This window comes from Macaca fascicularis, chromosome 8 (genome assembly GCF_037993035.2).
Source record: "Macaca fascicularis isolate 582-1 chromosome 8, T2T-MFA8v1.1".
Classification (NCBI taxonomy): Eukaryota; Metazoa; Chordata; class Mammalia; order Primates; family Cercopithecidae; genus Macaca; species Macaca fascicularis.
The window spans coordinates 107,493,467-107,741,969 of NC_088382.1; the positions used below are offsets into that span (position 1 = coordinate 107,493,467).

At 44.4% G+C, this 248,503-nt stretch overlaps 4 protein-coding genes, 1 long non-coding RNA gene and 1 other non-coding gene across 14 annotated transcripts; 3 read left to right on the plus strand and 3 right to left on the minus strand.

Moving 5' to 3' along the window:
- The first annotated feature begins 11,945 nt into the window (after positions 1 to 11,945).
- On the plus strand, positions 11,946 to 12,436 carry LOC102124527 (small ribosomal subunit protein uS12-like). Its single transcript, XM_045398537.2, is given in 2 exon segments — positions 11,946 to 12,016; positions 12,018 to 12,436. Coding segments are annotated over 2 exon segments (429 nt in total). The 3' UTR covers positions 12,376 to 12,436.
- Positions 12,437 to 15,619: 3,183 nt separating this feature from the next.
- MATN2 (matrilin 2) lies at positions 15,620 to 184,354 on the plus strand. 8 transcript variants are annotated; one of them, XM_005563764.5, is made up of 19 exons: positions 15,620 to 15,819; positions 33,694 to 33,861; positions 77,486 to 78,055; positions 88,877 to 88,999; positions 108,513 to 108,635; positions 126,685 to 126,807; positions 142,052 to 142,174; positions 150,864 to 150,986; positions 154,282 to 154,404; positions 154,656 to 154,778; positions 163,957 to 164,079; positions 165,411 to 165,533; positions 168,634 to 168,756; positions 175,502 to 175,915; positions 178,585 to 178,737; positions 180,389 to 180,460; positions 181,169 to 181,303; positions 181,685 to 181,783; positions 183,801 to 184,354. In XM_005563764.5, the coding sequence occupies exons 2-19, from the start codon at positions 33,720 to 33,722 to the stop codon at positions 183,854 to 183,856; spliced, it is 2,871 nt and encodes a 956-aa protein (XP_005563821.3). In that variant the 5' UTR covers positions 15,620 to 15,819; positions 33,694 to 33,719; the 3' UTR covers positions 183,857 to 184,354. The 8 variants fall into 8 exon arrangements, with proteins under 8 accessions (XP_005563821.3, XP_005563822.3, XP_065375539.1 ...); XM_005563765.5 differs by having other exon boundaries at positions 181,226 to 181,303; XM_065519467.2 differs by lacking the exon at positions 175,502 to 175,915.
- LOC123575246 (uncharacterized) lies at positions 158,133 to 164,254 on the minus strand. Its single transcript, XR_006700473.3, has 3 exons — positions 164,146 to 164,254; positions 160,996 to 161,067; positions 158,133 to 159,519 (listed from the first exon to the last, which is right to left on the minus strand). It is a non-coding gene; the product is annotated as an uncharacterized lncRNA (long non-coding RNA).
- A 6,209-nt stretch (positions 184,355 to 190,563) lies between the features above and the next one.
- Positions 190,564 to 194,536, minus strand: RPL30 (ribosomal protein L30). Its single transcript, XM_045398538.1, has 5 exons — positions 194,499 to 194,536; positions 194,338 to 194,390; positions 193,935 to 194,080; positions 191,757 to 191,887; positions 190,564 to 190,657 (listed from the first exon to the last, which is right to left on the minus strand). The coding sequence occupies exons 2-5, from the start codon at positions 194,356 to 194,358 to the stop codon at positions 190,608 to 190,610; spliced, it is 348 nt and encodes a 115-aa protein (XP_045254473.1). The 5' UTR covers positions 194,359 to 194,390; positions 194,499 to 194,536; the 3' UTR covers positions 190,564 to 190,607.
- LOC123575379 (small nucleolar RNA SNORA72) lies at positions 191,188 to 191,319 on the minus strand. Its single transcript, XR_006700671.1, has one exon. It is a non-coding gene; the product is annotated as a small nucleolar RNA SNORA72 (small nucleolar RNA).
- A 16,703-nt stretch (positions 194,537 to 211,239) lies between the features above and the next one.
- On the plus strand, positions 211,240 to 237,675 carry ERICH5 (glutamate rich 5). 2 transcript variants are annotated; one of them, XM_005563769.5, is made up of 3 exons: positions 211,240 to 211,399; positions 233,307 to 234,260; positions 237,290 to 237,675. In XM_005563769.5, exons 1-3 carry the CDS (start codon positions 211,342 to 211,344, stop codon positions 237,400 to 237,402), a joined length of 1,125 nt encoding a protein of 374 aa, XP_005563826.3. In that variant the 5' UTR covers positions 211,240 to 211,341; the 3' UTR covers positions 237,403 to 237,675. The 2 variants fall into 2 exon arrangements, with proteins under 2 accessions (XP_005563826.3, XP_005563827.1); XM_005563770.5 differs by lacking the exon at positions 233,307 to 234,260.
- The last annotated feature ends 10,828 nt before the right edge of the window (positions 237,676 to 248,503 follow it).

A 248,503-nucleotide genomic window follows, 5' to 3' on the forward strand; every position in this document is an offset into this window, starting at 1 on the left:
TAGTGAGACTTCATCTCTGCAAAATTTAAAAATTAGCTGGGTACCATAGCATGTGCCTGTAGTCCCAGCTACTCAGGAGGCTGAGATGGGAGGATAACTTGAGCCCAGGAGGTTGAGGCTGCAGTGAACTGTGGCCATGATCATGCTACTTGCACTCCAGCCTGAAAGACAGACTGAGACCTTGTCTCAAAACTAAAATAATGGAAAAGCCCTATCAGATAGTTTCATGATCCCTGGGGAAGGGACATAGGAAATCACAGTTAATTGCATGTTGTTCCCCATGATTTTTTTTTTTTTTTTTTTTTTTTGAGATAGAGTCTCGCTCAGTCACCCAGGCTGGAGTGCAGTGGCGTGATCTCAGCTCATGGCAAGCTCCACTTCCCGGGTTCACGCCATTCTCCTGCCTCAGCCTCCCGAGTAGCGGGGACCACAGGCGCGCGCCACCATGCCCTGCTCATTTTTTGTATTTTTAGTAGAGATGGGGGTTTCACTGTGTTAGCCAGGTTGTTCTTGATCTCCTGACCTCTTGATCTGCCCTCCTCGGCCTCCCAAAGTGCTGGGATTACAGGCGTGAGCCACGGCGCCCCATGATTTTATAGCTCTTTGCCTAATTATTTTTGCAGTATAAAAAATGATACATGGTCAGGCAAGGCACAGTGATTCATGCCTATAATCCCAACATTTTGGGAGACCTCATCTGAGGTCAGGTGTTCGAGACCAGCCCAACCAGCCAACATGGGAAAACCTCATTTCTACTAAAAATACAAAAATTAACTGGGCATGGTGGTGCACACCTGTAATCTCAGCTCTTTGGGAGGCTGAGGCAGGAGAATAATTTGAGCCCAGAAGGTGGAGGTTGCAGTGAACTGAGATTGCACCACTGCACTCCAGCCTGGGCAACAGAGCAGACTCCATCTCCGGAATAAAAGAAAAATGATGCATGGTCAAATGGAAGGAAGTGTTGATTTTGAGAGTCACATAGCGTTCTTGGAGAGAAAACAAGACTGCTGATTTCATTCATGCAGCACTCAAATAGCACCATAGACTCTGAGATATCCCTTTGTTCTCAAAGATCCCATATGCTGGCTTTTCCTGACTTGTTGCATAACCTAGGCTAAGGTCAAGAGCTGCCTCCATATTTACCTCTGCAGAGTAAGGAATTGTTCCCTTCTTGTCTCCACTATGGGAAGGTTGTGATGCTGGATTAAAATGACCTAGCAGAGCACATTACATGCCTTAGCAGTTACTGTATCTATTTGTCTCATTGCTAATCCAGATAAATACTTTTCAATGTATTTCAAATCCATTTTGATATCTAGCCCCTTTCTCCTATTTTGTTGTCCACAGAGAAACAAGCAGTTACTCCTGCAGTTTTTCAAGTCTCTTTGCTGGGGCAGAAGAAAGAGGAAAGCATACACACCCTTTGACTTAAATTGTGGTCTGTCCACCCTAGAAACAGCTTCCGCTGAACAAGCTAGTGAGATTTCCAGGATGCCAAGTTATATAAAAGAGGCTTAAGGCCAATAGTCCCTCTCCTTCCTGCACCCTCTTCCTGCATGAATACTATGTGCGCCAGCTCCTCCAGAGGCTGGTATCCTTGTTCCTGCCCGCTTCCTTTCATCCTCAAGAATGCAAGAAATGGCCAGGCGCGGCGGCTCACACCTGTAATCTCAGCACTTGAGGAGGCTGAGGTGGGCGAATCACTTGAGGTCAGGAGTTTGAGACCAGCCTGGCCAACATGGTGAAACCCGTCTCTACTAAAAATAGAAAAATTAGCTGGGCATGGTGGCATGCACCTGTGATCCCAGCTACTAGGGAGGCTGAGGCATGAGAATCACTTGAGCCGGGGAGGCTGAGGTTGCAGTGAGCCGAGATCATGCCACTGCACTCCAGCCTGGGATCGAAAAAATAGGGAGGGAGGGAGGGAGGGAAAGAAACTTCCCCTACTCCGAGCCTTTCTGCCCCCTCCCCGTTTTTCACTCTAGCCCTTGAGAGAGAAGAAAGAAGAAAGAAGAAAGAGGGAAAGAAAAGGAAGAAAGGAGGGAGGAAGGAAGAAACGGAGGGAAGAAGGGAGGGAAAAGGAAGAAAAAGAAATTTCCCCTTCTCCGAGCCTTTCTGCCCCCTCCCCATTTTTTACTCTAGTGCTAAACATATTTGTGTAGTTTGACTGCTTAACCAAACATTCCATTTGTCTTTCCTCTCTACCCTCAGTTCATTAACCAACAATACTGATTATTAATGATCTCAATAGAGATCATTAGAACTGTAACCATTACAGTTATAACCATAACTGTATAAACTGTAACCATTAAAGTTTTCTCCATAGAGAGATGTATTATTGTATTTGAACTATTCATTTGAGGAAAATCTTGCTGTGTGAAGTGAGCTTTTTTTGTGTGTGTGTGACAGAGGAAAACTAATGAGACTATAAACACATATACTTTCTCTCTTTGATTTTTAGAGATGTGTTTAGGTTTTGCAGCCAGTCTGGAAACTGACTTAAATACCATTAAACTGCATTGGTGCTGGTCACGTGGGCAGTCTCGGGTTCTGGAGGGGAGAGGGCAGGTGTCTTGGCCAAGGTGTTAAAGAGCAACTCATGCAAAAGAACTGCCAGCGGAAAGTGCAGGCTAAGGCTTTTCAAGGCTCCCTCTTCAGACCTAACAAACACCAAAAACAGTGCCCATGGCCCTTATAAAAGGGGCTTTTGGCAGCTCAGATACATGTGTTAAAAGGGAAGGAAAAAGGAGGATTGCAAGGATGTCTCCACACCCATGGAATACTGATTATTAATGATCTCAATAGAGATCATTGTAACTGTAACCATTACAGTTATAGCCGTAACTGTATAAACTGTAACCATTAAAGTTTTCTCCATAGAGAGATGTATTATTGTATTTGAACTATTCATTTGAGGAAAATCTTGCTGTGTGAAGTGAGCTTTTTTTTCACTTAGTGTTTCTGTACCCTGGCCAAGTTTTCTGCCAAATGGCTCATGGTGTATGGAAACCAGCCAGATCTGCAACCTTCTGCCCAGAAGCCCACGCAGGCCTTCTGCTGACTAAAGTACCAAGACAGCAAGCAAGAAGCTGTGGCTTGGCCAACCCAGAAAAAGTTAAAGTCTTAGCACCATATACTCATCTATGTGACCCTTACCAGCGAGAGCAGCTGATGCTTTAGAATGAAGAATTTGGCTTAAAAGAGCACAACAACAGACTCAAGTTTTGTTTTATTCCACCTAAAACTTAGATAAACTTTTAAAACGTTTATTTAAACAACAAGATGCTTGGCTTGAAGGGAAAACTATCTAGATAGGATTCCTTTTTTAGAGTAATTTATTCCTACTTAAAGACAGATTGCCTTACTTGTAACAGCTACGTACAAGAAAGTTATAAAATTGTCATTGGTTTTACAATTAAAATTCTCCAGTTGAAAAGGTATGCAAGGATTTTTGTTTTTGTTGTTGTTTAAACAAGAACAAAATAACTTGCTGGAATATAGAGTTGAATGAGCATGCCACTAATGGAGAAAGGGTGTATTTTCACTGACACAATATTTTTCCCCATCCCATTTCCACTTGATGTCAATCAAAACATACCAGCTATTTAGTTTTTAAAAAACGCGACAGTTTGGGGCTGGGCACGGTGTCTCGCGCCTGTAATCCCAGCACTTTGGGAGCCAAGGGGGGCAGATCATGAGGTCAGGAGATCGATGCCATCCTGGCTAACACGGTGAAACCTCATCTGTACTAAAAATACGTAAAAAATTAGCAGGGCGTGGTGGTAGGCAGCTGTAGTCCCAGCTACTCGGGAGGTGGAGCTTGCAGTGAGCTGAGATCGCGCCACTGCACTCCAGCCTGGGTGACAGAGCAAGACTCCGTCTCAAAAACAAAAACAAAAAACAAAAAACACAACAGGTGGGGCGCTCTGTCTCATGCCCATAATCGCTGCACTTTGGGAGGTATGTGGATCACTTGAGCTCATGAGTTCGAGACTAGCTTAGGCAACATGACAAAACCTCATCTCTACAAAAAATACAAAAAATTAGCCATTATGATGGGTGGCCTCTAGTCCCAGCTACTCAAGAGCCTGAGCTGGGAGAATTGCTTGAGCCCGGGAGATGGAGGTTGCAGTGAGCTAAGATTGTGCCATTGCACTCCACCCTGTCTCAAAAAGAAAAAAGTGAACATGCTTATGCACACGTAGCAATTACTTGATGTACAGTAAAGCAATGGGGAAGGAGGAAATGAAGGAATAGAGAAACCTATACTGTAGTAGTCAGGATATGGTGGAACCACATTGCAGTTTTCTAATTGGGAATATAATCTTGGTCTGTAAGAACAGAGTTCTGGAGTAAAGAAGCAGGTTCCCTTTTCAGTAGACACCTCCTGTCTGCTGCTGCAACACCTCAGTTGTATCTTCATCCTCCTTTTCCAACTGTGCAACTGTGTCTGTTTCATTGGTTGCCTATCAAATTGGAATCTGATCTGCCTCATTGACAAACCCTGTCCTTCACAATAGGCTTCCAGTAGTTTACTAAGATGTATGCCTCTTTCCTTTTTGTTTTTTTTGTTGTTGTTGTTTGTTTGTTTGTTTTGAGACAGAGTCTCGCTCTATCACCTAGGATGGAGTGCAGTGGCACGATCTCGGCTCATTGCAACCTTCACCTCCGAAGTTTAGGCAATTCTCGTGCCTCAGCCTTCCGAATAGCTGGGATTACAGGGGCGTGCCACCACGCCCGACTAATTTTTGTATTTTTAGTAGAGACAGAGTTTCACCATGTTGGCCAGGCTGGTCTCGAACTCCTGGCCTCAGGTGATCTCTCCACTTTGGCCTCCCAAAGTGCTGGGATTACAGGGGTGAGCAACCACACCTGGCCTAGTTTACTGAGTGGCGTATGCCCCTTAAACTGCACCACAGGCTAAGAGCAGTGGTTCATGCCTGTAATCCCAGCACTTTGGGAGGCCAAGGTGGGTGAATCACTTGAGGTCAGGAGTTCGAGACCAGCCTGGACAACGTGGTGAAACCCCGTCTCTACTAAAAATACAAAAATGAGCCCGGGGTGGTGGTGCGTGCCTATAGTCCCAGCTACTTGGGAAGCTGAGGTAGGAGAATCACTTGAACCCAGGAGACAGCAGTTGCAGTGAGCTGAGATTGCACCACTGCACTCCAGCCTGGGTGACAGAGCGAGACTCCATCTCAAAAAATATACATATATGCAAAAATTAAACTTGCATCACAGAACCATCCTTCCCTGCTACCTTCTAATTAATATGATCATTGTTCTGTCTTGACTCTTTTTTTTTGAGATGGAGTGAGTCTTACCCTGTTGCCCAGGCTGGAGTGCAATGGCACGATTTCGGCTCACTGCAACCTCTGTCTCTTGGATTCAAGCGATTCTCCTGCCTCAGCTTCCTGAGTAGCTGGGATTACAGGCACCTGCTATCATGCCCGGCTAATTTTTGTATTTTTAGTAGAGACAGAGTTTCACCATGCTGGCCAGGCTGGTCTTGAACTCCCGACGTCAGGCAGCGCGATCTGTCCGCCTCAGCCTCCCAAAGTGCTGGGATTACAGGCGTGAGCCACCACCCTGGCCCTGTCTTAACTCTTTCCTTGGGCTTTTTGTTGGCCATGGCCAGCATCTCAGCTGCTGCTTCACAAAAGAGGTATCAAGTCTGCACCAAACCAGGAGCGGCAGAAGTAGATACAGTTTGTTTTGTTTGTTTGTTTGTTTGAGACGGAGTCTTGCCCTGTCTTCAGGCTGGAGTGCAGTGGCATGATCTCAGCTCACTGCAACCTCCGCCTCCCCAGTTCAAGCAATTCTCCTGCTTCAGCCTCCCAAGTAGCTGGTACTACAGACACGCACCAACACGCCCAGCTAATTTTCGTATTTTTAGTAGAGACGGGGTTTCACTATGTTGGCCAGGATGGTCTTGATCTCTTGACCTTATGATCCACCCGCCTCGGCCTCCCAAAGTGCTGGGATTACAGTGAGCCGTGGTGCCCAGCCTTTTTTTTTTTTTTCTTCCAAAGTCATTAACAGTGTAAACACAACTTTTATTAAGATGGAAACCTCTTCACCCAGGAATTAAAAATTATGTATCCCTTGATGTATGTCAACATGTAGCAAGTATATTGTTTCAATAGAGCAAAGATAGTTTTGTAAGAACTGTGTGATTGAGGGTAGGATGCACATCGTTCACCAGCAATGAGGGTTGGAGCTGCGTTTCTCAGGAAAGGCTAGGATTGAGTGTGACATCATCCTGGCTGCTACTTACTAGTCACAGGTCTGGGCTGCAGTGTCTCAGCCCCTGCTATCCAAGTGACACGTTCCAATTTCTGGGCTCGTAGATGGGGATGTCCAAGCTAGGCCTGCTCAGGAGCAGATGAGTCTTTACCTGTGCCTAAGGAAAGCCCTGGCTCTGGGAAGACAAGGAGCAATGGGTCTGCTGTCTGTGACCAGCAACAGCATAAAGGACCATGTTGTCTCATGTGGCAGGGACACCCCTTGCACCCAGTGTGGTGGCCTTTGTGTGATACCCATTTTATTCATTTTAACTAAAGGAATGTATTTCTTTTTTTTTCTTTTTTTAATTCAGAGACAGGATCTCGCTATATTGCCCAGGCTGGTCTTGAACCCCTTGGCTCAAGTGATCCTCTGCCTCAGCCTGTTGGGATTATAGGCATGAGCCACCATGCCTGGCCAAGGAATGTATTTCTAATTACACTCCTTCTCTATTTTACTTCGCAGGGTGTTCCTTGACTTGTTTTTAACTGTAGGTCTTTTATTAAATTTACCTTTCCTACATTTAGTTGCCTTCAGTAAAAAATAATAGCAGCTCTAAATCCCAGTCTTCTCTATCTTGACAATCAGTTGACATTTCATATTCATTGTGCCTAAAACGGAAAATTGTCCTCTCTTTCCCCGAGATCTGCTCCTGTTGATTTAATGTGTGTCCTTTGGTGCCCTCCCTGTCATTCCTGCCTTCCTGACTTAAGATCACAGGTCCTCTTCTCCTCGCCCCTCTTTCTTTCCCTGCAGCTTCTACCCTTTTATAAGGTAGAAAAACATTTACCATTTATCGAGCCCTTCCTGTATGCAGGCATGCTTAGATATATTGTTAACTCTCTCCCCATTTTACAGGTGAGGAAACCGAGGGTTTTAGAGGTAAATAACTGGGCCAAAGTCATATAGTAAGTGGCAGAGGACTTAAATGCAGATTAATACATCAAAGTAGGTAATGCATTTCTTTGAGACATCGAGAATTTCAGAATTCTGTACATATAACTTCTTGCTGCTTCTTAACAACCATCAATTTCTACTAATTTGATTGAATACATCCCAAGAAGGAAAGCAGGTTATACAAAGCTGTGTAAACTGTAAACTTGGGGTGAATCTTCAACTTGAGTTTCGTGTTAAATAAGTAAAACTGTCAGTTTCCCATTTAATTAGACTGGAAAATGCTCTGCAAATATCAGCTTTTCATTGTTACAAAGAATGTATTCAGGCAGGAAGAGGGATCAACAGAGGTGGACCTTTTAGAGTGGTTGTTTTTAAGGGAGCAATTTCCTTTTGAGGAAATTGGGCACCATTTTAAACTATCTTTGTTGAGAAGAATATACATATTAAATTTCAAGCATAATTCAGGCTAGTAAGTAAGTAGAACAATGACATAATTTGTACTGTCTTGGAGGAATAGTCTAGGGCCACCTTACAACCCAACTTCCTTCCCTGCCCCTGCCCCAGAAAGCCAGTATCGCTGTCTATTTTCTCACCTATCCAATAGAGACAGAAGAGAGTAGTCACTTCCCATGGGAGTGTAGGCTTTTTTTTTTTTTTTCTTCCCTGTTGAAGTTAATGCACTGTATCATCTGTGTCCCTGAGAGTTAAACTTCCTTAAACATCTTAATAGAAAATCCAGGTATGAGCTGGGCATCAAGACACATTGCAAACTTGTAGGTTTTAATAAAATTATGTAAGTAATGGATTGCAAGTAAGAACAGAAAATAAAGCCAATAACTCATCCTTTTGGTCTCCATGTGAAAATGACTTCCTTCTAGAAGCCTATGGCCTACTACTGGCATTCTTTTTTTTTTTTTTTTTTTTTTTTTGAGATGGAGTCTCTCGCTCTGTCACCCAGGTTGGAGTACAGTGGTGCAATCTCGGCTCACTGAAACCTCTGCCTCCCCGGTTCAAGTGATCCTCCCGCCTCAGCCTCCCGAGTAGCTGGGACCACAGGTGTGCACCACCATGCCCAGCTAATTTTTATATTTTTAGTAGAGATGGGGTTTTGCCATGTTGGCCAGGCTGGTCTTGAATTCCTGGCCTCAAGTGATCCAATCCCTTTGGCCTCCCAAAGTGCTGGGATTACAGCATGAGCCACCGTGCCTGGCCCTGGGTGGCATTCATTTTATGTTCTTCCATGGCATCCTCAGCATCCCCAATCAAGGTATATCTTCTGCTCTATGGTTACTGCTTTTCTTGTTGATAGTCCGCCAGTAGATTATCAACTCAGAGAGTCTATGTGTTACGTATTGCTCTGTTTGTGTATGGCATATTTCTGGTAGATAGAAGGAACTCAAAACATATTTACTAGAATAAAATAAAATAAGCACATAAGGAAAATTAAAGCCAGCTGTAATCCCATCCCAGTGACTGCAACAAATTTTTAAAAGCAACTCAGTGGAGCTCAAGTTCCCCAGAGACAACTCAGAAGCGCCTACTAGAAAAAAATTCCATTCCACCGGGCGTGGTGGCTCACGCCTGTGATCCCAGCACTTTGGGAGGCCAAGGTGGGCAGATCACTTGAGGTCAGGAGTTCAAGACCAGCCTGGCCAACATGGCAAAACCCTGTCTCTATTAAAAATACAAAAATTAGCCAGGCGTGGTGGCACATGCCTGTGGTCCCAGCCACCCAGGAGGCTGAGGTGGGAGAATCACCTGAGCCTGAAAGGTTGACGCTGCAGTAAGTCATGACTGCACCACTGCACTCTAGCTTGGACAACAGATTGAGACCCTGTCTCCAAAAAAAAAAAAAAAAAAAAAAAAGGGAAAAGAAAGAAAAAAGAAAACAAAAAAAAAAAGAAAAAAGAAAAAAATTCATTCATTCCTATAGAGATGATGCAAGGAGACCGTGGGAAAGTCACTGCTCCAGCAACCCTGCCAAAGCCACAGCTGGAGTAGTGTGTGCTGGGCTGGGGGTCTTTTAGGGGAGTGTCTTGACTCTTACAAGAAAGTTGTAAAGGTGATAATAGCAACACAGTCATAAAAGGATTGCTTTCCGAAGAAAGATTAAAGTCCTGCTAAGATGAGAGGCTACCTAATAGTCTGCCTAAATTTGAAATCAAAAGGAAACCAGCATTCTTAGTTCTCACTATTCTTGTGATCAAGTCCCATTCATGTGAGCTTAATTCAGTAGGAATCTGAATCCACAATTAAATTGCTAGATGTGTCTCCTCTTAGGAGCTTTCTCTTTTCCCTTTCCTAGTAAATCATTGTTAAAGCAATAAATGACCAAATCTAAGACACTGGTGGAACCCTGAGACCTTGGATAAATGGGGGGAAAATTCTCAACAGCTAATATGCAACTTAAAGATAGTGACCTGTTCACCTACTTCCTGGTCACTTCAGATTTAAATGAAATCCCTGTAAGACCATGCATTATAAACCTTGTTTGTCTTTCATCCTTTATAAGAAGATCACAAAATTCCAATAGTAAAAGCAATATAAATTCCTCTGTGGCAGGTAGCGTAGACTCAAGCACAGAAATTCCCACTGCAGGTAATTTCTGCAGTGGAAATGATTTTTTTTTTCTTCAGATACTGTCTCATACTGTCATCCAGGGGAGAGTGGCATGACCACGGCTCACTGCAGCCTCAAACTCCTTGGCTCAAGTGATCCTCCCACCTCAGCCTTTCTGAGTAACTGGGATTACAGACGTGCGCCACGATGCAGACATAGACTTACTAATATCCTTTTTTTTTTTTTTTTTTTTTTTTTTGAGACGGAGTCTTGCTCTGTAGCCCGGGCTAGAGTGCAGTGGCCGGATCTCAGCTCACTGCAAGCTCCGCCTCCCGGGTTTGCACCATTCTCCTGCCTCAGCCTCCTGAGTAGCTGGGACTACAGGTGCCCGCCACCTCGCCCGGCTAGTTTTTTGTATTTTTAGTAGAGACGGGGTTTCACTGTGTTGGCCAGGATGGTCTCGATCTCCTGACCTCGTGATCCGCCCGTCTCGGCCTCCCAAAGTGCTGGGATTACAGGCTTGAGCCACCGCGCCCGGCCACTAATATCCTTGACAGAAGGTAGTTAGTTGAGTATCACAAGGATGAGGCTATCGGCTTCTAATAGCAGAGCACTTTGTGCCAATTTCTAGGTTTAGGAATGAAAGCAGCAGCAATCTGTGTTGCTGAGCGATGCTTCCATAAATAGCAGGTCCATCCTCCACTTCCAAAGTGAAACCTAGTCTGCAGGTAGTTTCACTAACCTAGAAATTGGCACAAAGTGGTCTGCTATTAGAAGCCGATAGCCTCATCCTTGTGACACTCAACTAACTACCTTCTGTCAAGGATATTAATGAGTCTATGGTGGCATGGTGGCGCATGTCTGTAATCCCAGTTACTCAGAGAGGCTGAGGTGGGAGGATCACTTGAGCCAAGGAGTTTGAGGCTGCAGTGAGCCGTGGTCATGCCACTCTCCCCTGGATGACAGTCTGCAGGTAGACAGGCAGTGTTTCAGCCTTGTCAGTATCCAAGAAAACAAATCATATTTGTACTTACTATTGCGTATGCATTAAGGCTCCCCACTTCACTCTATTCTCTCATTCTTTAACATTATTATTATTTTTTTTTTGGTAGAGATGGGGTCTTGCTGTGTTGCCCAAGCCAGGCTCACACTCCTGGGCTCAAGGGATCCTCTTGTCTCAGCTTCTCAAGTAGCTAGGACTATAGCTATGCACCACCGTGACTGCCTATTATCTCTCTTTTTTAAAATCTGAGACAGGGTCTTGCTCTGTTGCTTAGGCTGGAATCTGGAGTACAGTGGTGCAATCACAGCTCACAGCAGCCTTGACCTCCCCAGCTCAAGTGATCCTCCCATCTCAGCCTCCCAAATAGCTGGGACTACAGGCACATGTCACCACATCCAGCTAATTTTTTTTTTTTTGAGACGGAGTCTCGCTCTGTCACCCAGGCTGGAGTGCAGTGGCGCGATCTCCGCTCACTGCAAGCTCCGCCGCCTCCCGGGTTCATGCCATTCTCCTGCCTCAGCCTCCCTAGAAGCTGGGACTACAGGCACCTGCCACCACGCCCGGCTAATTTTTTTGTATTTTTAGTAGAGACAGGGTTTCACCGTGTTTGTCAGGATGGTCTCGATCTCCTGACCTCGTGATCCGCCCGCCTCGGCCTCCCAAAGTGCTGGGATTACAGGCGTGAGCCACCGCGCCCAGCTCCAGCTAATTTTTAAATTTTTTGCGGAGATGGGGTTTCACTGTGTTGCTCAGGCTGGTCTCGAACTCCTGGGCTCAAGTGATCCTCCTGCCTAGGTCTCCCAAAGGGCTGACATGACAGACATGAGCCACTGTGCCAGGCCTTACCTCATCCTTGATAGGAAGCTGCATCAGTCTGATTCCACAAAACTACAAGGTTCTAAAATCCAGGTTAAAGCCAGTAACCCAGTCCCTTCTACAGCATGGCATAGGGCAAGATCTATTAACAAGCAAAAGGCCCAGTCCTTGTCCTCAGGAGCTCGTGATCCAAGTCAAGATCACATAAAAACATTTGAGTACCCTTTGAAATGAGCATTGTTTTCCTGAACAAATTTTCAACTTGCTGTAGTTTTTTCCTGATCACTTTCATCCTGTCTTTCCAAGATGGGATATGTTTATTTAGAAATGATTTCACCTGCGACAGCTGCTTCTCTCTTTTGCTCAGGCCTGTAGCACTGGCAGGATGGGCAAGTGTCGTGGACTTCGTACTGCTAGGAGGCTCTGTAGTCACCGATGAGATCAGAAGTGGCATGATACAGTACAAGAAAGCCCATCTGGGCACAGCCCTGAAGGCCAACCCTTTTGGAGGTACTTTTCATGCAAAAGGAATTGTGCTGGAAAAAGTAGGAGTTGAAGCCAAAAAGCCAAATTCTGCCATTAGGAAGTGTGTCAGGGTCCAGTGGATCAAGGATGGCAAGAAAATCACAGCCTTTGTACTCAATGATGATTGCTTGAACTTTACTGAGGAAAACGATAAAGTTGTGGTTGCTGGATTTGGTCAAAAAGGTCATGCTGTTGGTTATATTTCTGGAGTCCGCTTTTGGGTTGTCAAAATAGCCTGTGTCTTTCTTTTGGCCCTATACAAAGGCAAGAAGGAAAGACCAAGATCATAAATTTTAATGATGAAAACACTGTAGTAATAAATTTTCATATGCCAAAAAAATAAAAAAGAAATTATGCCACCTAGGACAATGGTGCCATCAGTCAGCCTGTCCTCAAAGGAACCCTCTGGACATGGACCCAGCTGTCCATGTAGATGGGGTATCCCAAAGGGAGTACTGCCCTGCCTACAGGGTTCCCCTCCCTGGGCTGGAGTCCAAGCTCATCCACTACCTTGCAACATTCCCTTAACCCTGCAACTCCAGCTCCAACAAATTGGCAGCTGGCCGGATATGAAGATGTTTCCTTTCCTGCCCTTCTGCTTGAGGGAGACGGGGAGGAGCTCCAATAGTTTACATGGGACTCAAACACTGTCTGTCACCTAGGGAAACAGTGCACGTAAGATGACATTGCAATTTTACATGTCTCCTCATGCATTCAGTAGAGCTTTATTTTAGGTTATAGGTCTGTGAGGCAACATGTCTGTTCTTCAGTTTCCTTATACTGTACTCTGGTCCCCTTTGGATTTGACAGTCTCATTTCAATCTGCCCTCTAGGCCAGATAGCTAGGTCTCAAGTAAGAAGGATTCTAAGGCAAAACAAAAAAGTTCTAATGTTTACAAGGGGCAAAGGGATGCTTATGTTTAAAGTCTATATTCGAGGCTGTTCACGAGTGTGAGGCCTGGGTCAAATGACTCCCCCGACCCAAATCCCTACTCCACAATAGACTCTCCGTGGAGACAGAGAACTGAGAGTTGGTCCCAAATATAGCTTAAACAGATACCAATTCCAGTTAACTCGTGAACTCTTAGGAGTTCTCAGATAATACATATCTCATTTTTGTCTGCTTACATGAGTGCCCATGTAAGAACTGAAAATCTGTTTTTTTTTTTTTGGGACAGGGTCTCACTCTGTCACCCAGTCTGGAGTGCAGTGGTGCGATCTCGGCTCATTGCAACTTCTGCCTCCCGTGTTTAAGTGATTCTCCAGCCTCAGGCTCCCGAGTAGCTGAGATTACAGGCGTGTGCCACTACACCCAGCTAATTTTTGTATTATTATTATTATTAATTTTAATTTTTATTTTTTGAGATGGACTCTAGCTTTGTTGCCCAGGCTGGAGTACAGTGGCACAATCTCGGCTCACTGCAACCTCTGCCTCCCAAGTTCAAGCAATTCTCCTGAATAGCTGGGATTACAGGTACCCACTACCACACCCAGCTATCTTTTGTATTTTTAGTAGAGATGGGTTTTCACCATGTTGACCAGGCTGGTCTAGAACTCCTGACCTCAAGTGATCCATTCGCCTCAGCCTCCCAAAGTGCTGGGATTACAGGCGTGAGCCATCGCCCAGTCCCAGAACTAAAAATCTTAACCCCACACTTCTGAATAAGGTTCTCTGTACATCTAGGACATGGCAGGACCTCTAGCAGAAAAGGCAATTTTGGCCTTTTCCTAATCTATAGCCTTAATTATCAACTTGCAATTCATCCTGAAGGTAACCCAGAAATCATTTCATTGTTTGTTCTGACTTTATATTTCAGGACATTGAACTTGCTTTTGCTTCATTTTTTTCTGGCAGACCTGAAGATCATCCCACAAGGTAGAACAACTCATTTGACCTATTTGACTTGGCCCCAAGTGTGCTTTGTACATAGATGAACTATTCTGAAGAATTCCAGTAGAACTCCCTGGGGGGAAAACACCCATTTTAATTGGCATACACCAGAGTCACTGGAATCAGCTACTAAATTACAATTTCCTTACAATTTGGAAGGGTGTGGGGATTGTTATTGTTTTCCTGGTAAATTACTGGATCACACTGGTGTCTTGGAATAAGGCAACACATTTTAAATTTAAGTTTCCATAAACTGTAGCTCAATTTCCCCAGTTCCTAGGGGATTTTCACTGGCCCAGACTCAGGAAGAATTTTCTTCTATGGGATCCAAGACTTCAGAGACCAAACATTTCCTGAAGACTTTCCTCTGCTTTCTGACCTCCACCTACCTCCTCCCAAAGACATAACAAAAAAATGATTTCTGATCAGTGCAGGCAGCCAAGAGTGCCCAGTGGGCCTAAGGTATTGGGTAAAGGGACAGGAATACACAATTCTTTCTTGGTATTAAGGTACCATTGAGTTGCCTGATGGCCCGAGTATGTTAACCCCTTGCTTCATGGCTGGAATTTTAATTACCCCTCCTGGAGCTTTTCCGAGGAATTGATTTTGTACGTGGCATTTATTCACATTTCCGAAACCAACTCTATCATCAAATAGGAGTGACGGTTAATTACAAAACAAAGTTCACCCAAAGCACCAAATTATCAGATTGTGGCACATCCAAAAGTTTTGAAACTAGTTAATGCTGCTGTCTCTGCTGGTAGTTTGTTAAAACCTGAACTGGGTTAGTGGTTTGGGAACAGAATTTTGGTGCTTTATAGGAGATGTCCTGGTCTGTTGTAGAGCCACTCACCCCAGCCTCCAGGAACTGGGGAGCTAGTAGAGTGGGGTGCCTGCCACTTTGACTGTCACTGGCCAATCCTGTCTTCTGCATCCCTCCAAGGCTCCATGGGGACATCTAAGGTGAGGTTCCTCCATTTTGCAAAGTTGAAAATATCTCTGCTCATAATTTCAAAAGTCTTGTCTGAACTAGACTTTCCCTGCTCCCTCGGGGTAGGAATTTTGTCTCCTCTCCATCCTGGCATCTTTACCTCCTCCCCACCCCGGGGCCTGGTCCCCAGCCAGTGGACGCTCTGTTAATATGAACTGGCACTGGTGGGGTGCTCTGGGCACTGGCAAGACAGCTCTTGGCGCTTGTCATCAATTAGCCCAATTCTCACCACTTTTTCTCCATCCCCGTCATCAGTGGGTGCATCCCGCAGATCATGACCCCAAGTTCTAGATATAAGATTCCTGCCATGTCTCCTTTCCCCCGGAAGACCCCTCCCCGAACTCCCACCCGACAGGCCCCTAAAGCTGCCTGTATTCTGAGCCTGGGGCTCCCGACCCCTGGAGTCCGATGCCCGCCTGGGCTCAGGCACGGACAGAGAGGAGCCAGGTGGCAGCAAGCAGGGTGCGCCGCCAGAGTGCCCAGCTCCCGGGGCTGCCCGCAGGGTAGGGCCGCCCTCGCCGCCGCTCCCTCTCCGCGCCTTCCCCATCCCCAAAGAGGACACCCCTCCTTCCGCCCGGCCCGCTCCCCACCCTCGCCGCGGCACCGCCTCCCCAGCCGCCCGCCCTTGCCCAGCGCCTCCCAGGCAGCCAGCGAGCGAGGGGAGCGCTCTGGGATGGGACTTGGAGCAGGCGGCGGCGGCGGCGGAGATAGAGGCAGAGGCTGGGGCTCCGTCCTCGCCTCCCACGAGCGATTCCCGAGGAGAGCAGCGGCCCTCGGCGAGGCTAAGAGGCCGACGAGAAAGACCCGGGTGACTGCGCTCCTGCCTCGCTTCCCAGGCGCCGGCGGCTGCAGGTGAGCGCGGCGCGCTTTCCCCCGGCTCTGCGCGGCCGGGCGGCCCCGAGGTGCAGGCGGACCGACCCACCGACAGACAAACCGAGCTCTGGCTGCCCGACGCGCAGGCGCCCTCCCCAGGCCCGCACTGCGGCCCCCAGCGCCCCGGGGCCCCGGCGCTTTCGACCCCTCCGAGGACAGCGGGAGAGGGAGGGAGGCGCTGCCCGACCCCTCAGCGGGAGAAGTCCCGCCACCCCGGCCGGGAGAGCTGGGCGCGCTCCCTGCGCAGGACAAGCCGCGCCGCAGCCGCCCCGGAGTGCCCCGTGGGGGCGCTGTGGCCCGCAGCGGGGACGCCCAGACCCCGGCCACTGCGACCCGGGGAAAGGGAGACCTGTTGAGTGGGTATGCGGGGTGATTCCTATTCCACGGACAGCCGATGGCTCCCTCTTCTCTCCTTAGAACCTGGTATTTTCATGCCCGTGTCATCTGGATTTTGTTCTTGGGTTCTCTATGGCAGCTAAACCTCCAGCTTCCCCATATTATGGAAGAGGCAGAGAAAGGGGAAGGCATTTTGTGGTAGTTGCTAGAAACCCCAGAACAGTTTGGAGCCGTTTGGGGAGAGGACAGAGAAATGGGGACTGTCCCTGGTAGGGTGTCCAGGACTGGGGACACAGGAAGGTGCTCTCCTCAGGGACACTCGCGCCCACCCTGAACAAACCCAATTGACCAAGTTTCAATTAGTCATAAATCAGGAAGCCATAATGCATCTGCACCAAGCACACTTACAATCGGCCTAAAGGAACGGTCGAGAGCAGAGACTGGGGTCAGCCTGCTTGGGTTTCAACCTCAGCTGTGAAGTTGGGTACCCAACTTGAAGGTAACCAACCACTGTAAGCCTCAGTTTCCTCATCTGTCTAATGAGGATGGTAATACCCACAGAGCTGTGAGGATTAAGTGAGATATGGCGACCGGGCGCGGTGGCTCACGCCTGTCATCCCAGCACTTTGGGAAGCCGGGGCGGGCGGATCACCTGAGGTCGGGAGTTGGAGACCAGCCTGACCAACATAGAGAAACCCCGTCTCTACTAAAAATGCACAATTAGCCAGACGTGGTGGCCCAGCGCCTGCAGTCCCAGCTACTCGGGAGGTTGAGGTGGGAGAATCGCTTGAACCCAGGAGGCGGAGGTTGCGGTGCCATTGCACTCCAGCCTGGGCAACAAGAACTAAACTCCATCTCAAAAAAAAAAAAAAGATGGCCGGGCGCGGTGGCTCACGCCTGTAATCCCTGCACTTTGGGAGGCCGAGGCGGGCGGATCACGAGGTCAGGAGATCGAGACCATCCTGGTTAACACGGTGAAACCCCGTCTCTACTAAAACACAAAAAATTAGCCGGGCGCGGTGGCGGGCGCCTGTAGTCCCAGCTACTCCGGAGGCTGAGGCAGGAGGATGGCGCGAACCCGGGAGGCGGAGCTTGCAGTGAGCCGAGATGGTGCCACTGCACTCCAGCCTGGGCGACAGAGTGAAGACTCCGCCTCAAAAAAAAAAAAAAAAAAAAAAAAAAAAAAAAAAAAAAAAAAAAAAAAAAGATATGGCAAGTAAAGTCTTTAGAACATTTCCAGGAGCATCCTAAGATTAGGTGAGCTCAATTGCTTGTCTTTCCAGAAATAGCAAGGAGCTGCTATGAGCAGTTAATGCACCTCTTCCCCAGTTCAGAAAGAGAGGCTCTCCATGGATACGTGAGGGTAGCAGATAAGCCATGCCTATTCAGCTGGCCATGCAGGAGTCCACACCGGGGCAGTTCTCCCTGCTTGCTTCCAAAGGGACCACCTCATAAAACCATTTCAAAATACCAAGATGGGTTTATGGCCTGGAATGTTTCCTCTCAGTCCCTGAAACTGGGCGCTTAGAATCCTCTGTGGAGAACGAGATGCTTGTGGCTCTTCACCTTGCATTTTCCTATCTGTCCACACTTTTTACTTTTATTTCTGCCAATAGAATTCAATCTCAGGCCCCCAAGTTACCAGGACACTGTCTTCTATAAATCGGGGCTCTGGGGTTCCCTGTTGCCAGAGTGCAGACCCAGGCAACCCAGGGCCACCAAGGCCTGAACTTGCTTGTGGGAGGTGTCAGAGCAGAGTCGGAATCTGAAACACCCTCAAGCAGCTGTCGTGCCCTAAGCTCTTATCAGCGAGTGCCATATGTCTTTGTTTAGCAAAAGGTAAAAGTGTGGCCTGAGATTTAAAGAAAAGGAGAGATGTTTGCTCTTTGAAATAAGAGAGCCATTGGAGGTTCTGGAAAAAAAATTCTACAGTTTATCTAGAAACAGTTCTGACTGGCACCTACGAGAAGGCAAGGCATGAGGTGGGGAGAGGAAAAGGGGGAGTGACAGGCTTAGGCCTCAGGAAAAGCAGGTTGAAGAGGGTGTGATGGGTGTAACACTGGCCTGAGCAAGGTGTTGGGTGTGAGGCTGGACAAGCAGTGGGAGAGGTGAGTGGGGGAGGTTTAAGATCAGTCAAGCTGGCAGAGTGCCTCTAATGCTGTCCCTGGCACTCACTGCCCTCTGGTCTGTAGCACATGCAGGAGCATCCCTTCTAGGGATTCCCTGTCTTCTAGGGAAGCTATGGAGGACTCCCCTGTTTAAAGCATATGGGAAGATAACTCAGGAGGGCCAGGGAAAGAGGGAGGCTGAGAATATACCAAGGGGAGAATGGGGAATGCCATTGCTATTGCTAGTGAATTGTGCCAGGGAGGTCCTTCCAAGGGACCACTTGCCACTTGGAGCTTCAGCCCATGAGGTCATCCTTGAACCTTGCCATGTGGCTCAGCAGACAGCCACCACTGCCTGAAGGGAGCTCAGATGGAATGGCAGGCCTGGGCCGAATTCCAGAGGCCTGGGCTATTGTCAGTAATTGGTGGTAGTGACTATGACAGTGGCTTTGACATGGATGAGATGGGGTTGGGGTACAACCCAAAGGACATTGCTCTTAGCACCCGAAGGACGTGGGTTCCAGTTCCAGTCCCTCATACCTGCAAAGATTTTGGAAAGTTACTTAGACTCTCTGTGCCTGACATCTGTTTCTTCATCTGTAAATGAAGAATAGATTTTTTTGGGAGAATTAAATTAGTTAACATGTGTTCAATGCCTAGCTCAGAATAAATGATCGATATTTGTTAGCTATACTTGCTATTATTGTCTGAGCCTCGGTTATGTCATCTGTCAGATGGACATTATACTACGTCATAGGGTTGTTGTAAGGGTTAAATGAACTAATTAGTGTGAATGTATCCAACAGTGTGCGAAGGGTGTAAAGTACTCAAAGTGAGTCAATTGAAATGGAAAATTTCACAAAATACCTGCATGTAAAACTCAGTGGCTAAGCAGGTGGATCAGCTAACATTTTTGGAAAGTTATTCTAAAAGTACTGTCAGAGAAACCTTTATCTACTTATGGAAAGTGGGGCTCACTGCCCATGGGGATACCCTGTAGTTATTTTATGTTGTTGTATTAGTTGCCTATTGCTGCTATAACAAATTTCACAAACATAGTGGCTTAAAACAACCCAACGTTGTTATCTTGTGGTTTTGAAGTTCAGAACTCTGAAATGGGTTTCATAGAGCTAAAATCAAGGTGTCAGAAGGGCTCTGTGCTTCCTTTTGTAGGCTCTTGGAAACATGTCTTTCATTTTCTGACTTCTAAAAGCTGACTGCATTTCTTGGCTCCTGGTTCCTTCTTCTATCCTCAAAGCCAGCAACAGCATCTTCCAACCCTTCTCTCCATCCTGACTCTCATGTCTCCCTCTTACAAAACCACACCTAGAAAATCTGAGCTAATCAAGACAGAGTCTCGCCCTGTTGCCCAGGCTAGAGTGCAGTGGTGTGATCTTGGGTCACTGCAGCCTCCGCCTCCCAGGTTCAAGTATTCTCCTGCTTCAGCCTCCCAAATAGATGGGATTACAGCCATGAGCTACCATGCCCGGCTAATTTTTTTGTATTTTTAGTAGAGACAGGATTTCACCATGTTGGCAAGTCTGGTTTCGAACTCCTAACCTTAGGTGATCTGCCCACTTTGGCCTCCCAAAGTCCTGAGATTACAAGCGTGAGCCACCACACCCGGCCCAAAGTCCCTTTTGCCATGTAAGGCAACAGTCACAGATTCTGGGGATTAGGCCATAGACATCTTTGACATATTATTCTGTCTGCCAGAAATATTAGAATATTAGATTGGGCATGATGGTAAGAAAAACTATTTAGAAAAAAGAAAGAAATATTAGAGTATTAGAGAAAATGATCTAAATCAAAGAGTTTTAGCTTACTGCTGTTTAGGGCTTCTCCCTGTACCCTCCCAGTTAAGTGAGTTTGTTTTCACATCTCTTTTTTTTTTCTTTCTTTCTTTTTTCCCCAAGACAGAGTTTCTCTGTGTTGCTCAGGCTGGAGAGCAGTGGCACAATCTCTGCTCACTGCAATCTCTGCCTCCCAGGCTCAAGTGATCCTCCTGCCTCAGCCTCCCAAGTTGCAACACCACGTCTGGCTAATTTTTGTATGTTTAGTAGAGACAGGGTTTCACCACGTTGGCCAGACTGGTCTCAAACTCCTGACCTCATGATCCACCTGATGCAGCCTCCCAAAGTGCTGAGATTGCAGGTATGAGCCATCACGCCTGGCTGTTTTCACATGTCTTAAAGACCAAAAGCTCAAGACCAGAGGGGTCAAAGCTGTGGATCAAATCTCCATTTGTCAGCCCAGAGCTTCTTGAAACTCAGTTCAGAAGTGGCTCCTTCCTGTCCTTTTTGGGCTTTCTCCCTCCCCTTAAGTAACCCTCAAATTTGTTTCTTTTTTTGATTTTTTTTTTTTAACTTTTAAAAATAGACACAGGGTCTCGCCATGTTGTCCAGGCTGGTCTTGAACTCCTGAGCTCAAGTGATCTTCTTGCCTCAGTCTCTCAAAGTGCTGAGATTACAGGCGTGAGCCACCACACCTGGCCAGTAACCCTCAACTTTGGCCCTTAGAACAGTCTCTGTTTCTCCATCAACAGCATTTGCCGACTTTTCTAGCTGCTTCTCCTCCTCCATTTCTAACGAAATAGAAAAAATGCCCCCACGTCCAGAGCAAGATCTCTGTGAAGCAAATCACTCTAGTGACGTTTGACCTCCCTGAAATTCCCAGACGGTGTCTGTACTAGTTTCCTATTGCTGCTGTAACAAGTTAGCACAAACTTAGTGACCTAAAACACAGATTTATTATCTTACAGTTCTGGAGGCCACAATTCTATAATGGTTCTCATGGGGCTAGAAATCCAGGTGTCAGCAGGGAGAATTTGTTCCCCTGCCTTTTCCAACTTCCAGAGGCTGCACACATTGCTTAGTTTGCTTCCATCTTCAGAGCCAGCAATGTCAGGCTGCATCCTTCTCTCACTGCCACCCCTCAGATCTCTCTTCTGCCTTCTTTTTCTTATACTTTTTTTTTTTTTTGAGACAAGGTTTTGCTCTGTTGCCCAGGCTGTCGTGCAGTGGTGCAGTCGCGGCTCAATGAAGCCTCAGTCTCCTGGGTTTCAGTGACCCTCTCACTTAGGCTCCCAAGTAGCTGGGACTACAGGGATGTGCCACCATGTCTGGCTAGATTTTTTTTTTTAATTTTCATTTTTTGTAGAGATAGGGTCTCTCTATCTTGCCCAGGCTGATCTTCAACTCCTGGGCTCAAGCAATCCTCCTGCCTTGATTTCCCAAAGTGCTGGGATTATAGACATGAGCCATCATGCTCTGACCTCTTCTACTTTTTTTTTGAAACGGAGTCTTGCTCTGTTGCCCAGGCTGGAGTGCAGTGGTACGATCTCGGCTCACTGCAACCTCTGCCTCCTGGGTTCAAGTGATTCTCCTGCCTCAGCCTCCTGAGTAGCTGGGATTACAGGCGCGAGCCACCCTGCCTGGCTAATTTTTGTATTTTTAGAAGAGATGGGGTTTCACCATGTTAATCAGGCTGGTCTCAAACTTTTGACCTTGTGATCTGCCCACCTTGGCCTCCCAAAGTGCTAGCATTACAGGCTTAAGCCACTGCGCCTGGCCTACAAACTTCTTATAGAAGTATACATACAAAAAAGTACACTAATCAAGGATGCAGCTGGATTAATTTTCATGCCATAAACCCATGTGTAACCAGCATTGTGATCAATAGAACATTGCCAGCACCCAGAATCCCCCCTCAGGCTCTTTCTGTGCACTAACAAACCAAGTATAACCAAAATCCCGATTCCTATGATTGTAGATACATTTTATCCATTTTTGAATGTTATTTTGTTCAATATTATATTTGTAAATTTCTCATGTTATCATACGCCATAATTAATTATTTTTTATTGCTGTGTAATATCCCATTGTATCGCCACACCACAGTTGTTCTGTGCTATTGTACAGGGCTATTGAGATTGTTTCCATTCACACTTCTCCTTTTTTTTTTTTTTTTTTGAGATAAGGTCTCTCTCTGTCACCCAGACTGAAGCACAGTGGTGTGATCATAGTTTGCTGCAGCCTTAACCTCCTGGGGCCCAAGCAATCCTCCCACCTCAGCCTCCTGAGTAGCTGGGACTATAAGTGTGTACCACCATGCTCAGCTAATTAAAAAAATTTTTTTTTTCTGGGTCGGGTGCGGTGGCTGATGCCTGTAATCCCAGCACTTTGGGAGGCCGAGGCAGGCAGATCATCTGAGGTTGGGAGTTCGAGACCAGCCTGACCAACATGGAGAAACCCCATCTCTACTAAATATACAATATTAGCCGGGTGTGGTGGCGCATGCCTGTAATCCCAGCTACTCTGGAGGCTGAGGCAGGAGAATCGCTTGAACCTGGAAGGTGGAGGTTGCGGTGAGCTGAGATCACGCCATTGCACTCCAGCCTGAGCAATAAGAGCGAAACTGAGTCTCAAAAAAAAATTTTTTTTTTTATAGAGACGAAGTGTCACTTTATTGCCTAGACTGCTCTCAAATTCCTGGGTTCAAGTGATCCTCCCACCTCAGCCTCCCAAAGTGCTGGGATTGTAGGCATGAGCTTCTGCTCCTGGCCTACACTTCATTTTGAAAGGGAGTGATTACCTACCCATATCTCAATTGTCATAAATGCAATTCAACCTGCAGAAATTCAGGAAGGGAAGATTGTATTTAGCACTGGTGCAAATGTGTTCATTAGGAGAGACTTAAAAACGGTCTACTGGTTAGGATTATGTTCAGCTGCAAGTTACAGAAAAAATGAAATGACAGTGGGTTAAAGAAAGCAGTTTATTTCTGTGTTGTGTTCAAGAAGTCTGGAGACAGTGAGTGTCCAAACTGTGTGTGTGGGGTGAGGCCCCATGACCTGTGCCTGGTTGCTTTTAGCATGCATAGCTTCCATTTCCATGCAGTCTCACCCAGGATTTCGGGATGACTGCTGAGTACTAAACCAAAAAATAAAAAAATAAAAAAACTAAAAAAACTTGATGTTAGAGAGGCAGATAAGGCATTTGAAAACATTGTTTTATGGGAAAAAAAAGTTTTATGGAACATTTATAAAATGAAAAGAGCAATTTTTCTAAATTAACATGTTATTTTATAACTTAAAATGTTTTAAATGTGTTTTTTGACTAAATTGATACATTATTATAAGTAGATACTTGATATTTCATCTGTATCCTTTAAAATATTCAAGTTGACCAAGAAATTGTATGTGGGGTCTTCCAATCAGGAAAAATAGGAGCCAGGCACAGTGCCTCACACCTGTAATCCCACCACTTGGGAGGCCAAAGCTGGAGGATCATTGAGCCCAGGAGCTCGCCACCAGCTGGACAACATGGCAAAACCTCATCTCTACAAAATATACAAAATTGTGGTGGTACTGGTGTAGTCTCAGTTACTGGGGAGGCTGAGGCAGGAGGATCGCTTAAGCCTGGTAGGTCAAGGCTACAATGAGCCATTATTGTGCAACTGCACTCCAACCTGGGCATGCAAGATTGTCTCAAAAAGAAAAAAAAAAAAAAAGAAGTCCGGGCATGGTGGCTCATGCCTGTAATCCCAAAACTTTGGGAGAGCAAGGCGGGTGGATCACCTGAGGTCAGGAGTTCAAGACCAACCTGGCCAACATGGTGAAACCCCATCTTTACTAAAAATACAAAAAATTAGCTGGGTGTGGTGGCGGTTGCCTGTAATTCCAGCTACTCAGGAGGTTGAGGCAGGAGAATCACTTGAATCCAGGAGATGGAGGTTGCAGTGGGCCGAGATCACGCCACTGCACTCTAGCCTGGGCAACAAGAGCGAAACTCCATTTCAAAAAAAAAAAAAGAAGAAGAAGAAGGAAGACATTATCCTCCTGTTACAGTCCCCTACATTCAGGCAAACATAGTATGGAGAGGAAGACATGGGCTTGACTTCGGTACTTTTTGGATGCAGAACCAGGGCCATTTTGCTCAACTAATATTTTGTTAATTAATGAAAGATCAATACATATGTTTGTTCAAATTAATAATTTTTTAAAAAAATTATTCATACAATTTGGTACCTAGCACAAGGAGCAAACAGAGGTGACAAGGTGTGTGCTGCAGCAGACAACAAACCCATTGTCAGGGGTCTATGAAGCAATCAGTTCTCATTAGAAAAATGAGAGAATATTTTACAGCATGAGTGACATGTGAGCTGAGGCTTGAGGACTGAATGCAATTTCAAAGAATGTAGAATGTAGACATTTCAGGGCAAGGGACGGCATGGATGGAGGTGCCCTGCCATGACAAGAGTCTGAGTTCTTCAAGCCCTAATGGGGAGGCTGGGGTGGATGTGGGGGGCCGTTATGGTCTGAGAGGTGGGCAGTGGTCAGTCAAGGAGGGCCTTGAATGTTAACATTGCACAGTGAGGCCACAGGCCGATTCAAAACAACAAGAGAAGGGCCAGTAGGTGAGGGACCCAAGGCACAGAGGGCAGTTCTGAGGCTCCTGGGAGTCTGATTGAGAAAGGGTGAGGGTAGAACGTTCGCTGCAGCAGTGGGAACCATCAGGAGGCCTGGACAGGGGAGCCGTACAGAGGCGGGAACACCAGAATTTATCCATTCACAAATGTGTTGAGGATGCAGAGGACACGTGGAGGCTGGCTCCAAGTTTCTGGTCTGGATGGCTGGGCGGATGTGGTTAGCAAGACCATGAAAGGATTTGAGGAAAAGATGACTTTGTGTCTGGACAGGCTGAATTGGCAAGCAGGCCTGCACCACTGGGTGGAAGTTACAGACAGCATCAGGTCAACATCGTGGAGAACCGAGGTCTGACATTTAGAGCTGCCTGAAGATCGTGGATGGCCTTGAGTCCTAACCAGATGTCTCCCCGTTTGCCAGGGATTCCAGGATTAGGCAGAAGACAGGAAGGTACACCTGAGATTCACGCAGCTCCAGTATTGTATGGTTCTCTGTGAATGCACAGAACAGTTGGTGTGCATACCTGGTATGCTGACAGAGAGATCTGGGGCAAAACTATTGAGCCTGATGTCTAAGAATTTATCATTAGAAAAATCTTTCTTTCTTTTTTTTTTTTTTGAGACCGAGTCTCACATTGTCACCCAGGCTGGAGCGCAGTGGTGCCATCTCAGCTCACTGCAACCTCCACCTCCTGCATTCAAATGATTCTCCTGCCTCAGACTCCCAAGTAGCTGGAATTACAGGTGTGCACCATCATGCCCGGGTAATTTTTATATTTTTAGTAGAGATGGTGGAACAGGAATTAAAAGAAATTAAAGAATGTGTAAGCAGAAACTCAGTTGTATATAAGAAAACGCAATTCCCCCTGAGAAAGAGAAAGAGCCGGAGTCCTTTAAAAATTAACTGCCTGTTTTTCTGTGGCGAGTGAGCCTTATCTCTCCTCCTTTCCCAGGCGTTGTGAAGACCCTGTTTCTCTAGCTGTGCAACTGCAAGGTCACTAGACAGATAAACTCAAATCGTAAAACGTGTTTTTCCTTGGAAAGTAAGAAATGATGTAATGCATGTGTCTCAATTAATTGAACAATTATCTTTGTTTCTTGCTTCTGTAATATGCTTCCCCCTGAACAGATCTCCCCCCACCCCACGAAATGCTTAAAAAGTAACTTAACTCTTTGTTCACGGCTCAGTCCTTTGGATGTTAATCTGACTGGGCCAGTGCACTTAAATAATAAATATCCTCCTCAACCCCATCGGTCTCTCTGATTCCTTAAAAAATCCCGCTACAATGGGATTTCACCACGTTGTCCAGGCTGGTCTCGAACTCCTGGCCTCAAGTGATCCATCCTCCTTGGCCTCCCAAAGTGCTGGGATTATAGGCGTGAACCACCACACCTGGCCTGAAAATCTTATTCTTAACAAGTAGACTGACTGCCTGAGAGGGGCCAGGGTACAGTCTTGTCTCTGCCAGGTAACGAGCTCTGAGGCCTTGGAGCGGTCTTTCCACCTGTAATCTTAGTGTTCCATCCGTCAAGTTTGGAACTCATCCACCTCACAGAATGACTGTGGAGATCAAATGAGAGGATACTGTGCAAAATGCCCAGTTCACTGGCCAGCCCATCCAGACACTTAATAAATATTAGTGTCCTGTCCCCTTTCTCTTTTTGTCTGGAGGTGGGGTTGCCACTGGAGAGGGGATCTTGCCACCTTCTTCAGGATAGCAGGATCTTGCCAATGGTCTGGTTTAGATGAAGAAACTTGGCTCCCAGGCCATGCCTCTTATTTTATGGATGACTAGTTAAAGCCCAGAGAGCTGTTACCTAGGTGAGGTCACGCAGGTGTGTAGAACCAGGCCTCTCGTCTCAAGGACCGCAGCATACAGTTCCGGCTCTGGAGGGAATTCTACTCGCCTGTCGATTTACTTGCAACAGTGATGCTTAGAAGAACCCGTAGCTAAGACAGAATAATCTCCTTCTCTCTCTCTTCCCCCACCCCCTTGGTAAAATTAAATGAAAAGACTCATTGTCCCATGGAGAAGAGAAAAATTGCTAAAACAAAAGTCAAAGCCGTTGTATTATTTTAAAATATTCTTTCCATGTTCCCAAATGCTTCATGGAATCTGTTCAGATTGAATTAACCTCTATTTCTCAGCACAGCAATTCTTCTCAGATGCCCATATATGAAAGGAACTGTTCTCAAACACCATTCCATTTTCCAGTTAGAAATGGGTCCTGATATTCAAATGCTGACAGCTGTAAATGCCAAACTGAGAAACAATCATTGAGATGGATACATGCACTGACTTATTTTTTATTTTTTTTGTTTCACTGCCATTGCAGTTTTTAGGAAAAAATCTATCTTGTCTGGTATTGATATTGCCACACTGATTTTATTTTGGCATCTATATAGTATCCTTTTCCCATTCCTTTATTATTTATCTTTTTTTTTTTTTTTTTTTGAGACAGAGTCTCACTCTGTTGTCCAGGCTGGAGTGCAATGGTGTGATCTTGGGCTCACTGCAAGCTCCGTTTCCCAGGTTCAAGCAATTCTCCTGCCTCAGCCTCCTGAGTAGCTGGGATTACAGGCATGTGCCACCATGCCTGGCTAATGTTTTTGTATTTTTAGTAGAGACCGGGTTTCACAATGTTGGCCAGGCTGGTCTCAAACTTCTGACTTCAGGTGATCTGCCCGCCTCGGCTTCCCGAAGTGCTGGGATTACAGGTGTGAGCCGCCATGCCTGACCCTTATTATTTATCTTTTTTACAAGCCCACAGCTAACATCATAATTCCTTTTTTAAATTTCTTATGTTTAATTTACTTTATTTAAAAATATTTTATATTAAAAATATTTCTACTTAAAGTAACTTTAGAAAATTTCATGTTAGTTTTCAAGTCACTGTAAGATTTTCTTTCTATTTTTCTTTTTTTTTGAGGCAGGGTCTTGCTCTGTCACCCAGGCTGGAGTGCAGTGGTGGTGATCATGGCTCACTGCAGCTTCGACCTCCTGGGCTCAAGTGATTCTCCCACCTCAGCCCCGCCCCCCGGTAGCTGTTCTAAGTTTTCTTCCTTTGTGCCACCATGCCTGGCTAATTTTTGTATGTTTTGTAGCAATGGGATTTTGCCATGTTGCCCAGGCTGGTCTCTAACTCCTGGGCTCAAGCGATCTGCTCACCTTGACTTACCAAAGTTCTGGGATTCCAAGTATGCACCACGGTGCCGAACCGAGGTTCCAGTTTCTTCACATCCTCACCAACACTTGGTTATGTCAGTCTTTTAAAAATTGTTTTTTAATTTTTTCATATTCTCAGGTCATATTATACTCTTTTCAATTCCAGCTTATATTATGCTCTTTTCAATTTTATCTATTCTAGTAGATTTGTTGTGGCATCTTATTGTGCTTTTAATTTGTATTTTTCTAATGACTAACGCTGTTGAACATGTTTTCATATGTTTATTTTTCATCCATGTATCTTCTTTGGTGATGTGACTATTCAAATCTTTTGCACATTCTGAAGTGGGTTGTTTATCCTCTTCTAATTGAGTGATAAGAGTTTATATAGTCCCAGCCAGGCACTGTGGCTCACGCCTGTAATCCTAGCACTCTGGGAGGCCATGGCGGGCAGATCACCCGACATCAGGAGTTCGAGACTGGCCTGGCCAATATAGTGAAACCCCATCTCTACTAAAAATACAAAAATTAGCCAGGTGTGGTGGGACATACCTGTAGTCCCAGCTACTTGGGAGGCTGAGGCAGGAGAATCACCTGAACCCAGGTGGCAGAGGTTGCAGTGAGCCAAGATCGTGCCATTGCACTCCAGCCTGGGTGACAGAGTGACACTCTGTCTCAGAAAAAAAAAAAGAATTTATATAGTCTGGATAGAAATAATCGATCAGAAACATATTTTACAAACATTTTCTACTAGTCTGTGACTTGTCATGCCATTGCATTTTGTTTGTTTGTTTTGAGACAGAGTCTCATTCTGTTGCCCAGGCTGGAATACAGTGGTGTAATTATGGCTCACTGTACCCTCGACCTTTCGGGCTCAAGCAATCCTCCAGTCTCAGCCTCCCAAGTAGCTGGGACTGCAGGTGCGTGCCACCCTCCCCAGCTAATTTTTTTTTTTTTTTTTTTTTGAGACGGGGTCTCACTCTGTCCCCAGGCTGGAGTGCAGTGACACAATCGCGGCTCACTGCAAGCTCCGCCTCCCGGGTTCACGCCATTCTCCTGCCTCAGGCTCCCGAGTAGCTGGGACTACAGGCGCCCGCCACCACTCCTGGCTAATTTTTTTGTATTTTTAGTAGAGACGAGGTTTCACCGTGTTAGCCAGGATGGTCTCCATCTCCTGACCTCGCACCTTGGCCTCCCAAAGTGCTGGGATTGAGCCAGCATGAGACACCACGCCCAGCCTAATTTTTGTATTTTTTGTAGAGACAAGGTTTTGCCATGTTGCCTTGCCTTAGCCTCCCAAAGTGCTGGGATTACAGGAGTGAGCCACTGCACCCGGCCTTTTGCCATTGCATTTTGATAAAAAGAAAGTTTTAAATATTTTTAGATACTAATGTGTATTTAACAGTTATGGATTTGTATGTTATTATTAGGATAATATACATAAGTAAGCATAAAATCTGTCTAATATTAAGCTTAAGTGGCTTAATATGACAAAATTAGAAGTGTATGCTTTCTTTTTCTTTTCTTTCTTTTTTTTTTTTTTTTTTTTTTGAGATGGAGTTTTGCTTTTGCTCTTATTGCCCAGGCTGGAGTGCAATGGCATGATCTTGGCTCATTGCAGCCTTCACCTTCCAGGTTTAATCGATTCTCCTGCCTCAGCCTCCCATGTAGCTGGGATTACAGGCATGCACCACCATGCCCAGCTAATTTTGTATTTTTAGTAGAGACGGGGTTTTTCCATGTTGATCAGGCTGGTCTCGAACTTCTGACCTCAGGTGATCCACCCACCTTAGCCTCCAAAGTGCTGGGATTACAGGTGTGAGCCGCCGCACCCGGTCAACAGTGTATACTATTGATTGGTTTGATTACAGAATAATACCAATAATAATAATAACAGCAACAACAGGCCAAGTGTGGTGGCTCATGCCTGTAATCCTAGCACTTTGGGAGGCTGAGGTGAGTGAGGAGTTCAAGACCAGCCTGGGCAACATGATGAAACCCCACATCTACTAAAATACAAAGAATTAGCTGGGCATGGTGTGGCGCACCTGTAGTCCCAGCTACTGGGGAGGCTGAGGCATGAGAATTTCTTGAACCCGGGAGGCGGAGGTTGCCATGAGCCAAGATCACACCACTGCACTTCAGCCTGGGCGACAGCGAGACTCTGTCTCCAAATAGTAACAACAACAACAACAACAAATAGCTAACACTTATTCAGCACTTCCTATGTGCCAGACAGTGTTTGAAGTGCTTTAAATGTATCTACATATGAACTGATTTATTCTATACAACAATTAGGTCTACTGTTACCTCCATTTTAAAGATGAGGAAACTGAGGTCAAGAGAGGGTAAGTAACCTGCTCAGGGTTAGACAGCTAGCATTATTTTGCTTTGTTTATTTTTAACTGCTCACTCTTCACCTATCTTCAGTGCCTTTTTGTTAGCAGTGGTGACTTGGAAATACAAACATTTCTTGAAATCCACATTAAACCCAAACCACATGCAATGATGTTTGTTTTTTGGAAATGATCACACACCACATCATATTCCAAGTGTTTGATTTGAGTGCAAATGCCTCAGAGTGGAAGTGGGCCTTGAGAGCATGTTGTATACATTTTGAAACAAATAAGCCTGGACTTTTTATCTGTTCAGTTTGGAGAAAGGGGAATAGTAATAAAATAATAAATCACATATAAATGATGAAACACACTGAATAGTGTTTTATAAAATAAGGTGAGGGCATGATGGCACACCTGTAGTCCCAGCTACCGGGAGGCTTGGGTGGGAGGATCACTGGAGTTCAGGAGTTCAAAGAGGCAGTGAGTTACTGTGCCACTGCACTCCAGCCTAGATGACAAAGTGAGACCCTGTCCTCCCACCACTAACAAAAGCCCTGAGATGATAAATAGCAAGGCAGCTTGAAAGTAAATAGTAAGTTTAGGGTTTGAGAAAGAGGCAAGATGTTCTGTTTTCTTCCTTTGTTTAGAAGGAATCTCAGAGTTAAAGCTATGAGAAGGGACCAATCTAATTAGTAAAGAGTTTAAATAGGCTGGGTGTGTTGGCTCACACCTGTAGTCCCAGCTACTTGGGAGGCTGAAGTGGGGGGATCGCTCAAGCCTGGGAAGTTGAGGCTGCCATGAGCCATGATCACACCACTGCATTCTAGCCTGGGTGAGAGAGTGAGACCCTGTCTCAAAAAAATAGTTTAAATGGTTTAAAAAGGGCTGGGTGTGGTGGCTCACGCCTACAATCCCAGCGCTTTGGGAGGCCGAGGTGGGCGGATCACAAGGTCAGGAGATCGAGACCATCCTGGCTAACACGGTGATACCCCGTCTCTACTAAAAATAAAAAAATGAGCCGGGCGTGGTGGCGGGCGCCTGTAGTCCCAGCTACTCGGGAGGCTGAGGCAGGAGAATGGCGTGAACCCGGGAGGCGAAGCTTGCAGTGAGCCACGATCGCGCCACTACACTCCAGCCTGGGAAACAGTGTGAGACCCCGTCTCAAAAAAAAGAAAAAAAAAAAAGATTTAAAAAGGGGAGTGTGGAGAGTAGTTATTTGTAGTGAGCTAGTGCTGGGGTCCCCAACCCCCGCCAGAATCGGTCCGTGGTCTCTTAGGAACCAGGCCGCACAGCAGGAGGTGCGCAGTGGGCGAGCTCAGCTTCACCTGTATTTACAGCCGTTCCCCATCGCCTGCGTTACCGCCTGAGCTCTGCCTCCTGTCAGATCACCAGCACCATTAAATCCATTAGATTCTTTTTTTAAAAAATTGCTGCTGCACAAATTAAGGCATTAGATTCTCATAGGAACATCAACCCTATTGTGAACTGCACACTCCTTATGAGAATCTAATGCCCGATAATCTGTCACTGTCTCCTGTCACCCCCAGATGAGATCATCTAGTTGCAGGAAAACAAGCTCAGGGCTCCCACTGATTCCTACATTATGTTGAGCTGTATAATTATTTCATTACATATTGCAATGTAATAATAATAGAAATAAAGTGCACAATAAATGTAATGCACTTGAATCATCCCAAAATCATCCCCCCGACTGGGTCTGTGGAAAAATTGTCTTCCATGAAATCAGTCCCTGGTGCCAAAAAGGTTGGGGACCACTGAGCTAGTGGGTTCTGGAACTTCACCTCTTATGAGCAATGTTACTTTGGGCAAGTTACTTAACTTCTCTGAGTTACTCTATGAATTAAATCACTTAATACGTTGAAGGCACTTGGCCCAGTGGCTGGCACATAGGAGATGCTAAATAAACATTCACTATTTTAAATATAATCTTAAGGCATAGTAAAATTATATTAAAAATAGTGAGCTAGTTCAACACAGCAAGTGTGAAAAACTGGACTCTGAAGGTTGACAGGCCCAGGTCCATTCCCAGGTCAATTCCTGGAAGCAATTTGCTGAACAAACAGTTCGCTGAAATAGCGAGGTTTTTTTTTTTTTTTAAGTTTTGAAACATGGTCCCTGCCTCACCCCTGCCCTGTCCCTGCCTCTGACAAGGAAACAACTATGGCTTTTTGTGACTTGATTTCTGGGGGTTTTCCTTTCAGTTTTCTACTAATGAATGCATTGGAAAATTGACCTGTTAGTCCTGGGTTTGAATTTGTTTTACTCTTTTTTTTCTTTTTTTTTTTTTTTGAGACAGAGTCTTGCTCTGTCACCCAGGCTGGAGTATAGTGGTGCAATCTCTGCTCACTGCAGTCTCTGCCTCCTGGGTTCAAGCGATTCTTGTGCCTCAGCCTCCTAAGTAGCTGGGACTGCAGGCGCGAGCCACCATACCTGGCTAATTTTTGTATTTTTGTAGAGACTGGGTTTTGCCATGTTGGCCAGGCTGGTCTCAAACTCTTGGCCTCAAGTGATCTGCCCACCTCAGCCTCCCAAAGTGCTGGGATTACAGGTGTGAGTCACTACATCTGGACTTTTTTTACTTTTTAAATGAGTTTAAAAAAATATTGTTTTGTAGAAATGGGGCCTTGCTATGTGGACCAGGCTGGTTTCAAACTTCTGGCATCAAGCAATCCTTCTTTCTAGGCCTCCCAAAGCACTAGGATTACAGACATGAGCCATGGCACCCAGCCTTGACCCTGGGTTTGAATTCTGGCTCTGACACTTGCTAACTGTGTGTGACCTTGGGCAGGCCACTGACCCTTCCTGAGCCTTATGGGAATGTGGGAATAATATTAGGTAATTGAGCAAGTTAATATAGGTAAAGAATTTATAATAGGGATTGGCACATGGCCTCAGTCTAATACCAGAGTCAAAGCCCATAACCATTGTGCCAACACTCTCGTAATAAATGTATGTGGGAGACAGGGAGGCAGGGAGGCTGGCTATGTGATGCTACTTTCTGTCAACTACACATTAATTTTATATGTATAATTTATATAAACCAATTGGTGTCATCTACTATTATTAGACTGAACGAATATTGTTACTTGGAACTCTCAGATATATAATAGTGTTTTTTTGTTCAAATCCAAAATGTAAAATGTGACTATGAGTAATTGATAATGAACTTAGCTGATAAGAAACTTCAGGATAGATTTTTCTCAAGTTTTCCATTCAGTCTTACAGTGATTACAGTGATGAAAAATTCCAACTATGCATGCCCTGCTCAGAGTGTCCAAGAAGAGCCTACCAATGGGGGCTACTTAAGCTCTCAAAGACCGAACACACAAACAGCATTTTGAGTACAAGTGGCCTGTTTGAACTCTGAAAAGGCGGGGCGGCAGGCCTGCCGCTCCTGGAGTTCAGGGAGACCCAGAAATCTCACCCTGCCGCCTTCCCGTGTTGTGTTTGTCACAGCCTTGCCCCTCTTGCTCGTCTTGAAAATGAAAAAGATGCTCGCAGGCTGCTTCCTGCTGTTCCTCGGACAGATCCTCCTCCTCCCCGCCGAGGCTAGGGAGCGGTCACGTGGGAGGTCCATCTCTAGAGGCAGACACGCTCGGACCCACCCGCAGACGGCCCTTCTGGGTGAGTGACAGTGCCCACCCCCAAAAGTGGGCAGGTGGGGGTGGTTCGGGGAGGGCTCAGGGACAGGGATTGGTGACTGTTTGGGAAGCTCTCCTTTCCCTGGGTCCTCGTTGGATGTGCTGGGCCTGGGGTCCTCACCGGTGGTGAATGCATCTGGAGTTGAGGACATGGTTGCACACGAGTTTTCAGAATAAATTTTCCTTTGAAGCTTTAATTGAATCTGAAGCTCATGGCTTTTCTCCAATATTCGGGGCAAGATTTCTCATCTGAAATGTCCTTGTTGTTGGACCTATCTGGGCAAAGGTGTTATGAAAATTGTGTATTGGGTTTGCCCAGCTAGATCTGTTAATAATGCTTCCCTGCGTGGCAGCAGGGAAGAAAGAGCTGGCCCAGAAGAGAGGCGGGGACATTGTGAGCTGAATCGAGGTATTAGGAATGGAAAATGCCAGGGGTCTATTCATCTGATCCAGTGAACATGTTTCCTAGAGAAAGAAAATGTCATGAAAACATACAGAAAACGTATAAATCAGCTGATTCTAAACAAGGGCCTTGGTAAGCCTGGCTTGTGGAGGTTATAGGAAGGTTGGGTAGTGCCAAGAGAATGAGTTTTGGCATTGACCTGGGTTCAAGTCTTGCCTCTGCTACTTTCCAGGTGTGATATAACCTCCCTGAGGCTATAGATGTGATATAACGTAGGTGATATAACCTCCCTGAGGCTCAGTTTTATCATCTGTAAAATGGAAATGTGAATGCCAACCTTGGAACATTTCTGTGAGGAATAAATGAGGTAACACAGTAAGGAAAAGCTTTACCACAATTATCATTCTAATAAGTTCTTTGAAACTGTATTTGACATTTGTATCTTGTTGGCCAGCCACTTGAATCTGACCCCCTACAAAGACTGCTAAGAGAACTGCCCAATGACCTGGTAGCCTCAGCAGCATCTGAAATTATAATCAGGGACCACAGGGACCTAAAGAGCCCTGTTTTCAGAGGTCAGAATCTTTATTGATGTTAACTAAATGAGGACCCCAGTGATAGATCTTCCAGGTTCTTGAAAGTCCTTGTTTCCATAGTGATGTAAACAAGACTTTTGCAAATGTGAAAATGAGTGGGAAGTGTTTAATATGTTAATTGAAACGTTTTGAAAAACAAATTCCAAGATGATTAACAACATCTCTCTCTCTCTCTCTCTCCATATATATATATATAAAACTGACGATGCACACAATCTCAGCTCATTGCAACCTCCGCCTCCTGGGTTCAAGCACATCTCCCACCACAGCCTCCTGAGTAGCTGGGTTTACAGGGGCACACCACCATGCCCATCTAATTTTTGTATTTTTAGTACAGACGGGGTTTCACCATGTTGGCCAGGCTACTCTCAAACTCTTGGCCTCAAGTGATCTGCTACCTCGACCCTCCAAAGTGCTGGGATTACAGACATGTGCCAGTATGCCTGGCCAAGATACCTGATTTCTGGATCACCAGCAGTGGCTGCACAGTTGGGTTTCTGATGGGGCTGGTCTCAGGAAAAGCCACCACACACTTGCCTGGAAAAGCACACTGCTTCTCTGGGCTCCAAGTCTCTCTCTCCCTCCTTTCCTCCCTCTGATACACACACACGGACCACATCACCCCCACCTGCCCTAGTTGTCAGCATTCGCTGTCGTCCTCCTTCGCCTAGAAGCCCATTTTGCTAAAGGCACCAACCTTGCATCCAGCATTGATTCCTTCTTCTCATTTTTCAAGAGAATGTGTCAGAGACAAAGAGGGGGATGAGACACAACGTATCTTTTCCACCCCAAGACTGCAAGTGGGCATGGGTGTTTTCACTCCATGAGCTGTGCAAGTGGCTGCTCCCAGATATGCTGGAGGGCTGCTTGACTTATGAAAATGGTGGAGTGGGCCAGGCATGATGGCTCATGCCTGTAATCCCAGCACTTTGGGAGGCCGAGTGGGCGGATCATGAGGTCAGGAGTTCGAGACCAGCCTGACCAAAATGGTTAAACCCTGTCTCTACTAAAAATACAAAACTTAGCTGGGCATGGTGGGCAAGTGCCTGTGATCCCAGCTACTCAAGAGGCTGAGGTAGGAGAATTGCTTGAACCTGGGAGGTGGAGGTTGCAGTGAGCCAAGATCGTGCCACTGCACTCCAGCCTGGTGACAGAGTGAGATTCCGTCTTAAAAAAAAAAGAAAAAGAAAACAGTGGCGTGATAATCATGAAACCAGAAGGCAAACACTATGGCTGTGGCCTGGATTCTCAAGTGCAATCTGCTTTTGTTCTGATTTTGATGGGGAACAAAAATGGAAATGCATGCTCATTGGTAGTCCTTGCCCTGAGGGTATGACCTTCTCTTCATTCTTAGAATACTATAGTGTTTTGTATTTTATGCATGTTTGCTTCTCTTGGCTCTTGGACTATTTGTTCAGAATATGGCCCAGGCCACATTTCACTTTTTAGTGGCAAATCATTTTGGCTAAAGCTATGGCATCCACTGGCATGATTTATTTTACTGGTTATTTGCTTGCAAATATGTTCCTGAAAGTTTAACAGAGTAGAAACAGCAGAATGGTTTCTTAGGTTAATTTTTTGTTTGAACTTTCTGGGTTTTAAAAATGTTTATCTTTTATGTTTAAATTCCGATCAGAGTCTCAGTAACAACTTGAGTCCGTTTGAAAAAATAACGCATCTATTTATCCACCCATCGTGTGAACATCTGCAGGCTGTTCACTCCGCAGCCTGTGATGTCTGTCCACATGGGCTTATCTCTTACCTCATTCATTTATCTGGAATTTCTGCTCTGTGCCAGACACTGGTTGTGGGGCGGGGGTAGTGTTTAAGATGAATAGACACCATCAGGAGGTGCACAGAGTAGTGGAAGAGACAGGCATGTGAAAAGATCATTAATTTGGTAGAATCGGTGTGCAAAAGTAGAGGCATAGCTACATTATAGCTCAACTCTTCCTGCTGAGCAGGCTTAGTGTAAGGTAGTGGTTCTCAAGCTTTGGTCTCAGGATCCCTCCTTTTACACTAAAAATTATTTTTATTTTATTTTATTTTATTTTATTTTATTTTATTTTATTTTATTTTATTTTGAGACAGGGTCTCACTGTCTCCCAGGCTGGAGTGCAGTGGCATGATCATGGCTCACTGCAGCCTTGACCTCTTGAGCTCAGTTTTCCAACCTCAGCATCTCAAGTAGCTCGGACTGACTACAGGCACATGCCACTACACCCGGCTAATTTTTGTATTTTTTATAGAGACAGGGTTTCGCCATGTTGTCCAAGCTGATTTTGAACTCCTGAGCTCAAGCAAGCCCCCCGCCTCAGTCTCCCAAAGTTCTGGGATTCTAGGCGTGAGCCACTGTGCCCAGCCAAAATTTTTTTTTTTTTTTTGAGACAGAGTCTTCCTCTGTCGCCCAGGCTGGAGTGCAGTGGCCGGATCTCAGCTCATTGCAAGCTCCGCCTCCTGGGTTCGCGCCATTCTCCCACCTCAGCCTCCCGAGTAGCTGGGACTACAGGCGCCCGCCACCTCGCCTGGCTAGTTTTTTGTATTTTTTAGTAGAGACAGGGTTTCACTGTGTTAGCCAGGATAGTCTCGATCTCCTGACCTTGTGATCTGCCCGTCTCCACCTCCCAAAGTGCTGGGATTACAGGCTTGAGCCACCTTGCCCGGCCGCCCAGCCAAAAATTATTAAGAATCCCCAAGAACTTTTGTTTGTTTGTTTTTTAAGAATCCTGAGGACAATCAAGGGAGTTTTTGTTTATGTAGGTTAGATCTATTGGTATCTACTTGATCAGAAATTTAAAAATAACAATAATAAAATCAGAATGTGTTAACAAACTATATGTGTATAAAAAACTATATTTCCTGGCCAGGTGCGTGGCCAGATGCAGTGGCTAATGCCTGTAATTCCAGTATTTTGGGAGGTCGAGGTGGGAGGATCACTTGAGCCCAGGAGTTTGAGACTAGTCTGGGCAACATAGGGATAACTTGTCTCTACAAAAAAATTAAAAAGTTAGGCTGTGCACGGTGGCTCATGCCTGTAATCCCAGCACTTTGGGAGGCCGCGGTGGGCAGATCACTTGAGGTCAGGAGTTTGAGACCAGCCTGGCCAACATAGTGAAAACCCGTCTCTACTAAAAATACAAAAATTAACCTGGTGTGGTGGTGTGCGCCTGTAATCCCAGCTACTCGGGAGGCTGAGACAGGAGAATTGCTTGAACCCAGGAGGCGGAGGTTGCAGTGAGCCGAGATCATCCCACTGCACTTCAGCCTGGGTGACAAGAGCGAAACTGTCTCAAAAGAAAAAAAGAAAGAAAGAAAAAATTACCCGGGTGTGGTGGTGCACACCTATAGTCCCAGCTATTTGAAATGCTTAGGCTGCAGGATCACTTGAGCCCCAGAGGTTGAGGCGGCATGAGTGAGCCATAATGGTGCCACTGCACTCCAGCCTGGGTGACAACAGTGAGACCCTGTCTCCAAAAAAATAAAAGAAGAGTGGCACTGTTTTACAGTTTTGCAAATCTTGTAATGGTCTGGCTTCATAGAAGACAGCTGGATTGTCATTTCTTGACCATTCAAGCTGTCATGAAATGTTTTCGTTAGATTATATGAAAATGCATGGATATGTAGTTGGAAAAAGGAAGAGCATTTAAATAGCCTTTTCATATAATTGTGAATGTTCTTTGATACTACACCAAAACTTGACAAAGAGTAGTTTCTTAAAGGTTAGTTGCAATGTGAAATCTAAAACCAGATCAACAAACTTTTTGTTCTCTATATACCCACAAGAGAATGGGAGTATGAAAGGCAAACATTCATGTTATTATGGAAATAGTTCTGACCTCATGGATCCTCTGAAAAGGGCTCAGGGACCCCCAGAATTCCCCAAACCACACTTAAGAATGGCTGGTTTAAGGGTATCGTTCCCAGTGAAGGTCCTGACCATGGAGAGCCCTGTGGGACAGCAGGTGGCAGAGGCATGAGGATGGAGTGTGGCAGTGGGGCTCTGATGTGGTGCTGGGTCTGCCAGGCAGGTGGTCTGAGCTGGAGATAAGCCAGCAATCACTTAGGACCTTGAGGGCTCCAAGGAAGATTTTGAGCTTCATTTTGCAGGGGTGGGAGCCGTGGAGGGCTTTAAGCAGTCAACAGTGGGTGTCACTTTGTCTTTGCACCCACTGTACTCTCTGGACAGACTTGACCTTCCTGGGTTGTGGCAAAGAGCAGGGATCTAAATAGCAGGCTGCAACAGGAGAAGGAACGAGCACCTGCTCTAGGCCAAAGGTCGCTCCAGGCAACAACGCTGGCAGGTAGAGTCAGAGAAGCTGGCTGTGCTGTACCCAGAACCCTTTGCACTTCGGATTCTTCCCCTTGACCAGCCTTATCAGTGGCACCCATCCCCTTCCACACTCCTCCCTAGGCCATCCTCAAGGGGGCGCTAACTGGAAGGCATGCTGCCCCACTGCTAATGGCTGCCTGCTTTGTTTGTGCACACTTTTCCTCTTTGTTACACCACTTTCCTTTGAGAGGGTGGACCTATCTCCTGAGCAACCAGTGGGGTATATCAGCTTTTTTGGAAACCTTAATCCTCCTTGCCCAAACTCCCAGAGTATTCTTTATTTTTTTTATTTTTTTATTTTTTTTAAGATAGAGTCTTGCTCTGTCACCAGGCTGGAGTGCAGTGGTGCAATCTCGGCTCACTGCAACCTCTGCCTCCTGGGTTCAAGCGATTCTCCTGCCTCAGCCTCCAGAGTAGCTGGGATTACAGGTGCCTGCCACTACGCCTGGCTAATTTTTGTATTTTTAGTAGAGACAGGGTTTCACCATGTTGGCCAGGATGGTCTTGATCTCTTGACCTCATGATCCACCCGCCTTGGCCTCCAAAGTGCTGGGATTACAGGCGTGAGGCTCCGCGCCCGGGCCCCAGTATATTCTTGATTCCCACCACTTCACAAATTACTCTACAGCCAGCCAGCTTGTGGTCTGTGGTGGTGGTCTGTCTTATGAGGTCTTGTTGACATTCTTTTCTGAATTTACCAAACTGGCTCATTTTATTTCTGCTAATTAACCTTGAAACCCTTTTCTTTTCTTATTATAGATTCCCCTTTGGATCAATACTACACACTCAGAAGTTATGTTTGTGTTTTAAGAGAGCATTTTGTGGCAATATGGCGTCAATTCTAGAAGTGGGAGACAAAGATTTAAAAGGAAGTTGGCCCTGCAGTCTGGTCAGGGGATGGTGGGGCCTGAGCTCCCTCCCACCCCCAACCCCACCTCACACACTGCTGGATGAATTCCAGAGGTGTTCCAAGGGTAGATACCACAGCATTTAGTAAAGTTTACATATAAGTTAATTTACTACTTAAAAGCTAACGAAGAAAATCTAAGAATTCACCTGTTTTTTTTTTTTTTTTAGACAGGATGTTATTCTGTTGCCCAGGCTGGAGTGCAGTGGCACTCTCATAGCTTACTGCAGCCTGAGCTCAGGCGATCCTCCCAACTCAGCTTCCCAACTAACTAGGACTACAGTCATGCACTACCACACCCAACTAATTGTTTAATTTTTTTGTAGAGACAGGATCTTACTATGTTGCACAGACTGGTTTCAAATTCCTGGCCTCATGCAATCCTCCTGCCTTGGCCTCCCAAAGTGTTGGGATTATAAGTGTGAACCATTGCTCCTGGCAGAATTCACCTTATACAGCCCCCAAATTCTGCTTTTGGGGAATCACAATGTATTAAGAGGCACTTATTTTCATTTTTGCATATATCTCTAAACCTGACATCAAAATATTCATAAAATTGCAATACATTTCATATAATGAGCTGAAACCTCTTAAGTGAGCCATGTGAAGTTGTTGGCTGCCTGGAGAATTAAATGTAAACATGGCCTGCTCTGTGTTGCTAATGGAAATTTTTACCTAGGTTGATATTTATTAACTTTTTTTTTTTGAGACAGAGTCTTGCTGTGTCACCCAGGCTGGAGTGCAATGGCACGATCTTGGTTCACTGCAACCTTCGCCTCCCGGGTTCAAGCAATTCTCTGCCTTGGCCTCCCGAGTAGCTGAGATTGCAGGCACCGGCCACCATGCCCGGCTAATTTTTGTAGTTTTAATAGAGACGGGGTTTCACCATGTTGGCCAGGTTGGTCTCAAACTCCTGACCTCACGTGATCTGCCCACCTAGGCCTCCCAAAATGCTGGAATTATAGTCATGAGCCTCCGTGTCCAGCTCCAACCTACATTTTTAAGGCTTAGAAATCCACTCAATGGATTTCTACATCCCAAAACAATACCTTTACTTGACTTTTATTGGCCTCTTCTGTGAAGGAGGGAAAGCAGATGCCAGAAGCCATGAGAGTCTCTGGCTCTCCAACCAACCCATGGAAGCCGCTAGGCTTACATTTCCTGAAGCCGTTTTGCCATAATTAAAAGTTTGTCTCTTTCCCTGAGCTTTCCAGAGCTTTGTCCATCCTCTTCCTTCTACCTGGAATATCCTTCCCCAAACAAGACCCATTCTCATCCAGGGCCAGGTCAAATGCCGCCTCCTCCCTCTCGAGGCAAGACCTCCATTGAGGGACTACATACATTGCAGGTCCTCTGCCAAAGTGCCAACCCTCCCTGCCTTACATTCCAAGGGGTAATAGTGATACCTACCTCAGAGGGATTCACATTTTAGCTATTTTTGCACTTGTCTCATTTTACTACTAGACTGTCTCTTCAAGATAGGGACTGAATAGTTTTCATTTCTCATAGCACCTATGAAAGGCAACTCTAATTTACTGAGCCCCTGCTGTGTGTTGGGATGTGTTATCTCACCTAATCCATAGCAGGAGCAAACACTGCAAGGTAATTATTGTTATATTCTATTTTCAGGCAAGGAAGCTGAGGCTCAGATAGGTTAAGCAGTTTTAGCAAACTTGTCAAGACTTCTGCAAACCTAGACAGAAAATGTCCTCAACCCCCAGCCCCTTTATGGAAAGGATGCATGGCTTAGGGGCAGATATGCCTTGGAGCAAAGAGAAAAGCACCTGTACTCCTGCTTGCTCCTCGACCCAGAGTTTTTATGTAGACCATAGAATGCCCTGCCCATCTGTATTTGGCGGTGCTGCTACGCCTGTCACACCTGGATTCTACTGACCTCCAGCCCTGGCTGTGGTTCTGCCCAGGGCTCAGTGTGTATTGAACAAGTAAGTGAATGAGACGTGCAGAAGGCTGATTTCGTCCTTATTTGAATGATTTCGATCTTGATTAAACTTCTTCTTAGCAAGAGGTTATTTTATTCTCCTGGACTTCAGTTCATTCATCTCTAAAAGAAGGAGGTTGAAGTCAATGATCTCTCAGGTCTCATCTAGGATGTGGTGATGTCACCAATTCCCCTGACACCCTTTCTGTGTGGGAACCCTGATGAAATCCGCAGCTTTCCCTCACTCTGTCCAGGTAGGAAAGCCAAGGAGGAATCATATTCTGGAAGCCAAGGAAGGAGAAGTTTTGAGACACAGGATGGTCAGTAGGATCAGGCAGGACAGCAGGGACGGGGCAGTGGGATCAGGTAACACAGCAGGGCTGAGCAGTGGGTTCAGGCAGAACAGTGGGCTGGGCAGGGGGATCAGGTAACAGCAAAGTTAGGCAGTGGGATCAGTTAGTGCAGGGCTAGGCAGTGGGATCAGGCAACACAACAGGGCTGGGCAGTGGGATCAGGCAACACAGCAGGGCTGGGCAGTGGGATCAGGCAGCACAGCAGGGCTGGGCAGTGGGATCAGGCAGCACAGCAGGGCTGGGCAGTGGGATCAGGCAGCACAGCAGGGCTGGGCAGTGGGATCAGGCAGCACAGCAGGGCTGGGCAGTGGGATCAGGCAGCACAGCAGGGCTGGGCAGTGGGATCAGGCAGCACAGCAGGGCTGGGCAGTGGCGTCAGGCAATACAGCAGGGTTGGGGAGTGGGATCAGCCAACGCAACAGGGCTGGGCAGTGGCAGCAGGTAACGCAGCAGGGCTGGGCAGTGGCATCAGGCAATGCAGTAGGGCTGGGCAGTGGGATCAGGCAACACAGCAGGGCTAGGTAATGGGATCAGGTAACACAGCAGGGCTGGGCAGTGGCATCAGGTAACACAGCAAGGCTGGGCAGTGGCATCAGGTAACACAGCAAGGCTGGGCAGTGGGATCAGGCAACACAGTAGGGCTGGGCAGTGGGATCAGGCAACTCAACAGGGCTAGGCAGTGGGATCAGGCAATATGGCAGGGCTGGGCAGTGGGATTAAGCAGTGAGGTGGGGTTCTTAAACTTCATTGTGCATCAAAAGCTCCTGGAAGGCTTGTTAGAACACAGATTACTGGGCCCTGTGCACAAAGTGTCTGATTCAGTAGGTCTGCGTTGGGGCCTGATAAGTGGTATTCCTGGAGATCTCAGTTTGAGAACTATTACTGTAGAGAAACCTATAAGGTTGGGTGGGAATGGGCAGGAGGAAAAGATACTAGCAGGAGATGCTGTGGGACACGAGCCAGAAAGACAATACAAGATGAGTAACATCTGCAGAAAATTGCAGCTGCAGAGTATAAACTAACTGTAATCTGGGTCCAGCCCTTCTGAAACTTTAAAAATAAGCTGCTAGCATTGTCCAACCTTATAAGGAATTGGCAAAAGGTGGGCTTCAAGCCTACATGGGAGCCAGCCTCTTACAGCACAGCAGTTAGCAATACACATCTAAAGAACTAAGTGGCTGGCATGTGTCTTTATCATCAGAATTGATTATACAAATGAAGGTTGATGCATTGAGCCTATCAAATTGTTTTAAATATAGCAAAGGTTTTCTTTTTTAAACCCTGTGAAGTAAAACCGCCTCTGTTTCAGTGCTCAGCTGCAGTGCATCGTGGGCAGCACAATGACAGTTGGAAACGTGGACCCCATGGAGGGACTGTCATGGCCGCCCTCAGCACAGACCTGCTGTTCCCTATCAAATTCATCATCCGTGCCTATGCTCTGTTTAATATAGAAACGAACCTCTCTCTTATCAATCATTTTTTATAAACTATATGAAGTAAAATTCTTCATTCCTATCTTGTGATTAACACTGGGAGAATCCAAAAAGCACAGCATCTGACCTCCAATAAGCTATAAAGTTAAAAGCTTTTCTAGGCAATGAATATATAACCTGATTTTTTTCTCCTTCAGATCCTCTCTCTCCCCTTCTTTCTCCCTTTCCTTTGTGTGAAACTCTTTCTTTATCCCTTTCCTTTTCTATAAACGTCCTTGATCTTTCCCTCTCCAGTCCTCCCACTTCTTCATTCCCTTCATTCCCAGGATGTTCTCTCTTCAGCTTGCCCATGTGTTTTGCACCTGTAACTCATGTGTGTGTTGGGGAGTAGAGGTGAAGATTATCCCTTCCATGAGTGACAGTCACCTTTCTTTTCTTTGCTAGCTGGTGCTTTTAGGAGACAAGGTGTACAACCTTACCCCTAAGGAGCCAGTCCTGTCTCTCGTCTCTCTAACTAATGATAATAATGATAACAATAGTAGTGATGATGGCTGGGTGCGGTGGCTCATGCCTGTAATCCTGCCAGCTGGGGAGGCCGGGTTGGGTGGATCACCTGAGGTCAGGAGTTCGAGACCAGCCTAGCCAACATGGTGAAACCTGTATCTACTAAAAATAGAAAAAATTAGCCAGGCGTGGTGATGGGCACCTGTAATCCCAGTTATTCAGAAGGCCGAGGCAGGAAAATTACTTGAATCTGGGAGGTGGAGGTTGCAGTGAGCTGATATCACACCACTGTGCTCTAGCCTGGGCAACAAGAGTGAAACTCTGTCTCAAAAAAAAAAAAAAAAAATTGTAGTGATGACAAGCCACCATATGCCAGGCACTGTGGTAAGCAGCTCACACTTCACTCTGCATGTACTAGCATCCCTTAAATGTCTCATACAAGGTCATTCAACTACTGAGCAGCCAGAGGTAGAATTCAAGAAGCAAACTTGCAGTTTTCTCTACTTAAACTCTTGTCACCCAGGCTGCAGGGCGGTGGTGCGATCATGGCTCACTGCAGCCTCGACCTCCGGGCCCAGGTGATCCTCCTACCTCAACTTCCCAAGTAGCTCGAATTACAAGCATGCACCACCATACCCAGCATTTTTTTTTTTTGTATTTTTGAGAAAGACAGGGTTTCACCATGTTGCCCAGGCTTGTCTCAAACTCCTGAGCTCAAGTGATCCTCCTGCTGTGGCCTTCCAAAGTGTTAGGATTATAGGCATGAACCACCACACCCCGCCTACTTGAACTCTTCTCTAACCCCACCCTCCCTGTTTTATCCAACTGAATTGGTCTCATCTTTCAGGTCTCAGCAGAAGCGCTTCTAATCTTCTAGGTTAGGATTAAATACTCCAACTATTGCATTCTCATGGAGTGCTGTATGTCCCCAAAACTGCACTTAGCCTGTACAGCAATTGCCTGCTTAATTGTCCATGTGGTTTGTCATTGTACCAGCATGGCCGAGCAAGGTGCCTGGAACACAGTAGGTATTCCATAAATGCCTGTAGGAAAAGTCAATTAACTGACTCTTCCTCAATAAATATATATATTCTAGAAATTTGAGTTGTGTATTAGTTTCCTAGGGCTGCTATAACAATATACTGCAAACTGGGTGGTTAAACAACAGAAATATATTGTTCACAGTTCTGGAGCTAGAAGTCTGAGCTCAAGGTGTCGGCTGTGTTGGTTTCTTCTGAGCCCTCTCTCCGTGGCTTGTAGGTGGCCGTCTTCTCCCTGTGTCTCCATGTGGCCTTTTCCTCTGTACCTGTTAGTGTCCAGACTTCCTCTTCTTTTTTTTTTTTTTTTTGAGACGGAGTCTGGCTCTGTCACCCAGGCTGGAGTGCAGTGGCTGCGATCTCGGCTCACTGCAAGCTCCGCCTCTCGGGTTTACGCCATTCTCCTGTCTCAGCCTCCCGAGTAGCTGGGACTACAGGCGCCCGCCACCTCGCCCGGCTAGTTTTTTGTATTTTTTAGTAGAGACGGGGTTTCACCGTGTTAGCCAGGATGGTCTCGATCTCCTGACCTCGTGATCCGCCTGTCTCGGCCTCCCAAAGTGCTGGGATTACAGGCTTGAGCCACCGCGCCCGGCCCAGACTTCCTCTTCTTATAAGGACACCAGTCACATTGAATGAGGCCTGCCGTAATCACCTCATTTTCACTTAATCACGTCTTTAAAGACCCTAACTCCAAATCCGGTTACATCTTGAAGGCCTGGGGGTGAGGACTTCACCATCTGAATCAGGGGCAGGGAGAAGGACAGAAGTCAGCCCATGACAAGCTGCTTTGCTTTTCACTTTCCCGGTTTGTGGAGGACAGTGTGTCATCTTTCAACAAGTTTCTAAATAGCCTCTTTTTCCTTTCTGATTCACTTGATGTTCCCACTTCAGGGTGACATGACAGATGCTGGGGAAGCATGTTCAAAGACTTGAGCGGTGTGTCACTTATTACTTTACCGTCGCATATTTCAGAGTCGTTAAAGCAGCTCCAGCAAGCGCAGTGGGCTGTGTAGCCGGAATCCTAGGGCTGCAGATAGGACACGAGTGCACTCTAACCAGGGTGTGAAACCAAGTCCAAGTAAGATTTTTCAAAAGCCAAGAATTAGCATGACTAGCTCAGTCCTGTTTCAGTATATCCAGGGGAGGCTGATTTATAGGGAAAGATGAAAGGAGGACAATGTGTATATTATTTTGGCTGCTCAGAAGGCCGTGGGGCTGGACAGGGGGGAGGAGGAAGTTATTATAAGCCTACAGCCAGCCAATTAGTAAGAACATCAAAGAGGAAGCTGGATGGCCAGATGGACCAAGAGCTGGGGCACAGGCAGGCTCTTCGGGAGAAACAAGATCAATGGATGCTTCTGACAACCTGAGTTCAGAGCCGGGAGAGGCCTTTGGAAAGGCATGATGGATTATGTGCACTGTGGGTCATTGCGCCATGAGAAGTCCCGGGCGGATGAGCCCCAGAGGCCCTTAAAGTCAGAGTGGACCGTTAAGTAAACTGCGGAGGAATTTCTTCTAGGAGGGCTCAGACTTGGCAAAGGCTGGGAAGGGCTGCTTTCCATCTCCAGCTCTTAATTCCCAAGCCCTGACACTGGGGCTCGCTTGTTCCAGCCTACTCGATCCATTTATTGAATAAAGATATACTGAGAACTGGCCGGGCATGGTCCGCCTGCAATCCCAGCACTTTGGGAGGCCGAGGAGGGCGGATCATGAGGTTAGGAGATCGAGACTGTCCTGGCTAACACAGTGAAACCCCGTCTCTACTAAAAATACAAAAAATTGGCCAGACGTGGTGATGGGTGCCTGTAGTCCCAGCTACTGGGGAGGCTGAGGCAGGAGAATGGTGTGAACCCAGGAGGTGGAGCTTGCAGTGAGTGGAGATCGCACCACTGCACTCCAGCCTGGACTACAGAGCAAGACTTGGTCTAAAATATACATATACACACACACACACACACACACACACACACACACATATACACACACACACTGAGAACCCCCTTATTCCAAGGTCTGTGCTAGGCCCAGTAAAAGATGAGGAATCCTTACATCTTTGGGACTTGGTGGGGTCCCAGGGGAAGCGTCCTCCTCTCCTAGGTACCTTTCATCCGTTTGCACCCAGATGTGGCCTGTCCCGTGTGATTGTGCCACTACTGGTTGAAGCAGGCCTTTCTACTCTCCTCTTCCAGTTAAAGCTGAATTTGTCTCCAAAGTGAAGAAGAACAGGAAAACCATCAATTTTATGGAGCTTTTTAACTATACCAAAATGGTTTCATTCTGATACACTTTTTTTTTTTTTTTTGAGCTAGAGTCTTTCTCTGTTGCCCAGGCTGGAGTGGAGTGCAGCAGCCTGTTCTGGGTTCACTGTAACCTCTACTCTTGGGTTCCAGCAATTCTCCTGTCTCAGCCTGCTGAATAGCTGGGATTACAGGCACGCCCCACCACACTAGGCTAATTTTTGTATGTTTAGTAGAGATGGGGTTTTGCCATGTTGGCCAGGCTGGTCTTGAACTCCTGAGCTGAGGTGATCCACCCACCTTGACCTCCCAAAGTGCTGAGATTATAGGCGTGAGCCACCGTGCCCAGCCCTGATATACTATTTTGTTTCATTATTTGCCTGGGTTTTATTGATTCATCCGCTCAACAAATATGTATTGAGAAGCTACAGTGTGCAAGGCATTGCTTTGGGTGCCAAGGATACTGCAGGGTCAGGCCAGGGTCACATCTGGCTCACCACCAGTCAGGCTTTAGGGTTTGGTACAAATTCCACGGCCTCAGGCACCATGGGTGCATAGGATCAGCAAGAGAAGTCCTTAAAGAGATGGGAAACTCACTCATCCCCTTCTGTAGAGGGGATATATTTGACAACAAATTAAATATCTTTAAAATCCATTTGTGCATTCAAGTTTTTCATTTCTTCTTAAGTCTATTTTGGTCATTGATAGCTTTCTGAAAAATTGTCTCATTTGTTTACATTTTCAAATCTGTTGTTATAAATTACAGCTCATAATACTGAGCTATGTTTTAATAGGGAACATGTGTTTTATAAATACATGTTTATAAAAATAGAGTCCCACTATGTTGCCCAGGCTGGTCTGGAACTCCTGGGCTCAAGCAATCCTCCTGCCTCAGCCTCCCAAAGTGCTGGGATTACAGATGTGAGCCACTGTGCCTGTCCAGGGGACACATTTTTTTTTAACAAAAAGTGCCCAATGCTAGGCCGAGTGTGGTGGCTCACACCTGTAATCCCAGCACTTTGGGAGGCTGAGGCAGGCAGATCACTTGAGATCAGGAGTCTGAGACCAGTCTGGCCAACATGGTAAAACCCTGTCTTTACTAAAAATACAAAAAATTAGCTGGGTGTGGTGGCGGGCACCTGTAATCCCAGCTACTTGGGAGGCTGAGGCAGGAGAATCACTTGAACCCAGGAGGTGGAGGTTGCAGTGAGTGGAGATTGCACCATTGCATTCCAGCCCAGGCAACAAGAATGAAACTCCGTCTCAAAAGAAAAAGAAAGAAAGAAAGAGAGATAGAGAGAGAGAGAGGGAGGGAGAGAGGGAGGAAGGAAGGAAGGAAGGAAGGAAGGAAGGAAGGAAGGAAGGAAGGAAGGAAGGAAGGAAGGAAGGAAGGAAGGAAGGAAGGAAGGAAGGAAAAGAAAAAGAAAAAAAGAAAAAAGTGCCCACTGTTTTATTCTCATAGATCACAAAGGTCTTAGCAAAAATTCTAAAGAAACACTGAGACCTGGGGGATGGGTGTGTGTTGCCAGGAGAGAAGTCTCTATTGCCTCTTGGGTTTCTCTGATAATACCTGGCTTTTGTAGAAGAGCTTCACAGTTTTTCAAAGCACCCATCCCTTGCCTTACTTCTCCCATCTCCCTTGTCTGTCTGATGCCTCCAACTTCTCAGAATTGCCAGGGCCAGGGCACTGCTGGGACCATGGTGTGGGTCTACATTGCAGTAAAAGGCTCGTTACCCACTCCCCTCAACACAGGAGTCTCCTGTTTTTAGGCAGCTTAAGAAAGCAGTCTTGTCCGTGAAGGAATGCCCAGCCTTCTTGGTGCAGATGCTGGGTTTGGGGACCCAGCTGTTTGCAGGAGTTGTCTAAGGATGTCAGCTGCCCAGTACCTAGGGACTGTGAGACTCCTGGGATGTTAGGGTCCCCACACCAGCAGGGGGAAGACACTGGCCCCAAGAGAAGTTGAGTTTAGGGCAGCCAGTCCTGCTGGGAGAAAGGAGAGCCTCAGATGCCAGCAAGCTTGTTGCCAGCCATTTTCTGACAACCCTGTTTATTGCACCATGTACGGTAATCAACATAGACTTCCATCTGCTCTGAGGGGTGCGGGTGGTGCTCCATGGAACACACACATGCACACCTTCACCCACCCTTTCCTGTACCTTTATAATTCGTGGCATAGGAACACTATATCTATTGCCCTTGGGTGTGGTTATAGTGCCACAAGGTTCTCTGTGCAGTACCTGAATGACAAGATCATATTTTGTGTCAGTTCCACGTGAAAGGGCTCTTCCTTACAGACATTGGAAGGGTACCAGTAGAATCTTAAGTTCTAGGAAGGCAAGCGTTTTTTGTTTGTTTGTTTGCTTGCTTTTTTGTCTGGCACATGATAGATGCTCAGCAAATATTTTCTGGATGGGTGAACAAATGGAAACTGGAATGAAATGGAGATGCCTAGGTGGGTGGCAGGAAGGACTCTGCCTCTCCTGGTCTTTGCCCTGTAGATGCCAAATATTCTAGGTGGGAACTGGGAAGTTGGCAGATGCAGTTCTATAGAGAGTCAGTGGAGCAAAGATTGGAAAAACATCCAGCCTGTGTCAGCTAGCAAAAGAGGGGTTTTGGGTCTATTTTGGGGTCAGAATATTAGAGGAGGTACCCTGTAACCTCAGGGGTCAGAGCGTGGTTGACTAGGAGGCTCCAAATAGTAAATGAAACCCAAGGGGACAGAGATAGGACCGCTTGATCCATCCTTATAGGTTCAGAGCTCTGTCTTATCAAATGTTTTCCCTTCATGTATTAGCATGATCATCAACTCTCTCTACTTTGGTTTGATAATGCAATGCATTATATGGATAGATTTTCTAATGTTGAACCAATCCTTGCATTATTGGGGTAAACTTTACTTGATCATAATGTACCTTTTAATACTTTACTAGAATTATTTTGCTAATTTATTTTTTATATTTAGATTCATAAATTAAACTGGCTAGTATTCCCTCTAATTTTCATTTCTTGCACTGTCTGGTTTTGGTATCAAAGTTAAGTTAATTTCATGAAAATAAATTGTGTTTGTAAAGTAGGTATTAGCTATTCCTTAAAGAGCTGGTAAATTTGCTCATAAAACCATCTGGGTTGAATCCCTTCTGTAGGGGAGATATGTTTGAAACTAATTTAATTTCTTTAAAAGCCATTAGTCTATTTGACTTTTCCATTTCTTTTGAGTCTATTTTGGTAATTGATATTTTCCTTGAATATTATGCCATTTGTCTACATTTTCAAATCTGTTGGCATAAATGACAGTTCATAATACCGAGCTGTGTTTTAATAGGGAACATGTGATTCTTTAATCAAAGGTGCCCAGTGCTTTATTTCTGTAGATCACAAAGTTCTTAGGAAGAATTCTAAGGAAACAGTGGGGGATGGGTATGTGTGCTGCAGGGAGCCGAGTCTCGATTGACTCTTGAGTTTCTCTGATAATATCTGGCATATGTAAAGAAGCCTTACAGTTTTTCAACACACCTATTGCTTGCCTTATCTCTTTTGTCTTCTCAAAGTCCTTGAGGTGTAGATTTTATAATGATTCTCAATTTATAGATAAGGAAAAGCCAGTCAGAGATACCAGTTTATCTATAATATAGATGAAATCAGAAGCCACTCCTAGATCACACCATTTTAATTAGAAGAGAGTTTAGAGATCATCTCGTTGAGAGATTCTTAACCTGGGATCCATGGACCCTCAAAGTGCTCTTGGGTAGACTTCAGTGGCTCCATGCTTTGGATGAGAACAAAATTACGTTATTTTTCACTAAACTCTAAGTGCAATTTAACGTTTCCTTCTATTATGATTGCAAGCAACAAATACCAGAGTAGTAGCAGTACTATGTCTCCAATAGAGATCACAGATATTTTCATGGCACATTGTAGCCATCAGAGATCACTCAAAATATTGTTTACATTCATCTCTACTTCAAAATTACACATTAGTAGACCCGCCTCTTGATCTTGACATGTTGTTTTTAAAAGTACATGTTACTGTATACCAAATTTGTTTTTTAAAATATTTTGATAACTGCAGTTCAAATAATTGGCCTCCTTTCTAATCCTTTGCATTCATTTACTTGTTTATTGTGATAAAATATACATAAGATAAAATGGACTATTTTAACCATTTATAGTACATGTTTGATGGTATTGAGTAAATTTACAGTGTTGTGTAACCATCACCACTATTTCCAGAGCTTTTCATCATCCCAAATAGAAACTCTGTACCTAATTAAGAAATAACTCCTCATTCTTCCCTTCCCCATCCCCCAGTAACTTCTATTCTACTATTTGCCTAAACACCTCATATAAATGAAATTCTGTCATATTTACCCTTTGGTGGTTAGCTTTTTTCATTTAGCCTAATGTTTTCAAGGTTCATCCATGTTGTAGCGCGTATCAGAACTTCATTCTTTTTGTAGTTCAAAAATACAGTACATTTTAATCCATTCATCTGTCAATGGCCACAGGTTGTTTTCACCTTTGGACTATTGTGGGTTTTTGTTGTTGTTGTTGTTTTTTGAGACAGGGTCTCATTCCTGTCACCCAGGCTGCAGAGCAGTGGTGTGATCAGGGCTCACTGTAACCTTGGCTTCTCTGGCTCAGGTAATTTTTCCACCTCAGCCTCCTTAAGTAGTTGGGACTACAGGCACACACCATGCCCGGCTAATTTTTTGTATTTTTAGTAGAGACAGGGTTTTACCATGTTGCCCAGGCTGGTCTTGAACTCCTGGGCTCAAGCAATCCACCTGCCTTGGCCTCTCAAAATGCTGGGATTATAGGCGTGAGCCACTGTGCCTGGCCACCTTTGAGCTATTGTGAATAAGGCTGCTGTGAACATTGGAATACAAATATCTTCTTGAGTTCTTGCTTTCAATTCTTTTGGATATACACTAAGAAGCAGAATTGCCTGGAAATATGGTAATTCTATGTTTAACTTTCTAGGAACTGCCAAACTGTTCTACAGTGGCTGCAGCATGTTACATTCCCACCAGCAGTACACGAGGGTTCCAATTTCTCCACATCCTCACCAATACTTGTGTTTTTCATTACAAAAAGAAAAAAAAATTACCATCCTAGTGGGTGTTGCATTTTATTTTAGGCATGTAAAAACTTTATTCTGAGAAGGAGTCATGGGCTTCTCCAGACTGCCATGGGGGTCCCTGATACAAATAAAGATTAGAAAACTAGGATGAGGGAACTCAGAGCTCAGAGATACTGTCACATGTCCAAGGTGAGGTGATGGACTAGCAGCAGCCCAGGTCTTAGAACTAAGTTTCCTGGGTCTCAAAGGAGCCCTTTTCCCTCCTACCAGATGGTCTGTTCTCATGTACATGATCCACCCCAGCCAGTCGTCAGAACTGAGTCAGAGCTGGAGCTAAGCCATTGACCAACCAGCCACCAAAGCTGAGGCCAGCACCAGACACAGACTAGATAGACATAATTAATCCTTGTTTGCAAATCGCTGCAACGTAGAACTACCATGCACCACCACGGCCGCTAAATCCTTATCCAGCCTACAAACATCCACGAATGCCTGTGTGCAGATCAAACTCCATATTCAGTTGGAGTGTTTGGGGGACACTTACCGGGACATCAACGGACAATTTGGTTTATAGGTATGAAATTCAGGAGGGAGAAATAACCCTGTGTATGTTTCATTTAATTACAGAATAGGTGTCTTGATCTCTCGTTTCTTTTGGGGACCCTCTATTTCCGCAGAGGCAGGTTCAGATGGCCTCTTGAGTTTTCTTACCGAGCTCCGTCAGCCTTGGCTCCTGAGCTTTTCCACACTTGTCAGCTCGGTTTTTGAAATAACCGTAGCTGACTTTTTTTTTTTTTTTTTTTTTTTTTTTTTTTTTTTTTGAGGCAGAGTCTTGCTCTGTTGCCCATGCTGGAGTGCCGTGGTATAATCTCAGCTCACTGCAACCTCTGTCTCCCAGGTTCAAGCGATTCTCTTGCCTCAGCCTCCCGAGTAGCTGGGATAATAGGGGCCTGCCACGATGCCCAGCTAATTTTTGTATTTTTGGTAGAGACTGGGTTTCACCATGTTGGCCAGGCTGGTCTCGATCTCCTGACCTTAGGTGATCTGCCCGCCTTGGCCCCTTAAACTGCTGGGATTACAGATGTGAGCCACCATGTCCGGTCATCATAGCTGACTTTTTTTTTTTTTTTTTTGAGACGGATCTCACTCTGTCGCCCAGGCTGGAGTGCAGTGGCTCGACCTCGGCTCTCCGCAAGCTCCGCCTCCTGGGTTCACGCCATTCTCCTACCTCAGCCTCCCAAGTAGCTGGGACTACAGGCACCCACCACCACGTGTGGCTAGTTTTTTTTTTTTTTTTTTTAGTAGAGATGGGGTTTCACTGTGTGAGCCAGGATGATCTTGATCTCCTGACCTCGTGATCCACCCGCCTCAGCCTCCCAAAGTGCTGGAATTACGGGCATGAGCCATGGCACCCGGCCCATAGCTCACTTTTAATGAGTTTTAATTCTAGCTCTCCACTGTGCAACCATGAATAAGTAACTTAACCACTGAAGTTCAGTTGTCTTGTTTGTAAAATGAGGATAATAATGATGCCTCTCTCACAGAGTGATTATGAGGATGGAATAAGACAATACACATAGAGGACTTGGCACAGAGCCTGGCACAGAGTAAGCATTTCATTAGTGCTGTCATTGTTGATTTTAACGTTTATTATTAAAAGTCACTCTGACACCTATAATCCCAGCACTTTAGGAGGCCGAGGCGGGTGGATCACCTGAGGTGAGGAGTTCGAGACCAGCCTGACCAATCTGGTGAAACCCCGTCTCTACTAAAAATACAAAAATTAGTGGCGGGCACCTGTAACCCCAGCTATTCGGGAGGCTGAGGCAGGAGAATTGCTTGAACCCGGGAGGTGGAGGTTGCAGTGAGCCAAGACTGTGCCATTGCATTCCAGCCTGGATAACAAGAGCAAAACTCCATCTCAAAAAAAAAAAGTCACTTTGTAAGTTGCAAAGTGCAACTGTACTATGAGATCTTTACAACTAGGAATTAAGCCAGTTACGATGACCCATGCCTGTAATCTCAGCACTTTAGGAGGCTGAAGGGAGAGGACTGCTTGAGCCCGGGAGTTCCAGACCAGCCTGGGCAACATAGTGAGAGCCCATTGCAAAGAAAACCAAAAAAAAAAAAAAAAAACCTTAGGAATTAGAGCTTCTCATCTCTGGGCCTAAAACATCTGATGGAGTAGCTTCTCAAGAACTGTATACTGAATGAATGAATGAGATGACATTTACTAATAGTAAATGTTTTATTAACTTTTATCTTTTATTTACCTATTTGACCATCTCTTGTACTGATTTAAATATAAAATAGCAGTTTTTCTCTTTCAACCTTTTTTTTTTTTTTTTTTTTTGAGGCAGAGTCTCACTCTGCCAACCAGACTGGAGTGTGGTGGTGCAATCTTGGCTCACTGCAACCTCCGCCTCCTGGTTTCAAGTGATTCTCCTGTCTCAGTCTCCCGAGTAGCTGGGACTACAGGTGTGCCACCATGCCCAGCTAATTTTGTGTTTTTAGTAGAGACAGGGTTTTGCCATGTTGGCCAGGCTAGTCTTGAACTCCTGACCTCAGATGATCCACTGGCCTTGGCCGTTCAAAGCGCTGGGATTACAGGTGTAAGCCACCATGCCCACACCCCCTAACCTTTTTTTTTTTTTTTTGAGACAGGGTCTCACTCTGTTGCCCAAACTGGAGGGCAGCACCCTGATCTTGGCTTACTGCAGCCTCTGCCTGCCATGCTCAAGTGATCCTCCCATCTCAGCCTCCCAAGTAGTTGGGGCCACAGGTGTGCACCACCATGCCCAGCTAATTTTTTGTATTTCTTGTGGTAGAGATGGGGTTTCACTAGGTTGCCCAGGCTGGTCTCAAACTCCTAAACTCAAGTGATCCACCTACCTTGGCCTCCCAAAGTGCTGGGATTATAGGTGTGAGCCACCATGACCAGCCTCTTTCAACTTTAAATCAAGTATCAGTCTTAGAATCAATTCTCTATAGAATTTGTCATATGAGCCAGTCTGCTCTCTATTTCTATGAGTTTGGCTTTTTCAGATTCCACATATAAGTGAGGTCATGCAGTATTTGTCATTCTGTGCCTGGTTTCTTTCACTTAGCATACCATGGGGCCAGGGAAGTTTTTTCTTTTGTTTTCTTTTTCTTTTCTTTTTCCCTGCTCCAGCTCAAAGGATGGGGCTGGGTAATCTTTAGATGAGTCGGGGGAAGGCCTCAATGAGAAGGTGACTCTTCTTCACATACCTAAAGGCAGTGACAGGATAAGGCACCAGAGTAACGTTGCAGGCAGAGAGAACAGCAGGCAGGAATATGCATGAATTGTTCAGTACAGCAGGGAGGCCAGTGTGGTTCTTTCTGAGTGAGTGAGGGGACCACAGTAGGAGAGGAGATCAGAGAAGTAACAAGCGGGCCTTTAGTGGGGCCATTGAAACAGCTTAGGATTTTCTCTGAGAGAGATGGGAGCCATTGGTAAGGGAATTACATGATTTCACTTTTTTTTTTTTGAGATGGGGTCTCGGTCTGTTGCCCAGGCTGGAGTGCAGTGGTACAATCTTGGCTCACTGCAACCTCCGCCTCCCAGGTTCAAAGGATTTTCCCACCTCAGCCTCCCCAGTAGCTGGGACCACAGGGGCGTGCCACTACGCCCGGCTAATTTTTGTATTTTTGGATAGAGACGGGGTTTCGTCATGTTGGCTGGTCTCGAACTCCTGACCTCAGGTGATCCGCCTGCCTTGGCCTCCCAAAGTGCTTGGATTACAGGTATGAGCCACCGTGCCTGGCTGATTTGGTTTTTAAAGAATCACTTCTGCTGCTGAATTGGGAACAGTCTGCAGAGAGGCAAAGGCAAGCAGTGCTTAGGAGGCTAATGCCGTTGTCCAGGGGCAGGATGATGGTAGGGTTGAGGAATCTCTGGAGTGTAACAAACACTAAGAATTATTTTATTTTGTGGCAAATGTCCTAAAGCTTTCTTGAACAGTACCAGGTTGCTGGCAATGTATAGAGACAGCCTACAGAGTACCCTGCGGTTTTAGCAAGGGAACATTCATGTAATATAAAGGCATGCAGGTTGTACGCTTGTATAGTTGTGTGTATATTGGTTGTTTCCTGTAGCAAAATCATGAAGACTGTGAGTTCTAGAGTTAGAGTCCCTAGACTCAAATCATGGCTCCACCAGTTACTAACTGTGTGACCTTGGGCAAATAAATTACCCTAACTTCTCTGAGCCTCATTTTTCCCTCTAGTAAAATGGGGACAGTGTGTTGCTGTGAGGAGTAATGCGTTAGCGCGTGTACAACATTTAGCATTGTACTGATATATAACCATGGCTCAATAAAATGGTAGCTCTCATTATGGATATGGATATAACCATTTGTAAAGGTCAAGGAACGTCTCTATTTAACTTATTTTATTTATTTATTAATTTTTTGAGACAGAGTCTAGCTCTGTTGCCCATGTTGAAGTGCAAGGGTGCGACCTTGGCTCACTGCAACCTCCACCTCCTGCGTTCAAGCAATTCTCCTGCCTCAGCCTCCGGAGTAGCTGGCATTACAGGCATGCGCCACCAGACCCAGCTAATTTTTTGTGTGTGTGTTTTCGGTAGAGACAGGGTTTCATCATATTGGCCAGGCTGCTCTCGAACTCCTGACCTCCAGTGATCCGCCCGCCTCAACCTCCCAAAGTGCTGGGATTACATGTGTGAACTAATTAACTTAGTTTATTTAGAGCCATAGCATACTGGAGCTGAAAAAGAACTAAGACACTTCGTTTAGTCCAACGCTCTCATTTTACAGGGGAGAATGAAAACTAGAGATAGAAAGTTATATAGCCAAAATAAAATCAAATAAAGTTATGGGCCAGATGCGGTGGCCCACGCCTGTAATCCCAGCACTTTGGGAGTCCGAGGCAGGTGGATCATGAGGTCAAGATATCGAGACCATCCTGGCCAACATGGTAAAGCCCCATCTGTACTAAAAATTCAAAAATTAGCTGGGCGTGGTGGCGTGTGCCTGTAATCCCAGCTACTCGGGAGGCTGAGGCAGGAGAATCGCTTGAACCTGGGAGGCGGAGGTTGGAGTGAGCCAAGATCACACCACTGTACTCCAACCTGGTAACAGAGTGAGACTCCATCTCAAAAAATAAAATAAAATAAAATAAAAATAAGGTTATGCGACCAGTGTCACCTAGCTGGTAGCAGAGTGGGGACCGGAACACAGGTCTCTGGACTCCCAGTCTGGTACTTTCTCTGCTATGCCACATTGCTTCCATATAACCCTTAGTGCAACACCAGGTGAGAATAATAATAATAACAATAAAGGCTTATTTGACTCTTACTTTGTGCCAGGCACTATTCTAAGTACACATATTTGCTCATTTTATCCTCATGACGACCCTATGAGGCAGGTACAATTATTGTCCCCATCTTGTGGAAGAGGAAACTGAGGGTGAGAGGGATAAAGCCACTTGCCCAGGGTGTAGAATGAGTGTGGTTTGGGAGACATGGGCAGGAGGCTGCTGCCCCATTACACTGCACAACCTGCTACTCCCTTTATGTAACAGGGAAATTGAATCCAGTCTTTCAAGTCCTTTTTCAGCCTTCAAATTTGCAGACCCTAAATGCTTTTCTATTATCGGGTCTTGAAGAAATACCTTTCCACTTCATTAAAACTGCTATCTTTTCAGCTAGTCTTCATCTTTAATGATCATCTACAAGAAAGACTATTTGCAGAAGAGCCTAGAAACCAAGTCACCAAGCCTGTGAGAGATTCCTGAAATGTTATTTCTAGCTTCCATAGCAACCCTACATAGGGCGTTAAGCTTAATGGAGTCAGCGAGAGCAGCTGGAGCTGGGCATTGAAGCGCTGAGAGCGCTGAGGAAACAAATCGTTGGCTCAATAGTTTTCCTTTTGTGTAATATACTGTCCCAGTGTGTTTAGGGAGTTACGACTTCTGCCAAGTTAAGTAAGAATGGAGGAAATGAAGCATTCTATCAAAGTGTACAGTGTTTCCAAGCAGATCAGAGGATGAGTACATGTCTACCTCTAGGGGAGTCTCTGCAGAGACGTAGGGGTGGGGAGGAGAGGCAGCTCCACTTTCCCCAACTTTGGGTGACTAGGCCTTCAGGTGAGCTTTGTGAGGACTGAGCATGCCCGGTTGCATTTTCTGTTCCAACCCGTTTGCCGACTTCAGCAGAGAGTGGGGGTGCTGCGTGAGCGAGGCATCAAAGAGGCCGAGATGCTGAGGATGACAGAGGCAGCGATGCTGAGACTGACGGAGCCACTAGGGCCAGTGCAGGAAACGGAGCTCACTAGGTATTTCAGGAAGAAAAAGGTTTAACCTAGGGAATTCGGTTATATAGTTGTTGGAAGGGCTGGAGGAGTGGGAGCCCAGGGACCACCACGCAAGAGCACCTCACTGGGATCAGGATGCTGCTGCCACCAGAACTGACATCTGTGCAGCTCCTGAGCAGACACCAGAATACAGCCTGGCTTCTGCAACTAACTGGCTTTCTAAAATCTCGCTTGCCGGCACAGCCAGCATCCACCCCGCTTCATCCTTTATGAATGTATAGAATTGGGGTTCCCCAGTTCTTACCCAGAACCCTAGCTGCCTGCAACATAGTCTGGGAAATACTGGTTTTGTCATTTTCGCTTCTGCAACACTGGAAGACTCATAGGGAGAGGTGGGAGTTCATGCCAAGTGCCAATTGACAGCAATCAATGATTTTTTTTTTTTTTTTTTGAGATGGAGTCTCGCTCTGTTGCCCGGGTTGGAGTACAGCGGCGCGATCTTGGCTCACTGCAGCCTCTGCCTCCCGGGTTCAAGTGATTCTCTTGCCTCAGCCTCCCAAGTAGCTGGGATTATAGGTGCACACCACCACACCTAGCTAATTTTTGTATTTTTAGTAGAGACAGGGTTTTACCATGTTGGTCAGGCTGGTCTCGAACTCCTGACCTCAGGTGATCCGCCTTCCTCAGCTTCTCAAAGTGCTGGGATTACAGGTATAAGCCACTGCACCCTGCCAATTTGTTTTCTTTTTTTTGAGACGGAGTCTCACTGTGTCACCCAGGCTGGATTGCAGTGGTACAATCTTGGCTCACTGCAACCTCTGCCTCTCGGGTTCAAGCAATTCTCCTGCCTTAGTCTCCCAGGTAGCTGGGACTACAGGCACGTGCCACCATGCCTGGCTAATTTTTGTATTTTTAGTAGAGATGGGGTTTTGCCATGTTGGCCAGGCTGGCCTCGAACTCCTGACCTCAGCTGATCCACCTGCCTTGGCCTTCCAAAGTGCTGGGATTACAGGCATGGGCCACCTCGCCCAGCCTGATGTTTATTTCATTTGAAATTTGGATTAAGTAGGTAGAGGAGTTGAACACCAAATAGGGATGAGTTGAAAGGACCCATCGTTGACCTAAACTATTTGATCCACCACCTGAAAGTCCTTTGGGATTAAGTCTAGGGCTAGATAACAGAGGGGCAGAAACTCAGCTCCCAGAGACAAAGGAGCAGCCTTAACGTTCGTTCCTCTGGTGCCTTCTCTATTAATATATACATAAGGAAACATTAATTTACACCTGAGAGTAGGCTGGGAACTTGGATGGGAGGGGAAACAGGGTTGGGGGGCAGGCCTGGAGAGATTGGCTTTGGGCTGAGCCATAGATAGAGAAGACTGAAGTCTGGGCTGAGTCAGGAACCCTTAGAATAAGCCTAAAGTAGGCCAGGCGCGGTGGCTCAAGCCTGTAATCCCAGCACTTTGGGTGGATCATGAGGTCAGGAGATCGAGACCATCCTGGCTAACACGGTGAAACCCCGTCTCTACTAAAAAATACAAAAAACTAGCCGGGCGAGGTGGCGGGCGCCTGTAGTCCCAGCTACTCGGGAGGCTGAGGCAGGAGAATGGCGTGAACCTGGGAGACGGAGCTTGCAGTGAGCCGAGATCTGTCCACTGCACTCCAGCCTGGGCAACAGAGCGAGACTCCGTCTCAAAAAAAAAAAAAAAAAAAAAAAGAATAAGCCTAAAGTAGGAAGGGCACGTCTAAAACCCTTCAATGCTCCTCATTTCTCCTAATGAAATCCAGACCTTTTATTTTTCTGGGAACAAGTTCTTGCTCTGTTGCCCAAGCTGGAGAGCAGTGGCACAATAATGGCTCACTGCAGCCTCACCCTCCAGGGCTCAAGGGATCCTCCTGCTTCAGCCTCCCATGTAGCCGGGACTATAGGCCTGCACCATTACACCCGGCTACTTTTTTTTTTTTTTTTTTTTAATCTTTTGTAGAGACAGGGTCTCAAACTCCTGAGCTCAAGTGATCCTCTTGCCTCAGCCTCCCAAAGTGCTGAGATTATAGATATGAGCCACTGTGCCCTGCCTGAAGTCCAGACTTCTTATGCAGGAGGCACATGCCGTCCACCCACATGGCCCTGTCTTCCCCAACTTGTCCTTTAGGACCCAGCCTTGCCACATCACCTGTGGTTACCTGGGTGCGTGTGCATCCCACTCTGTTCTGGCCTCCAGCCTTTGCATATGCTGCCTTTTTACCTAAATGCACACCTCAACTTGTTGCCTGGTCAACACCTGCTCACCTTATAATAACATCATCCTATTATAATATTCATCACCTTGACCAGGGATCCTCCCCCACCCTCTATCTTGGGACAGGTGATCTACTCCAGGCTCTAGTCACTCGTGCTTTTGTTGTTGTTGTTGTTTTGCTTTTTGTTTTTAGAGACAGAGTCCCTCTCTGTTGCCCAGGCTAAAGTGCAGCAGTGTAATCATAGCTCACTACAACCTTGACCTCTTGGGCTCAAGCGATCCTCCTGCCTCAGCCTCCCAAGTAACTGGGACTACAGGTGCATGCCATCATGCTTGGCTTATTAAAAAACTTTTTTTTTTTTTTTGTAGTGATGTGGTCTCACCATGTTGCCCAGGCTGGTCTCTAACTGCTGGGCTTAGGCAGTCCTCCTGCCTTAGCCACCCAAAGTGCTGGGACTATAGGTGTGAGCCATTGTGCCTGGCCTGCTCATGTTTTTTATGAATCTTAATGAATCTGTCTTCTCTGCAGGGTTATACGCTCCTCCCAGGCTGAGACTGGTTCTCATACTCTATCCCTAGCACCCAGCACAAAGAGGGGATTCCTGCAATGTTTGTACAACTCAACCAAACCAAAATGATGATAGAATTGTCTCCAAAGACAAACTTTGCCTTTGCTGGCACAGGGGTGTGGAACCTTGTGCCCTGTTGTCTAAGTAGCCCCTTCCTCCTTGCATACCTGCCCCTCCTCCCCTCCTCCTTCCAGGGAAAGGTCCTGAGGCACTGTTTTGGGACCTCCACCTCCTTCCTCTCCTGTCTTGCAGCCCAGCCCTGCATTGCTATTCACAGGTCTCTCTGCTCTGCTCTGGCTTTCACTTGCTGAATTCTCAGAAAGCAGATGAAGCAATTTATTCAGTTAAAGTGCTCCTGTGGGTCAAATGCCAGTTTGTTTTTTAAAACCTGCCTATGCTGCCGGGCACGGTGGCTCAAGCCTGTAATCCCAGCACTTTGGGAGGCTGAGACGGGCGGATCACAAGGTCAGGAGATCGAGACCATCCTGGCTAACACGGTGAAACCCCGTCTCTACTAAAAAATACAAAAAACTAGCCGGGCGAGGTGGCGGGCGCCTGTGGTCCCAGCTACTCCGGAGGCTGAGGCAGGAGAATGGCGTAAACCCGGGAGGCGGAGCTTGCAGTGAGCTGAGATCCAGCCACTGCACTCCAGCCTGGGCGACAGAGCCAGACTCAGTCTCAAAAAAAAAAAACAAAACCTGCCTATGCTGCTTTTTACTTTGCAGAGAGCAGAAATAAATTGCCTGTTTTGTTTCCTGGTGCTTTCTGTACTCTCTTGTATTGAGGGATGGGGTGTGTGTGTGTGTGTGTGTGTGTGTGTGTATTACAATTTTAAGAACATATCATTTCTCAATTTGAGAAAGGAAGATAGTGAGGGGGTTTGATAGAGAATATCAAAATTATTTTGTATGTATTCAGTCAGCTCATTTTTTAAAAGAAAAGATTTTAATATCACTGGCTATTGTTTTTATTTATTTTATTTTATTTTTTGAGACAGAGTCTCACTCATTTACCCAGGCTGGAGTGTAGTGGCGCAATCTTGGCTCACTGCAACCTCCACCTCCTGGATTTAAGCAATTATCATGCCTCAGCCTCCCAAGTAGCTGGAATTACAGGCACGCACTATGACACCTGGCTAATTTTTGTATTTTTAGTAGAGACGGGGTTTCACTATGTTGACCAGGCTGGTCTCGAACTCCTGGCCTCATGTGATCTGCCCACCTTGGCCTCCCAAAGTGCTGAGATTACAGGCATGAGACACCGTGCCTGGCCTGACTATTGTTTTTAATTTTAACTTTAATTTTAAGTTCAGGGGTACATGTGCAGGTTTGTTATGTAGGTAAACTCATGTGTCACGGGGACTGGTTGTACAGATTATTCCATCACCCAGGTATTAAATCTACTACCCATTAGTTATTTTGCCTGATTCTCTCCCTCCTCCTACCCTCTGATGGGCCCCAGCGTGTGTTGTTCCCCTCTATGTGTCCATGTGTTCCCATCATTTAGCTCCCACTTATAAAAACCACTATTTCACAGCTTATTTATACTTCTCTTTATCAATTAAGAAAAAGACTGTTTGTATAGCAAATTCCAAGAGAGGATGTGAGGGGCATTTTTTAGTGAGACTTGAGCAAACTACTTTACGTTGCAAGGAAATTCAGTTCATTGGAAACTTTTTCCTCCAGGACTAAACTGGGGCAGCTTTCATTTTGGCTCCCTCACAAAGAAAATTGTCCAGGGTCTGGAAACCACAGTTGTTGAACCTCATATGATGTCTCTTTTCTTTCAGCTCATGCAACATTTACTAGAGGAGACTGGTGTGATGTGGCGTGTTTTTCCTTTCCTTTTTTTTTCTTTCCATTTTGCTGGCTCGTTGGTGCACACTTCCTGAGGGCCTGAGAGGGCTGTGTTCCTAAAGGAATTTATGACAGTCAGCAGGGACAACTGAAATTTGAGCTGATGTGAACCCAGAATCCCTCAGGGCCCTGCTGGCTGGAGTCTCTGCTTTAGGGAGCATCGTCGCTACCCAGAGATGCACACCCATTCCCCAGCACCTTCATAAAACAACAACAAAAACTTGTCACGGCATTGCCAAGCATATTTTGCATAAAAACTACCCAGGATGGATTCTATCTCCATGGGCAGATGGAATCCATCCCGAAAGCATCTTTCTCTGCCAGCACACTCACCTCTCGCTGCTCTGCAAATGCCCTTCTGGGTAGTAGCTTGTTCAAGGGTACACAGAGCAAATCCCGCAATTCTGAAATTTCAACTTTTGTTTGTGAACGTCGGCTCTGCTCAGGAAGAACTTGTCAGAATGAAGGTTGACATTCAGCCTGTGTCTCAAGCATTCTTGAGAGAAACACACAGTGCCTGGCATCTTGAATGGCATCAGCTGCTTGCTCCCCAGCTCTCTGGGATAAGTGGGTCCATGAGAGAAAATGTACACAGCAGGGAGAAGACTGCACCAGCTCTGGCAGGACAGGGAGCCTGGCTACCCCAGCTTCCTTTTCCCGAGCCATCTGCTACTTTTCTTTTTCTGCAACTAGGCATCCAAAGCAGGGTGTATGCGGGGGAAGACCCTGGAAATCACCTCCATCTAGATGTACATTGTTGCTTTTATCCTCAGTAGTTGGTCAAGGAGTAGAGTGTATTCTCTATATATCTCTATTGGGTTCATCCCCCCTTATTCAGAAGTAGAATCTCTAGGCTGGGCATGGTGGCTCACACCTGTAATCCCAGCAATTTGGGAGACTGAGGCTGGTGGATTGTCTGAGCTCAGGAGTTCAAGACCAGCCTTGGCAACATGGCAAAACCCTGTCTCTTTCAAAACTACAAAGTCAGGTGTGGTGGTGTGTGCCTGTAGTCCCAGCTACTCGGGAGGCTAAGGTGGGAGGATTGCTTGAGCCTGGGAGGCGGAGGTTGCAGTGAGCCAAGACTGCACCACTGTACTCCAGCCTGGGTGACAGAGTGAGACCCAGTCTCAAAAGAAGAAAAACAGTTTTAAAAATATGAATTTTAAGAAAAGAAGAATCTCTAGTGACTGTTCAGTGTGATCTGAAGTTAGGGTGTTCTGCTTAAGCATAGATTGTGCCTATTGAATAATAATTCCTCTTACCCTGCCTAGCTCTACAGTCGCCTCTATACTTGTCTCAATGACCCCTGCACTGTGAGCTTCGTGAGGCCGGGGCCTGACGGTACAGCACTAACCATTGTATTTTGCCTGCGGTGCCTTCAGTACAGTGCCTTCTATGTGCCAGCCCTGAGCCAGGCATTGATGAAAGATGAGTAAGTCCAAGTCATGATCTCAAAGGTGGCTTGTAGATTGATGGGACTTGCAGGCCAGTAAATACCGTAAGTATCTGTGGGTCGACATCACGCACGTTAAGTTACTCATTCAGCTTACTGTCATCACGACCTGGTGCTGAGAAGGCACATTTGAACTCTGGTAGGTGCAGCAGGTGAATCACTGGGGCCTGAGCGATGCCTCCCAGGGCATTGGCCAGGGCAGAGGGTGAAGTGGGGACATTTGCACTTAGAGGACTGTGTCTTGAGTTGAGCTTTATCTCCTGAGTCGCATGCCAGCCTCAGCTGCCAGTCAATGTGTTATCTGGTGATGGGGAGGGTAAAGGGCTCTTCACTCTTGGACACCTACTGGGAGCAGTGGCTAAAAATGCAGGTATTAGAGTCAGACTGACTTAGGGCTTAAATCCCTGTTCTGCCCCCACTCATTAATGCCCTTACTGTGCACTTGCCACTTAACCCCTCTGAGCCTCACACAAGTGGAGGGCAACGGTGCCTATCTTCTTTATTTTCTGGATCTAATTGAATGCCAGATATATATGTCATGCACATGATCTGATAATGGAACAGAATATTTGCATCAGGAGACACAAGAGACTCCAGGATGTATGACTGCCATATTTCCAAGGCCACTCCTGGTTTGGGGGAAGAAGGTGGCAGGACCTCAGAATGGGGTGCCCTGCCACTATCTTCTTTTCTAGACCCTTGGCAGATGGTCTCTCAGGCTCACATATCCCTAGAGGGAGAGCTCTCAGAATTGTTGTGCTTAAGAATCACTTGGAGCAATTACGAATGCAGATTCCTGGGCCTTAACCCCAGATATTCTGATTCCCTGGGTCTAGGGTACAGCTGGGAATGCAGTGGTGCGATCGCAGCTCGCTGCAACCTTTGCCTCTCAAGTTCAAGCGATTCTCCTGCCTCAGCTTCCTGAGTAGCTGGGATTACAGGCGCCTGCCACCATGCCAAGCTAATTTTTGTATTTTTAGTAGAGGCAGGGTTTCACTATGTTGGCCAGGCTGGTCTCAAACTCCTGACCTCAAGTGATCCACCCACCTCGGCCTCCCAAAGTGCTGGGATTACAGGCATGAGCCACCATGCCTGGCCGTCCCCACCTGTTTCTGATGTTATCGAGCTGTCAAGTATCCCAGCTGCTACCTGTTCTTTATTGTGCCTCTGCTGACCAGCATTCCCAGCCCATTCCAGCTCATGGCAGGGTATCTGCAATCTTTCTCTTCCCTGCCCTCCCACACCCCCCACCCACAAGCTTTACCTGGAAGCTCATGTACACACCAAAGGGAATAAGCAAGGACCCAGACGGGCAGCCAGGTGCCTGGCACTAGACCAGGTACTAGGGATTCATAGGAGACACTGCATGTGGCCAGGTAGCTGCAGGAGATACTGGTGGAAGACGGTCAGACAGAGGTAAGCAGGAAGTGTTGGGGCTCAGAGGAAGGCCATTGAGGCCAGTGGAGAGTGGCCCATCAAGGAAAGGTTTTCAAAATAGATGACCACAGGCCTGAGTCTTAAGCTGAAGAGGCAGCTGAGGGCATGCCTAGCAGAGAGGGCGCTGCGTAGGGACTACAGACAGGCAGTGTGACATTGTTGGGGTATAAGGTATAGGGCAGGGAGTGGTGGGCTGGTGGAGAAGGCTGAGTTCATGAGTTCATTCTCCCCTGAACATCAGCAACCTTGCCATTAGTGACCCTTAGGATGGTGGCTTTTGAATAAATTGCTTTGATTGAATAACTCCCCGAGACTCATGGATACTGGCAGTTTATGTATTTATTTATATATTTATTTGTGAAACAGAGTTTCGCTCTGTTGCCCAGGCTGGAGTACAGTGGCGTGATCTTGGCTGACTGTAATCTCTGCCTTCTGGATTCAAGCAATTCTCCTGCCTCAGCCTCCTGAGTAGCTGGGACTACAGGAGCACACCACCATGCCTGGCTAGTTTTTGCATTTTTAGTAGAGATGGGGTTTTGCCATGCTGGTCTTGAACTCCTGACCTCAGGTGATCTGCCCACCTCAACCTCCCAAAATGCTGGGATTACAGGCAGGAGCCACTTCACCCAGCCCGATACTGGGAATTTAAAGCTGTCATTTCCAGCTCTTGGGACTCAGATCAATGAAACTCACCAAAATACTCATTCATGGGAAAGTTCTGGCAGAAAGAAGAAGATTAAGGTCCATTTTTTGTCAGGAGAGTCTCTCTCCGGAAAAGCCATTGATGAAATGACTGGGGCATAAGGTTGGGAGGAGTCTAATGGGAGTGATTGGAAAGTGACGTCTTGAGGACAAATCGGTTTCTTTTCATAAGCTCCCTCCAGTCTATGTGTGATGGGAAATTGGGGTGCTGTGTCAAGAGGAATCCTGTGATTGAACTTTGATTCTGAGACCAGGACTGATTAGGGCTGTCAGCCACAGGTGCCAGGGCTGGGGACATGGGGGTGACATGCAAGACTTGGACTTCATCCTGGCTCCAGATTTTATCATGTGACCAGCTGTCTCCCTTTCTTTGGTTTATGCAGTTGATTTCAAACCCTACATGCAGGACTTGACATTCTTACCAATTACACTTCATCTTATTAGTTTCTACTCATTATTCCATCCCTCAGAAACCCTTTCTGGGCCTGACTCTTACTCAGATTATTAGCAGTTCCTCCCAGCGTTGTATGCAGTGGTGTAGGGAGAACCACAAATGCCTCCAGAATTTGCAAAAATGTTCGGAAAATGTTACCAAGTGGGAAAAGATTTGCTAATGAGTTCACAATATGTCTTAGACCCATTAAGTAATCCAGGGTGTCTCCCTAATACAGTAGAAGCAAGTTTTCAGAATATTCCCCAGCGGTTTTTTCAGAAAATGTGAATAGAGCACGACTGAGTCAAAGAAAGCTCTAGCTCATCAACTGCCTTCTGCAGTGTCAGGCCTGATGCAATGCCGCAGCTGGCGACTGACTAATAAGGGAATTGGAGAGGGGAGAATTGATTATTTCCTGGCCAAGGACCATGGTGCCTTAATCAAGTGCCCTAAATGCAGGGGACTGCAGGGGAAGTCGCACTGGGGTACAAAACAAATACAGTCTAAATTACATCTGAAATAGCCTTTCAGTTGTCCTTAAGTACTGAGAGCTGGTCACAGTCTGGAGGCACACAGGGACAGAAGCACCTGAGGAGGCTCAGGGGTTGCATCTTGGGTGTCTGTGGACATGCTCTTGCGGGAGCACAGTGGTGGATGGGATCCCAGTGCTGTGTCGCATGGTCATCTTTGCTCTCAGTCCATCTGTCTCTCTGTCTGTCTTTGACAAGCTCATGTAGTTCAAGTCTCATAAATCAAATGCTTATAGCCGGGGTTCCCAAGCCCCAAGCTGTGGACCGATATCAGTCCGTGGCCTGTTAGGAACCAGGCTGCACAGCAGGAAGTGAACGGCAGGCGATCATTACCACCCGAGCTCCACCTCCTATGAGATCAGTGGCGACATTCCATTCTCATACGAGCGCAAACCCTATTGTGAACTGTGCATGTGAGGAATCTAGGTTGCGCACTCCTTATGAGAATCTAAATAATGCCTGATGATCTGAGGTGAAACAGTCCCCCTCTTCCCCACTCTGTCCCTGGAAAATTTGTCTTCCATGAAACCAGTCCCTGGTACCAAAAAGGTTGGGGACTGCTGGCTTATTGGATGCAATTTCCTTGTATTCTGATGTGCTAGTTTTATATTCTTATGGTGGAGGATCCATACCACTTTCACGGTTTGATGAGAATATCTCTTCCAATCTTTCTATTTGTTTTGCTCTGACCCCATGCCCACCTGTCAGCCCTCCGTCATGAATGTGGTTTTACCTGGAAGCTCATGTGCCGACCCTTCACATGGCCAGCCTTGTCTGCCTGCCCTTATTTCTCACTGAAAAAGAATGTTAGCCCTTATAGTCAGACAGTGTCTCATATGATTAGCTAGTTTACCTCTATTCATTTTTTCAGACATGCTTAAAATTGAGTATTTCAATCTTTGTTGCAGAGCACCAGGCTCTAAGACCAGGTTGGTAGAAGGATTCTATTTCATGTGCCAGTTCTGACAGATTGTTTACTGGTACTTGAAGTGCCACGTTGAAAGGATCCAGACTGAGGGGGACAGGGCCAGAATTGATGAACAATATCTGCCAGGGACTGAAGAAAAAGGCATTGCTAAGCTTGCCTTAGAGCCTGAAATAGTCAAACATTCCCTCTCCTTCTCTACCAAGAGATAGTCAACCACTCCCTCACTGTCCTTCTCTCTCAGCTCGTATCATTAGAGACCTCCTTCCAGACTGGCTTGATATGTTTATATTTATCAACAACAGCACACTGTATCTTTTTGGTCTGCCTGCTTCATGTATCCCATTATTATTTGTGTCCCTTTCACAGTCAGAAGTCTTTTCCTTCCTTTGTATCCCCAGGGCCTGACATACAATAGGTATGTTGAATGACTGGCTCTACGTAACAGTTCTACCTAATTGTTCTGCATACAGGGAATCTGCCTCATTAGGCTCAGTCATTTGCCTCACTGAGATCCATACTACAGAGTTCCCTGGATCCTTTTGATCTGTGCCATCTAGGAATAAAACATGCATTTTTGCACACCCCCTTTTTTTTTCTTCCTTAAACTCCTGCTGGCTCATTATGATCATGGCTTGCTGTCTCTCTCTCTCTCTGTTCTTCTCTCATCATAAAACAGCTTTTTCTCCCCAGTGTCCCTTTGAAACTCTTGGTGAGCTAGTTTTTTCTCTGTCCCTTTAGGAAATTTTAATCATGTTTTTAATCATGCTTCATAGTGTTTTGGGTCACCCTTAGGTAATTTTTAAAATCCTCTGGTTATTCCTAGTTCAAAGAACAGTTTTAGCTCTTGGCTTACTGCTGCTCTGTCCAGCATTACCCTTGTCATAATTGTTGGTGATTTCAATATCCACATGGATCATGAATCATCCTTTAATAGCTTTGAGATTCTTTTCTCCAATATTCTGGTCTTCCACCAGATCTCAACCACTCACTTCTCTCTCTCTCTCTCTCTTTTATTTTCAAGATGGAGCCTCGCTTTGTTGTCCAGATTGGAGTGTAGTGGCACAATCTCAGCTCACTGCTACGTCTAGCCTCCCAGGTTCAAGCGAGTCTCCTGCCTCAGCCTCCCAAGTAGCTGGGCTAACAGGTGCCCACCACCACGCCTAGCTAATATTTGTATTTTTAGTAGAGATGGTGTTTCACCATATTGGCCAGGCTGATCTCGAACTCCTAACCTCAAGTGATCCACCCACCTTGGCCTCCCAAAGTGCTGGGATTACAGGCATGAGCTACTGTTCCCAGCTAGATTTCAGCCACATTCTTATCTTGACCGTGTAATTACAGTAACTTTAATCCTGCCATAATCTCAGTTTAAACCTATCTTCCCAGCTTACCCCTACTAGTATTCCAGCTCCAACAATTCTGTGACCTTATCTGGACTTTCAGTTAATTGCTCCTGCTATTTTTTCACTGTCTTTCACCTCGATTCCTCTATTTCCTGCTTCCCCAGCTTTAATTCCATAGGGAATCACTGTCAACTACCTTTGCCCCTTTCCTGATTCATCATTCTCGTTTGGCTACATGATAACCCTGGTTACATTCAACTTTTGCCAGCCTTCCCCCATATCTGTGTAGCTGAGTGTGGCTGCAGCAAAACATGCAACCACGTGGATTGGTCTCATGTGAATTTCATAACTGCAGCCTTCACGTAGGCCTTTAATGCAGCCTGGAAATCATACTCTAGTTCCCTAATCCCTTCACTCTTCCACTGTCCTAGAAACTGTTACAGTTTTTTTCACTTGTATTATTACATTTTTCACGGTTCTCTTGTTAAGTGCCCACAAACCATCTGCTCGTGGGAACTTTGCTGGGAATTGATATGGAACATCACATTTTCTGAAATCAATTTTCCTGGGTGTTTGACTATTGTGCAGACTATAGTCCTTCTATTCCCCACAGCCCTTCAAAGATTGGTGACCTCTCTCTCTCCATCACACCTATCCCATCCTTCATTCTCCCCCTGACCCTTGCTCCTACTGAGCTCTCCATAAGCGCTTGTCAAGGAGTGAGAATGGAAACCACCCACGGCTTGATTTGCTGGGCTGCTGCTATCCAGGGAGGCAAGCATCTGTTTTCATCATATTATTAGTTTTTTTTTTTTTTAAGCACTTGGCAGGAGGTAGGCAAGTTTGGGCCATTGCTCTCAGGCCCTGAGTCCAGGCAAGGAAAGAACTGACCCCAGAAAGCCAGTGTAGCCCTGGTGCATCTTGCATATTCTGGAAATGGCAGATCTAAAAGGACAAAATCCTTTCATATTCATCATGAGTATAGCTTGGTGGTTAAGAGTGCAGACTACGGAACCATCACGATGGGTTCAGATCGCAGCTCCTCTACTTCCTAGTGATAAAAGAAAAAATTCAACCAAATTAAATTTAAAGGAGTTTAACTGAGCAATGAACAGTTTGTGAATCGGGCAGCCCCCAGAATCACAGCAGATTCACAGAGACTCCAGTACAGCCACGTGGTGGGAGATTTATAGACAAAAAAAGGGAAATGACGTACAGAAATCAAAAGTGAGGTACACAACGGGTGGATTGGCTACAGGCTGGCGTTTTTCTTATTTGAACACAATTTGAACACTCAGCAGTGTATGAACGGTTGAAATACGGCCGCTGGGATTGGCCAAGACTCAGCTATTGTTACAGATGCATACTCCTAAGTTAGGTTTTCAATCTTGTCTGCTTACTAATCTTGGTTGCAGTTTTTCCACAAAGACTGAAATATAGAAGCATGGAGTCATTCTCAGGCCATATTTGGTTCACTTTTACACTAGGTAGGAGAACTCAAGCAAGTTATCTCACCTCTCTAGACTCACTGTCCCCATCCATTAAAGAACAGTAACAGCACCTACTTTCTAAGGTGTGTGTGAAGAGTAAACAAGCCAACACCTGTAAAGCATTCAGAACAAGGCCTGGCGCTAATTAAGTGCTCAATAAATATTAGCTATAAATTACGATTATTTTCTCTTTTGAGTCTCACAACAGTATTGTAAGGTATTATTATCCCTATCTTGCAGAGGAAGAGACTGAGGGTCACACAGGTTAAGGAGAGGCTCAAGATCATTTGGACAGAAAGTGGCAGAGGTTGGGCTTGCATGGGATCATAGGACTCTAATACTGTTTCACTTAGGATTTCAGAGCCCCCTTTGGTCTCCAGATGAAATGATTTTACCCTTGTCATGGAGATTCATACTCATTCCTTCTCCAAATGTGTCCTAACTTCCCCAGGCAGATGGCACCAAATATTTACAGTATGATTACACGGCCTTGATTGAATTTAGCCAGAACGGGAGAGAGGCTGATTAGTGACAAGGCTGCAATCTTGAGAGGAGGAAATAGTTCTGAGGTTGCACATTGTCGTTCTGCTGGAGTAGGAATGTTGCTTAAAATTGTCCTGGCTCAGTTCCCTTTCTCTGGAAGGGTAAAAGACACTCATTTGCCCAATACATGGACTTTGGAGTCAAGCTGACAGTACTGGAAGAGCTGTTAACAGAGTCCAGATCATCACTTTATGGTTAGAGGGAGGACGTTTTATTATGGGCCCACAAACCGTCTTCCAACTGTGGCTGAAAACCCTGTCATGAGAGGCCAGAAGGAAGATCATTGTATGTTCTTCTCCCAGGCCAAGGAGACAGGATGTCCTTCATCAGAACCAATTGTCAGCATAAGAAGAACACACACCAAGGAAATCCATTTCCTGGAAACATCTCTCAACAGTTCCCATGTGGAGAATATGTGAGGCTTTTCACAGCAAATGTTTTAGAGTGTTCCCAGGTATCTGCAAAGCTCCTATCATAATAGCTGGCTGTATTGATAATTTCCTAAGGGTGCCTGCCATGAGACAATGGAAAGGGCATCAGGTCTGACCTGAGGGCCTTGCAGAGATAGAGTCAACCCTCTGGGCCTCAGTTTTCTTTTCTATAAAGTGAGTGACTTGGACTCTGTTGGGAACCCTCCACCTCTAAGAGTCTACTAGTCTATGATTCCATGAATCAAACTTCAGAAGTGGTTATGCTCCCTCATAAAATGGCAAAGATTTGGGTCCTAGAATCTCTGACTCCATTAGCAGGACCACACCTCCTCTAGAACTTTTTGGCTTCGTGTTTGTCATCATCTTTTTGAACTAACTGCTCTGATTCAATCTCTTTCACCTGACGACTTGCTTCCACCAGAATTCCATTTAATTCCACAGATGTTGAATGAAGACTTTCTGTGTTTCCAACTGCATGCCTACAAAGATAAATGAGACTGGTTTCCTAACCTTGGGGAAGTCCAGTGAGATAACAAGGTCAAGACTTTATAGAACTTCTTTTCTCCAGAGAGCTCTCTATTTCTTTGACTTGTGTGTGTCCCCACACCAGTAACATTGACTTCACCAGGGAACTTATTAGAAATGGAAACTTGCGGAATCAGAAGCTCTGGGGTTGTGGTGGTGCACTGGTCTTGCTTTTTTTTTTTTTTTTTTTTTTTTTTTTTGAGATGGAGTTCCACTCTTGTTGCCCAGGCTGGAGCGCAATAGCACGATCTTGGCTCATAGCAACCTCTGCCTTCCAGGTTCAAGTGATTCTCCTGTCTCAGCCTCCTGAATAGCTGGGATTACGGGCATGCACCACCACAACCAGCTAATTTTGTATTATTATTATTATTATTTTTAGTAGAGATGGGGTTTCTCCTTGTTGGTCAGGCTGGTCTTGAACTCCCGACCTCAGGTGATCCGCCTGCCTCGGCCTCCCAAAGTGCTGGGATTACAGGCGTGAGCCGCTGTGCACTTGGCCTGGTCTTAGTTTTTAAGAAGTCCTCTAGAGAATTGAGATGCATATTTGAGTTTGAGAACCATTGAACTAGCCCTTTCAGGGACAAGCTATGAGACTGTGGTTCTGAGCCCTCAGGGACCCAAGGAGACATTTTGAAGAAAATTCAGTTAGTTGGGCTGCCAGGACTTGGTGTTTTCAACTCAGAATTAGACCTTTCTTGGAACCTCCAACAACATTTTGAACCTTTGTGGTGTTTTTGTAAATGTGCAGGTGTTGTGGAAACTACCCATTTGTTTTGTAGGGAAAGAATCCAATTTAGCACACAATTCTCCATGGAACTTCCAGGCTTCCCTTTAAATTGATTGTGATGCTTGGATAGATACTGACACCATGACTAAGACCCATAATAAAGGCCCAATCCAAGGAGGATCCGCTACTTCCAAAGATCTCCAAAGGAAGAGAGTTCTCAGAGTGCAAGTCTTGTGTGACTTTCCCTCCCTTCAAAGGTGCCTTAATTAATATCCTTCTCCATGGCAGGGTCTAAGCCTGGCCCCTCTTTTCAGCAGATAAAGATTATTGGGTCACATTCTCTCTGCAATAAGTTCAGACATTAAGGGTGGGGCAGGTGTGGCTCTTGGAGAGGGGCCTGCCTTGGGAATGCTCTCCCTTGTCCTCCTTCCCGGGATCTGCAGATCCATCATCCACTGCCCCAATCCAGGGCTATATATAGGCTAAACCATAGGTGCCTTCATGAAAATGAGACACCCCCGCCTTTTTTTTTCTTTTTTCTGAGACGGAGTCTTGCACTGTCGCCCAGGCTGGAGTGCAGTGGCACCATCTCAGCTCACTGCAACCTCCACCTCCTGGATTCAAGCGATTCTCCTGCCTCAGCCTCCCAAGTAGCTGGGACTACAGGCACGTGCCACCATGCCTGCCTAATTTTTTGTATTTTTAGTAGAGATAGGGCTTCACAATGTTAGCCAAGATGGTCTCGATCTCCTGACCTCATGATCCACCCACCTCGGCCTCCCAAAGTGCTGGGATTACAGGCGTGAGCCACTGCACCTGGCTGAAAAGCACCCCATTAAGGTGCCTCTTAGGGTGAACTCAGCCCCTGGGACTCAGGGCTTGGCTGGATTTCAGTTCCTCTCACCTCCTTGAGCAGGTGCCTGTGTGCAGCACCAACCACACAGCCATAGCTGTAACCCTGCCCTACCCAGCCTAGGGCTGGGCACGAGTGAGGGCTGATGGAGGGGTGGGCAGGGGAGAAGCTATACATGCAGCCAGCACATGTCAGGAGTTCCCACGTACTGGATCCTTCATCACATCATTTCCTTAAATTCTTACAGCTGCCCAATGAGGTGGATAGTGGTTGCACCTCTGTATGTTTTTTTCTTTTTCTAAATTATGAAAGATTTCAAACCCTCAGTGCTCCCATGTTCTCATCTATGCAGTGGGTATGAGGCTTCTTGCTCCTTTCTCAAAAACTTGTTCTGAAAATCAAATGACACCACAGTGACAAAGTGCTCTGGAAAAAAGATGTTAAAACATCCTGCAAATGTTAGGTTTCATATAGATCTTATCGCTGAGACCTCAAAGGCTCAGTTTCTGGGTCCTCTGTTTTGAGACACTCACCCTGGACTCACCCAGCCCCCAGGGTTATGCGTGGGTATGGCAAAAGGTTGGTTTCTTGCCAGGCTACTGGTGTTTGGGGGGTGCCTCCTCTCCTAAAATCATTAGACTTGTAAGGCAGCAAGGATGAGGTGTGTGTGCAGGCACTCAGGGACGAGTCACAGTCTGGCAAGCTGGCCTGGACAGGATGACCTCACGGGCCTTTCCCACTTCTCATTTTTATGACTAGCTTCACTGTTTCATTTTGGCTTTCTCTCTCTTTCTTGCAGCTGTGGTGATTAGGATTTAGGGCAAGCATTTGGGATCCCTTTTCTAATCCCTTTCAAATCCTGATTCAGCTGCAAAGTCCGGGAAGGGAGGAGAGAACGGGGGAGGAGGGACCCACCCTGGTGAAAGGCAGTAGCTCAGAATATCCGAGAAACTCCAACAGGAATGTCCAGCCTCCACCCACTGAGGCTGGAGGCCTCTCATCTCATCCAATATCATCCTAACGCTAGAAACACAAAAGGGATGAGTTTGTCTATGGACTCAAACCTTTTACAGCCTTCTTGCTTAGATGCTTAAGGCATAAATATGGTAGTCATGGTGGTAAGGGAAAGACTTAACATTTGCCTTTTTCCAATTTAACTGTGTCCTTTGTTGAAATATTTCTTAGGTCCCCTTTTCTCCATTTCCACTACTGTCCTGGGATTAGATCTGAGTCCCCCTCTCAATGAGATTAGTCCAGAAATTGTGTAGACCATCCATCTTGCAAACCACTGCCAGACTCTGTTGACTTTTCATTATGTAACTTCCCTATGGGAGAGGTGAGTTACATAACATGATGCTAAGATGCCCCTCACTGGTGGCATCATATACATAGTTCTCAGTCTGAAAGGAAAGGTCTTTTTAAACTGGCTTCAGGCCATCTCTCCAACTAATTCCTGCCTGAAACTCCTAGTATTCCCTCTACTACAAGGTCTCATCGCTTATTCTGTTACCCACCACACTCATTCCATCTTGGGCTTTGGTTCATGTGATCCGCTCCATGTGCGCCTTCTCTCTAATCTAATCACCATGCACCCGTAAGGTCAGCTAATGTCCCATCTCCTTGACCCCAGCCCATTCATATCCCTATTCTCTTAGCAGCTATTGTCAGGACCACACAGTTTTCATGACAGTTATTCTTTCATGGTTTTATTAGTTAAGTCTCCCCAGGTAGACTGGAAGCTCCTTAACTTTGGACCCTGTCCTAAGCTTCTGTTATATTCTCTGCAGTGCCCAGCCAAGCTTATGTGTCATGCGGTAAAGAATAAAATAATTTTGACCCTGATCAGGTATTTGGTTACATAAAAACTGCATTGGCGACTTTCTGGAAACTAACATGTTGATTTATCTTGCAAAAAGGATTGCTATCTGATTATAGCCAGTAGTCATGATCTTCCAGCCATGCACAAATATAACCTTATACTTCCATGAGTGGGGAGGAAAATTGATGAAGACTGGAGGTTTCAAAGGTGATCATCAGCCCCAGGATTTCCAACAACAGCTGGTCTGCACTGGGTCCTTAACTCTCTTTTAATGTTTTTATATTCGTATTTATATATTTTTTTAATGCAATCTTGCTCTTGTCGCCCAGGCTGGAGTTCAATGGTGCTATCTCAGCTCACTGCAACCTCGGCTTCCCGGGTTCAAGTGATTCTCCTGCCTCCGCCTCTCGAGTAGCTGGGAATGCAGGTGCCCGCCACCACACCAGGCTAATTTTTGTGTTTTTAGTAGAGACAGGGTTTTACAGTGTTGACCAGGCTGGTCTTGAACTCCTGACCTCAGGTGATCCACCTGCCTCCCAAAGTGTTGGGATTACAGGTGTGAGCCACCACGTCTGGCCTCTCTTCTAATGTATTTGACCACTCCTTTTTCCCCAGAGAGCTCCTGTGAGAACAAGCGGGCAGACCTGGTTTTCATCATTGACAGCTCCCGCAGTGTCAACACCCATGACTATGCAAAGGTCAAGGAGTTCCTCATGGACATCTTGCAATTCTTGGACATTGGTCCTGATGTCACCCGAGTGGGCCTGCTCCAATATGGCAGCACTGTCAAGAATGAGTTCTCCCTCAAGACCTTCAAGAGGAAGTCCGAGGTGGAGCGTGCTGTCAAGAGGATGCGGCATCTGTCCACGGGCACCATGACGGGGCTGGCCATCCAGTATGCCCTGAACATCGCATTCTCAGAAGCAGAGGGGGCCCGGCCCCTGAGGGAGAATGTACCACGGGTCATAATGATTGTGACGGACGGCAGACCTCAGGACTCCGTGGCCGAGGTGGCTGCTAAGGCACGGGACACGGGCATCCTAATCTTTGCCATTGGTGTGGGCCAGGTAGACTTCAACACCTTGAAGGCCATTGGGAGTGAGCCCCATGAGGACCATGTCTTCCTGGTGGCCAATTTCAGCCAGATTGAGACGCTGACCTCCGTGTTCCAGAGGAAGTTGTGCAGTAAGTCCTGCTCCTCTGTCACTCTTCTAGATAAACCATTAGAATTCATTCATTCATCTTCAGGTGTTCATTCTCTGTTACCATGTCCCAGATACTGCGCTGGCAATGGGTTTTCAACAAAGGCCAAGATAAACACAATGTGCTCCAGGGGCTTACACTTTGACCAAGGAGACACTCTTTTTCTTTTTCCTTTTGAGACAGAGTCTTGCTCTGTCACCCAGGCTGGAGTGCAGTGGTGCGATCTCAGCTCACTGCAAGTTCCGCCTCCCGGGTTCACGGCATTCTCCTGCCTCAGCCTCCCGAGTAGCTGGGACTACAGGTACCCACCACCATGCCCGGCTAATTTTTTGTATTTTTAGTAGAGATGGGGTTTCACCGTGTTAGCCAGGATGGTCTCGATCTCCTGACCTTGTGATCCACCCGCCTCAGCCTCCCAGATTGCTGGGATTACAGCGTGAGCCGCCGCGCCCGGCTGAAGACACATATTTTTATTTATTTATCTTTCAGAGACAGGGTCTTGCTCTGTCACCCAGGCTGTAGTGCAGTGGCATGATCAAAGCTCACTGTAACCTCGAACTCCGGGGCTTAGGTGATCCTCTTGCCTTAGCCTCACAAGTAGCTGGGACTACAGGTGTGCACCACCATGCTGGCTTATTTTTTAATTATTTGTAGAGACAAGGTTTCGCCATGTTGCCCAGGCTGTTCTGAAACTCCTGGCCTCAAGTGACCCTCCTGCCTCAACCTCCCAAATGCTGGGATTATAGGCATGAGCACCCAGCTGAGACAGACATTAAATATATAATTATACAAATAAGTAACTATAGTTGTCACAGTGTAATGGAGGAAGAATTCAGGACACGATGGAGTGTACAACCCCGGGACCTGACCTAGGCCTGGGTGCTCAGGGAGATTGCCCTGGGGAAGGGACACATAAGTCCAAGCCACAGAATGAGGAACAGTAGATAGACAAAGTTTTTCTTCAGCACATGGAGCTGCCCTGGAATTCCCTAAGTTGGAATTCATGAGTTGGAGTAGGGATAGGAATGGAAAGGCAGAAAAAGTAACAATCTCTCCTTGGATGGTGTGGAATACCATGGCATTTTTGCCCCATGGTGGTGCTGGCAGAGGATGTTTTCTCAGCTGACAAAGAGGTCCAGCGTATACGAGGACCAAGGTGTGGTCCTGGCAGCTCCCTGCCTGTTAAGATTGTAGGGGCCACTCCTCACCTGCCAACTCTTTCTGCGGGAAGATGCTTCTCGGAGCTGCATTCTTCTATGTTGCAAGCTTTCTTCCCTCTTTTGCTTTCTAACCCTCTTTCCATAGGTCTTCTCTCTCCCTTCCTTCCCGCGCACTTTCCAGTTATCTCTACCCCTGCTCCTGCCCCCCTCTTCTCAGCAGGTCGGCCTGCATTCTCTGCAGTTTCCTGCCTCTGTGGCTGCCTTTTTGTTTCTTCCTCCTCCGGGAGGGCAGGGGGCCAGCAGCCCAATCCGGGAAACTACTCGCGTCCTGATTTGGTAAACAATGTCCCACCCTGACTTATCCATTCCCAGTGGTCCCTGTCCCCTCCAGCTACCATGAATCTTTGATGGGGAAATAAAAAGAAATAATCTATTTTTAAATGTCTATTTGTAAATGATCTATGTGTAAATATCTATTTGTAAAATGTAAAATATCTTTTCCTAGAGCAGGGTGGAGAATGAGCTTTAGAGCCAGATTCCGCACCCACTCCCCAGGAGGGGCACCCGGGAGGGGGTTCTCAGAATGTGACATATTCTAGACCCCTAAGATACAGGCCCCAGGGGAAAAAGGTGTCCTTTTGATGTGTATTACACAAAATCCCCTGCTGAGAACTAACCTCAACAAGTGCAGAGATCTCATTTGTTCTTGACTCCAGAATCAAAAGATTTATTTAAGAAATCAATGCCGTGAAGAAGAAAGAACCTTTTTCCTTGCAATGCCACTTGGAAAGTGTTCAGAAGTGCCATTTCCCTGGCACTGCAGAGGTCGTGTTGTGGTGTGCCGTGGCCCAAGTCAGCTGGAACACTTTAATCAGCAGGACACACTGCAAGCATTTCCAAGGTTTATGACTTTAAATGACTTCTGCAGAATTTATGTTTCCCCTTTCCTGAAAATATTAAAAGGGAAATTGGTTCTGTAACCATTTTGACAGTTTATTCATTTGTGTTGGAAAATGTTAATGGAGGGGTTCTTTTTATAATCATTCTGGATTTATCAGAAAATGGAAAGATAACATGATGAGGCTGAGGAGCTACACAGTGGGACTGAGCACCCCCCTCCGCTCCCATGGTGTTGAATAGGATATACCAATGTGGACTTGTCCATGGAAAAACCATCTCTGTGTGCTCTATGGCAAGGCAGCAAAATGAAAAGGCAGTTTGGACTTTTCCTCCCTTCATCTTCTTTGTTATAATCTGGAAGCTCTAAGAAAACATCAGTGTTATCCCATTTGTTCCTGTGGCCTGAGAAATGAATCCCCTGTGAGGCCCCCCATCCACTCTGCAGGAGACAGGGCTGCTGTCTCTCCCTGCACTGCACTGCCAGGCTTTGCTCAGCAGACTCAGCAGCAGTCTTGAAAGGCTGAAGAGGCCCCAGGGCCTCTTTATCAACTGCACAGTAAAGACTGCAGTAACTAACATTTATAAAGCACTTTCCCGGATGTTATCGCAGAAAGCCCCGGGAGGCAGCAGCACACTCCTGCCTTCTCTTTTTACAGGTTAAGGAAGTTGCTAAGTGAATCACCTGAAAAACAAATAGCCAAGATATAGTTGGATGCTAATTCCAAATCTCTTGCTCATTTCACTCCTCTTCGTGTTGGGAATTATAAATTCCTCTTTTAAGGTAAACTATTTTCTGATGGCCACCTCCACAGTCCAGCCTGGCCAGGTAAACCTACCTTGCAGTTGGCATTCACCTGAAATAGGTGAAACTCTGAAGGGAGCCTTCGTAGGAGGAAGAGGAGCTGACTCTAGCTGTACAATCTTGAGCAAATCTTTGTGCTCTCTGAGCCTCAGTTGCCTCATCTGTAAAATGGGATTTTATATGCAGAAAGTAGATGAGTGAACAGGTGTTGTAAATGGTAGAGCCCTATTCAGTGTGCACTGTGTTATGTATTATTACAATCAAATACACTGAGGACCGATGGGCTAGGCAGATGGCCTCAGTTTTGATCTGCACTCAGATGATTAGACAACAATGGTGAGCATTTTCCAAGTTGCAGATGACATCTCTGGGGTTTCAGAAGTTTCATTTGTTCCTTAAACATCCATTAAACTTGTAAACCAAAAAGTATCTGAGACAAGTCCCAATCAATTTAAAAGTTTATTTTGCCAAGGTTAAGGACATGCCTGGAAAAAATGGACACAAAATCACAGGAACAATCTGTGGTCTGTGCCTTTTTCCAAAGATGATTTTGAGGGCTTCAGTATTTAAAAGGGAGAGAGGGAGGGCATGGTCACATTACTGAACCCACATGTTGCAAGAGAAAAGGAGCAGGTAGGGGAATAGTCAATTATATAGTCCTCTAGCGCTCAGTAAATCAACACTTTACATAAAATAAGGTGAACATAGAGTAGCTACTTATGGAGATATTTAACCTTTTATCTGTAGCGATCTGCTTAGGAACAAAAGCAAAGGCAGTTTCTTGCATTACTCAGCTTTTAGCTTAATTTTTTTCCTTTTGGCATAGTGAATTGGGATCCTGAGATTTTATTTTCCTTTCACAAACTATACCCCAATAATAGCTAATCTTGTCCTGTGCTAGGTACTTTTAAATACAGTATTCCATTTAATACTTAAAATAGCCCTCTGAGGCAGGTACTATCATTATCTTTTTTTTCTTTCTAAGAGATAGGGTCTCACTATGTTGTCCAGGCTGGCCTCGAACTCCTGGGCTCAAGCAACAGCCTCCCAAGTAGCTGGGACTACGTGTCACTATACGTGGCTCTATTATCCCTATTTTACAGAACTGGAAATTGTCAGGGTCTGCCTGGGGGCTCCAGGAGAGCTTTAAAGACAAGGTGATACTAATCATTACTAACATTTCTTGATATTAATGTATGCATGTGTTGTTTCAGGCTATTAGCATATGTTAACTCACTTTATTCACACAACAAACCTGTCAAGTAGATGCTCTTTTAGTTCCCATTTTATGGAAGAGGAAATTGAGAACCAAAGAGGTTAAATAACTTGTCCAAGATCACACACCTGTAAGTGCTGGAGCTTGTTTTTTGTTTTTGCTTATTTGTTTGTTTTGTTTTGTTTTTTGAGATAGGGTCTCACTCTGTCACCCAGGCTAGAGTGTAGTGGCATGATCATAGCTCACTACCGCCTCAAAGTTCCATCCCAGCTTGGACTACAGGTGTGTGCCACCATAAATGAACAATTTTTATTTAAATCTTTTTTTTTTTTTTTTTTTTAAAGAGAAAGAAACAGTGTCTTACTATGTTACCCAGGCTGGTCTTGAACTCCTGGGCTCAAGCAACCCTCCTGCCTCTGCCTCCCAAAGTGCTGGGACTACAGACATGAGCCACTGTGCCTGGCCTGTAAGTGGCAGAGTTGAGACGTGAGCCCAGGCATTCTGCAGGCAGAACTGAAAATCAATGCTGCATCTGCAGATTGGGACAGGCAGTGTCTGGGTGTGATCAAGGCAGGACCTTTATCATACAGTGAGGAATTGATTAGACTCTGGAGTCAGACCTCGCTGGGTGAGAGTCCTGGCTTTGTCTCTTTGGCTGTCTGGCTGTGAACCTGAGCACAGTGGAGGCTTTATACCTGCAGCCAGGGACTTCCCATACCAGCCACAGCAAGGGGAATCCTGAGGTTGCATTCTCAGGCCACCCCTGAGACCACCAGGGAGAGGCCAGGTGCCCTGTGAATTGAGGTCTGTCTACGAGATGACCAAAACCCACACATCCTGGAGTCTGCCATTTTTGCCACCCAGTAAGAGAAAACACTGAATCTAGGGGCTGCAAACGCTGTCCCAAGTGTTCTGGTGATTCTTGCCACCTGGGCAGGACTGCTTTTAATTAACTTCTAGATGCTGACTTTATCAGCCTCGTCTGATATTTTGGAGCAGGGAGTCAGGCTGTTCCTACCCTAATAGCCCCACCCCACCCAGGCCAGGCACAATTTAAGGCCCTAATAGTATTCCTAGGACACACCCTTCATGAACTGGCCTGGGCAAAGTCTACAGTGATTGTACCCCTTTGAGGCCCTGTTGTGAAGTCGGGAGGCTGGACTGACTTCACAAACGTTGAGTCTACTGTACTCAGTAATACAAGACCTCCAGCCCACCTACCCACACTGACCACTCCTTTAGTCATTCATACAATCATTCAAAAAAAAACTGTTCTTATTTCCTAGTCAACATATCCAATCCCACCAATGAGTTAGGCTGCTGATGAGTTATTCCTTCCTGCTGAACACAAGGCCTTGCCTGAGTGTAAACCCAGAGGGCCCTCTGAGAAATGAGGCTCATAGGACTGTTTCCAGCAGGCCGGTGGAGGAGGCAAGACTGTGGTCTCCCCTTAGCTCTCATCACAAATGCCCGTCCCATAGAGGGCAAGGCATGAGGCCTGGATGCTCTGAAAGGCACTCAGCACTCACCCACAGTATTCTACAGATGGGAAAGTTTTATTCTGGTTTAGTGAAGATGTTTGGGATTCTTTTGGTTGAAAGTGTGAGGAATTCCATTTTTTTCTAAAAGGTAGGGCTAGTGCATTATATTATCCATGGAAACAAGGACGGCAGTCGTGGGGGTCGTGCTTTCACTCCATCTCCCCTCCACTCCTCTCCTTCTCAGGTCCGCAGTCAGGAAGCACGGCCCCCCACCCCAGTCCCTGAGGCTCACTCGTCCTCAGTTTGAGCCCCCTTTTATTCGGTTCTGGTTCCTAAATGCCAGTAAAGGACTCTGATTGTCAAACCCTATACCAACCAACAGTGGTCAGGAGTGGGACTACCTCAGACCACCACAGCAGCTCCCAGATGCAAATTGCCTGGAGTGAGACGGAAAGGCAGTTTTTAGAAAAAGCAGGTACCAGATTAAATAATAGTAAATGTCTGTACTGAGGTCCCTAGAGCCCGTCCATGCCTCTACAGGTAAAGAAATAGCCTACAAGAGCTACCTGATTTCCCAGAACTTCCCTCACTTGTTCAAGGTAGAGGGCAACTAGAACACAGTCTTCTAGCTCCCAATCCAGTGCCTTTTCCATTACACCAAGTTATAATGTTCTAGTTCCAGTTTCTCTTATGGCACCTGGCCAACATAAGCCTTAGTAACAAGCTGTCACTGTAAAACCCAATGCAGTAGTTCTTTTAATTCCCCCTCCCCACCACTATTTTTTTTTTTTTTCCGATGGAGTCTCTCTCTGTCGCCCAGGCTAGAGTGCAGTGGCACGACCTCTGCTCACTGCAACCTCTGCCTCCCAGTTTCAAGCAGTTCTCCTGCCTCAGCCTCCTGAATAGCTGAGACTACAGGTGCCCACCACCATGCCTAGCTTATTTTTATGTTTTTAGTAGAGATGGGATTTCGTCATGTTGGCCAGGCTGGTCTCAAACTCCTGGACTCAAGTGATCTGCCCACCTCAGCCTCCCAAAGTGCTAGTATTACAGGCATGAGCCACCATGCCTGGCCTAATTTCCCCATTTGATAGGTGAAGAAAGTGGAGTTCAGAGAAACCAAGTCATTTGCGCAAGGTCATAGGGAGTGGCGAAGCTGAGCCTTCAGGCGGTCTATTTCCAGCAGCCATCCTCTCCCCACTGCTGCCGGCTGTCCTCCAGATATTTTCTCTCCATCACAGCTCCTGTCTTCTTATTTTGTCTGTTAGGGTCTCAGCAAGAAGACAGGTACCAGGTACATCACTTGGGCCTCCCACTCACGGCAGTGGGTGACTGCCGTGTAGTTGGCTGCCTACACACGACACTTCCTTAATTACGGAGGGAGACAGTGACATGCTGTGAGTGCCTCAGAAATGCCCTCTGCCCTTGGGTAATTTGACTCCAGCAATCCATGAAAAGAAGAGAGTCTCTCAGGATGCAAAGCAAATGCAAATTAAAAGTGGGATAATGATTACCCTTCACCATAAGATTGTCAAAACTTAAAGTTTGATGACACCAAGTACCGAAGTTTTGAGGGGATGGGCATCATTAGGACCATCATTGCTGATATGAGCTGTCTTGGAAGGCAATTAGGCCATATCCATTTAAAGTGAGACCCAGTCTTAGAGAAACCATCGCACATGCCTTCAAGGAGACATGTTCAGGAATGTTCATCACAACATTGTGAAAGTAAAAACTTGGCCGGGCGCGGTGGCTCAAGCCTGTAATCCCAGCACTTTGGGAGGCTGAGACGGGCGGATCACGAGGTCAGGAGATCGACACCATCCTGGCTAACACAGTGAAACCCCGTGTCTACTAAAAAAATACAAAAAACTAGCCGGGCGAGGTGGCGGGCGCCTGTAGTCCCAGCTACTCGGGAGGCTGAGGCAGGAGAATGGCGGGAACCCAGGAGGCGGAGCTTGCAGTGAGCTGAGATCCAGCCACAGCACTCCAGCCTGGGCGACAGAGCGAGACTCCGTCTCAAAAAAAAAAAAAAAAAAAAAAAAGAAAAACTTGGAAGCCACCCAAATGCTGACCAATGGGGAAATGGCCAAATAAAATGAGGACAGTCATATGACCAATGGATAAATCAATTGGGAGGGATAAACTAGATCTAAGATTTTGATTAAATCTAAAATACAGTTAGTTTTCATTATTCACAATAATTGTGTTTTATAAAGTCACTACAAACACTGAGTTAGAAAATACTAAACCATTGCTCCTGTGGGAATATAGGGTTAGGTTCCTGCAATCCTCTGGTGACAACATTTTTTGTCAACTAATCAATACATAGCCTTGTTTTATGTATGTTTCTGTTTAAAAACATCTTATTTGTTTTTTGTTTGTCTGTTTTTTGAGACAGAGTCTCGCTGTGTCTGCAGTGGCACAATCTCAGCTCACTGCAACCTCTGCTTCCTGGTTTCAAGCGATTCTCCTGCCTCAGCCTCCTGAGTAGCTGGCATTACAGGTGCCTGCCACCATTCCTGACTACTTTTTGTATTTTTTTTAGTAAGAGACACGGTTTCACCGTGTTGGCCAGGCTGGTCTCAAACTCCTGACCTCAAGTGATCCGCCCACCTCGGCCTCCCAAAGTGCTGAGATTACAGGTGTGAGCCACCATGCCTGGCCGAAAACATCTTATTTGATATATACCATTGATTCATTAACATTAGACCCAGAGCCAACGATAACTCCTGACTGAATGAAACTTATCTAACACGTATTTTCCCTGTACGGCACATTGCAGCCTTTCTGCACTGAGGAACACTAGACAGCACATCACCATTTTAAACAGCAAAATCACTTACAGAAATGAAAAAAAAAATCGTGGTGCTAAGTAGACTGCGAAAAGGATACTTGTTTATAGAATGAAAGCTGAAAAAGAAGGCGGAGTGGCACCTTATCCAACCTCAGCTGGGAACATCTGCACCAGACAACACATTTTTTTTGTAGTCTCAGCTACTTGGAAGGCTGAGGCAGGAGGATCACTTGAGCCCCGGAGATTGAGGCTGCAGCGAGCTATGACTGTGCCACTGCACTCCAGCCTAGGTGACAGAGCAAGAGCCTGTCTCACAAAAGAAACTAAATGTAGAGGTATTTTAAATTGAGTGCTTATGCACTCTGAGCATGTCCACTAGTGACCGTGAAAATGCTGTGAGTATTGGTTTGGGCTTACAAATACAGTTTAGTGAGTAGGCAAATTCATAAATGTGGAATCTGTGAAGAATGAGGATCAACTGAACATGTCGTCACAGTTTGACATCTCTGAAACTGGGGTGCATTTTAGATTCCATGAAATACAGTACACGTATCAACATGAATAGAATCTGTGATTAATGTTGAGTGGAAACTGAGTTGAAGGTCAATATATATAGGATGAACTTACAGATGCAAAATAAAACAAAATGCCACCATAATTCTCCTTTGCTGTAAAATGGTTAACAGGTATCTTCAGCATTCCCCAGGCACTATTCTCAACACTCTACCATCTCCATTAATTTACCCTTTTTGAGGTTCTTATGAGGTAGTTGCTATTTTTATCCTCATGTCATATAAAGAGGTTAAGAAAATTGCACAAAGGGCTGGGTGTGGTGGCTCATGTCTGTTATCCTAACACTTTGAGAGGAGGAGAATTGCTTCAGCTCAGGAGTTTGAGACCAGCCTGAGCAACATAGTAAGACATCATCTCTATTTTTGAAAATGAGAAAACTTCTATTTTATTTAAAAATAATAATAATAAAAGAAAATTGTACAAGGTCACAAGAAACCTGTTTGTTTCACCTTGAAGTAAAAATCACTGATTGGATCTACAAACCTTCCTAGTGTTATTTGTATCCTAACAGGAACTAAAACACAGACAATCAAACTCAGAACAGTACATTCTAAATTGTATTGTTGTGAAATAAAACAGCTTCACTTCCCTAGTTCATTTATTGTCCACCATATTTCTTACTCCAATGTAAAGAGACATAAACTTCAGATGGATTTAATCACAGCTGAGTTTTCATAAGTGCTGGATTAATGGAATTGTTCTAAGCTTTTGAGAGCTCCTTTTATTTTAGCTTCATAAAAATGTATTTCTACATATAGACACCTTTTTTGTTTATGAGAACACTTGCATAACTTGTTGTTTGTACTGTTGCTTGTTAATTTTAAATACAATCAAGTTACATTGAGTAAAGTCAGAAATTAGGACATTAAAAAAAGAGAATTTTTATGAGCTACAGACAGACTTGTGCAAGAACCAATGTACCAGAAGGCTGAGGTGCTTCAGAAACTAAATGCAGAGGGCAGGCGTGGTGGCTCATGCCTGTAATCCCAGCACTTTGGGAGGCCAAACTGGGAGGATGGCTTGAACCCAGGAGTTTGAGACCAGCCTGGGCAACGTAGTGAAACCCTGTCTCTACAAAAAAAAATTTAAAAATTAGCCAGGCATGGTGGCATACGCCCGTAGTCCCAGCTACTCGGGAAGCTGAGGTGGGAGGATGGCTTGAGCCCAGGAATTTGAGGCTGCAGTGAGCCATGATTGTGATACTATACTCCAGCCTGGGAGACAGAGCAAGGCCCTGTCTTAAAAAAAAAATAAATAAATAAAAGAAAAGATGCTAAATAAAGAGATAACATAAAGATTATAGAAACATAAAACATGTGAATGCATTTTTTACTCCAAATTTTGGTATATACTTTTGCATATTAAAAAAATTACATTACCCTTGAAATATGATTTTGAGAAACTATTGGTTCTTTAACACGTTCTTGCTTATTTAATAGCTTTTCCTCCAGCCCCATTGCTGCTTCCTAAAAATCCACACTTAAGCCAAAGCCCCCTCTGATGCTGGCAAACTTTTCTGATTCCCCACATACCCACATGGGTATTAAGTTGAATACTTAATACATGGGTATTAAGGTGAATTGGAAATTTCTTGCTTTTATTTTTTTATTTTATTTTTTTGTAGATCAAAACCAATCAAGTATCAGCAATTTCATATAGTTCAGCCTAACACCGTTTCTCTTTGATTTTCCATGCCCTTTATCTGGCCCTGTCTTGTCCACCTCGGACTGTGAGCCCCCTTGAGGGTAGGGACTGCAGCTTGCTTTTGAGTCCTGCCCATAGGAGAGAGTAGGTGCTGAATAAATGCTTGCTGGCGGGAATGGAGTGAGAAAGGGTGTCACCGTTGACTTACCTTCCTGTGTCTTCCCTTTCAGCGGCCCACATGTGCAGCACCCTGGAGCATAACTGTGCCCACTTCTGTATCAACATCCCTGGCTCGTACGTCTGCAGGTGCAAACAAGGCTACATTCTCAACTCAGATCAGACGACTTGCAGAAGTAAGACTGCTTTGCTGATATATTTGTGGTTTCTTCCTCTTCCCTCTTCCCCTCTCTTCTTTTATCTGGGCTCATTTTATTCATCTGTGATGCCTCACTCACCCCAGTTATCATCTCTTGGGGACAGAAATAAAGTTTGGTATTTTCTGTTGACCCCATCACAGTGCCTAGTCCAGAGCTGGGCACACAGTAGGCCATCAGGAAGAGTTAGAAAGCTAGGTAGAAGCACCATCTCAGAAATAGCCTCTTTGAATGTATGAACTGGTCTTCTTTACATCCACGCTTGTTCTTGAGCAGGCACTACCGAAGAGCCTTTTCATCCACTGTCTTTATTAACTGTACCCTAAGGAACTGTTTCTGTATTTTATTATCTTCTATAAAGCGTGGATTTAGGAAGAGTTCTTAACCTTGGCTGGGAGTGATTATTCAAGTTCTGTTTTAGAGGGGTACAGGGACCCAGTTGCTTTGGTGTGGGACACTTTATAGGTGTCCCAGATTTTAAAAAGGGGGTAAACAGATGTAAGATATTAGAACTCGCATTCTCTTTTTTGGCTAAGTGCCAAAGACTAGACAATATACTGATATTTGAGCCAGCACAAGGTAGTCTACCCCTTAAAGGACAGAATTACCCATACACAGAGTACCATGTCCTTACTTTTTAAAGTTATGGATAAAGCCACTGAGTTAACCCACAGATGACCAGGCTACCAAAAGCAAGGCATGAGGAACCCACATGGAAGCAAATAAAACTCAGCTAATCTGACACTTAGTTCATGCACTGAGTAACTGTTGCAATGTGTCATTGTTGCAATGTGTCATTGTTATTATACCTCATGGCAAGCAATTAAGCATTAATGGAAAGCAGTTTGCACAAATGGCTGTAATTAGTGTCACATTTATAGAGGCAAACCACCTTTTTCATGTTTCTTCTCACTTTTCTTCAGTTTCAGGGTTGAGTGGTTGGCTGGAGTTCTCTCCCTGCCCCTCAAGATTAGGTAACATCTGCTTGACCCTCCAGTTTTGTGTGGCCTGTGCAAGCCCAAAGCCCTCTGGACTCTGAATCGCAGGGGTGGGGTGGGGGATATGTGTTCTTAGGCTCCTCTCAGACCCCAGGATCCCAAGTTGAGTGCAGCCTGAATCGCCCTTATCTTCCACTCTGACGCTTCCTCAAGACCCACAACAAAGTCACTTGCACCAAATACTCATGGGTTTCCTAGAGTTTCCTAAAGAACTGGGGGAGATTGCGAAAGGACATCTCACACACTGCTCAGCAAACAACCTAGAGATCTCTTTAGACACCCCCCTCTGTACACCTCCACCTCTCCAGGTGTTCTACCTCCCCACAACCATCCTCTGGAGGCCTCCCTCATCCTCTTCAGGCATCCTCCCCTCTGCCCTAGATACTTCTCTGGCCCATCTCAGCCTCCCATCCTCTTGCCCACTCTCTTCCTGCCCTTCTCCTTCTCCTCCTCCTCCTCTTCCTCCTCCAACTCCTCCTTCTCCTCCTTTCTTCTTTTCCTTTGATTTGTTTTTTTAAGACAGGGTCTTGCTCTGTCGCCTAGGCTTCAGTACAGTGGCACAATTATGACTTGCTGTAGCCTCAACCTCCTAGGCTCAAGCAGTCCTCCCACCTCAGCCTCCTGAATAGCTGGGACCACAGCTGCATGCCACCATGCTGGACTAATTTTTGTAGAGATGAGGTTGCTCAGGCTGGCCTTGAACTCCTGAGCTCAAGTGCTCCATCTGTCTCAACCCCCCAAAGTGCTGGGATTTACGGGAGTGAGCCACTGTGCCTGGCACCCTTCTCTTCTTAGGAGCACAAAGAATTCCTCCCCTTGTCTCATGTCCCACTGAGTGACTGGGATCTGGGAATCTGCTGATATTTATTTTCCGTGGGCCGGCCTAGCCAAGCCAGAGGAATTCTGACACCAGCAAATAAAAAATAAAATGTTCTTGCCCTGATTTTGTGAGCAAGGCCTTCCCTCACACAGCAAGGTTTGCCAGACCCCTGCCTGGGCCTGCCACAGGCCCTGATGTCCCCCAGCTCTCAAGTACTGCTCTGGCCTTGGCTTCCTCCTGCCTAGGGATGTGCCACAGGAGAATGTGAAGCAGACCCTGCCGGGACTTCAGACAGACTGACCATGTGGAGGGGCAGGGAGGCCTCAGCGGAGGAGGGCTAGGAGCTCAGGGCAGGGCTTCTCAAACTTCAGTGACTAAGAATGAGCCAGGAAGCCGACTCCTGGGCTTACCCTTAGAGATTCAGAGTCAACAGGTCTGGATTTTCAATGAACTGACGAATGACTGCCACGCTTTGAGATTCACTGGCCTCAGGCAGTGACGGGTCCCAGGGAGGGGCTTAGCTGAGCTCTGCTGTCCCATCTGACCCAGCTCTCCAGTCACCCTGAACCAGTTAAGCCATCTTAACCTTCAGCCAGACTTAGCTTAATAAATGTGCAGTGATAAAGGACAGCTCTCTCTCTTTCAGAAGAAGATAACACTAATAACTCGCAGTGATAAAGAGTAGCTCTCTCTCTTTCAGAAGAAGATAACACTAATAACTCTTTTGCTTTCCCAAAATTGGTGTACCAGGGGCCTTGGTGGAAGAACAAGGCCTTCACTGTCCACAGATCTGGGCTTGAACCCTGACCTTATCACTTACCAGCTATGGCTGCCTCACTCTGAGCTGGTTATTTAAACTCCTTGACTCTCAGTTTCCTCACCCATAAGATGGGAAGGGTGGTAACAAATCAATACCTGTCTCACTGATTATGTCCTTGTTAGGCCCTGTTTTTGGTCTGGAGGACAGTTAAAAGCCATGCCAAGTAAAGGCTGTGCCATCTACTGACCCCTGCTGATGAGCAGGGACCTCTGCCTGCCAACACCGAGAGAAACTCACAATGGGCCTGGAGAGGAGGGATGCACTCCACTTCTGGAAGCTATTTCCACTTAATTTCCATGTCCTGGGCGTAGCTGGATAATCTCCCAGAGGAAAAGCCATGTGGCTGACACCTCCTCCCCAAAGCACCTCTTACTCCCTGAGAAGTGCTTGCCATTCTTTCTTCCATACAATCATTGATTGGTTCATTTATTTTTTTCATTTAACAATTGTTTTTGAGCATAAAAATGTGCCAGGCAGCATGAAAAGTACTGGAAATAAAATAGTGAATAACACAGCAATATTCTTTCTTTTTTGGAGCTCACATTTTTGCATGGGAGTGAATCAAATAAACAACCAGGGTAATTGCAACCAAAAGTGACTACAATCCATGTCCACCTCAGTGTGCAACACACGAGGTCAGGCCTAACTATAGCCACTTGTTAGGTGTTTACCATGTGCCAGGAGCTTTCCTGCGTGCTTTATATCTGCTGTCTCATTTAATTCTCACAATGAGCTCTTAAAGTGGGTTTTATCACTCTCGTTTTACAGATAAGCAAAATAAGGAACAAAAAGGTGAGACGATTTACCCAAGGTCACATGGCTAGCAACGTGATCAAACCAGAATCCATGTCCTGTTATGTCCTCGCTCTTGGCCATCATTTGAGACTGTCCCATAACCCTAGAGGACCCCCAGATGGCAGCAGGACAACCCTTCAATCAGAAAACCTTCTCCAAGCTGGGAAGACAGATAGGTTCCTCAGCCCACTAATCCCGGGGAGACTTAGAACTAATTCAGGACTAACATTCAACACATTGTTACTTCCCCAAGGTCACTACCAATTGCTGTGGTACTGTCACTGCACAAAATCATAGTGGGAGGGCTTCTTCAGCAACTGCCTTTGAATACACACATGCATACACGCTATAGAATATATACATATGTATATGTCCCCACCATCGTATATTTGTAATTCATGTGGACAGGGGAAGCAGACACAGTTGATTGATACATTCTTCGAATGGTGGTGGACCTTGGCTATTAGACTTCTGGCTTCTTTTCCTATGGAACTTCAGAATTCCGTCCCCTGCCAGTGTCCCAGAAGGGTGATGGTTCTTATAGAATCAGGTTATTACAAAACACCTGAATCCCATATTCAGACAACCTGGATCAGCAGTTGAGCTGAAATCCTACTTGTCTATAATTTCCACTTTTGATCCTATTTCTGCCATCTGAAGCCGTATACCAAAAAGTTATTTCCTTATCCAAATAAAAAGAGAAAGCCCTTCAATTATTGAAGAGTGTTATTCCCACACACTGACCCCATTCCTATCAATTTTCTCTTCTTCAGGGGAAAAAACACATCTTTTGATGACCTAGTTTTGGGTCTCTTCACTGTCCAGGTAACCCTCTTCTGGGTGGATATTAGTTGTCTAAAAAGAGCCTTTCCATCTGAAGACTAGATCAAATGCATTAAAGAATCTTAACTTCCATCTTTTCTTGGCCTTTTGGCTAAGATCAAGGTGTAGAATTTTACCTTCCAGGTTGTGTCTATATGGGCAATTTTGAATGTACTGGATGTCAACATTGTGGATTACTTCTGCCTTTCAAAAAGTCTTCCCTATCCGATACCATTATATGAGATATATGCAAAAGCATCAGCATAATACTAGAACAATGGAATTTTATGTTCCTTCCTTTTCCCTTTTAAAAAAAAATGGGGGGGAAGAAAACCTCATGAAGTGTGCCCCTCTTCACATGCTTCCTCTTCCCCAAATTCCTGTCCTACTAACAAGAAAGAACTTTATCTTGTTTCTTTTTCTTGACGTATTTTTCAAAATAAGGAATTTTCCCTTTCTTCTGGAACATTTAATCTATCTGAAAGCTGACGATAATGCAGCATTTAGAAAACTTCATTTGGCAGAAAATGTAGACTTTCTTATCCAGCTTAAATTTTTTTTTTTCTCTCAAGAACGATACCAAATGCATTTTACTGCTCTCATTCTTTGGAAATGTTCCCAACATTATTTTTCCCAAGCTACATAAGTGATTTAATAGATTTATGTTAGAGTTTAAACAAGGAGCATGACCCAGAAAAACCACTGAATTATTAGAGAGAGATCATCATAACCAACATTCTTCATGAATTTAGATGTGAAAATTCTTAAAAATTTAGCCACTAGATTTCAACAATATATAATAAGAACAATACATCAAGACCAAATGGAGTTTATTCCAAGAATGCAAGTTTGGTTTAACATTCAAAAATCAATCAATATAATTAACCATAGTGGCCAGGTGTGGTGGCTCATGCCTGAAATCCTAGCACTTTGGGAGGCCGAGTTGGGCGGATCACCTGAGGTCAGGAGTTTGAGACCAACCTGGCTAACATGGCAAAACCCCGTCTCTACTAAAAATAAAAAAAATTAGCCTAGTGTGGTGCATGCCTGTAATCCCAATTACTCAGGAGGCTGAGGCAGGAGAATTGCTTGAACCTGGGAGGTGGAGGTTGTGAGCCGAGATTGCACCACGCATTCTAGCCTGGGCAACAGAGCGAGACTCCGTGTCAAAACAACAACAACAAAAGCCACTAAAACTAATAAATGAGTTTAGCAAGGTTGCAAGATAAAAAGTCAATATACTTTAAAAATTACTTCATTGTATTTCTGTATACTGGCAACAAAAGTCAGAAATTGAGATTTTAAAATACCAGGTATAATGGCATCAAAAATAAGTAAATTAGGGATAAATTTTAGAGATGTGTACGATTTACACATTGAAAATATACAAGATTTCTGGGATTAATTTAAAAAGACCTAAATAAATGGAGAGAGATACCATATCATGGATTGGAAGACTTAATATGGCCAGATGTCATTTCTTCCCAAATTGATCCATACATTCAAAGCAATCTCCTTCAAAATCCTCGCAGACCTATTGTTTTTAGAAATTGACAACTGATTTTAAAATTTATATGAACATGCAAAAAAAAACTAGAATAGTCAAACCCAGTCAATTCTCATTATTCCCAGTAGTTATGATCTATAAAATATGCATAAACACTAAATTGCAAATTCTGAATCATTGCTCCTAGATGAAACAGAGTTGGGTTCCTGAGAGCTTCCAGTCACAACATCCAATCATAAACTTGTTTGATGTTCTGTTAAAGACACATTTTTGAGTATATACTGTTAATTCATTAACATTGAAAGCTATTGTTCATGTCTGAACAAAGTACTTAGGAACAATAGACAGCATTTCAGCACTACTCTTGGGGGCCATTTTCAACAGCAAAATCACCAATGAGAAGTACAAAAAGGCAAAAAATGTGGCACTGCATAGACCACAGAAAGGATGCTTGTTTATGGGATGAGAGCTGAAATAAGAAGACAGAACACTGCCTTGTTTGACCTTACCTGGGAATATGTGTACTGGGTGACTCAAATTTTTTGCCACTCTGCGTATGTCCATGAATGGCTGAGAAAGTGTCATGGATATTGACTTGGGGTTACAAGCAAATTTTAGCAAGTAGGCAAATTCACAAATATGGAATCTGTGAATTATGCAGATTAAATAAAACTTTGAAAAAGATAAAGTTTGTCTTTAAATTTTGTTTAAACTACCTGATTTAAAGACTAATTATAAAGCAACAGTAATCAAGACGGTGTGGCATTGGTATAAAGATGAACATATAGAGCAATGGAACAGAACAGAATTGAGAAATAAACCCATATGTATGTGGTGAAATGATTTTTGACAGAGTGGGAAGGCAATTCAATGAGGAAACACTAATGTCTTCAACAAATAGTGTTGCAGCAATTGAATTGCCATGTGCAAAAAAGCAAGCAAGCAAACAAAAGGAAAATAAATCTTGTCTTTACCTCATACCATGTATAAAAATTAATTCAAAATGTATTCTAAGCCTAAATGTAAGAGCAGACACTATTAAATACCTTGATGAAATGGTAGAAGAAAAATCTTGGTCACCTCAGGTTGGCAAAGATTTCTTCAATAGTACACAAAAAGCTACAAAACATAAAAGAAAAAAAATCAGTATACTTCATCATGATGAAAACATTTGCTCTTCAAAATACTCTGCTACTAAAATGAAAAGGCAAGCCACAGATTGGGATAAAACATTTGCAAAACATATGTCCAACAAAGGACTTTAGAATATAAGGAATTCTATCACTCAGTACCAAAAAGACAAACACCACCATAAAAATGGGCAAAAGATTTGAACAGACACTAAATCACGGAAGACATATGGGTAGCAAAGAAGCACATGAAGAGATGCTCAATGTTATCAGACATGAAATACCACTATACCTCCACTAGAATGGATAATTTTTTTTTTTTTTTTTTTGAGATGGAGTCTCGCTCTGTCACCAGGATGTGCAGTGGCACCATCTCAGCTCACTGCAAGCTCCGCCTCCCGGGTTCACACCATTCTCCTGCCTCAGCCTCCGAGTAGCTGGGACTACTCCGCCCGCCACCTCGCCTGGCTAATTTTTTGTATTTTTAGTAGAGATGGGGTTTCACCATGTTAGCCAGGATGATCTCGATCTCCTGACCTCATGATCCACCCGCCTCGGCCTCCCAAAGTGCTGGGATTACAGGCGTGAGCCACCGCGCCTGGCAATTTTTTTTTTTTTTTTTTTTGAGACAGAGTCTTGCTCTGTTGCCCAGGCTGGAGTGCAGTGGTGTGATCTCGGCTCACTGCAACCTCTGCCTCCTGGGTTCAAGCAATTCTCCTGCCTCAGCCTCCAAGTAGCTGGGTCTACAGGCACATGCCACCAAGCCTGACTAATTTTTTTTTTTTTTTTTTTTTTTTTTGAGACGGAGTCTCGCTCTGTCACCCAGGCTGGAGTGCAGTGGCCGGATCTCAGCTCACTGCAAGCTCCGCCTCCCGGGTTCACGCCATTCTCCTGCCTCAGCCTCCCGAGTAGCTGGGACTACAGGCGCCTGCCACCTCGCCCGGCTAAGTTTTTGTATTTTTAGTAGAGACGGGGTTTCACTGTGTTACCCAGGATGGTCTCGATCTCCTGACCTCGTGATCCGCCCGTCTCGGCCTCCCAAAGTGCTGGGATTACAGGCTTGAGCCACCGCGCCCGGCCGACTAGTTTTTTTTTTATTATTATTTTTTTATTTTTAGTAGAGACAGGGTTTCACCATGTTGGCCAGGCTGGTCTTGAACTCGTGAACTCAGATCATCTGCCCACCTCAGCCTCCCAGAGTGTTGGGATTACAGGTGTGAGCCACTGCGCCTGGCCAGAATGGATACATTTTAAAAGATTGATTATACCATGTGTTTGCAAAATTGGGAACTGGAATGCTCATACACCACCAGTGGTCATGTAAAATGGTTCCGCCACTCTGGAAAACAGTTTAGCGATTTCTTACAAAGTTAGATATTTATCTGTTATGTGACCCAGCCATTCCACTTTTAGATATTTACTCAAAAGAAATAAAAATTTATGTCTAAACAAAGATTTGAACACAAATGTTCACATCAGCTTTACTTGTAATAGCCCCAAGCTGAAAACAAGTCACATGTTGATTAACAGGTGAATGGGTGATACATTGCAATACATGCATCCTGTATAATACTCCTCTGCAGTGAAAAGAATGCGCTATTGACACTTGCAGCAGCCTGGATGCATCTCCAAATCACTGTGCTGAATGAAAGGAACCAGATCAAAAAAACAGTACATACCATGTGGTTCCATTTGTATAAAATTTTAGGAAATGGTATCTACTCAATAATGACAGAGAGCAGATTAGTGGGGTACTTGGGCTGAGGAGTGGGGAGCAGCAGGGAGAGGGATAGCAAAGCGGCATCAGGAAACTTGGGGGATGATGATGATGCTTATTATCTTGATTGCAGTGATGATATATTGATAAGCCTGATTTATCAAACTGCACACTTGAAATACGTGCAGTTTATTGTATGCCAGTTGTCACTCAATAAAGCTGACATTCATTAATCAGAACAAGGTTTCGGAAGCAAGTAGTGGTGCTGGACCAGACTACCTTTCTGGAATAGTTTGTCTGTGGCATCAGTGGAGGAGGAGAAAAGGAATGTAAGCGGGGATAGATTATGGAGCAATTTGATTCTCAAGCTAAGTTCCAACAGTGTCCTTTGTTGAGTAGGGGAACTGAACATGGTGTGTCAAGGGCAAAACCAGGTCATTTTAGTAAATTGGGGCTGGTAATAATGTGTGTGCTGGATTAGAGATAGAGAGTGGGGCAGGGATGCCTTCACTTATCCGCTCATTCATTCAATACCTGTGGATTCCCCTCTATGGGCCTGGCACTCTTATGGCGTATTTTTCTTACATATTAGGGACCCAAGAAACATTCAGATCTTGGTTTCCCTTTTGCCCCCAACACAGAGAGAAGAATGTGAAAGATGGAATCAGAGAACAATTCTAATCGGTCCAGTCAATTCAGTGTATGTTTCTTATACCCACAGAATTAAGTAGGAGACCACAGCAACCATCCCAGCCTCAGGGAGGAGTTTATGACATCAGATAGGTGATGGCTGGTGGGGTCAGAGTAATTGAGACTGACATAACTTCAGAGAGGAAATCTAGTTTTCAGGGCAAACGAATGCGCCCAAGAGAGAGCCCACACACGTGGTTGGGTGCAGCTGGAGATGGAGAATTTGAGTTCAAGGAAAAGGTCTAGACAGTACATGCTTGGTGGTGGTCATTGACCCTGAAAATAGATGAAATCTTGGAGGGAGAAAGCGGGTGTGGAAAGTGAAGGTCAGGATGTGAGCTCCGGGGCGGCCCACAGTCAGAGCTTGGGGCAAGGCTGGAAGGGTGAGCAGGCCGCACGCACACACACTCAAAGCAGCTGCCTTCCCTGACGATCAACAGCAGCCACCTGAGCTGTGGCTCAGCTGCTGTGAGCCGAAGCAGCGGGCTTGCTAAATGCCGTCATCCAGCTTCCCCTTAACCCCGGCTGTCAGACCTGGGCCTGGGAGCTTAGGGATCATTATGTGCAGTTTGCTCACCCTCTGGCTGTACCAGGACACAGCGTTTCCTACGAAAGAAGGAATCTGGGGTGAGTAGAGCCCCATGGGAGAGCTGACTAAATGTGAGTGGAGAAATGCCAATTATGAAAAAAATGTACACATCAGGGGAACATCAGCTTGAACCTTGTACAGCTTTTCCTCCGCTTGGCTGTTTTTATGAGCACCCAGGCAAATGGTTCTCAAAGTGTGGTCCCCGCGGAAAACAGTATCAGCTTTGCCCAGAACTTACTAGAAATGCAGGTTCCCAGGCTTACCCTAGACCTACTGAATCAGGATCTCTGGAACTGGGGCCCAAGAATGTGGGTTTTCCCAAGCCCTCCAGGGAATGTCGATGTTCGCTGCAGTTTAAGGACTACTGACTTAGATGTTTTAAATAAGATCTTTCCCTGGGAGCCTCCACTCAAAAGGGGGTTTATATTAACATAATGTGACAATGGTTTAGAAATTGAAAAACACTCTACAAGAGTAGGACATTATTCTTGTTTATTTATTATTTTTGTCAACCTCATTCACTCAGATTTACCTGTATTTTAAAACTTTGTTTCAAAGATTCCCCCCTTCCTCCTTTTCCCTTCCCCAAGGAAAACCAAAATCTTGTTAGTGAACAGGAGAATTGATTGAGAAAAACTTCAACTGCTGCAGGAAAGGAGGAGACTAGGCACAGCTGGAGTTTGCCTGAAAGGATAGTTTTTCTCAGTGACATTGGGTTTGTTTTGTTTCTTTCAGTGTAGAAGCACGAGGCTGATGACTCATCTACCATGGACATCTTTAAATCCAAACTGCAGTTGTCAAAATAAGATTAGGGCTTTCAGACATGATGAAAGAGAGGGCACGGTCTCGAAAAGGCAAGCTTGGGTTTTCCCTGCATTTGTGGAGCCCCTAACTGGTAGCAAGCTTTCCTGTGGGAGTGGCCAGAGACCCCATCGTTACCCAGTTGAGTGAAATGGCAACCCTGATAACCCATTTCTCCTTCTCTCTTGCTGTGATAAACAATTTCTTTCTTTCTTTCTTTTTTTTTTTTTGAGACGGAGTTTCTCTCTGTCGCCCAGGCTGGAGTGCAGTGGCGCAATCTCGGCTCACTGCAAGCTCTGCCTCCCGGGTTCGCGCCATTCTCCTGCCTCAGCCTCCCAAGTAGCTGGGGACTACATGCGCCCGCCTCCACGCCCGGCCAATGTTTTGTATTTTTAGTGGAGACGGGTTTGCACCGTGTTAGCCAGGATGGTCTCGATCTCCTGACCTCGTGATCCGCCCGCCTCGGCCTCCCAAAGTGCTGGGATTACAGGCGTGAGCCACCGCGCCTGGCCGGATGAACAATTTCTGATTTCTACATCTCAGGTTAAATAACACCAAGAGCTATAAAAAGTAGAGGGTGTGTTCTAAAGGTGTTTATTTACTTTAACTCCAAAGACGAGATTAAACTGTCATTGTTGTCAACAGCATGCAGTGCAGCTTGTCTAAAATTCTGAAACATTGGTAAAAACCCTTTGATTTAGCCCTGGATGATGGCCAAAGCGTTCGCCCCATTCTTCGTGCTCCCCCGTCAGTTCTCCCTCCTTCTGGTGTAAGCAGATGAAAGTTTCCAAATTCTCTGGACTGAGATGCAGGCGCCAGGATTTCTAAGGGAAGGCGCTTACATCTAGGGTGCATGGGAGCCTCTGGGGAAACGGTGGTTGGATTTGAGCACAGCTTAGGGGCTCTTGGCAGCAAATCTTCACTCATTAGTTTCACCTGGGAAGACTGAGTTAACCCTCTTAAAATTCTCCAGGCACTGAAAGAAGCAAGCAGATTTTGCTGACTGTCAGATACATGCTAATGGTTGCTCCCTGGCAAGGCATAGCTCAAATTTGGCCAGGTCTTTTGTTATGAAATTCCAAATTACCTGCTTTGCTGTACCACTTCAATTCAGCATAGAACTCAAAAACCAAACTTAACCAGAGATACATTTTTAGAATGTTAGGATCTAATATTCATGTTTGTAGGATTTTTTTTTTTTTTTTTTTGAGACAGGGCCTTGCTCTGTCACCCAGGCTGGAGTGCAGTAGCACAATCATAGCTCACTGCATCCTGGAACTCCCTGGCTGAAATGATCCTCCCACCTCAGCCTCCCTGATAGCTGGGACTACAGGCGTGTGCCACTGTGCCTGGCTAATTTTTTGATTTTCTGTAGAGACAAGATCTCTTTCTGTTGCCTAGGCTGGTCTTGATCCTCCTGCCTTGGCCTCCCAAAGTGCTGGGATTACAGGTGTGAGCCACTGTGCCAGCCCCTAGTTGTAGCTTTTATAGGTACCTAATAAAGTGAAACTATTAGAATTGGGATGTGAGCAAAATTTGGTTGAAGTTCACCTCTCTCCCATGCTTAAGTAGGCATGCGCTACTGACACTTTTCTTTTCCCCCTTGATTTAGGAAAGGAGAAGGATGCTAACATGTGTTGAATACTTACTGTGAGCCAGGCACGGTGGCCTACACCTGTGAGCCCTGCAGTTTGGGAGGTCGAGGCGGGTAGATCGCTTGAGCTCATGAGTTCAAGACAAGCCTGTCCAACATGGTGAAACCCTGTCTCTACAAATAATACAAAAGTCAGCTGGGTGTGATGGTGCGTACCTGTAGTCCCAGCTACTCAGGAGGCTGAGGTGGAAGGATTGCTTAAGCTCGGGAAGCGGAGGTTGCAGTGAGCCTAGATATTGTGCCATTGCACTCTAGCCTGGGTAACAGAGCCAGACCTTGTCTCAAAAAAATTAAAAAAAAAAAAATCTACTGTGAGACAGTTGCTTTGCCCATCTAGATGATCTCACTCAACCCTACAAATAAGATATTTAACCTCTTTATTAAAATGGAATCTCTCTAAAGTCTCTTACTTGAAGTCGTCACCCAGCCGGGGCCAAGTCTGGCTCCAAAGTCGGTATTTTTTTCACCTGCCTGCCTCACCCCTACCTTTTCTGAGGAGATGTAACTGACTTCCTGTCCTCCCCCAGTGGTAGTTCCCTTTATCATTTTTCATATCACCTCTTTCAGGTCCAAATAAAAATTTGGAGAAGGTCGAAATCATCTTTTCATTTCACACTGTTAAAAATGGAAGCCTGCTCTCTCACCACTCTCAACTCCCCTTTCCTGCTTATAACGTATCACAGATTTTTACCTATTTGCTTTGTTTACTATCAATCTTCTGTCAGTGATGTGCTGCTAAATGTTTAACAATCAGGTCTCCAGGAGACAAAAGCTCTGATTTGGAGTGTCTGCCAATTTCCGTGGTGTAAATACTCCCACCATGGACATTTCAAGCTACCAAGATGCACATCATCCTGTGAGTCAGTACGAGCTGCCTCTAGCACATGACTGGTCCCTCACTGGACCATCAGCTCTATAAGGGAAGGAATTTTTTTTTTGTCCACTTATTCACTGTTGTTTCCCCAGCACTCTGAACCATTTCATCATGGAATAGATTTATTCATTCAGTCATCCACAAATCCTTTTAAAATGGGCCACATGTCAGATGCTAGATATCTGAACTAGTGCACTGAGCAAGACATGCACTGTGGCTGCCCTATGTGGCAGGTGAAATAGACATGAAATAATTAGTTGCAAATGAAGTATTAAATTATCATTGTGATGAAGATTACGAAGGGAAACTCTGAGGGAGGACTTCACCCCTAGTGGTAGGTCAGAGCTTCCTGAGAAAGCAGACTTTCAGGTGAGTCCTAAAGGAGGTATGAGAGTTAGGTAGGGGAAAGGAGGTGAGGAAGAGGCTTGGGCATTCTAGGCAGAAGGAATGGCCAGTGCAAAGGTCCCAAGGTGTGAAGAAGCTTGATTTGAAAATGGAGAGGGCCGTGTAAATGGAGCAGAGAAAATAAGAGGAGGCTTGAGATAAGACTGGAGAGGTGAAGGGGTGGGCCTTGTAGCCCCCTTGACCATCACATTAGAGTTTGTGGACTTCATCCTAAAGCAGTGATAAGCCATTAAGGGTTTTAAGCAGAAGAGAGGCAGGAGCAGATTACTCTGGCTACAGGAGAATGCTAGGCTGGGATGAATACAGTTAAGAGGTTGCCATGGCTGTTCAGCCAAGAGATGATGGTGGCTCCATGGTGGCAGGGGAGATGAAGAGAAGTAAATCCAGGATTGACTGGATCTGAGGGGTACAGGAGAGGGAGGAACCCCATGACTTTCAAGTTTCTGTTGCCATCTTTGGCCCCAGGGTAAAAGTTAGCTATTCTAAAAATTCATCTTTGCTAAAGGGAAATTAAAGAATACTTCAGAATCATCCCCAGCTGTCCCATTTCTGCCCAGTGACATTTATTAATTGAGACAGTGCTCTAGGCTGCCCAGTAAGGGAGGCTGTCAAGTCAACAATAGATGGCTACTAAGCACCGACTGTGTGAAGTGCATGGCATTATACAGGCACCGTAAGGAACACAAAAACTTAGAGAGATGGCCCTGTCCTTCACAGAGCTTACAAGAGTAGGTAAGAGAGATGAGTTAGGAACACCTGACAACCCTGTGCTTGTGTCACATGAGCATGAGTTCATTCATCCATTCAACAAGTACTTGTTGAGCAAGGACAATGTGCCAGGCACTGTGCTAAATACCGGGACGCGGTGGATAGCAGGGCACACAGGTTCCCTAACTGTCATGACAGCTTTTCTGGAGTCCATAGCTGGGGGCTGGCTCTGAGATGTCATTGTGCTCTTGATGCAGGACAAGTGAGCCCCAAGGTGGGGCTTAGCCCATGAAGGTTCTTGGCTTTATCCAGGAAAGAATTCAAGGGCAAACAGAGGTAGAATTGAACAGCTTTATTGACAAGACAGTGTTACAGCCCTGGCAGTGTTACGCCTCTGTGACTGCTCCTGCAGAGCAGGGCTGTCCTTATATGCAGAGAGTAGGTAGTAGCTCAGGGCAGTTTTACAGTCATATTTATACCCACTTTTTTTTTTTTTTTTTTTTTTTGAGATGGAGTTGCCCAGGCTGGAGTGCAGTGGCATGATCTCAGATCACTGCAACCTCTGCCACCCAGGCTCAAGTGATTCTCCTGCCTCAACCTCCCAAGTAACTGGGATTACAGGCACCTGCCACCACACCTGGCTAATTTTGTATTTTTAGTAGAGATGGGGTTTCACCATGTTGGCCAGACTGGTCTTGAACTCTTGACATCACATGATACACCAGCCTTGGTCTACGAAAGTGCTGGAATTACAGGTGTGATACCAGTGGCCTATACCCACTTTTAATTGCGTGCAGATTAAGGGGCAGTTTATGCAGCAATTTCTAGGGAAGGGATAGTAGCTCTTGGGTTGTCAGGTCATTGACATGGAGAGGGGTGGTAACTCCCAGGTGTTGCCATGGCAATGGTAAACTGCCGTGTGACACTGGTGGGCGTGTCTTATGGAAAGCTGCTTCTGCCCCAGTCCTGTTTTTGCTAGTCCTCAGTTTGATCCTGTGTCCAAGCCCCGCCTCTGGTGTTGAGTCCTGCCTCCTACCTCACTCTGAGCCCTCTTCTGGTATGTGAGTATCTTTTGCTGGGGATGAGGAGAGGCAAAGAGACTTGTAGAGAATTTTGTTCCCATCTCAGTCATCTTCTGAGGACCCCACATCTGATGGAGGAGGTTGTTCTTAGGATTTTAGGACCATCCCTCCTGGGAGGCAGGGCACCTGGGCCTTTTTCATTGTTCATTCAGCAAATGAACTCTTATGGAGGCCAAATACATGTGCTAGGACACTGTGCTAGGCTCTAGGGGGGTCAAAACTGACCTGTTTATATTGGGGCAGACAGCCGTGATCAAGTCCTTCCAATACCATGGGATCAGTGCCTAAATGCTAGAGCGGAGCCATGTCTATAGTGCTGTAGGGACACAGGGGAAGAAGCCTTAAGTCCAGCCAACTTGCAGGAGGCTTCCCACAGGAGGTGACATTTGACTGGGGCTGTGAGCCATTCACAGGGGTCACCAGGTGGAGAAGGTGGAAGGTTGTGCCGGGGTAGGGGGAGCTCTGGACGCAGTGCTTGTCATACTTCAGTGAAATCCTCCTGGCCTCAGAGAGAAAGAAGGGCTGTTTTTCAAAAGCATAAGGAATCATCCAAAAACATCTGTATTTGTTTCAAAAGGAAATAGCCACTGCCAGAAAAACAGCAAAGTTGTTTTGTCAGAACCCAGTCTGTATTTATTCCTTTGTCTTTGTTTAATTAGATTAATCCCTGAATGGTTTCCCTTGGGTCGGTACAAATCACTCATGGCCATAAATCCCCAACAATTCTAAAAACAGTAAGGAAGGACAATCCGCATGGAGCCAGCTGGCAAGCTTGCTGTTTGTGGGACAGTTCTGGGATGCAAGCAGTAATCTCACACCCGCACGTAGGTGTTTGGGGTTCTTTTAGCCTCTTGGAGAGGTGAGCAAGGACAAAAATCACTCAGATTTGTTTAGAAGAGGAAAGCTGAACCTTAGGGTCTCAGTCATTAAAGGGGGAGACTGACTCCTGGATCTGGGCCCCTTCCCCACGGAGGATTGTGAGGACCTTTTATCTGTTAGGTTCAATGACATTCAGCCTGGCTGCACACTGGGGCCACCTGGGGACTTTGACAAACACCACTGCCCAAATCCTACCCCCTACCAGTCTAATTTAATTGTGGTGGGGAGTACCTTGGCATGGAGATTTTCAAAGGTCCCTGCTGCTTCTGCAGATGGGAGCTTGCAGTTACTCACAGACTCTTCTGCAGATATCCCAGCCCATCCTGAAAGGAACAAGCATGTCCTTGCCTTGCTCTGCCTACCCTGTGCAGGGAAGCCTTTTAGAAAAAAAGATTGTTCCTTCAAAGTCCTGGTTCATTGCTTTTGAAATGGTACTTTCAAAAGGGTTCACTTGTAATAGGTTGATTTTTTTCTTCCTCCATTATTATAAAAGTTCCTGTTAGAAAATATGAAATCAGACAATTATAAATAAAAGAATGAAAAATCACCTGTGTTCACGCCACTACTTGGTAACCATGGTAGGCAGAGTTCCTGCCAGACCCCTGATGGGGGCAAGGCAGCATCTGCAGTAGAGATTGGGAGGACCCAGGTGGAGAAGTTGCTGCCACCCTTCCAGAGCTGGTTCCAACATGCTGGAGTGTCACCTCCTAGTCGTCAGGACTTTGTGCAGGGACACTGCCCACCCACTTAGGGAGCTTAGAGTCTGGTAAGCTCCAAGACACAGTACATCCATCACTCCATAAACACATAGGTAGTTAACATTATGATTTATGCCGGAAGGGAAAGTTTTCTTGGCACTTCTCTTAGGGATTTTTATCATGTCCTGCCTCGCATGTTAGTTATTTAGGTGGCATCTAACAGCCACTCTGGCATTTCTGTTCCTCAAATGGGGTCAGTTTGTTCTTCAGGACCTTTGCATTCACTGTCCTTTTGGCCGAAAATACTCTTCCTAAAGCTTCTTGTTACTACCCGCTAGTAGAATACAAGCTGTGTGACAGCAGAAACCCCTTGTCTGTTTTGTTCACCACGATATCCCCAATGCCCAGGACATAGTAGGTGCCCAACACATATTTACTGAGTAAATGAATGACTATCATATGATTCAGACATTTCTTATATTTCTGGCCTAGCTGATTTAGGTTTTGTCATTCTTTGATTACTCACTATGATTTTTGTATTAGCTGAAGTTTTCTTCTGGTTATGGGTGTTGTCCTTACATCTGAATCCATTGGAAATCTACATTGGACATTCTGGTTGGAGTTCCTAATTGGAAATGTAAGATATAAACATACTGCTGAGAGGTAAAACAATTTGTGTCTATAAGGCTTTTTTTTTTCATCTGCTTTATTGATTTGGGAGTGAAAATACTTCCTTTAGAATTTTAAAACCAGAATTCTTATTTGTAGAATCTTAGACCTAAGCGTTTTTAAAATGCAATGATGTAAGTTTTCATGTTTAAAATTGTTTAATGCATTTAATAGAGATGTTGAATCAAATCAGCTTTTATCTTTTTAAAAATCAATGTGATATTTTATATTTATCTAAAAGCATAATAAACTATGAAATTCAAAGATCTAGAAGATGATATTAAAATGTAGCCATTGGATTCAGTAATTAATCAAGCTTTCTAGGTAATTAAGTTTTTTAAAATCATACCTGTTGTAGTGATAGCTTTTTTTTTTTTTTAGACAGAGTCTCGTTCTGTCACCCAGGCTGGAGTGCAATGGTGTGATCTTGGCTCACTGCAACCTCTACCTCCCGGGTTCAAGCCTTTCTCCTGCCTCAGCCTCCCACCTTCCGAGTAGCTGGGATTATAGGCGCGTGCCACCATGCCAAGCTGATTTTTGTATTTTTAGTAGAGACACGGTTTCACCATGTTGATCAGGCTGGTCTCAAACTTCTGACCTCAGAAGATCCGCCCGCCTCAGCCTCCCAAAGTGTTTGGATTACAGGCTTGAGCCACCGCACCTGGCCAGTGATAGCTTTTAACCAGAGAAAATTCTCTTCAATATATTCAACCCCTTTAATGCTCTCTGATTGTCTCCCGTTTTAATGGTAAAATCACTGGTACAGCTAGCTGTTTCATGGTATCCGAGCTGTTCTCCTTGCTGGGAAATAGTGTCAGAGACTGAGTCAGTGATGGATGGAGACGCCTTTAATATTTTCATCCACCAACATATTCTTAGTTCTGTTGCACTAGATGCATACTATAATCTGTTCCTATATTGCATGTGAATAAACAGCCAGAGCTTAGCACTTTGTGGACACGGAATAAATATTTGACCAAAATAAGACCACGAATAGGCATGTATGTATTTCTCCTTGGTAATGTTTGTTACCTCTACCTAACCTCTTTTGGCTTCTCCATTTTCTTCGTTTGTTCCTAGGATGAATAAATAGAGCACAAAGAGGGTTTTCAAAGAGCTTTGTCTCATTCCTCCTTATACCAGCAACAGAGCGAGACTCCATCTCAAAAAAATTATTTAATGTATTTCATAGAGGTGATGAGTAATTCCAACTTTGAAAAATGTGTTATATTTATTTTTATATTATTTCTTTATTTTGAAACAGAGACTCGCTCTGTCGTCCAAGCTTGAGGGCAGTGGCACAGTCTCGGCTCACTGCAACCTCCGCCTCCCAAGTTCAAGCGATTCTCCTGCCTCAGCCTCCTGAGTAGCTGGGATTACAAGCACACACCACCACGCTCAACTAATTTTTGTATTTTTAGTAGAGATGAGGTTTCACCATGTTGGCCAGGCTGGTCTCCAACTCCTGACCTCAAGTGATCCGCCCATCTCGGCCTCCCATAGTGCTGGGATTACAGGCATGAGCCGCTGTGCCTGACTGAAAAATGTGTTTTTATATACACGCAGAAACTCACCTGGAAAGAAAACTCACCAAAATGTTAACAGTGGTTGCCTCTGGGTAGGGGGATTACAGATGGGGGGATTACAAGTGAATTTTGTTTTATCTATTTTTTAATGCTTTCCAAATTTTCTACTATGATCACACATCGAATCCTATAATGTTTTTAAAAGTTACTTTGGTGAGGGCTCTGGAGCTGCTTGTTGCTTCGCCCTGGGCTGGAGGCGTTCTCAGATGTGCCTGACGTTGTGTTCTAACAGCGTGACTTTGCCTCAGTCCAGGATCTGTGTGCCATGGAGGACCACAACTGTGGGCAGCTCTGTGTGAATGTGCCGGGCTCCTTCGTCTGCCAGTGCTACAGTGGCTACGCCCTGGCTGAGGACGGGAAGAGCTGTGTGGGTGAGTATCCCTCCGGCTGGGCTTGGTGGGGAAGGACAAGTTAAGCATGGTGAGGAGGAGGGGAGACTCACATGTACCTCCCACATATTCATTTCCTCACCTTTGGGTTTCCACAAAGTGCTCAGTTGTTTAGTTGTTAGGCAGAATTTGAACTTTAAAAGCTTCATTTATGGCTGAGGTCAGTGTTTTCTCATTCTGGGTCTCCAGCAAAAGGAACACATATGGTAATCCATGCAAATGTAACTGTGTGTTACTGCGTCTCTTGAAAAGGATCGGGTGGATTTTCTTCAACTTTGGAGGGTATGTTTGGAATGGCCTGACTTACATAGAGCTCATGTGTTATATATGAAATTTACTTGGGTGAGTTGCTGAGTGACACCTCAAAGACAACAGGCAGCTTTCCTCCCTAATGTCACCTATAGCTCAGTGAGAGGCCAAAGTGACTTCCAGGTGGAAGAGCCCAGCCATATGGGCTCAGCGTAATCAGATAGCATGGCCAGAGGAGACTAGCAGTAGCCTCAAACACAAGCCCAGGTAATGAGGCTCAAGGGCAGTGTTTGATGCTGCAGACATCCCCCATTTGTCTACAAAGCCTTTGCAACTTAACATGGCCTCATTCCTCCTTATACCAACAAACAGTGCCTGGCGGATAGTAGGTGTTTCATAAACTGAACTGAATACTTATGAGGCAGAAAATCTAGAAGGAAAAGAACTTGACTGACATCAAAAGTGGAATGTAAATTTTCTGCTAAGTCCTGCATTTTGTCTTCTGTGTTCTATTGTTTTCAGGGCCCTATTTTATTTTGCTTCTCACAAACAAGGTATGCTTATTTTTTTTGCACATAGAATTTGCATTTCCCAGCACACCTTAATTCTTGGCTAGGGATATGGAAGGCAAAAACAAAACAAAACAAAACAACAACAAAACAATAGCGTAGGTGGTAGCCTGCAATTGGCAGGTGAGTGATGAGAGTATCATGAGTTTGTTTTTACACACTGGTAGGAATGAAGGCAACCTTTGCCTCTGACTCTCTTCAGAGGGCCACAAATGCAGCTGGTCTCCTGGGCCTTAGGGTTGTTTTTCTTCTTAATCTGCGGGTGGTGGTCATGATAGAGTGGCAGGGTACCACACCCACTACCACTAGCAAAAAAGAAGCCAACATATATACCTATGGTTATTTTTGCTTCATTAATTTTTATTATGCAAGTAATACCCATTTGTAGAAAAACTTAAACAGATGAGAAAAATCACTATTAATAGGTTATTGTATTTTCTACCAGACTTTCTCCATATAAATATCTACTTTAAAACATTTTGTTGGCCAGGCGCGATGGCTTACGTCTGTAATCCCAGTAGTATGGGAGGCCAAGGCGGGCAGATCACTTGAGGTCAGGAGTTTGAGACTACCCTGGCCAATATGGTGAAACCTCATCTCTACTAAAAATACAAAAATTAGCTGGGCCTGGTGGCATGCCCCAGTAGTTTCAGCTACTTGGGAGAGTGAGGCAGGAGAATCACTTGAACCCAGGAGGCGGATTTTGCAGTGAGCTGAGATTGTGCCACTGCACTCCAGCCTGGGCAACAGAGCAAGACTCGTCTCAAACAAACAAAAAATATTTTGTAAAGATTTAACAAAATGAGGTCACACTGTCTATTTTGTTTTATAACCTGCTTTCCCCGCCTGCCTCCGCCCCACTGTTTGTTAATTGGGTAGAAACTCTGAGTGCTGTGCAGTCAGGAGAGCCATTTTGAGTTAGGCGGGTGGAGGAGCTTCAGGAAACAGGATGAGGGTAATTGGTTGATTAGGACAAGGGGAGGGACAGCAGAACACAGGGCTTGCTTGGTCACAGGGAATAGATGGGGCAGGAAGCCCACCTTGACCCATGGGAAACTGGAGGCCACTGAAAAACCCATTTCTCTGAGTGTTTCCAAATAATTACCTGCTTGTCCATGTGTAGTAGAGAACCATTGTATCTCTGAGGATTTTGCTGTAATTTTTGGGATTTGACATTTATTGAAGAGCTACATGCATGAGAGGGTAGATGCTGTCATTGCCAGAGAGCTTTGGCGTGCTGTTTATTAGAGATGGGCGTCTCTCTGTGGCTGCTTGTTTGCGTATAAGAATGTCTGCATTTTCTCAGAGGGGATCCACTCCGAAGAGTGGGAAAATGGGAGAGACTGCATCCCATTGCAACCCAGGTCTCCTCCGTCAGATGATCCTAGCATCACCAGCCTTACCACCTTTCCCCAATGCCCTTTGTAGTGATTCACCAAGCACCCGATCTGTTACAGGCTGGGAGTGAGATGATTAAGCAGCCAGGACCTTTGTTGCCAGTAGCCTTTCTTAGGGACTCCAAACTAAATCCCACAAGGTTATTTGCTGCTCAATAGGACTATGGTGAGTGCAAAGCAAATGATAGAGAAAATAGAGGCCACAGAAAGTCAGAGAGAGACATCCTAATGGCTAGGCTGGAAGATCTGAGTGTGAAGGAAGGGTGGCAATTGGACAAATGTCCAAGGCAGGGGGAGATATGAAGGGCAGTGACTGTGGAGGTGGCAATGCTCTTCAAGCATTAGAGCTAAGGCTGGCCTGGGAGGGGCAGGGCCAGCTCCCGGGAGCTGGTAGGTCAGAGAGTCTGTTACAGTGAGAAGGCCAAACTGAAAGCTAACCAGGTGGCCTAACCTGAGGGCTGGAAGGGGCTTATCAAAGATGGAGACTCCAGATACCAGACTTAGAGCAGAAAATTTAGAGGAGAGAAGAGACTGGTGAGGACTCTGGACATATACCATTAGTAGCTGATCTGAGGTGGCCTGTGTATAGATGGCAAGGTAACATTAAGAACAGAGTGATCATACCTCCCAGTTAATATAGGATAATACCAGTTTATGTCCTGTGGACCAATTCTTTTTTTTTTCTTTTTTTTTTGAGTCTTGCTCTGTTGTCCAGGCCATGATCAGAGCTTTGCAGCCTCGATCACCTGGGCTCAAATAATAGTCCCACCTCAGCCTCCTGAGTAGCTGGGACCATGTGTGTGCACCACTGTGCCCGGCTAATTTATTTTTTTTAGAGACAGGGTCTCTGTACATTGTCTAGGCTGGTCTCAATCTCCTGGGATCAAATGATCCTCCTGCCTTAGGCCTCCCAAAGTGTTGGGATTACAGGTGTGAGCCACCTCACTTGATGCCATTTCTTTTTATTTTTAGACAGGGTCTCACTCTGTTACCCAGACTGGAGTGCAGTGGCGTGACCTCGGCTCACTGCAATCTCCGCCCCCCAGGCTCACACGATCCTCCCACCTCAGACTCCCAAGTAGCTGGGACCGCAGGTGCATACCACACATCTGGCTAATTTTTTGTATTTTTGGTAGAGATGGGGTCTCGCTATGTTGCCCAGGCTGGTCTTGAACTCCTGAGCTCAAGCAAGCCACCTGCCTCAGCCTCCTTAAGTGCAGGGATTACAGGCATGAGCCACTGCACCCGGCTGACCCCATTTCTTACCCAGCTGACCTCATTTCTTGATGGCACATATTTTCACTTTGAAAATGGTTCCAGTTTGGATGGTAAATTACATAATCACCCTAGTTAAGGCTGTCCAATTTTGACTTAAACTGTTAAGCTCAGCAGAGAATTCCTGTATGCATGAAGTAGAGATGAAGCTGAAGACAGCAGAAGGAACTGGATTGTTCAGGGTTTTGAAAATCAGATGTAAAGCCTAGATTTTATCTCTGAAGAAGAGCCACTGAAAGGTTTATATTTGGGTGACAAATGCAAAGCTTCATTTTTAGGAAGTGTAACCTCATGGGGAATCGCAGGGTATATTCCAGGAGAAGGATGACAAGAAGTGGGAATACCAGATAGGGGACTGTGGCAGTTATCAGGTGAGAGAGGACAGGAGCCAGCCAGGATTTGAGGTGTGACTATAGGAAAGGAGAGGGAGACAGTAAGGAATGAAAGGAGGTGCTATACATAAACGGAACAAGGAAAAGTCAAAAGTAACTCTAGGCCAGGTACTGTGGCTCATGTCTGTAATCCTAGTACTTTGGGAGGCCTAGGTAGGAGGATTGCTTAAGCCCAGGAGTTCAAGACCAACCTGGGCCACATGGTGAGACCTCATCTCTACCAAAAAATAAAAAAATTAGCTGGGCATGACTGGATGTGGTGGCTCATGCCTATAATCCCAACACTTTGGGAGGCTAAGGCAAGCAGATCACCTGAGGTCTGGAGTTTGTGACCAGCCTGGCCAACATGAGGAAACCCGGCTCTACTAAAAAAAAAAATACAAAATTGGTCGGGCATGGTGGTGGTCATCTGTAGTCCCAGCTACTCTAGAGGCTGAGGCAGGAGAATCACTTGAACCCGGGAGGCAGAGGTTGCAGCGAGCCAAGGTTGTGCCATTGCACTCCAGCCTGGGCAACAAGAGCAAAACTCCGTCTCAAAAAAAAAAAAAAAAAAAATTAGCCAAGCATGTTGGCACGTGCCTGTGGTTCCAGCTACTTGGGAGGCTGAGGTGGGAAGATTGCTTGAGTCCAGGAGATCAAGGCTACAGTGAGTCATGTTCACACCACTTTACTCCAGCCTAGGCAACAGAGCGAGACCTTCCCTCAAAAAAAAAAAGACTCTATGATCTTGAGCTTCCATGACTCTGAGAGTGATGGCAACAGTGATAGAAGAGTGATGGAATAGATTTTCAAAAAGATAAGGCCAAGTGTGGTGGCTCATGCCTGTAAACCTAGGATTTTGTGAGGCCACGGTGGGAGAATTGCTTGAGACCAGGAGTTCTAGACAGGCCTGGGCAACAAAGCAAGGCCCGTATCTACAAAAAAATTAAGAAATTAGCTGGGCATGGTGGTGCACATCTGAAGTCCCGGCTACTCAAGAGGCTGAAGTGGGAGGATTGCTTGAGCCCAGGATGTTGAGACTATAATGAGCCATGATAGTGCTACTGCACACTAGCCTGGGCAACAGAGGAAGACCTTGTCTCAAAAAAAAAAAAAAAAAAAAAGGTTGGGGTGATAATTAGTAGTCATAGACAAGGTGAATTTTGAATTCAGGTCAGACACCACAAGAACATGTCAAGAGGAAGCAGAAAACTCAGCATTAACATGACAGAGAGAGGTTAGAGTCAATGCTGCAGTCAGGAAGCAGCATAGTTTATTTCTGAATTTTCAGTTATTTTCTATTTTAAATATTTATGTATTGGTTCATTTGTTTTGAGGGCATATGGACCTTTAAAACAGTGCTATCTGAGCTGAAATCCCAACTCTGCTATTTGCTAGGTGTGTTAGGCCATTTGCATTGCTATAAAAGGAATACCTGAGATTAGCTAAAAGAAAAGGTTTAATTAGCTCATGATTCTGCAGGCTGTATAGGAAGCGTAGTGCCAGCGTCTGCTTCTGGTGAGGGCCTCAGGAAACTTCCAATCATGGAAGAAGGTGAAGGGGAAGCAGGCAATGTCACATGGTGAGAGCAGGAGCAAGAGTTGGGGGGAGGTGACACACTGTTTTAAGACCAACCAAATCTCACATGAACTAACTGAGCGAGAAATCACTCATCACCAAGATGATGACACTAAGCCACTAATGAGGGATCCACTGCTGTGATCCAATACCTCCCACTAAGCCCCACCTCCAACATTGGGAATCACATTTCAACATCAGATTTGGAGGCAACAAACATCCAAACCATGTTATTCCACTCCTGGCCCCCCCTATATCATGTCCTTCTCACATTTCAAAATACAATCATGCCTTTGCAATAGTTCCCCAAAGTCTTAACTTGTTCCAGCCTTAACTCAAAAGTCTCAAACTCCAAAGTCCAAAGTTTTATCTAGAGATGAAAGCCTTCCACTGATGAGCCTGTGAGATTAAAAAAAAAAAAAATTATTTACTTCCAAGGTACAACGTGTTATAGGCATTGGATAAATATTCTCATTTCAAAAGGGAGAAATTGGCCAAAAGAAAGGGTGATAGGCCCATACAACTTTGAAACCCAGCAGGGCAGTCATTACATTTTAAAACTCCAAAACAATCTCCTTTGACTCCATGTCCTGCATCCAAGGCATACTGGTGGGAGGGGTGGGCCCCCAAGGCCTTGGTTGGCTCTGCCCCTGTGGTTGCAGGGTATAGCCCCTGAGGCTGCCCTGACAGGTTGTTGGGTGCTCATGGCTTTTGCATGCTAAGGTTGCAAACTGCCAGAGGCTCTACTACCATTCTCAAGTCAGGAGGGTGGTGGCTCCCTTTCCACAGCTCCACTAGGCAGTGCCCCAGTAGGGGCTCTGTATGAGAGCTCCAACCCTACATTTCCCTTTGGCACTGACCTAGTAGAATCTCTCTATGAGGCTTCGCCCCTGCAGCAGGCTTCTGCCTGGACATCCAGGCTTTCCAAGACATCCTCTGAAGTCTAGGGAGAAGCTGCCAATCCTCTTTCATGCCTGCGTTCTGTGTGCCTACAGACTTAACACCACATGGTAGCCTCTAAGGTTTATGGTGGCTTGTACTCTCTGGAGCAGCAGCCCAAGCTGTACCTGGGGCCCTGTGAGGCATGGCTGGAGCTGGAGCAGCCTGGATGTGAGGAGCAGTGTGCTGAGGCTACACAGGGCAGTGGTGCCCTGGACCTGGCTCCCCAAACCATTTTTTTTCCGTAGGCCTCTGGGCCTTTGATGGGGGGGTGGGGTGCTGCCTAGAAGATCTCTGAAATGCCTTTGAGGCCTTTTTCCCATGTCTTGGATATTCGCACTTAACTCCCTCTTAGTTAGGCTAATCTCTCTAGCAAGTGGTTGCTCCACAGCCTGCTTGTATTCCTCTCCCAAAAACACTTTTTCTTTCTCTGTCACATGGCTAGGCTGCAAATTTTCCAAGCTTGTACGTTCTGCTTCCCTTTTACATATAAGTTCCAACTTTATTTATTTGCTCCCATGTCTGATCATAGGCTTGAATGCTTTGCTGTTTAGAAATTTCTTCCACCAGATAGCTACCTTAGGTCATCACTCTTAAATTCAAACTTCCACAGATCCCTAGGGCATGAACACAACACAGCTAAGATCTTTGCTAAGGCATAGAATTGGTGACCTTTACTCCAGTTCCCAATAAATTCTTCATTTCTATCTGAGATCCCATCAGCCTGGCCTTTACTGTCCATATCTATCAGCATTTTGGTCACAACCACTTAACAAGTCTCTAAGAAGTTCCAAACTTTCCTTCATCTTCCTGTCTTCTCCTAAGCCCTCCAAACTCATCTGACCTCTGCCCATTACCCAGTTTCAGAGCTGCTTCCATACTTTCAAGTGTGTTAATAGCAACACCCCACTCTCAGTACCAGTTTTCTGTGTTAGGCTGCTTGCATTGCTATAAAGGAGTACCTGAGACTGGGTAATTTATTTTAAAAAGAAAAAGTTTAATTGGCTCACAGTTCTGCATTGGCATTGGCCTCTGCTTCTGGTAAGGGCCTCGGAAAGTTTACAATCAAGGCAAAAGCCTAAGGGGGAACAAGTATGTCACATGACAAGAGCAAGAGTGAGAATTGGGGCGTGGGGAGGTGCCACACTCTTTTAAACAACCAGGTCTCATGTGAACTAACTGAGCAAGAACTCACTCATCACCTAGGAGGTGGTGCTAAGCCCACCTGGGGGATCTATCCCTGTGATCCAATACTTCCTACCAGGGTCCACTTCTAACATAGGAGATCACATTTCTTTTCTTTCTTTCTTTTTTTTTTTTTGGAGATGGAGTCTTGCTCTGTCACCCTGGAGTGCAGTGGCACAATCTCGGCTCACTGCAAGCTCCACCTCCCGGGTTCATGCCATTCTCCTGCCTCAACCTCCCAAGTAGCTGGGACTACAGGTGTCCGCCACCACGCCCAGCTAATTTTTTTGTATTTTTAGTAGAGATGGGGTTTCACCATGTTAGCCAGGATGGTCTGTAGCTCCTGACCTCGGGGGGATCACATTTCAATGTGAGATTTGGAGGACACAAACATCCAGACCATACCACTAAGCACATGTCTTTAAGTCTTTAATTTCTGAGCCTTATTTTCCTCACCCATAATGTAGAATAATAATATCTACATTGTAAGTTTTTATGGGATTAAATAAGATAGTGAGTGACGTTCCCAGTATACTCTAGGAACTTAGCATCATTATTACAACACCTATTATCATAATATCCTGTATATAGTGAAGTATGGAGCGAGAAGAGAGTGAAGGACTGAGCCTTGGATTGAAGCCACATGTAGGAAGCAGGAAGTGGGGGCAGGAAAAATATTCATGAAGAAGTAGCTGAAGGCTGGGGGAGAGACAGAAGAATCATGGAACATGATAGGAAGATAATTTCTTGGCCAGATCAATATTAATGTCATGCTCCAGCATGGCCAAAGGTAACAGGACTTAGAGAAAAAGCCATCAACTTGAGTCACAGATTCACATCTGCAAACATTTCAGAACTCTGCCAGGGACTTTGCTAGGCTTGAGGAACACAAGGGTGACCAGGAGGCCATTGATAATGGCAAAGGGGGGATGGGTAAAGGGCAGATTTCAAAAGTCAGGGAGTGGGTGATGAGAAAGTGTGGGCAGCAGGTTCAAACTATTTATTTAAAGAAATTTGGTAGAAGTTAAGCATGTCCAGCTGATGCAGGGCAGGCACGTCCCAAAGTGGAGCTTAGCCTACCTGGGTTCTAGGCTTTGCCCAGGAAAGAATTCAAGGGCAAGCCAGAGGTAGAAGAAAACAGCTTTATTGAAGAGAAAGTGTTATAGCTCCGTGACTGCTCTTGCAGAGCAGGGCTACCCTGTAGGCAGAGAATAGCAGCTTAGGCAGTTTTGTAGTCGTATTTGTACCCACTTTCAATTGCATGCAGATTAAGGGGAGGTTTATGCAGAACTTCCTAGGGAAGGGGTAGTAATCATTGGGTCATTGCCACAGAAAGGGATGGTAACGCCCAGGTGTTGCCATAGCAACAGTAAATTGACACGGCACACTGGTGGACCTGTCTGAAGGCTGCTTTCACCCCAGCCCTGTTTTAGCTAGTTCTCAATCTGGTCTGATGTCTCTGCCCCGCCTCTGGAGTCAAGTCCTGCCTCCTACCTCACAGCTACTAGTGAATTTATGCGGTAGGTTTTCAGTTTCAACACTTTCATAGCAGTGGTTCTAGTACTTCTTTTGTTACCAAAACATTAGGGGTTCAGTCTAGGTCCTTTTGCTTGTTGCACAGAAAGCCAATCGCTGAGACAACAAGTATTACCAGGAAAGAAGGTTTCAATCAGGTGCCAAGAAGATGGGAGATCAGTCTCAAATCCATCTCCCTGACTGACTAAAATTGGGGCTTAGGCTGGATGTGGTGGCTTATGCATGTAATCCCAGCACTTTGAGAGGCAAGGTGGGAGGATCACTTGAGATCAAGAGTTTGAGACCGCCTAGACAATATAGTGAGACTCCTGTCTCTGAAAAGAATAAAAAAAATCAGCTGGGTGTGGTGGTGCACACCTGTAGTCCCAGCTACTCAGGAGGGAAGACTGCTTGAGTCTGGGAGGTTGAGGCTGCAGTGAGCCATGATTGCAACACTGCATTCCAGCTTGGATGACAGAGTGAGACCCTGCCTCAGAATAAAATAAAATAAAAATTAGGGGTTTATATAACAGGGAATAAATGTATAATAACCATATGGGGGAAAACAGGAATTAGGGAGGAGTATGGAAGAGGAGTTTGTCAACACGCAGCAGGTGGTTGGTTAGGCAATCATAAATGGTGAGGGGTCTGGCATGTCATTGTGCAGACGCAGTGATCTAGTAAGTTTCAGCTCCTTGATACTGTCAGGGAGGCCTGATGGTTTGTTTCTTGAGAAGGGTTCTCAGATAAAACAAATGTAATTTTCTCAAGTTTCAAGACTGGAAAGGTAAATTTCTATGTTTATTCAAAATAAACCGTAAACATCAGTTCTGTGAGACAATTGGGCCAGTTTCACTTTGATTCATCCCTGAATTATTACTGTGACCTGCATGAAAATTCAGTTCTTAGTCATGGACTCAGCATTTTTTTATAGATTTCCACATGTTTGAGTAAGTGGAACGTTCAATTCCAGCACCAGAGTTCCAACTCCCTGAGAGCTCATTTCACCATTGGCAGTCCTGAATTTATTTCCATATTCAATGGTGGATTGCTGACTAAGAACCTCCTTTGCTTTAGTGGAGTCCCTGAATTTATAATTCATCAGCTGCCACTAAAGTCACATTCATTGCCATCCAAAACTGTTTTTCAAAGACCCTTTATCTTGATCTCTGAACATGAATTTTCTGCTGTACTTACTCACCTGGTGTTTACAAACTGCCTTTTATTTTGGGGGAACTTTGGTCCTGTTTGCATCTTATCTACGCAGGCAGATTGTAAACCCTTGAGGGCAGAACCACTTGTACTTTTCATCTTTCACAGACTGGACTTGAAATACATTTTTCTTGAAGCACTGACTGAGGTTGATCGCAGTCTCATGCATTCATGTTTTATAAAAAATATTTTCCCCATTGACTGATTTTTAAATTATAAAGTCATTTTTGTTTATTTAAAAAAAAGTCAGACCAGGCATGGTGGCTCAAGCCTGTAATCCCAGCACTTTGGGATGCCGAGGCGGGCAGATCTCTTGAGCTCAGGTTTGAGACCAGCCTGGTCAACATGGTGAAACCCTGTATCTACAAAAATAACAAAAAGTAGCTGGGGGTGGTGGCACACACCTGTAGGCCCAGCTATTCAGGAGGCTGAGGTGGGAGAATTGCTTGAGCCCAAGGAGGTGTGTGCCACCACTCCCAGCTAATGGCCAAACCCCATCTCTACCAAAAATATATAAAGAAATTGGCCAGGCATTGTGGGACATGCATGTAGTCCCGGCTACTTGGGAGGCTGAAGTGGGAGGATGGCTTGAATCTGGGGGGCCGAGGTTGCAGTGAGTCGTGATTGTGCCACTGCATTTCAGCCTGGGTGACAGAATGAGACCCTGTCTCAAAAAAAAAAAAAAAAAAAAAAAAAAGGAAGACAGAAGGAAAATAAAAGAAATTTTCTCTGGGTTTTAAATCCTGCATTTGGAATTCCAATTATGCCATGCAGAGGAGAGGTTTTGTGAGTCTGACTGTGTGTGTGTGTCTAATGTATGCTCAGCAAGTAAATTGGTTCTACCATTTCTCTAGATGACAAATTTTGTTTTTCTTACTTTGTTATCAAAAAACTTTAAAATCCAAGTGCTCCTCTCTAAAGTATCCTGTTTCTGCTAATGCCATACCCTTGCAGACTGAGTCCTGCTGAGAAAACCTTATAATTGGACCAGCTTATAAATCAGAAATCATTGATTTTAGGGTTTTATTACTGGCAGCAAGGTATCATGTATTCTTAGAGACAGTGGAGTGATTTCTCACACATTGGGCAGAGAATGAATGTGGCAAGACTGACTTCTGACTCTGGGATCTTAGCACTTGTGATCTGGAGGGCTAAAGAGCTACAGCTGGGGAATTACTCTTTCCATTTGTAAACAAGAGTGGAGAAATTTCAGGCATAAATGACTGAGAACAGATTTTGTTGAAGTAGATGAGAACTTGAAACAATAGAGCCATCATTGAGTTACGCACAAGGTCACCTCCATACATCTGGCTCCCTAATCTTGACCTCTCTTTTTATGAGTACAATTTTGCAACCAAGGAAGTTGTGCAAAGAACCCAAACCACTTGGCAAATAACATTAGAGCTGAATGCACTAGAACTCTCTTGGCCTTAACAAACTGTTAGGTTCACGTGCGTGGCAGGGGGTTCTTCATGTCTAACCGCTGCACTGATGGCCTCATCTGCTGTCTCCAGAAGCCTAGCAGTGCATCAGTGGGTGGATCTCAAACTGAGATGAGATTTGACACCTTGGAGTTCTATAGACCAGAGACTTGGGACCCAGGAATGCGTGAATCCTGCCTTGCCAATCACATCCTCCCCCTTAGTTCCCCAGAGATCTGTATACACAAAGAGCAAAAACATGAGAGTCAAGATCCAGAGAAGCTCTCTTATCCCATGAATTGGGCCTGTGGTTAGCTGAATTAATGGAAAATATCATTCAGAAAGGGGAATCCTAAAAAACTACATGTGCAAACCCATGCTAGTCATTTTATTTTTGTTTAAAACACATAAACGTATACTTAGTAAAAATCACTTTTATGCTTTTTAAAAATACTAATTTTAAGTTGAAGAAAAAATATATTTACAAATCTTTTTTTTTTTTTTTTTTTTTTTGAGACAGGGTGTAATTCTATTGCCTAGATTGGAGTGCAGTGGCGTGGTCTTGGTTCACTGCAGCCTCAATCTCCCAAACTCAAGCAATCCTCCCAACTCAGCCTCCCAAGTAGCTGGGACCACAGGTGCACACCACCACGTCCAGCTAATTTTTGTATTTTTTGTAGAGATGGGGTCTTGCTATATATCCCAGGCTGGTCTCGAACCCCTGGGCTCAAGCAGTCTGCCTGCCTTGGCCTTCCAAAGTGCTGGGATTATATAAAAATATTTTTTGCATAAACCATACCCATAATGTATTGTCTATGATTTTTTAGTTTTGGTTCCTTTAAATTGGAGCAAGGATTTCAAGACATCTGTAAAGCAATCTAACAGCAGAACTCTTGTAAATTTTAGTGGAAAATTTCCCAATGTTTTACATTTATTTCATCCATGCCTGGTTCTATAGCAATTTTGGTTAGCAAATTGCTTTAATTTTTTCCAAAGCTTTCAACATAATTTTTATTTTTAAAATCTCAATTTCTTTTAGTGCTTATATTTTATTGGTTTTTATTTTATTTATTTATTTATTTTGAGACAGAGTTTCACTCTGTCACCCAGGCTGGAGTGCAGTGGCACAATCTCAGCTCATTGCAACCTCTGCCTCCCGGGCTCAAGCAATCCTCCCACCTCAGCCTCCAAAGTAACTGCAACAACAGGTGCCCACCATCATACCTGGCGAATTTTTGTATTTTTAGTAGAGACGGGGTTTCACCACGTTGGCCAGGCTGGTCTTGAGCTCCTGGACTCAAGCGATCCACTGCCTTGGCCTCCCAAAGTGTTGGGATTACAGGTTTGAGCCGCCCAGTTTTTTTTTTTTTTTTTTTGAGGTGTAGTCTCGCATTGTCGCCCAGGCTGGAGTGCAGTGGCGCAATCTCGGCTCACTGCAACCTCCAACTCCCAGATTCAAATGATTGTCCTGCTTCAGCCTCCTGAGTAACTGGGATTACAGGCACCTGCCACTACGCCCAGCTAATTTTTGTATTTTTAGTAGAGACGGGATTTCACCACGTTGGACAGGCTGGTCTTGAACTCCTGACCTTGTGATCTGCCTGCCTTGGCCTCTCAAAGTGCTGGGATTACAGGCTTGAGCCACCACGTCTGGCCCCAGCCCAGTTTTTATAATATTTAAATTACTTACAATAACATGTACAAATGACATATACAGGTTGGGAAACAAAAGCAACCTTGCCTCTAACAATGGCTCTCAAATGTTAGCATGCCTCAGAATCACCTGGAGGGCTTGCTGAAACACGTATTCCCGGGTCCCACTCCCAGAGCTTCTGATCAGTAGGTCTGGGATGCAGCCTGAGAATGGGCATTACTGACAAGTTCTCAAGCGATAGTTGATGCAGTTGGTTCACAGACCACACTTTGAGAACCAATGTTTATAAAAATACATCTCAGTCAATGGAAGAAGTACACAGGTGTCCTAGAGCCCATGTGTTCCACCAAGGCTGCTTTATCAGCATACAAGTCAGCCATTGCGAGGCATGTACAGGTGTTTTATTTTTATTTATTTTTATTTTTTTGAGATGGAGCCTCGCTCTGTCGCCCAGGCTGGAGTGCAGTGGCGCAATCTTGACTCACTGCAACCTCCGCCTCCTGGGTTCACGCCATTCTCCTGCCTCAGCCTCCTGAGTAGCTGGGACTACAGGCGCCCGCCACCACACCTGGCTAATTTTTTGTATTCTTTAGTAGAGACAGGGTTTCACCGCATTAGCCAGGATGGTCTCGATCTCCTGACCTCGTAATCCGTCCGCCTTGGCCTCCCAAAGTGCTGGGATTACAGGCGCAAGCCACCGCGCCTGGCCACAGGTGTTTAAAACACAGGTGTTCTAACTGCCTTGAGTGTGTAGCATGCCCTGGGTTTTCAGGATTCATATGGTCAGAGGGAATAAAAGCATTGCTTGATCAGGAGTTGGCTAAAGAGTTATCAATTAAAAGAGCATCTTAGTACAACTTTTTTTTTTTTAAACATCCGAGCCAATTTGGATACTCTATTCTAAAACATTCTGGAAAAGGGGAAAGTTTAGAGTATGTGGCTTAGATCCGAAGCCTAAGCCAAGCCTTCAACACCTCTCTAAATTATTACATTAGTCTAAATTATGGGGCCAGCATAATTATGAGGTATCATACCTCTGAGGGACAGAAGTGGCTGGGCTCAGATTATACCCCATGGTATAAGAGAGAGGTAGAGTCTGAGTTTCTGACTTTTAGGTATAGTGACTTGATCACTCATCATTGCAGCACCATCAATGTCCTACAAGTTGGAAGTCAGATCAGCAGCTCCTGTTTTTGTAGGGGATACTAAGAAGCGGGTGGCCATAGATAGGACTGGATGACTGACGGCAGGCACCCATATCCGGGATTGGGAGAGTTTCATGATGGTGAGTCGAGCCCAGCATGAGGAAGTTGAAGCTGGGGATTGTTGCCTGCTAACACAGGCCCATGCAGGCTCTGGTATGGCCAACTCCTGTGACAAACAGACTGGACCGTGTGCCAGGGTTTAGCCTTCCTCGATCTCAGTGTTCCCAGTGTCACCATTGATTCATTTAATGGTCCCTTGGTTCTTGAGAAATGAGAAATGAACTGTTAGAAGGGGGTGGTGCTAGCTCAGTCGTTTTGACTCCACTCTAGCAAGCGGCTAACGTTCCATGACGTTCAGACCCTGAGACGACATGAATGCCCTATCCCCAACATAATGACTTGTGAATTTAACCTGCAAATACTAGGTTCTACTAGAACTCTTTAGGGAGCTGAAGTTACAAAAACAATATTTAGACTGAAACTTTTTTTTTTTTTTTTTTTTTGAGACAGAGTCTTGCTCTGTCGCCCGGGCTGGAGTGTAGTGGTGCAATTTCGGCTCACTGCAACCTTCGTCTCCCGGGTTCAAGCAATTCTTCCTGCCTCAGCCTTCTGAGTAGCTGGGATTACAGGCACCTGCCACCACGCCCAGCTAATTTTTGTATTTTTAGTAGAGACAGGGTTTCACCATGTTGGCCAGGCTGGTCTCGAACTCCTGACCTCTGGTGATCCACCCGCCTCGGCCTCCCAAAGTGCTGGAATTACAGGCATGAGCCACCACTCCCGGCCTAGACTGTAACTTAATGAAGCTTTGGAGCAAAAGAATAAACTTAACACAAGTTATTACCCTTTACAAATCTTTAGTGTTTTCCCTTTGCATCTTTTTATTACTTTGCTAAATATGTCATTATCTTCTCCATGCGTGGTTTTGCTTTTTAAAATTTTACATGTGTATTAATTTTGTAGATTCTATTTCCTTGTTATTATTTACACACTTTTGATACTAATATATCCTAAAACATTGTAGGGAATACTTTTTTTTTGAAAAGGGACTTGTCTTAAGCTCCTGAGCTCAAATGATTGCCCTGCCTCAGTCTCCCAAGTAGCTGGGATTTCCAAAAACTTTTCCTTTTTTTTTTTGAGACAGGGTCTTGCTCTGTCGACCCCAGAGTCGATCCTAGGTGCACTCTCTTTTTCTCATTTCATCTCTAATCCAACAGGAATCCTGTTAGCCCACCTTCAGTATTTACCGGGTGTGTTAGTTTGCTAGAGCTGTGCTCTGGTTTGGATATGGTTTATTTGGCTTCACCAGGTCTTGTGTTGAAATTTGATCTCTGTGGCCAGGCACAGCGGCTCATGCCTGTAATCCCAGCACTTTGGGAGGCTGAGGTGGGTGGATCTCTTGAACTCAGGAGTTTGAGGCCAGCCTGGCCCAAATGGCGAAACCCTGTTCCTACTAAAAATATAAAAATTAACTGGGTGTGGTGGTGCACACCTGTAGTCCCAGCTACTTGGACGGCTGAGGCAGGAGGATCACTTGAACCCAGGAGGTTGAGGCTGCAGTGAGCAGAGGTGGTGCCGCTGCACTCCAGCCTGGGTGACAAGAGAGACCCTGTCTCAAAAAAAAAAAAAAGAAAAGAAAAGAAAAAAGAGAAAATAAATTTGATCCCCAATGTTGGAGGTGGGGCCTGCTGGGAGGTGTTCGGGAACACCAGTCATATTAATTAGAGCTCACCACCCTAATGAGCACATTTTAACTTGGTTACTTCGGCAAAGACCCGATTTCCAAATAAGACCACATTAGTAGGTACCAGGGTTTAGGACTCCAACATGTCTTTTTGGGGGACACAATTCAACCCATAACTTCTAGAACACCACTCCCCCTCATCCCCTGCAACATCCCAGTTTAAGCCTCCACCCATCCCCGCTGGGATCACTGGAGTCACTTCCTTACTGGTTTTCCACTCTCACATTTGCCCTCAGTCTGTTCTTCTGGACTCATGGGTCCAGAACCCTGCAGTGACTCCCAGCTCATTCAGACTAAAAGCTGAGGTCCTTGCATGGCCCATGGGTCCCTCCTGACGGCCCCCTTCTCATCTCCTACCTCTCTCCCTCCTCCAGCCACCCTGGCCTGTTTGCTGATCCTCCAGCCCCCCAAGCAGAGTCCCACCTCTTGGCCTTCACACTTGCTGTTTCTTTTGCCCAAGATACTATCTCCCAGATACCCTCATGGCTCGTATGTTAGTCAGCACTGTTCCTAACCACCCACCTTCTCAGAGAGGCCTTTCCTGACCACCTCTATTACATCCCACCCGCTACCGACTCCCCCACTGACCCTACTCCTATTCATTGTTTTGTGTTTCTCCAGAATTTTCTTTATTTCCTAATGGTCTATGCTATTTACTTATTTTATTCCTTGTCTGTTCCCCAGTTCCACCATCATTATCCAAATGTAAGCTCCTCGGGCTGGAATTTTGGATTGTTTTGTAACTCGTTCTATCCTTAGCACCTAAAACAGGACCTGGCCCATAGTAGGTACTCAGCAAATACTTGTGGAACTAATGAAAAATCAGCCAGTCTATTTTCTCATACATTATTAAACCATTTACCCTTATTCAATGTTCATCTTATTTTCTAGGGTTTTTTGTTGTTGTTGTACACAACGCTGTTAATAGCTTATTGTATATAATATCACCCTTTTCCCAGCTGTTTCTTTGGGTTTCACATCCAGGGTGAACATTATCAAATTGCCTTCTGAAAGGATCTTTCTCAATTTATAATGCCCCCACCATTAGTAACGCTGCTGCCTTTCTACCACTGGGTTTTCTCTCATCTTATTTTTGCCAGTTTACTAGCTGTAGGTGCACCTTGTGATGATTTTGATTTGCAGTTCTTTTTTTTTTTTTTTTTTTTTTTGAGACGGAGTCTCGCTCTGTCCTCCAGGCTGGAGTGCAGTGGCCAGATCTCAGCTCACTGCAAGCTCTGCCTCCCGGGTTTACACCATTCTCCTGCCTCAGCCTCCCAAGTAGCTGGGACTACAGGCGCCCGCCACCTCGCCTGGCTAGTTTTTTGTATTTTTTAGTAGAGACGGGGTTTCACCGTGTTAGCCAGGATGGTCTCGATCTCCTGACCTCGTGATCCGCCCGTCTCGGCCTCCCAAAGTGCTGGGATTACAGGCTTGAGCCACCGCGCCCGGCCTGATTTGCAGTTCTTTAACTTTTAAATGCAATAGTTCACTTGTTCTTTAGTTTATCTTCCTGTATGAATTGCCTGATATAGACTCCTGATTTTTTTTTTTTTTTTGAGGAGGGCAGAGACCTTGGGTTCATATCTGTTTATTCTACTCTTTTTGGGGGGCAATAATATTAATCCTAATTAATATCTGTTATCAGTATGCCCTCATCCTACCTTTCCCTTTTCCTCTGTTTGCATTTCTAATTCTGAATGTGTTTTATTCTCTCCAGCTGTGGACTACTGTGCTTCAGAAAACCACGGATGTGAACATGAATGTGTAAATGCTGATGGCTCCTACCTTTGCCAGTGCCATGAAGGATTTGCCCTTAACCCAGATAAAAAAACGTGCACAAGTAAGTTACACACATATGCACACACAGAGAAATGTTGATGTTATTGCTGTAGTAACTGTGGCCATGGAAATCTCTCAAGTATAGATTAGCATATAATTATGTCATGGGGGTCTAATACCTTTTGCCCCATTCCTCTTCTGTCAGAACTTTCATGACTTGGCTTAAGACCATAGACCACTGTATCTCAACATCACTATTCAGGGAATATGATGAAGGTACCATGACTGTTCCTTCAGCATCTGCTGAGCGTGCTGACAATCAGACGAACTTACTTCATGCTAACTCAGCCTGACTGTGCCCATCAGCACTAACAGGGCTTGAGATGTTTTCATTGAAGCTTTGTGGCTTGTGGGCTTTAGCTCTGACTCCACACAAGAAAATCGCTGAGCCAAAAAGAATCGTAAGTGGTTTCTTCTGGTGGACGGCAGTTTGCAAAGAACTGCTCATTTTTTGCTTGAGATATTTAGTTCAATTTGATTTTAACTATATACATAAAAATCAGAATTAATTTCACCTCCCAAAATCTGAACATAAAACTCTATAAATTAAAGATGATCATTAGTTTTGCACAAAAGATAATAACTAGTTGCAAAAAGATTCCAAAAGTGTTCTATTAAATATAAAGGTATATCAGGAGACTTAAGGGATTGTGTGTGGATTATTATCCTTCTATAGGGAGAATCACTTGAGAAAAGCTTGTTTTTTAAGTATTAGGGCCAAGCATTTATAAAAAGTGAACTTTAATAACAATCTAGAATAATGTAAGGCACCTCAGAGACATGCATCAGTGAGAAAACAGGATTTTAATTCATAAAAAGTTCATGTACCTACAACCTTTCTAAAATGCTAAAATATATTCATTATGTAAAACAGGATATGTCTACACAAAACCTTTTTCAACATAAACTTACTTCCTACTCTTCAATACCTAGATGTCAGCAGCTTACAAACACCAGAGCTGGAGGTGTGGGTGATGTATGGAACTATAAGGGACACATTAGGTCAAAAGCATACATTTCTGGAGCCCCAGCCATGTGCCAATAGAAATGAATAAGGCAAAGTCCTTAATGGAGAAGATACTGTGGCTGAGTCTTGGAAGTGGAGCTGTCATTCACTAGGCAGAAAAGGGTGAGGTGGGGGTTCCAGGAGAAGGAAAGAAGTCGAAGATGTGAACCAGGCAGAGAACTGTAGTCTCCATGCCCCGTGCATGACTGGAGTATACTGTGGTTTATTTGTTTTGTTTATTGAAAGAGTAAGTAAATGAATGAGTGGGCTTTTGTGTTCCTGGTCTCCCTTCCCTTCTGAATATTCTGAACTATAAAATAGCAGCCTGGGCTGTCGTTGTGGTTGGGGAGTTGTGGTTGTTGGGCTGATGAGTCAGTGTTCCTCATCAAAGAGGAGGTCGTGGGCTGCCAGCAGCCAGCCTTGGTTCCAATCCCAGCTTCTCTGCTTTTTCTCTTGGTGATCTTGGGCAAGTTATTTATGCCTCAGTTTCCTCAGTTACCATAGAAGATGATAATACTGCCTACTACATAGCATTATTCTTTCCTTTTTTTTGACACTGGGTCTTACTCTATCACCCAGGCTGGAGAGCGGTGATGCAACCTCAGCTCACTGCAACCTCCACCTCCTGGGTTCAAGCGATTCCCCCACCTCAGCCTCCCGAGTGGCTGAGACTATAGGCTCGCACCACCACACCCAGCTAATTTTTTTGGTATTTTTTGATAGCAGTGGTGTTTCACCATATTAGCCAGGCTGGTGTCGAATCCCTGACCTCAAGAGATCCACCCACCTCAGCCTCCCAAAGTGCTGGGAATACAGGCATGAGCCATAGCACCCGGCCATAGCATAATCTTGAAGACTAAATGAGGCTGGGCACAGTGGCTCCCACCTGTAATCCCAGCACTTTGGAAAGAGAAGCAGGAGGATTACTTGAGCCCAGGAGTTTGAGACCAGCCCTGGTAATATGGAGGGACGCTATTTCTACAAAAACTTTTTTTTTTTTTTAAATTAGCCAGGCATGGTGACAAGTGTCTCTACTCCCAGCTACTTGGGAGGCTCAGGTGAGAAGACTACTAGTTGAGCCTGGGAGGTTGGGGCTGTAGTGAGTCATGATGGCACCACTGCATTCCAGCCTGGACGACACAGTAAGACTTTGTCTTAAAAAAAAAAAAAAGGCTAAAAAGGGACGATGTGGGCTTCAAAGACTTTATTTCTTTATTTATTATCATTATGTTTTTTAGAAATAGGATCTTGCCCTATCACCCATGCTGGAGTGTAGTGGTGCAATCCTAGCTCACTGCAGCTTCCAACTCCTGGGCTCCAGCAATCCTCCCACCTCAGCCTCCCAAAGTGCTGGAATTATGGTCATCATGAGCCACCACACCTGGCCTCCAAAACTCTAAATTTTTATTTATTGTGCATATACCACATGTCTGGGCTAAGTTTAAAGGTGCATAAACCGTTCAAGATTTCTACTGCAGGCTGGTGAGGGACCCTAGCCATAGCCACACTGAGTAGCTGAGTCATGGTGCCAGGAGTTATGTGACCAACAGCCTACAGTGTGATGCAACCAGGACTACAGCAGGAGTTAGAGGAAGGAGACCAGTTAGACCAGAACAGGTGAGATGCTGCCTTGCAGGGATGAGGGCTGGAGAAAAACACATATCCTAGCCAGTCTCCTACCTGCCTCTCCAGACTGCACCCCCTGGCTGGGGTCACCTGATTTCCACCCCAGCACCAGCCCTAGTTCCCAGAGTGGCACCATCTTCCCCACCCTGTGGCTCAGCATGCCTCCTGTCCCAGATCCCCAGCCCAGGGTGGTGCAGGCAAGGAGAGTGTTGGAGCCCTGGAATCGGACCCTGGAAGTAGATACCGCAGCGTAGGGGGACTGGGAGAGGAGGTTTGGCTAGGAGCCACGGGAGGGGCTGATCCAGCTGTGAGGTCTCACCAGCTAGGCAGCGAGCCCAGCAGTGCAGTTGTCAGAATCAAGACCCAGAAGTGGGCTGCCCCAATGCGTGGGCAGGGAAGAGGGCTGGGAGATTGGAGGGTTCCGGCAGGCAGCCTCAGGGCAGTACATCCCTTAGAAGAGCCCTCTTCCCACCATGCTTGGGGTGGGCAGGAGCCGGACCCAGGAGGAGGGAGACAAGAGGAAGAGAGGAGACAGAGTACTTGGAAAGCTAAAAGTAGAAAGTAAGGCAAAAGCTCAGTCGTAAGAATGAAACGCTCAGGAGTGCTCCAGATCTGTGGCGGGGACAAGAACTGAGAAACAGGGACCAGTTAAAATTACAGAAACAGGATAGAGGCAGAAGCTCAGATCCGAGGCAGCCACCCTGTTAGTACGAAGGCCTCCCACCGGCTTCCAGCCAAGTCAGCCTGGCTACTGCTGTGATGTTGAAAGATTTTTTTTTTAAATTCTACTTCTTATAAACTTGCAAAAAATAAAATAAACTCAGTTTCTTAAATTTCAGCCTATATTTTTAACCAAAAGTATATTTGAAAGCGAATCAAATTAGTACGTATGCAATTATTGTCTAAAATATGTAGACTAGTCAATGTAATAAACCAAGCATGGTTAATTTATGATTAAGCCAAAATGTACATAATAGGGCTTCATGTTCATGAACTAGTACTATAATTTGAAATATGTAAGTGTTGTTCAAAAAAGCACTACCTTTATGTCAATTTCTTACCTTGGAGCAGCCCATCCAAAGCTAGAGGGGAGAAAGGTGGAAACAGGTACCATCAGTTTGCAAAATGTTAGCAAGACTTTTTTTTTTTTTTTGGTATTGTTGTAAAACATACATAATAGAAAATTTATCACTGTACCCATTCGGTGGCATTAAATACATTCACATTGTGAAAAACGCATATCCTAGCCTGTGTCCTTCCTGCCTCTCCAGACCACACCCCTTGGCTGGGGTCACCTGATTTCCACCCAGCTATAACTATCCTCACCATCCATCTCCAGAACTTTTCGTCATCCCAAACTGAAACACTGTACCCATTGAACAATAACTCCCCATTGCCTGCCCTGCCAACCACCATTCTACTTTCTGTCTATGAATTTCACCACTCTCGGTACTTCATGTAAGTGGGATTGTACGGTATTTGTCCTTTGCTGTCTGACATATTTCACTTAGCATAACGTCCTCAAGGTTTATCTGTGTTGTAGTATATATCAGAATTTCCTTCCTTTTTAAGACTGCATAGTATTCAATTGTATGTATATACCCCATTTTGTTTATTCATCTGTTGATGGACATTTGGGCTACTTCCATCTTTTGCCTATTGTGAATAATGCTACTATAAACATGAGTGTTCCAGTCCTTGCTTTCAGTTCTTGTGGGTTTTTATACCCAGAAGTGGAATTGCTGGTCATCTGGTAGCAAGACTTTTTGAGATCCAAATTGAAACCCTTACTCTTTAGCCAAGCATGAGAAAGAACACTCAGATATCCAGGGTCTTTTCACCAGAAAGATCTATAGAGGACTTCAGTCCGCTGGACAGGGATTCATGTTTTTGGTAGCAAGGAGACTGTGGGCTTTGAGTCTAATGCTCAATCATCTAATGCCTGTAATGATGAATAAAGGCAATTGTGGACACCATCTTTTGCATGTTGCCATTTATTATTTTTGTACTTGGAGGTCATTATGCTCATTGATTTTCAGTCTCCAGTGATAACTTGGTTGACATTTCCATCCTTATTTTTCAAATAAGAATGTTCTGCACAGAGTAAAGCACTGAATGAATATTTTTGTGTTTGCACTAAAAACAAAACACAGAAGGAAATAAACTTTTTAAAGTAGAGATGAGATCTGCTATGTTGCTCAGGTTGGACTAGACCTCCTGACCTCAAGTGATTCTCCCAGCTTGACCTCCCAAAGTGCTGAGATGAGCCACCATTCCTGGCCGGAAATAATTTTCTACTGAATCCGCAATAGAAGAACTACAAAGTATCGGTTGTCAGGTTTCTTGGCCAGGGCATAGATAACATACTGAGTGCCACTACCTTCCTATAGCCTGTAATATGTCACTTTTGTGACTCCCTATGTGCATAAATCAAACACTTTCAGCTGGAAGAGGCCTTAAAGTTCAACCTAGTTCTTGCCCAACTATCCATCCTACAATACTCTCACTGTGCCATCATCCAACCTGCACTTGAATACCCCTACTGACAGGATATTCACTACACCCCATGGCAGTTCGTTCCACTTTGTATAGCTCTGACTCTTAGAAAGTGATTCCCTAGACGGAGCTGATATCTATTTCCTTGCTCTTAGAAATAAATCAAACAAATTTGGCTACTTGCATTCTTTGTGGCCACTAAGAATGAGTCATATCAGAGTAACTTTATTTCATTTAGTAGACTAGCCAGGCGTGGAAAATGTAGTAGCGACCATCTAAACTTTAATAGGCATTTGACCAATTTGTGTGTGGAGAAATTTGTGCTCAAGGAATGATTGGTTGGGTTTGTAACTGGCCAAATGTCTGTAACCACAGGATGCTGATTGTTGAACTGAGATCCTCCTAGAAGGAGGTTTTTAAACAGTTTGCTGGGAAGAAGCCTTATGGAGGGCATGGGAGCTGTCTTCCATTCGTAATGTCCCCCATGTTGCTTCTTGGTGTGCAATGTTTATGTATCTAAACCCTCAAAAAACACACTCCAGTAAGAGTAATACCAATAACCTTTATTCATTCCACAAAATATTTGTTGAGTAGCTACTGTGTGTCAGATATGATTGTAGACACTGGGCATGCAGTAATAAATTATACAGACCAAAAAAACCCCACCAATATCTGTCCTTATAGAGCCTACATTCTATTGGAGCAGGATAAGAGAATACTACAGGTCTCAAGAGCAAAGTAATACTAGCCTTTGATTAAAGATTTGAAGGCAGTGACAGAGGGAGGAAACCTGAGGCAGAGGTAGAAATGAAATTCTATGAAATAAAATGATCTGTAATACTATCACACAGCACCAGTACAAAATGGATATTGTTTTAGTCCATTTGTGTTGCTATAAAGGAACACCTGAGACTGGGTAATTTGTAAAGAAAATAAGGTTTATTTGGCTTCTTATTCTGCTGGCTGGAAGATTGGGCATCTAGTGAAAGCCTAAGGCTGCTTCCACTCACAGCGGAAGGTGATGTGGAGCCGAGTGTGCAGAGGTCACATGGTGAGAGAGGAAGCAAGAGAGAAAGGATGGGGAGGTGCCAGGCTCTTTTTAACAACCAGCTCTCATGAGAACTAACAGAGCCAACGTACTCATTACTGTGAGGACAGCACCGAGCTATTCATCAGGGATTCCCCACCAGGACCCAAACACCTCCCATTAAGCCCCACCTCCAACACTGGGGATTAAATTTTAACATGAAGTTTATGCGAACAAACATCCGAACTGTAGCAGATATGCACCTGAAGATATATATATTGTTTTCAGCAATGTTCCCTGATTATTTTCTTCTGCAAATCACAGGACACTTCCTATATGGTCCTTTTTTTTGTTTTGTTTTGTTTTGAGACGGAGTCTAACTGGTCGCCCAGCCTGGAGTGCAGTGGCCCTATCTCGGCTCACTGCAAGCTCCGCCTCCCGGGTTCACGCCATTCTCCTGCCTCAGTCTCCCAAGTAGCTGGGACTACAGGTGCCTGCCACCACGCCCGGCTAATTTTTTGTATTTTTAGCAGAGACGGGGTTTCACTGTGTTAGCCAGGATGGTCTCAATCTCCGGACCTCATGATCCGCCCGCCTTGGCCTCCAAAGTGCTGGGATTACAGGCGTGAGCCACCGCGCCCGGTGCATTGTTCCTTTTTGTATATTATTTGGGCCATTTTCCATGGCAACTAGTTTCACAATTACAAATGTGTACATTTATTTTTAGTACTTTTTCTGATTACAAAAGTAATACAGGCTCGTTGAGGGAAACTGGTTCCTATAGAAATGCAATTCTATGAAATAAAATGATCTGTGATACTATCACTCAGAGAAAACCATTGTTTTTGTGTTTTGTTTTGTTTTGTGAGACGGGGTTCTCACCATGTTGCCCAGGCTGGTCTTGATCTCCTTAGCTCAAGCAGTCCTTGTGCCTCAGCCTCCCAAGTGTTGAGATTATAGGCGCACACTACTGCACCTAGCTGATAATGATTGTTTATGCCAATTTGGAACATTTCTCTCCAGTCTTTTTTTAATGTATGTATATGGATTTTTTATAGAGTTGAGATCATGCAGTATAACAATAAATCATAAGCATTTTGACATGTCACTTCAACGTTATCAAAAACATTTTAATAACTGTGTAAAATTCTGTTAAAGGCATATGTCAGAATGTATTCAGGTTTTTTTGGCTGCTCAAATAGTATTGTGATAAACATTCTTATGCTTGAATCTTTTTTTTCTGATCATTTTCTTAGGAACACAACAAAAAAGGAAATTTATTGAGTCAAAGGCTATTAACATTTTTAAGGCTTTTGATACATATTCAAAATTATTTTCCAAAAACATTGTACTGATTTATACTCTACCGTAAGTGTTTAAGGGAGTAATTTTTATTTTTAAATTAAATTGTTTATGATTTCAATAGGTTTTTGGGGAACAGGTGGTGTTTGGTTACATGGACAAGTCCTTTAGTGGTGATTCTGAGATTTTCGGTACACCCATCACCTGAGCAGGATATGTAATACCCAATGTGTAGTCTTTTATTCCTCACCACCCTCCCACCCCAAGTCCATTGTATCATTCTTATGCCTTATGCATCCTAAAGCTTAGCTCCCATTTAAAAGTGAGAAGTGGGATATTTGGTTTTCCATTCCTGAGTTACTTCACTTAGAATAATGGTCTCCAACTCCTTCTAGGTTGCTGCAAATGCCATTATTTTGTTCCTTTTTATGGCTGAGTAGTATTCCATGGTGTATATAGACACTATATTTTCTTTATCCACTTGTTGATTGATGGGCATTGGCGCTGGTTCCATATTTTTGCAATTGCGAATTGTGTTGCTATAAACATGTGTGTGCAAGTATCTTTTTCATATAATGACTTATTTTCCTCTGGGTAGATACTCAGTAGTGGGATTGCTGGATCAAATGGTAGATCTACTTTTAGTCCTTTGAGGAATCTTCACACTGTTTTCCATAGCAGTTGTACTAGTTTACATTCCCACCAGCAGTGAAAAAGGAATTTGTCTATTTCATCTTAACACATGGACACATGGTAGGGAACAACACACACCGGGGCCTGTAGCAGGAAGCAGGGAGAGGGAAAGCATGCGGAAGAATAGCTAATGGATGCTGGGCTTAATACCTGGGTGATGCGCTGATCTGTGCAGCAAACCGCTATGGCACATATTTACCTAACAAACCTGCACATTCTGCACATGTACCCTAGAACTTAAAATAAAAGTTGAAGAAAAAAAAAGTGTTTCTTAAGGGGGCAACTTTAAAAAATTTTGCTGATTTTCTAGGAGAAAATTGCTTCTTTATGCTTTTTTTATCATGTCTTTAATACCTGTTCCTCATAAAATTATCCAATTATGTATATCTAATTTATAAATGTATATTTATTGGTGTTATTATTTGATTACTGAATATTTTCCAATATAAGTGATTGTAAGGGAATCCTACAAATTTCATAAAGCAAGGGCCGTGCCTCTTTGTTCAGTGCTGATCCTAGTGCCTGCCCCATGGCAAATGCTCAGGAGTGTTTACTGAATGAATGAATGGACAGGGAACTGAACATGTCTTCATATATGAGACATTGAAGAGAGAGGGAATAATAAAGATCTGAGCTAAAATAAAAGGAATAGAAGACATAAAAGCAATAGAGAAAATTGGTAAAAACCAAAATGTGGTTTTTTTAGAAGATTAAAAAAATTGATAAATGTCTAACCAGACTAGTCAAGGAAGAAAAAAGAGAGAAGACACAAATTCCTAATATTAGGAATGAGAAAGTGGACATCAATACATATCCTACAAACTTTGAAGGATAATACAGGCCAAGCATGGTGGATCATGCCTGTAATCTGAACACTTTGGGAGGCCAAAGCAGGAGGATCACTTGAGGCAAGGAGTTCAAGACCAGCCTGGGCAACATAGAGCCCATCTCCACCAAAAAAAAAAAAAACATATATATACACACACACACACACACACACACACACACACACGTATACACACACACACATATACAGAAAAATCATGAACAAATTTATGCCAATAACTTTGACAACTTAGATGAAATGAACAAATTCCTTGAAAGACACAAACTACTAAAGTTTGCCCAAGAATAAATAGAGGCTGGGCATGGTGGCTCATACCTGTAATCCCAGAACTTTGGGAGGCTGAGGTGGGAGGATTGCTTGAGGCCAGGAGTTCTAGATCAGCCTGAGCAACATAGCAAGACCCCATCTCTACAAAAAATTAACTGGGCATGGTAGTAAGTGCCTGTAGTCCCAGCTACTCAAAAGGCTGAGGCAGGAGGGTTGCGTGAGCCCAGGAGGTTGAGGCTTAAGTGAGCCATGATCACACCACTGCACTCCAGCCTGGGCAACAGGGTGAGACCCTGTCCCCTGACAGACTAAAAAAAAAAAAAAAAAAATATATATATATATATATATATATATATATACACACACACACACATATTTATATATATACACACACATATATATATACACACTATATATATATATAGTCTGAATAGATCTCTATCTATTAAAAGAAATGGAATGTGCACTTTAAAACCTTCCCACAGAGAAGACTTCAAACCTAGTTGGCTTAACTGGTGAATTCTACCAAACATTTGAAGAAAAACTAATACTAATTCTACACAAATTATTCCAAAAAATTAAAGAGGAAAAACAATTTTCAACTGATTCTATGAGGCTATCATTGCCCTGATGCCCAAACCAGAAAAGAAAGACATAAAAAAAGAAAACTAGACACAAATATTTCTCATGAAATACCTGCAAAATTTCTTTAAATAGTTTCTAGCAGTCAAATTCAACAATATATTAAAAAGTACAATACATCATGACCAAGTGAATTCCAGCAATTCAAAGTTGGCTTAACATTCAAAACTCAATCGATATAATTCATAATATTAACATACTAAAAAGTCAAAACCGTATGAGCCATCTCAATAGATGCAGAAAAGACATTGGATAAGATCTGACATTCATTTATTCTTCAAATAAACTTTCAGCAAATTAGGAATGAAGGTAACTGCCTCAATCTGATAAAGTACATCAACGAAAAAACCATCAGCTAACATCATACTTACTAGTGAAAGACAGTGCTTTCTTTCAGGAATAAATTTTCTTTTTCTTTCAGGAATAAAATTTCTTTTCAGATCAGGAATAAAACAATGTCCACTCATACCACTTCTATTTAATATTGTACTGGAAGTTCTAGCCAGTGCAATAAGACAGAGAAAGATAAATAAATGATACCTAGATTGTAAAAAAAAAAAACCATCTTTATTAACAAATAACATGATCACCTATGTAGAAAATCCAGTGGAATCTACAAAAAAGCTACTAGAACTTTTAATAGCAAGTGAATTTATCAAGGTTGCAGGACACAAAATTAATATACAGAAATAAGTTAATTTTATATACTTACAATGGACAATCAAAATATGAAATTTTAAAAATATCTTTCAGGCTGGGCGCGGTGGCTTATGCCTGTAATCCCAGCACAATGGGAGACCAAAGCGGGTGGATCACTTGAGGTCAGGAGTTTGAGACAAGCCTGGCCAATGTGGTGAAACCTTGTCTCTACTAAAAATACAAAAATTAGCCAGGCATGGTGGCAGGTGCCTGTAATCCCAGCTACTTGGGAAGCTAAGGCAGGGGAATTGCTTGAACCCAGGAGGCAGAGGTTTCAGTGAGCTGAGATTGTGCCACTGCATTCCAGCCTGGGTGACAGAGCAAGACTCTGTCAAAAACAAAAACAAAAAACAAAAAACAAAAAAACAAAAAAACAAGCCTCTCAATAAAAATGGGCAAAATATTTGAATAGGCACTTCACCAAAGAATATATGGAGATGGCAAAGAAGCATTTGAAAATATATTCAACAACATTAGTCATTAGGTAAATACAAAGTGAAGTCATATTGAGATAATCATACCCACTAGAATGACTAAAATTACCAAGTGTTGATGAGGATACGGAGCAACTGGAACTCTCATAAATTGCTGGTGGGAATGTGTAAGCAGTTAAGCATACATGTCCCATATGACTCAGCCATTATGCAAGAGGAATGAAAGCGTATGTACACACAAAAACTTGCACATTAATGTTCATAGCTGCTTTATTTGTGATAGCCCCAAACTGGAAACAGGTAAACAGCCCTTCAGCAAGTGAATGGATAAACAAATTGTGTTATAATCACATAGTGAAATACTACTCTGCAATAAAAAGGAACAAACTATTGACACACATATGAATATGGACGAATCTCAAAATAATTATGCTGAATGAAAGAAACCAGACCAAAAAGAATACATACTTTATGATTACACTTATTTAAAATTCCTCAGGGAGATAAAAAAAAGAAGATAAAAATAAAATTCTAGAAAATGCAAACTGATTTATCTGGATAGAAGATAAATGGTTATTTGGGACTGGAGAGAGTAGGGAAGAATAATTAGAAAGGGGCAGGAGGAAAGTTTTGAGAGTAATGCATATGCTTATTATTTTGATTGTGGCGATGGTTTCATGGCAGGTTACATATGCAAATGCATCAGATTGTTTTTCTTGAGTATGTGCAGTTTGGTTTTTGTCCATTATACCTCATAAAAACTAAAAACAAGTAGAAGAGACTGTATTATTCCAAAATTGCTATGCCATAAAACACAAAGAGAGGCTGTGGAAATGTTCTGGCCCATCACTATCCAGTGGGACACTCTGGTGGATGGAATGCTCTGTTTGCATCAGACAATACAGTAGTCAGGAGCCATATGTGGCCATTGAGCACTTGAGATACAGCCAGTGCAACCCAGCAACTGAATTTTTGTTTCTTTTTTTTGTTGTTGTTGTTGTTAGGGACAGGCTCTTGCTTTGTTGCCCAGGCTGGAGTGCAGTGGTACAGTCATAGCTCATAGCTCACTGCAATCACCAACTCCTGGGCTCATAAGATCCTCTGGCCTCAGCCTCCCTTGTAACTGGGACTATAGGCAGGTGCCACCATGCTCAGCTAGCTTAAAAAAATTCTTTTTTTGCCGGATGCAGTGGCTCATGCCTGTAATCCTAGCACTTTGGGAGGCTGAGGCGGGTGGATTGCCTGAGTTCAGGAGTTCGAGAACAGCCTGGGCAACACAGTGAAACCCTGTCTCTACTAAATTACAAAAAATTAGCCGGGTGTGGTGGCGTGCGCCTGTAGTCCCAGCTACTCAGGAGGCTGAGGCAGGAGAATTGCTTGAACCCGGGAGGCAGAGGTTGCAGTGAGTTGAGATTGTGGCACTGCACTCCATCCTGGGCAACAGAGCAAGACTCCATCTCAAAAAAAAAAAAAAATTCTTTTTTAGAAATGGGGTCTTGCTGTGTTGCTCAGGCTGGTCTCAAATTTCTGGGTTCAAGCAATCCTCCAGCCTCAGCTTCACAAAGCACTGGGATTACAAGCATGAGCCACCACCCCAGCTGAATTTTTATTGTTATTTCATTTTAATCAATTTTAATTTAAATAGACATATTAGGCAGCATGGTTCTAGATTAAGGGAGACTAAGCAGATACGAAAACAAAATACAGTCTCTGACTCTAGACTAGATCCTGTACTGGAAGGTGAAAAATGCTCTGATGAACATAATTAAGTCAACTGACAAGATTAGAATATGGATGGTAGATTAAATGTAAGTATTGTATCAATGTAAACTTATGAAATTTATAACCATACTGCAGTTATATAAGAGAATATCCCTCCTCTTAGGAAACACAGACTGTTTTTAAGGGAAAGGACCAGAATGTATATGATGTACCCTTACATAGGTCAGAGAGATGACCAAGTAATCACAAGAATGGGGTAAAATGTTAATGAAGGTGAATCTGGGTAAAGAGTATATAAGTGTTTCTTGTACTATTTTTATGTTTATAACTTTTTGTAAGCTTGAAATTGTTTTAAAAGGGAAAGATTTTTTAAATGCCTTTATATATGACTATGGTATTGCAATTATATTGTTTATAAAGACTCCAGTGTTTTAAAGCTACATTATGAAGCATTTATGGACAAAACAATACAATGTCTGGGCCAGGTGTGGTGGCTCACTCCTGTAATCCCAGCACTTTGGAAGTCTGAGGCAGGTGGATCACGAAGTCAGGAGTTCTAGACTAGCCTGGCCAAGATGGTGAAACCCCATCTCCACTAAAAATACAAAAATTAGCTGGGCGTGGTGGCAGGCGCCTGTAATCCCAGCTACTTGGGAGGCTGAGGCAGTAGGATTGCCTGAACCCAGGCGGCAGAGTTTGCAATGAGCCAAGATTACGCCACTGCACTCCAGCCTGGGTGTTAGAGTGAGACTCCATCTCAAAAAAAAAAAAAAGAAAATTAGTCAGGCATGGTGGCACGCACCAGTAACTCCAGCTACTCGGGAAGCTGAAGCAAGAGAATTGCTTGAACCCGGGCGGCGGAGGTTGCAGTGAGCCTAGACTGCACCATTGCACGTCAGCCTGGGCAACAGAGCGAGACTCTGTCTCAAAACAAATAATAATAATAATAATAATAATAATAACAATATAATGTCTGGGGTTTGCTTCAAAGTAATGTGGGATCTTACTATAAAGAGTTGGAACGTAGTTGAAAGCAGAGCAGCCATAGATTGATTCTCCTGAAGCTGGGTGATATGTACATGGATTTATTATACTACTCAGTCCATTTTTGAAATTGGACATGATTGTATATTTTGCTTAACGTTTCCATAAGTTTAAATTGGGAAAAATTGGCATCTTACTCAACATTTTTTCCTTTCAAGAATATTGTATATCTTTCCCTTACTCAGTTTGTTTCCTCTGGTATGGATTGGGAACTCTCATTTATACCAAATTATTTATTAGGAAGATTATTTATGCAGTTCAAATGTTCCTTAAAATAATAAAAACCCTCATCAAAACAAAGACTCCTTTTAAGATTCCATCAGTGGTCATTTATTTCAAGCAATTTTAAACAATGTGTTCAAGTTCCACTATGGGAAAATACTTTGCTCAAATTCTGCAATAAAAGTTTATTTCCATATTTAAAAATACTTATACAAAAAATACGAGAAAAAGAAATAAAAAATAAAGAACAAAAACAAAAAAATACACAAGTAAAATTTCATTATGACAAATTTCATGAAATACTTTTTTAAAAAAATATTTTGGTTTAAATTAGTGTATCCCTAGAGGTCACATTCTCTGTGAATCTTGAGGTAAAGATCCTGTTTATGTGCAGCCGAGCCCAGTAAAGTAACCAGGAGGTGTTTCGAACTCAGAGTATTTATTCTTTTCACTCCTAGGCCTTATTTTTCCCAGGATATGAGTTTGTGTCTTATTGTTTGGCTCACTGTTTGATGGGTATAAGTGGTTTGGAGTTTGGCTTTGGGAACGTTTAATTGTTTTAATTGCTTAAATTCAGTAAAACACTCAGCTAAACCATTCTCAGCCTACAGTCTGGCAAATACCCCATTTTCATTTTAGTGGCTCCTACATGAATCAAGACAAGGACAGCATGTTCACAAATTTGTTGGTTGCATAAACGTTTTTTAATATGTCAGGAAGTTTGTCTTTGCCTAGCAGAAGAGTCCAGGTATAATAACAATAATAATAATAGAAGAAGAAGGAGGAAGAGGAGGAGGAGGAGGAGGAAGAGGAGGAGGGGGAGGAGGAGGGAAGGAAGGAAGGAAGGAAGGAAGGAAGGAAGGAAAGAAGGAAGGAAGGAAGAGAGAAAGAGGAAGGAAGGAAGGAGGGAAAGAAGAGGAGGAGGGAGGGAGGGGGGAAGGGAGGGAGGAGGGGGAAGGGAAAGAGGGGGGAGAAGGGGGAGGAGGGGAAGGAGGGAAGAGGAGAAGAAGGAGAAGGAAAGAAGGAGAAGAAGTTTCTCTTAGGAGAGGCCGTATCTCTAAACATGGAAGTAGCTTTATTAGGAGACCCCTTCATAGTGCGACTCTGTGAGGTGTGGGATTTTACCTGTTTAGGAAAATGAAGACTGGAAATCCCTGGTTTTCATATGGTAGCTGTATTGATTGGTTTGCCATTCTTGTGATTTTTCCTTCTTGCCAGAGATAGACTACTGTGCCTCATCTAATCACGGATGTCAGCATGAGTGTGTTAACACAGATGATTCCTATTCCTGCCGCTGCCTGAAAGGCTTTACCCTGAATCCAGATAAGAAAACCTGCAGAAGTAAGTTACAGTGGGAGCTGGAGAAGGGCTTGTTCTGCTAAATGCTCCTCTAGTTAGTTTTCCTTTCCGTGCAAATCTTAAGCAAGATGTACTTGTATTCAGCATTGTTTCTATTAACATTATTCTGCTGTTTACTTTACTTTTTCACTAGATCCTATTATGTGGATTATTTTTGGATATTGAATAGGTCTGGTCATTAGATTCAATTAGCCAAGTGGGGACCCAAGCTGAAGCTCCCACCTATGTGAAATGCAGGTGCACTCTCCCTCCCCCTTATTCCCGTAGCATTGCGATCTTGGAAAAAGAAAAGAATGGGCCCAGAGATGAGAGGTAGAAGGAGCTGGTTTCTTCTAGTCCTACAAGATAAGACACTTGATGGATGCTAAGAGGGAGGACATTGCAGCTTTATTCCCTTTGATAGGAAAGAAGAAGAAAAATGAGTCTCTAGGACATCCCAGCAGGATTCAAGGGGTACAGGGTGTCAGCGGGATGATATTGAGGATGTGCTGAGTGCCTCAAATGCCTGTCATCTGGCACATCAAGGGGCATGATTGGGGATCTGAGCACAGGCCCCAGAGGGCACCTGTTTAAGACAAACCATTCCTGAGAGACTGCTAGAATGGACAGCCCACAAGGACAGAGGCGATTATCTTTTTCTCACTGCTGAATTCTCAAAAGCTCAAAGAGTACTTGGCATTCACAGATGTGCACAATGTTTGCTGAATGGGAATGAGTAAGTGAATCTTTCTACAATGTATCATCCTGGAGAAATTGTGGGTATTTTTTTTTTTTTAATTCATCAATCTTCTTAGAAAGATAGCCTTCTTTAGGCGTGCAAGTTGTGGATTTTTTTTTCAGGAAATCTTTCCCTAGTCAGTCCACACTTATGCACACTGAATTGTTTGGGGTCTGCTGACAATGTCATTCATAGAACTCTCTGGAGCATCCATTGAGGGATGTAATTTTCTGTATGCTCCTTCACCCATTTCTTCCTGATGGTGTGTACAGCAGTGTTCCGCATGGCAAGACTGTGTTTTCAAAGGTTTCACATATATCTTTTTTGAAAAGCACCATGAGCTGTTTAACTGAATCCAGATGAGTCACATTCTGCTCATAGCACAGATTAACTTTTATACTCATTCTAGCAAGTGTTAAACTGTGTATAGTGGCAGATGGTTGCAAATCCCGGATTTTGAAACGGAGCCTCTCTTATAAAACTATTCCCACTGCCTTGTGAGGGTACAAACCCTGGACACATTCAAGCATTAAATGAAAATTTTAATGGAGAGCATTCAGATGTGAAAACAATTAGATAAGCTATTTTCCATAAGACCACACATGCCTGGAATAGGTCAGAGGGCCAACTTTTCTGGTCTGGCCACTCTGTGCTATTTACACCTTTTGCTAGGAGTGGGTGTGTGAGGGACTGACTGCGCCCAGGGGAAGTCACTCCCAGGTGGACTCACATTTGCAGACCCAAAGCTCTTCTGTGGGTGGTGATTCGATCTGGTTCAGCTCAGATGCTCAGTGCAAGCTTCCTCATGTGTTACTAATGGAGGGGGAAAAAGGAAACAAGTCAGGCCTGGGGCTATGGATGGAGGACATTTTCTTGACGTTCTGCATCTCTTACCAATTGTCTGAGTCCCTCGACTTCTGCTACTCCCTCCACACCCTTCCTGGAGAGGCACTTGGAATAAGAGGAGGTCCAGTGCAATGCAGGCATACATGGGAAGAAGAAGATTGAGAATGGAAGGGCGAGTAGAGAGGGAGTGACCATTTGGGAGTGGTCTGAGTGCTACAGACTGGTCCCCAGGTGGGCCTGTTTGCAAGCTAGCTGTGGCCCAGACCAGAGTCCCTAATGCTCATCCATGTATATTCAGTGGGTATAGCACCTCTTTAGCCAGGCACCCTACTTTTTCATCCAAGAAAAACGAAATTTGTTCCTAAAGGCTCGTGTCCTCATCAGCCCTCACCCAGTGTCCTGCCTCATCGTTACATTTTCCATTGTCTTTGCTGTGAACCCAACCCTGACTCCTGAGGTCAGCCTGCAGGAGCCGCCCCTGACTTCATGCTTGCACTCAGTCCATTAGGGCAAGACAGCTGTAAACGGAAGCGAGTGCTCACTGTCTCTCTGGAGCATTATGTGGATGAGGGAAGCCAAGAAACTGGGCTTGAAAATCTGGAGTCCGTTATTAGAAGCCTGAGGTCTCTTGAGTGATCTGAGCATTACAAATCTGCAGCCCAGGGTACAGCCGTTTACATTTAATAGTAGGTTGATGGATGTGGGCAATTTTCAAATCTAATATGAAATCTGTTTTTAAAGGAATTTGATGTCATCCAAATTAAACTGGGGGAAAAAAGATCAAGGCAGAATCCTACTGAAGAAAAGACTCTTGGCCAGGATTTGTTCTTGCTCCTCATCTGGGCACAATTTCTCCTCCTGGAGAGTGCTGTCATCAGTTTACAGCATGAATTATTAAGGCAACAGTGCAAAGCACAGAAACTGTGATTGCCCTTCCTGCCCAGGTAGAGCCCTAGGGCCAAATCAGATGTGGTTCATCCCCTGTGCTGGACTCCAGGATCCCTGATTCTGGTACCATGATGAGTACTCTCAAGAATCGGTGTGAAGCCCACGGGTTTGACTGAGCCAAGAGACGTGACGTCCAGGCTTGGCAATGTCACTCATATTGGTTATGTGTCCCTGAGCAGCTACTTTCTACTTCTCAGGACCTGGATTTCCTAAACTGTAGGAACAGGACTTCCTGCCTTAACACCCTGTTGCCTCTCCAGTTTTTTGGAAACTTACTATCTGTGCACTCTGTTGGTATCAAAATGTACTGCCTGGGGATCTTTCATGGTTTCAGTCTTACCTCCTCAGGCCTCCAACTCTTTCACAAGTCAGCACTCAGAAAGATCGTTTGATTTGTTTGCTGACAGTCCTGTCATCTGACCGCACAGAGCTTTAGTGGACACTTTGGGCCTTACCAGATTAAGTTGTGTCCCTCCTGACCTGTGGGTGCCACATCAGAGCACCTATCGTGGTACCAGATACAGGATGCACAGTAGGTCCTCAATAAATATTTAGTGAATGAATAAGTGAGTGAGTGAATATCTAAGAAGCACACACATGAGGAAATATGACAAAAGGGTGGTGAGAAGGCAAAGAGTCACCGTTAAACCGCTGCTAAAAAGAACCATTTGGAGAGGGTTTTTTTGTTTTTGTTTTTGTTTTTGTTTTTTTCAGACACAATCTCCTTCTATTGCCCAGGCTGGAGTGCAGTGGAGCAGTCTTGGCTCACTACAACCTCTGTCTCCCAGGCTCGGGTAATTGTGTCACTTTGGCCTCCCGAGTAGCTGGGACTACAGGCGTGCACCATCATGCCTGACTAGTTTTTGTATTTTTAGTAGAGATGGGGTTTCACCATGTTGTCCAGGCTGGTCTCAAACTCCTGGACTCAAGTGATCCACCCACCTCAGTCTCCCAAAGTGCTGGGATTACAGGCCTGAGCCACCACACCCAGCCAAAAAGGGTGGTATTTGAATTGCTGTGAGCCAGATTGCTGGGTGATAACCTCTTTAAGAATCTAAATGTTTTTCAGTTGAATTGCCTCATGTGTAAATCATTCTTTAAAAAAAAAAATCTTGCTTGAAACATTGTTTACTAATTTATTTTAATTTTTTAAAAATGTTTTTCTTTTTATATTTTTATTATATGTGCTGCCGAAGTGAGCACTCCTTTTTATATTTTTAAAATTGATACAATGCAGTTGTACATCTTTTTGGCATTTATTTTTAAAAAATTGACAAAAATGGTATACTTTTATTGTGTACAATATGTTGTTTTGAAATATGTAAATATAAATTTTTCTTAAAGACAACATTGGCTTTTTTATTGTGGCAAAATATATATAACATAAAATGTACCATTTTAACCATTTTTAAGTACATAGTCCAGTGATATTAAGCACATGCACATTACTGTGTAACCATCACCACCTTCAATCTTCAGAACTTCTTCATCATCCCAAACTAAAACTCTATACCCATTAAACAGTAATTCCCCAGCTCCTCCTCCTCCATCTCCTGGCAGCCACCGATCTACTTTTTGTCTATGAATTTGACTATTCTAGGTGCGTCATATAAGTGGAATCATAGAATGTTTGTCCTTTTGTAACCAGCTTATATAGCTTGACATAATGTCTTCAAGGTTCATTCAGTTGTAGGACGTGTCAGAATTTCCTTCCTTTTTAAGGCTGAATAAGATTCCATTGTATCTATACATCGTCCTTTGTTTATCCACTCGTCCTGTGACAGACCCCTGGGTTGCTTCCACCTGTTGGCTTTTGTTGATTAATACAGCTGTGAACTTGGATGTGTATACCCAGAAGTGGAATTGCTAGATCATATGGTTAATTCTAGATTTAATTTTTTGAGGAACCGCCATGCTGTTTTCCACAGTGGCTGAATGCCGGGTTTTAAAGAGAGAGTTGACTAAAGATCATTTCCCCTTTCCCTGATGGTGTAATGGAGTGATTCCTACAGGCCCCAGACTGCGGGCCTTCATGTTCTGTGTTTGTCTGTCTGTCTGTGGCTGGTGTTTCATCTCATTTTTCTCCATCGAAGCTCTTGGCTTGTTTCCTGGCACTCAGTTATGGCCTGCACAGGTGAGGCTGCTGCTGAGTCAGGTAGGTGAATGGAAACTTTACACAGCTAACAATATCTTGCCTCTCCTCACATGGGAGTGGGTTCTAGAGAGAGAGCGCCAAGGGTCAGTGACACAGCAAGGTGGTGTCTCTTCTTCTAGGCCATCCATGCGTGTTGTAGCCTTCTCCCCATGCACTCTGTCTGCAGCCATTCTGCTCATACTCTGGGCGTGAAGCAAGCTCCAGCCACCAGTCACCTGGGAGGGCACCTCACAGATTCTTTTTTTTTTTTTTTTAATCTTTTTTTAAGGTGGAATCTCGCTCTATCACCCAGGCTGGAGTACGATGGTGTGATCTTGGCTCACTGCAACCTCCATCTCCTGGGTTCAAGTGATCCTCTCACCTCTGCTTCCTGAGTAGCTGGGACTACGGATGTGTACCACCATACCTGGCTGATTTTTGTATTGTTAATAGAGGCGGGATTTCACCATGTTGGCCAGGCAGGTCTGGAACTCCTGACCTCAAGTGATCCACACCTTGGCCTCCCAAAGTGCTGGGATTACAGGCATGAGCCACCGTGTCCAGCCGGATCCTTTAATAGACCCTTTGAGAGGTCCCTCAGGTCTGGGTCCCACTCACATCTCCATTTTTACTAGCAGTGGGTCTTGATCAAGTTATTAACCTCACTATACCTCAATTTCTCAGCTTTGAAATATGAATAATAATCACACATATCTTGCAGGGTCAAATGAAGTTATGTTTGTAAAGTGGTTGGCACAGCATCTGGCATTTAGCAGGTGTTTAACAAATGGCAGCAGCTATGATTATCATTACTAAAGTTACTATCAAATTGCCACTATTAGTGAGAAAAATAAAGATGGCATGGTCCCTGCTTGTGAAACTCAGTCTAGTGAAAGAAACAGACTTTGAACCATCACAGATACAAAATATACTACGTGGCCGGGCGCGGTGGCTCAAGCCTGTAATCCCAGCACTTTGGGAGGCCGAGGCGGGCGGATCACAAGGTCAGGAGATCGAGACCACAGTGAAACCCCGTCTCTACTAAAAATACAAAAAAATTAGCCGGGCGCGGTGGCGGGCACCTGTAGTCCCAGCTACTCAGGAGGCTGAGGCAGGAGAATGGCGGGAACCCGGGAGGCGGAGCTTGCAGTGAGCCGAGATTGCGCCACTGCACTCCAGCCTGGGCAACAGCGTGAGACTCCGTCTCAAAAAAAAAAAAAAAATATATATATATATATGTACTACATAACCATTGTGATGAATGCTATGAAAGAGAGGTCCTGTAGAAAGAACTGACTTCATTTGGGAGGTCACAAAGGATGACCAAATGACGCTGAGCTGACTGTGAAGGAAGGTAGAGGTTAGCCAGTGCAGCGAGGAGCCACTGAGGCAAGAGGGTAATGTGTCATATCTTCAAGTGATTTGTGGATGTGAACTTCGTCAAATAACTTTTGGGCAGATACATGGTAAGAATAAAATGTATTCATTACTTTGTGATTTCAGATCATTTTCCCTGTATCAGTTATAGTGTTTTTTGTTCACACAGAACAGGAAATCCAATTAATGGTGTCTTAAGGACATTTATTTTGTACCTAACAAGTCCAAAGGTGGTTGGTCCTTTGGATGGCTCAGTGACTCAGTGATGTCATCAAGAATCCAGACTCTTTCTTTCTATTCTGGCAAAGCATGTTGCATTTTCATCTTCATCCTTGTCACCTCTTGGTTACAAGATGGTTGCTGCAGCTCCCAGCATCATATCCTTACACTAGTAGACTCAAAGGCAGAAAGGACAGAGGACAGACAAAAGCGTTTCTCTTCATACACCTTTTTTTTTTTTTTTTTTTTTTTGAGACAGAGTCTCAGGCTGGAGTGCAGTGGCACAATCTCGGCTCATAGCAGCCTCTGCCTCCTGGGATCAAGCGATTCTCGTGCCTCAGCCTCCCAAGTAGCGGGATTGCAGGCGCGTGCCCCCATGCCCAGCTAATTTTGTTTTTGTTTGTTTGTTTTTAGTAGAGGTGGGGTTTCACCATGTTAGCCAGGCTGGTCTCGAACTCCTGACCTCAAGTGATCTGCCCACCTTGGCCTTCCAATGTGCTGGGATTACAGGCACAAGCCACTGCTCCTGGCCACCTTTGTCTTTTCAGGAAGAAAAATTTTTCTTGAAGGCCCCCAGTAAACTTCTTTTGTTTCATTGGTCAGAACTAGGGCATATTCTCACCCCTTGACCAATAACTGACAAAGAAGAACATGGTTGCCACGCTGGCTCAGACCAGCCATGACTCATGCTTGGGGGTCATGGGGTAATGGTTATTGGCAAGACAACCAACAGTGTCTGCCACATCCCCAGAGAAAGAACAATGCTGTGCAGTTAAACTGATCCAGCCCATCCAATGAGGTCGGTGGTGACCTTTTCCCGCAACGCCAGTCTCATAAAGGCTCTCCACAAGCTCATTTTGTGTCCTTTTCCAGTTCTCCGTCTCCCCTGGAGCCTGCTATGTATGGGGTCTTACGGCTTTAGCATTTTCTACCAGGAAAGGAATTGCTTATTTGCTGGTTATGACAGTTTCCATCTGCTGGCAGAAACACAGCATGGATAGAGCGACCTTACCATAGGACAGAATTGCAGTAGTCTGGGGCAGCATCAGAGATGCGCCTCCTCCAGTCCCATGATAGGATGCCAGCGTGATCTCAACAGACAAAGGTGAAGCATTTGAACCCTTCTTCATGAAACTACCAACTCCTGCCTCCCTAAATAACTGGATATTTTGCAAGATCACCATTTGTTTATTCTGCCTCGTGCCATCCAATGTCACTATCAGATGTCACTGTAGACAGAACTCTCTACATGCTTTGAGCCCTAGTGATCAGGTTAATTTGAGAGAGAGACGATTTTCTTAGTTTTTCTATCTTTCTTGGAAGGAGGTAGGCTGGGGAGTGTGGCCCTCACCCCAGCTCTCAGCTCTTTGGCCATTGACTCAGTTCAGCTCAGCTCAACTGAGCCTTGGCTTGCTCTTTGGCCATCAAAGAGGGAAAATGCTAGAGAATCCACAGGTATACTTCAGGTGCCAGGCTCTCTTTTAAGCAAGCTCCGGGAGAGCAGGAGCTGTTTTCTCTGCATCCTATAGCTCACCTGGTTTCCTGAAGATTTAGTGTAGTTTGCCTGCCTTTCCACCTCTACTGCAAAGTCTTCTTCAAGACATAACTCTGGCCTTGTCACCTCCACCAAAATCCTCACCTCCAGTCACCCGTTTAGAGCCTTCACTGATCCATCCTGGGGCTTGCAAAGCCCACATGACCAGCCATGCTCAGGTGGGCCAGCTCCCTCTGCCTCCCAGCCTCATCTCTCTCCCATGCTCCAGCCATACTCAGCTCCTCACAACTCCCCAGGCATGCCTCTCGCCCTCATCCCCGGGCATTTGTGTTCACTGTCCCCTCATCCCGGGGCATTTGCGTTCACTGTCCCCTCGTCCCGGGGCGTTCACGTTCACGGTCCCCTCGTCCCTGGGCGTTCGCGTTCACGGTCCCCTCGTCCCCAGGCGTTCACGTTCACTGTCCCCTCGTCCCCAAGCACTTGTGTTTTTTGTCCCCTCACCCTCAGGCGTTTGTGTTTGCTATCCTTGAGTCCTCACATTCTCCTTCCTGTGGAGCTCCCTTACTTATGGAACTCCTCCTCCTCCCTGGGGCCTCCAGTTGGCCTCATCTCTTCTTGGAAGACCCTCTCACCCCAGGACTCAGTGAGGCCCCTGCTCTGTGCTCTGCATTGTCTTACAGTTGCTGTCCTTGCCTGACTCCTCACCAGAGCCTGAATCCCTTGAGGCAAGGCCTCCATCTTAGTCGTCATTAAATCCCTGCATCTAGCTCAAGGCCTGGCACTTGGTTGGCAGACGCATGATCTGTCCCAGCTCACCTCAGCAGGTGGCACCCACCAGCCCTCTCCATGGGGGTTTGTGGAAGCCCAGAGCGGCTGCTGTCAGCCCTGGGAGAAGCCCAGAGTCTGAAGGAGGGTCTGCCCTTCTTCCCCTCAGGGATCAACTACTGTGCACTGAACAAACCAGGCTGTGAGCACGAGTGCGTCAACACGGAGGAGAGCTACTACTGCCGCTGCCGCCGTGGCTACACTCTGGACCCCAACGGCAAAACCTGCAGCCGTGAGTGTACCCTAGGGGTGGGGGGGCTGATGGAGGGTGGGGTCCACTCACACGCGCTGGCGGGCTCACTAGCAACCAGTCATTTCTGGAGCCCCTGGGGTTTCCTGATGGTCCATCAGGTTCATCATCCATAGAATGTGACTATTAATACTATCGGCCTACCCAACTTGGGTTTCAAGGATTAAAAGAATTAATAGGAATAGACGGGCATTGTGGCTCACGCTGTAATCCCAGCACTTTGGGAAGCTGAGGCGGGCGGATCACCTGAGGTCAGGAATTCAAGACCAGCCTGGCCAACATGGTGAAACCCCATATCTACTAAAAATACAAAAAATTAGCTGGGTGTGGTGGCGGGCACCTGTAATCCCAGCTACTCGGGAGGCTGAGGCAGGAGAATTGCTTGAACCTAGGAGACAGAGGTTGCAGTCAGCTGAGATTGCACCATTGCACTCCAGACTAGGCAACAAGAGCAAAACTTTATCCCAAAAAAACCCAAAAAACAAAAAACAAAAAAAATGCGTAAAATACTTAGAACAGTGCTGCTAGGCATAAGCACTCATTAAATGTTAACTAATATTAGTATTTGCTGTTGAGCGCATTTATTAGGTCAAACAGGCCTAATTTCAAATCCAACCTCTCCCACCTACTAGATGTGTGTGACCTTGGGCAATTTATTTAACTTCTCCATGCTTTGATTTCCCATCTATGACAAAAAGCAAAACTAATAGTCATATTGTTCCTGCAGGGTTTTTATAGGGAGAAATCGGGGCCATTTCGATACGTTAGCCTGGTGCCTGACACAGGGTAAACTTCCAATCAAGGGGAACAGTTGTGGAGCCTGTGAGAGTGCCAGTGCCTGGCGCCACACTGGGACAAGAGGCCGGAGGGGACAGACCTTGGAAAGCAATGGGCTACAGAGGCTGACCTGAAGGCAGAATCAAGAAACATGGGATTTTCTGAGAAGGCTTGTCTTAATTTTCTTGTGTCAGAGCCACAACAAAGCTCCACTGGGTGATGTAAATGTATGGGAACTTGCAGGCTCTGCCAGCTGGGCAGCTCCATGGTTTTTTATGAGGTACCGTCTCCACAAGTCCTGGCCAGCAGGGTGGGAGCGCCTGAGTGTGGCGATGGACCCTATGCCCTTGGCATGCGGGAGAGGGCCCCACCTCCATGACATGGCCTATGCAGAAGGGGCCCTTTGTGTGCCTTTCCACTCAGCAAGCTCCACATCTGCTCCCCTTTGGAGACAGAGATAGATTGTGAATAAGGACAATGCAGCTGTTGAGCACTGGGCTCCACATGACCGGCAGGGAGGTTTCCCAGATGAAATAAGAGGTCCAGGGCAGTCCTCAGGAAAGCGGGCCCCTCCAGTGTCCAGAGAGAACAAAGTGCCTCGGTAAAGGCTTTCTAAGGACTGATCTCGGAGGCCAAAGGGCTTTTGAACTGGAAAGTTAGTACCAAAGTCAGTGCCTGCTGTGTGTTGCCTCTGCATGTCTGTGAGTCCTCATGAGAGGCCGGCGGGGAGCGGGTCTCCCATTCGACGGGAGATGCCCTGGTGACCATGGATCTGTGTGTGTCCTGTTTCCTGGAGTGTAAGGTCTGCCTGCTGATGGCCCTGGCAGTTTTCCCAGGGCAGGTGGTCTTGACCTGACTGAGCCCACACAGATCACCAGGGACATGGCCTGACTGCCCCTCCCAGCATGCTTCTGGGGGCCAGAAGAGTTCTAAGGACGGACCACAAGAGATCCGGACCTTCCCTTCTCTCTGGGATCTAGTCAACTCAAAGTACAAACCAAGCCATTTCTGTCTCGCAGTTCTTAGAGAAAGCCATGGGCTTCTGCTTTCCCTGAGGGATCAGGGAGCCCAGGCCATAAAGACAGCAAGTGCTTCTGAGGCACTCACTCTGCAGGCAATGCCCTGAGCATCCTCCATCCATAAACTCCCTGCATCCTCACAGCCACCCTACTAGGCACCCACATTCTTGTCCCCATTTAAACCACAAGGGGAAACTGTGACACAAAGAGATTAAGTCACTGTCCTAGGGTCCTGTGACTAGCAAATGGCAACATCGGGATGTGAACACAGGCGTGTATCTCCCAAGATCCAGCAAGTGTTCGCAGGAGGTACATCCACCAGTGGAATGTTCCAGAAGGCACTGGTCCCAGGCTCTGTGGGAGTCAAGAGGCCCACTTGGCAGTCCTGCACAAGGCCGCCAGTGTCTGTCCAGTCTCTGGAGGTGCATTTTCTCCATCAGGGAAACCGGGGAGGCAGCCTGCAGGGCTGTTAGTGGGAGCCGTCCACCACAGCTGTGTGTTCATTAGCCTTCGGCGCTTGCTGCCCGGAGGACCAGCTGTGCAGCATTCGGATGCCAGGATGGGCCACACATGCAGGCCCAGGCTTTGGTTTGTTTTTTTAATCCGGATGTCCTGATGATGGGGGTAAAACAACGAAATTGATTTCATTGAGAATGACAATTCTTTTTCATTTTCAATTAGAAACGAAATGGTACAACTAATTCTTAGCACTACTTGATAATAATAATGTGTTCATTAAGTGGTTGCCGTATGCCAGCTACTGTTCTGAGCGCTTTACGTGAATCAATTCCTCTTATTCTCACCCTGTTCCTATAAGAAAGCAACCATCAACATCCACATTCACAAATCAGGAAACGATGGCAAAGAGGCCGTGGGACTGCCCAGCATCCATAGCTAAGAAGTGGCAGAGGTGTGATTTGAATCTAGGTAGTTTGATGCCAGAACCCGCACTCTAAGCACTACTCTATCAGCTGTGTGGCTTTGACCTTGATCTTCCTGAGCCTCACTTTCCTCTCTGTGAAATGGGAATTGCACCTGCTCTCAGAGGTGCCCTGAGGCTGTGGATTCTGTGCACCATGGCCCTGGCAGAGTACTGCTGTCATCAATACCAGGGACAGCATTTCCCAGCCGTTGGGGTTGTATGCTTTACTCTTTAAACAAAGAAATGGGAAAGAAGGCTGGGCGTGGTGCCAGGCACCTGTAACCCCAGCTAGTGACTCTGGAGGCTGGGGCAGGACAATCACTTGAACCCAGGAGGCGGAGGTTGCAGTGAGCTGAGATCTCGCCACTGCACTCCAGCCTGGGTGAAAAGGGAAAGAAAACCAACAAGCCAGGCTGATTTTCTAGAGGGGCCAGGGGTGTGGGGTAGAATGACACCTTCCCCGTGGCTCATTATGCCTCCGGTTTTGTTTTTCAATCTTGGTTGCTGGTGGGGTGTTGCCCCCTCGGCTCCTCTATGCTTTCACATGTGTGAAATGCAGGAGTGGACCACTGTGCACAGCAGGACCATGGCTGTGAGCAGCTGTGTCTGAACACGGAGGAGTCCTTCGTCTGCCAGTGCTCAGAAGGCTTCCTCATCAACGAGGACCTCAAGACCTGCTCCCGTGAGTCCCTGCACGCTCCTCTCATAGGGGAAGGTTTGCACCAGGAGTGAAACCTATGTGACTGCAGAAGGCACAGGTTGTACGTGGGCACTCCTCCCCTGCCCCTTGCTCTGCTCCGGGAGATGGTGGGGATGTCCACTGGGACTGCATGCCTTCGAGGGAGGGTGGGGTGGGCATGATGGTCACTTGATCCCATCACCGTCGCCCAGAGGTCTCACTGATAAAGGGCTGCCTGGCTTTTGGTTTTGCAGGGGTGGATTACTGCCTGCTGAGTGACCATGGTTGTGAATACTCCTGCGTCAACGTGGACAGATCCTTTGCCTGTCAGTGTCCTGAGGGACACGTGCTCCGCAGCGATGGGAAGACGTGTGCAAGTAAGTGTCTGAAGGACAAGCGGGACCTACACAGGTGTTCCGTGGGTGCGGGTGTGGGCGCGCTACCGACGTGTATATGTGCCTGTGTGTCCTGTCTCCAGGCTTTGCTGGGCCCGAATGAATGTGTGTGACGGCATCTCTTAGCCATTGAGCCTTGGTGGCTACTCCACCCCTCCCCTCAAACTGCCTTCCCCTATGCCCTGAAGTGGCTTTTTGCTGTTTCCATAGCCCACCTCCCTGTCATTCCGAAGCTGGACAGAGCCCTAGTCCTCAGCTCTCTCTCTGCTCTACCCCCAGCCGTCTAGTATGGCACATGAATAATCATGTGGACCCCTCGCTGACTGCTGGCTGCGTGCTGAGCACTGGGCTAAGCACACATGCTGTTGCATTCAGGGGACAGATGAGGGAAAAACTGTAGCTCGGATTAAGTAAAGAGCCTAAGGTCACCCGCTAGTAAGTGGTGGGTTCAGACTCTGCTGGGTGTGATTCCAAAGTCAGTCCTGGGAGAAGAGGATGCTCCTGAGAAACGCTTTGCTCTGCTTTCTGATCCCGGTGATCTCACAGCACATGGTAAGGCTGGCAGTGATGGGTCCTGGGTACACATTTCCTTGCAGCTGGTCCCAACCTCTGTCTCCATTAATTAAAAAAAAAAAAAAAAATGCTCCCAGACCTCCTTCTCTCCTTCACTGAAGAATGCTGGTGTGTTTGCTGCCCTGCAATTCTGTTTCTAAGTGGACCAAGATAAAGAATTGAAACATAGTCATTTTGAGAGAAGGGATCAGAAATGGAAGAAAAGGACCACAATGTATCTTCCCCAGCCTGCTGGTCTTTCTGGTTATAGGGCCAAGTTCCCTGACCACTGGTACAATTGTAGGCACAACCTAATTTATCCACCTTTTTATATCATCCATTCATCTAGGCAGATGAGCTGGCTGCACAGCTGGGCGTGCCTCTCTATGCTGCCTGTGAGAAAATATTTCCAGTTTGGGACAGATCCTTGAATCTCAGCAAATGGGTTATCCATGTTATAGCTTTCGGTGGCTCCCCGCCCAGCTGCCTCCCCGACTGCTTCTGCAGCCAGCTCAGGGAGGGATTGGGCACAGGGGATGCAGAAAGAGGGTGGGTGTGTTGAATTGCATCGACATTGACAGCATGCCAAAGCCAGATGTAAGGGGTTTGTTGGTTTGTTTAATTCTCCATCATTTTAGATTATTCTGAGAATAAGAGGAGTCCTTCTTCTGTCTACCTCGTTCCTGTGATAATCAAGAATGGACTATAAGATGGTTATAGGACCCTAAGAAATTCTCATGAGTCCTTCTAAACAAATGCAGCCCCATCTCCTTTGAATCATGTGCCCCTTCCTCTCCCCTGCCCAGGTCCACACCTGGATTATGACTTGGCCACTTTTAAGTGTTGCCCATGTTCTCATTTAATGTGGGTTTCTAACCAATGGCACAGAGGAACCATCTACATGAGTAAATGTTCAACAATGCAATGAATAGTGAATTTTGTTATTTATATATGGTTGTGTCTAGATGAGGACTTGTGAGATAATCAGATAAGTTAGAATTGTCCTCAGGAACTGCACATGAGAGATGCATTTAACCCACCAGCTGATACATATGTGTTGAGCTATTCCTCTAATTGAAGACTTTCTGCCTGCCCCAGAATGATTCATTCTGACTGTCCTGTCCTGTAATAATGGGCTAGGTTTTCAGTGTGGCCACAGCTAACTGGGGGTTGGGATGTATGTTCCCCGGCTCTACTCGAGATGACAAAGAGCCAGACGGCATGACTGTACCTTTTTGGTAAAGCCTGTGTGGGGGCAGCCAGGCCTGGCTCAGCAGATAAGAATGTTCTTGGCTCTTTATAGAGACAGCCTCTACTTAGAGCTTTGATAGCAAGTGGTCTTAAGAATATGTCACTCATCTTCTGGAAAGTTCTCTAAAGCGTGGAGGGTTTCCAGGGGCCCTGGGATGAAATGGGCACTGCTGTCCCCCTTACCCCTTCAGGCACCTTGGGTTCTCTGGCCTCTGGAGTGATGTCCCCTCCCTTCCTCCAGTCCCCTGACCCCAAGCTCTGCTTTCCCAGATTCTCCCAGAGGCCTTTTTGCCTCTGGCGGTTAGATGCACAGACTCAGGGTGTTGGGGGGAGAGGATGAGGCGATCTCTTTTACCAGCTTCAGCTGAGAGGACTTCTTCCCTCTCTAGACAGTTCCCTGAGATTGACCTTGTGCAAGGGGATCCCAGCACCAAGAAAGACTCCACAGGCCTGATGTGCATGGACTACACTGGCCACTGGCCTGCGAGCTCCTGGAGGTTGGAGGTCAGAGGCCAACATGAAATGACTGGGAGTGTGAATGGACAGAGGCCACCCCACAGCCCCTGGCACAGGGTCCGCTCTCCACTTGATAACCCTCAGTGGCTTTCCACTGTCTCCTAGAATAAATTTCCATTACATTCCTTGATTTGGCAGAGTGAAGAACCCCCTCTTCCACTTCTTTAGCCTTGCCCTGGGCCCTCCCTGAAGCCTCCTCCTGTTCTTCAGTCAAAGTGGCAAGTCCCCTCTTCTCTGAACAGGCCTGGTGCCTTCCAGCCCATCCCAATGTCACCCCCATGGGCAACCTCCTCCCCTACCTGATGGGCTGTCCTCTCCTCCTCCCATCCCAGACTCTGCTGGGGCCTCTCTTCAGAGCTCTCCTGCCTGGCGTCATCCTGGGGTTCTCTGTGCACAGGTCTGAGAAACAGTGTGGCAGAGCAAAAACAGTACTAAACTGGAAGTCCAAAGACTGGGTTTAAATCATGTCGCTTCTACTCTGGGCAAGGGAATTGGCCCTCTCGGGGTCTGAGTGCTCATCTCTAAACTAAGAATGGTCATTGCTGCCTTTCAAGGCCACTGTGTGGTTCGGGAAGACTGCTGTTGCAGTGCTATGTGAACTTGTGAACTGCCGTGACCCCTAAGGGATTCCTCTTCTTGTCTACCCTCCTCAGCATCAGAACCCCCTGCACTGAGGAGACTCAGAAGGTAACTCCTGGCATTGCTGCCTGGAGACACATCTCCCAGGGCCATGCCTGCTCTCCTTGGAGGGGCCCCAGAGATGCACAACTCTGGAAGGGGCCTGGACTCTTTCCAAGGGCTGTCCTATGAGGGACCCTCCCTTCTGCAAGCGGAGGACACCAACAGGGATCAGAGCCATCAGCCTAGGGCACTGGGGCATCTCTGCTGGTGATACTCCCAGTCCAACTACTACAGACAGATCTGCGAGGGCCTGCTAGGCTGAGGCAGCTCTAGGCAAGGCTAGGGGAGTGTCTTAGTCTACTCAGGCTCCCATCACAAAATATCATAGACTGAATGTTTTTTCTTAACCACAGAAATTTATTTCTCACAGTTCTGGAGGCTGGAAGTCCAGGATCCAGGTGCTGGCATGGCTGGGTTCTGGTGAGGGCCCTCTTCCTAGTTTGCAGACAGCCAGCACCCCACTGTGTCCTCATATTGCATGAGTTGTAGGGAGAGAGAGCAAAGAGTACAGGCAAGTTCTCTAGTGTCTCGTCTTATTATAAGAACACTAATCCTATCAGGTCAGGATCCTGCCCTCACAACCCCATCTAAACCTAATGACCTCCCAAAGACTCCACCTCCACATACCCTCACATCAGGGCTAATATCAGATGTGAATTTTGGGGGAAACAGTCTGTAGCAGGGAGTAGGGGGAGGAGACCACCTTCACTGTCAGGTATTTATATTACAGGCTTGATGCAACAGAAGGAAGGTAGAGATTTTCCCTTATTTTGTGGGAAACAGACACATGGAGGAAAACGATGCCTCCAAGCTGGCCCTGGTGGGGGAGTCAGTAGCAGAGCCAGGACCAGAGCCGAGTCCCCTGATTTCAGGATCTTTTGCCCAGTGTGAGATGCCCTGGAAAAGCACATCTCAGTTCAGCTGCTTCTTGGTTTGTCTGAGAAAAAGCCTATATTAAGTTAGCAAAGGATTGGCTGCTCCTAGTTTTATTACGAGAAAAGCCAGGAAGCAGTGTAATTCTATCTGTCGGCTTCTGGTTACTGTCTTGGCAGATGGCCGCTGTGGCTTTCCATCTCTGGGGTTGGGGTTGGTTTTAACAGCGTCTTACGTGGAGCCCCAGACGCAGGATTGCTGTCTGTCATCACGGCAGAGGTACAAGTCCACAGAACACATTGCCCCACAGTTGCTGCGCCACAGACATATGTGACTCACCTGTGTCAGCGTGCAGGGCTGCTAGACGTGGACCCTAAAGACCTGTGCTACATCCTAAAACTTCTCATCATCCTGAGCACACACTGCAGAATCCATTCACGATGAGGGTTTAATTAAAAACGTAGGCCTGGGTCCTTATGTGTAAAAGGAGGAGAATCCTTCTTTGAGAGGAAGAATGTTTTCTTCCTCCCTCTTGAGATTTCTCATACGTCCTCCCACCTATTTCACTTAAGTGATGGCTCCTAATGGAGTCTGTCTTTGCTCTCCTCTCTGGGTTTGAATCTAGGTACTTCCTTAAGCACTTGGTTCCTTTACCCTCGTTCTCTACGAATATTTACTGTGTACCTGCAGTGTGCGGGGTGCTGGGGATCTCTGGGGTTGATGCAGATTCCGTTTGTGCCCTGACAGCGTTTAAAGCTTCTTGGGGAAGAAGGATAGCAGAGACAGCGTCCATTCCATGGGGTGAGAGTGGTGATGTGGGAAGGAGGGGGCCGCGGGAGCCTCCCCTAGTCTAGAGAAAGAGATGTTTAATCAGACACCCAGAGAGCGAGCACAGTGAGCCAGCCAAAGATGGAGGGGAAATGCTTTCCTAGGGGCCAGAGAGCAAACTGCAGGAAGTTCCGTGCTCTGAGTATGGGGTACTGAGTGCAAGAGGGAGGCGGGTGAGAGACAAGGCTGGGGACGCCGGCGGGACACACATTACCCACCTACAGCCTGCAGAGTTACGAGAGACTTCCTGGCAGGCATCTCTTGAGAAAATGATTTTTGTCTAGTTTGTCTTCTGAGAATCTGCCAGGCTGCCTCAGCACACCCTTTTAACCTAGGATGATCCGTGGATGTGCAGCTGGACCAGGGACACGGAGGTAACAGGTTTGAATATAGTCCCATCTCTGCCCCCAGGACAGCTAAGACCAGTCACCTCTGAAGGTTCAGGGACATTGGGAAAGTCACTTCCCCTCTGACCGTCAGTTTTCTCATCTCTAATGAAGGGGTTGGACTAGTTCATATCCAATAAGTTGAACTTCCAGCCCCCAAACAAGGATATTGCCTGGCTCAGATAAGTGTTCCGTAAACACTTGCCGAATGAATGAACTTACTGTGGTGCCCACCATCGTCTCCCAGGCTGAAGACACCCGGTGGTAGTGAGTCAGGGTGGTGGCTCTCTTTGCCTGATAGGGGACCACTGAAGCATTTTCCTATAGGGGAATATCTTTGCCCTAAGGAGAAACTGACTCCAAGTTGGTTTCCAGACTTGGTGGATAGAAAGCTAGTGCCTATGGCCGGGCGCGGTGGCTCAAGCCTGTAATCCCAGCACTTTGGGAGGCCGAGACGGGCGGATCAGGAGGTCAGGACATCGAGACCATCCTGGCTAACACGATGAAACCCCATCTCTACTAAAAAATACAAAAAACTAGCCGGGCGAGGTGGCGGGCGCCTGTAGTCCCAGCTACTCGGGAGGCTGAGGCAGGAGAATGGCGGGAACCCGGGAGGCGGAGCTTGCAGTGAGCTGAGATCCGGCCATAGCACTCCAGCCTGGGCGACAGAGCGAGACTCCGTCTCAATAAAAAAATAAATAAATAAATAAATAAATAAATAATAAAAAATAAAAAAGAAAGCTAGTGCCTATGGTCAGGAGGTTAACTATCGTCCGACTTTGGCATTCTCTAATTTCCCATCCGTGGTTCTTTGAATTTATAAGTGGCCCAGAACATCCCTGCAGGGCAGAAACTGGACATTTTGCTGAAGAAATATGAGTCGTGCATTTTGCAAGGGGGTGTGTGGGAGAGAGTGGGAAGCCTAGCTGGCCACAAACATCTACACACCCCATGGGTTCTTATTTAAAACATCTGCACAAAACCCCTGTGAGGTGGATCTAATTACCCTCAATTTTCAGAATAGAAAACTGAGGAAATGTTTCCTTTTGTTCAACAGGATTTCCTAGGGGTCTGTTAGGTGCCAGGCATTATGGCCACTGCCAACATCTCACCTCTGATGATTCGTTGAAATCATCTGTGGGGCTTGGAAAAAGTCTAAAGACCCAGGCAGCATCCCAGAAACCCTGAATCAGAAACAGAAACAGAGACTGTCTTACATTGTTGGTGACGGTAGAGATTGAAATAATCTCTTTGGAGGGTGATTTGGAAATATTTATCTGCCTTTAAATATTCATACCCTTTACCTAGGCAATTCTGCTTCTGGATGTATAACTTTCAGGTATGCCTTCACATTGTACATAAAACTACATGCACAAGAATATCCATTGCAGATAAGTTGTGGTGGCTCATGCCTGTAATCGCAGCACTTTGGGAGACTGAAGCAGGAGGATCACTTGAGGCCAGAAACTTAAGACCAGCCTGGGCAACATAGTGGGACCCCGTCTCTACAAAAAATATGAAAATTAGCTAAGCATGGTGGCATGTACCTGTAGTCCCAGCTACTCAGGAGGCTAAGGTGAGAGGATCACATGAGCCCAAGAGCCAAGGCTGCAGTGAACCGCAATGACACCACTGCACTCCAGCCTGGGCGACAGAGCAAGCCTGTATCTCAAAAAAAAAAAAACCCAAAAAACAAAAAACAAAAAAACAGCTTGCTCAGAGGGGTCTGTCTAGATTATGGCTTGACAAGGCTGACATGAAAGAGCTATAGCTATTTTATTACCGTGGAAAGTGGAGTAGTATTGTTATTATAAATTCATGGTAGGGGGAAAAAAACACCTTACCTCCATGGCCATCCAGTTGTCTGTATCATGGATTACTTAATTGTACTTTCCATTCTTACACTATGTGAGGAACTACCCCAAGCCATTGGGAAATGTTCTGCATTAGTAGTGAGTCTAGAATTTGCCTAGAAAAGTAAGTCACGCTCAGGGCAAGCAGGAGTGTCCAACTTGGCTTTGAGCCTCCTCTGCAGCTGTAATCGCAGTTATCAACCTTTTCCCATTCTTCAAAGATGTTGGCAGTGCTTCTGCCCAAAGAAAGAGAGGCAGAATTCCCTTCACGTTTGAAAGCTTGCTTTAGAATATAGCAATGCAGTATAGTCAGAGAAAACGGGGATTTATTTATAAGGTTACAATTTTTGTCTGGTTCTTTCTCTTGTTAACAATTGGTCTTGACAAGCCATTAGCCTTCCCAACCCTTAGTTTCCCTAGCTGGTGAGGGAGAATAACAACAGCTGCCTTAACTAACCCAAAGGTGGTTCTGAGGAGGCCTCTCCAGAGAGATACTGCAAAGATGCTTTACCAAAAAATATGTGTGGTTTGTGCCTGATTATAAAGGTCATTATGTGCTTTGGGGCCTTTATTTAAGAACTCCAATTCGTGTCCATTTTAGAAATTCTACTCAATCTGAAAGGATTGAGTTAACTTTCAGAAATATGTATGGTTCCTATAAAAAGTCACCACCCACCTATCCTCAGTATTAAGCTTTTAAAATAACAGCCTGGTTTTCACAGGTTCACAAACCTTCTAGTCCCCCAGAAGCCACCCAGCCCTATAAGATGGCAACACCATCCTTCAGTTGCTCAGTCCAGCAACCTCGGAGTCTTCTTTGACTCTTCCATCCTATCCATATGGACTCTTTATTAATACATGAGCAAATTTTATAGTCTCTACCTTAAAATACAGCCAGTCTGACCACTTCTCACCAGCCTGGTCTGGACCACCAAGATCTTTGCACAGGGCTGCTCCTAGCTGTCCGAGCTCCATTCTGTGCAGAGTGATCCTTTCAAAACAAACCCATTTCATGCCACTCCACTGCTCGAAACACTGCAGTGACTGCCCTTCTCCTTCAGATCTGACCCCTACTGTGAACCCCACATGGTCTGCCCCAGCCAGCCTTGCTGGCCTCATCCCCTGCCAGGCTCCTGGATGCTCCAGTCACAGTGGTCTCCTTGCCTTTCCTGAAACACACCAACCAAGCAGCTCCTGTTGCTGCAGTTTGCAAATGCTGTTCTTTCTTGCTGATCATGCTCTTTCCCAGACACCACCACTCACTTCCTCTCCTTCTGCAGGGCTCTGCTCAGTGTCACCGTATCTGACACACCATATAACATAACAAGCCCTCCCTACTCTCCAGCCCAGCAGCCACTCTCCATCCTTCTTTCCTGCTCTTCCTCCATAGCACTTTTTCCCACATGACATATCACATGTTTGTCTGTTTTCCACGCATCCCTCTTCCCCTGACACCTGCTGCCAAATGTAAGCTTCACAAAAGCAGAGACTTTGTTTTGTTCGTTGCTGTATCCCCAGAGCCTAAAACAGTACCTGGCTCATCACAGGGACTCAAAAAATATTTGTGAACTGACTGAATACGTGAATGAATTGGTTACCTAAGTGTAATATATACATACATACATAAGTAGATATGTAAATAAGTTGATATTATAGTTATATAATAGCCAATTAGGTTAATCTTATTTTCTAATATTTATAAGTAATTTATCTCGCATTCTGTAACTTGTATTCTCATGTTTTTTGTTCATTTTTCTTGTGGAGATGATCATATTGTTTGAATTTTATGTGCCATGTACATATTAAGAATTCTTGCTCACTTTGGGAGTCTGAGGTGGGTAGATTGCTTGAGCCCAACAATTCGAGACCAGCCTGGGCAACATGACGAAATCCCGTCTCTACAAAAAATTAGCCAGGTGTGGTGGTGCGTGCTTGTAGTCCCAGCTATCCAGGAGGCTGAGATGGGATCACTTGAGCCCGGGAGGCGGAGGCTGCAGTGAGTTGAGATTATGCCACCACACTCCAGCCTGGGTGGCAGAGTGAGACCCTCTCTGAAAAAGGAATTTTTGCTCATAGACACGCTTTATATTCTGAAATGTGTACTGTAGGATAAGGCACTGTTTTAATTCAAGGTGTCTGAAATGTCTTTTATGATTGAATAAGCCACTCAGTATGAGTCATTTTCTTCTTCTGTTTCTCTAATTCCCATTTGATTCTCAGAACTGGACTCTTGTGCTCTGGGGGACCATGGTTGTGAACACTCGTGTGTAAGCAGTGAAGATTCGTATGTATGCCAGTGCTTTGAAGGTTATATACTCCGTGAAGATGGGAAAACCTGCAGAAGTAAGTTTGTACTGGAGCTGGCTCCTACTACTCTGCCAGACCACTGTGTGAAATTGCTATCCTCACCTCTGTATACATCAGTTCCTCTCAGAAGTCAATGCCACACGGCAAAATGTAATGTAGTGTCCTGGATAGGACCCTGAAAGAGAAAAAGGACATTAGGGAAAAACTAAGTAAATGTCAATAAAATACAGACTTTAGCTAATAATCATGTATCAGTATGGGTTTATTAATAATAACGGAGGGACCACACTCATGTGAGGTGTTAATAATAGGGAAAATTAGGTGTAGGGTATATGGCAATTCTTTGCACTATCGTCTCAATTTTTGTGTAAATCTAAAACTGTCCTAAACAATAAAGTCTATTAAAAAAATGGACAAACAAAGTGGATGCCAGAGCTATTACTGAAGTTCTTCATTTATATGCTCTGTGGCAAGAAACAGTGGTTTGGCAGTATACTCTAGTGGAAAGATGGACAGTCAGAAATCCAAGATTCAATCAACTTCTGTCTCTGCCATTCATTAGCTGGGAAAGTTGTCTAACTTCTCTAAGCCTCTCTGCTTATTTATCTTTAATAATGTTGTTGTTGTTGTTATTTCTGGTAGCACAAATCCTTCCCAGAGGGCACCTTGTGATGAAGCCAGTTTTGCCTTTCAGAAGGCAAAGCCTCTTAGATGGGGCTGCAGCCAGCCAACCCAGGACAAGCAGCCTTAGAGTGACTTGCTGGCGTAAATCTCAAGACACATCTCTGAATAATCAAAGGGGAGTGTGTGACCCTGGTTTCCAGCCCTATCAGTTATCTTTTTGTCAACGTCTCAAAGCACTTTATAAAGAGCAACTCATGTTGACACTTTTGTAAGGAAAGATGGGTAGCTGGAGTAATTACTCTCTCATTTTTTAGACAGCAAAGCTAAGACTCCAAGAAGTTAAGTTATTCTCCTAAGTCATACACTATGTCAGGCACAAAGCCAAAGTGAGATTTCAGTGCTGCTAATCTAAATTGAGGTTTCATCTCCTAAGGAATCATATCAACAGTGTTTCCATTCTGATATCAGAAACTATGTCTACAGAAAGCTGATGATGGACTGCATTTTAACACTAAAGTAGTGCTGGTGAATGATGATGGTGAAGACTGTGAAACAGTTTGAAGGGTTAGCCCGAATTAGAGCCCCTAAACTTTGTTCTCAATTGTATCTTCCTGCCCCGCAGACCACTGAGCTCAGGGGGCAGTAGAATCCGGTAGCAGACTCCAGCAGATGGGTCCTCCAGGGTGAAGTCCATGTGAAATGCATGTTGGCGAAATTGTTGAAACTTGCTCTCCCGTCTTCAGGGAAAGATGTCTGCCAAGCAGTAGACCATGGCTGTGAACACATTTGTGTGAACAGTGACGACTCATACACATGCAAGTGCTTGGAGGGATTCCGGCTCGCCGAGGATGGGAAACGCTGCCAAAGTAAGTAGCCTTGAGGTGGAGAAGAACTTTTCCCTCTGTGGACTCAGAATTAGAGAACTGCATTTAGTCCTTAAAGTCCTCCTTTATTACCACTGTCACAAGTGTCAGTTCCTGCCTTGGGTGCTCTGAAAGTGATTAGCTAGAGATCAGTTCAGTAGCCTCTTGCTTTTTTGGGAATTTCTCAGTCAAGGCCTGAGTTTTGGGTCCTTTGCTTCTCTTCATTTTCTGCCGGCCGTCAGCTCTTTCCACAGCAGCTGTGTGGGTGCCCAGAGCCTCGCACGGTGCCTGCCTAGTCACTGGACTGAATTAGAGCCTCTGCTAGCAATCACAAGGATCAAAAGTTAATTACAGAGCTTTCTCCTCTTGGCAGACCTTAAAAGTAAGAGCAAAGGGTGAAAGGGTGTATTTGTCCATTTTCACACTGCTGATAAAGACATACCTAAGACTGGGCAATTTACAAAAGAAAGAGGTTTGATGGACTCACAGTTCCGCTTGACTGGAGAGGCTTTACAATCATGACAGAAGGGGAAGGGCACATCTCACACAGTGGCAGACAAGAGAAGAGAACTTGTGCAGGGAAACGCCCTTTATAAAACCGTCAGAACTTGTGGAGATTATTCACTATTAGAATAGCACAGGAAAGCCCTGTCCCCATGATTCAATTACCTCCCACCAGGTCCCTCCCACAACACATGGGAATTGTGGGAACTACAATTCAAGATGACATTTGGGTGGGGACACAGCCAAACCGTATCAGAGGGATGTCCTGTGGATTTTATTTTTCTATTATTTGTATCATTTGCTTCTATAGGTCATCCAGAACAGGCTCTGAGAGTTTAGTTAGAAGGTATATTCACCAGAGTTCTCCAGAAAAACAGACCTTCTCTATGTATATCTTCATCTTCTATTATATATAAATATAATAGAAGACATATATAATATACATGTCTTCTATAGTCTATCTTCTATTTATATATATCATAGAAGATATATTTATACACACATATATATGTACGTGTGTGTGTATATATATGTATACTATGGTCTGTTTCTATCTTCTATTAATATATCATCTCCACAGGAAAAATGGACACACACACACACACACACACACACACACACACACATATATATGGTGAGAGAGGAAAACATTGGTTGATTTTAAGGGATTGGCTCACAAAATTGTCAGGGACTGGCAAGTTCTAAATCTGTAGGCAGCCTGGAGACCCAGGCAAGAGCTGATGCTGCAGCCCAAGTCTGAAGGCAGTCTAGATGCAGAATTCCCTTTTCCTCTGAGGACCTCAGTCTTTTTCTCTTTAGGCCTTCAAGTGATTGGATGAGGCCCATCTACATTATGGAGGGTAATCTGATCTGCTTTACTCAAAGTCTACTGATTAAATGTTAATTGCATCTAAAAATTAGCTCACAGCATCATTTAGACTGGTGTTTGACCAAACAACTGGGCACAATAGCCTAGCCAAAGTGACACATCAGATTAACCTTCACAGTACCCAAAGGAAGAGAGGGATGTCATACGAGCTCAGTGAGGTGGGCGTTAGGAGAGTACAGAGCAGGGATTTTTCCCCACCATGAGATTCTGAGGTGGTAATTCCCTATTTGGCGGGGAAGGGTGGTTGACAAAGTCTACTTGCTTTTGTGACACTTTGCCCCAGTGGGCAAAATGACCCTTTTTAAATTAAGTCAAAATAAGTTCAGTTGCTTTTGAGGTTGGTTTTTGGGAATTTTCTCACAGACTCCTTTGAGATAACTGGGGACATTCCACAAGCCAGCAAGGCTGGGTTGGATGGATCTCAGTACCTCGATTCTTCCACCGGGAAGAGGGACTCCTGCCTTTACCGAGAAGTTCTGTGTGAACGACTGGTGCCTAGGATGCCTGTGGTGCCCTGGCCTGACTCTGCAGGGATTCCCCTCACAACTGCAGGTTCAGCTTCACACGGCAGTGGCCCTCTTGTGGGGATTTTTCTATAATTCTGCCCATTGTGGCTGTCTGTGCTGCTTTGTTCATGCTTTTCTTTTTGTTTGTTTTTGTTTTGAGACAGGGTCTTACTCTGTCACCCAGGCTGGAGTGCAGTGGCACTATCTTGGCTCACTATAACCTCCACCTCCTGGGCTCAAGCGATCTTCCCACCTCAGCCTCCTGAGTAGCTGGGACTACAAGCATGCACCACCACACCCAGTTAATTTTTGTATTTTTTGTAGAGATGTGGTTTCACCATGTTGCCCAGGCTGGTCTTGAACACCTGAGCTCAAGAGATCTGCCTGCCTTGGCCTCCCAAAGTGTTGGGATTACAGGTGTGAACCACCACGCCTAGCCCTCTTGCTTTTCTTTCTGCAAACATCTGCACACTCACACACACTGTTTATTCATTCAACACATTTTTTGCTCAGTAAATGAAGCTACTGTACACAAGGTACAACTTCTACCTCTGGAATTTGATCCTAAATCAGATTTCACCATTCCTGCTTCCTAGAGGGATGTGTACTCACTGATTCCAATTTTGTGTGAAGCCTCTCCTTTTAAGGGCGAATGACAGGAAAGAGCCATAGGCTCTCAGGCTATGGAGGAGCACTCGGGAGACAGCTGTGTCATCAACCTGCCAGATGACCGTGGGCAGCAGTGAAGCTTTCTGAGGATCTGATTCTTCATTTATACCTTGAGTATAATTACCCCTGTCTTCTTCCTCTCACAGGGTGTTGTGAGGGCTAAAGGGCTGTAAGTACTTTGAAGAGTTTAAATTACCTCACACATGAGAAATGTTCATTAGACAATCTGAACTGGAGTGTTTGGGATGTCTGTGGCAAAATAAATTAGAAGCTAAAGCACATCTAATAATAGGATAGTAAATCAAGGACACCTAATCACCCATCATACCATTCAGACTCATGGGAGCTGGAGCTTTCTGAGAGGAGCTTTTTCCCCATCCTGAGTATGAGACTAAAAAAGACATTATGAAGGAGGTTTGAAGAGAGGTGTATTTTCTTTAAAAGAGATTACTTCCACCATCTCTACTCACATGACTATTCAGTTCACCTCATTTCTACACTGATGGGATTGTTCAACTCCCTACATTTTCCTCAGGGAAGGATGTCTGCAAATCAACCCACCATGGCTGCGAACACATTTGTGTTAATAATGGGATTTCCTACAGCTGCAAATGCTCAGAGGGATTTGTTCTAGCTGAGGACGGAAGACGGTGCAAGAGTAAGTGATCTGAACTTGGCTCTCTGCTTTAATTTGGTTTTGGAGCAACTGCTTTTTGGAGTATTTTCAGGCAACAAGTCCCTCACCTCTGCTTCTCCCATAAATATAAATGCATATGCACAAATACAGAATGGGGAAGCGAGGGCTTAACTGCAGCCCCTGTGAAAACACTTTCAGTTTTAATTGACAGTAAATTCATTATCAGCCAAGAGGCTAGGCTGATCATAGGCTGAACAGCAATGTCTGGATGAGGGAGGTGGAGACAGCTGTGCTCTGCTCTGGGCTGGAGAATTACCTTCAGTTCTGGGCATGGTACTTTAGGAGAAGAGAGATAGATCAATGGTTTAAACATTAAAAAAAAAAACACACACACACACACAAAAGAGCAAAAGGAGCCTTTTTTTTTTTTTTTTTTTTGAGACAGAGTCTTGCTGTGTCGCCCAGGCTGGAGTGCAGTGGCTGGATCTCGGCTCACTGCAAGCTCTGCCTCCCGGGTTCACACCATTCTCCTGCCTCAGCCTCCCAAGTAGCTGGGACTACAGGCGCCCACTGCCAGGCTAATTTTTTGCATTTTTAGTAGAGACGGGGTTTCACCGTGTTAGCCAGGATGGTCTCGTTCTCCTGACCTCGTGATCCACCCGCCTCAGCCTCCCAAAGTGCTGGGATTACAGGCATGAGCCACCGCGCCCGGCCGCAAAAGGAATCTTGAGAGAATTATTTTATAATCTGAGAGAAGATCTTTCTAAACATGACATGAAATTTAAAAGCCATAAAAGAAAAACAAAGGAAAATATATAGTAAGAGAGTAAAGCCGTGATACCTTTTTTTAACCTATTAGTTACCAGAGATCAAAAAGTTTGATTCCTTATGTTGGCAAAGGTATATTGTAGTAGGGAATGATAAATGGATCAGTGGGTGTCTGAATTGGTATAACCTTTCAGAGGGCAATTTGGCAATGTTATGAATCCAGTTCCACTTCTAGAAGTTTATCTTACAGATATGTGCATGTTTACAAAGCCATGTACAAGGATATTTTATACAGCACTATTTGTAGCAGCAAAAAACTGGAAACAAGCTAAATGATCACCCATGAGCCTGGCTGAATAAATTAAGGCACATCTATGTAATAAAACATGACGCAGCTGTTAAAACAACAAGCAGCTCTAGATGTATCCCCAAGATATTTTAAGTGAAAAAAGCATGGTGCTGAATGTTTTTTATAGTTTGTTACCATCGATATATTTTGTTAAACACTCTAACATACAGTCTCTCTTTCTCTATATATACGTGTGTGTGTATACCATTATAACACATATAATGTGTATACCCTTATACACACACACACACACACACACACACACACACCCTTTTTCTAATATTTTTTGTTCCAAATGCATGTATTATTTTTTAGAAAAAAAATAAGATAAATACGATTTAGAAATAAGAATCATGATCTTGTGAGGAAGTTCAGTATTAAGCAGAAAAAAATTAGGAAACTGGGGATCTTTGTAGAAAAAAACTTTTGAGGGCCGGGCGCGGTGGCTCAAGCCTGTAATCCTAGCACTTTGGGAGGCCGAGACGGGTGGATCACAAGGTCAGCAGATCGAGACCATCCTGGTTAACATGGTGAAACCCCATCTCTACTAAAAAATATAAAAAACTAGCCGGGCGAGGTGGCAGGCGCCTGTAGTCCCAGCTACTCGGGAGGCTGAGCCAGGAGAATGGCGTAAACCCGGGAGGCGGAGCTTGCAGTGAGCTGAGATCTGGCCACTGCACTCCAGCCTGGGCGACAGAGCTAGACTCTGACTCAAAAAAAAAAAAAAAAAAAAAAAAGAAAAAAACTTTTGAGGTACTAAATACCAACGTGACTGTCATCTCACTCATGATTTGTATGATACCCCACCCCACCCCACCCTACCCTGGAAAGAAAGGACACTGGGAGAAGCTACAGCTCAGCACGAGGACAAAGAAGCTTTCTACCAGGGAAGCTGCATGTCTAATTAGTTCAGCACATAAGCTTCAGCTCAGACAGATCTGGATTTGAACTCTGATTCATACTACCTGTGTGACCTTGGTCAAATTATTTAACCTCAGCCAGGCACTGTGGCTCACGCCTGTAATCCCAGCACTTTGGGAGGCCAAGGCGGGCAGATCACCTGAGACCAGGAGTTCGAGACCAGCCTGGCCAACATGACGAAACCCTGTTTCTATTAAAAATATAAAAATTAGCTGGGTGTGGTGGCACGCATCTATAATCCCAGCTACTGGAGTGGCTGAGGCAGGAGAATTGCTTGAACCTGGGAGGCAGAGGTTGCAGTGAGCCGAGATCACGCCATTGCTCTCCAGCCTGGGCAACAGAGCAAGACTCCATCTCAAAATAAATAAATAAACAAACAAACAAAAATTAGCCAGGTGTGATGGCATGCACCTATAATCCCAGCTACTTGAGAGGCTGAGGCCAGGAGATGGAAGTTGCAGTGAGCCAAGATCATGCCACTGCACTCCAGCCATGGTGACAGAGCAGGGCTCTGTCTCAAAAAAAAAAACAAAAAAACCAAATTATATAACCTCTCTGAGTCCCAGTTTCCCCATCTATAAAATGAGGATGATACCTCACAAAGCCATCACAAGGAATACATGAGATCATGTATCCAAAGGTGCTGAACAGCCAGGTGTGGTGGCTCACACCTGTAATCCCAGCACCTTGGGAAGCTGCAGTGGAAGGATTGCTTGAGCTCAGGAGTTCAAGACCAGTCTGGGCAACATGGTGAAACCCTGTCTCTACAAAAATTAGAAAAATTAGCTGCTTGTGGTGGTACGTGCCTATGGTCCCACCTACTAGGGAGGCTGAGGTGGGAGGATCACCTGAATGCAGGAGGTTGAGGCTACAGTGAGTTGTGATTGTGCCACTTCACTCTAGCCTGGGTGGCACAGCGAGACCCTGTCTCAAAAAAAATTTTTTAATAAAAAATAAATAAAGGTGTTGAGCCCGGTGCTGACTCACATAAGTGCTCAAAAAATGATCACTATTACTATTCACAATAGCAAAGACATGGAATCAACCCAAAATGCCCATCAATGATAGACTGGATAAAGAACATGTGATGTATATACACCATGGAAGACTATGCAGCCATGAAAAGAAATGAGATCATGTCCTTTGCAGGGACATGGGTGGAATTGGAAGCCATTATCCTCAGCAAACTAACACAGGAACAGAAAACCAGACACTGCATGTTCTCACTTATAAGTCAAGCTGAACAATGAGAATACATGGACACAGGGAGGGGAACAACACACACTGGGGCCTGTTGCAGGGAGTCAGGGGAGTGAGAACATCAAGATAAAAAGCTAATGCATGTGGGGCTTAATACCTAGGTGATGGGCTGATAGGTGCAGCAAACCACCATGGCACACGTTTGCCTATGTAACAAACCTGCATGTCCTGCACATGTATCCCAGAACTTAAAATAAAATTAAATTTAAAAAACAACAGACAGGCCAGGCGCGGTGGCTCATGCCTTTAATCCCGGCACCTTGAGAGGCTGAGGTGGGCAGATCACATGAGGTCAGGAGTTCAAGACCAGCCTGGCCAACATGGTGAAACCCTGCCTCTACTGAAAATATAAAAAATGGCCAGGTGTGGTAGCACGTGCCAGTGGCTCTGGCTACTTGGGAGGCTGAGGCCGGAGAATCACTTGAACCCAGGAGGCGGAGGTGGCAGTGAGCCAAGATTGTGCCTCTGCACTCCAGCCTGCGCGAGAGAGCGAGATGCCATTTCAAACAACAACAACAACAAACAAACAAACAGAATTATCACTATTGTAATCATCAACAGCAGAAATGTCCAAAATGGGGCTTCAGTGGTAAGGTGACAATTCCTCAACAGGAGAGGCGTTGAGGCCCAGGCCAAATGGTCACTGGGTGGGGATGTTGAAAAGAAGATGTAAGCAACAGCGAGGCTGAAGTAGATGATCTTTAAAGGGCTTATCCATGCCTGAAGTTGTAGAACTTTCTGAAAATTATGTTCTGAAAGCAAGTCACAGCTCCGTTCCAGTCTTATCAACTTAACTATCAAAAAGAAAATGCCCAAGAAAAGTGGGAATTACCCTCTGGCAAAAAAATAGCTAACAAGTGGGGCTGTCCTTTCTGTGTCTGAAAGCAAATATGCGGGCCCTGCTCTCCCTGATGTTTTTCCACTCTGCCTTGTTTTGTGTTCCCTGGAGAAGGCTTCTGGACCCCATTCTGTGTGTGGGGGTTGCAAGTGCTAGTTTTGTTCTGTAAGAAAAATGTGTACAGAAAAGAGGAGAAAACAGACTCACTGCTGGAAAATTATTTCAGTATTTTTGAAATCTGCTGAAGAGCCACATGCATGCTGCCTGAGTCTTTTTTTGGTTCACTTAGGAACAGACTATGAATGTAAATGAAGCTTTGAGTTGGCCTTTTCCTCTTTCGCTAATAAAAGATCGGATAGGTTGAGTGATGAGGAAAAGCACTTAATGGAGAAACAGAAGAACCCAAACCCCCAACATGCTCTCTCTCTCTCTCTCTCTCTCTCTCTCTCTCTCTCTCTCACACACACACACACACACACACACACACACACACACACACACTCTCTGACATTAAGCATGTTATACTGGCCAAGCACAGAAATGGTTTTGCATGTGTGTGTCTTTACATGCTTATATTGTTGTGCCTCACTTTGAAAGATTAAACAGTTGCTTGATATATAAAACAGAATGTTTATCACAGATTGTGGATTGTTTGAAATGAGATCATCTGGCCCAACGCAGTGGCTTACACCTGTAATCCCAACACCTTGGAGGCCGAGGCGGGTGGATCACAAGGTCAGGAGTTCGAAACCAGCTTGGCCAAGATCATGAAACCCCGTCTCTACTAAAAATACAAAAATTAGCCAGGCGTGGTGGCATGTGCCTGTAATCCCAGCTACTTGGGAGGCTGAGGCAGGAGAATCGCTTGAACCCAGGAGGCAGAGGTTGCAGTAAGCTGAGAAAGCGCCATTGTACTCTAGCCTGGGCGACACAGCAAGACGCTGTCTCGAAAAAGAAAAAGAAGAAGAAATGAGATAATCCATTTTGGATCTGTCCATTTTTCTTTTGCAGTCCTAAATAATAAAAAGCCTCTCCATACCCAAATTGCTTAACATAAAGCTTTTATTTCTGTCTTACTATCAACCATCTATTAATAGTTGCCTGAGACCGGGCACAGTGGCTCATGCCTGTAATCCCAGAACTTTGGGAGGCCAAGGTGGGTGAATCACCTGAGGTCAGGAGTTCAAGACCAGCCTAGCCAACATGGCAAAATCTCGTCTCTACTAAAAATACAAAAAAACTAGCCAGGTGTGGTAGCGTGTGCCTGTAATCCCAGCTACTTGGGAGGCTGAGGCAGGAGAATCACTTGAACCCAGGAAGTAGAGGTTGCAGTGAGCCAAGATCACACCATTGTACTCCAGCCTGGGCAACAGAGCAAGACTCCATCTCAAAAAAAAAAAAAAAAAAAAGCCTGAAAAGTTTCCATGTAAAGAATTTATGGTGATAATTTTTTGTTGTTTTTTTACAGAGAGATGCAGGGTCTTGCTCTGTCACCTGGACTGGAGTGCAGTGGCACAATCATAGCTCACTGCAACCTATAATTCTTGGGCTCCAGTAATCCTTCTGCCTCAGCCTCCCAAGTAGCTAGGGCTACAGGCATGCATTACCAGCTAATTTTTTAGCCCAGCTAATTTTTCTTTTTTTAAGAGAGACAGTCACTCTGTTGCCTAGGGTGTTCTTGAACTCCTGTGCTCAAGCCATCCTCCTGCCTCCGCCTCCCAAAGTGCTGGGGATTATAGGTGTGAGCCACCGCACCAAAGCTAATAATTATTTTGTCAGCTTTAATAGGTCAGTAGGGTACTTACACGTGTGCTACCCAATGAACATCACCTCATTCACTTAGTCTGTCACCACACATTTACTGAACACCTTTTTTTGTGCCAAGTATTGGGGGATGGGGCACAAAAATGAATGAAACACAGTCCCTGCTGAAGAGGAACTCACAGACTGGAGGAGGAAACACATCATTAAATAATTATTGTACAATGTGGAACACTATATAGAGTACATTAGATTGTATGCAACTTGGTGTCAGGAATTGTGTCTTGGTCACTATTGCAATCCTGCTACGTCCACTGCCTTGTACAAAGCAGGTCCTCAATAACTTTTTGGTTGAATAAATTAGTAGTGTTAGGGGTATATAGAAAGCAATACAAGCTGAGTTACAAGGAAGGCTCCCCGGCAGAGATGATGGCTGAGCTGAAGAAATCTCTTTCTCCACTGACTGTCAGAATGCCAGCACTAGGGTGACGTCACCCTCCTGGAGTAAAGTTCTGGGAGTCTTTTGGGTATTGTTAGACCCTTCCGTGTTCTCTACACCCAGCTCCTCCCAGACCTGTCAATGTTCCAGGGTACAATATAGACTTGGTTTCCTAGACAATTGTACATCTGCCATTTTGCTTGTGAAAAATACTATTTTTATCAATATGACAAGCCAACCATAAAAGTATATGTGAAAATTATTGTTGCTTGTGGCCCTCCCAACACCTCATCTGTCCTGTGTATTATCTAAAGAAGAAGAAAACTGGTTCCCCAAAGTGGTTATGCCTCCAATTGAAGCATCATTTTATTCTACTCTTGTGCATAAATGATTTTTTATCATTTTTTTTTAATCAACTTTCCTTTTATAGAATGCACTGAAGGCCCAATTGACCTGGTCTTTGTGATCGATGGATCCAAGAGTCTTGGAGAAGAGAATTTTGAGGTTGTGAAGCAGTTTGTCACTGGAATTATAGATTCCTTGACGATTTCCCCCAAAGCCGCTCGAGTGGGGCTGCTCCAGTATTCCACGCAGGTCCGCACAGAGTTTACCCTGAGAAACTTCAACTCAGCCAAAGACATGAAAAAAGCCGTGGCCCACATGAAATACATGGGAAAGGGCTCTATGACTGGGCTGGCCCTGAAACACATGTTTGAGAGAAGTTTTACCCAAGGAGAAGGGGCCAGGCCCCTTTCCACAAGGGTGCCCAGAGCAGCCATCGTGTTCACTGACGGACGGGCTCAGGATGACGTCTCCGAGTGGGCCAGTAAAGCCAAGGCCAATGGTAATATGGGGTGGAGGTGCGGTTTACACCACTCAAGGTTCAGGTTTCTTAAACTCACTCAGTGGTCTCTGCTGGCCATATGGGGAAGCTTCTTTGAGTATGCAGAAAGGCCTCCTGGCAACTGCCATTATACATCTTTACTACCCTGCCACCTAGAGGCCTTAAATAAAGTGGACCCCACAGGAGTTAAATAAAGTGCTCAGGAAGGAGTCTGGTGACTAGAAGGTTAGGCTAAGCTGACCACAGGCGGGTATCCTCTCCCTCTGATTTACTAGCCAGTGTGAGATTTCTCCAATGTGAGAATCACCTAGAACATGCTATTCAACCACAGACATATATATACAATAGTTCCAAAACACTGGTCTGGTTGCTCTAGAATCAACTGAAGAGCTTGTTAAATTGTTTCTGATGGGAACTTTTACTGATTATGTATATATATTCTTGTATTTTTTAACCAATACTTCAAGCGAACATTCTGAAAATGCAATAGCCTTAGGATGGATAATACTCTTGTGTTTGCAGGAGGCAAATTTAGCTTTTCAGAAAATCAGATGATGGAAGAGATTATGACTCTAAGCTCTTGTTGCTCAGTAAAGCCCAGCCTCTTCTCTGGGTTTTGCTGACCTGAGGGTAACTTCAGTTGCACAGATGTGAAGCGTGCTTGAGGAGTATGACCCTTGGCTAAAGGAAACCCAGAAGCTAGGATGATTGGTAGAGACAGTTTATGGTGAAGTTTCTAGATTCCTTGACGGAGATAAGAAAAGTTGAAGTAGTGAAGTAGTTTGTTTAAAAACTGCCTTTTTTTTTTCTCTCTCTCTCTGTTTTTTTTTTTTTTGAGACGGTGTCTCGCTCTGTTGCCCAGGCTGGAGTACAGTGGCGCGATCTCGGCTCACTGCAAACTCCGCCTCCCGGGTTCATGCCATTCTCCTGCCTCAGCCTCCCGAGTAGCTGGGACTACAGGTGCCCGCCACCATGCCCAGCTAACTTTTTGTATTTTTAGTAGAGACGGGGTATCACTGTGTTAGCCAGGATGGTCTCGATCTCCTGACCTTGTGATCCGCCCACCTCAGCCCCACAAAGTGCTGGGATTACAGATGTGAGCCACTGCGCCCGGCCAAAAACTGTCTTCTTAAAGTACTTGTTGAGGACACACTGCTTTAGCAAGTCCTGTAAGAGGAAATAAGGTATGCACAGATCAAGGCCTCATCCAAGACTTTATGGACCCAGGGCCTAGATCAGGCCTGGCACATAGTACATGTGTGACAACTACTTGCTGAGTGAATGAAGAAAGGAGTGAGAGTACTGGCAGTCCCATTGGTGAACTCCATTCCTCCTCACAGAAAGGCTGGTTCACATCGACATTCACTCGCTGTCTTTGTGAAGGAGGTCATTTTATTGATACTGCCTACCTTCCTCTTTTTCTAGCCCGAGAGTGGTAGCCACAAATTGTCCTGCCCTGAATCATCTGGGTAGATTGTAAAACTGGCTGTTCACACTAGCCTAGATTGCTAGAGCTCATGTCAAACTCATAGGCCCCCTAGTCTGCATTCTTAAAAAGAATTAGGGGAAGCATCTTGGTCTCCAGAGACAGTGGTTAGCACTTTCATCTCACTGAAACTAATCTACCTTACCCTTTGCTCCATTTAAATGTCTCTACACATCACCTAAAGATAGGTGGTAGGAGAAACTGATGTTTATTTGATTCTTGAATCAACAAGATTTATATGAGGTGACATCCTCTTATGAATTTAACTACTCTTATGTATAGCAAACAGAATCTTAAAATAGTAGTTATCCTTTTTAGGAAGTTATGCGTAAAATCACTGGGCTCCCGGACAAATATGCTGAACTTGGTTATTGACCTTACACAGACTCAGAACAAGGCATCATAACTCTTGCCCCTTGTCTTGAGCCATTTTTAAGTACATTTTTAAGAATCTAGTCTAATAAATTAGCTAGAATAAGTTATCAGTGCTGAAAAATGTTTGGACTCAAGCAGAACATATTCTTATTGTGTTTTACTTTCAAATGAAGAGTATATGGGGGAAGGGAGTCTAATGATCAGTGTAAGAAAAGCTTTTGAAGCAAACGCATATCCCTGTTGAAATTTAAGGCTGATCTTGGGTTTGTTCTTTTTCCTGACTTTAGGGGTTTCCAATGGTCTGCAGATTCTCCTTTTCAGCTTAGCACTTCCTCCCAAGGTTGTGTCATCTTAAGAGAAGTGGGCAAAAAGCAGCTTCACTTGGCCTCAGGTCACTTACATTTGAGTAGAAACTAGGTTATTAGGTCATAAATTGACTTGATTCTTAGAATTCTTCCAGAAGAGATTCCCATTTAGCAAGCCATAAAATAGTGCTCACTTCTATGAATCCAGAAGGCTAATTCAGAGGGAAGTTGCAGATTCGTTAAACAGCCCAGCCCAGAGCTGAGGAACAGGTTAGTAGTTTAGCTCCCCAGCATCTCCCAGATGCCTCACTTCTCTCTTGGATCCCTCCCTTTTGCTCACAGGACAAAAATAAAAATGGTAGAAAAGTAAAAAGGAAGGTTGGCATGCACCTTTCAAATCACACCACTTAACATCTAACTGGCTTTGGGTGCAGTACACACAACTTCCAGACCCTGGGAACACAACTCTAACTACCTTCCTCTTAATTTTTCCTGCACCCTAGGTATCACTATGTATGCTGTTGGGGTAGGAAAAGCCATTGAGGAGGAACTACAAGAGATTGCCTCTGAGCCAACAGACAAGCATCTCTTCTATGCTGAAGACTTCAGCACAATGGATGAGATAAGTGAAAAACTCAAGAAAGGCATCTGTGAAGGTACTATAGCTTACGCAAAGACCTTCGCAGACAGGGCAGCATGAACTCTTTTTTTTTTTTTTTTGAGATGGAGTCTCACTCTGTCACCCAAGCTGGAGTACAGTGGCACAATCTCAGCTCACCACAACCTCTGCCTCCTGGGTTCAAGTGATTCTCATGCTTCAGCCTCCCAAGAAGCTGGGATTACAGGCACCCACCACCACACCCAGCTAATTTTTGTATTTTTAGTAGAGATGAGGTTTCACCATGTTGGCCAGGCTGGTCTCGAACTCCTGACCTCAAGCGGTCCACCCACCACAACCTCCCAAAGTGCTGGGATTACGAGCGTGAGCCACCATGTCCGGCCCATACAAACCGTTTACTGATAAATTCTCAACCAAAAAAAGTGTCTCCTTCATGGGCAGGACCAGCAATGCCTAGAAACAGTACAAAAAGAAGGGCTGGGCACCATGGCTCCCGCCTGTAACCCAAGCATTTTTGGAGGCTGCGGTGGGAGGATTGCTTGAGTCCAGGAGTTCAAGACCAGTTTGGGCAACAAAAGTAAAACCCTTTAGGAAACAAAGTCTCTGAAAAAAAATTTTTTTAAATTAGCTAGGCATGATGACACACACCTGTAGTCTCAGCTACTTGGGAGACTGAGGAGGGAGGATCGTTTGTGTCCTGGAGGTCATGGCTTCAGTGAGCCATGATTGCGCCACTGCACTCCAACCTGGGTGACAAAGCAAGACCCTGTCTCAAAAAAAAAAAAAAAAAAAGAAAGATGGGGGGAACAGGGGAGGTGGGAAAGAAAAAAATAATAGCTACCATTGTTTGAGCCCTTGCTCTGCGCCAAGCAGTGTAATAAGTGTTTTGACATACCAGCATGCTTCATCCTCACAAACACCCTAGAGAAATGATCATTTAACTAAAAATCAATTATTATATAAATCAGGAGAGCTGAGGTGCAATTTCAGAACATACCTATAACTGAAGTGGAAAGGGACATAGTCCTTCCAAGCCCACTGTTAAAATTAATGCCTTTCTGCGTGGACTATTTGTTTACAGAATATTAGACTGCCCTTTAGACTTTAGATTTTTGTTATGCATGCTTTTCTCCAGTTTACTAAGTGTGCCAGATATGCTTACGGATAGCAGTTCTGCCCATTTTTCCTTGTACTCATGTCCCCGGTTCAGCAGTTAGATCCTAGTCTAGGTGCTGTGTCTTACCCCTCTAGGGAAAGAACTCTTGAGATGAGGGGTAACAGGGAGGGAAGGCCTTTCAGATTTCTGTGAGTAGAGAATGTTTTGCCTCTTGATTGTTTCATTCAAGTTGAAATGCCTCAAGTGGAGCTGCTGCCAGTGCAACTAAAATCCCTCAACAACTTCACCTTTTTTTCTGCCCTACTTTCTAGACATGACCTTTTTGGGAGCATTCTTAAGTAAGATGTACTTAAGGGGTCCAAGCTTCTCTTACGAGAGAGAATTGCCCTAGAGTGGTCATAGGTATCATGGTAATCAACTGCTTTTTTGAATCTTTGGTGTTACCAAACAAAACCAAAAGACCTTAGGTTATGGCAGGTAGGTAAGGAGGTGGTCTGGGACCAGCTTCCTGAAGAACACACACATGCCTGTGGACAACCGTCACTCCTTTTGGTCATCTTTTTCTGCTCAGCTCTAGAAGACTCCGATGGAAGACAGGACTCTCCAGCAGGGGAACTGCCAAAAAGGGTCCAACAGCCAACAGGTACAGTTTTTAAGGCAGTGTTTTTAGAAATGTTGGTGGGTGCTTCTACCATGGTTTCCCTCCAGATAAAAGTTGTAAAGAAGTGAATGTAAGTATGTTCAAATTATGATGATTAAGGCCTTTTTTCCCTCAAAAAGATAGTTAACTTTTACTCTTACATTAAGCCATATTTGGTAACTAGCATCATTTCAGGTGACAGTGTTTTTGTTGTTGTTGTTGTTTTGAGACAGAGTTTCATTCTGTTGCCCAGGCTGGAGTGCAGTGGTACAATTTTGGCTCAATGCAACCTCCACCTCCTGGGCTCAAGTGATTCTCCTGCCCCAGCCTCCCGAGTAGCTGGGACTACAGGCGCCTGCCACCATGCCTGGCTAGTTTTGTATTTTTAGTAGAGACAGGGTTTACCATGTTGGCCAGGCTGGTCTTGAACTCCTGACCTCAAGTGATCCACCCACTTTGGCCTCCCAAAGTGCTGGGATTACAGGCATGAGCCACTGCGCCTGGCTGTTTTTGGTTTTTTGCTGTTTTTTTATTTGTTTTTTTAATAACGATGTTTACTCCACTGAAGGTAACAGTCTTTTTGCTTCAGTATGTCCCAAAGTAAAGCTCGGCACCAAGTGCTAGGAATACCAAGTACCTTACTCTGCTGATGGCTGTTTTATAACCAAAAGCGTTAAGCAGGTTTGATTGCAGTTTTCTTTCTCTTTACAGAATCTGAGCCAGTCACCATAAATATCCGAGACCTACTTTCCTGTTCTAATTTTGCAGTGCAACACAGATACCTGTTTGAAGAAGACAATCTTTTACGGTCTACACAAAAGCTTTCTCATTCAACAAAACCTTCAGGTAATTCCAAGTAAAATATTACTATAAGATAATTTCAGCCTTTCAGCTTGCCAACAACCTTAGCTTAGAAGGAAAGGAAAGAAGGAAGTAGGAAATGGTATAGAGGAAAAGAGAAGAAAGAACTTAAGTAAAATGAGAACTGAAACATAAACTAAAAGAAACTGGAGCAGTGTTCCTCACTAATCCACAGTAAGGGCCACTTCCAGTGTTGGAAGCATATACAGCGCTTTCCTGGTATTACTTTACTGGATCTGGCTGCATGGAAAAAGTGGAACATGTCTTTCATTATGGTTTCCTCCATATGCTGATTCATTCCTATTATTATGTGTCTGGGAAGTCTGGTGGATTCTAGAGGTGAACACTTTCCATCTGCTTTCTCAGGAAGCCCTTTGGAAGAAAAACACGATCAATGCAAATGTGAAAACCTTATAATGTTCCAGAACCTTGCAAACGAAGAAGTAAGAAAATTAACACAGCGCTATATCCTTTTCTTGTATTAGGCTTTTGTATGGAATGCAAAGAATATTATCAAAACTTCACACACACTCTATGTAGGTTTTATCAACTGAAGTCAATCCCGTGAAGTCACGAAGAACAGTGAACTCCAGGAAAGGCTTTTTGCTTTAAAAAGCAGCCTGACAGGTGTTTGAGAGCCAAGGGCAAGCCAAGCTTAGTAGCAACAGTCAAGCACTTAGTTGCCATCGGCCCTTCTAGGGGGCTTAGCAAGAAGGCCTGTCGGTCAGCATACAAAGTAAGGAAAAGAGACTGACCTAACTCCCTCTCTGCTAGGAGGGTATGTAGGACATGAATGAGGTCTGAAGTGCATCAAAGGTACAGCAAGTATAGGCAAACAGTGTTGTAGAATGAAGAGGTTTCAAACTCAGTCTAAACTCCAAACTTTTCCTTTAGCCCAAAGGAACACCACAGCCACATACGGATTCAGTGTGTGTAGTTTCTGGAGGACAGGGATTGTTTTTTTTTTCCTTGGCAGCAGAGATCTTCTCTTATCAGCACTCTAAAAAATGAAACATTCCACCAAGGGAACAGCAGGATCCAGTGATTCATTAAAACAATATTACAAATGAAAGGAATGCTTGGTGATAATAAAGAAAAGAGGATTCAGTGCTTTTGCATATTGAACACCCTGCCAAATGCTCTAAACTTAAAATTACAGTAAGCGTACTAAAGCTGTCTGATATCTCAAGTGCATCAACTAGTCTACAGGGAAATGGCTTAATTCTGAACTATCTATCTCTGTGCCAATGGGCTTATGTAATAAGGAACAACAGCATAGAGCAATTCCATTTCTGAAAGTTGGAAATATGCTCCCTCAAGTAAAATGAAATAATCTTCCTGAGAGTGGTTAATATACATTGACGAATCTGGGCTCTCATTCTGCCCTCAAGTGGGCAGACAGAGGGTATTGAGGAGCTTACAGGGTAGACCAATACCTATTCTAATGCCCTTTTCCTCTCGCTTGCCTGTCCCACCCCAAAGTTCTACTCACAAGAGACTAAAGAAGGTATATTTTTACATAGGTCAGAATTCCTCAAAACTGTGGCCTGATGTGGCATCATGGTGAAAACTCCCTATCTCCCTCTGCTTCTGACTTCGTATCTTACTTTCCAAGGTTGAATTCTTTCATTGTCTTCTCTTCACCACATTCTCAATATTATCAATTCTGGCTCCTAGCAGTGTGCTATGGCAAACTAATTTACAAGCATTAAGAGTGGAAGTGGAATTACAATTAAAAAAAAAAAAAAAGACTGCAGCTGGGTGCTGTGGCTCACACCTGTAATCCTAGCACTCTGGGAGGCCAAGGTGGCCTTGCTTGAGCTCAGGAGTTCGAGATCAGCCTGGGCAACTTGGGGAGGCCTTGTCTCTAAAAATTAATAAATAAAATAAATAAGGCTGGGCGCAGTGGCTCACGCCTGTAATCCCAGCACTTTGGGAGGCCGAGGCAGGCAGATTACCTGAGGTGAGGAGTTCGAGACTAGCCTGGCCAATGTGGAGAAACCCTGTCTCTACTAAAAATACAACAAAATTAGCCAGGCGTGGTGGCGCATGCCTGTAATCCCAGCTACTCGGGAGGCTGAGGCAGGAGAATCACTTGAATCCTGGAGGTGGAGGTTGCAGTGAGCCAAGATCGCACCATTGCACTCCAGCCTGGGCAACAAGAGTGAAACTCTGTCTCAAAAAAAGAGAAGGAAAAAAAACCAAAAATAAATAAAATTAAAATTAAAAAGACAAATTCACACTGAGCTGTCTGGCTTTGATGATGTTTTTAAAAAAAACGCAAAATATTTGTCTTAACAGAAATGTTAAATGCATTCTATAAATTTACAAGTCAGGGTTTTAAAATACTTGACAGAAATGGGGGGAAAAAACCCAAAACCTTTTCTATTTCAGAAGCCAAAATTTTACATGGATAAATCAAGTTATATTTAAATGCAAATAAAAATAGACAATTCTTCATCTTCCTTAATTTGAGATTTACTAGAAGAAATGACACAGAGAATGGAAGCCCTGGAAAATCGCCTGAGATACAGATGAAGATTAGAAATCGCGACACGTTTGTAGTCATTGTATCAAGGATTACAATGAAAGCAGTGCAGAGCCCCAAAGCGCAGGCTATTGTTAAATCAATAATGTTGTGAAGTAAAACAATCAGTACTGAGAAAGCTGGTTTGCCATAGAACAAAGACAAGAAGTAGACACTAACTTGTATAAATTTATCTAGGAAAAAAATCCTTCAGAATTCTAAGATGAATTTACCAGGTGAGAATGAATAAGCTATGCAAGGCATTTTGTAATATACTGTGGACACAACTTGCTTCTGCCTCGTCCTGCCTTAGTGTTGCAATCTCATTTGACTATACGATAAAGTTTGCACAGTCTTACTTCTGTAGAACACTGGCCATAGGAAATGCTGTTTTTTTGTATTGGACTTTACCTTGATATATGTATATGGATGTATGCATAAAATCATACGACATGTACTTGTGGAACAAGTTGGATTTTTTATACAATATTAAAATTCACCACTTCAGAGAATGGTATTCAGTGCAAAATTCTTAGTTTAACTTTAAATGGAAGATATCTATATATGAGAAATGGCCAATATGCCTATGAAAAAAATGCTGAATCTCATTAGTAATCAGGAAAATGCAGGTTAAAACAATACCATTTTTCACCCATCGGCTTAGCAAAAATGAGGATTTTTTTAAACAAGTGTTGGTAAGGATGTGGAAATGTGAGGCTCTTCTAAGAATGTAAATGGAGCCGGGCACGGTGGCTCAAGCCTGTAATCCCAGCACTTTGGGAGGCCGAGACGGGCGGATCACGAGGTCAGGAGATCGAGACCATCCTGGCTAACCCGATGAAACCCCGTCTCTACTAAAAAATACAAAAAACTAGCCGAGCAAGGTGGTGGGTGCCTGTAGTCCCAGCTACTCGGGAGGCTGAGGCAGGAGAATGGCGTAAACCCAGGAGGCAGAGCTTGCAGTGAGCTGAGATCCAGCCACTGCACTCCAGCCTGGGTGACAGAGTGAGACTCCATCTCAAAAAAAAAAAAAAAAAAAAAAAAGAATGTAAATGGCATTCTTTGTAGAGTAAGTCTATTGACATCTCATAAAACTGAAAATACACACAACCCTGTAAATCTAGCAACTGCACTCAGTTATCTAACTAGATGATTTCAGCACATACATACAAAGAGACCTGTATAAGAATGTCACTAGACTCTGTAAAAGCAAAAAACAAGGAACAACTTAAACATCATCAGAAGGGAAACTGATAAACTCTGGTGTAATCCATACCACAGAAATACAACACCACATGTACAAGAATGTGCTACATCTACACAAATACATGGTCAAACTCAAAACAAAAATGACTTTTAAAAGAATGACAAAATGTTTAGCACACCATTCCTGAAAATTAAAAAAAATCAAAAATGTCACTAGTTGTTCAAAGACATGTAAATATGTATATGTAAGTATAGGAAATGTTCTAAAAGGATATACCTAAATTGAGAAAATAGAGAAGTGAGAATAGGGCCAAAGACTTCAACTTTATCAACTCAAGAAGGAACTTATAGCAAGAAACACCCTAAGTGGGAGCTTCAATACGAAACGAAGATAGCCAAAATGACATCCTTTCCATGGAAGTCACTGTATTTTAGAGTCCAAATGATGCTTTACAAACAAGACATGTTGAATAAGCTTATGTTTACGTATTTAAAGACAAGTATTTCCATTAGAATGTCCTCTTAAGGGACAGTGCAGGAGAATTGGAAGACCATCTCCTAGGCCTCGACTTTATCTGAAAATCATGATTCTTTCTGGGTATAGAAGTTTTGATTCAAAGTATTAAACCTTTAGTTTATATTACATTTGAGTAATCCATTTGACTCTGAAAACACAAGTTTTCATTAGGAAGTAATACTGGTTTGGGTTGACATTACTTTTGAGGTAGTCATGCATCACTTAATGATGGGATACGACCTGAGAAATGTCATGTTAGGTCATTTCATCATTGTGTGAACATCAGAGTGCACTTAGAAAAACCTAGATGGGGCCGGGCACGGTGGCTCACACCTGTAATCCCAGCACTTTGGGAGACTGAGGTGGGTGGATCACGAGGTCAAGAGATTGAGACCATCCTGGCTAACACAGTGAAACTCTGTTTCTACCAAAAATACAAAAAGTTAGCTGGGCGTGATGGCAGGTGCCTGTAGTCCCAGTTACTCACGAGGCTGAGCTTGCAGTGAGCCGAGATCGGGCCACTGCACTCCAGCTTGTGGGACACAGCAAGACTCCGTGTCAAAAAAAAAAAAAAAACCAAACAAACAAAAGAAAAACCTAGATGGGTATCCCACTACACACCTAGGCTATGTTATATACCCTATTGCCCCTAGACTACAAACCTGTACATCATGTTACTGAATACGTAGGCAACTGTAAAACAATGGTGTTTTATCTAAACACAGAAAAGGAACTTTTCAGCCTTATTATAATCTTATGGGATCACTGTTGTATATGCCGTCCATCACTGGTGCATGACTGTTGTGTATGCAGTCATTGTGGTGGTGCATGACTATCAGTTCTGGCATTGCTGCCAAGGTGGCTCAATTCTACTTTACTCTGTTGTGTTCAGGCTCCACCTAGTGGCTCAAAAGACTGCCTCCTCCTTTTCAGCAATTAAATACCTTTGAACCTAACATTTTCTCTCTGCCATGAGAATTTTTTTTTTTTTTTTTAAGCTATTAAACACATTTCTCCTGGGGGAAGAAAAACCTCATGGCAAAAAAAAAAGGGAAAAAAAAAAAGCCTCCAACCAATGCATTAAAATCTACAGATTAATACAAGATATTTAACTTGAAGATTGTCTAAAATATTATTTCTCAATTTTCCTTGTTTCTGCCACTTGTACATCTCAGTGTAAGGGTTCTGCATTCCATTTTCATCACTTATTGGATTTAATCTGCAAAATAAGGCTAATAATAATATTGAGTGGTCAGAGGACTAAATGAGTTAACATACACACTATTTTGTAAGGTACTTAAAACTTTTATTATTTATTTTTTGAGATGGAGTCTCGCTCTTTCACCTAGGCTACAGTGCAGTGGCGTGACCTTGGCTCACTACAACCTCCACCTCCTGGGTTCAAGCAGTTCTCCTGCCTCAGCCTCCCAGTAGCTGGGATTACAGGCACCCGCCACCACACCTGGCTAACTTTTGTATTTTTAGTAGAGGCGGGGCTTCGCCATGTGGCCAGGCTGGTCTTGAACTCCTGACCTCAGGTGATCAGTCAGCCTCAGTCTCCCAAAGGGCTGGGATTACAGGCATGAGCCAACATACCCGACCACATTATTTAGAGACAGGGTCTTGCTCTGTCACCCAGGCTAGAGTGAAGTGGCACCATGATAGCTCACTGTAACCTCAACCTCTTGGGCTCAAGCAATCCTCCTGCCTCAGGCACCTGAGTAGCTGACACCACAGGCCTGTGCCACCAAAATGGGCTGTTTTTAACTTTTTTATAGAGAACAGATCTCATTACATTGCCCAGGCTGGTCTCCAACTCCTGGCCTTAAGTGATCCTCCTGCCTCAGCCCCGCTAAGTGCTGAGATTACAGGCGTAAGCCACAGTGCTGGGCCCTAAAACATTTTAAATGTTCAGTATTAACTGTTATATTTTTACTCTTTAGCAGCCAAGAGTATTGGACACAAAGATGGTGCTAGAGCTAAGTATATGTTGAGTGAATGCGAGGACAGAATAAATTCTTTGCTGACCTGAGGAAAGTAATCTGGCAGATTCCCACCCCTAAACCATCTTTTGAAGCAAACAGGCAGTAGTAAATTAAATAACGGTAAATGCATAAGAAATTTAAGAACTACTATTAACAAACTTCTGAACTAGAAGGGCACAAGTGTATCAATAAGAGAATTAAGTAAATGTTTAAGCCCTAGTAGTCATTATCCACTCTAATTTTTGATAAGTGACACAAAGTTGAATACCTTGAGTCCCTGTCCTGCAGAATCTTAGTTAGAGAGAGGTAATCAATGCCATGAAAAAAGGTTCTAAGGTAACTCAGAAGCACCTGTTTTAGACTGGGTGCTAGGCTGACCCTCAGAACAAGCACAGGTCGGCTCAGAAAAGGGAGGAATGGGGGAAGGAAACCAGATTCCACTGCAGGTGAAGGGAGTAGCAAGTCTAAGTAGTAGTTGGTAGGTGGAAGACAGGGGATGGAAAACTTTTCCATGACACAGATGATTATCTTCCAGACAACCCAACTATTAATAGTTGTATTCATAATCAGCCTAAAATTTGGTTTCTTCTCTACATTCCTTTTGCTCCTGCCACCATCCCATACCAACTGCAATTCTTAACACATTCTACAATATCCAACCTCTTCTTTCAGATTTCTATTTCCATATCTAAGAGTTCAGCAGAGGTATGGAGTAAATCCAATTGGCTGGAATTTCCTACAATCCTCTGAATATTAGAGCTACCCAGACACACTGCTTTCATTATAATCAGAAAAGAAAATTGAAATGTCACCTTACACTTTCCCAGATCTTCCTGGTGTCACTTTCTCTCTTACAGCAGTTTTAAGAGCACTTAATCAAAGGTAACATAGGCCAGAATAAGTGAGGAATGTTTCCTATCTACTAGCTTTAAACTTCTTGTCTCTCTAAACTTTCTTGCTGAAAGAAAGAATAGTTGTGACTGCACAAAAAGAACGTGTAATGAAAAGGCAAAAACCAAATGATCTTATAGCATATCATTAATAGAAGGCCCTAGAAATCATAAATTTTCTAAAAAACCATCATTCCAAAATGCCTGCAGTCAGAAAACCACAACAGAAACCACGCAAAGAAAGGGTACACCAACATTCTGCAATATTGTAGTCTTCAGGTCACCACCCTTTGAGAAATTATATTCGAGCTAGTCAACCTGAAGGAAAAACTAACCCAAATAGTGTGAAAAGTCAACTTATGGGAAAAACTGACCAAGTAGATATAAAGCACACAAACTGCCTTAACCACGAGACTGAAACATTTTGAACTATGAAAACACACTATTAGAGACCTCAGACCAAGCAATTCTTATCAAAGATTCAAATATTTTATATCACTTTCGCCACACTAGTCTCTGGATATGTAAACATGAACACCTTAGAACTTAAAATCGTTCATATATTCAGTGACTCTTAACCAGGAGAGAAGCTGGTTTAAAAATGTGGTGACATTTGGGGGTGATTACAATGACATGGAAGGAAAACCAAGAATGAAAAATACCTGCAGAATCCACAGCCCTCCACGACAAAGAATTGTCCCATTACACAATGTCAGTAGTGCTCCCAAATTGAGAAATACTGAGTAAACTGGTAAAACTACTAAAAACCAGACTCTCCAAAGTATTAATATATCCACAACCTCAGATTAACTTCGGACACAAACTAAAATCATGAGCTATTCCCTTGGAAAAAAACAAACTCCTAACCCCCACCTATCAAATTGGGAACATGACCCACCCAGGGCTGTTATATAGCTATTAAGAGCTGGGGTCCTCTGACTCCAAGTGCAGTAAATGCTTGATTGTCTGCGTACTATTTAGAAGGCATCCTCATTTACTGTCTCACTCATCTACCATCAAAAACTGCCTGAAAGAGGGGAGGGAGAAAAGAAGGAGCAAGGAGATTGAGTCTAAAATCCAAAAGACATTGTCTTTTCTGACACTTCTGTGGCCTCCCTCCCTCAAAGCCCAGCTGACGACATAGGGCATACGTTACTAGCACCATTCAACTCTGTAAATTAATATCTAACTAAATCATTATTTCCCCTCAAATTAATTCCTTTGAATGTTCCAAAGGATATTAACGTATGAAGGACTCCCTGGGACATACTCTTGGGGGATGCAGTATAGTTTCCAAAAATGTGAATACTTAACGTACTTCACAGTGTATCTTTTAGGAGTATATGATTTAAAACATACTTGGGCAAACATGGACTTAACTACTGATTATCTGGGATTACTCAGAAATTGTCCAAGTGCACCAACTACTTACCTTAGGAAAGATTATTCATTAAAGTAAAACTTTTCTTGACCTATGACAGCATTTTGGAGAAACATTTCAGTTAATCTTTTTTAGCTACTCAGATTTGGTAAATTGCAATTCTGGCTAAATTCTGGGCATTTAACCTTGTTGCCTCCTAAACACACTCAAATATAAAATGCAAACAACGTCCTGAGAATGGTATTACAAAACTTGAGCATCTTAAAACTCTAGTACTAGAAAGGAACCCAGTGCCCTCCCTTTACAAAAACTGGGCTGGGATCGGTGGCTCATGCCTGTAATCCCAGCACTTTGGGAGGCCAAGGTGGGGGGATCATGAGGTCAGGAGACCGTGACCATCCTGGCCAACATGGTGAAACTCAGTCTCTACTAAAAAAAAAAACAAAAAAAAAAACAACCCCGGCGTGGTGTGCACCTGTAGTCCTGCTACTCAGGAGGCTGAAGCAGGAGAATCACTTGAACCTGGGAAGCAGAGGCTGCAGTGAGCCAAGATTGCACCACTGCCTCCAAAAAGAAACAAACAGCAACAACAGCAACAAAAAAAACCCTGGAAAACAGAAATCAGGATGTGTAACTACTGAAAAGTCTTGCCACCACATCTGCCTCATCCTCTCTAATCCAACCTTCAGGAAATTGTATTGAAACAAAAATAGAGAAAAATACTGAAATAGATACAATGTTTTTAAAACAATTAAATTTTATTAAAGGAAAATTTTGCATGGTTTACTTTTCACCAGTCTGTTCTGGCATGCTTCTAATGATGTCAGAGTCACCTAAAAAATAAAAATACAGTAATTTTACAATTTATTTAATAGCAACTGGTACCATAAAATTTCTCTACCTTTGGTTATCCCTTCTGTAGACAATGGTCTGCAAATTAGCACTGATTTTTTTTTTTTTTTTTTGAGACAGAGTCTAGCTCTGTAGCCCAGGCTGGAGTGCAGTGGCGCGATCTCGACCTTGGCTCACTGCAAACTCCGCCTCCCGGGTTCACACCATTCTCCTGCCTCAGCCTCCCGAGTAGCTGGGACCACAGGCGCCTGTCACTGCGCCCGGCTAATTTTTTGTATTTTTAGTAGAGATGGGGTTTCACCGTGGTCTCGATCTCCTGACCTCGTGATCCGCCCACCTCGGCCTCCCAAAGTGCTGGGATTACAAGCGTGAGCCACCGCGCCCGGCCAGCATTGATTTTTTGCAAAAGTTATCACATTACCTGTACTGTCATTTTTCTTAAGGTTAATCAAAGATAACCCAGAATCATAGCCATTATATGATCACACAAAACGATCATATAATAAAATTGGTTTATCACCAGCATTTATAAAACCAGACCTAGGGAAAGAACTAGGTCTGGGGACACACGCATGGTCTTAATATAGCGAATGTTTAGCCTGTCCTGACTATTACAAAATCAGAACAGCGAGAATATTCGCAGTATTCTATGAATCAAAGATTCACAATTGGAAAACAAAATGATGTAGATTTTTTGGCACTTTTTTTTTTCCTCAAGCTAATTTTACATGTCTATTCTCTGGAAGCAAGAATTACTTTCTTCTGTTTTGCCAGATTATTCTCCCCTTATAATTTCACCTTTTACCAAATCTCTAAGTCATTATCGCACAGGTACTTTATCAAATGAAATTTATTATCTGACAGTAAAAATTTTAATTTATAATAAAGCCAATTATAATGTGTTGACATTCATAACCAATTCGCTACAAAAGACAACTACAGGATTTGCCTTGCTATATCCATATTCTATCTGAATTTAGGAACCAAAGACATTTGCGTAGTAAGAAATACTTGTCCAGACATTACATTAGAAAGGCAAAAAAAAAAAAAAAAAAAGACTTTATGATTTAAAAAGCATACCTGGATCAATGATAGCCAGTGTGCACACTCTGTAGTATTTTCCGCATGCTGTGCCCAGTTCAATATTATTTCCACTGTAGTGATGGACACCAGTTTTAGCCAACATTGCATAGTACTCTATTTCAGATTTCCTTTGGGAACCAAAAAAAGGCAAATAAATAAATGCAATACCAAGTGACTGACAGACTAAATGTTACTACTTCTTTTACTAGTGTTAATGTTCTTAAGGCCTTCAAAAAGTAACAAAATCACATACTACCCTTAAAAACATCATATTCATTATCCAATATAAACCAACATTTATATGTATCCTTTGCAAGTGAAGGGGCAACCAGCAAATATCTACTCAACCCCTACCATGTTTAAGACAGTATTAATACTCACAGAAGACGGTAGGATGCAAATAAACAAAAGCAAAGCATTATTTGTGCAGTGGCACGATCTTCGCTCACTGCAGCTTCCACCTCCCGGGTTCAAGTGATTCTCCTGCCTTAGCCTCTCAAGTAGCTGGGATCACAGGCATGTACCACCACATCCAGCTAATTTTTTATATTTTTGGTAGAGATGGGGTTTCACCATGCTGGCTAGGCTGGTCTCGAACTCCTGACCTCAAGGGATTCGCCCGCCTCGGCCTCCCAAAGTGCTGGAATTACAGGCATAAGCCACTGCACGCAGCCCTATTCTTCTTTTTTTTTTTAATCTAATGAAACTGAGCCACAGAATAGTAAGTGGAGGATCCAGAATCCAAACCTTTAAAAAATAAGCCATTTCTATCACTATCCCCCATTGCCCAGAATTCTAGACAGGGAGTGACACCATTTTAAAGTTAAAATTTCTGGCCTCATGCGTGTAATCCCAGCACTTTGGGAGGCCGGATCATTTTGAAGTCAGGAATTCCAGATCAACCTGGCCAACATGGTGAAACCCTGTCTCTACTAAAAATACAAAATTTCAGCGTCAATTTAGTAGACACTAATGGTTTTAGGAATCGGAAAGGAGTCCTATACTATCTTGCCACTCAATTATGTAGATCCACACACCAGCAATAGTGCTACAATGTACTAGTTTAAAAAGAACCTCAAGCTGGTAGCTCACGCCTGTAATCTCATCAGTTTGACAGGCTGAGGTGGGTGGATCACCTAAGGTCACGAGTTCGAGACCAGCCTGGCCAACATGGCGAAACCCCATCTCTACTAAAAATACAAACATTAGCCAGGCATGGTGGCGGGTGCCTGTAATCGCAGCTACTCAGGAGGCTGAGGCAGGAGAATTGCTTGAACCTGGGAGGCGGAGGTTGCAGTGAGCTTAGATTGTGCCACTGCACTCCAGTCTGGGTGACAAGAGCGAAACTCTGGCTCAAAAAAAAAAAAAAAGCACCTCGGGCCCCATCCCAAATCCAATGAAATCATAACTTGCATTTTAACATTACCCATGTGACTCCTTTGCACAGTGATGTTTCAGAAGCACTACTACAGAAGACAAGCTTTAAAGTTTCAAAGAATGGTTAGGGAAAAGCCCAACCCATGGGACAAGACAGAAAGGGCCCTCCAGGCTTTGACAATAACTAGACACCCTATATAAAACGCTGTAAGCAGCTTATGCATTACCACAGAAAATTTGGTCACATGGTTTATATTCTGCAAGGTCCAAGTTTCTTTAGCTTATTTACAACACCCCCTAAGTTCAATTTCAGAACAGTGAGTCAAGCATAAACCTTGACTCAGAACTGATTTAGTGGGCTAAACTAGGTGATTCTATGATAGCCTGCAACGCCATGGCCCAGCCTCAACTTTTCTTACCTAGTTTTTTGACAATAAAACAGGTTCACACAATGAAGCATCATTAGACACCTCAAAGCTAAAAGAACCAAAAAAGCAGGACACAAAATACATGGAAAAAACAAATAATGTGTCTGTGCTTCCATCAAACCCCAATGTCCTGTTTTCACTCCTCCTGCCACACACACGTTTCTCCCCCAGAAATAAGCTCACAGAAGGGGAGCACATGATTTGGGGGTGGGTGGGGGAGACGGCAACGAAGGGCCAAACACCACAATCGCTACCATAATTATCCTGCAAGTGTTCGAGTTCATGGTACTCAGATTACAAGTTTACTCTCCTGTATATTCGTTCACGATGAATTCGCGGTAGGCGACGCTCGTTCAGGTTCTTCGATTACCTCAAAGCTGGGCAGTTGTTAGCGAGAATGACCAATTTCGCTTTGCCTTGTCTGATCATCTTCAGAGTCTGCTTGTACCCCAGGACGTACTTCCCACTTTTCATAACGAGTTGGAGCCTAGAGTTGATCGACTCCAGCGACTTTTTCTACAAAGCAAACATTAAACACGGACCTAAGGGCCTCGTCTGCAACCACTTCAAAACTGGACCCAGCTTTTTGAAGCCAAGCCTCTTAACTTCCGAAATCGAGGACCCCAAGTCATTGAGAGGGCCACTGGGATTCCCTCTGGGGCCCTCCAAATGCCAGCAGACATGCTGTCACCCCAGTGGGCTCACATCTGCCCGCCCCGGCCGAGACATCTCTCCACGTGAATCGGCTTCCGGGCCTGGCCCGCCTCACTCACCGTCTTCTTTGCGGCCACCATCTTCCTGCCTCAGGTGCGGGACGGCCCCCAAGCTAGAAGAGACAGAGGACAGGACAGGAAGTTTAGGATCCGGAGTTCCAAATGGCAACCCGCAAAGCTCCCCGCGCTGCCTAAACCTTGGTCAGCAGGAGCCCACTCACCAAAAGCAGCCACTAAGATGGCCGGGGAGCGAGAAAGGAAGGAGTTCCCACAATGCAAAGCTCTTCACGGCAGAGCCGGAATTGCAGGACCGGAAGCGGAAACAGATCGCAAGCAGAAGGGGCGGAACAAAAAGCGGAGGGCTGCTGCGGGTTGCTATTGGTACCGCTAGCTAGAATGGCTGCGGGAGCAGTACGCGGCGTCTCACACCTTTAATCCCAGCACTTCAGGAGGTCGAGGCGGGAGGATCTGTTGCGTCCAGCTCAAGGCCAGCCTGGGCAACATAGTGAGACCACCCCCGTCTCTACAAAAAATAAATAAATAAATTAGCCGGGCGTGGTGGCGCGCTCCTGTAGTCCCAGTTACTCCTAGCTCCGCCGGAGGCTGAGGCGGGAGGATCGCTTGAGCTCTGTAGGTCGAGGCTGCAGTGGCCGTGATCGCGCCACTGCACTCGGCCTGGGCGACAGAGTGAGACTCTGTCTCAAAGAAGGGAAAAAAAGAATGGCGGCGGGGGTGTTCGCTTTCCCTCTTTGCGGGCCTTTAAGCTTCTCGGCGTTGTGTTGCTGTTGGGCTTGGAGCTGCGATCTAACGAATCGAGGAGCTTAGAACCCGGAGGGAGTTGGAGAAGCAGACTGAAGGTGAGGTGGGAGGGTCGATGAGAAGAAGCTGCGGCGGCTGCGACCACGGTCTTAATGCGACTGAATTCACCTTTTCCCTGAGGCGCGGCTCTTGGAGAGCCTTGTGGATGACTCCGCTGCGCCGCAGCCCCCGCATTTACTCTCCGCTTGGTAGAAGCAGCAGTGTCCTCACCCCTGCGGTCACCCAAGTTACCTGTCCCCTTCCCCTGGAGAGCTGTGGCGCCCTGCGCGAGTTTCCCAAAATTCACCTTTTGTGTCTGTGTTAGCGTGAACTTGTGAGCCGAGTTTGCACTGAGAGCGCGAAAAACAGGTCTAATTTTTAAAAAGTATTTCTGCTGTTAACGCTGGATCTTGGTATAAATGTCCAGAGACAGACCACTGAAAATATTAGGCGCTGAAAATCCCCACCTAATCAATCAGACCAGTGGGTAAGCTACGTGAGGGAAACCTCTTCCCCTCCTTAATTAAGCCTCACCAAAAAACGCGTGCTGTACCAGGAATCATTTACATATATGTATTTAATACTCACAAAATTTCCATGAGATAGTAACCCTTTTATTGTCCATTTTACATATCTAGGGCTGTTGTCAGAGCTAGGACCAGAGCCCAGGTAACTTAGGTCTCTTCACAAAGTTGATTCAGGCCGGATGCGGTGGCTCACACTTGTAATCTCAACACGTTAGAAGTCCGAGGTGAGCGGATCACCTGTCAGGAGTTCGAGACAGTCTGGCCAACATGGTGAAACCCCTTCTCTACTAAAAATAAAAAAAAAATAGCCAGGTGTGGTGGCTCGTGCCTGCAATCGCAACTACCTCGGGAGGTTGAAGCAGGAGAATCGCTTGAACCTGGGAGGCAAAGGTAGCAGTAAGCTGAGATCGGGCCACTGCATTCAACTGCCTGGGTGACGAAGCGAGACTCCGTCTCAAAAAAAAGTAAAAAGGCCGGGCGGGGTGGCTCACGCCTGTAATCCCAGCACTTTGGGAGGCCGAGGCGAGCGGATCACAAGGTCAAAAGATCGAGACCATCTTGGCCAACATGGTGAAACTCTTTCTCTACTAAAAATACAAAAATTAGCTGGGCTTGGTGGCGCGTGCCTGTAGTCCCAGCTACTTGGGAGGCTGAGGCTGGAGAATCACTTGAACCCAGGAGGTGGAGGGTGCAGTGAGCAGAGATCAGGTCACTGCATTCCAGCCTGGTGACAGAGTGAGACTCCATCTCAAAAAATAGTAATAATAATAATAAATAAAATAAAAATAACGTTGATTCAAGTGTGTGCCCCTCTTTGCTGAGAAATTAACCAAGTTGAATTAGATTATCATAGTACTTGCTTTAATATTTAGTCATAAATTACTTAATACTGCAAATCCAGATATTTGTCTTCCTCTATTACCCTAGTTCTATAAACAAACTCTTTTTGTTTTTTACTAATTTTAGAACTAACAGATAACTAGTTCTCTGACTTAAAGAAACTGAGACCTGGAGAAGTTGTGGTGCTGCTACCTGATAGAGTAAAAGTTGAAACATCAGTCCCCCTTTTAATCCTGTGTTCTTTTTTTTTTTTTCCTGGTCCACGTTTCATTTGCGGTTGTCATCCTATTATAAAAACTGAATCCTCAAGAGCATTTTCCATTGCAGTTCACTCCAAGTACCATTTGGAAATGTTTATAGTCTGCCACTGACATTAGACATTCAGATATGAATCTTTTTTTTCCATTATCGTCAAACATTTTTCTTGATATGCAGAGAACTACACCCTACCTTCAGTAGGCTAATAGTCATGTTGAGAAGGCAAGACCTATAAAGACAATTAGTACAACTCTAACTGCCATGTGAAGTTGTCATTACAGATGTTACGTGTTTATTCCACAAACAGTACCGTGTGCCATCAGCTGTGTTGAGCCTGTGGTCATAAAAGATTCCTTCAGAAACCTTGCTGTCTATTGTCTGAAGGAAGGTATAAGCAAATAGCATAATGTGTTTATTTAACAAATAGATATGATGAATTCTTCCTCACTCCAGGCAATAAGAATATACAAAGACATGGTGACTGTTCTTAAAGAGCCTACTATCTAGCTAGGCCTTAAAGGAGAGTAATATAGGAATAATTAATTTTGTATAGACTTTCTTGTACTTTTCACAAACCTTAACTCATGGTTACAATAACCTCATAGACATTATTATCCTTACGTTACAAGGGCTAAGATTAGAGAGAAAAGTTGTTAAATAATTTAGTAAAGGTTAGACAGGTCAGAGCTGAGATTTGAAGTCAAGCACTTTGCAGGATTAACTGAAATCAAGGAGGGGATGCATTCTAGTCAGAGAAGAGCAGAAGCAAAGCTAAAAGGTGCTCGCTTCAGCAGCATGTATACTAAAAATTAGAACGATGCAGAGAAGTTAGTATGACCCCTGTACAGCAATGACACACAAATTCGTGGGGAAAAAAAAAAAAAAGCTAAAAGGAGACAAGAGTGGTTAGAACAGTTTGGCTGGAATATAGCATTCATGAGAAGGAAAGAGAAAAAGAGAATACGAAAGAAAAGTGGAATGTTAAAGCTTTAAATGTTACAGTTGTAAGTTTGCTTTAAAGTGGAATTATAAGAAATCATTTTACACTCAAATTTTACTGCCTTTTCTAGAAATTTATTTAAATCCCTGGAAATTCCTTGTCCATTACTGAATCGCCTTTGGGAGAATGAATTCTGAATGGAAGAGGCGTGTTGATCAGTGATGCCATTGGGACCTGAAAACAGTGAAGGCTCTAAAATTAAATAGCCACCAGGAAAATTAAAGTTAGATATAAAATATTAAATTATTTCTAGAGATGGGATCTCACTATGTTGCCCAGGCTGGTTTTGAACTCCCCAAGTGAACCTCCTGCTTCAACCTCCTAAAGTACTTGGTTATAGGTGTGAGCTGCTGTGCCAAAGTTTTTATTTATTAATTTAGGAGAGAGGAGATGGAAGGAGAGCAGAGAAAAGAGCACAAAGCTTTTTTTTTTTTTTTTTTTTTTTTTTCTTGAAGGACAGATTGACAGTGTGTCAAAACAGAATGAACATACCTATATAAGCATTTCGTGTGAAGATATACAAGATGACAGTGGCTTCCTCAGGAAAATGGGATTGGAGGTTGGAAGGAGGTAGAGAAGTACTTTTTATTAAAATTCCCTTCTGTGCTATTTGAGTCTTTTGGCCCAGTGATTCAACTTTTAGGAATTTATCCTGCAGAAGCAGTCACAGAGTTGCTTGAAGACATGGGAACAAGAGTATTTATTTCAGCTTTATTTATTTGTTTTTTGAGACCGAATCTCCCTCTGTTGCCCAGGCTGGAGTGCTGTGGCATGATCTCGGCTCACTGCAACCTCCACTTCCCGGGTTCAAGCAATTCTCCTGCCCAGCTAATTTTTGTATTTTTAGTAGAAACACGGTTTCGCCATGTTGGCCAAGCTGGTCTTGAACTCCTGGGACCAAGCAATCCACCTGCCTCAGCCTCCCAAACTGCTAGGATTACAGGCATGAGCCACCATGCCTGAGCAGCATTATTTATAACAGCAAAAAATTAGAAACATCAAATGCTCATCATTCTTAAACAATATACAGTCATGCACTGCATAACGTTTTGGTCAATCATGGACCACATACACAACAGTGGTCCCATAAGATTATAATACATTCTTTTTACTGTATGTCTTCTGTGTTTAGATACACAAATGCCACTGTGTTACTGTTGCCTACAGGTACAGTAGCACGCTGTACAGATTTGTAGCCTAGGAGCAACAGGCTATACCATATAGTCTAAGTGTGTAGTAGGCTGTACCATCTAGGTTTGTGCAAGTTCACTCTGATGTTCCAACAACAATGAAATCGCCTAACGATGTAGTTTGCAGAATGAATCCTAGTCATTAAGTGATGAATGACTATATATTTGTATAGGCATAGAAAACAGACTGGAAAACTATATATTTGTAGAGGCATAGAAAAAAGTCTGGAAAACTCAGATATCATCAAAATGTAGAGAGATGAGAAGAGTGGGTCATGAGAAAGGGACCTTTACTTTTTCTTTAGGTTTTTTTAGTACTGCTTGAATTATTTTACAGTAAGCATTAATTATTGTTACATAAAAAATCCTTTTTTAATATTAATAAAGTGTTCATTTGTAATAAATGTGTCATGAAACATCAATTACTCCTCAATATAATACTTCTCAAAGTCTGGCTCTCAGATCACCTGCATCAAAATCAATGATTCAAACTCCTGGACCCCACCTAGGCCTATGGAAGAAATCTCTGGGTGTGGATCCTGGGAATCTGAGTTTAGCAGTCATCCTAGATTATTATAATAATTACTAAAATTTGAGAATTAGAGACCTAAAGAATGAGACAGCCAAATTGGTTCTGAGACATACCTGCTTAGACAGAGGTATAAATTAAACAATAATGATCCCTTGTATTGAGTGCTCTACTTTCAAAGCTTTTTTTTTTTTTTTTTTTTTTTTTGAGACAGAGTCTTGCTCTGTCACCCAGGCTGGAGTACAATGGTGCAATCTTGGCTCACTGCAACCTCCACCTCTCAGGTTCAAGCAGTTCTCTTGCCTCAGCCTCCCAAGTAGCTGGGATTACAGGTACCTGCCACCATGCCCAGCTAATTTTTTGTATTTTTAGTAGAGATGGGTTTTTGCCATGTTGGCCAGGCTGGTCTTGAGCTCCTGACCTCGTGATCCACCCACCTCGGCCTCCCAAAGTGCTGGGATTACAGGCATAAGCCACCATGCCCCGCCTTTTTTTTCCTTTCTTTTCTTTTTTTGAGACAGGGTCTTACTGTGTCACCCAGGCTGGAGTACAGTGGCACAGTCATGGTTCACCGCAACCTCAACCTCCCTGGCTCAAGGGATCTTCCCACCTCAGCTTCTGAGTAGCTGGGACTACAGGTGTGTGCTGTCGTGCCTAGCTTTTATATATATATATAAAATATTTATTGTACAGACAGGTTTCACTATGTTGCCCGAGATGGTCTTGAACTCCTAGGCTCAAGCGATCTTCCCATCTTGGCCTCCCAAAGTGCTGAGATTACAAGAACTTGCCTCAAAGCTTTTGTTTTATTTATTTTTTGAGACCAGGTCTCACTCTGTCATCCAGGCTGGAGTGCAGTGGCACAGTCACAGCAACCTCGACCTCCTAGGCTCAAGCAATTCTCCTGTACCAGTCTCCAGTGTAGCTGGGACCACAAGTACATGCCACCATGCCCAGTTAATTTTTAAATTATTTCTAGAGATGAGATCTCACTATGTTGCCCAGGCTGGTTTTGAACTCCTGGCCGCAAGTAAACCTCCTGCTTCAACTTCCTAAAGTACTAGGGTTATAGGTGTGAGCTGCTGTGCCAAAGTTTTTATTTATTAATTTAGGAGAGAGGAGATGGAAGGAGAGCAGAGAAAGGAGCACAAAGCTTTTTTTTTTTTCTTTTTTTTCTTTTTTTAATCTTTTTTGAGACAGAGCCTTGCTCTGTCACCCAGGCTGGAGTATAGTGGCAGTGATCTTCACTCACTGCAGCCTCCGCCTCCCGGGTTCAAGCGATTCTCCCACCTCAGCCTCCCGAGTAGCTGGGACTACAAGCACCCGATGCCATGACCGGCTAATTTTTGTATTTTTTGGTGGAGTCGGAATTTCACCATGTTGGTCAGGCTGGTCTCAAACTACTGACTTCAAATGATCTGCCTGCCTTGGCCTCCCAAAGTGCTGGGATTACAGGTGTGAGCCACCGCGCCTGGCCACAAAGCTTTTAAATATTCACTTTCCTCCAAAGTAATCAGGATAGTTGCTGTCCCTGTTTTACAGAATGATTAAAGTGCATGAGGTAACTTTTCTGAGGCACTTTTCTTTATATGATACCAAGTATCCTGTCCCAATTATGTGCTATGGTTTGAATATTTGTGTCCCCTCCAAAATTTATAGGTTGAAACCTAATGCCCCAATGCGATAGTGTTAGTAGGTAGAGCCTTTAAGAGGTAATTAAGTCATGAGGGCAGAGCCCTGATGAATGGATTAGTGCCATAAAAAGGGCCGTGAGAAGGTTCGTTGTCTCTTTTGCCCTTCTGCCTTGTGAAGATGAATTATTCCTAACTGCAGAGGATGCCGCATCCCAGGCATCATCTTAGAATAAGAATCACCAAACCTGCTGGCACCTAGATATTGGGCTTACCAGCCTCCAGAACTGTGAGCCAGTAAATTTCTGTTTATAAATGAACCAGTCTCAAGTGTTCTGTTAAAGCAGCAGGAAAAGACTAAGATACTATGTGTCCTCACTATACTTTAAAGAAAGGACTTAGTTGCTTTCTCCTAAGGATCTTACCATGATTTTGTACTGGAAACCAGTGATGCCCAAAGCACTCATTTTGTGTATGAATCATGACCACAAAATGGGAATGCCTCCTAGGGAATCTTAACTGAATCCACTGTATCTCTCTTTGGAGACAGACTTGAGGCCTTGGTTTCTCTGTCTCTCTGTTTCTCTCTCTCTCTTTCTTTTTTTTTTTTTATTTTTTGGTAGAGATGGAGGTCTCACTTTGTTGCCCAGGCTGGTTTCAAACTGTTCCTGAAGCAGTCCTCCCGCCTCAGCCTCCCATAGTTCTGGGATTACAAGTGTGACCCACTGTGTCTGGTCAACATTTCTCTTTCATACCTGCATGACTTTGAGCAATTTTTAAAATCTCTGCGGCTGGGTGTGGTGGCTCACACCTGTAATCCCAGCACTTTGGGAGGCCAAGGTGGGCGGATCACCTGAGGTCAAGAGTTCCAGACCAGCTTGGCCAGCATGGTGAAACCCGTCTCTACCAAAAATACAAAAATTAGCTGGGTATGGTGGCAGGTGCCTGTAATTCCAGCTACTTGGGAGTCTGAGGCAGGAGAATTGCTTGAACCCAGGCGGCAGAGGCTGCAGTGAGCTGAGATCGTGCTGCTGCACTCCATCCTGGGTGACAGAGTGAGACTCCATCTAAAAAAAAAAAAAAAAAAATCTGTAAGCCCCCATGTCCTCATCAATAACACTGGATAAAATAGAATAGGCCAGGCGCAGTGGCTCCTGCCTGTAATCCCAGCACTTTGGGAGGCAGAGATGGGTGGATCACTTGAAGTTAGGAGTTCAAGATGAGCCTGACCAACATGGTGAAACCCTATCTCTACTAAAAATACAAATATTAGCTGGGCGTGTTGGCATGCACCTGTAGTCCCAGCTACTCAAGAGGCTGAGGCAGGAGAATTGCTTGAACCCAGAAAGCAGAGGCTGTAGTGAGCTGAGATTGCACCACTGCACTCCAGCCTGGGCAACAGAGTGAGACTCTGTCTCAAAAACAAGCAAAAAAACTGGATAAAATGAAGATGTGTACCTCATAGTATCGTTGTGAGGATCACAGCAAATATTATAGCACCAATCACAGGGCCTTGTATAGGAAAACCAGGCAGTGGATATTCCTCAATCTCACTCCTACCTCCACACCACTGCAACCCATACATACCTTTTGCAGTTAATCACAACAGCACAAAACCTATACACTAGAGGGAGAAACACTTGCGATGCAAAAATGACAGCCAGATCCTTTGGTTCATGAATATTTTGTAAATATTTCCACATACATACTTATTAGAGCAGGGGCTGGCAGACTTTCTGTTGAGAACAAAATAGTAACTATTTTAGATCTTTAGGTCCATATGGTCTCTGTGACTACTCAGTTCTGTGGTTGTAGCACAAAAGCAGCCATAGACAATATGTAAAGGAATGGGCACAAATGTGTTCCAATAAAACTTTATTCACAAAATCAGGCAGCAGCTGAATCTGGTGTGCAGACTATAAGAAGATTACTATTATTGAACATAACTATTTTTAAGTCATATAGAGAATACCCTTATTCTAAAGAGATGTACATTGACATATTTGGGGTGAAATATCATGATTTTTTCCATTTATTTTCAAATAGTTCAAATAAAAATGTATGTAGATAGGCAGGTAGAACAAATGCAACAAAATGTTAATTGTTGAATTTAGGTAGAGGGCATATGAGTGTTCATTTTGCTGTTCAACTTTTTGTAAATTTAAAAACCTTCATACCAAAAAGTTGGGAAATGTATATGCTTTAAGAAAGGACTTTGCCATCCAGATGTTATTCTTTCTGATACTAGTCTAGCATTTCAGAGTGACTTTGAAAGAATACCAACAGGTAAATGTTGGACAGAATTAACACAAGGCCCTCCTTTGCTTTTCCTTCACCAAAATTGCCGCTCCAAGTTTCTGAGAACTCCATATGCACCTGAAATTATTGTGCTTCTGGCTTTTACTTGCTATGAAAATTAAAAGTGACAAGGCTGCATTTCCTGTTGAAGCAAGTACTAACAAGTTCATCTGATTTGTATTGGCCCATCTCCTTATTGTCAAGCAGTGAAAAGTATCATATTCATTGTCATCTACTATTTAGTGTTCAGATTAGGAAGCCGCCTATTATTGATTTCGAACTTAATTTGCCTAACTCATCCTTCATATTCTTGCCAGTCATCCTGGACATTAAACATGCTCACAAAGATCAGGAGAGGGAAGGACAATGAATCCAAATGAGAGAACCCCGTAAACTCAGTGAAAGCTGGTGGCCTTACAGCTAACTAAAATATACATAGACTGGGCACTGTGGCTCATGCCTGCAATCCCAGCACCTTGGGAGGCCAAAGTGGGAGGATCACTTAAGCCCAGGATTTTGAGACCAGCTTGGGCAACATAGTGAGACTCCATCTCTATTAAAAAAAAAAAATTCATTTTAATTAGCCAGGCGTGGTAGTTGGCATGTGCCTATACTCTCAGCTACTCTGGAGGCTGAGGTGGGAGGATCGCTTGAGCACAGGAGGTCAAGGCTGCAGTGAGCTGTGATCATGCCACTGCACTGCAGCCTAGGCAACAAAGCAAGACCCTGTCTCAAAAACAAACAAACAAAACCCATAAAACATTAAAACATATATACACCTATACAGAATTCTGAACAGGGGACAAGAGGGAATGAAGGTTACCTATTCATCTCTACCATTTCTGCCTCCACAATAATAAGAGGGAATGAAGGTTACCTATTCATCTCTACTATTCCTGCCTCCACAATAATACGGAATCTGAAATACTTCTCTATTTCTTTCTGTTCAGACTGGGAGTGCTCCAGACTCTTAACAGTTTTGTTTTCTGGCCTTCACACTCTACGAATCCTGCTGGACTTGGTTAAAAATAGGCCAGATAAATGCTTTCTCCCATTTTTTTCTAAAACTTTTTTTAATCCAAGGAAGCATATGCTTTTTATATTCTGGGGTACAGAGAGCTCACAGTACTTTATTCACTATTTTACTGTGGAGAAGTGACACTTCTGGAAAGTAAAATGTTATCTAAAAAGGTTGGTCTTTTGGTTGATTTACATTTCTTAGAGTCAGTTTTTGAAATTTTACTATAACTGATATTCCTGTGTGTCTCTGTCCACAAGAGTATGAAGTTTTACATACCATTTTCAATGATTTGAAAAGCCTACAATGTACTTTTGTCCTTAATAAAGCCAGGAAGCACAGGCTAAGATGTCACATGTTTTTTGCTTTTAGTCAGAGTAATATTAATATAACACTGCGTGTCATGCTGATCAGAAAATATCACTGATTACTTAATGGATCAATACATAATAAATGCAATTTTGTGATAAAATCAAAACATAAGTATGCGGAAGAAAAATGATAAAAGGAGTCCTTGGAGGTGAAAAGATTTATGAATTACTGTCTGTTTTCAGCTATAAAAATCGCAATATTAGGCCAGGCAAGGTGGCTCACGCCTATAATCCCAGCACTTTGGGAGGCCGAGGCAGATGGATCACTTGGGCCCAGGAGTTTAAAACCAGCCTGGGCAAGATGGCAAAACTCCATCTCTATTAAAAATACAAAAACTTAGCCAGGTGAGGTGGCCCGTGCCTGTAGTCCCAGCTACTCAGGATGCTGAGGTGGGAGAATTACCCGAGCCCAGGAAGTCGAGGCTGAGGTGAGCTGTGATCATGCCACTAAACTCCAGCCTGGGCAACAGGAGTGAGACCCTGTCTCAAAAAATAATAATAATAATAGTAATAATAAATTTTTAAATCACAGTATCAGTTATGACCTGGTATGAAGCTAGTCATCAAATAAGACTAAAGAAATAAGACAGGACAGGTAATTGTTGAGAAAGCAGTCAGGAAAAGGGGAGGTGGTATAAGTGTGTGTATTAGTTTGGAGACTTATAAGCAACAGAAACAAAGTAGCTCAACTAAGCAGAAAAGAAATTTATTTTGCAGTTCAACAGGCACAGTGGCTCATGCCTGTGATCCTAGCACTTTGAGAGCCCTAGGAGGGAGGAACACATGAGCTCAGGTGTAGTCTGAGACCAGCCTGGGCAACATGGTGAAACCTCGTCTCTACCAAAAAAACACAAAAGTTAGCCAGGCATGATGGCATGCCTTTAGTCTTAGCTACTTGGGAGGCTGAGGTGGGAGGATGGCTTGAGCCCGGGAGGTGGAGGTTGAATGAGCCAAGATAGCGCCACTGTACTCCAGCCTGGGTGACAGAGCCAGATCCTGTTTCTAAACCAAAACCAAAACCAAAACAAACAAACAAAAATGAACAAGAAGCCAGATCTGCATATGCAGGTCATGGGAGAAGCAGTACAAGTTATTAGTCACTGATTCAGAGCCCACCATGCAAACTGCAGGGTGGCACCTCAATCTTACCTTGTCTGGTACTATAATTGAGTGTTTTTTTTGACAGAGTCTTGCTATGTCACCCAGGCTGGAGTGCAGTGGCATGATCTTGGCTCACTGCAACCTCGGCCTCCCAGGTTCAAGCAATTCTACTGCCCCAGCCTCCCGAGTAGCTAGGATTACAGACATGCACCACTGCTCCCAGCTAATTTTTGTATTTTTAGTAGAGATGGGGTATCGCCATGTTGGCCAGGCTGGTCTCGAACTCCTGGCCTCAAGTGATCTGCCTGCCTCGACCTCCCAAAGTACTGGGATTACAGTCATGGGCCACCACACTCGGCCCCTTTTTTTTTTGAGTTGGAGTTTCACTCTTGTTACCCAGGCTGGAGTGCAATGGCACGATCTTGGCTCACTGCAACCTCGCCTCCTGGGTTCAAGCAATTCTCCTGCCTCAGTCTCCTGAGTAGCTGGGATTACAGGTGTGCAGCACCACACTCAGCTAATTTTTTGTATTTTTAGTAGAGATGGGGTTTCACCATGTTAGGCAGACTGGTCTCCAACTCCTGACCTCCGGTGATGCACCCGCCTCAGTCTCCCAAATTGCTGGGATTACAGGCGTGAACCACTGCGCCCGGCCTTGGCCAAATATTCAAGGTGCCATTCCACCATCGTATATGTTTGGCTGCTTCTGGATGATGAGGTAAATGGAAAGACCAGTAAATCACACAGAAATTAACCTATTACCTTACTTGTCTCACACTACCTTACAATAAAATGAGTTTCTTGATAAGATACAGTATGGTCTTCCATCAGTATCTCTGGGGGATTGGTTCCAGGACCCCCTCCCCTAGGATACCAAAATTCGTGGATGCACAAGTCCCTTATGTAAAATGGTGTGGTATTTGTATGTATTTTATGCACACCCTCCTGTGTACTTTAAATAATCTCTGGATTACTTGTAATACCTAATATAATGTAAATGTTATCCAAATAGTTGTTATACTGTATTGTTTTTTGTTTGCATTTTTTATTGTTGTATTGTTATTTTTATTGTTTTTTTCTGAATTATTTTGATCTGCAGTTGGTTGAATCGGTAGATGTGGAGCCTGCAAATATCAAGGGCCAACTGTACTGAATGTACTATCTTGCTGGCATGCACACTATTGGGTGATGCTGGCAGAAGCATGATAGGCAGGAAAAGCAAATCTAATGCAGTGTCCATTACAGTAAAGATCATCTGCTGTTCTCTCAAAGTATGGTACCATTTCAGCCTCTTGCTACTGCTGGCAAATTAGGCACTCAGCCAGGTAAACCTTAGTAAGAGGAAGAGCATGGTGTTGAGCCCATAATTATGGTTGTTCACCTAATTATAAAATGCTTCCTCTGAAGAAAATAGAAGATACCATGGCTTGGCTGACAAATTACCCTTAAGGAAAAGTGAGAGATCCAAGGGAGCTCCTAAAAGATAATTGATGGGGAAAAGGGGGGAACTTAACTGGGCTCAATAAGCCCTGGTTTAACATGAAAGTATTAAGATTCGGAGAATTTTAAATTACATATTGATATTTAATCTGTGAGGTTATTGCATTTCTCTTTTGGGAAGAATGGAGTTTTTAGAAATTTCACTATCTAATAAAATTAAATGTGATTTTAATTTTAAAATGCGCCATCAGAAGTAGAAGCCTGCTGTCACCTGAATTGTGTTCCCCCCGTCCGCAACCCAAATTCATATATTGAAATCCTAACCCCAATGTGACTGGATTTTTAGGAGATAACTAAGGTTAAATGAGGTCATAAGGATCCGACCCTAAGTCAATAGGACTGTGGCCTAATAAGTGTAAGAGAATATAAGAAAGAGAGAGAGAGGCCAGGCGTGGTGGCTCATGCTTGTAGTCCCAGCACTTTGGGAGGCTGAGGCAGGTAGATCACCTGAGGTCAGGAGTTCCAGACCAGCCCGGCCAACATGGTGAAACCCTGTCTCTACCAAAAATACAAAAATTAGCGGGGTGTGGTGGCCCACACCTGTAATCCCAGCCACTCGGGAAGCTGAGGCAAGAGAATCACTTGAACCCCTGAGGTGAAGGTTGCAGTGAGCCAAGATTGTGCTACTGCACTCCAGTCTGGGTAACTGGAGTTACCCAGAGGGAGACTCTGTCTCAAAAAAAAAAAAAAAAAAAAAAAAGAGAGATCTGCCATGTGAGAACAGAGCCAGAAGGTGGTTGTCTGCAAAGCCAGGAAAAGGGCCTCAGCAGGAACTGAATTGACCCCCACCTTGATCTTGGACTGTCCAGCCTCCAGAACTGTGAGAAATAAACTTCTGTTGTTTAAGCCACCCAGTCTATGGAATTTTGTTATGGAAGTCCAAGCTGACTAATACGGGGCCTTTTGTAAGCATTTACATAAGACACAAATACTCCCCACATCTGGACTCACTCTGAATGGTCCATCTAATTCATTTCCCCTAAACTCCTTGTGCTAATCCTGTAATCTTGTTCCTTCCAAGTCTCTAACCATACAGCGAAATCACTAGCCACTTTCAACATATTTCTTTTTCCTTGAGGCACAGTAACCCTTGGTGGAAGGCTGGAAGGTAGAATCACTGTACATATTGGTATTGTTATGAAGGACACTTCCTCAAAGGTACTCAGTCTCCCTGCATTCAAAGGGATTAGTGATTCAATTGCTAGGTGGCCAAGACTTTTTCAGGCCTGAATTACAGGGGAAAGAGGGCGAGGAAGACAAAGAAAGTAAAAAAAAGGAGAGGAACAGGAGGAGGAAAAAGAAGGAGAGAGGGAGGAAGGGAAGGAAAAAAAAGAAGGAAGGGAAGGACCTCTAAACATATAGTAAAGCCCAGGGCTGTGTATACATGACCCATATAGACAAATAATGGCAAATGTTAGGCAATTTGAGCATCAAAGTAAATAATGACGGTGTTGTAATCCCAGCTTTTGGAGGTCAAGGCAGGAGAATCACGTGAGGCCAAGAATTTGAGACCAGCCTGGGCAACATAGCAAGACCCCATCTCTATTAAAAAAATATTTTTTAATTACCCAGGCATGGTGGCGCATGCCTACAGTCCTAGCTACTCAGGCGACTGAGGCTGGAGGATTGCTTGAGCTCAGGAGCTCGTGGCTGCAGCCAGCTATGATTGCACCACTGCACCCCAGCCTGGGTGACAGAGTGAGACTCTGTCTCAAATATTTTAAAATGATGCTATTATGGACTGAATTGTCTCCTGGGACACTTATATGCTGAAATCCTAACCCCCAGAACCTATGAATGTGACTGTACGGTATTTGGAAATACAGCCTTTGATTGGGTGATTAAGGTAAAATGAGGTTATATGGGCCCTAATCCAATATGACTGGTGTCCTTATAAGAGGGGGAGATTAGGACACAGACAAGCACAAGGGGAAGATTAAGTGAAGACATGGAGAAGGTGGCCATCTACCAGCCAAGAAGAGAAGCCCTCAGAAGAAACCAGTTCTGCTGACATCTTGATCTTTGACTTCTAATCTCAAGAACTATGAGGAAATACATGTCTGCACTTCCAGTCATCCAGTCTGTGGTACTTTGTTATAGCACCCCTAGCAAACTATTACAGATGGTAACATACTACATTGGATAGTGTGAGACTTCAAGAGTACTCACTGATGTAAGTGAATAAATGGGGGAAAGGAAAAGCACTTCCTTACTTCATAGTAGAATGGCAGCTAATCAATATAGAAGAAATAATGTAATTAGAAAATCACGGGCACAGTGTCTCATGCCTGTAATCCCAGCACTTTGGGGAGGCAGAGGGAGGAGGATCCCCTGAGGCAAAGAGTTCAAGACCAGCCTGGGCAACATGGCAACATACCCATCTCTACAAAAAAAAATTTTTTTTGGATGGAATCTTGCTCCATCATCCAGGCTGAAGAGCAGGCTTGTCACTGCAAACTCCACCTCCTAGATTCAAGAGATTCTCCCGCCTCAGCCTCCCAATAGCTGGGATTACAGGTGTGTGCCACCAAGCCCAGTACTTTTTGTATTTTTAGTAGAGATGGGGTTTCGCCATGCTGGCCAGGCTGGTCTCAAACTCCCGACCTCAGGTGATCTGCCTGCGTCAGCCTCCCAAAGTGCTGGGATTACAGGCATGAGCCACTGCGCCCGGCCTCTCTCTCTATCTCTTTAAAAAAAGGCCCGGCCGGGCATGGTGCTCATGCCTGTAATCCCAGCACTTTGGGAGGCTGACGCAGGCAGATCACCTGAGGTCAGGAGTTTGAGACCAGCCTAACCAACATGGAGAAACCCCATCTCTCCTAAAAAATACAAAAAATAGCCAGACGTGGTGGCGCATGCCTGTAATCCCAGCTACTCAGGAGGCTGAAGCAGGGAGAGTTGCTTGAACCAGGGAGGTGGAGGTTGCAGTGAGCTGAGATCTTGCCACTACACTCCAGCCTTGGCGACACAGTGAGATTCAGTCTCCGGAAAAAAAAAAAAAAAAAAAAAAAAAAAAAAAAGGCCACGCGCAGTGGCTCACGCTTGTAATCCCAACACTTTGAGAGGCCGAAGCGGGTGGATCACCTGAGGTCAGGAGTTCGAAACCAGCCTGACCAATATGGTGAAACCCTGTCCCTACTAAAATTACAAAAATTAGCTGGGAGCGGTGGCAGGCGCCTATAATCCTAGTTGTTCAGAGGCTGAGGCTGGAGAATCTCTTGATCCCGGGAGGCAGAGGTTGCAGTGAGCCGAGATTGTGCCACTGCACTCCAGCCTAGGGAACAGAAAGAGACTCGGTTTCAGGAAAAAAAAAAAAAAAGTCTGTTCTCTTAATAAATATCAAAGTCATGAACGACAAAGCAAGACAGGAGGAACCACTTCAGATTAAAGCAAACTAAAGAGAGACACAACTAAATGCAACGTGCAGTCCTGGATTGGACATTTGGCAACAATGAAACATGGAGGGTGGATTAAACCGTACTGTACCAAAGTTAAACTTTCTTGTGGTAATTGTAGTTATGTAAGAAAATAAGACTGTCATCGTACATCTAGTCCACCCATCAATAGCCCCTAGTCCCAAGGCTGCCTCCCGTCCCTGGCTATTTAGTGATGAGTCAGATGATACCTCCCAGCGCTTCGCCCTCGCCCCCTGACATCCTCTCTATCCCTGCTTTAGGGGTTTTTCCTCTCTGACTGTGCCATACCCTCCACCGTCTCCCCTCCTGCCTCCTGGGATCCACTTGTCCCTGCCCTTCTCTGCGTCCTGGCCCTCCCGCTCTCTTCCGCTCTGCCCTCCCTGGCTCCTTCCACCTCCTGCCAGCTACCTTTCTCCTCCAGGTGCGCACCCCTACGCCTAGCTCCGCTGCGCGCTTGCGCTCTACGCCCAAGGGAGCCGGGCTGCAGAGCTGGAGAAACTTCCGCGGCTACAGGTGCGGTTGCCTTCGGATCCCGGCTCCGGGCTGACACCCGCGCGGGGCTGAGACAGGTGTCTGCGCTCCGCGAGATGGGCTGCTCCAGCAGCGCTCTCAACAAGGCCGGCGACAGCAGCAGGTTCCCTAGCGGTGAGCAGGGGACTGGCGCCGCCGGCGTCCGGGCTGGGGACTCGGGTGGGCTAACTCCCCGGGAGGTCCAAAGGGTGTGCCCCGTGCCCACCCCGGCTGGCAGGAGCCAGGCCTTGCCCCGGAGGATGCCAGCAGAACCCGGGACAGAGCGCGATTTCCTCCCGAATCTGGAGCGGCGCTGCTGTGACCGCGGGTGCGGTGGCCCTGGTGCGCTCCGCAGCGCTCGCTGCCTGAGGCCGGGCGCTGGACTCACCCTGTCCGCTGATGGGATCTCGGGGAATTGGTGTTGAAGCCCTAAGGCGGTTAGCCTCGGCATTGCCTTAAACACAGGAGAAATGTCCTATCAAGGCCTTCTCCCAAGGCTGGGGTCGTGACTGACGCCTGCAATCTCAGCACTTTGGGAGGCTGAGGCGGGGCGATCGCTTGAGACCAGAAGTTCGAGAACAACTTGGGTAACAAAGCGAGATCTTCCACTCCCCCATCTCTACTAAAACAACAACAAAAACCACTTTTCCCCATTTACGCCTCCCATTAGCGTTTCAGCATCAAAGATGGCAAAAGATGCGGAGAATCCAGAGGAGCATTCACTCCATCAAATGGGTTCCTGCACTCTGAATAGGTCAGACACACTTTCCCCTATCTTTGACTTAAGTATCCATTGAGAAGTATGTGTGATCAAAAGTGGTCATCACTGACTCTTGCTGAAGAAACTCAACAAGGACGTTTTGTACATGTATTATATAATACCCCAGTGCTTGGCTAGATGCTGGAGATACAAGTGGAGATTGTTTGTGGAGATTGAGGGTGGAGGAGACCGACAAGAAACACGTGAAACAATTGGCTAAGATCGTTTCTGACAGTGATAAGTACTGTGAAAAGCATACACGCAGATACATGAATTAGAGAATGGGTTTTACAGCCGACTCACTTTTCTTAGATTTTGAATGTCTAACATTTTGGACAATGTTATGGAGGTTAAGCAAACTCAGTCAAGCTAGTTTACAGTCTTCTGCAAGGCGAACTTTAGCAGGGATTTTGTACTGGAGTGAATTCCTTTTCACAGATCTTCTCTTAGCACCTTGCGTTATTGCAGTAACAGAAAAGTCTTCCTCTCTGATGTTGTTGGTAGAGCGCACCAGATGGTCATGAATGCTTTTCAAAGCTCAGCCACTGTGTCCTAGTCAGGAAATACGTTGTGTTTCTATTATTTTTGTGGTGTGTGGTAGTTTATTTCTAGTTTCCATAGATAACAGAAAGCAATGACAAGTCAGGAAGTAAACAAAAAATTAAAAACATTATAAAAGTGATTCCAAACCCCTTTTCACAGACAACAATGTGAAAAGATGGAAAAATTCATTTATAATGCACAGTGCTCACTAACTTTTCTCCTAAAGAGCCCAGAGCTTCCATACCCCCAACGAGATGCCAGAGCAAGCTGTTTCTCCAATGTTTCATGTTTTATGTTATGAAATTAAGTAGAGTTTCGCATTCTGTCTCTGATAAATTTTTGTGGGTTTCAATATGAAAAGCCGAGGGAAAATGGATGCTTCAGGAAGATACATTTTATTATTCTGACTTCTCTTAACCCCTGCTGTGCTTCAGTTATCCTAGGAGGAGCATCCTGGTTTCACAAGCAGAGTACTGACTCACCATTACATAGTTCTAAACTGATTAAAACATGTATTTCAGGGAATGTAACTCTCGGGGCAAAAGTATTCAGTAGGTGTAATGCAGTTTTTAATCCTTTCAGAAAATAATGAATAACTTTATCTTAAAAAATATTTTATCATCAGTATTGATAACTATTCCACTTGAGTTATACTCTTCCATTTTTTATTCTAGAACTCATTGCTGTTCTGAGTTTTCACAGATGTTGTTATGGAAGAGGTGTTAAAACGCCTGACAACCAGTTCTAGCCTTTAGAAAATTAACCTAATATGCTGCATAAATTGCTCAACACACACGTTGAATCAATCAACAGGTCTATTTGCTTCTGACCCTCGATCAAACAATACTCTCTTGTAATTAGATACTATTCTGTGTTCGTCAACATTTCAACTTCATGATCTTAGGCCCAATAAATAATTCATTCCTGTTTCTGCAGCTTTAAACTTCTTTAAATCCTAGGTACAACCCCAAGCTTGAGTGTACATACTTTTAGACAAAAACAGTCCAAGTTTATTACGTGTCTGGTACATGCATTTATTCACTGTACTCTCAGTGCCTAACAATGTTCAGCATATAATAGGTCTTCAGTAATGATTTGTTGAATGAATTACTTCATTTAATCCTTATAACAATGTTATGACTAAATATTATGGTTGTCCTGTTTTTACAGATAAGAGTAAATAATTTATCTAAGGTCACAGGGCTCCTAAGAATCAGAGCTGGTGCTTTGAACTCATATGCTTTGCTGGGCACAGAGGCTCATGCCTATAATTCCAGTGGCTCTGGAGGCTGATGGGAGAGGATTGCTTGAGGCCAGGAGTTCAAGACCAGCCTGGGAAACATAGTAAGACCCTGTATCTAAATTTTTTTTTTTTAAATTGACACGTGTATTTCAGGGAATGTAACTCTTGGTGGTACAGACTGGAAGTCCCAGCTACTCAGGAGGCTGAGGTGAGAGGATTGCTTAAGCCCAGGAGTTCAAGGCTGCAGTGAACTATGATTGGGCCACTGCACTTCAGTCTGGGCAACAGAGTGAGACTCAATTAAAAAAAAAAAAATGAACCTATATGTTTAAACCAGCTTCTGCTAATGAGATGTAAATCTGTTTTTGCCTCAGATCACTCTGGATCCCCATTAGGTGTGTGGTCATCCACTATAAAAACAGTGAAATCAATACAATAAACACATTATACTATATATCTTTTTTTTTTTTCTTAGACGGCGTTTTTTAGATGGAGCCTCTGCCTCCCAGGTTCAAGCAATTCTACTGCCTCAGCCTCCCAAGTAGCTGGGATTACAGGCATGCGCCACCACACCCAGCTAATTTTGTATTTTTAGTAGAGATGGGGTTTCTCCATGTTGGTGGAACTCCCGCCCTCAGGTGATCCACTCGTCTCAGCCTTCCAAAGTACTGGGATTAAAGGCGTGAGCCACTCTGCCCAGCCTATACTATATATATTATTTAGGGATAGAATAATCCCTTATTATGATTCTAAATATTAGTCTAATCCCTAAATAAGATACATAGTATAATGTGTTATACAAATATTATATATTTATTTTACTTTTTATTAAAAAAATTGAGACAGGGTCTTGCTATGTTGCCCAGGCTGGTCTTGAACTTCTGAGCTCAAGTGATCCTCCCACCTTGGCCTCCCAAAGTGCTGGAATTACAGGTATGAGCCACTGTGCCCAGCCTTTGTTATAAATTTAAAGCAGACAGCAGCTACTAGTAGACAGACATTAGGTTGCACAGGAATAATCTATTCTACTGATTATGTGGGGATATTTGCCCTGACTCAGTAGACACTGAATCTCACAGAGCTTCTTCCTATTGCCTCCCAAGATGACTGACCAGATAGGTGTGTGTGTTGGGGAGAACAGAATTGGAGACTCTGATTGTAAACAATTATCCAGTGCTCCTCAAAGCGTAGAACAGTGCCTAATATGTTGTAGTCACACATCGATTTTTATGACGTGCCCTGAAATGTGTGAGGAAAGAGATTTTCTTTCCAAAGGATAATCAGACAGATTAAGTTTGGAATTTCTTGTGTTTGTGGAAGCAAGTTTTAAATATTAGGACAATTGCTGTTCTTTTGAGTGTCCTGAGGATCCGATGCAATCTGAACACAAAGGTTTTATTGACTCCACAGACTTTAATGTGCCCGAAGGTGTCTAGACGTTCACATCCAAACCCTCCTCCCAGTGTTCCTAGCCCTCTGCTAACATGGATAATCACTGCTCAATTCTTTCCTAATATAAATGCGATCTGTTTTGGCAGACTTCTTTCCAAGGTGTTACAGCCCAAGCACCAAACATGGACAAAGTCAATAGGTGGTAATTATTGACAAGTTCATTGCTAGGTTAATGTGTACATTTCCACTGACAGCTATAATCATTTGTTTGTTCTAACCTGAACTTTCACTAGCTGCTTGCTGTCCATGCTGCCTAGGCAATCAGATGAAGCTTGAATTTCACACAGTTATGTGAATTGTTCTTTGTACTGCGGTCATACCTTCAGTTTTCACCCAATATTTCACACTGTGACATCTAGTTAGGTCATCTGGTCCTAACTGCACGAAAGTTTTCCTTTTGAATTGAAGAAGAAACTTCATTAACATTAAACTTAATTTGTACAGGCTTTTCTTGCATATAGAAATTATATAAATTTTTTTTCTTTCAAATGTGTGCCTTTGTGTCATTTCTGGAGCCTGGCACATAAATAGCATTTGGTATGTCTTTGTGGTAGGCCTGGTGATTGCATACAGCTAATTGAAATGGAATAAAAAAACTACATACATGGTTCAAAAATGTGAAAATATTTGGAAAAGTCAGGCCTGAAAAGTACACCTTCCACCCCATCCTCATCATCTATTTAGTTCGAATCATACACATGAATAAACACTTATTATTTTAGGGGTTTTTTGGATATATTCTTTCAAAGTTTCTTTATGCATTACAAATATTATTTCCTTCTCTCATCTTTATTTATAAATGTAGTGTACTATACCCACTGTTCCTCACTTTGTTTTTTTCACCTAAAATATGGAGATTTTTCCATGTTGATATATAGAGAACTTCTTTCTCCTTGTTTATACCTGCATAATAATTTCTTCCTTGATTTATTTAACCAGTCCCCTATTGAGGGACATTTGATTTGTTTACAGTCGTTTCCTGTTGCAGACAAGACTGCCATGAATTCCTTTGTGCCTACATCATTTTGAATGTGTGCAAGTATATCTGTAGGACAGTTTCCCAGGAGTGGCATTACTAGGTCAAAATACGCACTGATAATTTTGATAGATAACTGCCTAAATGTGTTCTGTAAGAATTGAAGCAGTTTACACTGTCATCAACAATAAGGTAAATCTCTTTCTAAAATGGAAAACTTTCAGACATTTGGGTAATCGCATCGAAACATAGATGTGAGAGAGAAGTCAGGAGACAAGGTAGGGAGCATGCACTTGGTTTCAGGTGCTTTAGTTTGTGATCTCATTTAATCCTCACAATAGCCTTAAAACACAAACATTAGTTGCAGCAAATACAGCTAGAAAACAGAAGCTTGGTGCAGATAAGTCACTTGCCCTGGTCTCAGAGCTAGTAAGTCTAGTTAGCCTACTTACTAGATGGATAGATGGACCTGGGGCACATGGCTAACTTGTGTGACTCCAAAGCCCCTGTTCTTTTCACAACTTCCAGTTCCATCTGGGATCTGGTCCTAGTTCTGCAAGAAACCTGTAGTGTGGCCTTACACATAGAACACATGCAATCAGCTGAATGTGGATGCTTGAGTCTGTAATCCCAGCTACTTGGGAGGCTGAGGCAGGAGAATCAGGAGGTCAAGCACCACTGTACTCCAGCCTGGGCAACAGACTGAGACTTCTCTCTAAAGAAAAGAAAAAAGAGGCCGGGCGCGGTGGCTCAAGCCTGTAATCCCAGCACTTTGGGAGGCTGAGACAGGTGGATCACGAGGTTAGGAGACCGAGACTATCCTGGCTAACACCGTGAAACCCCGTCTCTACTAAAAAATACAAAAAACTAGCTGGGCGAGGTGGCGAGCGCCTGTAGTCCCAGCTACTCGGGAGGCTGAGGCAAGAGAATGGCTCAAACCCGGGAGGCGGAGCTTGCAGTGAGCTGAGATCCGGCCACTGCACTCCAGCCTGGGTGACAAAGCGAGACTCCGTCTCAACAAAAAAAAAAAAAAAAAAAAAAAAAAAAAGAAAGAAAAGAAAAGAAAAAAGAGAACGGGCACAGTGGCTCACACCTGTAATCCCAGCACTTTGGGAGGCCAAGGTGGGCAGATCACCTGAGGTTGGGAGTTCGAGACCAGCCTGACCAACATGGAGAAACCCCATCTCTACTAAAAATATAAAAAATTAGCCAGACGTGGTGGCTAATTTTTTACAGGTATGCGCATGCCTGTAATCCCAGCTACTCAGGAGACTGAGGCAGGAGAATCACTTTAACCCGGGAGGTGGAGGTTACAGTGAGCCGAGATCATGCCATTGCACTCCAGCTTGGGCAACAAGAGCAAAACTCCGTCTCAAAAAAAAAAACAAAAAAGAAAGAAAGAAAGAAAAAAAAAGAAAAGAAAAGAAGAGAGGCAACCAATAACTGTTGAGTAGTTGGATGGGTAAATGGATGATTGACAGAGACAGGGATTCAGGGAGGTAAGAGTATTACTCAGAAAAGTAGAGGAGGAATCAGAACCTAATGAATACCAGAAACTGAAAGGTAATATTGGCCAAGATGGGCTTGGGAAGAGAGTGTTGGGTTATGAAGAGGGCCTCCTAGCTATGCAGGAAAAGGTTAACACTGTAGAACAACGCTTGATTGACTACCATTAAATCATGCTTCTGGACTGAACGCAGTGGCTCACGCCTGTAATCCCAGCACTTTGGGAGGCCGAGGCGGGTAGATCACCTGAGGTCAAGAGTTTGAGACCAGCCTGGCCAACATGGTGAAACCCCGTTTCTACTAAAAATAAAAAAAATTTGCTGGACGTAGTGGCAGCTGGTGGTAGCTAGGACCTCTAATCCTAGCTACTTGGGAAGCTGAGGCAGGCGAATCTCTTGAACCTGGGAGGCGGAGGTTGCAGTGGGCAGAGATCACGCCATTGCACTCCAGCTTGGGTGACAAGAGCAAAACTCTGTCTCCAAAAAAAAAAAAAAAATCATGCTTCTGTAAGGTGGCCCCACATCCAGCTCATGTGCACAGTTTCACTTCTATGTTAATGTTTTAACAATATCAAGTTGAAAGAAACCCTGAATACCTGTGTGGGTTAATGAAAGGCTCACCAAAGCTGATAAAAACCTGACGAGGCTTCTAATCCTAGAGTGTGTAAGTGTGAGTAGTACTAGGTAGTTTTTTTTTCTTTTTTAGAGACAGGGTCTTGCTCTGTTGCCCAGGCTGGAGAGCAATGGTGGAATCAAAGCTCACTGCGGCTTGGACTCCTGGGCCCAAATTATCCTTCCACCTCAGCTTCCTAAAGCACTGGGATTACAGGCATGAGCCACTGTGCCCCACTGTAATTTTTTTTTTTTTTTTAAGCAAAATGCCAGACTATAGCTCTCCAGGTGTGTTTATGTCTTGAAAGTACTGTAATGACCTCAGAAGCTTCTTCACCCATCTCAGGGCTATTGCTGTTGTTCATAGTCCTTGAACCACTTCTTGGGAATTGCCTTTGGGCTCTCAAGTTCATTCATTGTATATAATCAAGGGTGTCTGAGCTTTGTCCTTTAAGGATGAAGATTGAAAAAACAATAATCCACATTGTTTTTATTTTATTTTTTAAGTTTTATTTATTATTTTTTTGGTAGAAACTGGTTCTCACTATGCTGCCCAGGCTGGTGTCAAACTCCCGGCTTCAAGCAACCCTAATACCTCAGTCAGCCTCCCAAAGTGCTGGGATTACAGGCATGAACCACCATGCCCAGCCCCACATGGTTGTTAGCAGCTAAAACCCCCTAGGAATTAAACCTTATGAAGGCGGGTGAAATAAGACAGGCAATGCAGGTGTGCATGATTTAGCACTACCTAAGTTGTTATATCAGAGTTTCCCAGCCTGTGAGAATAGATTATAGCCATGCCAGCATTTCTCCTAGCCTTTAGGGCAGCCAGGTGGGATCTTGACAGACTGAGCCATCTGGAAGCAGCTTCCTCCATTTGTTGCAGTGTAATGCACAAATATCATATTCTATGTATGTCATGACATTGAAAAGATCAGGAAGTGTTGGTGGCTCAGTGCAGTGGCTCATGCCTGTGATCACAGCACTTTGGGAGGCCGAGGCAGGAGGATCATCTGAGGTCAGGAGTTGGAGACCAGCTTGCCCAACATGGTGAAACCCCATCTCTACTAAAAACACAAAATAAATTAGCTGGGCATGGTGGCATGTACCTGTTGTCCCAGCTACTCAGGAGGCTGAGGCAGGAGAATCACTTGAACCCGGGAGGTAGAGGTTTCAGTGAACCGAGATTGTGCCACTGCCCTGCAGCCTGGGTGAGACTCCATTTCAAAAATAAATAAATAAAATAAAAATTAAAATAAAAAAGAAAGTGTTGGGATGTGCATTCCAGCTCGTCTGTCATTTTCACTAGTAGTTTCTTTTGCTTAGAGATAACTTCTGCCTTCAGCCACCCCAGCAAGGACTTCTGTTGAAATGTTCTCCCTAAAGCGTTCTCTTTGCTTATTTCTTTTCCTCACTGTTAATGATAATGATAATGAACATTCTCTCTCTCTCTCTCTCTCTCTTTTTTTTTTTTCTGTAAGGTGATTTTTTTGTGTGTGTGCCTGTTTCTGCATCTTCCCATTTTCTCAAGACTCTGATATAAACCACACAGTTTCTTTTTTGCTAATTTCCTTTACTTAGTACTTAGTCTACAGGTATATGACCTGTAGACTAGATGTTATGGGAGGTTCTGGTTACCTGTACACCTTGCATTAATGTGTGGGTATGAATTTCAACATTTCATTTCAACTGAAAGACAGTATAGAGTGCTGATTAAGAATGTGGGCCTGGAGTTAGACTGGGTTCAAATCCTCATCCAGGATCAGTTATTAGTTGTGTGACTTTGAGCCAGGTACTGACCCTCTCCATGCTTCTTCATCTATAAAATAGGATCAACAATAGCACTTAATAGAGCTGAGGAATAAATGAGTTAATACATATAATGCACTGAGAATATAATCTGGGCCAGGAACAGTGACTCATACCTGTAATCCCAGCACTTTGGGAGACTGAGACAGGAATCTTTCTCTGTAGGCCAGGAGTTCGAGACCAGCCTAACCAACATAGTGAGACCCTCATTTTTTTTTTTTTTGGAGGCAGAGTCTTACTCTGTTGCCCAGGCTGGAGTGCAGTGCTGTGATCTTGGCTTACTGCAACCTCCTTCTCCCGGGTTCAAGAAATTCTCCTGCGTCAGCATCCAGAGTAGCAGGGATTACAGACATGTGCCACCATTCCCGGCTAATTTTTGTATATTTAGTAGAGATGGGTTTCACCATGTTGGCCAGGCTGGCCTCAAACTGCTGACCTCAGGTGATCCAACCACCTCAGCCTCCCAAAGTGTTGGGATTACAGGTGTAAGCCACCGCACACAGCATTTTTTGTTTGTTTAAGATCAAGTTCTAGATCTCTGAGTTTGTTGATTTCCTTCCTTTTTAATTTTTTTTTTTTTTTTTTTGGAGACAGGGTCTCACTCTGTCACTCTGTCACCCAGGCTGGAATGCAGTGGTGCGACAACTCACTGCAGCCTCAACCTCCCACCTCAGCCTCTCACCTCCACCTCAGCCCAGCAGCTGGGACTATAGGCATGCACCACCACACCTGGCTAATTTTTTGTGTGTTTTTTGGAGAGTTGACATTTTGCCATGTTGCCCAACCTGGTCCCTAACTCCTGGGCTCAAGTGATCCTCCTGCCTCAGCCTCCCAAAGTGGTGGGATTATAGGTGTGAGCCACCTCACCTGGCCTTGCTCACTTTTTTAAAAAGTAAATTTATTTAAAGAAAAATGGTGACAATATATTAAGTCAATAATAGCACAAATGGTAAAGAAATATTCAAAAATCATAAAAGTGGTATGTGAATGGCCACAGTTTATGAGACAGTTTTTCTAAGGCTACCAGGTCTTCTTATTTAGCTAGATTACTTGCTCTTGTATTTGTGCTGCTATAATTTTTTAATTTTTTTATGTTAATTTACTTTTTTTTAAAGACAGGGTTTCACTCTGTCACCCAGGCTGAGTGTGGCCTCAACCTCCTGGATTCAAGTGATCCTCCTGCCTCTGCCTCCTGAGTAACTGGGACTACAGATGTGTACCACCATACCCAGCTAATTTTTTATTTTTCGTAGACAAGGTCTCACTATGTTACCCAGGCTGGTCTCAAACTGCTGGTCTCAAGTGATACTCCTGCCTCAGCCTCCCTGCTATAATTTTTAAAAATAAATTTTATTTTAGAATAGTAGATTTACAGAAAAATTATGAAGTTAGTACAGAGAGTTCTCACATATTGCACACTCACTTTCCTCTTTTTTAACATCTTATATTAGTAGGATATGTTTGTCACAATTAATGAACCAAATTTGTTACGTGATTACTAACTAAAGTCCATGCTTTAGTCAGACGTTCTTAGTTTTTCTCTAATGACCTGTTTCACTTCCAGCGTCCCATCCAGAATCCCACATTGCAGGTAGTCATCATGCCTCCTTTGGCTCCTCGTGGCTAAGAGTTTCTCAGATTGTCCTGGTTTTTTTTTTTTTTTTTTTTTTTTTTGAGACAGAGTCTTGCTTTGTCGCCCAGGCTGGAGTGCAATGGCTGGATCTCAGCTCACTGCAAGCTCCGCCTCCCGGGTTTACGCCATTCTCCTGCGTCAGCCTCTTGAGTAGCTGGGACTACAGGCGCCCGCCACCACGCCCGGCTAGTTTTTTTGTATTTTTTAGTAGAGATGTGGTTTCACCGTGTTAGCCAGGATGGTCTCGATCTCCTGACCTCGTGATCTGCCAGTCTCGGCCTCCCAAAGTGCTGGGATTACAGGCTTGAGCCACCGCGCCCGGCCTGTCCTTGTTTTTGATGACTCTGACAGTTTTGAGGAGCGCTGGTTAGGTATTTTGTGGAAGGTTCCTCAACTGGAATTTGTCTGGTATTTTTCTCAAGATGACACTGGAGTTATGGGTTTTTGTGTGAGTCACCATGCCTAGCCTATTCTTGTTTCTCTATATTTAAATTTCAACATTAAGTTTGTCTTCCAACTTCATCACATTTACTTTGTGATGATCAAAACGAATTCTAGATATGTAAATTCAGGTGCTTTTATTAAAAAAGAAAAGTGGTCTGACTGATTTTTATTTGCCCTCAAAGAATTTTTTGGTTGATAATTTTATATGTCAGTTACATGGAATATAACCTAAGTTCGCCTTTCTTCAAATGAGTGTCCTGTTGGCATCTACCAGCTGATGGAATGCACACTTGGGGATTAGCATTTGTACCATGGCACACAAGACAGTGTTTGTACACGCTTTGATGTGGGAAAAGGGCAAAAAGATCTAGAATAATGCTGCTCTACAAATGTTGACTGGATGGATGGATGAAGGATAGAATGGAATTGAGGCAAAAGCAAAGTAAGAAAATGAGAAGGAAGATGAGTGGACCACTCCTCTGGAGTTGACTCATGCTACATCTTGGTTCCAAAACGTCAAAAGCTCAAGAACCTAGAAATGGTGACAGCAAGGAAAAATACCAGGACCCCCTTCCTTACAAAGTTGCTCAAAAACCCAGCAGACAGGCCAGTGAAGTCTTTAGGATGTCTGATATGGCATGGTCTTAGGAAATAACGACAAGATTTTGTTTTTGTTGGGTAGGAACTTTTCACTTCTGATTAGGGTTGAACTGAGTTGAAAAGCTTCCACCATAATGTGAATTTCAGGTATGTTAGCTCTAGTTCTAATCCCTTCTGTAATGTTGCCTAGTATTTAGTTTCTTTGTGTGCCTATCACAACGGTGCTTACAACAAGGGTTCTGTTAGTTCAGCTGTCACACTGAATTTATGCATAGATCAATTTACAACAGAATCAAGGGAGCTAATGATCACCAAAGGATTAGGCTCAGAGCAGTGCATGATTTGATGAAATGTGGAGTTCAGAAAACAGACACATCTTTAAACAAATTCAGATGTGAAAACAATGCATCTGTCTACAATATTTATTATGTAATAACATAGATTAGGCATAGAATGTCTCCTGTTTGTGGACAAAAATATATCTCATTGCTTTTCAAGTTAGCCTGCTAGAAGAAATGATGTAGTACCTTTTTCTACCTTGAGGAGGTATGGTGAGGATTCACAAACTCATATGGACAGAGTATATGGAAATACTTGGGTAAGAGGTAATATATAGCCACCAAGTTGTGCTTAATGAAGGGAGTAGCTATTTGAATTTCCCTGAAGACAGTAAACCCTAGGATACCAGGAACCACATTTTCCTCTTTTTTTTTTTTTCTTTTTTTGAGACAGGGTCTCTGTCTGTTGCCCAGGCTGGAATGCAGTGGCGCAATCATGGCTCACTACATCCTTGACCTCTGGGGCTTAAGCAATTCTCCCACCTCAGCCTCTACAGGGACTGAGGTGTAGCAGGGACTACAGGTGTAGCAGGGACTACAGGTGCATGCCACCTTGCCCAGCTAATCCAAATCTTGCTACCTGCTAGAACCCCTGTGGCCACCCAGATCTTGCCTGTAGTATGCATTTGATGAAAATGTGATGAATGAGTGAAATCAAAGCCAGCAAACAGAATGAAACATTTATTTATACACAAATTATGAATGGCCTTTATTAACCCCAATCAAGTTTAGTTAAATCATTGCTAATGTTACGAGTACTTTTATTTATTTATTTATTTATTTGAGATGAAGTTTTGCTCTTGTTGCCCAGGTTGGAGTGCAGTGGCACCATCTTGGCTCACTGCAACCTCTGCCTCCCGGGTTCAAGTGATTCTCTTGCCTCAGCCTCCTGAGTAGCTGGGATTACAAGCATCCACCACCAGCCCAGCTAATTTTTTGTATTTTTAGTAGAAAAGGGGTTTCACCATGTTGACCAGTCTGGTCTCGAACTCCTGACCTCAGGTTATCTACTTGCCTCAGACTCCCAAAGTGCTGGGATTACAGGGTGAGCCACCGTGCCCAGCCTACTTTTCTATTATTTATCAATGATCATGTTTTAAACTGTACCATGATAACAATACAACTTTGTAGGTCAACACTGACAACTTCACAGTGTTTAGGAGACGGTGTAAGCCCTTTAATGTTGCAAGTTAGCTTTTCTGTTGCTAATTTAGCTATAGTGTATTGACAGGTCACTCCTGGTACTCAAGGGACCTTTGTACAATTAGAAAGAGGCCTTCCCCACCAACAACACATGCACCCTTCAGGTGCACCCAGGCTGGAGTTCTGCCTCATGCAGTGAGAAGCTTGTACAGCTGTGCGCTGCGTCCTTGTTTAGTGGCTACCTTTTCATGTCAGATACCATGCTGGGCAAATTACACACATTATCCACTCTGTCAGTTCCCCTAACAAGCCTGAAAGGCAAACAATATCCACATTTTACAGATAAGGAAACTGAGATCCAGAGAGGTTAGGAACTAACTTGTCCAGATTGCACAGTTAAGTAAATAAATGGCCAAGTCAGGATTCACACCCAGTGTTAGAACAGTCTGAATGCTCTGCTTTGGTTAGAGGGGAGGGAGGGAGATCAAACACTAAAAAATGTACTTCCTTCAGCAGCTCAAGGGTAAGAATAAGGTGAGGGTTATGTAATCTGGAGCCAGAAAGGAAGTTTTAATGGTAATTGTAGACTTTATTGTGTTCTCTGAGAGATGGTTCAAAACAACTATTTGTTTTCCAGTCTTTTCATTTATTTCCTCTATCTTTCTTCTTCTTCTCCTTCTCATTCTTCTTCTCATTCTTCTTCTTCTTCCTCCTCCTCATCCTCCCCCTCCTTTTCCTCCTCCTCTTCTTCTCCCACCTCTTCTTCTCCCTCCTCTCCTTCTTCCTCCTCTCCGTCTTCTCCATCTTCTTCGTCTTTGTCTTTGTCTTGCTGTGTTGCCCAGGCTGGAGTGCACTGGCATGATCTCTGCTCACTGCAACCTCTGCCTCTGAGGTTTAGGCAATTCTCCGGCCTCAGCTTTCCAAGTAGCTGAGATTACAGGTGCTCGCCACCATGGCCAGCTAATTTTTTGTATTTTTTTTTTTTTTTTAAGAGATGGGGTTTCACCGTGTTGGCCAGGCTGGTCTCGAACTCCTGGCCTCAAGTGATTTGCCCGCCTCGGCCTCCCAAAGTGCTGGGATTAGAGGCGTGAGCCACCGTGCCCAGCCTAATCTTTCTTCTTTCACACAAATGTACCAATATTAGAATGAATGAAATCACCTTACTTTTCTGTTTGTGCATCATAATTTCTCTCTCTCTCTTCTTTTGAAACAGGTCTCCCAGGTTGGAGTGCAGTGGCGCAATCATGGCTCACTGTGACCTGAACCTCCTGGGCTCAAGCTATCCTCCCATCTTGGCCTCCCAAGTAGCTGTGACTACAGGCCTGCACCACCACATCCGGCTAATTTTTACATTTTTTTGTAGGGACAGGGTTTCGCCATGTTGTCCAGGCTGGTCTCGAATTTCTGGGTTCAAGTGATCCACCTGCCTTGGCCTCCCACAGTGCTGGGATTACAAGTGTGAGCCACCACACCCAGACACTGTGCATCTAATTTCACCCTTGTTTGGGCCACTATGGGAGGTATAACAATAGTGATGCTAAGATTGACAAGATTAGTGGGTGCTAGTCTCTGTACTAGTTCTGAGTATTATCTCATATAATCCTCATGTCAGTTCCCTTGTTCAGTAATAACACTATTCCCACTTTATAGGTGATGAAACTGAGGCAGAGAGAGGCTTAATAAGGCTAGTAAGTGCAGGAACCGGAGTTAAAATCCACTACACTGGCCGGTGCCATGACTCACGCCTGTAATCCCAACACTTTGGGAGGCCGAGACAGGTGGATCACCTGAGGTCAGGAGTTCGAGACCAGCCTGGCCAACATGGAGAAACCCCATCTCTACTAAAAATACAAAATTAGCCAGGCTGGTGGCTCATGCCTATAGTCCCAGCTACTCGGGAGGCTATGGCAGGAGAATCGCTTGTGCCCGGGAGGCGGAGGTTGCAGTGAGCCGAGATCGCACCATTGCACTCCAGCCTGGGCAACAAGAGCAAAACTCCATCTCAAAAAAAAAAAAAAAAAAGAATGAAAACGGACCGACCTGGGCAACATAGAGAGACCCTGTCTCTAAAAAATTTAACACTTAGCCTGGCGTGGTAGCACATGTCTGTAGTCCCAGCTACTTAGGAGGCTAAGGTGGCAGGATCACTTGGGCCTGGGAGGTTGAGGCTGCAGTAAGCTATGGTCATGCCATTGCACTCCAGCCTGGGTGACAGAGTGAGACCCTGTCTCAACAACAACAATAAAAGAATGAAAGTGAATGAATATTGTGATCATGGGTATGAATATTCTAGCTATGGCAAAAATCGACAGATCACTTGGACACTTAGGACACCATTTGTGGAGAAATCAATTTTCTCAAACTTTCGCAAAGCTTTTTGTTGGGAGAGAAAACTTAGACTGATAACATAATATGTTTTTCAAAATGTAAAATTGTGTGGCTGTGTTTTGGGTGTGCCAGCACATTTTTTCCCACACAATTTTTGCTGTAGGAGAATGATGCCTTTAGAATGTACTCACTATTGGCACAGGTGGATGAAAATGGTTTGTCTCATTTAACTGACAGTACTAATCACTGTAATAACTATTTTACCAGAAAATATAATTTGGCAGACATCCGTGATTAGTACATTAACACATTTCCTGTTTTTTTCCCTAAGGCAATTATCACCAGACCATCCTTTATGTGATATCTAAATGCATTGTATTCTCAGGATGAATTTCTTTTCAGACCTGAAAAATCACCTTGATTAAGTCGCCCTACTTGCAATTAATTTGAAGGCTTCATTCATGATGAGGCAGAAGGGGGAGGTGAAAAATAGCCCTCTCCTCAATTCTAATTGAGCCCTAAGTCTCATAAGGTTTTTCTTGAGTTCTGCTTCTCTACTTCCAGCTGTAATCCCTCTCTGCAGGAGGATTCACACCTAGTCCCCGAGGCAGGGTGGAGATGCAGATATTCTCACACACACACACACACACACACACACCGCTACCCTCCTCATTTCCCTCCTCACAGGAACCTCTCTGTAAAAACTGCCCCTTTCTCAAAACAGAAGACATATTTGTTAGTAAGATAGAGAGCTCAGCTCCAGGCTGTTACATATGTTTCCAGCTAAGATTTATATGTCCAATAGCCTCCTGGATTTGCCACCAGGATGTACAATCTACAACCATCTCCAAGATGCCATGCTCCAGCCTGAGCAATTCATGTCTCTCTCACTGGCCCAAATCCATCTATCCCTCTCCCCTTCCCCAGAACACATATTTTTAGAGGCAGGGTCTCTCTTCCTTGCCCAGGCTGAGTGCAGTGGCACGATCACAGCTCACTGCAGCTTTGAACTCCTGGGCCCAAGTGATCCCCTCCATCAGCCTTCTAAGTAACTAGTACTACAGTTGCACACCACCATGCCCAGTTAATTTAAAAATTTTTTTGTAGCGATCAGGTCTTGCTATATTGCCTAGGCTGGTCTTGAACTCCTAGCTTCAAGTGATCCTCCTGCCTTAGCCTCCCAAAGTTCTGGGATTACAGGCATGCTGTGCCTGGTCTATCCTATATTTTCTATCTCCAGCATCAGAGCTATGAACCAGTGTTTCTCTAGACCCTCCCTCTCTCTCTTTTCAGCCCCTGAACTGTCATTATATCCAGTCATTTTTACTTCTCATTTCTGAGTCCTATTTGCCCTGTGTCACTGGACACATTGACTTCTGTGTTGCCTGCCTCTAATTCATTCTACAGAGGGAGGTTTTTTTTTTTTTTTTTTTTTTGAGATGAAGTCTCACTCTTGTCCCCCATGCTGGAGTGCAATAGTGCTATCTCGGCTCACTGCAACCTCTGCCTCCTGGGTTCAAGTGATTCTCCTGCCTCAGCCTCCCAAGTAGCTGGGATTACAGGTGCATTCAACCATGCCCGGCTAATTTTTGTAATTTTAGTAGAGACAGGGTTTCACCATATTGGCCAGGCTGGTCTCGAACTCCTGACCTCAGGTGATCCACCCACCTCGGCCTCCCAAAACGCTGGGATTACAGGCGTGAGCCACTGCACCCAGCTGGGAGGTTTTTAAAATCCAGATTGGATTGATTCATTTCTCTGCTCACAATTCTTTTTTTTAGTTATCTTTATTTTTGTATTTTTTAAAGGCCCAGTTTTTGGAGGTATAATTGACATACAGTAAACTATACACATTTATAGTGTACATTGTAGTAAACTCTGGTATATCTGTATACCATAGAAGCATCAGCACAATCAAGATTGTGCCCCTTTGAAATCTCCCTCCTGTCTACCCAATCCCAGTCTCCAGAGAGCCATGGTTCTGCTTTCTATCACTGTAGATAAGTTGGTATTTTCTAGAGTTTATATAAATGGAATCATATGCTATGTAATCTTTTTGTCTTCTTTTACTCAGCATAATTATTTTGAAAATCATCCATGTTGTTGTACTTATCAATTGTTCATTTCTTTTTTTATTACTGGGTCATATTCCCTGGTGTGAATGTTCCACAGATTTTTTGGCCCATTCACCTGTTGATAGACATTTGGATTGTTTCCGGGTTTGGGCACTCACAAATAAAGATGCTATGAACATTTGTGTATAAGTGTATGGACATGTGGTTTCTTTTCTCTTGGGAAAATACCTATAAGTTAAATGGCTGAGCAATATGGTGCATGTATATTTATTTAACTTTTTAAAAAAGTCCTGCTAGAAATTCTTGTTCTTCGTGCTTCAAGGATAAAATCTAAACTCTTCAGCACCACCTGCAGGGCCCTCCCTGACCTGGCTTCTGCGCTAGCCTCCAGCCACACTATCCTTTCCTGAGTCCTCCAGTCTTCCCTGTGTGTTCTCCTGGAACTCGTAGAAACTTTCTCAGCACACTCAACTCATGTGTGACCTCTTGCCACTCTGAGTACACAGGGGTCACACAGCGTTTATCGCATGGGATTGTTTTTGTTAGATTACTGCTTCTGATGGCTTCACCTGTGGTACTAGAGCCTGTAGTTTTCATCTTTGCACGTAAACTGCTTTTGTACATCCCGTGTTTTCATTTGGAAAGTTTTCTTTTTTATGTTATAAATAATCTTTAAAGCATCTTCGGAGGTGTTGGTGAAGGTGGTAGATTGAAGATATGGATCTCATTTTGTGCTTTCCTGAAAACCACTAATATGACAGTAAAGAGATTTAAAAAATAGTTTAAACCCACAGAAATGGGAAGAACAGGGAAAAAAAAGACAATAATAGAACAATACTGGAGTTTAGGAAGCAGACAGACATGTGATAACTCTTTTAACATGCCAAGGAAAGCTCAATTTGATTAGCAGTAGAGAAAACTGAGAACCACCCTGGATACCACAGGCTGCTTAAAATGCTCCGGAGCTGGTGGCTTGGTATCTCAGTAAGTCCTTTACCTTCATGAAGATTAAATTGATAGGCTGTTTGATATGAATACATGTGTTCAAAAGAGAGAAAAATGGCAGTGAGTTGAATAAATGATAATACCCGAACTCCTAGGAAATGAAAAAGCATGACAATTATTAACTCAGGGAAAAATAAAAAATTGTAATAACTTAATATATGGCTCAGTTCTTCACAGAAGACACAGTCATTATACAGACATATAATTGGATATTGGTATGATCCAAATTACAACATTACTATTTTAAATAATTAATATACAGTCACGAACTGAAAGGAAATGTGGGCCGGGCGCGGTGGCTCACGCCTGTAATCCCAACACATTGGGAGGCCGAGACGGGCGGATCACGAGGTCGGGAGATCAAGACCCTCCTGGCTAACACGGTGAAACCCCGTCTCTACTAAAAATACAAATAAATTAGCTGGGCTTGGTGGCGGCGCCTGTAGTCCCAGCTACTCTGGAGGCTGAGGGAGGCTGAGGCAGGAGAATGGCGTGAACCCGGGAGGCGGAGCTTGCAGTGAGCCCAGATCGCGCCACTGCACTCCAGCCTGGGTGACAGAGTGAGACTCTGTTGTGACTAAGCGAATTATAGAGAAACGCCACACTTTGAGACAAATTAAAGAGTCCTTTTATTTGCCGGCGTCCGAGAGGCAGCTAACGCTCAAAATTCTCTGGGCGCCAAGGAAGGGGCTAGTTTTGTTTTTATACCGTGGTCTAAATAGGGGAGGGAGGGTTTTAGCTGAAGCAATTTTTACAGAAGCAGAACTGGCAAAAAGTTAAAAAATCAATTGGTTACAAATGCAGTTACAAAAAAACTAAACAGTTCCAGGTGCAGGGGCTTAAACTATCACAGAGATAAATGCAGAGGTTTGGGTGCCATCCACCGAGCGCGTCCCCAGGAGCTGCTGGTGCAGCTTGCCTCAATATCTTATCAGTAGGTGCATTCCTGGACGTGCTTTGAGTCAGTTTTACACTAGGTGTGCCTTAAGGGAGGGAGGTGAAAAGGAGCTGCAAGTGAAGAAACTAAAAATGGAGTCTGACTGGCTCTCTCTCTGCTAGGAGAGAGTCACTCGGGTAAAACAAGGTAGGGTATCACCACTCCCTCTCAAAAAAAAAAAAAAAAAAAAAAGAAAAGAAAAAGGAAATGTGAATGTGTAACAGGAGAGAGTGGCTGGTGGTGGAGGAGAATAGGAAAAGAGCTAAGTTTTTATCTTCCAGAGTAAAAGTTAATTGAGCAGGGCGTGGTGGCTTACGCCTATAATCCCAGCACTTTGGGAGGTCAAGGCAGGTGGATTACTTGAGCCCAGGAGTTTGAGATCAGCCTGGGCAACTCGAACCGCGTGAGACCACATCGCTATTTAAAAAAAAAAAAAAAAAAAAAAAAAAGTTAATTGAAAGGCCCAAACTGAAAAATCCTGAAGCACAATTCATTTAGCAACATAGAAAAAAATATTCCTCCAAAACAGCTAAAAGAATTAGCTTCTGGCCGGGCGCGGTGGCTCAAGCCTGTAATCCCAGCACTTTGGGAGGCCGAGACGGGCGGATCACAAGGTCAGGAGATCGAGACCATCCTGGCTAACACGGTGAAACCCCGTCTCTACTAAAAAAATACAAAAAACTAGCCGGGCGAGGTGGCGGGCGCCTGTAGTCCCAGCTACTCGGGAGGCTGAGGCAGGAGAATGGCGTGAACCCGGGAGGCGGAGCTTGCAGTGAGTTGAGATCCGGCCACTGCACTCCAGCCTGGGCAACAGAGCAAGACTCCGTCTCAAAAAAAAAAAAAAAAAAAAAAAAGAATTAGCTTCTATAAGCGAATTGTTGCTTCTATAAGCAAATATTTCTTTTTTAGAAGGGGAAATGGGAGAGGAGACCTGAGTATTACTTGTCTTTAGCTTACACTAGATAAGCAGATAACTCTAAACTGCATGTACATATGACAGGTGGATGGTAACTTAGTGGGAAAAAAGAAAAGAAGAAAAACAATCTTTGGGGAAAAAAAGAAGAGGAAAAAGATCCCCTAGAGACCCGCTTTCACTTTTGACTTATTTTCTTCCAGTTTCCTCCCTGCTCATTTGTGATTTGTTTTCCCTTTTGCCCTCCCTCCCCTGCCTGCCTTTCTTTCAACATTGCTGTAATCATACTTTATATGAAATTGATAGCTAACTTGTTGAGCACTTAATTGCACAGTAGACTTTGGGTTAATAAGTACTTTATATGCATTACTTTATTTGACCAACCCAATCATGAGTGATTTCTCAACTTATTGTATCATAATTATTTTCTTATTTTAGCATCTGGTCTTCATAATCATCTTTTTCATGGTATAATAATATCCCATGGTATGGAATATCCATTCTCTAACTTATTAGACTTTTAAGTTGTTTTCTAGCTTTTGCTGCTATAAAGAACACTGTGGGGTGGGTGTGGTGGCTCACACCTATAAATCCTAGGACTTTGGGAGGCTGCAGCAGGAGAATCACTTGAGCCCAGGAGTTCAAGACCAGCCTGGGCAACATAGCGAGATCCTGTCTCTTTAAACAGAAAAGTAAAACAAAAATAAAAACATGGAAGAATATTGGGATTTTATATACATACACATATATATTCTCTCCCAAAGCATCTACATAGGTTTATGCTTTTAGAATAAATTTTCAAGAAGTAAAACAACGACAACAAAAATTTCCAGAAGTAAAACTGCTGGGTCAAAGAGTATCAACATTTTGCCAGTCTTAAACATATTGCCTATATTTAACTATCCAGCGCACTTTTGCATCCTTTAAACTATCATGCCTCATGCAACTCTGAGATCAATATGAGGGAGAGAAGAGAGATTCACTGCTGTTTTAGAGACAAGATCACTGGGAGCTAAGTTTCCAAGCTCATACAGTTGGAACAACGGTCAGAAGTAAAATGCATGTTTCCCTACTTTCTTTTGATTTCTTTTCCCACTGTGCCCCCCAAATGACATGAAACTCAGGCTGAACTGTCTCTGCTACTTCCCTTCCCAGACATCTTAGCCTTTTCCTATTAGGGCTTCTCTACCACAGTCCCTTTTCCATTTGCTGGGGGCTTTTCTGTGTTAGAAGGAAAGTAAGAGCTCTCTAGTGGCCCAAGGACCTCACATCATGAAACCTTCTAAGTTTGGGAATCTTCTATTGCCCTCCCCTCTGCAAAAAATGGAAAAAAAATTTCAAAAAAAAAAAAAAAAAAAAAGGAAACCTTCTAAGTCTCAAGACGAGAAAGTGTGAGACAAGGAAAAGAACAGAGAAACAACGTGGAGTAAGCTCAGTTAGAATCTGGGACAGGAGCCGTGAAAAGATGCACAAGGAGCAAACAGGAGAAAACTGTGGTTTTGGAGGACTTCAGAGCTTAAGATGAAATGTTTGAGCTGAAGACAATAAAGGGATTTGACTTGGAGAGTGTTAGGGTCATGGTATGGCCTTTCTGTACTCAGATATACTTGGAACTGTCTTGAACTGTTAAATCTACTTTGTGATGTCAATTCACTTTTCAAGATAAAACTAAACAATAATTTGTGTTTTCTCTTTTCTTTTTATTTTTCAAATGAATAACCAAAAGTAACTTCAAATGAGCATTTTTCAACCGCAGAAGAAAGTGGGTCCTGCTTTGCCCAACCAAAGCCACGTACACTGGGGAGAGAATCTACTGTTGTTGGCAATGTACAAAGGGAAAGCCATCCTCCCTTACAAAAGCTGAAGGTTTCAGCAGAGCCTACAGCAAATGGTGTTAAACCCCTCCAAGAACAGTCCCTGGCCAAGGACGTAGCCCCTGGAAGGGATGCTGCAGACGAATCAGGGTCCACAGAAAAGACTCAGCCTGGAGAGGGACTGAAGGAATCTGGGCCACCTCAGCCAGGTGGCAAAGAGGATGCCCCAGCAGCAGAAGGAAAGAAGAAAGATGCAGGAGCAGGGACAGAAGCTGAGCCTCTAAAAGGAAATGTGGAAGCTGAGCCTTTAGGACCAGAAGCCAAGGGTCAGCCTTTGGGGACAGCAGGAGAGAAGGACACCCTCAGAGCAGTGGAGGCCACTGAGAATCCACAAACTGCTGCAGAGATGAAGCCTCTAGGAGCAACTGAGAATGTTCTGCCTCTGCAAATAGCTGGAGAGCTACAACCTCAGGGCACAATGGGAAAGGATGAGCAGGCCCCGCTTCTAGAAACAATTTCCAAAGAGAACGAATCTCCAGAAATATTGGAAGGAAGTCAATTTGTGGAAACAGCTGAAGAGCAGCAACTTCAGGCAACACTGGGAAAAGAGGAGCAGCCCCAGCTTCTAGAAACAATTCCCAAAGAGAATGTAACACCAGAAGTATTGGACAGAAGTCAGCTTGTGGAAAAGCCTGTTATGAATGATCCACTCCATAAAACTCCTGAAGGTCCAGGAAACATGGAGCAGATTCAATCTGAAGGAATAGTTGGAAGCATGGAACATCCAGCACGAAATGTAGATACAGGAGCATATGTGGAAATGGTCAGGAACATCCATACTAATGAAGAAGACCAACACATTGAAGGTAAAAGTTATGCTGGCAAACCTTCTGGATGTTTAGATGTGTTCCATAGGAGACCAGCTCTGGGGGGTGGGGTGGGGTGACTGACACACAGTCCCTGAAGTCACTTTCAGGTGGTTGAAGTTCGTTTGAGCAAACCAAAAAGGCTTCTATGCCTGGGAAAGAGGCATTCTATTAATGCTCAGTTTATCAGCAAAACTTTTCCGAAACATCATCTCTGTCCAAAATTTTAACCTAGTGTTTAAATAGTATCTAACTTTGAAGGCAACATGTGAAACTTTCTGAATTTTTCCAAGTTGATGCTTCATCAGGCCCCATGTATGAAATAAGGGTCCAAAGTAAAGGTGAATAGATGATTACTGGAGGAATTCACTTTCCAATGAAATCATATATACATAATGGATCTTAGAATGTTATTTTCATCTTTGTGAAGCTTATCTTAGAAAATGACTGTCAGGACAGGGTGCAGTGGCTCACATCTGTAATCCCAGCACTTCAGGAGGCAGAGAGGGGAGGATAGCTTGAGCCCAGCAGTTCATGACCTGCCTGGACAACATAGTGAGACCTCGTTCTCCAAAAATAAAAATAAAAAAAGAAAATGACTGTCAGTCTGCTCTTGTTCTTCTGTAGTTTTAAAATCTGTATTAGAAGACCAGAGAAAATGTACTATGTCTTAGCATATAGTGTTTTAAAATTTTAAATGTATTTTATCAGCATAAAACAAACGATGTTTACAGTGTTCTTTATTGGTATTATAATTTAAAAAAATATTTTCTTCTGGGGTATGATTTACATTTTGGTAAATTTTGGCTTCACAGTTCAGTATAATTAAGTGAAGCATTCATTATAATCATCCATCTGTTTTTTTTTAATTCTTTCATTTTATTTATTTATTTATTTATTTATTTATTTATTGAGATGGAGTCTCGCTCTGTTGCCCAGGCTGGAGTGCCATGGCACAATCTCGGCTCACTGCAACCTCCGCCTTCTGGGTTCAAGCAATTCTCCTGCCTCAGCCTCCCGAGTAGCTGGGACTACAGGTGCACACCACCATACCCAGCTACTTTTTGTATTTTTAGTAGAGACAAGGTTTCACCATATTGGCCAGGCTGGTCTCCAACTCCTGACCTCATGATCCGCCACCTCGGTCTCCCAAACTGCTGGGATTACAGGCATGAGCCACTGTGTCTGGCCAATTCTTTCATTTATTAACTGAACATATGCTAGGTGCTGAGATGCAGACTGAGGAAGAGTTAGCCTCTGTCCTCAAGGGACTCACTGTCTAGTGTGGGAAGGCAGGATGTGTGTGCATCACCATAGTCTGTTGTGGGAATTGCTTTCCTAAGAATGTGTAAGAAGTGCTCTGGGAACAACTTGGGAGAGGCAAATAAAAGCAGATAGTTTTTACATCAGGATTGGCAAACTCAAAAGTCTTTAGGCCTAGGATACTGAAAATGAGTGAGGTGAAGGACACACGTCATATCGTGGGAGCCCAGGGGACCTTGGCAAACAGGAGAGCACAGCCTTTTCAAAAGAGGAAGCTCTGCACAGCTCCAGCCATGGAACTAGAGCCAATGTTGCCAAAGCCAACTTCTCGGGGAAACAGGGTTGTATGTGCAATGTCCAGACTTGTTAGTGTTGGCTGTCTGTAAATGTTTAACGATTGTATTTAAACACATAACGGCCAAGCCAGACAGGTCTGGGGGCACCCCTGGACCACCCTTTGATTTACTTACAAATTAGTCTTGCTTGCTTTCTCTTTTCTCCCTCCCCTCCCCTCCCCTCCCCTCCCGTCCCCTCCCCTTCCCTCCCCTCCCCTCCCCTCCCGTCCCCTCCCCTTCCCTCCCCTCCCCTCCCCTTCCCTTCCCTTCCCTTCCCTTCCTTTCCTTTCCTTTCCTTTCCTTTTTCTTTCTTCAGAGACAAGATCTTCAAGCTGGAGTGCAGTGATACAATCATAGCTCACTATAATCTCCAACTCCTGGACTCAAGGGATCCTCTTGCCCCACCTCCCAAGTAGCTATAGAACTACAGGAATGTGCCACCATGCCTGGCTAATTTTTTTTTCTTTTAAAAAATTATTATTATTATTATTGAGACAGAGTCTTGCTCTGTTACCCAGGCTGGAGTGCAGTAGTATTCTTAGCTCATTGTAACTTCTGCCTCCCAGGCTCAATACATTCTCCCTCCTCAGCCTCCTGAGTAGCTGGGTGCCACCGTCCCTGGCTAATTTTTGTATTTTTTGTAAAGACAAGGTTTTACCATGTTGGCCAGGCTGGTCTCAGACTTCTAGGCTCAAGCTATCTGCCTGCCTCAGCTTTCCAAAGTGCTGGAATTACAGGCGTGAACCACCACGCCCAGCTGCCCAGCTAATTTTTGAAAAACATTTTGTAAAGACAGGAGGTCTTGTTGCCCAGGCTGGTCTTGAACTCCTGGCCTCAAGTGATCATCTTGCCTCAGCTTCCCAAAGCATTGGGATTACAGGTGTGAACCATCACACCTGGCCATGAACTTTCTATTGTAATATGTTCTACTGCCATTTCTTTGGTAATTTTGCATCCTGATTTTATAGAGAGAATTTATTTCATAAGAGTATGCCAAGACTCGAGATGTTAATTGACTCGACATCAGCCATTCAGAGGCTCTGAGAGAATCGAGACGATTACTTTTCTTTTCCTTTTTTTTTTTTTTTGACAGAGTCTTCTGTCTCCCAGACTGGAGTGCAGTGGTGTGATCTCAGCTCCCGGCCCAGCTAATTTTTGTATTTTTAGTAGAGACGCAGTTTCATTACTTTGGGCTAGGCTCCTGAACTCCTGACCTCAGGCAATCCACCTTCCTCGGCCTCCCAAGGTGTCGGATTACAGGTGTGAGCCCCTGCGCCCAGCCGAGATGATTACTTTTCTTGATACCTCCAGATAAACTTACTGTTCAGACCTAAAGATCAAGAACTGCCCCCCATTGGAGACAAACTGTGGGATAATTTATGTTAACTCTAAATAAGTGTCTCTTAGTATCTCCTTTGGTTACTTTTCCAGGTGAGACAGGGGAAAAGGTGGAAACAGAGATGGAGAATGAGAAAGTGAGGGAAGGGGCTGAAACCAAAGAAGAAGAAACAGGAGAAGCGGTGAACCTTTCAACAGCCAAATAGATAGAAGAGTGAACCCACACAGCGCGTTATCACAGAGAAGACAAAAATGGTAGTGAAGCTTGTGGTTATGTATCTTATCTTTCTACATTTACATGTTTTCTGTAAGGAGTGCGGTTATAGAGAGACTGTTGGAACCATAAGAAGGATGTTTCCATGTTCTTGATTATATTGTTCTACAAAACTGCTAAGCCATGAACAGTTTTCTTAGCTACTTAGAATGGTTATACATTTAAAATGATAAAAACCAAAGCCAATAAAAATTATGTGATTATTTAAGAGTGTGAGGGTGACTTTCTTCATTGTGGCCATGGGGCCATTCAGTATAGAAAATGGGACCCTAAAAATGAAGTGTAAACCTTTAGGTACAGGTAGCTAGAGAAAGGAATTAGCGAATTTTAGGGAACTCACAATAATAAAGTCATACAGTCATAATCATGATGGAATGAGAATGAACAACAGCAAAAATAATAGGATGAGCTATATCAAATATTTCTGTTTTGTTACAGAATTCAGAACTGATAAGAACCTTAGGAAATATGTCATTTACACACTTGCTCTCCTTTAAGGTTGTCAACTACCACAGATCCTTATTTATCATGGAATATTAAATATGTTAACAGAATCCTTTGCAGAGGATGGCAAACTCTGGTGCTATCACAAGGTTAGGCATTTTTCACGACGAAAGGCTACACATTTTCTATGTGCCATTTTGAATCAGCTATTGATTTTTTTTTTTTTTTTTTTTTTTTTGAGACGGAGTCTCGCTCTGTCACCCAGGCTGGAGTGCGGTGGCCGGATCTCAGCTCACTGCAAGCTCCGCCTCCCGGGTTCACGCCATTCTCCTGCCTCAGCCTCCCGAGTAGCTGGGACTACAGGCGCCCGCCACCTCGCCCGGCTAGTTTTTTGTATTTTTTAGTAGAGACGGGGTTTCACCGTGTTAGCCAGGATGGTCTCGATCTCTGACCTCGTGATCCACCCGTCTCGGCCTCCCAAAGTGCTGGGATTACAGGCGTGAGCCACCGCGCCCGGCCTGATTTTTTACTCACATGAGGTTTTTCAATTGTTATCCTTTTGAATAATATTAAAAGTATTTTAAATTAATTTCACTTTTAAATGTATTTTGGAGACAATAAACAGCAAGGATTAAAACCTAGATTGTTGTTTATGTAGAGTCTACTCCTGGGCTCTATTCTTTTTTTTTTTTTTGATATGGAGTCTTGCTTTGTCACCCAGGCTGGCGTGCAGTGGTACGATCTCGGCTCACTGCAATCTCCGCCTCCCGAGTTCAAGCAATTCTCCTGCCACAGCCTCCTGAATAGCTGGGATTACAGGCGCCTGCCACCATGCCCAGCTAATTTTTGTATTTTTAGTAGAGGCAGGGATTCACCATGCTGGCCAGGCTGGTCTTGAACTCCTGACCTCGTGATCTGCCCGCCTTGGCCTCCCAAAGTGCTGGGATTACAGGTGTGAGCCATTGCACCCAGCCACTCTATTCTTTTTTAGATGACTGCAATTTAATGGTAGGCTTTAGCAGTGGAAAAAGGCTAAGAAATCAAGATTTCAGAAACATTTATGACATTTCTTTAGTGATGCACCACAGAGTCAGTTTTTGAGAATTCTTCTGAAGTTGGCAAGGGATTTTGGCAAGTGATTGTATGTAAGTAATGAAAATAATAGCTAACTTACCCACCAGTGAGTGCCTTGTGTTTTTGAGTATCAGAATAGTATTCTGGAAATATTTTGTTTATTTATCTTGTTTGTAAATATGTATTTTTCTTTTACAAAAAATCCTGCTGGCCGGGCGCAGTGGCTCAAGCACTTTGGGAGGCCGAGAAGGGTGGATCAGGAGGTCAGGAGATCGAGACCATCCTGGCTAACACGGTGAAACTCTGTCTCTAGTAAAAATTACAAAAAACTAGCCAGGCGAGGTGGCAGACGCCTGTAGTCCTAGCTACTCGGGAGGCTGAGGCAGGAGAATGGCGTAAACCTGGGAGGTGGAGCTTGCAGTGAGCTGAGATCCGGCCACTACACTCCAGCCTGGGCGACAGAGTGAGACTCTGTCTCAAAAAAAAAAAAGAAAAAATCCTACTATTTCCTAAATAAACATATATTTTTAAGGTAACTGCTCAGATGAATTAACTAGTCTCTTTATTTTTATTTTTTATTTTTTGAGAGAGGGTCTTGCTTTGTTGCCCAGGCTACAGTGTAGTGGTGTGATCATGGCTGAATGCAAGCTTGACCTCCTGGGTTCAAGCAATCCTCCCACCTCACCTGCCCTGAGTAGCTGGGACTACAGGCTTGTGCCACCATGCCTGGCTAATTTTTGTATTTTTAGTATAGACAGGGTTTTACAATGTTGCCAAGGCTGGTCTCGAACTCCTGAGCTCAAGCAATTCACCTGCCTCAGTCTCCCAAAGTGTTGGGACTACACACATGAGACACTCAGCCTAACTAGTCTCTTACTTTAGCTTCTACATTAAAATAACTACTAAGATGGCCTATAATTAATTATAAGAATACAGGATACAGGGAAAAATATATTCTCTTGATTCTGATTTTAATATTCATTTATGTTCTGACTGTAAAGTGCCAAGGAAGACAATAAAAGGAGCTCCTTGAGGAGATGACATCATCCTTTCCGCAAAGTGAAGGCACTGGACTGTGATTGCATTGAAAGCAAGCACTGTGTTTTATGCATTTTTGAATTCAGGCATTTAGCTCCTTTAATGGAATGTGGTAGGTACTTGATAAATATTTGTTGAATCAATAAATGAATAACAAATACCAAGGAGTCCCATTTAAACTTAATTCATTAAAAAGTAATACATATGAAAATATAAATTTGGCCAGCCATGGTGGCTCACACCTGTAACCCCAGCACTTTGGGAGGCCAAGGCAGTGGATTTCTTTTTTTTCTTTTCTTTTTTTTTTTTTTGAGACGGAGTCTTGCTCTGTTGCCCAGGCTGAAGTGCAGTGGCACGATCTCAGCTCACTGCAAGCTCCGCCTCCTGGGTTTACGCCATTCTCCTGCCTCAGCCTCCCAAGTAGCTGGGACTACAGGCGCCCGCCACCTCGCCTGGCTAGTTTTTTGTATTTTTTAGTAGAGACGGGGTTTCACTGTGTTAGCCAGGATGGTCTCGATCTTCTGACCTCGTGATCCACCCGTCTTGGCCTCCCAAAGTGCTGGGATTACAGGCTTGAGCCACTGCGCCTGGCCAGCAGTGGATTTCTTGAGTCCAGGAGTTCAAGACCAACCTGGGCAACATGGTGAGACCCTGTCTCTACAAAAAAGATAAAAAATTAGCTGGGCATGACAGCATGTGCCTGTAGTCCCAGCTACTCAGGAGGCTGAGACTCAAATCATTTATTTTCATAAAATTTTGGAAATTAGGCCGGGCGCGGTGGCTCAAGCCTGTAATCCCAGCACTTTGGGAGGCCGAGACGGGCGGATCACAAGGTCAGGAGATCGAGACCATCCTGGCTAACACGGTGAAACCCCGTCTCTACTAAAAAATACAAAAAACTAGCCGGGCGAGGTGGCGGGCGCCTGTAGTCCCAGCTACTCGGGAGGCTGAGGCAGGAGAATGGTGTAAACCCGTGAGGCGGAGCTTGCAGTGAGCTGAGATCTCGCCACTGCACTCCAGCCTGGGCGACAGAGCGAGACTCCGTCTCAAAAAAAAAAAAAAAAAAAAAATTTTGGAAATTTATAAGAATTTCTGGTAGTTTCTCTACTTTTGTCTTTATCCTTTAATGTGGTTACTAAAACATTTTTGGAAACTTTAAAAAAATTCTTTTAGATAATATTCAGTTTTAGCATTAAAAACCTATAAGAAAAATGTAAATATTTCACAATATCTGAACATTCCAAAATTTAAATAGTCCACCAAAATAAGCTGTTAATTTTAAAAAGTAATAGTTACGGTAAAAGTCAAATACAGAAGGGTATAAAATAGGTAGTGAAGTTTCCTTCCCATATCCTTTAGTCCTTCCATGAAAAAATAATATTTCTTGTGTATACTTCCAGAAAAAAAGGGTATATGTATATACCAGGCTATATGTATATGCTAAAATATAAGTGTATATTTACATATCTACATTTTAACTTTTTTATAGATGGGGTTTTGCTATGTTGTCTATGCTGGTCTTGAATTCTTGGCCTCAAGTGACCCTTCTGCCTGGGACTCCCAAAGTGCTACAATTACAGGCATGAGCCACCACGCTCAGCCTACATATCCACATTTTATTTTATTTTATTATTTATTTATTTATTTTCCCATCATCAATATTTATTGAGCATTTACAGTGTATTAGGCACAATAGAACATACAGAAGACATTGTTCCTGCTCTTGAGGAGCTTACATTCTAAAAGAAAAAATACACCTCTTTTAAAATGGCATTTTTGTTTGGTGTTTTCTGTAAAGTACTGAGGAAATGTTTTGTTAAAGTGAGCTTTGGGTATAACTTAGCCCCATCATTATTTAGAGAAGAGAGGAAGAAAAGAGGAAGGATTTTAAAGGCAGACAATGACAGACCATTCAGGATAGGTAGGGTTTTAAAGGGAGATAAACACAATCTCATAAACTAAAGAGATATTTGCTGCAGTAAATAGGATAAGGGAAATAGTCTGTGGGGTGCAAGCAAAGGAAGCAGGGTGCCTTAGACATTGAGTGGAGCCAGAAAGATCATGTGGCCTTTTCCCAAGTACATGGCCACCAAGTAGGAATGGTTGGTGACAAGACAGAAGGCTAAAAAAGGAAGGTAATCTTGTGCACCTGACAAATAGAAAGACTAAAGGATCAAAATCAAAGACAGGCTATAAAAGTATCAAGAAATTCTTAAAAACCAAAAAGTGATTTGGAAGCACAAAACTTATAGTTAATGCTACCCAGTGTCATGATGGGCCAAGAACATTGTGGCTTCCTAAGTTAGAAAATGCCATATACCAAAATTTTAAATGGAATTCCAATCAATCTCCCCCTCTCTCAGAAAAAATAGGAACTCATTTTTTTCAGTGTGGGGAGGAAGAGAGGGGATCATGGGACATGGAAACAGTAGTTATATTAGTAGTATTTTTGTTGTTATTTTGTGTTTAAACTTCGTAAAAGCCCATTAGCTGCCAAGAGGGAATAAGGAATAAATTTCAAAAATTGTACAATTTCCTTTAGAGAAGTTTCAGAACCAAAAGACTAACTTACATGAAAAGCTGTAAAGTTGAAAAGTCCATTCATAAAACTTTTATTCCACTTACATGAATTTAATACACGTGTTCTTAACGATTATGCTTGGCTTGTTCATGAAAATTTCATAAGACATTAAACAAAGCTAGCCATCATCTCAAGGTATTTCCCTGTTAACTATTTTTACAGCACATGCATGTTAGGCAAGTATCAAAAAAGAAAAATCACGAAAGCAAAAAACCTAAAAAAATGTTAAATACATGGGTTTTTATTTTACTGCTGTGCTTGATATACATGAAGTAATGAATACCAAGCAACTCATTTTTACTGCATCTTTACTTTTACATTTGTTCTTAGGTTGCCTAAAACATTTAAATACAAATAAAATGAGTGTAGCAAAAATAACGAAAGCTAACAGCAGGTAACTTTACAAATAATGGAATGTGAACCGTTTCTGCCCTTATCCAGAGTAAAATGGGTCACAACTTTGTCTAAAGGAACACTTCTGCGGCTGTAGTCAAAGGTGTGCACATTGAGATTGAGTGTTCCACAGATACACATGGTTTAACCTGTGGTGTCCATGGGGTATGTTTCTACTACAGCCTTCTAAGTGCTCCAGACCTTAAAGTACCCACAATTACTACACCTGTGACTGGAACCAATGATCCCTTTTATTCCCCACCAGGACAAACCAATATGTAGGCAGTTTTCTTCACTTAGACATGGAAGCGGTTTTACACTGGCCCTTGTGAAGCCACAATGTACCAAAAGTACTATGCCAAACATTTATAACTTGTATAAAAATTCCACATCCCCATATTGGCCACCTCAAGATGAAAACAGATAACTCCCTAAATGTTAACTGGCTCTACTCCCCTAATATTAAACATAAAAACCGCATGGGAAATATAGAAATTCTAATAGAAGTAACATAAACCTGTCATAAATTGTAAACAAAAAACTGTTTGTGGGACAGCATGGATGACAAATGGTCTACTGTGTAAATTTTAGAATGAGGCAGACAAAAGTTGGAAGACCGGTTAATTTTCCCCTCCTCCTGCTTCAGCTTTGTTTTCTGGGGTATCCGATGTCCACAATGTCAAATTGTCTCTCAGTAATTGCATTATTAGCATGCTGTCTTTCTATGACTCTTCACTTAATGTATCAAGTTCAGCAATGTCTTCATCAAAAGCTGTCTTTGCAAGAGAGCAGGCTTTCTCTGGGGAGTTCAGAATCTCATAATAGAACACAGAGAAGTTAAGGGCGAGACCCAGTCTGATAGGCTACATATCCACATTTTAAAACACAAATGACAATTTACATAGCCCTTGTACTGTGAAAACTGCATGTAAAACCACTGATTGATCCTTTCCTACGTTAGAAATTTTTCCTTTTGCCTAAGACTGAGTCTTAACAGAGCAAAATGTATTCTGATCCTAGGTCCCTAGACCCTGAAAGGAGATGACCGGTTTTGTCCCCAGATTCAAAATGCACAAGATGGACAAATGCACAAGAGGGACAACTCTCTATGAGTTGTTCACAGAGAAACTGCCAGCAGGGCTGGATTTTTCTTTTTCTTTTTTTTTTTTTTGAGACGGAGTCTCGTTCTGTCGCCCAGGCTGGAGTGCAATGGCCGGATCTCAGCTCACTGCAAGCTCCGCCTCCCGGGTTCACACCATTCTCCTGCCTCAGCCTCCCGAGTAGCTGGGACTACAGGCGCCCGCCACCACGCCCGGCTAGTTTTTTGTATTTTTTAGTAGAGACGGGGTTTCACCGTATTAGCCAGGATGGTCTCGATCTCCTGACCTCGTGATCCGCCCGTCTTGGCCTCCCAAAGTGCTGGGATTACAGGCTTGAGCCACCGCGCCCGGCCAACGGCTGGATTTTTCTATCCCTGGGGTGCTGTGCAACCACTTTGTAGTCCAGTTGTGTTCTTTCAATTAAGATAATTTCATTATTTCTGTACCTAATGTACCTCTAACTGGGATGGAAATGAACAAATTTCCCAATTCTCATTCTTGGGAGTGAACATTTGCATTTACCAGCAGGGGGTGCTAGTTTGCAAATCTAGGAAATCCCCAGACCAGACTCAAGTTCTTGGCCAGAAGTGCCAACCCCCTGAGGAACCCACAGGGTAGAAATGTGTAATTAATGGCTGGGTGTGGTGGCCCACACCTGTAATCCTAGCCCTTTGGGAGGCCAAGGCAGGAAAATTGCTTGAGCCCAGGAGTTCGGGACCAGCCCAGGCAATATAGGGAGACCCTGTCTCTACAGTAAATAAATAAATAATTTTATTTATTTCTTTTAAAAGAAGAAATGTGCGGTCAACCTATTACCTTACTGCTTTTTCCATTTAGACTTTGGAGTAAAAGCTCTTACCATATTTTGAGCAGTCAAAACACCCATACCACTCTGAACAAATGGTTTATTCCACATTGGGCCTTGAATTAAGAATTGCTTAATTAAGAAAAGGTTTCTTTCCACATGTAACTAATCAAAGAATGTTGGATGGTCATGGTCAAATAATCCTAGTAGGGTTTACATTGTACTCTTTTGGCAAATACAATAGCTCATTAGAGATGGCAAATATCTTTTTATTTTTTGGTCACTCAGGCTGGAGTACAGTGGTATGCTCTGGTCACTGCAACCTCCGCCTCCCAGTTTCAAGTGATTCTCCTGCTTCAGTCTCCCTTGTAGCTGGGATTACAGGCAGGCGCCACCATACCTGGCTAAGTTTTGTATTTTTAGTAGAGACAGAGTCTTACCGTGTTGGCCAGGCTGGTCTTGAACTCCTGAGCTTAAGCAATTCTCCTGCGTCGGCTTCCCAAAGTGCTGGGATTACAGGCTGAACCCCCGCACCCGGCCGCATATCCCATTTTTATGAAGATAGTTTGGTGATCCAAATCTGAATTCTCTTTAACAAAGACCAGCGATGTGGACATCATAAAGCCATTCATTTGCCCACATACAAATATGTGTAAGGCAAAAGGTAAGGTAAAAGGAGAATGACCCTTCCCTTCTTCTTTCTCCCCACACCAGATAGCAAGGCATGCCGTGTTTGAAATGTTGAAAGCATTTGCTTATAAGATGTCATAACATCTAAAACTATGTCAGCTTCTCACCTCTCCAGGGTTTATAAACTTATGAGTGTTTGGTTATAACCTCAAGGCCTTATTGCCTATGCAGAATCGGTGTAATTTCAGAGAGCAGCTGAAAAGTATGGAATTTCTCTTCCAGTTCCTGTTAGTATCAACAAAAGTTGGCATTAGTATCAACAAAAGTTGGCATTAGTAATCCATGTACAGGCGAATGGCAGGCTTTTCACTTTACTCGTCAGTACCACACTCAGCACATTTATTGGGGAACATTTGAGTTGTTAAAAGTTAACAACCATATCATTATTCTTGTGCCTAATGAGAGAGGTCTCTGGACATCAAAGCCAGGGTTTAATAACTCCCAAAGGTAGAAGAAAGGCCAACCTATATTATTGTAAAACACTCTTTTAGTTTAATAATGTGCTACTGAAATTAATAAACATGCTACTTCCATCCACCACTGGGGACAGAGGTCTGCAAACCTCACTAATTTCCAGAAAAAGAGTTCTGAGAAACCAACTGGGGATACCAATTTTGTTTTGAGATCTGCCTCATTTTGTTTTCTCATAGAATATAGATATTTCTAAAATTTATTTTTTGTTGTTGTTTTTTTGAGACAGAGTCTTGCTCTGTCTCTCAGGCTGGAGTGCAATGGCATGATCTTGGCTCACTGCAACCTTCACCTCCTAGGTTCAAGCCATTCTCCTGCCTCAGCCTCCCAAGTAGCTGGGACTACAGGCATGTGCCACTATGCCAGATTAATTTTTCTATTTTTAGTAGAGATGGGGTTTCAACATGTTGGCCAGACTGGTCTCAAACTCCTGACCTCAAGTGATCTGCCTGCCTCGGCCTCCCAAAGTGCTGGGGTTACAGGCATGAGGCACCACGCCTGGCCTTAACATTTCTTAATAAAAGTAAGTATAGTGATTCATACTATCACATACATTTAAAAATAATGCATGTTGTATTGAATTGATTTGTGTGACCCTGATTCTAGACACTTTTTTTTTTTTTTTGAGACAGAGTCCCACTCTGTCACCCAGGCTGGAGTGCAGTGGCGTGATCTTGGCTCACTGCAACTTCCGCCGCCTGGGTTCAATGGATTCTGGTGCCTCAGCCTTCTGAGTAGCTGGGACTACAGGTGCACGCCATTACACCCACCTAATTTTTGTATTTTTAGTAGAGACGGGGTCTAACCTTGTTGGTCAGGCTGGTCTTGGACTCCCGACCTCAGGTGATCCGCCCGCCTTGGCCTCCCAAAGTGCTGGGATTACAGGCATGAGCCACCACACCTGGCCCTGATTCTTTTTTTTTTTTGAGATGGAGTTTCTCCCTTGTCACCCAGGCTGGAGTGCAGTGGCGCGCTCTTGGCTCACTGCAATCTCTGCCTTCTGGGTTTAAGTGATTCTTCTGCCTCAGCCTCCTGAGTAGCTGGGATTACAGACTCTAGACACTTTAAAAAGTCATTTTGGCCAGGCGCGGTGACTCATGCCTATAATCCCAGCACTTTGGGCTCCTGACTGCTTGAGGTCAGGAGTTCAAGACTAACCTGGGCAACATAATGAGACCCTGTCTTTGCAAAAACATAAAAATATTAGTCGGGTGTGGTGGTGTCTGTAATCCCAGCTACTCAAGAGGCTGAAGTGGGAGGAATGCTTCAGACAGGAGTTTGGGGCTGCCATGAGACATGATTGTGCTATTGCACTCCAGCCTGGGTGACAGAGTGAGAACATCTCAAAAAATAAATTAAAGAAAAAGAAAAAAAAAGACCAACATGCAATGTTCCTCCAAATTAACAAATTCTAGTGATTCTCCTTCAGAGTGGAAAAGAAGACTCCAAGACAGGACCCAGCCACTAACAAATTAATTAACGTGGGTACCAGCATCTTTTTTTTTTTTTTTTTTTTTTTTTTGAGACGGAGTCTCGCTCTGCCGCCCAGGCTGGAGTGCAGTGGCCGGATCTTGGCTCACTGCAAGCTCCGCCTCCCGGGTTCACGCCATTCTCCTGCCTCAGCCTCCCGAGTAGCTGGGACTACAGGCGCCCGCCACCGCGCCTGGCTAGTTTTTTGTATTTTTTAGTAGAGATGGGGTTTCACCGTGTTAGCCAGGATGGTCTCGACCTCCTGACCTCGTGATCCGCCCGTCTTGGCCTCCCAAAGTGCTGGGATTACAGGCTTGAGCCACCACGCCCGGCCAGGTACCAGCATCTTATTTCCAGCTCTTTCATTCTAGAGTTTGATTTTGAAGTCATGCCCTATATACAACTATTCCCCCTAGACCTAACCTGGCCAGGGTGTCTAATTTCCTGGCTTTGGCTTAGGAACAGGCCCTTAAGCTGAGCTGGACCAATCAGAGGCTTCCCTGAGATTCTTCTGCCAGAGAGATCAGGAAATGGTTACCTTTCTGCTGGGGTTAGTGCACTCATAGCCTGTATCTGGGGTCTGCAGCATCTTCCCCCAAGAGACAGATGGAGCCGTGAGGTTTCTGGGCTACATGTGCCTAAAGCCAGCTGTACTCTGGCCTCTGTGACCTAAGCCTATGCATTTATCTCTTTTCTCCACTTAATACTAGTTTGAGTTGGGTTTCTGTAACTTACTAATAAAAGACTCAATATTAAAAGTACAAAAATGTGACTTATCAATGAGCTAGAGAAAATAACATAAGAGCAGAAATAATGATAAAGAAAGATATAATAAAAAGGATCAACAAAGCCAAAAAGTAGTTCTTTAAAAAGATTAATAATGGAAAAAAAAGAAGTCCAAATAAATCATATCAGAGATGAAAAGGGGGGACAGATAGAGCAGAGATTAAAAAGATATCTACAAATG

Bases quoted from the DNA above. Each gene is read 5' to 3' on its own strand.
- MATN2 (XM_005563764.5), top strand. From the start codon at position 33,720: ATGAAAAAGATGCTCGCAGGCTGCTTCCTGCTGTTCCTCGGACAGATC. The intron at 168,757-175,501 runs GTAAGTGATCTG...TTCCTTTTATAG, and splicing joins GGACGGAAGACGGTGCAAGA to AATGCACTGAAGGCCCAATT. The intron at 175,916-178,584 runs GTAATATGGGGT...CCTGCACCCTAG, and splicing joins CAGTAAAGCCAAGGCCAATG to GTATCACTATGTATGCTGTT.
- RPL30 (XM_045398538.1), bottom strand. From the start codon at position 194,358: ATGGTGGCCGCAAAGAAGACG. The intron at 194,081-194,337 runs GTGAGTGAGGCG...TTTGCTTTGTAG, and splicing joins TGGTGGCCGCAAAGAAGACG to AAAAAGTCGCTGGAGTCGAT. The intron at 190,658-191,756 runs GTATGCTTTTTA...TTTATTTTTTAG, and splicing joins ACTGGCTATCATTGATCCAG to GTGACTCTGACATCATTAGA.
- ERICH5 (XM_005563769.5), top strand. From the start codon at position 211,342: ATGGGCTGCTCCAGCAGCGCTCTCAACAAGGCCGGCGACAGCAGCAGG. The intron at 211,400-233,306 runs GTGAGCAGGGGA...AATAACCAAAAG, and splicing joins CAGCAGCAGGTTCCCTAGCG to TAACTTCAAATGAGCATTTT. The intron at 234,261-237,289 runs GTAAAAGTTATG...TTACTTTTCCAG, and splicing joins AGAAGACCAACACATTGAAG to GTGAGACAGGGGAAAAGGTG.